General features: G+C 39.9%; 6 protein-coding genes across 10 annotated transcripts in view; 2 read left to right on the top strand and 4 right to left on the bottom strand.

Moving 5' to 3' along the window:
• Positions 1-59,707, bottom strand: part of trabd2a (TraB domain containing 2A) — a 273,095-nt gene extending 213,388 nt beyond the window's left edge. Inside the window, exons 1-3 of the mRNA XM_061876697.1 lie at positions 59,083-59,707; positions 41,447-41,486; positions 37,193-37,713 (exon numbers count right to left, since the gene is read on the bottom strand). Coding sequence (XP_061732681.1) covers positions 37,193-37,713; positions 41,447-41,486; positions 59,083-59,193 — 672 coding nt within the window. The 5' untranslated portion in view covers positions 59,194-59,707. The remainder of the gene's footprint in view (positions 1-37,192; positions 37,714-41,446; positions 41,487-59,082) is intronic.
• Positions 59,708-143,425: 83,718 nt separating this feature from the next.
• hook3 (hook microtubule-tethering protein 3) lies at positions 143,426-202,356 on the bottom strand. 4 transcript variants are annotated; one of them, XM_061876693.1, is made up of 25 exons: positions 202,189-202,356; positions 183,372-183,457; positions 180,463-180,535; positions 174,057-174,107; positions 173,836-173,968; positions 173,685-173,752; positions 173,470-173,532; positions 168,897-168,980; positions 168,387-168,449; positions 165,469-165,632; positions 165,230-165,370; positions 160,191-160,278; positions 159,966-160,079; positions 159,774-159,884; positions 159,171-159,255; positions 159,025-159,088; positions 158,514-158,654; positions 158,178-158,265; positions 155,182-155,216; positions 152,480-152,562; positions 152,315-152,415; positions 152,133-152,237; positions 151,954-152,025; positions 149,585-149,721; positions 143,426-149,453 (listed from the first exon to the last, which is right to left on the bottom strand). In XM_061876693.1, the coding sequence occupies exons 1-25, from the start codon at positions 202,243-202,245 to the stop codon at positions 149,441-149,443; spliced, it is 2,220 nt and encodes a 739-aa protein (XP_061732677.1). In that variant the 5' UTR covers positions 202,246-202,356; the 3' UTR covers positions 143,426-149,440. The 4 variants fall into 4 exon arrangements, with proteins under 4 accessions (XP_061732677.1, XP_061732676.1, XP_061732679.1 ...); XM_061876692.1 differs by having other exon boundaries at positions 143,426-145,539; XM_061876695.1 differs by lacking the exon at positions 168,387-168,449 and having other exon boundaries at positions 143,426-145,539.
• A 3,354-nt stretch (positions 202,357-205,710) lies between these two features.
• Positions 205,711-218,446, bottom strand: rnf170 (ring finger protein 170). Its single transcript, XM_061876691.1, has 7 exons — positions 218,047-218,446; positions 217,743-217,915; positions 211,391-211,466; positions 211,069-211,183; positions 210,466-210,539; positions 208,506-208,637; positions 205,711-206,853 (listed from the first exon to the last, which is right to left on the bottom strand). The coding sequence occupies exons 2-7, from the start codon at positions 217,880-217,882 to the stop codon at positions 206,584-206,586; spliced, it is 807 nt and encodes a 268-aa protein (XP_061732675.1). The 5' UTR covers positions 217,883-217,915; positions 218,047-218,446; the 3' UTR covers positions 205,711-206,583.
• Positions 218,447-220,500: 2,054 nt separating this feature from the next.
• gpn3 (GPN-loop GTPase 3) lies at positions 220,501-233,322 on the top strand. Its single transcript, XM_061876687.1, has 8 exons — positions 220,501-220,689; positions 220,806-220,914; positions 225,876-226,043; positions 227,924-228,048; positions 228,132-228,247; positions 231,275-231,371; positions 231,447-231,575; positions 231,671-233,322. The coding sequence occupies exons 1-8, from the start codon at positions 220,642-220,644 to the stop codon at positions 231,734-231,736; spliced, it is 858 nt and encodes a 285-aa protein (XP_061732671.1). The 5' UTR covers positions 220,501-220,641; the 3' UTR covers positions 231,737-233,322.
• Positions 233,323-235,236: 1,914 nt separating this feature from the next.
• Positions 235,237-245,977, top strand: arpc3 (actin related protein 2/3 complex, subunit 3). 2 transcript variants are annotated; one of them, XM_061876689.1, is made up of 7 exons: positions 235,237-235,389; positions 235,673-235,772; positions 238,611-238,687; positions 238,844-238,912; positions 242,844-242,970; positions 245,221-245,315; positions 245,700-245,977. In XM_061876689.1, the coding sequence occupies exons 1-7, from the start codon at positions 235,384-235,386 to the stop codon at positions 245,733-245,735; spliced, it is 510 nt and encodes a 169-aa protein (XP_061732673.1). In that variant the 5' UTR covers positions 235,237-235,383; the 3' UTR covers positions 245,736-245,977. The 2 variants fall into 2 exon arrangements, with proteins under 2 accessions (XP_061732673.1, XP_061732672.1); XM_061876688.1 differs by having other exon boundaries at positions 235,238-235,389; positions 245,717-245,977.
• Positions 245,978-251,345: 5,368 nt separating this feature from the next.
• On the bottom strand, positions 251,346-260,539 carry LOC133536281 (ubiquitin-conjugating enzyme E2 G1-like). The gene is made up of 6 exons (XM_061876690.1): positions 260,320-260,539; positions 258,235-258,337; positions 258,045-258,142; positions 253,644-253,822; positions 251,804-251,920; positions 251,346-251,732 (listed from the first exon to the last, which is right to left on the bottom strand). The coding sequence occupies exons 1-5, from the start codon at positions 260,360-260,362 to the stop codon at positions 251,834-251,836; spliced, it is 510 nt and encodes a 169-aa protein (XP_061732674.1). The 5' UTR covers positions 260,363-260,539; the 3' UTR covers positions 251,346-251,732; positions 251,804-251,833.
• Between the last annotated feature and the right edge of the window lie 27,819 nt (positions 260,540-288,358).

Here is a 288,358-nt window from a genome sequence, read left to right as displayed (position 1 = left end):
CCAAAACACATACTACACCAGTGTTTCTTAACCATAGGGTCACAAAGTACCAATGATTGTCACACACATACTGGATGTGGCGAAATTTTTCTCTGCATTTGACCCATCACCCTTGATCACCCCCTGGGAGGTGAGGGGAGCAGTAGGCAGCAGCGGTGCCGCGCCCGGGAATCATTTTTGGTCATTTAACCCCCAATTCTAACCCTTAATGCTGAGTGCCAAGCAGGGAGGTAACGGGTCCCATTTGTATAGTCTTTGGTATGACTCGGCCGGGGTTTGAACTCACGACCTACCGATCTCAGGGCGGACACTCTAACCACTAGGCCAGTGGTTCTCAACCTTTTTTCAGTGATGTACCCCCTGTGAACATTTTTTTAATTCAAGTACGCCCTAATCAGAGCAAAGCATTTTTGGTTGAAAAAAAGAGATAAAGAAGTAAAGTACAGCACTATGTCATCAGTTTCTGATTTATTAAATTGCATAACAGTGCAAAATATTGCTCATTTGTAGTGGTCTTTCTTGAACTATTTGGAAAAAAAGATATAAAAATAACTAAAAACTTGTTGAAAAATAAACAAGTGATTCAATTATAAATAAAGATGTCTACACATAAAAGTAATCATCAACTTAAAGTGCCCTCTTTGGGGATTGTAATAGAGATCCATCTGGATTCATGAACCTCGTTCTAAATATTTCTTCAAAACAAAATGAATCTTTAACATCAATATTTATGGAACATGTCCACAAAAAATCTAGCTGTCAACACTTAATATTGGATTGTTGTATTTTTTTCCACAGTTTATGAACGTACATTAATATTTTGTTGAAGTATTAGTCAATAAACATATTTTTAAAGGATTTTTGAATTGTTGCTATTTTTGAAATATTTTTTTGAAATCTCACGTACTCCTTGGCATACCTTCAAGTACCCCCAGGGGTATGCTTACCCCCATTTGAGAACCACTGCACTAGGCCAGGGCCTGTTGGGTCTAAAGGACCGCTGTTTCTCAGCCGTGGTCTGTACAGGCGCCAGTGGTATTTAGCTGTAATACACTTTTCCACCACTTGAGGCAGTAATGACAATATCAAACAAACAGAAGAAGTCTCAAGCTAAAGTCATAGAGAAGTTTCTTAAGTGCAAAAATTGTGTCAAAAGTGGTGAAACTGTGTTCTGATTTGCACTTACATTGTATTGACACTTTGTTTAAGAAACATATATATTATTTTTATTATTACTTATTACTAATTTAGGCATCCACCATTCAATTTACTACTGCTTGTCCCTCTCCGGGTCGTGGGAAAATGTATTTATTTTAGCAATTGGAATTGCATGTACCGTATTTTTCGGACTATAAGTCTCAGTTTTTTTCATAGTTTGGCCGGGGGTGCGACTTATACTCAGGAGCGACTTATGTGTGAAATTATTAACACATTACCGTAAAATATCAAATAATATTATTTAGCTCATGTACATAAGAGACTAGACGTTTAAGATTTCATGGGATTTATGGATTAGGAGTAACAGATTGTTTGGTAAAGGTATAGCATGTTCTGTATGTTATAGTTATTTGAATGACTCTTACCATAATATGTTAGGTTAACATAGCAGGCACCTTCTCAGTTGGTTATTTATGCCTCATATAACGTACACTTATTCAGCCTGTTGTTCACTATTCTTTATTTATTTTAAATTGCCTTTCAAATGTCTATTCTTGGTGTTGGATTTTATCAAATAAATTTCCCCCAAAAATGCGATTTATATATGTTTTTCCCTTCTTTATTATGCATTTTCGGCAGGTGCGACTTATACTCCAGAGCGACTTATACTCCGAAAAATGCGGTAAATTAATGTTCCATCTGGTTTTATGAGTCCCTTCTTTTGCAGTATATTTGGTTAGTAATAATTTTTGTAATCAGCATGATCTTACCCTTGATATTAATCTTTGTAATTCCATCCACCCATCCATTTTCTACTGCTGGTCCCTTTCAAGGTCGCAGGGAGTGCTGGGGCCTATCTCAGCTGCATGCGGGCCGAAGGCGGGGTACACCCTGGACAAGTCGCCACCTCATCACAGGGCCAACACAGATAGACAGACAACTTTCACACTCACATTCACACACTAGGGACCATTTAGCGTTGCCAATCAACCTATCCCCAGGTGCATGTCTTTGGAGGTGGGAGGAAGCCGGAGTACCCGGAGGGAACCCACACAGTCACGGGGAGAACATGCAAACTCCACACAGAAAGACCCCGAGCACGGGTTTCGAACCGGGGACCTTCGTATTGTGAGGCACATGTACTAACCCAGGAGTTGGAAACCCAAAATGTAGAAAGAGCCTTATTGGACCAAAAATTTAAAAAAATAAAAATCCGTCTGGAGCCGCAAAAAATGTAAAGTCGTATATAAGTGTTATAATAAAGGCAACACAGGATGTAAGTGTCTATATTAGCTATATTGGACTATTATCAAACTGACTATGAGTTGCTGGCTGATGCAAATCTTCGTTGACAGAAATGTTGAAATGTAGTATTTAGGGCAGGGGTCACCAACCTTTTTGAAACCAAAAGCTATTCTTGGGTACTGATTAATGCGAAGGGCTACCAGTTTGATACACACTTAAATAAACGGTATTTCTGTCTGTCATTCCGTCGTACATTTTTTTCCCTTTTACGGAAGGTTTCTTGTTGAAAACGTCGCGGAATGATGACGCGTATGATGACGCGTGCGCGTGACGTTTCGGGTTGTAGCGGACATATTAGCCCAGCACCACACACGGCTAAAAGTCGTCTCTTTTCATCGCATAATTACACAGTAATTTGGACATCTTTGTTGCTGAATCTTTTGCAATTTGTTCAATTAATAATGGAGACTATAAAGAACAATGCTGTTGGTGGAAAGCAGTGTATTGCAGCTGTCTTTAGCACCGAAACACAGCCGGTGTTTCTTTGTTGTGAAGCTTTAACACAGAGTGGTCAAGCGAACATGTTTCTCTCCGTCAACCAGCAAGTTTTTGGATGGGAAAATTGTGATATTAAGTTGGCTCTTACCGGAGACTTCAGTGGATTATGGGACCGCCTCCTGTAGTTGTCAAAAAGGCAGCTGTGATCTTGGCTACTCGGCTTCTCTCAGAGACACTGCCGTTCACCGCAGCCATCCGACTTTCAGGTATGACTTTACAATCTCACTAAAACACTATTAAAACAATAAGCAGATAGGATAAGGATCTTCCAGAATTATCCTGGTAAATGTGTCTAATTACATCTGAAACGGTCCCACTGCTGCCGCCTGGAGCTGTCGCCTTTTCTTTTTTTTATTTTATAAAAAAAAAAATGTTTGTGCTTCACTCTAACTTTCCTCATCCAGGAATCTTTCATCCTCACTCAATTTAATGGGGGAATTGTCACTTTCTCGGTCCAAATAGCTCTTGCTGCTGGAGGCTATGATTATAAACAATGTGAGGATGTGAGGAGCCCTACAACCCGTGACGTCAAGCGCACATCATCTGCAACTTCCGGTACAGGCAGGGCTTTTCTGTTAGCGACCAAAAGTTGCGAACTTTATCGTGGATGTTCTCTACTAAATCCTTTCAGCAAAAAAATGGCAATATCGCGAAATGATCAAGTATGACACATAGAATGGACCTGCTATCCCCGTTTAAATACGAAAATCTCATTACAGTAGGCCTTTAAATTGAAGGAAACGGAAACTATATATAAAATGACCATAAATATACCTCAAATACGAGGCATAATGATGCATTGTGTACATACAGCTAGCATAAATAGCATCAATTCGCTTGCAGTCATGCAGTGACCAAATATGTCTGATTAGCACTCCACGCAAGTCAATAACATCAACAAAGCTCACCTTTGTGGATAAAACTACTAAGGACAAAATGAGACAAAGAAGGAGTGGCATAAAACACGTTTTTCTGTGGCAGCATCAAGGAAAGTTGTACATGTAAACAAACTACGGTGCGTTCAAGGACTTCCGAAATTAGGACAAATGGTGCACGACAAATACTCTCATCAGTGAAGCATGTTTAATGTAAACAGTGGGATTTCTAACAATTAGGAAGGTTTGTGTCATGTGAGCCTCCTACAGAAACCATGTTATAAAAAAAAAAAATGCTTTCCTCCTCTTTTTCTATTTTCATACCTTTTATAAAAAGCTCCAGGGAGCCACCAGGGCGGCGCTAAAGAGCCGCTTATGGCTCGAAAGCCACGCGTTGCCGACCCCCGCACTAACCCCTTTTTCCCGCCGTGCTCATTTGAAAAGGTTGAAAACTGAAATGTGTAAAAAATGTTAATCAAATCCCATTAAACTGAAGAGAAAGATTATTGATTCAGTATTCATATTTGAGTGGGCCCATGGAGCCTCTGCAGTGGAAAAGTTGCGCAATGAGGTCAAAAGGGTCAAGAACCCTTGAACTATGCAATATGAAATTGCTTCCATTCTTCTATAGGTGACGTCAGTGGGCTGATATACATGTAAGCCCACTCACACTTTGGAGCTAAAAGTGGGCCTTCTAAAATGTGCTGCAACTTGTTAGAAAACAAGACAAACATCACTACTGTGTCTATTTCAGAGGAAATATTACATGTAGGCATACTTTTTAGAACCAGAACTAAGTGCCAATATTGACAGATTTAGACGGGCGCTTTAAAGGCCTACTGAAATGAGATTTTCTTACTTAAACAGGGATAGCAGGTCCATTCTATGTGTCATACTTGATCATTTCGTAATATTGCCATATTTTTGCTGAAAGGATTTAGTAGAGAACATCCACAATAAAGTTTGCAACTTTTGGTCGCTAACAGAAAAACCCTGCTTTTACTGGAAGTCGCAGACGATGACGTCACAAGTGTGATGGCTCTTCACATATTCACATTGTTTATAATGGGAGCCTCCAACAAAAAGTGCTATTCGGACCGAGAAAACGACAATTTCCCCATGAATTTGAGCGAGGATGAAAGATTCATGTTTGAGGATATTGATAGCGACAGACTAGGGAAAAAAAACGCCATTGGGACGGATTCCGATGTCTTTAGACACATATACTAGGATAATTCTGGTAAATCCCTTATCTTTCTATTGTGTTGCTAGTGTTTTAGTGAGTTAAATAGTACCTGATAGTCGGAAGGGTGTCTCCATGGGTGTCTTGACGCGCAGTGTCTCAGGGGAGTCGAGGGCAGCTATGGACGGCACAAGCTCAGCTGATCTCCGGTAAGAAGTGAAGTGAAGTGAATTATATTTATATAGCGCTTTTCTCTAGTGACTCAAAGCGCTTTACATAGTGAAACCCAATATCAAAGTTACATTTAAACCAGTGTGGGTGGCACTTGGAGCAGGTGGGTAAAGTGTCTTGCCCAAGGACACAACGGCAGTGACTAGGATGGCGGAAGCGGGAATCGAACCTGCAACCCTCAAGTTGCTGGCACGGCCACTCTACCAACCGAGCTACGCTAAGCGACTTTTTAACCACAATTTTCTCACCGAAATCTGTTGGTTGACATTCCGTCTTGATTCATGTTCGCTTGACCGCGCTCTGATCCATAGTAACGTTTCACCTCTGTGAATTTTAAACAAGGAATCACCGTGTGTTTGTGTGGCTAAAGGCTAAAGCTTTCCAACTCCGTCTTTCTACTTTGACTTCTCCAATATTAATTGAACAAATTGCAAAAGATTCAGAAACACAGATGTCCTAAATACTGTGTAATTATGCCGTTAAAGCAGACGACTTTTAGCTGTGTGTGTGTGCAGCGCTCATACTTCCTAAAAAACAGTGACGTCTTGCGTACACGTCATCATTACACAACGTTTTCAAGACGAAACTCCCGGGAAATTTAAAATTGGAATTTAGTAAACTAAAAAGGCTGCATTGGCATGTGTTGCAATGTTAATATTTCATGATTGATATATAAACTATCAGACTGCATGGTGGGTAGGAGTGGGTTTCAGTAGGCCTTTAATTAAAAAGTGGCATTGATAGTGTTTTTGGATGAAGGGTAATGTCAATGGGAAGTGTGCATTTTCCCATAACAAATAAGTCAGGAAGGTTTTTATGCAACAGAAAAAATTGCTGTGAAAAAAATGCCGCCATATACTGTGCAATAATGTCCCAATAAAAATATGTTTCCTACTCAATGTTTTTGCATCATTTGTATGAAGTCCGACAAACCCTTTTAAAAGACCCCAAACTGGTCACCACTTCCAAGGCCTTCATACAAAAAAATAAAATGTGGCTTATCAACGCCTACAACTGCCAGCACTGACAGGGGAGCCTGTGTTGATGCTAAGATAAATGTTATGTTGTGATGTTGTATTTTATTTTGTATCATATTGTGTATGTATTGTGTGCTTTTACTCTTTTTCTCTCCCTTTCTTTTCTTTTTCTTTTAAATTTTAATTTTAATGCCTTTTTTTACATCATGGCCAGGGGACTACAGATGAAAACTAGCCTTCTGGCTAATTCTGGCTTTTTTAACCATGTGTAGTCATGTGTTTTATGAAATTGCATTGTCCCCTTTGAAATAAACTAATCTAATTTTAATCTAATATTCACAGATTCTGCTTCATCACACTTATTTTTGCATTATTTGTATGAAACCAAATTCCACTGTTGTAAGGTAAGGCCGCAACACTCACACATGCTGCAAAAAGCACATACTTTACCCCTAATTTGTGGATTCTAAGTCGGCCCATTGCAAATTATTGGATAATAAGGTGAATTCTTCATGATAAACTCCTCATCATGTTGTCAATCTGGATCAAAATGATAGCTGGAATGGTTTAAAAAAAACAAAAAAACAAACTTTCCAGTGCTACACGGAACTTTAAAGTGCAACCCCTCCAAAGTGGATATGCAAGCAGGCGCCACATGTTGACCACAAGCGCTGTCGCTGGCTGCTTCTGCTTTCTTTCACGAGTTCCTGAGATTGTTGTGGAGATTGTTGATGAAAACAAAGTGGAGGAAGTGAAAGGGAGACAAAGCATTGTTCAAAACACAAACTGCACTGCTAACTTTCCTCCCCGGTGAATGAAGCCAGAAATTAATTTTCCTGAGGGAACTCTCCTCAAGGAGTCAGTAAAGTACTATCTATCCATCTGAAACAATGACAACACGTCACAGTGACAATTGAGAATATACAGCAAATGTATTTATTGAATGCATGTTGTAAGTGAAATGTGAAATTAAACTGCTCATATCTTCCAGAGAACCAGCATGCTCTATTTGTCTTTGGTCTTTTTTGTTTGTCAGACTTACCGTATTTTTCCGACTATAAGTCGCAGTATTTTTCTTAGTTTGGCCGGGGGTGTGACATATACTCCGGAGCGACTTATGTGTGAAATTATTAACACATTACCGTAAAATATCAAATAATGTTATTTATCTCATTCGCGGAAGAGACGAAAAAAATGTCAGCAATCGTCACACACACGTCAACCAATAACAATTCGGCGGGGGAGGGTCATGGCAGAAGTGCATTGTGGGTCATGGAATGCTAACTGCTATATGCTATATGCTACTGCCGCAGCTATTAAAATGGATCATTTTATCATTGGCAGTAACTTATAAAAACTGAGAAAGGCTGAACAAAAATGGCACCGAAAAGGAAATCATGTACTGCAGATTACAAGCTGGACGTAGTGAAATATGCAGCAAAAAACGACAAGAGGAAGCGGCGCATACCTTTGGAGTGGCAGAGTTGTTTAGAAGCGACATCGAGGAAGAAGATTTCATGGGATTTAGCGATTAGGAGTGACAGATTGTTTGGTAAACGTATAGCATGTTCTATATCAGGGGTAGGTAACCTATGGCTCTAGAGCCAGTTGTGGCTCTTTTGATGACTGCATCGGGCTCTCAGATAAATCTTAGCTGACACTACTTAACACGATAAGTAATGAATAATTCCGCTGGTAATCACAGTGTTAAAAATAACGTTCAAAATATAAAACATTCTCATTCATTTTAATCCATCCATCCGTTTTTTTACCGCACCTGTTCAAGAAGTTGCATTAATAGTAAGAAGTATTTTATCTATTATTGGTTAGCTTCAGAATAACGATGTTTTTAAAAATAATCAGAGACTTATTAAACTCCAAAAATGTTGGTCTTACTTAAAAATACACATTCAGATGTATTCAGTGTTAAAAAAAAATATCATATGGCTCTCAAGCAAATACATTTTAAAATATTTGTCTTTCATGGCTCTTTCAGTCAAAAAGGTTCCTGACCCCTGTTCTATATGTTATACCGTATTTTCCGCACTATAAGGCGCACCTAAAAACCTCAAATTTTCTCAAAAGCTGACAGTGCGTCTTATAATCCGGGGAGCCTTATATATGGACAAATATTGAGCCACAAAAAGGGGTAAAAATGGATGGATGGATGGATGGAGGTCTCGAAACTACGGTAAGCAGCCGCCAACTTCCTTTTCCCCCGTAGAAGAAGAAGTGCGCTTCTTCTTCTACGCTTCTTCTTCTTCTACAGCCCCCGACCTTATTTTCCCCGGTAGAAGAAGAAGCGCGCAGTGCATGCTGGGATATATGACTGCAGGAGGCGTGCAGTTTCTGTGTGTAAAGACCCCAAAAGGGCTACTACGATGCAAACTTTAAACTCAAGGCGATCAGTCACACAGTAGAAGACGGGAATAGAGCAGCAGCGAGAGAATTTAACATTAACAGCAGCGACACTGACTCGTTTAATGACGACTTCGACGAGACGAGCATTTTGGATGTCGTATTCGCCCAACTGTTTGATTCGAACACTGAAGAAGAAGAATTCGAAGGATTCGTGGATGAGGAATAACTTAATAAAGTGAGCTTTACATGTTTATTTTGTGTGTTGTGTTGTGTGACGTTATCGTTTGAGCAAAGTTGAGTTATTAATATATTATTGCTTTGCACTATTTCAAGTGTTACTACTGTATATTGTGATTGCAGTAACGTTTGATTTATCGTAACAGTATCAGACTGTTTTTTACGTGTTTATTGAAACGAAACAGCTGTTAATTCATTTTGGGAGTGAACCGAATTGTCAGAACGCTGGTTTGTAACCTATTCCGGTTCCGGGTCAACGTGAATGACTGCTCGCTGACTGCTCGCTGACTGCTTTTGTTGCAAAAAAGCTAAGTATCGTTCTATCTGTGTGCTTTTAACTGTTTTGCAGCTTTATTTACAACTTCTCGAACATATTTAATATTTAAATTTAACTTGCAAATCACCCGATCTCTGTCTCACCACTCCGCCCTCAGCTAGCTAGCTGCTAAGCTAACGAGGCTAGCGGAGAAAGGCAGCGCCGGTCTTAAGGAAGTTACACCCCCGCCACCGTGACCATCACTTGCCGAAGACAGCTGGCACTCAACCCGGCGATAGAAAGTTCTGTGAGTATGGCTTCCTGCGCTTCGTGCACTTTACTCATGGATAGGTTGGCTCTGCTAGAGAGCCGTGTTCGCCAGTTAGAGCAGTGTAATTTCATAACTTTAGATGTTGCGGACACATCTGCTAGCGTTAGCTGTAGCGAGCTAACTAGCCCAGCTTGTAGCAGCCCTAAGCGGCCTACAAGCTACGGTGTACCGGTTGAGACGCATAACAGATTTAGCCCTTTAGCTAGTCCTACATCCCAGTCTACCGGGCACCACACTTTAGTCATAGGGGACTCCATCACCCGAAACATAAAGCTTAGCAAACCAGCCACAATTAAGTGTATTCCCGGGGGCAGAGCACCTGACATTGAAGCTAATCTTAGGGAGCTAAATCGCAACAGGCCTAGTAAACACGTACGACAGACTAAGCGCACCACTAGTAATGCGAACATAGTTATACACGTTGGCTCCAATGACGTTAGGATGAGACAATCAGAGATTACAAAGAGAAACATAGCCAGGGCTTGTAATCTCGCTAGAAAGATGTCCAGGCATCGAGTAATTGTCCATGGCCCCCTGCCTGGGAGAGGCAATGATGAGCGGTATAGCAGATTAGTCTCTCTTAACAAGTGGCTAGATAGCTTCTGTAGACAACAGGGATTTACGTTTGTTGATAATTGTCCCTCTTTCTGGGGCAAACCTGGCTTGCTGAGGAGAGACGGCCTTCACCCTAACCAGGAAGGCGCTATCCTCTTGTCTCGGAACATAGACTTCGCATTGAGCCACATTTGACTAACTGCACTAGAGCAAGCCCGGTCACAGGCAATTACAGAGCCTGCTAGCCTGGGTATGGAGTCAGTTAAGTTAGAACTAGCCAGCGCCAGGCTGGATGATCTCTGTACACATAGCAATTTTCTTAGAATAATACACAACTCACATGTTTTTTCTGCTATGACTATGACTGTCAGAGTTAGACATGCGTTCTATGGAGGTGGAAAATTATGATGCGTTCAGTTTATGGCAGCAAGAAGACAAGCTGAAAATTCCCGTCATATCAATTCCTAGATATGGGCGTAATTACTTTAAGTGAACTGCGTATAATAAACGCAACATTATTAATATTGCTACTACGGATAATTCTATCAAAAACTCCTTAAAACAGCCCACTACCTATAACATGGGCTTTCTAAACATCAGATCACTGTCTCCCAAAATGTTATTAGTTAATGAGGTCATTAGAGACAACAATCTTAACGTCATCGGTCTTAGCGAAACCTGGCTTAAACCAGACGACTTTTTTGCGATAAATGAGGCATCTCCTCCTAACTATACGAATGCGCATATTGCCCGTCCCCTTAAAAGGGGTGGAGGGGTTGCACTAATATACAACGAAAACTTTAACTTCAGTCCTAACTTAAATAATGAATATAAATCGTTTGAGGTGCTTTCTATGAGGTCTGCCACACCGCTGCCTCTGTGCCTGGCCGTTATCTACCGCCCTCCAGGGCCCTATTCGGACTTTATCAGTGAATTCTCAGAGTTTGTTGCTGATCTAGTGACGCACGCCAATAATATAATTATAATGGGGGACTTTAATATCCATATGAATACCCCATCGGACCCACCGTGCATGGAGCTCCGGACTATAATTGATAGCTGTGGCCTTACACCAATAATAAATTAACAGACGCATCGCAGCAGTAATACGATAGACCTAGTGCTTGTCAGCGGTATCACCGTTTCCAAAGTTATGATACTCCCGTATACTAAAGTAATGTCCAATCATTACCTTATAAAATTCGAAGTTCAGACTCATGTTCGGCAAGCTAATAATAATAATAACTGCTATAGCAGCCGCAACATTAATGCTGCCACAAGGACGACTCTTGCTGGCCTACTGCCCTCGGTAATGGCACCATTCCCAAAGTATGTGGGTTCTATTGATAACCTCACTAACAATTTTACCGACGCCCTGCGCGAAACCATTGATAACATAGCACCACTGAAGTTAAAAAATGCTCCAAAAAGGCGTACGCCATGGTTTACAGAAGAAACTAGAGCTCAGAAATTATTATGTAGAAAGCTGGAACGCAAATGGCGCACGACTAAACTTGAGGTGCACCATCAAGCATGGAGTGACAGTTTAATAACTTATGAATGCATGCTTACCTTAGCTAAATCTAATTATTATTCAAATCTCATCCGCCTTAATAATAACGATCCAAAATTTTTGTTTAGTACAGTAGCATCGCTAACCCAACAAGGGACTCCTTCCAGTAGCTCGACCCATTCGGCAGATGACTTTATGAAGTTATTTAATAAGAAAATTGAACCTATTAGAAAGGAGATTAAAGACAATGCGTCCCAGCTACAACTGGGTTCTATTAACACAGATACGACTGTATATACAGCGGATACTGCAAATATCCAAAATAGTTTCTCTCGTTTTGATGAAATAACATTAGAAGAATTGTTACAACATGTAAATGGAATAAAAAAAACATCATGTTTACTTGACCCTCTTCCTGGGAAACTTATCAAGGAGCTCTTTGTATTATTAGGTCCATCAGTGCCAAATATTATAAACTTATCACTTTCCTCGGGCACTGTTCCCCTAACATTCAAAATGTGGTTATTCATCCTCTCCTTAAAAGACCTAACCTTGATTCTGACCTCATGGTCTCACCTTCCCTTTATTTTGAAAATCCTCGAAAAAAATGTTGCAGAGCAGCTAAATGAACACTTAGCGTCTAACAATCTATGTGAAACCTTTCAATCCGGTTTCAGGGCAAATCACTCTACTGAGACAGCCCTCGTAAAAATGACTAATGATCTATTGCTAACGATGGATTCTGATGCGTCATCTATGTTGCTGCTCCTCGATCTTAGCGCTGCTTTCGATACCGTCGATCATAATATTTTATTAGAGCGTATCAAAACACGAATTGGTATGTCAGACTTAGCCCTGTCTTGGTTTAACTCTTACCTTACTGACAGGATGAAGTGCGCCTCCCATAACAGTATGACCTACGACTATGTTAAGGTAACGTGTGGAGTTCCCCAGGGTTCGGTCCTTGGCCCTGCACTCTTCAGCATCTACATGCTGCCGCTAGGTGACATCATACGCAAATACGGTGTTAGCTTTCAATGTTATGCTGATGACACCCAACTCTACATGCCCCCAAAGCTGACCAACACGCCAGACTGTAGTCAGCTGGAGGCGGGTCTTTATGAAATTAAACAATGGATGTCCGCTAATTTTTTGCAACTTAACGCCAAAAAAACGGAAATGCTGATTATCGGTCCTGCTAGACACCGACCTCTATTTAATAATACTGTGATGACTCTTCTTCGGCATTGTAATGCCGGTGTGGTTTTCCCGTGGATGCGTCGAAGCAGAACACAGCTTAGGTAAGATAAAGGGTATTTAATAACAAAAGTCTATGAACAAAAATACTGGTGTAAAGAGAAAAAGTAAACAAACATTTAGCATGAAAGCTAGACAATAAAGTGGCTTGGCGTGAGAGCTAGCGAGAAAATACATACGAATGATGAGAGTCGTCACTGATGCGCGTGGGCAAATTAGGATCCGAGAATGAGTAAACAGAAAAGGTGAGCTTAAATAGGAGGGTGAAAATTAGTAGCAGGTGTGCGGGGCGAGACTAACAGGTGGACTGATGTGTAACCATAGTGATGGACAAAAACAGGAAATAAACGGGTCAGACAGAGAATGAAAAAAACAAACACGTGAAGATCTGAGCAGCAGATCGCAACAGTATTCCCCCCCAACAAAAGACAGATACCAGATGTCTTAAAAAACAAACAAAAACTTGAACCCCCTCCCCAAAACCAGAAAGTTCACAAACGAAGGGAGGGCGGAGGGAGGCCACGGTGGAGGGTCGCCAGATCGCATGTCCCCGAATCCACCGAGGACACATCATGTGGCGGCGGCGGGTGGAACGCTGCTGCCGAAAAAGTTTTGGCGGGCGACCTCGAAAAGGCCACATTAGTGGCCGCCTCGCAGGATGAGGTGCCCGGCGAGGCGGACGACCCGGGCACGGCCACATCCGTGGCCGACATGGAGGAGGGAGTGTCTGGCGAGGAGGATGACCTCGCAGAGGCCACGCCCGTGATCGACGTGGTGGACGACGCCTCAGCACCGAAATCCCAGCAGGCTTGGAAGCAGCAGACGAGGGTGCGGGGACTGCAGCCAAAGCAGGCCCGAGTGCAGCTGGCGAGGATGATGCGGGTGCTGCAGGAGTCGTCGGAGGCGGCCTGGGAGCCGCAGGAGTCGTCGGAGGCGGCCTGGGAGCCGCAGGAGTCGTCGGAGGCGGCCTGGGAGCCGCAGGAGTCGTCGGAGGCGGCCTGGGAGCCGCAGGAGTCGTCGGAGGCGGCCTGGGAGCCGCAGGAGTCGTCGGAGGCGGCCTGGGAGCCGCAGGAGTCGTCGGAGGCGGCCTGGGAGCCGCAGGAGTCGTCGGAGGCGGCCTGGGAGCAGCAGGAGTCGTGACTGGTGTGAGCTCCAGCCTCATCGTCGGCGCCGGTGTGGGCTCCAGCTTCTTCGTCGGCAGTGCATGGCGGCGTGGAGCTGGTACCGGCGCTTGTCGCGGAGCTGGCACTGGAGTGGGCTCCAGCCCTGTCGACACAGGTGAAGGTTCCAGCCCCGTCGTCGACGGTTTGGGCTCTAGCCCCATTGTCGACGTTGGTGCTGGAGTGGGCTCCAGCTCTGGAGCTGGTGCTGGAGTGGGCTCCAGCTCTGGAGCTGGTGCTGGAGTCGGCTCCAGCTCTGGAGCTGTTGCTGGAGTGAGATCCAGGTTAAAGTCTGTAATTGGTATGAGAACCAGTTCTGGGTCGGAGGCTGGTGTGAGAACCAGGTGGGAGTCGAATTCTGGCGTGAAAACCAGGTTAGTGTCATGTGCTGGTGTGAGAACCAGACTGGGAGCAGGTGTCGGCTTCAGCCGAGGAGCAGGTGTCGGCTTCAGCCGAGGAGCAGGTGTCGGCTTCAGCCGAGGAGCAGGTGTCGGCTTCAGCCGAGGAGCAGGTGTCGGCTTCAGCCGAGGAGCAGGTGTCGGCTTCAGCCGAGGAGCACTAGGGGACTGGCTGTGAGCAGGACTAGGACTATGATGAGTGATAAGACAAACACTAGGACTCGGGCAAGGACTTGAGAGAGGACCAGGACTTACAATCACACTAGTGCTTTGAGAAGGGCTTGGGCAACGACCAGGACTTACAGTCATACCAGGGCTTGGGCAAGAACTAGGACAAACGGTCAAACTAGGGCTTGGGCAAGGACTGGGACTAACAATCAAACTGGTGCTCGGGCAAGGACTAGGACAAAGACTAGGACTTACAGTAACACTGGGGCTCGGACAAGAACTTGGGTAAGGACTAGGGTTCGGACTAAGACCACGAGGGGAATCAGTATTAATATTACAAAGGCAAGAAACAAGACTCGGGACCGGACTCGAAACAGGACTCGGACTACGGATCAGTCTACGAGTGGAACTAGGACTACGACGACTACGAGAAAGACTAGGACTACAACTAGAATCAGAACGGAAACTCGGACCAGGACTTGGACTACGACTCAGTCTACAAGTCGGTCTACGAGTAGGACTAGAGCATGGGCTACGAAGAAGGCTGGGACTCGAACTCTGAGAGAGACTGTGACTAAAACTAGAACTAGGGCACAGACGGAACACAGGTGGAGGAGGTCTAAGAGGGCGTGACTTGACCGGGGAGAACACAGGTGGAGGAGGTCTACTAGGAGGAGCTAAGCGTTTAGCGGGCCGAAAAACAGGTAAAGGTGGCCTACATGGAGGTTTTTGTTTAGCAGTTTTAAGAACAGGTAGCGTCTGCCCTACCTCCGCAACACAGCTATAGGCCATAGCCCCCCCCTCCAGACGGGAATCCCAGACCCGTTCCCTGTGGTCAGGGACTGACCATAAGGGAGGGTGGTGGGAGGTTTGGAGGCGGGCAGACCCCTCCCCTCTATATTGTCCAGAGTGTCCCTTTGAAAAGGGAGAAAAAACCTTGGACTTGGGCAGAGAATGAGGTTTAAACGGTGGGTTAGAAGAAAAACTAGGTGACTGAGGTTGACTAGAATAATAAGAAAAAATATCCTGATACTTTTGTATATTATTATTAATGTTATTGTCATTTGAAAATGGCTGAGAAAACGAATCTTCCCCCAAAAATTCCTTGTTGATGACGTCATCATCGGAGGACGGGCTTGCGTTACCGGGGGGCGTCGACGAAATGACGTCATCTGCGCGGGACACAAGTTGGGAATTTGCCCAGTCGGTAAAACTGTTAGCAAAGTGTGTTATTGGGTCCCCAAACAATGGTGTAGGGGTCTTGTGTGCTGACTGTAGGTTGCTGTGTTCGTGAGGAGGGAGACATGGAGTGGGCAAGTCTCTGTCGCCCGACGAAGCCATACTTCGCGGCTTCCGCCTACGCGGACGAGCGCGAGCGCTGCGGGAGGGAAACTCACCGCTCCCGGAAGCATCGATCGGAACCAGTTTTCCCTCCAGGTCCCACATCATGCTTTCGTCTGGATTGCATCGGAGAGTTTCAGCCTCCATCGCTCGGAATACCCTCCATGTGCCTTCGTCGAAGGTCTCCTCGTGGTTGCCAGACGCGGAAAAACTTTTTAATGCTCGGATCCTACTGTGATGACTCTTCTTCGGCATTGTAATGCCGGTGTGGTTTTCCCGTGGATGCGTCGAAGCAGAACACAGCTTAGGTAAGATAAAGGGTATTTAATAACAAAAGTCTATGAACAAAAATACTGGTGTAAAGAGAAAAAGTAAACAAACATTTAGCATGAAAGCTAGACAATAAAGTGGCTTGGCGTGAGAGCTAGCGAGAAAATACATACGAATGATGAGAGTCGTCACTGATGCGCGTGGGCAAATTAGGATCCGAGAATGAGTAAACAGAAAAGGTGAGCTTAAATAGGAGGGTGAAAATTAGTAGCAGGTGTGCGGGGCGAGACTAACAGGTGGACTGATGTGTAACCATAGTGATGGACAAAAACAGGAAATAAACGGGTCAGACAGAGAATGAAAAAAACAAACACGTGAAGATCTGAGCAGCAGATCGCAACAAATACAACTGTAACATTTGACAACCAAATAATTAAACAAGGTGACTCGGTAAAAAATCTGGGTATTATTTTCGACCCAACTCTCTCCTTTGAGCCACACATTAAAAGCGTTACTAAAACGGACTTCTTTCATCTCCATAATAACGCTAAAATTCGCTCCATTTTGTCCTTTTTTTTTTTTCTTTGTCATGAAAAAGGGAGGTTTTCGTCATAAAATAGGGAGGTTTTTGTGGTTGGTGCACTAATTGTAAGTGTATATTGTTTTTTTATGTTGATTTAATTAAAAAAATATATATATTTTTTATATATTTATATTTTATATATATATATATATATATATATATATATATATATATATATATATATATATATATATATATATATATTATTTTTTTTTTTTTTTTTTTTTTATAAAAATGAATAAAAAATTCTTCTGCGGCCCGGTACCAATCGGGCCACGGCCCAACGTACAGTTATTCAGCCTGTTCACTATTCTTTATTTATTTTAAATTGCCTTTCAAATGTCTATTTCTGGTGTTGGGTTTTATCAAATAAATTTCCCCCAAAAAGGCGAATTATACTCCAGTACGACCGACAACCAAACAATTAAACAAGGCGACACGGTAAAGAATCTGGGTATTATCTTCGACCCAACTCTCTCCTTTGAGGCACACATTAAAAGCGTTACTAAAACGGCCTTCTTTCATCTCCGTAATATCGCTAAAATTCGCTCCATTCTGTCCACTAAAGACGCTGAGATCATTATCCATGCGTTTGTTACGTCTCGCCTCGACTACTGTAACGTATTATTTTCGGGTCTCCCCATGTCTAGCATTAAAAGATTACAGTTGGTACAAAATGCGGCTGCTAGACTTTTGACAAGAACAACAAAGTTTGATCACATTACGCCTGTACTGGCTCACCTGCACTGGCTTCCTGTGCACTTAAGATGTGACTTTAAGGTTTTACTACTTACGTATAAAATACTACACGGTCTAGCTCCATCCTATCTTGCCGATTGTATTGTACCATATGTCCCGGCAAGAAATCTGCGTTCAAAGGACTCCGGCTTGTTAGTGATTCCCAAAGCCCAAAAAAAGTCTGCGGGCTATAGAGCGTTTTCCGTTCGGGCTCCAGTACTCTGGAATGCCCTCCCGGTAACAGTTCGAGATGCCACCTCAGTAGAAGCATTTAAGTCTCACCTTAAAACTCATTTGTATACTGTAGCCTTTAAATAGACTCCCTTTTTAGACCAGCTGATCTGCTGTTTCTTTTCTTTTTCTTCTATGTCCCACTCTCCCCTGTGGAGGGGGTCCGGTCCGATCCGGTGGCCATGTACTGCTTGCCTGTGTATCGGCTGGGGACATCTCTGCGCTGCTGATCCGCCTCGACATCTCTGCGCTGCTGATCCGCCTCCGCTTGGGATGGTTTCCTGCTGGCTCCGCTGTGAACGGGACTCTCGCTGCTGAGTTGGACCCGCTTTGGACTGGACTCTCGCGACTATGTTGGATCCATTGTGGATTGAACTTTCACAGTATCATGTTAGACCCGCTCGACATCCATTGCTTTCCTCCTCTCTAAGGTTCTCATAATCATTATTGTCACAGACGTCCCACTGGATCATTATTGTCACCGATGTCCCACTGGGTGTGAGTTTTCCTTGCCCTTATGTGGGCCTACCGAGGATGTCGTGGTGGTTTGTGCAGCCCTTTGAGACACTAGTGATTTAGGGCTATATAAGTAAACATTGATTGATTGATTGATTGACGTACAGTATATATGTTTTTTTTTCTTCTTTATTATGCATTTTCGGCCGGTGCGACGTATACTCCGGAGCGACTTATAGTCCGAAAAAAAGCGTACTTATTTTAGGAAAAAAAACAAATATCTACTGCAGAGGACGCTGGTTCTCAGGAGGCTAATATAGGAAGTAGGCCTACAGTACAACAAGGCAAAAAGAGGTGAAGGAAAGGGTTTTGTCTAAATCGCTCTTGGTCTTAAGGGTCAAACCTGTCAACCATCCTGTTTTCCCCAGGAAACTACCATACTTAGCTCTTCCCATATTTACATTTTTCATCAAATATATTGTAAAAAAAATCCCGGGGCGTTATGTATTAAGCTTGCGATCGTGGCGTGAACCCCTTTTCACTGCCAAGATGAAGTGCCTCAAGCCAACTCCATGCTTCACGCACAAACATTTCTACAGGCTGTAGATATTTTGGCAATGTTCGGGCTTTGCCAACATTTGATTTCAACAATGTAAAAGATCGAGACAAGGACATAAAAACTAACCTTTTCGCCATTGCATTTTTTTCTTTATATTCATATCAATATTTGGAAGGATGTCTATTAATTTATCTAAGCGGTAGTTTTTGCCACAGATTGCTGTCACAATGTGTTCCTGTGAATAGCTTGACCAGTCAAGTGGACACTACAGGCGTTGAAGGAATGCCTCAACTTTGTGTCATAAGGCTGAAGCTCACCTGTGTTGTAATAATAAACTGAGTGATCAAAGAAGAGTCAGAGTCTTCCGTATTTTTTTTTTGTTTAAATGTAAAGGATTGCAAACTAAATATAAAAAAATTTTGACATTTATCTCTAATCTGGCTGTGAGCAGGCTACTGTATGAACGCATTTTGTTGTAAATTACACAATTTAAATAATCAGTCATCCACCTCTTCTAAAGTTTTCGATTTTATTGATATTATCGATATTAGAAAAAGGAAAATATGGGATTTAAGAGCAGAAGACTTAAAATGAAGTTTAGCACTTTTAATGATATAGACGTTAAACGTTAAGTCTGTTTGCCCGTCTGTGGCGTAATCAAAACAAAAATGCTGGATACCTATGGGGGTCGAGAAAGGTCATAACAAAAGCCGCAAGACAATATCATAAATTACAACACAAAAACTTTGAGCTGCAGCACCAGTGGCGAGCCGTGCGTTTCCCACCTAGGCCTTCAGTGATGTCTGACTTCAATGATTACCTCTCAAAATACCATCATTTATGTCACCACATGACCATTGCTGGAGAAATACCATACAGGAACACATTTACAGTATGCACTACTGAGCATTGAATCACCTCAACAGTTTACAAAACTGGTTATTTTTGGGCGCATTTAAAAATCAATAAACCCGCATCAGCAATTAAAAGATATCTTATGTGGTACTTTCAAAATTAAAATTGCAAAAAACATAATAAACGTGAAAAAATAAAGAAAAAAAATATCTGAATTCACAGTCTGTAGAAACCATTCGAGCTTCCCGGGTTGACCGACATTGTCTCATAAGATGTAGTTTCTCTTTAAATATCCTTCTTGAAAATGGCCTTGCAAATATATGTGTTGTCTTGTCTAATCATAAAAGATGCAGACGATGCGTGTTGGCTGAGTTCTTAAAGTTTACTCCACAAAAACATCAAGCTGCCGCTAAACGAGGCTACTGCGCATGCTTTTCACTACTGTGGCATGCTGGGTAATGGAGTTCCTATGTTACCTCACGCATAACATCACAATAAATCTGCCTAAGGCCATCTCGAAGGCCTTGCTGACAACAATTTGTGATCTGATTGGCTATCCTAACTGTCTATCAACCGTATGTCCTCGCTCACTTACAGTGGACGGACGCCAGCATTGTTGATTCTAAAGGCTTTGGTCAGATTTGGTACAGCATGGCAACATAAGCTAACTGAATTCTGATTGGATAAAAACTAAAACTAAAAACAACAGCACTGGAAGGAGCATAATATGACATGAAGAGAATATGAATATTTTTAGATATTTAGGCAAAATAAATAAAAAAATACTTTTGTCTTTAATTATGATGATGATTTCTGGTTATGTTAGGCCAGCAAAGAAGGCCTTGCTGGCCCTGAAGGCACACCACTGTGCAGAACGATTGCAAAAGCCACAACAAAGAGAAATGACACATGACAAAAATGTGAAGCCGCAACACTACTTGAAGCCACAAAAGACACAACCGACACAAAAGAAGTGACAACGAAGCAAATTAGGACAAAGCACCAACTACTGGAAAACAACAACAAGCAACTGGCAGCCAAGGAAAAGTCATTTCAATTAGAAACAAATGAATTCAAGAGATAAATGAAGAAGGCTATGGAAGCTGGGAAGCAGGGGTCCAACACAAGAGGAGGCAGAAATGCTTCCGCACACCTGGGACACTGTCCTTCGTTGGAGTAAATAATACAGGTATGGCCGAGTCGGGGAACTTTATTTAGCAGATAAATGTTGTATTAAAATGGTTACCGTATTTTCAGGACCATAGGGCGCACCGGATTATAAGGCGCACTCTTGATAAATGGTCTACTTTCTATAATTTTTCATATATAAGGCACATCGGATTATAGGGAGTATTACAGGAGTCATATTTTTAATTTTGTTCCTTAATGGAAAACACTTCCTTGTGGTCTACATAACATGTAATGGTGGTTCTTTGGTCAAAATGTTGCATAGATGATGTTTTACACATCATCTTCAAGCCGCTTTGTGACAGTCGCTTCAGGCTGCACCGTTTTGTGGGCGGTCTTATTTACGTGGCTTACCTTCGACAGTGTCTTCACCTTATCCTCTTTGTTGTAGCGGTGTAGCGTGCAAGGACGGGAGTGGAAGAAGTGTCAAAAGATGGAGCTAACTTTTTAATGACATTCAGACTATACTTCAATCAATAAAGAGCAGCATCTCCTAATCCATAAACAACAACAACGCTGGAAATGTGTCCTGTGACAAACCATCCAACAGGAACTCTCTAATAACTAAAGTTCCTTGGGTGTTTTATCGCTTTCATGCCGAGTTTACTGACAGATATAAGTAACAACTTTACACTACTTTATAATACAAATGGCAACAGCAGAGGATGAATGACTCATGACAAGAAGATAGAGAAAAAGAAGAAGCTTATCGACTACAACACAGACTACGCGCACAATTTTTCAGGATTTATGCAAATCCCAAATGTAGATCAGCTCGTAGCAGAAGGTAAGAAAAATTGCTTTTACATATTATTGCAAAACAAAACGCCAGATAATGTCTTACCATATTCGCACACCATAATAATACTCTTCCATTTACATCCCATCTCTCCGGATTGTAAATAACCTAATGTAAATAATCAAATGTATTTGTAATGCAAATACTTGTTCTCATGCTATCTGAACTCACTATGTTCTCTGCTGGCTGTACATATCCTACTAAGTAAGACCTACACTGTTTCAATGTCCATTTCTCTGTTGATGCAATTGTAGATGACTGAAGTACTGATATCAACCAAAGCTCCTCATCCCACCCCCGGATTGTAAATAATGTAAATAATTCAATGTATATACTATGATGATTAACTTGTGTGATGACTGTATTATGCTGATAGTATATATTTGTACCATGAATTGATTAAACAAGTTGAAAAACGTATTCAGGTGTTACCATTTAGTGGTCAATTGTATGGAATATGTTCTGTACTGTGCAATCTACTAATAAAAGTTTTAATCAATCAATCAATCAATCAATCAATCAATGTTGAAGCACAGTACAATCCATGAAGCGGTGCGGCTTCATAGCTTACCAAAGTCGTAGTAAAACATTTCGATAGATTTTTAAGCACTGTGTTTAATGGAACACAGTTCATTGGAACATATAAAATATTGGTGTTGTTTACTTGAGTCATATTGCAGTCTACACGTATCTCGTGTGCACTGGTCAGACTTATCATTACACCATGTACCAAATAAAATATATTCGAGGTCGGTAAGCAAAACCAGAATTATTCCGTACATAAGGCGCACTGTTGAGTTTTGACGAGAAAAAAAAGATTTTAGGTGTGCCTTATAGTCCGCAAAATACGTACTATACTTGTATTGAAATGTGCTTGAATATTGAAAATGTGAGCAGAAAAGTTTTCCCTTTTGCTGGTTCAAGCTAAAAATGTTGGTTCCACGTTAATCAAATAAGATGTGAATGTGTTGGCCATTAGTTGTTGTTTACTTGCTTGCTTGAATCCATACTTCAGTTATACACAATTCCCTTTCAGGAAATAACAGGATTCCAGGAAACTTCACCTGCAGTGTCCAGAATCCAGTATTTATGTTAACAGTCACACGGGTTGAATTTCGTTTGCTGAAAAGTTGCTGAATTGATTTCAACTCACTGAATCGTTTGGGATCGTATCGTTTCCAAAAAAAAAATATCGTGCCTGAATCGCATCGGCAACCACTAATTCTGAATCACATCGAACAAGTCATTACATCCCTTGTGTTTTGCATTGCAGGTATACATTTTTCCGAAATGCGCAACTGAAAAACTACCGAAAGCCTACTACAGAGGATGCTAATTCTCAGAAAAATATAATGACAAAAAATGCTACTTGAATGCTGCTATTTTGTTTTTCGGTTCTGTTTCCGTTTATTTGGAACATGCATACTGTCATGTCTTTGTGATCACGTTTTGTTTAGTTGTGTTAGATTACTTCAAGACTCCATTAGTTCCTGTTTTTTCACTCAATTGTTTTGTTTCCACGCCTACCAATCAGTTCACCTGTCCTCACGACTCACCTGATTCATTTGAACTCACACACCTGTTTTCATGCACCACAACACTATTTAAGCCTGTAGTTGCCAGGCCTGTAGTTGCCGATTCAAAACAATTCTGTATTCATTCACTACATAGGATTTCTGCAGGATCTACCTCAGTCTGCTGACATGCTAGCAGAGTAGTAGATTTAAAAAAAAAAAAAAAAGCTTTTATACTTGTAAAGGACAATGTTTTATCAACTGATTGCAATAATGTAAATTTGTTTCAACTATTAAACGAACCAAAAATATGACTTATTTTATCTTTGTGAAAATATTGGACACAGTGTGTTGTCAAGCTTATGAGATGTGATGCAAGTGTAAGCCACTGTGACACTATTGTTCTTTTTTTTATTTTTATAAATGTCTAATGATAATGTCAATGAGGGATTTTTAATCACTGCTATGCTGAAACTATAACTAATATTGATACTGTTCATTTTTGTTTCACTACTTTTGGTTAGTTCTGTGTTGTGTTTGTGTCTCCTCAATTGCTCCGTTTATTGCAGTTCTGAGTGTTGCTGGGTCAGGTTTGGTTTTGGAATTGGATTGCATTGTTATGGTATTGCTGTGTAGTGGTTAGTTGGATTGATTAAAAAAAAAAAAAAAAATTTAATTTTTAAAAATGAGAATCGAACGTATTCAACACCATATTCGAATCGATTTTTTCCCACAACCCTATTATATATAAAAATGAATTAAATGATAATGAAATAATATACTATAGTAAGTGAACAAAAATTAAATACATAAATATTTGTCTCAATAATAAAAAAAACAACTAATGCTGTTGTAACCATCAAAAATAGTGTAACATGTTTTGTTAAACATGTATTCAGTGGTTACGGCATCTCGGATGAAGAATGCAACGCTGCTGGGTGGTTTTGGGAAGAGAATTATGGTATGAGAGGGCAGCAAAGCCTGCTTTAAAATAACAACACTTAAAGCTTCTGGGTGTTAGCGTAAATGGTTGCGTATAATCCCCTTCGCTCCCAACCAGCATTAGCCAAAATTCCTCAATAATAGGCAACACGGCTCTACAGGGACTCCTGCTTTACTGAGATGTTTGCAATACTGGAAGGGTCAGCAGAGGGCACAGACAGACAGGCAGGCCGACAAGGAGGCTCAAGTGTGCCGCTGCTTTAAGAAACAAGGTGCCTCTTTTTATGCGGGGCGCAATTTCAGACCGGAGTCATTAGGATCCATTTTTCCATCATAACAAAGGACGTAGTGGAGCGGGGCCGAGTGTTTGCACAGCTGATTATTAACACCTTGCGCCACTCAACCGAGCCATGGAAGGGATCGAGACTGGCAGCTCCAGACCTGTTGGAGCTTAATCCATGTATTTGGCCTTTGTCAATTATAGTGAAAGTCTTTTGGGTGGAATCAATTTGTACAAGTGAGGCTGGAAGGCTGGAAGGCATGACGTCATGCGCAGAAATGCAACGAATCCGAGGCGGAAGAAGGGGGTCGGGGGGTTGGGACACATGTTGCATGGCAATACATCAAGTGATACCCATTACGAGGGACATGTCATTAAAACTTTCATGCATTCATGGTCATTCGGCACAAATAATACCATCATCATTGCTTCTCACGCTATGAATAATGACTAATGATATCCAGCAGGTCCACTTATTGGTCCGTTAATAATAACGCGGGCTCGTGTTTTAAAGCCTGTTAGCTTCTAAAACACAGCACAGACCTTTTCGGTTCTTTCAAATCCTGTTTCAGCCGAGCTGTACAGTTTGTATATTTTTGTCGTAGGGTTTGTGGACGGTAGCTGTTTGAATAGGATGGCATTGTAAGAAAACCAAACAAAGGTTAAAGTTAAAAGTTAATGTCCAACGATAGTCACACACACACTAGGTGAGGTGAAATTCACCTCTGCATTTGACCCATCCCTTTGTTTCACCTGCCTCTGATTAGTGTTTGGGACACTCACCTGCTCCTGGGCACTAAAAAAAAATTAAGCAAATGTGAGCAAAACCTAAAACAGTTCAACTTTTACCAAAGACAACAATCATAAACAAAGCTTTCAGCACATACACAATGTTGACATCTAAAATTTATACTTTGATAAAGACGGGGAAATACAAACAAACTCATAAACAACAACAACAACAAATATAGCAGTAGATGCGAAGTTAAATTATGAAATTTTACTTTACTCCATGTATATTTATCCAGAAGAGTCTTGATACCAAATTCCTTGAGCCAGCTGCACATAAAAAAGTTGTAGACCTCCATGCTTTTCAAAGTTTTCATCTATTTTGTTGTGTACCATGATGCCTGGAGCACCAGGTAGTTCAACATGTCTGGGAACGCAGAAGACGGATAATCCCTGAGCTCACTCAAAAAATTGTTTTTGATAACGTGTAGGGATAGTTAATTTTTTTTGTTGTATCTGCTTTAAGATCTTGGCCCCTTGCTTACTCAGATAGTCGGCTATATGTTGGTATGGTGGCGCACCACTTTGCTTACTTTCATTTAAAAGTTACGTGAGGGAATGAAAATTTCAAATCAGACAATTGAGGCATGGCGAATATATTTATTAAACAATCTTGCCTTTTTTTAAAGTTGTTCCAAACAATTTGTTTGGAATTTTAGACTTTAGTTACGTATTTTGCCTTAGTTATGTCAGCAGATACATGTATCTAGAAGTTTACCTAAAGAGCTTTTTGCGCCGGTCTGCTATTTGTATCCCGCTGTAGTTCCTTAATTTTCTTTGTTCTCTTGTTGTGGAGAAGACTGGCCCGTACATGCACATGCATGCTAAAATACTCAACTGTTGCCATTTGTAATAAAATGTAGCGTATAGTTCTAACATATTTGTCAGTCAACTCGATACGGAAGCGCTACAAAGTACAACATGGCTGAGGGGATGGGGACGCAGTCAAAAGAGGTTTAGCCTGGAGGAGGACTTCGGCACCTGAATAAGACCTACCACAAAACGGTGCATTCTGAAGAGACAAGCCAGAAAGTGGCTTAAAAATCGTTTGTAAAACATGATCTCTGCACAACTTTGACCGAAGAACCACAATTACCTCTTATGTAGCCCACAATAAAGTGTTTTAAATATAGAAAAATAATAACAATATGATCCTTTTAAAACCTTTATCATAATCGTATCATAATTGTATTTTTTTATAATTTTATTCCTGGCATCATATCACTAAAGCAAGAATTTAGATTTTTTTTTTCTTTTTTTATAGCATTTCTCGTGTTAACCATCTCCTAAATGCTCTAGCACACGTATCCCCAAACTGCTGCCCGCGCGCCAGATCCGGCCCACCAGCGTTCGAGATCTGGCCCAAGTCCCAAGTTAAAAAAAAATAATATTCTTATTTATTTTTTTTTTTTAATCTGTCCTTTCTAATCCATTTTCTACCGCGTGTTGCTTGTTACTATCAGAGTCTCCTAGTCGCTCAGGCAAATCACATTTTCCAATCGATGACATGATATCATATATATATATATATATATATATATATATATATATATATATATATATATATATATATATATATATATATATAAAAACAGCCAGGCCCCCGGCCAAATAATTTTAACCCAATGTGGCCCCCAGGTCAAAAACTTTGGGGGACCCCTGCTCTAGCACTTTGAGAATTGTCTGGAATGTAAAGTGCATTACAAATACAATTTAATATTATTACTATTAAAACAACCAAATAATTGTTTGCTATTATCATGTCCACAATATTCCATGTAAAACGTGTTCATATGTTCACCAGCAGGGTGTGCTTGTAAGTTGATGTACTTCTTTAAGGGGGAGAAGAAGTGACTTCTTTGTTATGTGGCCTTAAAGAGGAAAGTGATCAACAAGGTTCATGTTAAGAGTGCTAAAAACATTGTTTCTCATACATATCGCAATTCGTATTCATCTTATTTCTTATCTTTTTATGTTTTTTCTAAATTTAAATTCTGAATGCAGCTGAGCTAGGCTCCAGCGACCCCCCGCGACCCCAAACGGGACAAACGGTAGAAATGGATGGATGGATGGAAATTCTGAATCATATTGTCACTCGATGAATCCAAATTGAATCAAATTGTGAGTTGTTGGAAGACTCACATCCCTACAATACAATAATATACCATCCACCCATTGTCTACCGCTTGTCCCTTTCAGTATTGCGTTGTTTGCTGGGGCCTATCCCAGCTGCACTCAGGCGGTACACCCTGGACAAGTCGCCACTTCATCACAGGGCCAACACAGATGGACAGACAACATTCACACTCACATTCACACACTAGGGCCAAATTAATGTTGCCTATTAGTCTATCCCAGGAGGAAGCTGGAGTACACGGAGGGAACCCACTAGGGCTGGGCGATATATCGATATACACGACGATATCGTGGGTTTGTGTCTGTGGGATATAGAAATTGACTATGTGGTGATATTGGAGTATACATTCTCACGCAGTTGTTTTTAGCTGCAGGCATTACACTACAGGCTTTTCTCGCTCTTTCCCGTCTCTCCTTCTCACAGACAGCAAGCGCACCTTCTTACACACGTCACATACTGTCACCTCATACGTCACATACGTATACACCCTCGCCCAGCAGAGAGGTAGCATCATGGGTAACCTTAGCTGTGATGCTAGCGGAGCCGTGCAAGTGGTAATACGAGAGAAAGAAGGTGCGAATGAAGGAAGAAGTAATTCCCAAGAAAAACAGCAGGGGGACCATCGTCTGGCGGTGGTTTGGCTTCAAATGGGAATATGTCGAACAGACAACCGTAATTTGTCAAGTGTGGAGCAAAAGCGTTGCTATAAAAAGTAGCATTACTGCTAATATGTACCCTCATTTGAAAAGTCACCCGCTAGAGAAAGAAGAGTGCCTACTCAGCATTTCAACATCTCCGTTCGGTGACACACGCCCACAACATCAAAATGCCGAGGCAAACATTTCCAGATCAACACCATATGAAAAAAATAGTCAATAGCAGAATTTAAAAATGTTCGTAGTATCAATCAATCAATCAATCAATGTTTATTTATATAGCCCCAAATCACAAATGTCTCAAAGGACTGCACAAATCATTACGACTACAACATCCTCGGAAGAACCCACAAAAGGGCAAGGAAAACTCACACCCAGTGTGTAACCTACCACATAGCGAAGGACAAACACTATTTGATTTCTTATTATACAGCTAATTTTTATCTGACACTTAAAATGTCTCTGACCATCTTGCACTTTCTGTTTTGGAAATGACATGAATGTTTGTGCCACTGCTTAATAACTGTTTATTAAATACAGTTTTGGTCAATTGACTTAGTTGTGATTTCCTTCTCTGCATGAAAGTTTAAAAGTAGCATATATTAATGCAGTATGAAGAAGAATGTTTTAATGTAGACACATAGAATCATCATACTGCTGTGATTATATGCATCAAGTGTTCATTCAAGGCAAAGGCAAAATATCGAGATATATATCATGTATCGTGATATGGCCAAATAATATTGAGATATTTAAAAAAGACAATATCGCCCAGTCCTAATCTACATACCAAATAATATATTGTGATGCACATTATAATTATTTTGCGATAATGACATCATTATTGCAAGAGGCTGCGATATATATCGCAATAAAGACTTTAGGACAAATTGACCATCCCTATGGTTTCGCTGGTCGTTGATCAGGACTGTGTTTCCTTTGTGGGTTGGGAATGTTAGTAGTGGCATCATCAAGGTCAACAATGTGACCTCATTGCAGTTCTGCATACGGCACAGAGTAAACAAGCAACACAAACAGCATACATTCCTCTCTACATTGTGACACAAAAGTGACAATTCCTGGTTATACTACTTTAAGAACCAGCACCAAACTCATCTCCAAGTAGATAGCAGGGATGGAACGATATGAACATTTCATACCACGTTATTAAGACCAAAAGTATTACAGACATCATCATGATCATGGTATTATTGAATGTGCTCAACAAATACCTATCTGCACACTGAAACAATTTACCCAAGTTTTGTTTTTTAATAGATAAATAAGCAAAACACACAATATACTTTCCAGGGAAAAAGAACCATTACATACTGTTTGGACTTTGAACAGCCATGTTACTCATTGTAAAAAATTCAGTAGATCTTACATAAAAAAACTGGCAGCTCTGTCACCAGAATGTATCTGTAAAAATAACAGTTGCACCCTTTTTCAAATTACAGTCAAGCACTGTAAAACCAACCATGGATTTTAGTGGAAAAAAAACAGTAATTCAGCGTAAAAATCAGTCTAATTTTCACAGTAAAATTATTGTGACTGAGCAGACAGTTTTTTAAATACATATTTTAGTGTTATTTTAGTGTTTAAACGTGTTTATCTTCTCCAGGGTGTACCCCGCCTTCCGCCCGAATGCAGCTGAGATAGACTCCAGCACCCCTCGCAACCCCAAATGGGACAAGCGGTAGAAAATAGATGGATAGATCTTCTTCCCCGTTTTTTGTCTTAATGATGAACGCAAAATAGGTGTTGTTTGAACTAACTTGTGATTCAATGAATTTGTATTGAGGAAATACGATAATGTGGCTTGTATTCATGTCAGCGTTTAAGCCAGGGGTCTCAAACTCAATTTACCTGGGGGCCACTGGATGCAGAAACTGGGTGAGGCTGGGCCGCAAGAAAAGATTTCGTAAAAAATCTAACATGCACTTTTTAATGAATTCACCTTCTGTGAATGGCTTTCCCGCCCTAGCAACATATTTGCCAACCCTCACGATTTTTCCGGGAGACTCCTAAACTTCAGTGCACCTCTCGACAATCAACCATTTTACCGAATTTGTCCCAATTTTCACTTGGCCATTACTAAGGGCTGTTGTGACTGCACAGGGTTTCCCACACATTCATTTATTTGTGGCGGGCCGCCACGAAAAAATTACGGCCGCCAAAAAAAAACAAAAAGTTTTTTTAAATGAACCAAATTTTTTTTTTTTTTTTTTCGGCTTTTGACTCGCTCGACCGCCCATAAAAGCAATGGGACACAGGGCTTCACTGTGGCAGAGGGGTTAGTGCGTCTGCCTCACAATACGAAAGTCCTGCAGTCTTGGGTTCAATCCCAGGCTCGGGATCTTTCTGTGTGGAGTTTGCATGTTCTCCCCGTGACTGCGTGGGTTTCCTCCGGGTACTCCGGCTTCCTCCCACTTCCAAAGACATGCACCTAGGGATAGGTTGATTGGCAACACTAAATGGTCCCTAGTGTGTGAATGTGAGTGTGAATGTTGTCTGTCTATCTGTGTTGGCCCTGCGATGAGGTGGAAACTTATCCAGGGTGTACCCCGCCTTCTGCCCGATTGAGATAGGCGCCAGCGCCCCCCGCGACCCCAAAAGGGAATAAGCGGTAGAAATGGATGGATGGATGGATGGGATTTCCACACATAGAAGTAAAAATCAACTTGAAGTGCCCTCTTTGGGGATTGTAATAGAGATCCATCTGAATTCATGAACTTAATTCTAAGCATTTTTTCACAAAAAAAGAAATCTTTAACGACAATATTTATGGAACATGTCTTCAAAAAATCTAGCTGTCAACACTGAATATTGCATTGTTGAATTTCTTTCCACAGTTTATGAACTTACATTCATATTTTGTTGAAGTATTATTCAATAAATATATTTATTAGGTAATTCTGAATCGCTGCTATTTTACAGAATATTTTTAATAAATCTTATTTGTCCCTTGGCATACCTTCACGTACCCTCAGGGATTCGCGCACCCTCAATATGAGGACTACTGCTCTACAATTTGTCATCGCGCACGTTTTTACATTTCACAACCAACGTTAGCGGCTGCAAGACGTACATGGTCAACAGCCATACAGGTCACACTGAAGGTGGCCGTATAAACAACTTTAACACTGTTACAAATATGCGTCGCACTTTGAACCCACACCAAACAAGAATGACAAACACATTTTGGGAGAACATCCGCACCCTAACACAACTTAAAGGCCTACTGAAATGAGATTTTCTTATTTAAACGGGGATAGCAGGTCCATTCTATGTGTCATACTTGATCATTTTGTGATATTGCCATATTTTTGCTGAAAGGATTTAGTAGAGAACATCCACGATAAAGTTTGCAGCTTTTGGTGCTGATATAAAAGCATTTCCTTCACCGGAAGTCGCAGGCGATGACGTCACAAGGGTGAGGGCTCCTCACATCCTCACATTGTTTTTAATGGGAGCTTCCAGCAGCAAGAGCTATTCGGACCCAGAAAACAACGATTTCCCCATTAATTTGAGCGAGGATGAAAGATTTGTGGATGATGATATTGCTAGCGAAGGACTAAAAAAAAATAAACAAATAAATAAAGTTTAAAATAAAGGCGATTGCATTGGGACGGATTCAGATGTTTTTAGACACATTTACTAGGATAATTCTGGGGAATCCCTTATCTTTCTATAGTGTTGCTAGTGTTTTAATGAGACTAATTAGTACCTGATAGTCGGAGGGGTGTGTCCACGGGTGTCTTGAGGGCAGTGTCCGAGGGAAGTCACGGCAGATACAAGGACGGCGCAAACTCCACAGATCTCCGGTAAGAGGCGACTTTTTAAACACAATTTTCTCACCGAAACCTGCTAGTTGACAAGTGGTCGGGATCCATGTTCGTTTGACCGCTCTGATCCATAGTAAGGCTTCACCTCCGGGAATTTTAAACAAGGAAACACTGTGTGTTTGTGTGGCTAAAGGCTAAAGCTTCCCTACTTCATCTTTATACTTTGACTTCTCCATTATTAATTGAACATATTGCTAAAGATTCAGCAACACAGATGTCCAGAATACTGTTTAATTGCGCGATGAAAAGAGACGACTTTTATCCGCAAATAGTGCTGCGCTGATATTTACTAACAGTCCGTGACGTCACGCGCACACATCATTAATTCGCGACGTTTTCATCAATAAACTCCCGGGAAGTTTTAAATTGCAATTTAGTAAACTAAAAAGGCCGTATTGGCATGTGTTGCAATGTTAATATTTCATCATTGATATATAAACTATCAGACTGCGTGGTCGGTAGTAGTGGGTTTCAGTAGGCCTTTAAACACAAGATAACTAATACCCAGAAAACCTAGCAGCCCTAACTCTCCCGGGCTAAAATATACGCCACCTCAACCGACGCAATTAGGGAAGGTGGGAGTGTGGGGGGTTGGTGTGTATAATGTAGCCCGGCGAGTCAGCGCTGCATGGGATTCTGGGTATTTGTTCTGTTGTGTTTATGTTGTATTACGTTGCGGATGTTCTCCTGAAATGTGTTTGTCATTCTAGTTTGGTGTGGGTTCACAGTCTGGCACATATTTGTAATAGTGTTAAAGTTGTTTACACGGTCACCTTCAGTGTGACCTGTATAGATGTCTATCAAATATGTCTTGCAATGGCACACGTGCATACTGCACAGCCAGATGTAACATATAACTGGGCTTGCACGCTGTCTGTACAGGATGTAGAGGGCACTGAAGGCAGTGCCATTATGGCACCCCCTGAATAATGTTGATTGGGTAAAACTCTGCAAGAATTTTGAGAGAATGGATGCCCTGAAATCCAGGGGACTCCCGGGAAAATTGGGTACGTTGGCAAGTATGACACTGTCAAGCGCCGTTCATATTAAACTCACGGGCCGCACCAGCATTAAATTGTCATATCAAAGTGCGGGCCGCAAAATAACGTCTCGGGGGCCACAATTGGCCCGCGGGCCGCATGTTTGAGACCCCTGGTTTAAGCTATCATGTGATTAGCACACTTGTTGCTCCTCCAGGAAATTAGCGGTTCCGACGGACGCATTTCTTTTCCTCTGCGCGATTTCCATGTCATTATGGCTTCCAGTGATGGGTTCAATTGTGCATCGTATGAACCCCCACACAGTGCTATACAACACAAAACATCACAGGAGGTAAATCCGACGCACACAGCAGCCTGTAATCCCGATGTGCGAACGTCTTCGACTCCTCCAAGCCCAGTGCACTGAATGAAGAAGTCGGATTTGCTCATCTAAGGTAAGAAAGTTTGATACATTTGTGAATGCATAAGAAGACTATAAACTCTGAACATATAATATACAACACACTGTTCATATTTGGCGACACAACGCCTCACTTTGTGCCGGTTTTGCCGTTTTCTCTAACCCACTCGACCACGCTAGTTTAATGTGGATGAAAACCGCACAAAGAAAACATTCCTGGCCATGCACTAAATAATATAAAGCCCCAACATGTTATCGCTATGTTATTTTTTATTACTATGACAGAAAGTGTTCTTATCGTGGGCAAAAGGAAGACTTCCGATAAGAACACTTCTGGATGGGTTGTATTTTGAATGTACTTTAAGCTAGTTTCAAACACTTACATTTTTTATGTTAACAGGTGTACATGTTTGTAGTGGGGCACAAAGTGACATTGAGAGCGTGTATATCTGCATCAGTCTAGCCAAGTAAAATCTAAAATGACAGATGTCTTCCCAGCTGTTATTAGGTTAAAACGGAGCTAAGTAAGTGTGTAATACCGCATTTGGTGCTGTTTGTCTCTGTAGAACAGTTAGTTTGTTGCTGTTTATGTGGGACAGCATAGGCTAAGTCAGGGTCGGCAACGCAAAATGTTGAAAGAGCCATATTGGACCAAACATTTTTTTTTTTTAAATCTGTCTGTAGCCACAAAAAATGTAAGGCCTTATGTAAGTGTTATAATGAAAACAAAACATGATGTAAGTGTTTATATTAGCTATATTAGCCTACTATCAAAAGTACTATGTGTCGCTGGCTGATGCAAACCTTTGTTGATAGAAATGTTGTAATGTAATATTTATTTTACACATTTTTACAATATTGGAAAACTACTAAAAGGAGGCTTTTCAGAAGGTGTGATAACTCCTGGAAATGACTCTTGGAATGGCCAAAGGTATTGATGTGTGTGTTCAAGTTTAAAGAAACGAAAACTGCAAATAAAATGAAATATACTGACAAATGAGGCATAGTGATGCATTATGTACATACAGCTAGCATAAATAGCATGTTAGCATCGATTAGCTTGCAGTCATGCTCTGACTAAATATGTCTGATTAGCACCCCAACAAGTCAATAACATCAACAAAGCTCACCTTTGTGCATTCACGCACAGCATAAGACGTTCAATGGACAAATAGAGACAAAGAAGGAGTGGCATAAAACATGTCTTTCTGTGGCAGCATCAGGGAAAGTTGTACACGTAAACAAACTACGGTGCGTTCAAGGACTTCCGATATTAGTAGGACAAAATGGCACGTACGAAATACTCTCATCAGTGAAGCATGTTTAATGTAAACTTTTTGTGTCATGTATGTCCTCCCATAGAAACCATATTGAAACAAAATTTATATTTTTTCCTCATCTTTTTCCATTTTCATACATTTTTGAAAAAGCTCCAGGGAGCCACTAGGACGGCGCTAAAGAGCGGCGCATTGCTGGTCTTCGGGGAAGTCCCAAAGTTATTTACTGTTTTTCATCCAGCATGAAAAATCAGATGTTATCTATTAAGATTATTTATTATTATATTGATGTTATTCTTTAAGATATAAAATATTCTGTGAAATAAACAGCTTCATGTATTTAATTGAAAGTAATGCACATTAAATGTATATTCATCCTTAACCTTTAAGCTACATTAAGTATGACGGTGCAACAGGGGTTAGTGCATGTCAGTGCCCCTCCCACCTCCAAAAACACACACCTGGGGATAGGCCCCTCCCACCTCCAAAGACATGCACCTGGGGATAGGTTGATTGGCAACACTAAATGGTCCCTAGTGTGTGAATGTGAGTGTGAATGTTGTCTTGTCTATATGTGTTGGCCCTGTGATTAGGTGGTGACTTGTCCAGGGTGTACCCCGCCTTCCGCCCGAATGCAGCTTAGATAGGCTCCAGCACCCCCTGCCACCCCAAAATGGACAAGCGGTAGGAAATGGATGGATGGATACCTTAAAATGATTGTCTTACTTGATGGACTTCCTGCTCTGACATTTGGCCTTTGTGCTTTTAAAAGGTTGAGGACACCAAAGGTCAAGTGGCCTCGCCCCGAAAATGACAAAATTCCAGGCCTGGCGGTATCATAGAGTTTTTCAAAGTGTGGTAATCAATCATGGTTTTATGATAATTACAGTAGGATAAAGTACATGTTTACTGTAATACTAACTGTTCGGAATTGTAGCGTGGTTTATTATTGTAACAGTAATATTCACATCCCTAGTAGCTGTGATGTTATGAACCAGGGAATAAAAAAACTACACTACCCAGCATGCAAGACATTGCAGCTCAGGGAAAGGCTCAACATGACTCAGCTGGACCTGCGGAACTTGCTGACACGGAGCCTGACCTTGCTGACCAAGGAGTGACAGCAGTGTCCGCGTCACCTGCTGTTGAGAGACTGTCTAGACCAGGGGTGTCAAACGTACTGCCCGTGGGCCGGATCAGGGATGAGTTAGCTAAGTATACAAATTAACCTATAATTTTTGAACGAAAGAAACAGATCTACATGTGTCTACTGAATGTTGCTATAGCAATTTTTTGTATCTCTGTAGATCAGGGATCGGCAACCCGCGGCTCCGGTGCCGCATGCGGCTCTTGGATCACTCTGATGTGGCTCAGCTGCATACTTGCCGACCCCCCCATTTTTCCGGGAGGTTTTCCGGATTTCAGTGCCTCTCCCAGAAATCTCCCCAGGATAACATTCTCAGATTTTCACCCGGACAACAATGTTGAGGGCGTGCCGTGTTGGCAATGCCTTAATTGTCCTCTCGACCATGTCGTCGCATCCGCTTTAATACTATGCTATCTGAGTGCCAGCCCGCCACATCTAGTGTGCGGCTGCTGACTCAACGTGCAAGCGACTGCAAGGCATACTTGTTCAACAGCCATACAGGTTACACTGAGGGTTGTGATATAAACAACTTTAACACTCTTACTAATATGCGCCACACTGTGAACCCACACCAAACAAGAATGACAAACACATTTCGGGAGAACATCTGCACTGTAAACCAACATAAACAGAACAAAGAAAATACCCAGAATCCCATGCATCCCTAAATATTCTGTGCTACATTATACACCCCCACCAACCCCCCCGTGCGTCGGTTGAGGTGGGCGGGGTTTGGTGGTGCTATTAACCGCAACATGTAAGTGTAAAAAAACAACAACATTATGATTTGTACATTTTCAGAATGTGCTTCTTCTATTTTCAAACACAGAAAACAATCTGAAGATGTCTTTTTTTTAAAGTTATCGTGGAGGGATTTTACCAGTCCGACCACTTGGGAGTAGAGTTTTCTCCATGTGGCCCCCGATCTAAAATAAGTTTGACACCCCTGGTCAAGACCTAAGAGACATGTTCAGCCACCTAAGAAGCTAATTGAGAGTTGTTAAGAAATCTTGGTTTTTGGCGAGTTGTTTTAAAAAATAATAATAATAAATAAATACTGTTGACATAAATGTTTGTTATGATGCTTTGACATTTTTGCACTTTATTTCTTTATTGAAAGAAATGTCTATGAAGGAAAAAGTTATTTGCAAATGTGGTTACAATGCTAAAAAATGAACATTTTAAACTTGAAAAAAATAACACTTTATTGAGTTAAACATAATTTCTTTAGAGGGGGGAAGATGTGATGTTATGGTAAATGGGTTATCTTGTATAGCGCTTTTCTACCTTCAAGGTACTCAAAGCGCTTTGACACTATTTCCACATTCACCCATACACACACATTCACACACTGATGGAGGGAGCTGCCATGCAAGGCCCTAACCACGAACCATCAGGAGCAAGGGTGAAGTGTCTTGCTCAAGGACACAACAGGCGTGACGAGGTTGGTAGAAGGTGGGGATTGAACCAGGAACCCTCAGGTTGCTGGCACGGCCACTCTCCCAACCGAGCCAGGGAATAAAAGAACTACACTACCCAGCATGCAAGAGGAATGACAAGCATGCGAGGTAGCCCGGTAAAAGGGGGGTTGTATGTCGCTATGACGGCAGCTAGGATGTTGTGATATGCACACTGTAAAAGTAAACGTTAAGAACTCGTCTGCATTATTGATAATTAGACGGACAACACAGTAGCCACTTAAACAATCGTGCACTCACCTGTGAGAAATTGAGTCCATTGAGTGGATGACACTGTTCCTCCACCTTCTCCACCGCTCCCGTCCTCTTCCTCATCCTCTCCGCCTCCTGGGCCAGGTACAGGTCCAGCACCGGCACCCCCCTCGTCTTAATGTCGGCCTCGGTCAGCGAGTTCACCATCAACATGACCCAAACCGGACGCTTCCTTTCCCAGTTCCCGGCGATGGCGTTGAAGAGGTAGTCCGCATAGAGTCCCTTTCCTCTCTGATCCGGGGTCATCCACGAGGGCATCATGAGCTTCACGTACTCCAGGTGCCGCTTGAGTCTCCGATAGATGTCTCTGGGTAGAACGTCCTGCAGGTTCTCGCCCTGAGGCAGCAGCTGGCAGCTGGTCAAAGCCGAGATGGTGTAAGGATCGGTCAGGTCCAGCTCGAAGTAGACGATGTTGCTCTCCTGGAAGGCCTGCTTGGAGTTCTCGGGGATGAAGTCCCAAACGCGAGTGTAGGGAACGTGGATTGTACCATAGAAATAGGAAGGAGGGTGTTGCGATCTGCTGCTCAGATCTTCACGTGTTTGTTTTTTCATTCTCTGTCTCGCCCCGCACACCTGCTAATAATTATCACCCTCCTATTTAAGCTCACCTTTTCTGTTCACTCATTCTCGGATCCTAATTTGCCCACGCGCATCAGTGACGACTCTCATCATTCGTATGTATTTTCTCGCTAGCTCTCACGCCAAGCCACTTTATTGTCTAGCTTTCATGCTAAATGTTTTGTTTACTCTTTCTCTTTACACCAGTATTTTTGTTCATAGACTTTTGTTATTAAATAAATACCTTATATCTTACTTTTGCTGTGTTCTGCTTCGACGCATCCACGGGAAAACCACACCGGCATTGCCATGCCGAAGAAGAGTCCTCACAGTAGGATCCGAGCATTAAAGAGTTTTTCCGCGTCTGGCAACCACGAGGAGACCTTCGACGAAGGCACATGGAGGGTATTCCGAGCGATGGAGGCTGAGACTCTCCGATGCAATCCAGACGAAAGCATGATGTGGGACCTGGAAGGAAGACTGGTTCCGATCGATGCTTCCGGGAGCGGTGAGTTTCCCTCCCGCAGCGCTCGCGCTCGTCCGCGTCGGCGGAAGCCGCGAAGTATGGCTTCGTCGGGCGACAGAGCCTTTCCCACTCCATGTCTCCCTCCTCACGAACACAGCAGCCTACAGTCGGCACACAGGACCCCTACACCATTGTTTGGGGACCCAATAACACACTTTGCTAACAGTTTTACCGACTGGGCAAATTCCCAACTTGTGTCCCGCGCAGATGACGTCATTTCGTCGACGCCCCCCGGTGGCGCGGGCCCGTCCTCCGATGATGACGTCATCAACAAGGAATTTTTAGGGGAAGATTCGTTTTCTCAGCCATTTTCAAATGACAATAACATTAATAATAAGATACAAAAGTATCAGGATATTTTTTCTTATTATTCTAGTCAACCTCAGTCACCTAGTTTTTCTTCTAACCCACCGTTTAAACCTCATTCTCTGCCCAAGTCCAAAGTTTTTTCTCCCTTTTCAAAGGGACACTCTGGACAATATAGAGGGGAGGGGTCTGCCTGCCTCCAAACCTCCCACCACCCTCCCTTATGGTCAGTCCCTGACCACAGGGAACGGGTCTGGGATTCCCGTCTGGAGGGGGGGGCTACGGCCTATAGCTGTGTTGCGGAGGTAGGGCAGACGCTACCTCTTCTTAAAACTACTAAGCCTCCTAGCCCTCCACCTGTTTTTTCCCCTGGCCAAGTCTCAACGGCCTTGTAGACCTCCTCCACCTGTTTTTCCCCCGGCCAAGTCTCAACGGCCTTGTAGACCTCCTCCACCTGTTTTTTCCCCGGCCAAGTCTCAACGGCCTTGTAGACCTCCTCCACCTGTGTTCCGTCCGAACCCTAGTCCTTACCCAAGTTCTTGTCCGAGCCCCAGTGTTACTGTAAGTCCTAGTCTTTGTCCTAGTCCTTGCCCGAGCACCAGTTTGATTGTTAGTCCCAGTCCTTGCCCAAGCCCTAGTTTGACCGTTCGTCCTAGTTCTTGCCCAAGCCCTGGTATGACTGTAAGTCCTGGTCGTTGCCCAAGCCCTTCTCAAAGCACTAGTGTGATTGTAAGTCCTGGTCCTCTCTCAAGTCCTTGCCCGAGTCCTAGTGTTTGTCTTATCACTCATCATAGTCCTAGTCCTGCTCACAGCCAGTCCCCTAGTTCTCCTCGGCAGACCCCTGTGCCTGCTCCTCGGCTGAAGCCGACACCTGCTCCTCGGCTGAAGCCGACACCTGCTCCTCGGCTGAAGCCGACACCTGCTCCTCGGCTGAAGCCGACACCTGCTCCCAGTCTGGTTCTCACACCAGCACATGACACTAACCTGGTTTTCACGCCAGAATTCGACTCTCGCCTGGTTCACACACCAGCAGCTTTTTCGGGCCTGGTTCTCACACCAGTTTTGAACTCTAGTCTGGTTCTCACACCAGTTTTGAACTCTAGCCTGGTTCTCAAACCAGCACTAGACTCCCACCTGGTTCTCACACCAGCCTCCGACCCAGAACTGGTTCTCATACCAGTTACAGACTTTAGCCTGGATCTCACTCCAGCAACAGCTCCAAAGCTGGAGCCCACTCCAGTACCAGCTCCAGAGCTGGAGCCTACTCCAGCACCAGTGTCGACGACGGGGCTGGAGCCCACACCAACGTCGACAACAGGGCTGGAGCCTACAACTGTGTCGACAGGGCTGGAGCCTACTCCAGTACCAGCTCCACGCCGCCAAGCGCCGGTACCAGCTCCACGCCGCCAAGCGCCGGTACCAGCTCCACGCCGCCAAGCGCCGGTACCAGCTCCACGCCGCCAAGCGCCGGTACCAGCTCCACGCCGCCAAGCACTGCCGACGACTAATACGCCTGCCTCTACGACGTCGCCGTTTGCTTCTACGCTGATGACTCCTGCGGCTCCCAGGCCGCCTCCGACGACTCCTGCGGCTCCCAGGCCGCCTCCGACGACTCCTGCGGCTCCCAGGCCGCCTCCGACGACTCCTGCGGCTCCCAGGCCGCCTCCGACGACTCCTGCGGCTCCCAGGCCGCCTCCGACGACTCCTGCGGCTCCCAGGCCGCCTCCGACGACTCCTGCGGCTCCCAGGCCGCCTCCGACGACTCCTGCGGCTCCCAGGCCGCCTCCGACGACTCCTGCGGCTCCCAGGCCGCCTCCGACGACTCCTGCGGCTCCCAGGCCGCCTCCGACGACTCCTGCGGCTCCCAGGCCGCCTCCGACGACTCCTGCGGCTCCCAGGCCGCCTCCGACGACTCCTGCGGCTCCCAGGCCGCCTCCGACGACTCCTGCGGCTCCCAGGCCGCCTCCGACGACTCCTGCGGCTGCAGCACCCGCATCATCCTCGCCAGCTGCACTCGGGCCTGCTTTGGCTGCAGTCCCCGCACCCTCGTCTGCTGCTTCCAAGCCTGCTGGGATTTCGGTGCTGAGGCGTCGTCCACCACGTCGATCACGGGCGTGGCCTCTGCGAGGTCATCCTCCTCGCCAGACACTCCCTCCTCCATGTCGGCCACGGATGTGGCCGTGCCCGGGTCGTCCGCCTCGCCGGGCACCTCATCCTGCGATGCGGCCACTAATGTGGCCTTTTCGAGGTCGCCCGCCAAAACTTTTTCGGCAGCAGCCTTCCACCCGCCGCCGCCACATGATGTGTCCTCGGTGGATTCGGGGACATGCGATCTGGCGACCCTCCACCGTGGCCTCCCTCCGCCCTCCCTTCGTTTGTGAACTTTTCTGGTTTTGGGGAGGGGGTTCAAGTTTTTGTTTGTTTTTTAAGACATCTGGTATCTGTCTTTTGTTGGGGGGGAATACTGTTGCGATCTGCTGCTCAGATCTTCACGTGTTTGTTTTTTCATTCTCTGTCTCGCCCCGCACACCTGCTAATAATTATCACCCTCCTATTTAAGCTCACCTTTTCTGTTCACTCATTCTCGGATCCTAATTTGCCCACGCGCATCAGTGACGACTCTCATCATTCGTATGTATTTTCTCGCTAGCTCTCACGCCAAGCCACTTTATTGTCTAGCTTTCATGCTAAATGTTTTGTTTACTCTTTCTCTTTACACCAGTATTTTTGTTCATAGACTTTTGTTATTAAATAAATACCTTATATCTTACTTTTGCTGTGTTCTGCTTCGACGCATCCACGGGAAAACCACACCGGCATTGCCATGCCGAAGAAGAGTCCTCACAGAGGGTCCCGTTTGATTGTCCACAGGAAGGAGTTCAAGTCTGCTTGCTGAAGAAAGAAAACCAAGGTTATTATGAGCGGTTCATATAGCAAGTCCACATTCCCTATTGCTTTATAACTAAGATGCCTGATGGTCAACTGAAACTTTAGTCTTCTGAAAGTGGTGATATTTTGAATCTTTTTTTAACAAAAAAATGAATCAAATTGTGATTTTAGCAATTTGTTATCAATGTTTTCAGTGTCCCTTTTGTTTAAACTGAAGAAACCTTTAGGACACAGGTGTCAATCTCAAGGCCGGAGGCCTGATGTGCCACACCACTTTATTGTATGTGGCCTACAAACACCTGGAAATATAATGCGTCAATTAAGTACTGTATTTTCAAGACTATTAAGAGCACCTTTATTTAATCTGCACCAATCACATTTTAGAACACATAAATATGTTTACATGTACTAGCCCAATTGTACTATAAGAGGCAGATGTATATGTTGTAAAATGAGATATGTAAATGTTTACATATATATGGATACATATATATGTGTATATATATATATATGTATGTACATATACATATATATGTACTATATATATGTATATATATATACATATATATATATGTACTATATATATATATATGTATATATACATATATAAATACATATATACGTACTATATATATGTACATATATATATATATATATATATATACACATATATATATATATATATATATATATATATATATATATATATATATATATATATACATTAGGGGTGTGGGAAAAAATCTATTCAAATACGAAACACGATTCTCACGTTGTGCGATTCAGAATCGATTCTCATTTTTAAAAACCCAATTCGATTCAAAATTTATTTTTTTGATTCAACGCGATTATCGATTCAAAAACGATATTTTTCCGATTCAAAACAATTCTGTATTCATTCAATACATAGTATTTCAGTAGGATCTACCCCAGTCTGCTGACATGCTAGCAGAGGAGTAGATTTTTGTAAAAAGGTTTTATGATTGTAAAGGACAATGTTTTATCAAGTGATTGCAACAACTTAAATTGGTTTTAATTATTAAACGGACCAAAAATATGACTTATTTTATCTTTGTGAAAACATTGGACACAGTGTGTTGTCAAGCTTATGAGATGTGATGCAAGTGTAAGCCACTGTGACACTATTGTTCTTTTTTAATTTTTATAAATGTCTAATGATATTAGACATTAGACATCATAGCAGAGATTTTAATCACTGCTATGCTGAAATTATAACTAATATTGATACTGTTGTTGATAATATTCATTTTTGTTTCATTACTTTTGGTTTGTTCTGTGTCGTGTTTGTGTCTCCTCTCAATTGCGCTGTTTATTGCAGTTCTGAGTGTTGCTGGGTCAGATTTGGTTTTGGAATTGGATTGCATTGTTATGGTATTGCTTTGTAGTGGTTTGTTGGATTGATGAAAAAAATAAGAAATAAAAAAAAGATTTTAAAAAATGGATTTAAAAAAAAAAAGAGAATCGATTCTGAATCGCACAACGTGGGAATCGCGATTCAAATTCGAATCGATTTTTTCCCACACCCCTGATATACATATATATATATATATATATATATATATATATATATATATATATATATATATATATATATATATATATACAGTATACCATAACTATTTCCAAATGGTGCCTGTCACAAGGCAGTAAAAAGTAAAATGGTTCATCAAACAATATAGCAATTCACGGAAAACATCAACTGACCACATGTGGTCAATAGCGCACATTCTGGTGTCTTACTGTCACTTCTTCATCACTGTTGATATAAAGGTCCATTATTTGACCTGATAAAAATTGACTTTTTTATCATTTTCCAACAACGATATGTTTACCTCGACACTGTTTATGAGCTTTTAACGTTAAAAAAACAAAACAATGAACTCTCTCACTTGTTTTGACGGAAGAAGACACATAACAGGATACTTACCTCAGAGGCTCGCTAGCTAGGATTAGTCCACCCTGTTTTCACGCGTAACAACACGAAGCCGACAGCTTTGTAAAGATAAAAAAGCAGGCTTCTCTACACATTTTAAAATTAATCCTGGATCCGCAGTTAGCTACAAACGTAGGCCATCCATCCATCCATCTTCTTCCGCTTATCCAAGGTCGGGTCGCGGGGGCAGCAGCCTAAGCAGGGAAGCCCAGACTTTACTCTCCCTAGCCACTACGTCCAGCTCTTCCTGAGGGATCCCGAGGCGTTCCCAGCCCAGCCGGGAGACATGGTCTGGGTCCTACCCGGTGGACGTGACCTAAACACTTCCTTAGGGAGGCGTTCGGGTGGCATCCAAACCAGATGCCCGGACCACCTCATCTGGCTACTCTCCTTGTAGAGGAGCAGCGGCTTTACTTTGAGGTCCCCCCGGATGGCAGAGCTTCTCACCCTATCGCTAAGGAAGAGCCCCGCCACGCGGCGGAGGAAACTCATTTCGGCCACTTGTACCCATGATCTTGTAATTTCAGTCAAAACCCACAACTCATGACCATAGGTGAGGATGAGAATGTAGATCGACCGGTAAAGTGAGAGCTTTTCCTTTCGGCTCAGCTCCTTCTTCACCACAACGGATCGATACAGGGTCCGTATTACTGAAGATGCCGCACCGATCCGCCTGTCAATCTCACGATCCACTCTTCCCTCACTCGTGAACAAAACTCCTAAGTACTTGAACTCCTCCACTTGGGGCAGGGTCTCCTCCCCAACCCGATGATGGCACTCCACCCTTTTCCGGACGAGAACCATGGACTCGGACTTAGAAGTGCTGATTCTTATCCCAGTCGCTTCACACTCGGCTGCGAACCGATCCAGTAAGAGCTGAAGATCCTGGCCAGCATAACACCATCCGCACCATACACGGTGTTGATAGTGCACTTCTTCCCCTTCCTGAGGTGGCGGATGGTGGTCAAGAATCGCTTCGAAGCTGTCCGGAAGTCATTTTCCATGGCTTCCCCGAACTCCTCCCATGTCCGAGTTTTTGCCTCCGCTACCGCTGAAGCAGCACACCGCTTGGCCCGTCGGTACCTGTCTGCTGCATCCGGAGTCCCATGAGCCAAAAGAACCCGATAGGACTCCTTCTTCAGCTTGACGGCATCCCTCACCGCCACCAGCAGATTCTAGGATTACCGCCACGACAGGCACCAACCACGTTGCGGCCACAGCTCCAATCGGCCGCCTCGACAATAGAGATGCGGAACAAGGTCCACTCGGACTCAATGTCCAGCACCTCCCTCGAGACATGTTCAAAGTTTTTCCGGAGGTGGGAATAAATGTAGGCACTGTGTGTTTATTTTCATTATTTTCATTTTTTTCTTTAAGGAACAGGCTAACCTAGCATGATGCTGACGTTAAAGGCCTACTGAAATGAGATTTTCTTATTTAAACGGGGATAGCAGGTCCATTCTTTGTGTCATACTTGATCATTTCGCGATATTGCCAAATTTTTGCTGAAAGGATTTAGTAGAGAACATCGACGATAAAGTTTGCAACTTTTGGTCGCTAATAAAAAAGCCTTGCCTTTACCGGAAGTAGCAGACTATGTGCGCGTGACGTCACTGGTTTTAGAGCTCCTCACATCCTCACATTGTTTACAATCATAGCCACCAGCAGCCAGAGCTATTCGGACCGAAAAAGCCATAATTTCCCCATTAATTTGAGTGAGATTAAAGATTCATGGATGCGGATAGTGAGAGTGAAGGACTAGGGGGAAGAAAGTTGAAGACAGTGGGAGAGATTCAGATGTTATTAGACACATTTACTAGGATAATTCTGGAAAATCCCTTATCTGCTTATTGTGTTACTAGTGTTTTAGTGAGATTATATGGTACCTGAAAGTCGGAAGGGTGTGGCCACGGGTGTGGTGACTGCGGTGGGAGGAGGTAATAGTCCGCAGCTGCAGGAGGACACAAGTGCCGCTCATGTCTACGATAAGAGCCGACTTAGTACCACAATTTTCTCACCAAAACCTGCCGGTTGACATGTGGTCGGGAACCATGTTCGCTTGGCCGCTCTGATTCATAGTAAAGCTTCACCTTCGGGAATTTTAAACAAGGAAACACCGGCTGTGTTTGTGTTGCTAAAGGCCGCTGCAATACACCGCTTCCCACCTACATCTTTCTTCTTTGAGGTCTCCATTATTAATTAAACAAATTGCAGAAGATTCAGCAACACAGATGTCCAGAATACTTTGTAATTATGCGATTGAAGCAGACTACTTATTGCTTGGATCGGGCTGATAAAAAATGTCCGCTACAACCGGTGATGTCAAACGCACACGTCATCATACGCGTCATCATACCGCGACGTTTTCAACAGGACACTTTGCGGGAAATTTAAAATTGCAATTTAGTAAACTAAAAAGGCCGTATTGGCATGTGTTGCAATGTTAATATTTCATCATTGATATAAAAACTAGCAGACTGCGTGGTCGGTAGTAGTGGGTTTCAGTAGGCCTTTAAAGTGCCAGTAGTGTGGAAACAGAAGTTGATATATAGTTTATATTTTTTATTGTTTATCATTGTATCCATTAAAGCAGAAGTGCCCATTACATCGATCGCGAGCTACCAGTCGATCGTGGAGGGTGTGCCAGTCGATCACAAACCAAGCATTAAAAAAATAAACCTAAACATTTGTGATCATCAATCTTTACTACGACGTCACTTTCGTCACTTGATTGACATTCACGGCACCCGAGGATCTTCTGAGATGACGCTGGCTGCTGCGAGATCATTATTAAGAAAAGACGACCGAGAGGAGGGCGAGAAACCCTTTTAAATAACATATATATATATATATATATATATATATATATATATATATATATATATATATATATATATATATCCCTTTTCTACCGTTTGTGCCTTTCAGGGTGGCAGGGGGTGTCGCGGTATCTCAGCTGCATTTGGGTGGAAGGCGAGGTACAACCTGGACAAGTCGCCACCTCCTCACAGTAACAGCCTAAATAGACAGACAACATTCACACTCACATTCACATACCAGTGTCAATTTAGAGTTGGTAGTATGTATATATATATATATATATATATATATATATATATATATATATATATATATATATATATATATATATATATATATATATATATATATATATATATATATATATATATAAATGCATCATGTCTTAATATACTGTAACTTTACTTACGCTTCAATATACAACCCAAATAAGCATTTCAGCACCCCAGTGTTACAAAACGGGAGTTAACGATGTTATTTCATGCTTTGCACCGGCCTGTCTGACACTTACCCGACAGACCGTTTATTAGCTGTGTGCTAACAGAGTGCTAATGACTTATTAACAGGCCACTTGGGAGCAAAGTGTCAAACAAACATTACTTGTGATGTTACGTCATCAGTCTGCAGATTAGCTGCCCTAATGTTTCTGGACGGGTCTGACCTAAAATAATAATCTAAAAGGACAAAACTGATCACAGAGACTTAACGTTGTTTAATGTTTGATATAGCAAAGGATGGAGTGAATATTTTGTGGACGGCTTTCTCACAAGTAGACATGATTAACTACAGTGGGTTAGTTTACTTTGGCATTTTTTAAAACGTCTTGGACATGTTTCTGTTGTGTTACTGGAGAACAATAACTCACTTAAACATGACAACTGACGGAGCAAAGTTAGTGAATAACACAAAACGACAGGCCTCTTGCAAAACTTTTGGCCACAACTGCAGTGATTAAATGATTGAAAAGACAGTGGACCAAAACTGAATAATCGTTTCTCAACCCTTATTTTAAATAAATGTGTGTTAAAGTAAATTTTTATTTAATTTACTAGTGTTGTTGAGCTTACCTGGGCCAAAGCCCAGGGGGGCCCCACCCAACCACGGGGCCCCGATTTTGACGGCGGAATGTAAAGATTGGTGTTCATAGCTATTAATCACTGACTGCTCAGCTTCGTGTAGCAATTGTGTACTCTCTCTCTCTCTCTCTCTCTCTCTCTCTCTCTCTCTCTCTCTCTCTCTCTCTCTCTCTCTCTCTCAGCCATGTTGTTTTTTCCAACTGGTCCCCAGGTCGCCATGTGTGGGGCCAGTGTGTTTACTACTGAGCTAAAAGTACAGGCAATCTCCCAGATTTGTTTGCACTCGCACAGAGGTGCAGGCGCCCGTTTATTCATGAACACAATTATTTTCAAAATGGATGATATTTTTGCATTGTTGCTGTTCTGTTAAGTAAAATCATGATTTGTTTCTGGATTTTCGGGGTAAGGTTGGGCGGAGGGCAAAACTGCCTTAGAGGCGGGGGCCCCCCTTAGGTTAAGGGGTAACGCTGGGTACACCACAATCCTAAACTTGAAAGAGCATTTTGCATTTTTCCCATTGTGCATTGTAAAACATTTTAATGGTTATATATATTTTTTTTTTATGGTGATCGGGTGTTTTTTATAATATCCGCAAAGTTCAATGAGCAGGGTGTTGTATGTGTGACCATGTGTGTTGACTTTTTGTTTTGGCTGCATTTATTTTTTGTGCCATGACTAGGGAAGGTTGTTTTCATTGGGTTGTACAAGTAAATCATGTGTTATATTTTTTTCACAATCACAATTCATGGTCAATGACCTTATTCCCTCAAGTTGTCCACAAGATTGAAATCAGATTGTCAGGTGTTTAAAGGTAATTCAGAAACACATCGCGGGCCAGATTCCGGATTAAAGTCATGACCTCTTGCGGCCTAAACCAAAGACGCTAGCTGCATTTGGCCCTCAGGCCGTAGTTTGGACACCCCTGCTGTAAACTCTTTAAGGACATAATTTTAGGGGTACTTTAATTTGTCATTGGGGAACCGCTTTTGTAAAATAAATGCTTAAGGACTGAACCCGCGCTAAACAGTGCGTGCAAACTGTAAAATTGTGTGCACTAGTGTGCATGTTGCGTGTGATCTACTAAGACTGTGTATACAATTGATAACTGTTGCAGACTGCCTAATTTAAAATAGAGTGTTGCATGTACTACCTGCTGGTATTATGGAAACGCTTATTTACTGCACATTCATGTTATCGCCCTCCTTCCTACCTGTGGTGTTTTGCTATGTTTTAAAAACATGCAGCAGATATGCACAGCTTTTTGGGGGGCATTTCAGAAGCAGTCCTTGCAATGCCATCGACAACGGCACCCACTTTTGTAGTGTGCTCATCAAAGTTGCTGCTGGTACTAACTGCAAAAGTGTGTGCCAGAATGTTCCACATGCAAGAAAAAGGATAATGCATTAAAAACAAACACCATTTAAAAAAACTGCCAGCAGACAATAAAATAGTTAAATTGAACGTGTTTTAATTAGCCTTTTAAGTCACCCAACAGCTAAAAAACTATAGAATGATACAACTGGATAGACAACATGTCCAATATTTAATGCATATATATTGACGGTCATACGTAGGACGAAGCTGGAGCGCGATCCCTTCCTTTCTTACAACAATTTCTGCGCAATTGCCAGTTTGCATGTCCTTACGAGACGTACTAAACGGCCACCGCTGCTGCTCACTGCTCCCCTCACCTCCCAGAGGGTGATCAAGGGTGATGGATCAAATGCAGAGAGTAATTTCGCCACACCTAGTGTGTGTGTGACTATCATTGGTACTTTAACTTTAAATAAGGATGCAAGCCAGCTTCTGCAGAAAAGTTTCAGCCTTGATAAATCACACTGTGTGTGCCGAACAATATATTTGCATTTTTTTCCTCGGGATTGTGGGTGTTCTGATGATGAGTATATTTTCTGCATATTCATGAAGACAGACATGCTGAATGTTAGCTCCTTATTCTGCTCACTTTTAGTAGATGAGGGCCTTGTGGGCTAATAAATATGTTTTCTAAACGGCCGCCCTTATCTACATGAAGATCAACAGCTGTGCGTAACTTTTTTGCAATGAAAAAGTGCATGTAAAATGTAAATTAATGAATAAACATATTCCTAGCCCCTGTCTGCTTTTCCCACACATACTGTTGGTGCTGAGCTGGAAATCAGATGTACTAGGTTTGAATCCCGGCTCGAGATATCCAATTCATTGTTTGAATTATGATAAAGGAGAACTGCACTTTTTGGGGAATTTTGCCTATCGTTCACAACTATTATGAAAAACATGATGACTGGTGTACTTTTTTTAAAGGCATTTTTTAAATACCAAATAAATGTGATCTAAAGTATGCTTACAATGCAGCCAATGGTAGTCGCTCTATTCTGCCTATAAAGTTCTAAAAAAAACATCCAAACACCTCCATTAGGTTTTTTTATACATGATGTAAGTATATATGTAATGTAGTGCTGGGCACATTTATAATAACATTTACTTTTTTTATTTTGATCATTTTAGGCATTTGCGGTAAGGCTGGGCGATACATTGAATATACTTGATATATCGCAGGTTTGTCTCTCGGATACCGAAAATGACTATATCGTGATATTCGAGTATATGTTCTCACGCAGTTGCTTTTAGCTGCTGGCATTACACTACAGGCTTTTATCACTCTTTCCTGTCTCTGCTTCTCACAGAGACATAAAACAAGCACACCTTCTTACACACGTCACATAGTATCACGTCATACGTCACATATGTATACGCCCTCGCGGAGCAGAGAGGTAGCGCTATGGGTAACGTTAGCCGTGATGCTGGTGGTAATACGAAATAAATAGGTGCGAATCTGGTAACAAATGAAGGAAGAGTTAATTCCCAAGAAAAACCGCAGGGAGTCCATCGTCTGGTGTTGGTTTGGCTTCAAGAGGGAGGATGTCGAACAGATAACCGTAATTTGTCATGTGTGGGGCAAAAGCGTTGCTACAAAAAGTAACATTACTGCTAATATGTAGCATCATTTGAAAAGTCACACGCTTGAGTATGAACAGTGCTTGAAACTCCGCATGTCAACATCTCTGTTCGATGCCACACCAACAAAATGCCGAGGCAAACCTTTCCACATCAACATCGTATGGAAAAAAAGAAATCAACAACAGAAGGAGATAACGTTCGCAGGAACCTACCACATAGCGAAGGACATACACTATTTAAAGGTCTACTGAAACCCACTACTACCCACCACGCAGTCTGATAGTTTATATATCAATGATGAAATATTAACATTGCAACACATGCCAATACGGCCTTTTTACTTTACTAAATTGCAATTTTAAATTTCCCGGGACTTTTTTCTTGAAAACGTCGCGTAATGATGACGTGTACGCCTGACGTCACGAACTGTTAAGAATATGAGCGCTGCACACACACACAGCTAAAAGTCGTGTGCTTTAACAGCATAATTACACAGTATTTTGGACATCTGTGTTGCTGAATCTTTTGCAATTTGTTCAATTAATATTGGAGAAGTCAAAGTAGAAATATGGAGTTGGGAAGCTTTAGCCTTTAGCCACACAAACACACGGTGATTCCTTGTTTAAAATTCACGGACGTGAAACTTTACTATGGATCACAGCGGATATGGATCCCAACCGAATGTCAACCAGCAGGTTTTGGTGAGAAAATTGTGGTTAAAAAGTCGCCTCTTACCGGATATCAGCTGAGCTTGTGCCCTCCATACAGCTGCCGTCGACTTCCCTGAGACACCGCGCGTCAACACCCGGCCGTGGACGTACACTTCCGACTATCAGGTACTGTTAAACTCACTAAAACACTAGCAACACAATAGAAAGATAAGGGATTTCCCAGAATTATCCTAGTAAATGTCTCTAAAAACATATGAATCCGTCGCTATCAATATCCTCAAACACAAATCTTTCATCCTCGCTCAAATTAATGGGGAAATTGTCATTTTCTCGGTCTGAATAGCTGTTTTTGTTGGAGGCTTCCATTAAAAACAATGTGAATATATGAGGAGCCATCAACATGTGACGTCATCGTCTGCGACTTCTGGTAGAGGCAGGGCTTTTCTCCAGTTGGGAACTTTATCGTGGATGTTCTCTACTAAATCCTTTCAGCAAAAATATGGCAATATTGTGAAATGATCAAATATGACACATAAAATGGACCTGCTATCCCCGTTTAAATAAGAAAATCTCATTTCAGTAGGCCTTTAATTTCCTATTATGCAGTTATTTTTTATTTGAACGTTATTGAAATAAATTGTGTGACATCATAAACCAAAGTCCACTTTATTTGTTTTAAACTATTGTAGTGGCGTTCTGTACACAAAGTGCACTTTAATTTATTGTTGGTTTGATATGTCATCTTAATGACATCATGCATGAAAGTTTACTCATAGCTTGTTTTAAAATATCTCTGACAATCTAACACTTTCTGTTTTGGAAATTACATGAATTTTTGTGCCACTGCTTAATAACTGTTTAATAAATACACTTGTGGTCATTTGACCAAATTTTGGTTTCCCTCTCTTCATGAAAGTTTAAAAGTAGCATATATTAATGTAGTATGAAGAAGAATGTTTTAAAGTAGACACATAGAATCATCATACTGATGTGATTATATGCATTAAGTGTTCATTCAAGGCTAAGGCAAAATATCCAGATATATATCGTGTATGGAGATATGGCCTAAAAATATCGAGATATTAAAAAAAAGGCCATATCGCCCAGTCCTTTATTCGCGGCACATTAAGTTAACAAACGCATCACAATGTTCGCTGTTTTTTTATAGCAACACAACTGATTATTACTCACTGCAGACTTTTTGAGAGCCAACAAACATCATAACATCACTTACTCTACAAGGTCTGCTGTCATTAGAATGCCGACTGTTAGAATGTTCATATATTCCCATTTAGATGAAGAATGTCTCAAAATCCTCGCAAAGAAAGGAACGGTGGTGTCTTTTGGTTTTGCTCCCGACATGTCCGGGTCCAAATTGGCTGAGAAAGTGTTCCAACTTGTTGGAATATGTCCTCAGCCTTCTACAATCCAGGCAAACGGCATGCTTTCTGATCTAGAACAGGGGTGTCCAACTCATTTTAGATGGGGGGCCACATTGAGAAACATATACTCGCAATTGGGCCAAACTGGTAAAATCACGACACGACACGATAACTTAAAAATAAAGATAACTTCCGATTGTTTTCTTTGTGTAAAAATAGAACAAACACATTCTGAAATTATACAAAAATATAATGTTGTTGGGTATGTTTTTTTTTACAATTACCTGTTGCGATTAAAAGTATATATACTTTATTTGTCGTTATTTATATTTTCTGAATAAATTATGTGATAATGTTCATCAGTCAACTCATTGGTGGTAATTTTCAATCTATTAGGATAAAAAAAAATAATATAAAAATCATATTACAGTATGTTATTTATGTAGTTTGATCATGTTCCTTAATTGATGTCTTAACATCTTGTGGTTAATTTTGTACATAGTATGTAGCTTCATCTACAAAGATACAAAGAATTGCTATTGTGACATCCAGTGGACACATTTAGGACAGCAGTTTCTTTCATTCAAAAATTTCAGGTTAATTTTATACTCAGCAAACTCATCCCGCGGGCCGGATAAAACCTGTTGGCGGGCCTGATCCGGCCTTCGGGCCGTACGTTTGACACCCCTGATCTAGAATAAAGTTTGGCAAGCAAGGAAACGAGGAAACGGCTGATCAGTCGATCATATCATTATTGGAACGGAAGCTTGTGATCACGGCGACGCTATAAATAGGTTTGTCTGTGTTAGTGCTTATAACAGTGGTTCTTAACCTGGGTTCGATCGAACCATAGGTCGGCTTCAAGTGAGTCGGCTTCAGGGGTTCGGCGGAGGTCAAAACACACCCGACTCATCGGGTAAATAAAATCTTCTCCCTATCGGCGTATTACGGATATGGCAACAGCAGAAGTCATACTGATTTGCAGGTTTGTAATTTGTTGTGAGTTTATGCACTGTGTTGGTTTTGTTGTTTGAACAAAGTGATGTTCATGCACGGTTCATTTTGTGCACCAGTAAAAAAACATGGCAACACTTAAGTATGGGGAACATATTCACCATTAATTAGTTGCTTATTAACATGCAAATTAGTAACATATTGGCTCCTAACTAGTCATTACTAAGTACTTATTAATGCCTTATTCGGCATGGCCTTATCATAACCCTAACCCTCTAACCCTGGCCCTAACCCTAGCCCTTTTAAATTAAGTCTTTGTTATTTAAAATATGTTCCCCATACTAAAGTGTTACCAAAAACATATAACTTTGTCTTGAATTTGAAAAAAAACATTTTATTTTTCACTAAAGAAGGATTCGGTGAATGTGCATTTGAAACTGGTGGGGTTCGGTACCTCCAACAATGTTAAGAACCACTGGCTTATAATAACAATATCACTAATTCTTGGTTAATATTCAAGTCACGAAATGTAAATGGAGTATTGTTGACACTTTTTGGTTGTTTTTTTCAATTTGGTTTTATTGGTCGGAATACAGCAGGGGAGTTTCAGCCACTGTGTCGTGACACACTACTGAGTTACAGTCTGGTGTGCCATGGAAGATTATGCAGTTTCACCTATTTTGCTTAAAAATATTTTTTTGAAAACCAGTAATTATAGTCTGCAAATAATGTGTCATTGTTGAGTGTCGATAATGTCTCGAACTCGGCAGAGTAACCATGTTATACCATACCGTATCAGTAGGTGGCAGTCGGTATCTAATTGCCTTGTAGATGTCTGGAACACGTCGTGTGAGACGACAATGTTTTGCCGTGGTCACAATATGCAGACGACAGCGGGAGGCAGTGTGCAGGTAAAAAGGTGTCTAATGCTTAAACCAAAAATAAACAAAAGGTGAGTGCCCTTAAGAAAAGGCATAGAAGCTTAGGGATGGCTAAATAGAACGAAACTAAAACTGAACATGCTACAAAGTAAACTAAAACAGAATTCTGGACGACAGCAAAAACGTACAGCATGTGGGGCAGAGACGGCGTCCACAGAGTACATCCATACATGACATGACAACAATGTCCACACAAAAAAGGCAGCAACAACTTGAATATTCTTGATTGCTAAAACATAGCAGGTGCGGGGCATAGTGCTCAAAGGAAGACTTGAAACTGCAACAGGAAAAGCCACCAAAATAAAAGCGAAGACAAGAACTAAAACAGTACTCGCAGGAAAACAGCAAAAAAAGCTCCAAACAAGTCAGGGTGTGATGTGACAGGTGGTGACAGTACACCTACTTTGAGACAAGAGCTAAAGTGGTTATGCTTTAAAACAGGGGTCACCAACCTTTTTGAAACCAATAGCTACTTCTTGGGTTTTAATTGATGCGAAGGGCTGCCAGTTTGATAGACACTTAAATAAATTGCCAGAAATAGCCAAATTGCTCAATTTACCTTTAATAAATAAATCTACATATATAAAAAAAAATTTTTAAAAAAAGGGTATTTCTGTCTGCCATTCCGTCGTACATTTTTTTTCCTTTTACGGAAGGTTTTTTGTAGAGAATAAATTATAAAAAATAAAAAAAACTTAGTTGAATGGTTTAAAAGAGGAGAAAAAATTAAAAAAATAAAAATTTAATTTTGAAACATAGTTTATCTTCAATTTCGAGTCTTTAAAATTCAAAATTCAACCGAAAAAAATAAAGAGAAAAACTAGCTAATTTGAATCTTGAAAAATTTAAAAAAATAATGTATGGAACATCATTAGAAATGTTTCCTGTGAAAGATTATTTTTAGAATTTTGATGACATGTATTAAATAGGTTAAAATCCAATCTGCAATTTGTTAGAATATATAACAAATTGGACCAAGCTATATTTCTAACAAAGACAAATCATTATTTCTTCTAGATTTTCCAGAACAAAAATTTTGAAAGAAATTCAAAATACTTTGAAATAATATTTAAATTTGATTCTACAGATTTTCTAGATTTGCCATAATATTTTTTTTATTTTAATCATAATAAGTTTGAAGAAATATTTCACAAATATTCTTCGTCGAAAAAACAGAAGCTAAAATGAAGAATTAAATTAAAATGTATTTATTATTCTTTACAATAATAATAATGGTAAAAAATACTTCAACATTGATTTAAATTGTCAGCAAAGAAGAGGCAGGAATTTAAAAGGTAAAAATGTATATGTGTTTAAAAATCTTAAAATAATATTTAAGGTTGTATTTTTTCTCTAAAATTGTCTTTCTGAAAATTATAAGACTCAAGGTAGAAAAAAATAATGAATTTATTTAAACAAGTGAAGACCAAGTCTTTAAAATATTTTCTTGGATTTTCAAATTCTATTTGAGTTTTTTCTCTCTTATAATTAAAAATGTCGAGCAAAGCAAGACCAGCTTGCTAGTAAATAAATAAAATTTAAAAAGTAGAGGCAGCTCACTGGTAAGTGCTGCTATTTGAGCTATTTTTAGAACAGGCCAGCGGGCAACTCATCTGGTCCTTACGGGCTACCTGGTGCCCGCGGGCACCGCGTTGGTGACCCCTGCTTTAAAGTCATATTCAACAATTGCGACAACGACTTTTTACTGTCTACTGAGTTTAATTTGTTGATGATTTCTGCTGGTGGTGTACCTCTGCATTTTGTCAATTAAAAAAATGCGCCTTGGCTCAAAAAGGGTTGAAAAACACTGGAATCGAGAACTTCCTATTGGCTCCGCAGTAAGCAGACTTTCATTTAAGCTTATTTACCAAATAAAATGCATTAAATAAATACATCTGTCTCTATGTCTTTCATAATGATTGTGATTGATAAACAAAAAAAAAAAAAAAAAGTGCAGTTCCATTTTAACATTGATTGATTGATTGAAAATGTTATTAGTAGATTGCACAGTACAGTCCATATTCCGTACAATTGACCACTAAATGGTAACACCTGAATAAGTTTTTCAACTTAAGGTTTAAGTCGGGGTCCACGTTAATCAATTCATGGTACATAAATAACATTGTAACATTTTCTATTTTTGCACACGTTTTAGATGAAAACATGCGTCTGATTGAATTTTTTTTTTAAAAAGTACAAAGTACAAAGAAAGTTCCACATGAATAAAAAAATATATTGACATTTTGTAATATGGTGTCTCAAAATAACATTTTGTGGTAACACTTTAGTGTGGGGAACATATTCACCATTAATTAGTTGCTTATTGACATGCAAATTAGTAACATATTGGCTCTTAGAGGCCTACTGAAATGAGATTTTCTTATTTAAACGGGGATAGCAGGTCCATTCTATGTGTCATACTTGATCATTATTGCCATATTTTTGCTGAAAGGATTTAGTAGAGAACATCCACGATAAGTTGGCAACTTTTGGTCGCTAATAGAAAAGCCTTGCCTTTACGGGAAGTATGTGCACGTGACGTCACGAGTTGCAGGGCTCCACACATATTCACATTTTTAATGGGAGCCACCAGCAGTAAGAGCAATTCGGACCGAGAAAGCGACAATTTCCCCATTAATTTGAGCGAAAATGAAAGCTTCGTGAATTACGATATTGATAGTGAAGGACGAGAAAAAAAAAGCGACGGCTCCGGGCGGAGGCAGTGTGAGCATTTCAGATGTAATTAGACACATTTACTAGGATAATTCTAGAAGATCCCTTATCTGCTTATTGTTCTAATAGTGTTTTAGTGAGATTGTAAAGACATACCTCGAGGTCGGATGGCTGCGGTGAACACGCCAGTGTTTCAGACAGAAGCCGAGGAGCCAAGCTCACAGCTGCATTTTTTGACAGCTACTGCAGGAGGAAGTCCCATAATCCACTGATGTCTCCAGTAAGACTTAATATCACAATTTTCCCATCCAAAAACATGCTGGTTGACGTAGAGAAAACATGTCTGCTTGACCGGTCCGCTTCACAACAAAGAAAGAAACACCGGCTGTGTCTCGATGCTAAAGACAGCTGCAATCCACCGCTTTCCACCAACAGCATTGTTCTTTATAGTCTCTGTTATTAAATGAACAAATTGCAAAAGATTCAGCAACACAGATGTTCAGAATACTGTGTAATTACGCCATGAACAGAGACCACTTTTAGCCGTGTTTGGTGCTGCGCTAATATGTCCCCTCCATCACGTGACGTCACGCGTACGCGTCATCATTCCACGATGTTTTCAACAAGAAACTCGCGGGAAATTTAAAATTGCAATTTAGTAAACTAAAAAGGCCGTATTGACATGTGTTGCAATGTTAATATTTCATCATTGATATATAAACTATCAGACTGCGTGGTGGGTAGTAGTGGGTTTCAGTAGGCCTTTGATTAGTCATTATTAAGTGCTTATTAATGACATATTCTGCATCTTATTATACAAGCAATAAGCCATTAAATAAGAGTCTTCCCTCAATAACCTCAGAATTACTGCTTATTAGTAACCCTAACCTTTATATGTTCCCCTCGTGTCCAATTAACTCTAAATCAGGGGTCACCAACCTTTTTGAAACCAAGAGCTACTTCTTGGGTACTGATTAATGCGAAGGGCTACCAGTTTGATACACACTTAAATAAATTGCCAGAAATAGCCAATTTGCTCAATTTACCTTTAATGAATAAATCTATTTATATAAAAATGAGTATTTCTGTCTGTTATTCAGTCGTACATTTTTTTCCTTTTACGGAGGTTTTTTGTAGAGAATAAATGATGAAAAAAAACACTTAATTGAACGGTTTAAAAGAGGAGAAAACACACAAAAAAAAATTAAAATTAAATTTTGAAACATAGTTCATCTTCAATTTCGACTCTTTAAAATTCAAAATTCAACCGAAAAAAATGAATAGAAAACTAGCTAATTCCAATCTTTTTGAAAAAAATTAAAAAAAAATTTATGGAACATTTTAGTTATTTTTCCTGATTAAGATTGATTTTAGAATTTTGATGACATGTTTTAAATAGGTTAAAATCCACTTTGAAATAAGATTTAAATTTGATTCTTCAGATTTACTAGATTTGCCAGAATAATTTTTTTCTAATTTTAATCATAAGTTTGAAGAAATATTTCACAAATATTCTTTGTCGAAAAAACAGAAGCTAAAATGAATAAATACATTAAAATGTATTTGTTATTCTTTACAATTAAAAACAATTATTGAACATTGATTTAAATCGTCAGGAAATAAAAGGAAGGAATTTAAAAAGTAATAAGATATATGTTTTTAAAAATCCTAAAATCATTTTGAAGGTTGTATTTTTTCTCTAAAATTGTCTGTCTGAAAATTATAAGAAGCAAAGTAAAAAAAATTAATGAATTTATTTAAAAAAGTGAAGACCAAGTCTTCCAAAAATTTTCTTGGATTTTTCAAATTCTATTTGAGTTTTGTCTCTCTTAGAATTAAAAATGCCGAGCAAAGCGAGACCAGCTTGCTAGTAAATAAATACAATTAAAAAAATAGAGGCAGCTCACTGGTAAGTGCTGCTATTTGAGCTATTTTTAGAACAGGCCAGCGGGCGACTCATCTGGTCCTTACGGTCGACCTGGTGCCCGCGGGCACGCGTTGGTGACCCCTGCTCTAAATTAAGTCTTTTTTTACTTAGAATATGTTCTTCATACTAAAGTGTGTACCCATTTTATTTAGGGGTCCCAATTTTGCCAGGTGTGGCCCTAGAGGTGTATTGTACAGAGGACCACAATGAGTGACAAGACAGTGACAACATATCTCTACTTACTTTCTTGTTGAGCTCACAGTTGCTGGAGTCCGACCTGATCGTCCACTGCTCACTTTGAACCAAGAGAAGCAGGCAGGACAGGATCAGTGCGCCCATCAGGGTTCCGCGCATCGTGACTCTCTCTCCTCTCTCAAACTCACACACGCACCGACTTTAAAAAAATATATATATTTAAAAAAAAGTAATCCAAAACTATTTCCCCGTAGAATGCGCGGATGAGTCGATGCTCCACGCGTCCACGCAAAACAAAGCGGTCATGTTCAGACTTTGCGCGCAGGCGTCCTGGTGTTGGTGGGAGACTGTGGCGCTCATTTGCTTGGTCTTTGGCTTTCCACGGGGGTGACGAACGCCGGCTTGTCACGCAGACTTCTGCCAGCACCCGCGTCTCTACGTCCGCGCGAACACTTTGTGGGAGGTGGGCCGCAGTGGTTGCGCAAAATCCATGCGCGTCGAAGTGGACCCCAAACTTTGAATGGAAGCAACAGAGTAAAGTCCGCTCCTCACTTCTTCTACTTCTTCTTCTTCTTCTTCTTTACTATTTGCATCTCTGTGCGTCTGCTTCTCTGCTGCGTGTGTATGTGTCCCACCCCCCGTGTCGCCTGCACCCCCCTTATACACACACACACACACACACACACACACACGCACACACACACACACGCACACACACACACACACACACACACCCTCTAACCTCACTTTAACCTTCCTTTAAAAATCTCAACCCCCTTACATTTAATGATTACCGTAATGAAGACAGTGGGCGTGCAAGCAGATTTACGATGCGCCAAAAGCCCAAACTTTCTCCATCCGTCAACAAGCAATATGCAAATTAGCAGCGGTTATAAATAGCTTGCCACCCGCAACCGGCGTGGTGAAGTTGCGAGGTGCCCCCAGGCAAAGACGTGAGGTGCCAGTGGAGATGCGACAGGAAGATTACCATAATGCCCCGCAAAGTGGCGCCATTAACATCAGAAAACGCGCAATAACGAGGCGAGCTGTTTTTTTTTTTTTTTTGCTTTGCGAATTCATGAAGATGGGCAGACACTCAATTAGCCCATAGTCAGAGAATTGTTACATGCACGTCCCTGCGGTGATGTCAACAACATCAAAAGTCCAAACTATTTAGTAGGGGTGTGGGAAAAAATTGAATCGAATACGTTGTGGGATTCAGAATTGATTCTCATTTTTAAAAAATCGATTTTTTTAAAAAAAAATTTAATATATATTTTTAAATTGGCCCTAGTGTGTGAATGTGAGTGTAAATGTTGTCTGTCTATCTGTGTTGGCCCTGCGATGAGGTGGCGACTTGTCCAGGGTGTAACTCGCCTTCCGCCCGATTGTAGCTGAGATAGGCGCCAGCGCCCCCCGCGACTCCAAAAGGGAATAAGCGGTAGTAAATGGATGGATAGATTTTTTTTCATCAATCCAACAAACCACTACACAGCAAAACCATAACAATGCGATCCAATTCCAAAACCAAACCTGACCCAGCAACACTCAGAACTGCAATAAACAGAGCAGTTGAGAGGAGACACAAACACGACACAGAACAAACCAAAAGTAGTGAAACAAAAATGAATATTATCAACAACAGTATCAATATTAGTTTTAATTTCAGTTTAGCAGTGATAAAAAAAAACCCTCATTGACATTATCATTAGACATTTATACAAATAATAAAAAAGAACAATAGTGTCACAGTGGCTTACACTTGCATCGCATCTCATAAGCTTGACAACACACTGTGTCCAATGTATTCACAAAGATAAAATAAGTCATATTTTTGGTTCGTTTAATAGTAAAACAAATTTACATTATTGCAATCAGTTGATAAAACATTGTCCTTTACAATTATAAAAGTTTTTTTTTTTAAATCTACTACTCTGCTAGCATGTCAGCAGACTGGGGTAGATCCTGCTGAAATCCTATGTATTGAATGAATACAGAATCCTTTTGAATCGGAAAAATATCGTTTTTGAATCGAGAATAGAATCGAAAAAATCGATAAATTATCGAATCGTGACCCCAAGAATCGATATTGAATCGAATCATGGGACACCCAAAGATTCACAGCCTTACTATTTGGTAACAGTAGAAGGGAAAGTCAAACACAAATACAAATAAACAGAGTAGAACGTGAAAGAGTAAATGAAACCAAATATAAAGGTATAATGATGGATGAGAAACTCAACTGTAAAAAATCTTGTAAAAAAATATTTAACATAAAGTAGCAAGAAACACGTCAATAATGAATAAAGCAAAACATGTTCTAGACCGGGGGTTGGCAACCCGCGGCTTTAGATAGCGGCGGCCTAAAAAATGAGGGGGAAAAACATATTTTTCGTCTTAATATTGTTTCTGTAGGAGGACAAACATGACACAAACCTCCCTAACTGTTATAAAGCACACTGTTTGTATTAAACATGCTTCACTGATATGAGTATTTAGCGAGTTGAGTTTTGTCCTACTAATTTTGGGGCGCCCTTGAACTCACTGTAGTTTGTTTACATGTATAACTTTCTCCAACTTTGTAGGACGTGTTTTATGCCACTTCTTTTTCTGTCTCATTTTATCCACCAAACTTTTAAACGTCAACAACATCAAAAGTCAAGGCTATTTGGTAACAGTAGAAGGGAAAGTCAAACACAAATACAAATAAACGGAGTAGAAATTGAAAGAGTAAATTAAAACAAATATCTAGGTGTAATGATTGATGATAAATTAAACTGGAAATCTCATGTAAAAAATATACAACATAAAGTAGCAAGAAACACGTCAATAATGAATAAAGCAAAACATGTTCTAGGCCGGGGGTCGGCAACCCGTAACTCTAGAGCAGCCTGCGACTCTTTAGCGCCGCCCTAATGTCTCTCTGGAGCTTTTTCAAAAATGGAAAAAAATGAGGGGGAAAAAACATATTTTTTTTCTTAATATGGTTTCTGTAGGAGGACAAACATGACACAAACCTCCCTAATTGTTCTAAAGCACACTGTTTGTATTAAACATGCTTCACTGATTCGAGTATTTGGCAAGTGCCGTTTTGTCCTACTAATTGCGGCGGTCCTTGAACTCACCGTAGTTTGTTTACATGTATAACTTTCTCCGACTTTCTAGGACGTGTTTTATCCCACTTTTTTTTCCGTCTCATTTTGTCCACCAAACTTTTAACATTGTGCATGAATGCACAAAGGTGAGTTTTGTTGATGTTATTGACTTGTGTGGAGTCCTAATCAGATATATTTGGTCACTGCATGACTGCAAGCTAATCGATGCTAACATGCTATTTAGCCTACCTAAAAATGTACATATTGCATCATTATGCCTCATTTGTAGGTATATTTGAGCTCATATAGTTTCCTTTAAGTGCTCTTAATTCAATGTATATCTCATGACACACTATCTGTATGTAATATGGCTTTTAATTTTATGCAGCTCCAGACAAATTTGTTTTTGTATTTTTGGTCCAATATAGCTCTTTCAACATTTTAGGTTGCCGACCCCTGACATATACCAAACATCACTTCATATTCTATATTGCTCACTAGTATTACATATCAGAGTTTTTTTTGTAGAAATATGGGGAAATAACTACAAAAGTACACTTCATTCACTAACTATGTTACAAAAAAGATCAGTTCGAATAATACATAACGGATATAGAGAACATTCAAACCCTGAATCACAATTACTTAAATTCAACAATGTGGTGCATTTGCAAACAGCTACAATTATGTACAAAGCAAACTATAAACTGCTACCCAAAAATGTTCAACATTTTTTCTCAACAAAAGAAGAGAAATATAACCCTAGAGGAAAATCTAACTACAAAAAATGAATACCCTCTACAACACTAAAAAACTTTTAGTGTATTAGTATGTGGAATTTGTGTGAATTATATTTATATAGCGCTTTTTCTCTAGTGACTCAAAGCGCTTTACATAGTGAAACCCAATATCTAAGTTACATTGTGGGGTGGCACTGGGAGCAGGTGGGTAAAGTGTCTTACCCAAGGACACAACGGTAGTGACTAGGATGGCAGAAGCGGGAATCGAACCTGCAACCCTCAAGTTGCTGTCACGGCCACTCTACCAACCGAGCTAAACCGCCAAATTAAATTATGGAATGGATTAAGCAAAGCAGTCAAATAATGTAAAAATATGATCCACTTCAAGAAAGTCTTCACACTTTAACTGTTCACAAAGTACAAAGAAGAAGAACCCTGATAAACATTCTGAATTTATTTCATCCATCCATCCATCCATCCATGTTCTGGACAGCACGATGGAAAAGGGGTTGGTGCATGTGCCTCACAATACAAAGGTCATGAGTAGTCCTGGGTTCGATCCTGTGCTCGGGATCTTTCTGTGTGGAGTTTGCATGTTCTCCCCGTGACTGCGTGGGTTCCCTCCGGGTACTCCGGCTTCCTCCCACCTCCAAAGACATGCACCTGGGGATAGGTTGATTGGCAACACACTAAATAGTCCCTAGTGTGTGAATGTGAGTGTGAATGTTGTCTGTCTATTTGTGTTGGCCCTGCGATGAGGTTGCGACTTGTCCAGGGTGTACGCCACCTTCCGCCCGAATGCAGGTGAGATAGCCTCCAGCACCCCCCATGATCACAAAAGGGACAAACGGTAGAAAATGGATGGATGGCATTTCTTTTTTTCTAGATAATCTCACTTATTTCACCATATGAAATATAACTTATGGAATGGTTTAACCAAAGAAACGAAATAAAGCAGCAATTTGATTCAGTTTAAGAGACTGTTCAAACTACAAGTGTTCACAAAGTACACGGAACAAGAATTATTATGTACATCTTGAACCCTTTTTTTTTTATCGAGACAAACATTGTTTATGCATTTAATAATGGTTTACTTACTATGATATATAATGTATTTGTTCACTGTTCTGTTACAGAGAACAATGAAATTGGATAACATTGCTATGGTATGAAAATGGGTATGATTAAATAAGCTCTGCTTCTTCCTACTCCTTTTCGGACGAGCTGTAAGGAAACAACTGGGAATATGTGATGCATTACATTGTGTCGTATGCACGTTCCAAATAAACTGGAACTGAACTGAACTGAACTGAAGGATGGTCAGTATATACAAATAAAGTAAAAGAAAATGTATGATTTAAAAATAGTTTACTACAAATTGAATGTTTTTTTGTTTTTTTTTACACGTTACTTAGTTAAGTTGAAATGTGCCATAACAGCTGCTCAGAATGGATGGTGGGGAAATAACAAGCATGAATATAAAGATACACTGAAAGATGAATGAATGAACACAAATGTATTTACTTCAAATATACTCTTCAGGACATATGGTGATTTTAAATGAAGTTATTCAAAGAAAAAAAATCACCATATACAGTCGTGGTCAAAAGTGTACATCCACTTGTAAAGAACATAATGTCATTGCTGTCTTTAGTTTCCAATCATTTCTACAACTTTTATTTTTTTTGTGATAGAGTGATTGGAGCACATAGTTGTTTCTTACAAAAAATATTCATGAAATTTGCTTCTTTTATGAATTTGTTATGAGTCTCCTGAAAATGTGACCAAATCTGCTGGGTCAAAAGTATACGTAAAGCAATGTTAATATTTGCTTACATGTCCCTTGGCAAGTTTCACTGCAATAAGGCACTTTTGGTAGCCATCCGCACGCTTCTGGTTGAATTTTTGACTATTCGTCTTGACAAAATTGCTGCAGTTCAGCTAAATGTGTTGGTTTTCTGACATGGACTTTTTTCTTCAGCATTGTCCACACTTTAAGTCAGGACTTTGGGAAGGCCATTCTAAAACCTTAATTCTATTCTGATTTACACATTCTTTTCCCACTTTTGACATGTGTTTGGGGTCATTGTCCTGTTGGAACACCCAACTGCGCCCAAGACCCAACCCCCGGGTTGATGATTTTAGGTTGTCCTGTAGAATTTGGACGTAATCCTCCTTTTTCATTGTCCCATCTGTGAAGCACCAGGTCCATTAACAGGACCAGAGCATAATACTACCACCACCATGCTTTACATTAGGTATGGTGTTCCTGGGATTAAAGGCCTCACCTTTTCTTCTCCAAACATATTGCTGGATATTGTGGCCAAAAAGCTAAATTTTTGGTTCATCTGACCACAGAACTTTCCTCCAGGAGGTCATATCTTTGTCCATGTCCAGAAAAAAATAAGAGTTGTACAAATGATTGGAAAATCAAGACAGCCATGACATTATGTTCTTTACAATTGTATGTAAACTTTTGACCATGACTGTACATTTGTACTATTACCAAAGACTATGACTTCAAAGAGGTACACTATTCTGTTTAGGATGGATGTATAGTGATTTATAAATAAATACATACATACATTTGAATGTATGTATGTATCTTTTTATTACAACCTAGCATATACATTTTGGAAAGTATATTTTGAAATGTGTAGGGCATTTAAAAATATTTCCTATGAATTAATTGCCAAGACTGTATTTTTCTTATTTCTATGAAAACCCTTGTGGTTTACACTAAACCGGCTAATGTTATCCTTGACATCTTGTCGCGCACAGGTTTGACTCTTTATTGTTCAATAAAGCTGCATTATCGGTCGGTCGCTCTTTCAGCTCCTCCTCCGCTGCTCGCTCCGGTCTGCTTTTCAGCTGCCGTGTCGTCGTCTTTGCCTGTGCTGTTCTCTGTCACTCTGTGGCTCGCTCTCTGATCGTTCGTTGCTCGTTCTTCTGCAGTGCTGCTGACACTACACCTCTTTTCTCTCGATCTTGCCTCCTTTTCCCCTTTTATAAACTGAGATTAGATAGGCAGATTGTGAGCCGGTGTGTGAGCCACGCACCTGATTTCGATTGCTGCGGCGTCGCTCCCGGCACGCCCCGCCTCTTCGTTCCGCCGCATTCTCCGCCTCCTGGCCGCCATCTTGAGTAAGGCTATGGCTTGCCATGCCACGCCGTCGGCCTGTCGGCTCCGCCTCTCCACACCTTCTTTAACCATGAGGAAAACATCTCATTGAGATTAAGAACCTTCTTTTCAAGGGAGTCCTTGCTGAGAGGCACCAACATTACACATAAAATGACCGTATGGACATCAAGTAAAACAGTTACAGATAACTGAGGCCCCTTCAAATGTTCTCAGTTTATATTTAAAAGCATTTAAAGATGAACATTCAGTCATTTTCCAGTCTCTTTGTAGCAATATCAAAAAAGCATGAAGCAAGCACAAGGAGCTGCATAGACAAACGTTTTTTTCCCCAGCTCAGTGAGAGCAAAAGGGACAGAGAGCAACAGCTGATCGTTTACACTAAACCGGCTAATGTTATCCACAGTAAATCTCACAGTTAACTGGAATCCAGTTTTGTAATCTGAATCACACCTAAGCCATCATGAATTTATCAAATCTTTATTGGACACAAAAGTACACAACAAGACAAAGAACATTTGACAACAATCAATCTACGGACCTAGATATCTGGTCAGGACACTACCCACTCCTTTGCGTTCACCTTCATTGTCCATTCCTTTTTGGTGACTTTATATACTCTGGACCCAGACATTGAGTCTGTGACATACATGGTGGACAATAACTGATAGTCTACTTTGCCAGTCCAAAAGCATTCGTTGCTTTCCGTAGCCTTCCCTTGACGGCCAGGTAATACAAACCACATGCTACCTTTTTTATCACATCCACAGGAGCCCGTATTCTCATTGACTCTCCTTCGACATATGAGTACAAACACAGCTGACCCGGCCGGACTTTGGAAAGTTCTCTTGCTGTTTGAGAAGTGTTGTATCCCAAATAGCTGCAATCGCTTTCACTTAAGGTATTCATGTGTGATTTCCACAAGCGTCTGTACTAGAGATGCACAGATAGGCAATTATGTCATCCGCAACCGCATCACTAAATTCGTCATCCACCCACCATCCACCCAAACCAACATTTTATCAACACCACAACTACCCGCCACCCACTCGTTGTCATATATTAGGGCTCAGCAACCTTTACCACTCATAGATCTAATTTGACCCGTTTCACAAAGTATAGTAAACAATGGGAGCCACAGACATTCTCGCAAATGTTTGCTGGTGCTTATCCAGATTATGAGAATAGGGGCGAGCTATGAAGCCATTGCCTTTGACATCTTCAACAACATGTACAAACTGTTTGCCAGTCCAGCAACATGTTGTGTGAAGCTTCCGCAGAAACACGTACAAGATTGAAATCGTCCTGAATATATTTTACACCCCCGCGGCCCCAACTCCGCCCACCTTACCAACGCACGGGGGGTGGGGAGAATGGGGGGGGGGGGGGGGGGGTTGGTGCTATCGGGGTGTATAATATAGTCAGGAAGAGTCATGGATGCAAAGGACTCTGGGTATTTGTTTTGTTGTGTTTATGTTGTGTTACTGTGAGGATGTTCTCCCGAAATGTGTTTGTCAATCTTGATTGGTGTGGCTTCACAGCGTGGCGCATATTAGTAAGAGTGTTAAAATTCTTTACAGTATGTCACAACCATCAGTGTACTCTGTGTCACCCAGTATGCCTCTCAGTCGTGTACGTGTATCTGCGGAAGCCACATATAACATGTTGCTGGACTGGCATAGAGTATATACATGTTGTAGAAGGCGTCAAAGGCAATGGCTTCATAGCCTGCCCTAATTCTTGTTAACTGGGTGGTCGCCAGCAGATATTCGCGAGAATGTTTGTGGCTCCCGTTGTCTTCTTTACTTTGTGACACGGGTCAAAATGGACCTTTGAGTGTTAAAGGTTGCAGATCCCTGAACCATGTATTTCAAATATTTCCGAATGGTTCAACCGCCACCCGCCCGAATCTATTTAAAATAAACATTTTCGTCATGTAACCCACCCGACCCGCGGTTTATCCGCGGAGTCCGCGGATGAGACCGCAAACCGTGCATCTTTAGTCTGTACAGACGAAAGGAGAAACACGGACATGTCTGGATGACTTGCCTCCATGTTTCCAGTGGTTAGCTGCGAGTTACGAAACCGCTTTATTGTGAAGCTGGCTGTGGCGCCTTCTTTCTGATGTCACCTCCTGTGTGGGGCATGATCTTTCTGGCGTGACGTCCTCTCTGAACTCAGTTTGTAAACGATCAATGAGTCCATACAAAGCAAAGAGCTAGAGATTCAAGAAATAAACGGCGCACTTACCCGCATAAAAATTTGTTAGAGGAGGGGGACCTTAAACGCTTCGTTTAAGGGGTTATGCGGCTTAGTGTGGACGTAGTCTAATAGTCCGTACTTCTCTGTGAAATCAATGCACAAATATATTAGGGCAATAGTCCCAGAAGAGCCTTGTATAAGTAAAAATGTACCAGTGACACTGTCTCCTCGTACAGTGTTTTTCAACCTTTTTTGAGCCAAGGCACATTTTTTTGCGTTGGAATAACCCAGAGGCACACCATCAGCAGAAATCACTAAAAAATGAAACTCAGTTGACAGTAAAAAATCGTCGTTGCAATTGTTGGATATGACTTTAAAGCATAACCAAGCATGCATCACTATAGCTCTTGTCTCAAAGTAGGTGTACTGTCACCGTCACCACCTGTCACATCACACCCTGACTTATTTGGACTATTTTGCTATTTTCCTGTGTGTAGTGTTTGTTCTTGTCTTGCGCTCCTATTTTTTTTTTTTGGGCATTTTCCTATAGCAGCTTCATGTCTTTCTTTGAGCAATATTTCCCGCATCTACTTTGTTTTAGCAATCAAGACTTGTCCAGCGTGTACCCCGCCTTCCACCCGATTTTAGCTGAGATAGGCTCCAGCGCCCCCTGTAATCCCGGTAGAAAATGAATGCTTTATCCTTCTTTGTGGGGACAATGTTGATTGTCATGTATGGATTCACTTTGTGGACGCCGTCTTTGCTCCGCAGTAAGTCTTTGCTGTCGTCCAGCATTCTTGTTTTGTTTAATTCGTAGTTCAGTTTTAGTTTTGTTCCGCATAGCCTTCCCCAAGCTTCAATGCCCTTTCGTTTATTTTTTTGTTTAAGCATTAAATATCTTTTTACCTGCACACTGCCTCCTTCTGTTTCCAATATCTACAAAGCAATCAGCTACCGGCTGCCACCTACTGATGTGGGAGAGTATTACACGGTTATTCTAGACAACACCGACACTCAACAACAACACATAATTTGCATACTACAATAACTGGTTTGCAAAAATTATTTTTTTACCCCAAATACGTGAAATTAGATCATCTCCCACGGCACACCAGACTGTATCTCGCGGCCGCGGAACAGTGGTTGAAAACCACTGTCCTAGTGGACAGAGAAGGCCATCCCACCCCAGAGTACAAGTCACAGTGGTGTGTCATGGCTCTACAGTTCATGAGGAACCTCAAAGAAGCATGGTAAACAAGAGTCCACCATCTGACGACAGGAATGAGTAGCATTCATATTAAAAAGATCACTACAATCTAGCACAGATGAAAATGTGGCGGACAAGGCGCTTTTTAACACCAAAAGAAAAACATCTCCTACTATGGAAGAAAAAACACAATTTAAATTTTAGTTTCTTCACAAGTTGATCAATAAAAGGTTTAAAAGTGAGAGTCATCAATTAAAACCCCAAGCTATTTATATCCATGCACCACTTCTATGACATTCCCTTCAAGAGTAGACACCACCTGGGGAGTGTGAGGCACCTTTCTATGTTTGGAAAGCAGCATGCGTTTTGTCTTGTCAGCATTGAGAACCAGTTTTAAGTCAATAAGTGAATTCTGCACAGCGACAAAAGCTATTTTAGAAAAATACAGGCAGAGTTTGAATGTAGGGTGAATAGAAAATAAATGATTACCATGTATTTGTAATGTGTTCATTATTAGTACAGACAACATTTTGAGTTTGGGGTGGGTATTTTTTTTGTTTTGATTTATTTAATTGGTATTTAATAGTTTCAATTGGTGCTTATAATAAATACATTATATATTATTATATATATTCTTTATTTTCAATTTGAAATTGTATTTGGTTTGGTTTTAACACTGGAAACGGTAACAACAGAAACTTTACAACAATCTGACTGGTGTTGTCAATCTTCAATTAGAGATGTTGCATGTTTTTGAGATTAAAAAAAAGTGAATTTAAGAGTCACACTATTCAGATTTGGGGCCTGTAAGGCTGTACTTACACAAAAGTTGCATGATGGTTGGGGGTTGTTGTTTTTTCTTTCTTGGGGGGGAGTAGAAGATGTGTGCTTTGACTCTGAAACACAACTGTTTAAAGGGTGCAGAGAGCACATTCACATACATCATTGTCGTAAGTGAGTAAATACAAAGGGGGCTTTGTATTGTTGATTGCTGATCAGCAGAAAAAGCAGATGCTTCTTCATATATTGTGGACATTCATGAGATGTTCATCATTTTCAAAACATTTGCACAAACCAAGAAAAACATCTAAAACTGATAGAAAGCATCCCTGAAGACATCATAGAGAAATAATCCATGTGTAAGACCTAACTAAATCTTTCTAAAGCTCCCCCTGGTGGCCACACTTTACACCACCTACAGCTATGCTACAAGTAGACTAAGTCAATTTAGTTAAAAATACATAAATACAATATTTTTGTCTTGTCAATGGCCTCCCAAAAAAAATCCCAAATAATGTTTTGTAACCGACACCAACTTGTCTTCCCTCATTTTGCTCTCTCAAAATGAAATACCCAAAATCTCTCAAAAGTTGGAGCCTTCACATTCACATTTCAGCAGGATTTTATTTTTATCACAATGTTCTTAAGGCACAACACTATAAACTTGTATATACTTTAGAGTAGTCAGTGTAGAGCATGCAGAGCTATTTAACTAGCGGCCATTCAATCAATCAATGTTTATTTATATAGCCCTAATTCCCAAGTGTCTCAAAGGGCTGCACAAGCCACAACAACATCTGCGGTTTAGCGCCCACATAAGGGCAAGGAAAAACTCAAAACCCAGTGGGAAGACGATGAGAATGATGATGAGAAACCTTGGAGAGGACCGCAAATGTGGGTAACCCCCATTACCAGGGTAAATCCGGTAATAGCGGTAGCCTGTGCAGGAGTGTTAATAGCTTGGTGGATGTTCGGGTGCGCCCTGCGGAAAATATATTTAAAGTGACCAAATTTGATACTTGTCGAGGGCTTCGTCATTCCGACCAAAGAACAGAGATTTACGGACCCATTGCTGGGTAAAGTGAAGGGTGTTACTCCCGACAAAACATCGGCCCTGGAGAGGACGTCTCCCCTGCGCTCCTCGACCCCAGTCTGGGAGCCGACAAGCAGGACAAGTGTAAAACAGCGCTTGCAACGCAGAGCCTCCCTGTTTAAAGCGTTACCTTTATTGTTAATTTTGAAGCCCAAATACTTCCATATTGCGCTTCACGCACCCTCTTTATTGACCAGTAGAATTGTTGTTTTTGCCATTCTTCCCCATCATGATGTTATTGCTTGTATGCACTTTGTGTGTGCGTTTTGAAACTCTCAACCTCATGCGCCTCGGCTCTGTAGTCACCGCCGCACAGCAGCATTCAGTTGAAAGAATAGTACTGGTATCTTTCTAAGGTTGTATAGTACCGATTTTAATTGATTAGTACCGCGATACTGTTACGGTTGGGTCACATATTTATGCGTGGGTCGTTCTCCCAAGATGCAGACGGAACTCTGGATGCAGGGTGCAGGGGTGCAGGTAAGAAAATGATCTATTATCCATAAATCATTCGAAATACAAAAATACATTGGGCCGATAGCACTGGGAGCTAATGGAATAGCTAACAAGAAAAGAAATGGCTGAGCGTAGCTTAGGAATCCAGAAGTATCAAGGAAGCAAATAAGACAGCCAGACCGTGTGTGGCAGTAGACAGGAATATGTAACTCTCTGATTAGTGCACAGAAGCAGGTGAGCGTCCCAAAAACTAATCAGAGGCAGGTGAAACTAATCAGCACCCATGGTAACCAAAACGCAAACCCAGGCGTGCTGAAAACAAACAGAACTGAGGTAGTAAAACTCATAGAACAAAACATGATCCGGGTGACAGATCATCACAGATACCCTGTTAGTATCTAGTTTGAATTAAGGAAAATAAAACACTGTACTTTAATCAAGGGATTAATTGGCGTACCATTAGATGGAGCCCGGGTGCCACTAGTGGTACACGTACCACAGTTTGACAATCACTGGTATAGAGGAACTTGGACCACTGTAAACACATTGGCAGATTTTTGCATTGACAACACTGGGGTCCAAACTTTACATTCAAGAGTCGTTCTACAAGACACCCCTTTAAGTCTTCTTCTTTTTGGCAATTTACTATTTCGTAATGTTATTTACAGTGTGTAACTAAGGTGTTGCAGTAGCTTGTTTACTTCAGATGAAGTCAGTAGTCATTTGTTCAACTTCCTTAGTTGAACTAATGGTGTTCCCCAAAGTTCAATCTTAAGCCCCCTCCTTTTTATGGTTTGGTCTATTCAACCAAGGTTGGGTCAACATATTTGTGAGAGACTCACACTTTTGCAGCAGATTCCTGAAAACAGTAGAGTGCTGTCATAGAGAGGATCTTGGACTAGATTTTTTTTGCAAAAAGTCATTAAAAAGAGCAGAACACTCTTGTAATTCTGACAAAATAAATAGATCATTATCAAATGTCCACATGTTTACCGAATATACAAAGTAAGACTAAAAAAGAAGTGAGAAGTCACGTCCCTCGGTCCCTATGCTTTCCAGAAATATGGATGCAAAAACTATTTAATTGAATATCCCTGATGTAGATCTTGTATGACAGTACAAAAAATGCTAAACACAGTACGCCATTATTGTCCTAACAGCTATCAACACAAGGCCACAGTCCAACAAGGGGCTGCATGAGTGCTGCTGGCAGAGGGAACAAAAACAACATCTACTGCAGGCTTGGGCAATTCCTTTGACTCGGGAAGCCAATTTTAGAGCAAAAAATGTGTTTAGAAACACTAATACAAAACCTCACAATAATGTCTGATTGAATGCTCAAAAGGTTATGACAGACCGCCTTAAAAACGGAATGTTTTTTTTATTTTATTTTTTGTGAACGAGACAACCAGAATGTTCATGAAAATAAAGAATGTGGGATTTACAATATTAACTATAAACGATAAAATGCTAAATATTGAGAGCATACGAACGTCACACCCTCTCTCAATCGACGTATATTACAATCAAGCGAAATGCAACAAAAATGCAACAAACAGTGAAATATGAACACAAAAGGTAAAAAATAAACCTACCTACAATCTGATATGTGTGATATATCACTAAGCTTTAGAACTTTGTTGTAAAAATTTCCTTCCGCATCTGTCCCTGACACCCACATTTCAGGCTGGCCGCTCTGGAAACACTCTGTGGAAACGCTCTCCGCCCACACTGCTCGGTGCCTCGTCTGAGCTGCTGTGACTTAGATCAGTGGTTCTCAAATGGGGGTACGGGTAACCCTGGGGGTACTTGAAGGTTTGCCAAGGGGTACGTGAGATTTGAAAAAATATATTCTAAAAATAGCGACAATTCAAAAATCTTTTATAAATATTTTTATTGAATAATACTTCAACAAAATATGAATGTAAGTTCATAAACTGTGAAAAGAAATGCAACAATGCAATATTCAGTGTTGACAGTTAGATATTTTGTGGACATGTTCCATAAATATTGATGTTAAAGATTTTTTTTTTGTGAAGAAATGTTTAGAATTAAGTTCATGAATCCAGATGGATCTCTATTACAATCCCCAGATAGGGAACTTTAAGTTGGTGATTACTTCTATGTGTAGAAATCTTTATTTATAATTGAATCACATGTTTATTGTTCAACAAGTTTTTAGTTATTTTTATATCTTTTTTTCCAAATAGTTCAAGAAAGACCACTACAAATGAGTAATATTTTGCACACTTATACAGTTTGATAAATCAGAAACTGATGACATAGTGCTGTATTTTACTTCTTTATCTCTTTTTTTCCAACCAAAAATGCTTTGCTCTGATTAGGGGGTACTTGAATTGAAAAAATTCTCACTGAAAAAAGGTTGAGAACCACTGACTTACATAACCATAGTAAGTAGTATATCATGCAAAAGCGTAGATTCCAGAGGTGTGGACTCAAGTCACATGACTTGGACTCGAGTCAGGCTCGAGTCATGAAGTTGATGACTTTAGACTCGACTTGACAAAATGTAAAAAGACTTGCAACTCGACTTAGACTTTAACATCAATGATTTGTGACTTGACTTGAACTTGAGCCTTTTGACTTGCTACTTTCCCCAAAACCCAACGATTAAAAAGTTATTCAGGAGCGCTCCGTATCTTTCATTTTGTACGTGTGTTTGTCAACGTGTGTGCGATGACAGCCTGTGCGCTGCCTGTCAGTACAACAGCCAATCAAATTACATCTACGTTGTGTTCGTCACACAGCATTCAGCCAATCAAATTGCAGGAAAACCAACGAAAAAGAGCTTTCAAACAACAGAAGAATAAGGGAAGATAATTATGCCATAAAGTGTTTCGTTCGGGCATTAAAAGTACGACTTGGTCAACAAAACAGGAATTGCCGTAAGCAAAACATGCAGTTGGAAGATTACAGACGGAGACGCATCAATTTACAACTTCGTTCGACATTTGAAGTTGCACAAAGAAGGGTAAGTTTTGAATGTAAGCTAGCGTTTATTGGCTGACTAACATGACTTTTATTTGCTGTGTAGTTAAATGAGTGAGGCTCTAAACTCACTGCTAGCGTTATAACCACAGAAGTCTTATAAGTAGACGCAGCATCGAGCGCTATTGCCTATTGCCGCAGATGAGACGCGGGGCCGCCATCTTGGAGTGGTGATCCACTCCACTCAGTGCAATATATTTGTCAGGAGCAATGAACTGTCAGCACATTTAATTCATCTTAACTCACTGAATACCACTTATATTCACGTGCTTTTTTGTCATACGTGTAACTATGATAAAGGACACATGTCTTGGCGTGTTCATAATTTGCTTAACAGAAATAGAATATTCTTATATGCAATAAGCGACCAAACGTCTGAGATCAAAACTGGGAAAATAATCCCAGAGAAGGGGAAAAAAACAGTCAGCTATTTTGAAGTTGAAGAAACAATATGATTAGGTTATATACACATGCATATATCCTACATAAACAATGTATGAATACATTAAATATCTATATATTTTACGGACCTATAGACCAGAAGTTCTCAAATGGGGGTACTTGGAGGTATCCCAAGGGGGACATGATATATTTTTTAAATATTCTAAAAATAGCAAAAATTCAAAATTTTTTACAAATATATTTATTGAAAAATACTTCAACAAAATAAATGATAAACGATAAATGGGTTGTACGTGTATAGCGCTTTTCTACCTTCAAGGTACTCAAAGCGCTTTGACACTACTTCCACATCTACCCATTCACACACACATTCACACACTGATGGAGGGAGCTGCCATGCAAGGCGCTAACCACCACCCATCAGGAGCAAGGGTGAAGTGTCTTGCTAAGGACACAACGAACGTGACGAGGTTGGTACTAGGTGGGGATTGAACTAGCAACCCTCGGGTTGCGCACGGCAACTCTGCCACTGCGCCACGCCGTCCCATATTCAGGTGTCATATTTTTTCCACATAACTATGTATTTTTGTGTCAGCTAAGTATTCTACTTTCGGACTCCTGCACACAAAAGGGTATACATGGATCATCTAGAAAAACACCCACTGTAAATTACAGGTGTTCAGCCAAAAAAGCATTACATTTATTGCATACATTGGGTCGACTGATTTACAAATGTCTATAAAATTTAAGCAACATTGGTTAAAAAACAGGGCAAACATTTAACGAAGCTTTTTTTCGGTGGGTTGGGAGGGACAGATAGCCCACAAGACTCTGACCATTTGGTTGTACAAATTTGAAAACATCTTTATAAAAGATCTAAAAAAACAGCCATCTTACTTTGTATTATATGAATTATATATGAATTATATTATATGAATGTAAATTCATAAACTGTGAAAAGAAATGCAACAATGCAATATTCAGTGTTGACAGCTAGATTTTTTTGTGGACATGTTCCATAAATATTGATGTTAAAGATTTCTTTTTTGTGAAGAAATGTTTAGAATGAAGTTGATGAATCCAGATGGATTTCTATTACAATCCCCAAAGAGGGCACTTTAAGTTGATGATTACTTCTATGTGTAGAAATCTTTATTTATAATTGAATCACTTGTTTATTTTTCAACAAGTTTTTAATTATTTTTACATCTTTTTTTTTTTCAAATAGTTCAAGAAAGACCACTACAAATGTGCAATATTTTGCACTGTTGTACAATTTAATAAATCAGAAACTGATGACATAGTGCTGTATTTTACTTATTTATCTCTTTTTTCAACTAAAAAATTCTTAGCTCTGACTAGGGGGTACTTGAATTAAAAAAATGTTCACAGGGGGTACATTACTGAAAAAAGGTTGAGAACCACTGGTCTAGACTTTATCTCTGTTGCTGCAGCAGCAGAGAGTTTATTCTCTTTTGATACTTTGTATTGATATTTTCTATTACATTCTTCCTTTAAATGATCATGTTTACAGTGATTGTTTTATATGTATTTTTCATGTATGTTGCTTTGGATAAAAGTGTCTGCCTAATACTTAAACATATATAAACACCTGAAAGTCTTTATTTAAGCTAAAACCACTAATCTGTTTCACTGGATTCAGAATAAAACCAAATTCTGTTTTACCCAACAAAGTTAGTATTTGAATATTGTTACTTGAATACTTATCTGTGGTTACAATAAAATGAGAATGCATCATAATCAGTGGCGGCTGGTGAATTTTGTTTTAGGTGGGCCTGAAAGTTTGTAAACCAAATACCTGTAGGGAGGTCATCCTCCCCCAGAAGATTTCTTTGTGATTTTCACATACAAATATTGTAGTTCTTTGCTCCTGCTTAACTCTGTGGTAATATTCTTTTCACAAAATACAACCAATAGTACGTTAATGTAAATTCTTACTTGTAAAAAGTAATCCTCCAATTCCTATTTTCAACAGTCCGCTCAATTGAGCAGGAAAACGCTGAATACCAGCCCAGCATCTTTGTTTTCTACCTGTCAAATGTTAGTTTAGGCTGCTTGCCGGCTCCTCATCACCACTTCAAGATGGCGGCCAAATTGCTTGCGTCACAGCAGCCAATTCTGCGTCTATTTATAATATGTCTATGGTTATAACATCATTGCAAACACGGCAATCTGTTGCGTCCACTGCAGTTCGCTACCTTATTCATACTTATTGTCAAGTGATTTTTTTTACGCAGTGTTGCATGAGGTACCTACACATAACGTTACATTAATGAATGTATCACACACAGTAACATAACGTTAGACGGCGGTCAGCAGCACCGCGTATTTTAGCCACCTACAAAAAGACAAACATAGTCAAATAAAGGTCAGTTAAAATGTATACTATATTAAGAATATGTGTACATATTCCATAGAGCCCTGACATCTAACAAGTACAGCACTGTTCATTGTTATGTTCATGTATTTGTTGTTTTCCATGTGTACGCACACATAAACACATACAGTATGAGATGAGATCAATGAGATAAGGTGACAACATGACATAAACTGCTGATGAACTAGTTACAATGCAATATTCCATGGAAATACAATGTTAACACTTTTGTGCAAATAAGTACAGTTGCACTTGTTTTTTCAAATGTGTTTATACTGTAAAGGAATGAGTTAAATGTTTAGAATAACTGGTTAATAGTGCTATTATGAAGTGCAATGTCAGCACTGTTTTTTTTTTCATAATAAATACATACAGCGTTTTAAAAGCATACACAATCTGTGTACATATATTAGTCTGTGGTTAAAAAGACTTGAAATGACTCGAACCCCAAAATGCAGGATTTGGGACTTGAATTGAGACTTTCCAGTATTGACTTTAGACTTGACTCGGACTTGCCTGTCTTGACTCGGGACTTGACTCGAGACTTGAGGGCAAAGACTCGAGACTTACTTGTGACTTGCAAAACAATGACTTGGTCCCACCTCTGGTAGATTCCGACCATTGAAATACCTTGTATAGTCCAAGATTTACAGTAATTAGAAAACATCATTACACGTCATAATGGCAGCTACACTTTCCATCATAAAGATCTAAAAAATATATTTGCGAATGTCCGGCGGGCCAGATTGAAAAAGCTTAATGGCCTTAGTTTGCCCAGGTCTGATCTACTGTAACATTCTCTTGACCATCATGATAAGGAACCCAAGCACAGCTCTTAGATCACGCGTAGGGAACCTATGGCTCTAGAGACAGATGTATCTTTTTTGATGACTGCATCTGGCTCTCAGATAAATCTTAGCTGACATTGCTTAACAGCAGACCTGCGGCCCATTTTCGCTTTTCAATCAGGCCCGCCGGACATTCCCAAATATTTTTTTTAGATCTTCAAGATGGAAATTGTAACTGCCATTATGATGTGCAGTCATGTTTTCTAATTACCGTGAGTCTTGAACTGTACGAAGTATTTCAGTGGTTGAAATTTGTTCTTTTGCATGATGTACTAGTTACTATGGTAATTTAATTAGTTACTATGCTAATTTAACTAGTTACTATGGTAATATAAGTCACAACAGCTCAGACGAGGCACTGTGGGTGGGGAGCGTTTCAACAGAGTGTTTCTAGAGCGGTCAACCTGAAATGTGGGTGTCAGGGACAGACGCGGAAATACATTTTTACAACAAAGTTCTAAAGTTTAGTGATATATCAGATTGTAAGTGGGTTTTTTTTACCCTTCACTTTCATATTTTGCTGTGTTTGTTGCATTTTTGTTGCCTTTTCCTTGATTGTAAAATATGTCGATGGAGAGGGGGTGTGACGTTCATATGTTGTCAATATTCAGTGTTTTATTGTTCATAGTTAATATTGTAAATCCCACATGCTTTATTTTCATGTAAATTCTGGGTGTCTCGTTCAGTAAAAAAAATTGAAAATTTCAGTCTGTTTTTTAAGACAGTCTCCCATAACTTTTTTTTAGCATTCAATCAAACATTGTGAGTTTTTGTATTAGTGTTCCTAAAAATCAGATATACCGGCCCCCAGACACATTGTTTTTGGCCCCGAGATAAAATAATTGCCCAAGCCTGCTTAGTATGATTCGTAAGAAGTAATTCTGCTGGTAATCACAGTGTTAAAAATAACGTTAAAAATATAAAACATTCTCATGCATTTTTATTCATCCATCCGTTTTCTACCGCACCTGTTCAAGAAGTCGCATCAATGGTAAGAATTACTTTATTTATTATTGGTTAGCTTCAGAATAAAAATGTTCTAAAAAAATTAAGACTTATTATACTCTAAAAATGTTGGTCTTACTTAAAAAATGCATGCATTTAGTTGTATTCAGTGTTAAAAAATATTATATGGCTCTCACGGGAATACACTTTAAAATATTTGGCTTTTATGGCTCTCTCTGCCAAAAAGGTTCCCGAACCCTGTCTAAGATGATAATTGCCTTACTGAGACAGGTAAGGACATTCAGTTGTGTTGCCAGCTGTTTGACCACAACCTCTCTGTCTGCATTTATTTTCAGACACTTACTGCGATAGAAGCTGTGCATTGACTACTCTTAATTACAGCTAAGTTTCCTTTCTATAGTATCCATCCATCCATCCATTTTCTACCGCTTATTCCCTTTCGGGGTCGCGGGGGGCGCTGGCGCCTATCTCAGCTACAATCGTCCCTGGAAAACATGTACCTCAGTATAGTCCTGGATTCCTGGAAAACAAAAAACATGTATTTGTGGACACAAAAACATTAAAAATGTCCATGTTTGTGGAGACATGGTGTTGTAAAGCAGAATTGTATACAGTGATACTTTAGTTTTCTTACGCCCCAGTTTTTGTATAATTCGGTTCCAGACGCAAATCATCTTTGAAAAATTACCCCGTTTTTTGTATATCGTCTCAGTTATCATACAGCCTAAATAGATTAGTCCGTCTTTCCGCCTATATTTCAGCTAAATGGAGTGCCGAAACAAAGAATCCATGTGTTGGTGACTCAGTCTATGTGCTTTTTTTTGGGGCCGGTCAATGAATCAATTATTTGAATGATAAATTGATAAAAGAAAATTAACTTTTACTTTGATACACTGCCATGTCCTTGTGTGTTTGTTTTCTTCATCGCTCGCTTTAAATCAGGATACAAGATGGCTCCCACTCTGTGCATCGCACTCAGCATCTTTCTTTATTCAATAGTAGATTTAAATGAACTGAGTGAACCCGCTTGTCAGTCATCCACAATCTTTGTCTCTGAGTGTGGCGGCGGGACCGCTGGCTCACACACACATGATGCACCGACAGAATCAAACAACTGATGTCGCCTGTGAGAAGCAACGTTAGATAACAAAAGTTAGGAGGATAAAAGTTTTGTTGTGGAAATATTTATCTCCAAACTGAACAAGAAAGATGAGGTCATCAACACAAACGAACGAGCAAGTATGTAAAACCAGCGTAAAAGTGATGGCGACAAAAAAACAAACAAAAAAAAAAAAACGCCTGACGCAATTTTGCCAACAGTGAAAAAAACTGCACTTCATGATCAATATTTATTAAAGGCCTACTGAAACCCACTACTACCGACCACGCAGTCTGATAGTTTATATATCAATGATGAAATATTAACATTGCAACACATGCCAATACGGCCTTTTTAGTTTACTAAATTACAATTTTAAATTTCGCGCGGTCGCGGTATGATGACGCGTGCGCGTGACGTCACAGATTGTAGCGGACATTTTGATCCAGCACCGATCACAGCTACAAGTAGTCTGCTTTAATCGCATAATTACATAGAATTCTGAACATCTATGTTACTGAATCTTTTGCAATTTGTTCAATTAATAATGGAGACGTCAAAGAAGAAAGATGTAGCAACACAAACACAGCCGGTGTTTCCTTGTTTACATTCGGCTCTTACCGTAGACATGAGCGGAGAGTTTGCGTCGTTCCTCCTGCAGCTGTGGACTCTCTTGCCTCCTCCCACCGGCCGCCACCGACCGTCGGAGGCTTACTCCTTGGAGGGAAAAAAAATAAAAATCTCAGCCCGGCTACCTTGCCTCGTCGAGAAACGTGGCTTCCCTTGGAGACACTGGCGGTCACCACACCCGTGGCCACACCCCTCCGACTTTCAGGTTGGACTATATAGTCTCACTAAACACTAGTAACACAATAATCAGATAAGGGATTTTCCAGAATCATCCTAGTAAATGTGTCTAATAACATCTGAATCGCTCCCACTGCCCTGTCTTTTTTTTCTTTCTTCTAGTCCTTCACTCTCACTATCCTCATCCACAAATCTTTCATCCTCGCTCAAATTAATGGGGAGATCGTCGCTTTCTTTGTCCAATTGCTCTCGCTGCTGGTGGCCATGATTGTAAACAATGTTCAGATGTGAGGAGCTCCACAACCCGTGACGTCACGCGCATATCGTCTGCTACGTCTCTACAGTTAAGGCTTTTTTATTAGCGACCAAAAGTTGCGAACTTTATCGTTCTCTACTAAATCCTTTCAGCAAAAATATGGCAATATCGCGAAATGATCAAGTATGACACATAGAATGGACCTGCTATCCCCGTTTAAATAAGAAAATCTCATTTCAGTAGGCCTTTAAATTGCAACTTCTGCGAACAGAGACTGATGAACCATTTTATTTGTATTTTTTGTTTGTTTACTTCCATCCATCCATCGATGCATCCACCCATTTTATACCGCTTGTCTCTCTTATTTAGGATCATTAAAAGTTAATGACCTTCCAATTACAATGGCAAAAAAACTGAGAAATCAAAGTATATTGTACTTGAAATAAATACTTGCATTATTATTATTATTATTATTATTTTATATCATGGTTGCGTTAGTGCTTAATAAAATAATGTTGACAATAATATTGTTTATCGACAATCATTAGCGTGACAATACTTCATCCAGAAAAAAAATAATTATCAGCTAAGTTGCACAGCCTGCGATGAGGTGGCGACTTGTCCGGGGTGAAACCCGCCTTACGCTCCCTTCAGCTGAGATAGGCTCCAGCACAATCCCCCGCAACCCGGAAAGGGACAAGCGGTAGTCAATGGATGGATGGATGGATGGAAGTTGCACAGCAAAATAACTCACCACGGACCAAAGAAAGTTGAAAGTTGGAGTCCAACAGAGTGACTATGGCACATACCATATTTTCCGGAGTATAAGCCGTTCCTTTTTCCCCAAGCTTTGGGGAAAAAAGTGCGCTAATCAATAGGTTTTTCTTCGCTAACTTCTAAATTAAGGAATTAATTAGATAAAGAAATCAAACAATGTATTAAAATGATCCACTTTAAGAAGCTGTTTTAATTGGAAGTGTTAACAGAGTACAAGTGAGAAGTATCCTGATACACATCTTGAACCTTATTGAAAGGGAGAACATCTTATTCATCTCATAAGAGATGAATAAACACATGCATACAGTAACAATGTTTCTGTTTTGTTTGATCAGCCGTTTTACTGCTCTGTTACAGGCATCGTTTGGTACCAATTAAGGTATGTAAATAAATAATCTTTCGATGTAAATATCTAATTTGACTAAGTAACGGTATCTGCGGCCTATCGTCCCCAGCAGCTAATAGATGAACAAATGCTTTTTTTTTTTCAAAAATTCCGTGGGTGTGGCTTATATACTGTACGGGGTGAGGTTTATAGTCCTGAAAATACGGCGTGTACGATTGCATCTGTTTATGTCAAAAAAGTCACGTGAACATTGTTAGATGTCCATTATTAACTATTGATTGTTCATTTATTCGCGTCATTCATAGTTTTTAGGTATTTTATTGGGGTTTTTTGTATGTACATTTCTCCCTTGCTTATTGCTGTTAATTGGTTTCGAACAGGGCTTCACGGTGGCAGAAGGGTTAGTGCGTCTGCCTCACAATACGAAGGTCCTGCAGTCCTGGGTTCAAATCCAGGCTCGGAATCTTTCTGTATGGAGTTTGCATGTTCTCCCCGTGAATGCGTGGGTTCCCTCCGGGTACTCCGGCTTCCTCCCACCTCCAAAGACATGCACCTGGGGATAGGTTGATTGGCAACACTAAATTGGCCCTAGTGTGTGAATGTGAGTGTGAATGTTGTCTGTCTATCTGTGTTGGCCCTGTGATGAGGTGGCGACTTGTCCGGGGTGTACCCCGCCTTCCGCCCGATTGTAGCTGAGATAGGCGCCAGCGCCCCCCGCAACCCCGAAAGGGAATAAGCGGTAGAAAATGGATGGATGGATGGTTTCGAACATGACCGTGATAAATTAATTTCCGCAAAGTAGGAATTATTTATTATAAATCACATATTTTCATAGCTACAACAAAAAAAAAACTGTTAACAATGTTTTAAATATATTTTTTCACTTCATGAGAGCACTTCTATTAATGACATAACGCCCTTTAGTCATCTTTACACTGTTTTAATCCAATAGAGAGATTAGATTAGATAGATTAGATAGTACTTTATTTATTCTTTCAGGAGAGTTCCTTCAGGAAAATTAAAATTTTCAGCACAATCCCATTCAAGATCAGACAAACATTACAGGGAGGCAGAACAGGATCGCTGACGGGTCTACCAGCTTCCAGCGCCCCTTACAAAAAAGGTGAGATACAGGTAAACAAGGGGGGGAATAGGAGAAAAAAATAGAAAATTAAAATATAATTTAAAAAATCAGTCCAAGCCTGGGCCCTGGAGAGGAGGTCCAGACTGAGGCCAAGGGAAAAAAAAAAAACAACAGCTCATAGCCATAGTACACACTCCTCTCACATGTGTGTTAGAGGGAAACATCAAACATCAAAGAAGACAAAGGACATTAAAGACTTTAAAGCAGCGGATACAACCAGCCACTTCTACTTACAGCCATGAATAAAAAGTAAAATAAACATATACACTGTGGTGGCCTCTGCGGTGTTCCAGGCCATCGTCCGCTGGGGTGAAGGGAGCATGGCCAGAGACAGGAGCAGACCCAACAAAGCAACCAAGAGAGCCGACTCCACTCTCGGCCGCCAACCAACTCTCGTCCAGTGTCCAGTCCGCATGGATGAGCGAGGATACGTCCAAGGAGACTGAAGTGTCCGACACCTGCTCACCCAGCCAAGACACCGTCCCCAGTGCTGCTGACGCTCAGCCAATCAGTGGTCACGATACTTAACAGCGCAGTGGTTTGTCTCCTCCAGTGGCCAATACTATTGTATTATTGATTTTTGTTTATTTAACCATTGTTATGCCTGAAAATGTTTAATTTAGGACATAGACATGTGGAATATGCTTTTAAAACATTTTACAATATCAAATAGTTTCTTCAATTAGGTGAAGCCACACTACTTGATGTGCATGGCAAAGGTTGTCTGTACACTACAATTATTTTCTACAAAATATGTTTTGGGGGACTATTTATTGGTTCATTGTAGTGTTGTCCAGATACCAATAGTTTGGTACTGGTATCAGTACCACAAATATTTTGATACTTTGTGGTAGTTTTTGATACTTTTCTAAATAAAAGGGGACCACAAAAAATGCATTATTGGCTTTATTTTAACAAAAAATATTAGGGTACATTAAACATAAGTGTTTTTCTTAGCAAGTTTGTCCTTAAATAAAATAGTGAACATATGAGACAACTTGTCTTTTAGTAGTAAGCAAACAAAGGCTCCTAATTAGTCTGCTGACATATGCAGTAACATATTGTGTCATTTATACACCTATTATTTTGTCAACATTATGAAGGACAAGCGGTAGAAAATTAATTATTGGCTTTGACCTGTTTGACTTGCTGCCCTCAGGAAGGCGCTACAGGGTCATCAGGTCTGAGACAAACAGACTCAAGAACATTTTCCCTAAAGCCAAAACTACAGTGAACTCTCGTAGGCACTGATTTTATAGTTAAGCACCTCTCTGCAATTTTTACTTCCCACCCACAGTCTGAATGCTTCTGTATATATGTACATAGTATAATATTAAATATTTAAACAACACATTCAGAACATTCGTTCTCAGGACTGGACTGTGTACCTTACCTCCTTTTGCACTATTTTTATTTTCTTTCCTTCCTATGTTTTGCATATTTGTAGACTGTCACACTGATACTGGAGTTGCTTTTAATCTTATTGTACTTTTGTATAGGCATTCTATCTATTTACTGTTAACATCTGCTTACTTTCTCCTATAACATGTTCTATCTACACTTCTGTTCAAATGTAATAATCATTTATTCTTCTGTTGTTTGATACGTTACATTAGTTTTGGATGATACCACAAATTTGGGTATCAATCCGATACCAAGTAGTTACAGGATCATACATTGGTGATATCCAAAGTGCTCATGTGTCCAGGGACATTTATCCTGAGTTTATGAACATAATATAAATTAAAAACAAAAACTAAAGAAGAAAAAAAAAATCGACATAATCATAGTCGTATCGACTAGATACGTTCCTGTATTTGGTATCATTACAGTGTGACAGGCTTGGTAAAAAGGATAGGACTCAGATGCAGAGTAGGGAATTTTGACAGGCATTTATTTCGATAACTTCCTTCCACCTCCAAAGTCAAGGAATATCCATATTAATCAAACAAAACTAATCGGCAAAAAAGGTTCCAAAAAAAAGGAACAACCGAAAATCACTCTGAACGGATGAAAACACAAAAGCAAGGACGAACTACAATTGGCGCCGTATATGCTATAAAATGTATTGACAAAAAAACGCTCCAAAAGGAGGAAGAAACAACAGCTATGAAAAATTCTACACTACCGAATCCAATAAAGTTTTAACAAAAAATGTCACTCAAAAATTTGAGGAAAGAATGAAAAATAACTGATAACTTACCACTTCGGCTGAATAAACGAAATAACCAAAATCACTGCTGAGGAGGAAGAAAGGAAAACTCAAAATAGTAACAAAGGGGTTTCAGGATCAAGGAACATAAGGACGAGATGAGGCAAGGTAAAATAAGGGATGGACATGGACGCTAGAGAGCACGAATAAACGAAACAATCTGGCACAGAACAAAGGGAGGAGTGGGCTTATAAGACACATGAGGGTAATAGGGAACAGGTGGAAACAATCAGGGAACTGGGATGACGTCAGACTGATGACAAAAAAGGAAGGGTAAAAGACCGGAAATGAGAGGATAGTTACTTTTCAAACTAAAACATGCAAATCATAAGACAGAAAAAAACCAAGGCAAGACATCTCTCACCGCGGTGTGGGATGTAGATCCACCAATGGCGTTTGTAGGTGTGTTGTCAAACATGTTTAGCTATTCCTCGTCCTGCAGGGATGATACTTGTAAGAAACTTACTTTATTTGTCACCATGGAGGCGAGGATTAGTGACTTAGACTGGGGCTGGACTTTAGCCGCTAGCTGGCTAGCCATGTCTTAAATCATCTCTTCCTGAGGGTGTTTCAGTGTTATAACTTCACCTTTATCTTTTGTTTTTAAGCTAAAATGCGTCCGGTCTCCCTTTTCTGCCTACACACTGTGTCTGCTTGTAAGTACTCTGTGATTGTGCACTGCCGATCATGCTCATCTGCTCGTAAACCAGCAATGACGCGACGTGACGACGACGGTGGCACGGGCGAGTATAGTATTGAATATGATACATTAGAATCACGGTTCTATACATACAAACCTAGTTCATTGGTGTTACATTATTTCTGATAGGAATAATGGATTCGGTTTTAGTACAAATCACACTTTGTTGGACATTTTGGAACAAAATACTATCAAAAAGCAAGAAACCACTGTGCATATTCCAGTTTTGTTTCATGCAATTTTGCATCATCATTCCATCAGTTTTTTGGTAAAAGTGAGCTTGTGAGGGAACCTAGAAGTCACAGACACATTTGAGGGTGAAGAATTCAGTGAGCAGCCTATCACATGTTTCACGTCAGAACTCATGCTAGCAGTGGATGATTACAGCAGACAAAACGTCACTTCAGTTTAAAACCATATGGAACAGCTGCATGAGGGGTTATTGTAACAAAGGCGCCGCTTGTGCAAAGCGGTCCCCATGCAAAGTTGGATGATATCACCACCAAAGAACATAAAAAAAACAGCCTATGAAAATATAAACGTGTAATTTAAATCATCGTCCAAATATCTACAGTAACTCATCATCAAAAAAAAAAAATCGCTTCTTTCATGGAATAAAAGCGAGTGCGTTCAAAGGCGGTCGACACTGATGCAACGCTCCATCTGTACATTTCCACTTGAAAGTGTCTCACTTAACCAGGATCAAATAGATCTTCTGAGGGTTCCAGTGCAAACATCTCATTCTGCCTGCCTGCGTTGGACAGATCTTCAAAAGGTTCTGACAATATGGAAATAAGCACATATGTTTCATTTTATACGGGCCGGGAGGTGGATCTATTTGATTCTGTCAGGCCCAGGTGACCCATGCAGCCTTTGCTACCATGACAACACAATTACTTGATACGGAACAAGCCCGACTGGAGTCGTGAGAATGATTTCATGCTACAATAAAAACAATAGAATACAGTGGGGCAAAAAAGTATTTAGTCAGCCACCGATTGTGCAAGTTCTCCCACTTAAAATGATGACAGATGTCTGTAATTTTCATCATAGGTACACTTCAACTGTGAGAGACAGAATGTGGAAAAAAAATCCAGGAATTCACTTGCAGGAATTTTAAAGAATTTATTTTGTAAATTATGGTGGAAAATAAGTATTTGGTCAACCGTTCAAAGTTCTCACTGATGGAAGGAGGTTTTGGCTCAAAATCTCCCGATACATGGCCCCCATTCATTCTTTCCTTAACACGGATCGATCGTCTTGTCCCCTTCGCAGAAAAACAGCCCCAAAGCATGATGTTTCCACCCCCATGCTTCACAGTAGGTATGGTGTTCTTGGGATGCAACTCAGTATTCTTCTTCCTCCAAACACGACGAGTTGAGTTTATACCAAAAAGTTCTATTTTGGTTTCATCTGACCACATGACATTCTCCCAATCCTCTGCTGTATCATCCATGTATCCATTTTGGTATAAACTCAGAATGGTCAAAGGTATCGATGTGTGTGTCCAAGTTTAAGGAAACCACAGGCTGTCTTCTTCTAATGGATTTATTACAATCTTTGCAAGCTAGGTAACGTTTGCTGTGGTCTGAAACAACATGGCACACAAACAACTATCAGAAATGCAGCCGCCAATGAAGATACAGATAATGATTTTGTTGTTTATTTCAATAAATATCGTCCACTTCTTTTTCTCAGCACTGCCATGCATCCAAACATTCATCGTTCATTCATTACCACTGTAATCGGCTTAGTTTGATTTCTAACATGCTGAACAAAGTTACATTTAAGTACATCACATTTACACAATCCAACACATTCAAACTGGAGGAGGAAAAAGCAGAGATTGTGTAATCCTTGCCGCAGTCTTTTAAGTATTAGGCTAATGGCAAAATATGACATTTTGTTGCAAAACATTTTTAGCACAACATGTCCGCAAAATTTTTATCTTATATTAAATGCACAGAGTGGATGTTAAAATAAAAAAAACAACCACAAAAAAACATTACGTAATGTAGCGTCAGTTCAGTGTTAAATAAATAATTGCTCTGTCCTAACCTACACCCTTTGTGCAATGTCAAACTACCAAAGAAAATAGGGCATCTTTAACTTAACATGTCACTATGTGGTACAACCAAAACACATATGCTTTGAGGTTATCTAAAAAAGATGGGTTGATTTTAGGGTTGTGCCAATCGATCGGCCAACGATCGGCATCGGCAGATTTTTGTAAAAAAGTATGGGATCACCATTGCCAATTAATGCCTTTTCATGCCAATTAACAAACGCAAATCCCCTCTGGCTGCAACTGTATTTACTTTTAGTCCCCAGCAGCTAGCTGTGTGTCTCCATACACAGTGTGGAGCCGCTCCTCTAAGCCAGGGGTCCCCAAACTATTCTTCGCACACTAATTGACTGAGAGAGCGTGCACTTTCCGCGTGCTCGTTATCGATGGGAAAATGCATTTGTAGATAACATAATTTGCCTGAGTAGCTAGGAGACCCCGAGAGTAACAAGCGGTAGAAAATGGATTAGAAAAGACGGATTTTAAAAATAATTTCAAAAAAATTATGTTTATTTTTTTAATTTAGAACTTTGTGCGGGAGTTTGGGGACCCTTACTCTAACCTAAAAATAATTATCTCCATTATGTCATATAAACTGCTTTTCACAGTATCTTAAGTATCATTACCTGGTAGTATTATCACTGGAGGACGAGGCTGAACATGCTACACACGGAGAGCAAGCCAGGAGCAGAAAAGCTAATAGTAAAGCTAACCACTAAGGAAACAACACCAAAAAATAAGTGACCAAGTGTCTTTTCACGTCGTTCTTGCCAGCTGTCAAAGTGTACCAACTTGTTGGAATACCTTTTCCGACTTCCCCTGTCCACACGAGATGCATGATTTATGATCTACAATAAACTTCCAGGGAGCAAGGATGCGAGAAAGCAGCAGATCACTCGATGTAAACATAGGGACACGCTATAGTGATCACGGCACCGCTAGAAATAGTTTCTCTGTGTGACGGGCTTCCTGCCATCCATGTGTGGGTTGCAGTGACGATGGACACATGACACATCATAGCAGGTTTGACCCATGTTTATTATTTCAACACACATGAGGTTTTCTTGCCTGTCTGTCGCGCCAATTGCTAGCGCGCCGGCTGTTCCTGCTGGTTGCGGAGGCGCACCTTTCGGTGGCCGGTGGTTGCGTCTGTTGCAGGGACTCATCTCGCTCGGATTCTCCTTCGTCGCTCTCGTGGTCGTTCGGGTTGGATCGTTCCTCTCCTACTTCCCCTCCGATAGCTCCTCCTTCGCCCTTTTTGTGCTGCAGCAGAAGATGAAGCGATTGAGCGCAGGTGTGTGGTGTACGCACCTGACGCTGATTGCTGCAGTCTCTGGCCAGGCGCGACCCGCCTCTCCGCACGCTCCGCCCTCTCGCCGCCATCTTGGTCCGGACCATCATTTGTCCGAGCCCACTGTCGGCTCGTCGGCTCCGCCTTTTCATAGTCTGCTTTAGCGTTTATAATAACAATATCACTAATACTTGGTTAATATTTAATTGCATCCAACCATCCATCTATTTTCTATTTCTATTTTCTACTTCCGCTTGTCCCTTTTAAGTCAGGAAATGTAAATACATTAGTATTGTCGGTGGTATTTGAATGGTTATTTATTGGATGTTATGGACGATATAAAGGACCTCCCATTGCCTGTGCTGTAAGCAAACTTTTATTTATTTACAAGTTGGATTGCATAAAAAAAAAATCAATCAGTCGTCATGTCTTTCATAAAGATTGTAAACAATAGGCAAAATTCCCCCCCCAAAAGTGCTGCTGTCCTTTAAAACACGATGCACTTCCCTTTGTCGTCATCCTTGTGGGCGCAACTTAGAGTGGGCACGACTCTGCAAAAAGTGAAATCTAAGTAAGATGAAATATCTCAAATAAGGGTGATATTTGCTTATTTTCTGTCTGATAAGATAATTCTTCTCACTAAGCAGATTTTATGTCAGTGTTTTATTTCTTTTAAGGGTTTTGATCCTAAATGATCTCAGTAAGATATTACAGCTTGTTGCTGAGATTGTGATGACCAATATTGAGTAAAACATGCTTGAAACTACAATATCAACTGTTGCAAGGCTATGTCATCCACACTCACAAGTATATAACTACTTTTTTAAAGTAATTTCTTATTTCAAACATGAAAAAAACTTGATTTTGACACAATTGGGTCTCATAATTAAAACAGATGACAGCCAAATGGACTTTGCTGTTTTATTTTCAATAAAACAATAGAAAAGATGTACTCATATAGTAGTACAGTAGGCACGGTACAGTAAACTGACAGTTAATATATAAACATTTGACATTTCAAACAATTTTGAACAGAAATAGTTCTTGCACATTCTTCAAAATTACAATTAAAAAAAAATTGGCCGGGGGCCTCGCACTAATTGACTGAAAGAGCACACACTTGGCGCGATGATGTCATGTTATGGATGGGAAAATGCATTTTTAGGCAATATGATTTTCCTGAGTGGCTAGGAGACCCCGAGAGTAACAAGCGCTTGCCTTGTTGCCTTTCCATTAAGAACAATAAATTAGGTTTTGGTATAATTTTGCCGGTTTAAAGAAATGTAATGCCGAGCGCATATCATTATGTCAAGATAATGGCACTAGCATTAACTCATTTTAAGAATATTTTTCAACATATTGAGAAAAAAGGGTCTCATATTTGTTTTTTCTTCCAAGAAAAATGCACTCCGTTATTAGTGAGAATATACTTATTTTAAGGTATTTTGGGGTTCATTGAGGTTAGATAATTTTACTTGTTTTGGAAAGTCTTGACAAGCCAAATTTTCTTGTTCTATTGGCAGATTATTTTGCTTAGTTCAAGTAAAATGCCCTTCATTTTTGTGAGTTTTTTTCTTCTTATTGAACACTGACTTTTTGCAGTGTAGAGTAGTTCTGTGCCCGCTATTATACCTTCTCTACTGGCTAGCTAGTTGTGTTTTAAAGCATCGCATCATCATCATCAATGTGCGGCCGTAGCCGAGAGACTTTGCACAACGCTCCGCCAGTGGTCAGGGTCACCCATGGCAGAGCCCAGCTCTGAAACAAGGATCCCAGTGTCCCGTGCGATTACTTCTGGGTAGGTGAGGCGACACCGGGTAGATACTTTCCAAAGGAGGAGCTTTGATATCAGCTTTGTCTTGGCATGGACACAGTGACCAGCAAACTGTGCACGACGTTGGCTCAGACGGGTGCTTGCTCAAGGTAGGTTGCTGTATATTTGGTCCAAGCCTTGAACCCTTCGAAGCAGGTTAGTATAGCAACCGTCAAGGCGTTTGTGAAGGCGTGCATTGAGGGTCCAGGTCTTTGAGCCGTACATGAGGATGGGTTCGATGGTAGACTTGAATAGGTCTAGCTTAAGTGAATTGGGCAGGTATGCTGTCCATTTCATTACATGCTTTCCAGGCTTGGGCTTTCCTGGTATGGAAGTCATTACCGGAATCCATGATCCAGGAACCGAGGTACTTAAAATCGTCAAAAAGCACTGCTTGCAGAGCGGCGCTTTAGTGTTGAAGGCTCCATGACTTTATCTGTGGTTTTTAAGCCAAAGTACGTCCATACTCCAAGTCCGAGTCCATGGTTCTCGCCCGGAAAAGGGTGAAGTGCCATCTCCGGGTTGGGGAGGAGATCTTGCCCCAAGTGGAGGAGTTCAAGTATCTCAGAGTCTTGTTCACGAATGAGGGAAAAATGGATCGTGAGGTCGACAGGCGGTGCGGCGTCTTCAGTAATGCGGACGCTGTATCGATCCGTTGTGGTGAAGAAGGAGCTGAGCCACAAGGCAAAACTCTCAATTTACCGGTTGATATACGTTCCCATCCTCACCTAGGGTCATGAGCTTTAGGTTATGACAAAAGGACAAGATCACGGGTACAAGCGGCCCAAATGAGTTTCCTCCGCCGGGTGGCGGGTCTCTCCCTCAGAGATAGGGTGTGAAGCTCTGTCATTCGGGAGGAGCTCAAAGTAGAGCCGCTGCTCCTCCACATCGAGAGGAGACAGATGAGGTGGTTCGGGCATCTGGTCAGGATGCCATCCGAGCCACGGGGAAGACCCAGGACACGTTGGGAAGACTATGTCCCCCGGCTGGCCTGGGAACGCCTCGGGATATCGCGGGAGGAGCTGGACGAAGTAGCTGGGGAGAGGGAAGTCTGGGCTTCCCTGTTTAGTCTGCTGCCCCCGCGACCCGACCTCGGATAAGCGGAAGAAGATGGATGGACATCCGTAATCCCTCTTCTGTCTTGTTTTCTGCTTGCAAGTACCGTGTGTGTGCGTGTGTCACCACTGCGTCTCATGTCGATGAAAAAAAACGTATTGCTATTTTTCAACGGCGGTACCGTACCTTTTTTAATTCATTAGTACCGCAGTACTTTATCATAGCGTACCACCCTAGAAATCACAGAAAAGAGTACGACATGTGTTCTTGTCTCACATTGGGACTGTGAATAATGCCGAAAAAGTTGTTGTTTTGGAGAGAATCATTGCTGGGCTTGGCCATGAACAATGTGTTCATGTAGACTCATTATGGTGGAAAATGGTCTATTTCAAACAACACATTTCCTGCTAACCTCTCCTGAGAAAACATGGAATGAGCGCAACCATGTTTGATTCTTTCCTGCTTGACACGTCTTCAAATGTCGAGTGATGTATTCTCCCAGTAGCGACAAACCAAACGAGGGAATATGCGCTTCTGTGGGCGAGAGCTTGGATTCCTATCTCTTGATTACACTCTTGGTATGTCTGCACGCACTCCCGTTTACACATTCCTTGCCCTTTTTTTATGACCACGTTAGGACGTGACTTTAGCCGGCGAGAGGAAGCGTCTTCCAGTAACAACAGCTTTGACTTCGTATGAGTCAGTGCGTTACAGATGGTGCCTTCTATCGACTGTGGTCCGCTTCTTTCACAGCACATTAAACCTTGATTGAAAAGTTGTGGCTCCAGTGTGTGTGTGTGTGTCTGTGTGTGTGTGTGTGCGTGTGTGTGTGTGTGTGTGTGTGTGTGTGTGTGTGTGTGTGTGTGTGTGTGTGTGTGTGTGTGTGTGTGTGTGTGTGTGTGTATGGGGGGGGGGACTGATTTCCTCCGTGTGAGGCCAAGAATACTGCGGACTTGAAATCAAGCCTCCAGTTTGATGCACAGACGTATCGCATTAGTACAATTTTGGGCAAAGAAAGTGTATTACCTCAGCCAAGGTGCATACTTTAAAAAACATGAATACACACAGGACATGGAGGAATCCCAATATGTGGTGCATGTTTTACTGGACCCTGGAAATATTTACATAAAATGTCAGATATGCTATCCTAAATTATTATTGAAATTCTACGATTTGGTACATTTGCAAACAGCTAAAATGATGTACAAAGCAAACCTACTACCAAAGAATGTACAACAATTCTTCTCAACAAAAGAGGAGAAATATAACCTGAGAGGAAAATCTAATTTAAATGCTTAAAACCTTTAGCATATCTGTATGTGGAATTAAATTATGGAATGGATTCACCACAGAAATCAAACAAAGCAGCAATACGATTCAGTTTAAGAGACTGTTCAAACTACAAGTGTTCACAAAGTACACAGAACAAGAATTATGATGAAGTGAAGTGAATTATATTTATATAGCGCTTTTCTCTAGTGACTCAAAGCGCTTTACATAGTGAAAGCCAATATCTAAGTTACATTTAAACCAGTGTGGGTGGCACTGGGAGCAGGTGGGTAAAGTGTCTTGCCCAAGGACACAACGGCAGTAACTAGGATGGCGGAAGCGGGAATCGAACCTGCAACCCTCAAGTTGCTGGCACGGCCACTCTACCAACTGAGCTATACCGCATCTTTAACCCTTCTTATTTTTTATTGACATAAAGATTATTTATGAATTTAATATTTGTTTGCTTACTGTGGTATATTATTTATTTATCATTTATTTGTTCACTGTTCTGTTACAGAGAACAAGGAAATTGGATAAAATTGCTATGGTATAAAAAGGGGTAGGATTAAATAAGCTCTGCTTCTTGCTACTCCTTTTCGGATGTGCTGTAATGAAACAACTGGAATTGGGTGATGCATTACATTGTGTCGTATGCATGTTCCAAATAAACTGAAACTGAACCAAAATGAAATTAAATGTTGATACTTCCAGAGCATTTAAGTTGAGGATGGAATATATTTGACTCAAATATCTTCATAGTAAAATAACAATCAACTTATCGATGCATTGTTGTTTGCAAAGTATTATTTTGAACGATCTGGGAGAACGTGTTTTTCAGGTTCGATAAATAATGTTGTCAAGATAAATTGTGAAATACAGTAACTCAGTTACCCATCTGACGAGCAAATTAGTCATGGCTGAATCACAGTAATGGTTAATGCCCTTAATTGCACAAATCAGTCTCTTTTGAAGAACTCACACCAATTCATGTAAATTCAACCAATCCCTGCAAAATATGCCCGGCCTCACAACTTTGTCCAATGCCCGCAAGTTACCCACATATTTTGGCTAATCAGCGTTATTTTTGTCACTCGAATTGACCGGTGCTCATCCAATCAAAATTTCTGTTTGTTTCTTGTGCAGACAAATCCGTAATGCCAACGTATAACAATATATATATATATATATATATATGTATGTTTGTGGGGAGGGGGCGTGGTCCACGCGCTCTCTGCGGGCACGGTGTGTGCAGTGGCCGGCCATGATGCGGCAGACAGGTGAGTAGATACCTCAGGGGGCTGGAGAAGGAGAGTGAGACTGCCAGATGAGAGAGAGCTGAAAAGCCACAACACTTTACATGACGGGGTCATGAGCTGAAAAGCTAACAAAGACTTTGAACATTGATTGTTGAAAAACATTAAACTGATTGTAATGGCTGCGCAAGGGTGTGGTGTTTTCCCGTGACGCAAACGAGGATCAGGGCCAGAGACCTCCACAGTGGCGCCCAACAAGGTAACAAAAAAAGAACCCATAAAAAGATGTCAGCACCAACTTTCCTGGAGACACTTGGACAAGTGCTGGCCCAGGTGTCAGCGGCAAGCCAGCAACAGTCACAGCTGCTGAAGACACTGATGGACAGAGCAGAGGCAACGGGAGGGGTGTCAACCATGAAGCGCAAGGTGGAGGGGGAGGATCCCCAGACATTCCTCGACGTCTTCGAGGCGACAGCGACATCGAGCAGATGGCCGGAAGAGGAATGTGGCGCAAAACTGCTGCCGCTCCTGGTGGGGGAGGCACAGCGGGTGGTGTTGAGTCTCCCGGCAACCGCCCTCATGCAGTATGCCAACCTCCGTCACGCCATACTAGACCAGGTCGGCAGCAGCCCCGAGGACCATCGCCGGAGGTTCCGGGCGATGAAGCTGAAACCAGATGGCCGGCCCTTTGTCTTCGCGTACCAGCTGAGGGACGCAGCGACCCTGTGGCTCCAGCCCAGCGGGCAGGATCGGAAGACGCTGGAAGCCATCATCCTGGAGCAGTTCCTTGATGCCATTCCGACCAGGACCTCAGCCTGGGTATGATACCACAGCCCCCCAGACGTCAAAGCAGGAGTGAGGCTGGCAGAGGAACACTTGGCTGTCCAGCGGGAGGAAACACCAAAGACGGCCACGGGACCCACCTCAGCACCCCGCCGTCGACTCGCCCTATGATGGGGGGGTAGAAGGGACCAAGTCGCCCGATCGTAACGAACAGGTTCCCCATGCGGGCACACACACACACACACACGCATACACACACACACACACACACACACACACACACACACCACAAAGGAGGATACACGGGGATATAATCACCATGTTCCTTATATGTTGCAGGGTACCGATGCTGCGGAGAGGGGGCTTCTCAACTGCCAGGGCCGGTGTGTTGGGGGTGCGGACAGCCCGGTCACGTGCGCCGGGAGTGCTCCATGATGGAGGTGCGGCAGGTGATGCGGGTTGCCGGGCCTCCAGCACCCGCCCCCGATCTGGGGGAGACGTACTATGTCCCGGTAAGGGTACAAGGGGGTACATACCGGGCGGTGGTGGATTCAGGCTGTAAACAGTCCCTGATCCACCAAAACCTGAATCAACCCGGGGTTTTGAGGCAGGCAACACGGGGTGAAAATCAGGTGTATTCATGGGGATGTGCACGAATACCCTATTGTACCAGTGGAAATTACATAAGACATCCAAAAGCATAAGGTTAAAGTTGCCGTAAGCACACAACTCACCCACCCCGTAATTCTAGGTACGAATTGGCCGGGATTCAATCTTTTGTTGACACAATGTGTGGGAGTGCGTTCACGGACAGTAGGAGAGGAGAGTACCCGCGCCGTTCTCAGCGACGACGCGGCTTCATTTGGGAGTGCCGAGCGGGAACCGGTGGGGGCTTAGCGGGAGGCTCCCCCGGCTCCTCGGTGGCCACCTACGGAGGATTTTCCCCTCGAGCAGTCCCGTGATGAAACCTTGCGCGAGGCCTAGGACCAGGGGGATTATATTGACGGTGCGCCCGGGTAAAACATGGGTATTCCCCCATTTTTCAATTATTAGGGATAGACTATACTGAGTGGGCCGTGACATGCAAACCGGGGAGGAACACCCAGTTGTTGGTGCCAAAACGCCACCGGGAAATGGTTTTCCAGGCGGTGCATGTTAACCCAATGTCTGGACATTTAGGGTATGATAAAACAGTTAATCGGTTCATGGTCCGATTCTATTGGCCAGGCCTCTGGGCGGATGTGCGACGGTGGTGCGCTGCCTGCCAGGACTGCCAGCTTGTGAATCCAGCGGAACCCCAAGGGCGCCGTTACGCCCATTGCCGCTCATGGACGTCCCGTTCGAAAGAATTGGGATGGACCTCATCGGACAGTTTCACCCGAGCACACGGGGATACCACTATGTTATAGTCCTGGTGGATTACGCAACACAGTATCCCAAAGCAGTGTCCTTGCGCTCTATCTCTGCTAAGAGTGTTGCGCAAGCACTGTTTCAGGTCAACTCCCGAGTTAGAATCCCGAAAGAGATTCTGACTGACCAGGGCATGTCCTTTATGTCGCGCACCATTAAAGAACTGTACGGATTATTGGGAATGAAAGCGATCCGCACCAGCGTGTACCATCCACAAATGGACGGGGTGGTGGAGAGATTGAACAAAACGCTGAAAACAATGATCTGTAAGTTTATGCACGAGGACAAACAGAATTGGGATAAATGGTTTGATCCCCTAATGTTTGCGATGCGGGAGGTACCCCAGGCCTAACTTGGTTTTACAACGTTTGAGTTATTGTATGGCTGAAGGCCTCGCGGAGTGCTGGACGTCATTAAAGAAAGCTGGTAGGAGGGTCCAAGCTCCAGCAAAAATGAAATACAATACGTCATTGACATGCAAACAAAACTCCACCAGGTGGGGTACTTGTCACGTGAGAATTTGGCCCAGCGAGCGTAGGTAGCTGAGTAAAAGCGGCGCTATTCTGACGTGTTCTCATCGCGACCCGGCCGCACGAATCTCATTCCACACCATAGTGAGACTAGCCCGGGGGTTACGGTGCGGGACAAATTAAAAACCATACTTGAGATGGGGGTGATAAAAGAATCTCCCAGCGCATGGTGCAGTCCCATTGTTCTGGTGGGGAAGAAGGATGGGACCGTGCGGTTCTGTGTAGATTACCGCAGGGTGAATAAACCACATTTTGACGCATACCCAATGACCCGGGTCGACGAGCTCATGGATCGGCTGAGCACTGCTAATTTTTTCACGTTACTGGATTTACCCAAGGGCTACTGGCAGAGTCCCTTGTCATCGGAGTCCCGAGAAAAAACGGCTTTCTCCACTCCGGACGGTTTGTACCAATTTGTGACATTTCCGTTCCGCTTGTTCGGTGCGCCCGCCATGTTCCAGCAACTCATGGACCCCGTACTGCGGACCCACGCTGCATACGTGGCTGCCTACCTGGATGATGTCATCAGCCAGAGTAGCAGTTGGGAACAACACATGCGGCGGGTGGGGGCGGTGCTCGAGTCCCTGAAGCGGGCGGGGCTCGCTGCCAACCCAGCGAAGTGCGCGGTTGCCCGGAAGGAGGTACAGTATCTGGGGTACCACTTGGGAGGGGGCAGGTGCGGCCACAGGTAGACAAAATAGACGCGATCGCAGCCTGTGTAACCCCCAAGACAAAAGAAGAGGTGAGGCAGTTTTTGGGACTGGCGGGGTATTACCGCCTGTTCATTCATCGGTTCGCGGATTTGACTGGCCCATTGACTGACCTCACCCAAAAGGGTGCTCCAGAACTGGTCCGGTGGACGGAGCAGTGCCAGCGGGGATTTGAGAAGGTAAAAAAAGCACTCTGCGAGGAGCCGTTGCTGCACATGCCTAACTTTGACATCCTTTCTGTATGCAGACGGACGCGTCGGGCCGGGGACTGAGGGCGGTGCTGTCCCTGCGGGTGGAGGGCGTCAACCGCCCCGTACTATATCTCAGCCGAAAACTCTCGGACCGGGAGGGGAGGTACAGCACGGTGGAGAGGGAGTGCCTTGCCATCCGGTGGGCGGTCGGGGCCCTCCGCTATTACCTGTTGGGTCGCGCCTTCAGTCTCTACTCGGACCACAAACCGCTCTAGTGGCTCCACCGCATGAAGGACAACAACGCATGGATCACCCGGTGGTGCTTTGCACTGCAACCATACAAATGGGGTGGTCCACAGGCACAGGGGCATTTTTACCACTGGGTTACATGGCCTTTCCTTTTAACAACACTCAGTAAAAGTTTGGGAACTGAGGAGACCAATTGTTGGAGCTTTTCTGGTGGAATTATTTCCCATTCTTGCTTGATGGAGAGCTTAAGTTGTTCAACAGTCCAAGGTCTCTCTTGTGGTATTTTACAATGCAAGCGGTAGAAAATGGAAGAATGGATGAATGTGCCACACATTTTCAATACTCTTATTCTTTCAATACTCGTACTTTTTTACTACGTAGCCACGCTGTTGTAACATGTGTAAAATGTGGCAAATTGTGTCTTGCTGAAATAAGCAGGGGCATCCATGAAAAAGACATTGCTTGGATGGCAACATATTTTGCTACAAAACCTGTATGTACCTTTCAGCATTAATGGTACTTTCCCAGATGTGTAAGTTACCCATGTCCAGGGCAGTAATACACCCCCATACCATCACAGATGCTGGCTTTTGAACTTTGAGCCTGTAACAGTCCGGATGGTTCTTTTCCTCTTTGGTACAGAAGACACAATGTCCACAGTTTCCCAAAACAATTTGAAATGTGGACTCGTCAGACCACAGAACACTTTACCACTTTGCATTAGTCCATCTGCGATGAGCTCGGGCCCAGCGAAGCCGGCTGTGTTTAAATAAATAAATACATGGCTTTTGCTTTGCATCGTAAAGTTTTAACTTGCACTTACAGATGTAGCGACAAACCATAGTTACTGATAGTGGTTTTCTGAAGTGTTCCTGAGCCCATGCGGTGATATCCTTTTCACACTGATGTCGGTTTTTGATGTAGTACCACCTGACGGATCGAAAGTCACAGGCTTTCAATGTTGGTTGTCAAACTTGCCGCTTACGTGCAGTGATTTCTCCAGATTCTCTAAACCTTATGATGATATTACGAACAGTAGACGATGAAATCCTTAAATTCCTTGCAGTGACTTGTTGAGAAATATGTTCTTAAACTGTTCGACAATTTGCTCACGCATTTGTTCACAAAGCGGTGACCCTCGCCCCATCCTTGTTTGTGAATGACTGAGCATTTTATGGACGCTGCCTTCAAACCCGATCATTGCACCCAGCTTTTCCCAATTAGCCTGTTCACCTGTGGGATGTTCCAAATAAGTGTTTGATGAGCATTCCTCAACTTTCTGTGTCTTTTTTGCCACTTGTGTCAGCTTTTTTTAAACATGTTGCAGGCATTAAATTCCAAATGAGCTAATATTTGCAAAAAACAACATTTACCAGTTCAAACGTTAAGTACCTTGTTTTTGCAGTCCATTCAATTAGATATAGGTTGAAAAGGATTTGCAATTTGTTGTATTCTATTTTTATTTACGATTCACACAACGTGTCAACTTCACTGGTTTTGGGTTTTGTAAAAAAACAGGGTTGTCTCGCAGGGAAGCGCATGGATAGCTTAAGGTTATCTTAGCATAGCATAATGAGTAGCAGGAGCTAAGGATGTAGCAAACGGCTAGCATGGAAAAGTTACATTAGCATAGTGTGAAACAAACATCACAGTCACCAGCAATGTACCTTGCACACAGTAAATGGCGAGGCTGGGTGTATAAGGGGGCATGATTAGTGTAGACAGCAGGTGGGCACACTAATCAATAAACCAAGGCAGGTGCGGAGAACGCCGCTCAATAAGTGGTCATGTCACAGCAGGATGACATACATAGAAGAGATTACCAAAAAGAGGAGTGCTAGACAAGAACTAAACACTAAGATAGGGAAGAATGACAACAAAACGGGCTTCACGGTGGAAGAGGGGTTAGTGCGTCTGCCTCACAATACGAAGGTCCTGCAGTCCTGGGTTCAAATCCAGGCTCGGGATCATTCTGTGTGGAGTTTGCATGTTCTCCCCGTGAATGCGTGGGTTCCCTCCCTTCCTCCCACCTCCAAAGACATGCACCTGGGGATAGGTTGATTGGCAACACTAAATTGGCCCTAGAGTGTGAATGTGAGTGTGAATGTTGTCTGTCTATCTGTGTTGGCCCTGCGATGAGGTGGCGACTTGTCCAGGGTGTACCCCGCCTCCCGCCCGATTGTAGCTGAGATAGGTGCCAGCGCCCCCCGCGACCCCAAAAAGGGAATAAGCGGTAGAAAATGGATGGATGGATGGACAACAAAACATCATAGGACATGTTGCTATTTGTCACGACAGTTTATTTCTATAATTATTCAAAACAGTCCAGTGATTTGACAATACCTTTAAGTTTGTTTTATTACTTCCATATAGTATCTACCTTTAAGCCGGTGTCGTACGAAACAAGTAAAACTTCAATAAAGTATTTGTTTTCCAATTTTTAAAAAAATCCTGTACCTTTTTTTTAGGTATAGTTGCAAAAAACACTTAAAGGCCTACTGAAACCCACTACTACCGACCACTCAGTCTGATAGTTTATATATCAATGATGAAATATTAACATTGCAACACATGCCAATACGGCCTTTTTAGTTTACTAAATTGCAATTTTAAATTTCCCGGGAGTTTCTTCTTGAAAACGTCACGGAATGATGTGACGTGTACGCGTGACGACTGTAAGGAAATATTAGCGCTGCGCACACACACAGCTAAAAGTCGTCTGCTTTAACCGCATAATTACACACTATTTTGGACATCTGTGTTGCTGAATCTTTTGCAATATATTCACTTAATAATGGAGAAGTCAAAGTACAAAGATAGAGTTGGAAAGCTTTAGCCTTTGGCCACACAAACACATGGTGATTCCTTGTTTAAAATTCCCGGAGGTGAAGCTTTCCTATGGATCAGAGCGGTCAAGCGAACATAGATCGCAAACAAATGTCAACCAGCAGTTTTCGGTGAGAAAATTGTGGTAAAAAGTCGCCACTTACCGGAGATCAGCTGAGTTTGTGCCGTCCATACAGCTGCCGTCGACTTCCCTCAGACACTGGCCTCAAGACACCCGTGGACAAACCCTTCCGACTATCAGGTACTATTTAACTCACTAAAACACTAGCAACACAATAGAAAGATAAGGGATTTCCCAGAATTATCCTAGTAAATGTGTCTAAAAAAAGCTGAATCGGTCCCAATACAATCGCGTTTTTTTTTTTTAACTTGATTTTTATTTATCTATTTTTTTCTAGTCCGTCGCTATCAATATTCTCAAACACAAATCTTTCATCCTCGCTCAAATTAATGGGGAAATTGTCGTTTTCTCGGTCCGAATAGCTCTTTTTGTTGGAGGCTCCCATTAAAAACAATGTGAGGATGTGAGGAGGCCTCAACGGGTGACGTCATCGTCTGCGACTTCCAGTAAAGGCAAGGCTTTTCTATTAGCGACCAAAAGTTGCGAACTTTATCGTCGATGTTCTCTACTAAATCCTTTCAGCAAAAATATGGCAATATCGCGAAATGATCAAGTATGACACATAGAATGGACCTGCTATCCCTGTTTAAATAAGAAACTCTTAATTCAGTAGGCCTTTAAATCATTGATAATAAAATCATAGAATCACAAGTTGATTTCAACAAGTTGACTAACACTAAAAATCGACTTGCAGCATGTTGTCGAAACAGAACTTTGTGAACTGAGGACCTCTTGTAGTCCATTTTTGATACAGTTTATTTGTTCTTGTCTATCGTTAAAGTTGCTTCAAGAACTGAATGTGTCCTCTGTAGAATAATAAGTGTTTATTTAATTTAAAAAAAATTTAAGTGTCATATGCATGCAGTGTCTGTTTTAGTTTTGGAATACCGAAGTGACATTTGAGGTCAAAAGTGTTCGCAGTCAGCTGGGCTGGAAGTGGTTGTGTGACTGCAGCGTTTAGTCACGGCATCAAAGCAAAGATGGTGTTCATGGTTTGAAAACATTAACAGAAACCTGCGGTGTCCCAGTGGCTCTGTGGTGGGGCGAAAATGCCACGCACACGAAAATTCGAATGATTTGATCCTGGTTTATGTAGTTAATTAGTGCGCCGCCGACATTGAATGCCCTCCTAACCCTACTTCCTGTTGAGTCTGTCGGAAAACTTTTTCTTGGCTCTGCAGAAGGCCAATATCATGTTGTCTGTTTTTATCAGGGCAAATTCAGTTTGTCTTTAAATTCTGTCTGTTCTGCTCAGCTAATCAGAACCCATCCTACGCCAGTGTTCTACCAAGCAGGCTTGGTAGGAGCTGGCAATTTCAATTTAATCAATGTGAAGACCGTACAATTGAATAGATGTGACTCCACTCTAAAATATATTGAACTGGAAAGATAAGAAGTGGAATACAAAACATTGTTACTCAGAAAAGTTGCTTAAGAACAGGCCAATAGTGGAATTCTGCTCAAAAAAAGGTTTACTCCAATATACTGGAGTAGCTTACGATCCAAATATAAAAACCCTGTTTCCATATGAGTTGGGAAATTGTGTAAGATGTAAATATAAACAGAATACAATGATTTGCAAATCATTCTCAACCCATATTCAGCTGAATGTGCTACAAAGACAACATATTTGATGTTCAAACTCATAAACACTTTTTTTTTGCAAATAATCATTAACTTTAGAATTTGATGCAGCAACACGTGACAAAGAAGTTGGGAAAGGTGGCAAAAAATACTGATAAAGCTGATGAATGCTCATCAAAAACTTATTTGGAACATCCCACAGGTGTGCAGGCTAATCGGGAACAGGTGGGTGCCATGATTGGGTATAAAAACAGCTTACAGTACATAAAATGGTAAGTAATTCACAAACAAGGATGGGGCAAGGGTCACCACTTTGTAAGCAAATTGTCGAACAGTTTTAGAACAACATTTCTCAACGAGCTATTGCAAAGAATTTAGGGATTTTACCATCTACGGTCCATAAAATCATCACAAGGTTCAGAAAATCTGGAGAAATCACTGCACGTAAGCGATGATATTACCGACCTTTGATCCCTCAGGCGGTACTGCACCAAAAACTGACATTAGTGTGTAAAGGATATCACCACATGGGCTCTGGAACACTTCATAAAACCACTGTCAGTAACTCCAGTTGGTCGCTACATCTGTAAGTGCAAGTTAAAACTCTACTATGCAAAGCAAAACCCATTTATCAACAACATCCAGAAACACTGCCGGCTTCGCTGGGCCCGAGCTCATCTAAGATGGACTAATACAAAGTGGAAAAGTGCTCTGTGGTCGGAAGAGTCCACATTTCAAATTATATTTGGAAACTGTGGACGTAGTGTCTTCCGGAACAAAGAGGAAAATAACCATCCGGCTTGTTATAGGCGCAAAGTTGAAAAGCCAGCATCTGTGATGGTATGGGGGTGTATTAGTGCCCAAGGCATGTGTAACTTACACATCTGTGAAGACACCATTAATGCTGAATGGAACAACATACGTATGTTGTCACCCAAGCAACGTTATCATAGACGCCCCTGCTTATTTCAGCAAGACAATGCCAAGCCACGTGTTACAACAGCGTGGCTTTGTAGTAAAAGAGTCCGGGTACTTTCCTGGCCCGCCTGCAGTCCAGACCTGTCTCCCATCGAAAATGTGTGGCGCATTATGAAGTGAAATATGACAGCGGAGACCCCGGACTGTTGAACGGCGTGGCGCAGTGGGAGAGTGGCCGTGCGCAACCCGGGGGGCCCCGGTTCAAATCCCACCTAGTACCAACCTCGTCACGTCCGTTGTGTCTTGAGCAAGACACTTCACCCTTGCTCCTGATGGGTGTTGGTTGGCGCCTTGCATGGCAGCTCCCTCCATCAGTGTGTGAATGTGTGTGTGAATGGGTAAATGTGGAAGTAGTGTCAAAGCGCTTGAAGGTAGAAAAGCGCTATACAAGTACAACCCATTTATCATTTATCATTTGAACGACTAAAGCTCTAAATAAAACAAGAATGGTAAAGAATTCCACTTTCAAAGCTTCAAAAATTAGTTTCCTCAGTTCCCAAACGTTTATTGAGTGTTGTTAAAAGAAAAGGTGATGTAACACAGCGGTGAACATGCCCTTTCCCAACTACTTTGGCACGTGTTGCAGCCATGAAATTCTAAGTTAATTATTATTTGCAAAAAAAAATAAAGTTTATGAGTTTGAACATCAAATATGTTGTCCTTGTTGTGCATTTAATTGAATATGGGTTGAAAATGATTTGCAAATCATTGTATTCCGTTTATATTTACATCTAACACAATTTCCTAACTTATATGGAAATGGGGTTTGTATAGTATAAAGTTGAAATGTCCAGATGGAAAAAGCTATGAGCATGGAAGCTGATAATACTTTGCAGCAGCACTCTCGAAATCAGCGACAGGTACGTAGATGGCCCAACTGGACCTGGTTATCTAATCAACTGTCTCTCTTTTATAAAGCAGTAGCCGGGAGGAGAGACAAGGGGGAGTGGGAGTTGGAGCTGGAGGAGAGTTGGAGCGAGAGAGAAAAGACAATTGCTTTAAAGCACCCGACAGACTTAATTGAGAAAAAGACAATTGCTGAAAAGCACCCGAGAGTCTTGTTGAGAAAATAAAGCTTCACTGTGAATCTGAACTGGGGTCTCATGTCGATGCTTGGTGGTCTGAAGAACCCACTGGGGGGCAACCTCCACAATCTGAAATATCAGAATTTCATTATTAACACATTTTTCCCTGTGCCTGCGGGTCGGGGGATGGGCCCTGACTGTGGTTTGCACGTATGCGCCAAATGGCAATCCAGAGTACCCAACCTTCTTGGGGACCCTGGAGGTAGTACTGCAGGGCGTCCGCCGTCGTTCTACTGAGTGACTTCATTGCCCATGTTAGCAGCGACAGCGAAAACTGGAGGGGCGTGATTGGGAGGAACGACCTCCTCGATCTAAATCACAGTGGTGTTCTGTTATTGGCCACAGTTTGTCCATAACAAACACCATGTTCAAACATAACATGGCACAAGGACACACTACGTCGCATTTCGATGATCGACTTTGTAGTCGTTTCATCAGATATGCTACCGCATGTCTTGAACACTCAGGTGAAGAGAGGGGCTGAGCTGTCAACTGATCACCACCTGGTAGTGAGTTGGGTCAGTTGGCTGGGGAGGATTCTGGACAGGCCTGGCAGGCCCAAATGTTTAGTGAGGGTAAGCTGAGAACGTTTGGCAGAGGCTTCCATATTGCTAGATCTTTAACTTGCACCTCTGGCAGAACTTCAATTGCATTCCGAGGAAGGTGGGGGACATTGAGTCTGAATGGGTGGTATTTCGTACCTCCATTGCTGCTGCTGCTGAGCAGAGTGATGGACACAAGGCGGTTGGTGCCTGTCATGGCGGCAACCCCCAGACACCAGAGGTAAAGGGGGGCTGTCAAGCTGAAGAAGGGGTCCTACCGAGCATGGTTGGCTTGTGGGACTCCCGAAGCAGCTGAAAGGTACCAACAAACAAACGATCTGCGGCCTTGGCGGTGGCGCAGGTAAAAACCCGGGCATTGGAGGAGTTTGGGGAGACCATGGAGCAGGAGTTTCGGTCGGCCTCAGAGAGATTCTGTCAAACCATCCGACGCCTCAGGAGTGTGAAGCAGTGCCCTGTCCACACTGTGTATAGTGGGGGTGGAAACCTGCTGACCACTACTGGGGTTATAGTTTGGCGATGGAAGGAATACTTTGAGGATCTCCTTAATCCTACATACACACCCTGTGTAGAGGAGGCAGAGTCTGGAACACAAGCGCAGACATGTTCATCACTGGAGCCGACGATGCAGAGGTAATCAAAACACTGCCCAGTGGCAAGGCCACACAAGAGGACGAGATTTTCCCCAAATACCTCAAGGCTCTGGATGTTGTGGGACTGTTGTGGCTGACACATCTCTTCAATATAGCATGGAAGTCTGGGGCGGTACCTTTGGATTGGCCGAGCTGGTTGGTGGTACACCTTTTCAAGAAGGGGAACCGGATGGTGTGTTACAATTATAGAGGGATTAAACTTCTCACCCTCCCTGGGAAAGTCTATTCCAGGGTGCTGGAGAGTATAATCCGGCCGTTAGTCGAGTCTCGGATTGAGGAGGAAGACTGCGGTTTTCGTCCCGGTCGCGGAACATGGGACCAGATTTATACCCTCATTAGGGTACTACAGTGGGCCTGGGAGTTTGTTCAACCAGCCCACGTGTGTTTTGTGGATTTGGAAAAGGAATTTGATCGTGTCCCTTGCGGTGTCCTGTGGGAGGGTGCTCTTGGATTATGGGGTCCAGGGTCCATTGCTATGGGCCATTTGGTCCCTAAACAAACAGCAGGAATTTGGTTCGCAATGCCGCTAGTAAGTCAGACATGTTCCCAGTGGATGCTGGACTCCGCCAGGGCTGCCCATTGTCACCAGTCCTGTTCATTATCTTTACGGACATCATTTCTAGGCATAGTTTGGTGGCCAAAGGATCACATCACTGCTCTTTGCAGATGATCTGGTCATGTTGACTTCATTGGGCTGGGACATCAAGTGTTCACTGGGGCGGTTTACACCCGAGTGTGAAGCTGCCAGGATAAGTAGTAGCACCTCAAAATCTGAGGCCATGGTTCTCACTGAAAAACGGTGGACTGCATCCCTTGGGTCAGGTACCAGGTTTTGCCTCAAGTTGAGTACTTCAAGTATCTCGGGGTCTGGTTAACTAGTGAGGGAAGCATGGAACGTGAGATTGACAGACGTATTAGTGCAGCGTCAGCAGGGATGATGCAGTTACTGCCCCAGTCTGTTGTGGTGAAAAAGGAGCTAGGCCAAAGGGCGAAGCTCTCGATTTACCAATCAGTCCACATTCCTACCCTCACCTATGGTCACTAGCTTTGGGTAATGACCAAAAGGCCAAGGTTGTGAATACAAGCGGCAGAAATTAGTTTCCTTCATATGAAGTTTGAGATCACTATCAGGAATTAGGTGAGGAACTCGGTCATCTGGGAGGTATTCAGAGTAGAGGCACTGCTTCTTTATGTCGAGAAGAGCCAGCTGAGATGGCTCCAGCATCAACTACGGATGCCTCTAGACGCGCCTCCCTGGTGAGGTGTTTCGGGCATGTCCAGCCGAGAGGAGGCCTCGGGGCAGACCTAGGACATGTTAGAGAGACTATGTCTCACAGCTGGCCTGGGAACGCATTGCCTTGCCCCCGTGTAGAACTACAGGAAGTGTCCAGGGACAGGGAAGTCTAGGCATCTCTGCATAGACTCCTGCTCCCGCGACCCGGACTCGGATAAGTGGCGTACAATGAATGGTTGGATGGAATAATCAAAATTTAAACTTTTTTCCATAGATTCATGAATCACCCACTTTCTAATTGTGATGCAATGAATAATTCATCATTTTCACCACCTCTACTAATTAGACAAGGGAATACACTTGAAGCACACAATAGCCATGTATACAAGGGCAAAATGTACTTAATGACTTGTCCATGATGTACCCCGCCTTCCCCCCGAATGTAGCTCGGATAGGCTCCAGCACCCCGGCGACCCCAAGATGGATTAGCGGTAGAAAATGGATTTGGGGAGGGAGGCGTGGTCTGCGGCGGAACGAGGTGTGCCAGGATCGGCCTCGAAGTCAGCGACAAATGCATACATGGCCCAGGTGGGCCTTCTTCTTTTTTTTTTTTTTGTCCTGTCCAGCTTCTCAGGCAAATCATATAGTTGATGTAAATGCCCATATCGGCTGTTCAGATTTACTTTACAAAAGAGAAGTGTAAGATACTTCTCTTGTTGTCTTATTTAAATGTGACTTTATTAAATGTATTTATATTATCATTTGGTGCAGCCGGGCCGGAGCAGGAGGGGATAGAAAGAGAAAAAAAGGAAGACAGAGGGGGAAATTGTGGGGATAAGAGGGGGATTAGACGGAGAGACAAAAACAACAACAGCAAATGCAACAATAACAACAACAACAATAGAACAACACCAGCACATACATAATATGTACAAATATGATCGTAAAAGTGATAGCAAATAAGCAGTTAGTGAAATAAATAATATAGTGATGACAATGAGCATTTTTACACTAAAACTGGAGCAATACAAATACCAATAGAAAAAGCACTATTGATCATGAACAAAACCAATAGATTGCCTCTATTATCAACAATAAAGTTGTTCAAATGCAACGATACGTATACATAATGATAGCTAGAAAGATAATTTAAAAAAATAAAATAAAAAAAATAAAAAAATAAAAATAAATAAATAAAATAAAAATAAATAAAATTAAAAAAAAAGAAGAAGGAATACCGAAAGATGAAAGGGAAGAGAGAGAAGCAACCTACATTAATCTTGTAGATTGTTATAGTAACAATGGTTTAAGCTCTGTCAATATGCCTTGTGTTACCCAGTTTACCCTAGGGCAACAGCATTGATATATGTTTGATGAAACATGATTATGTGCATGAGTGTATGTATGTATATGTACTTGTATATGAAGAGAATGTGTATATGAATGTTTGTACAGTAAATGTATATGTACAGTATATGTATGTTTGTTTGTACAGTGAATGTATATGTACAGTATATGTATGTTTGTTTGTACAGTGAATGTATATGTACAGTATATGTATGTTCGTACCGTGAATGTGCGCGTGGATGGACGGACTTGGAGTATGTAGATATGTAATGTATTTGTGTATGTATGTGGGAGCGTAGGTACCAATGTATGGACGTTTGTATGTATGAGTAACGGTGTGTGTTGTGTTAGTATATGTGTGTTTGTATGTACAATATATTTGACCCCTAATGTGCGTGGGAGCCAGAGTGCGGACCCAGCCGCCCAGAGAGCCCAACCCAAACAGCAGGTGTGGCGCCCAGGGAACCAGGGACCACCCGCCCCATACAGCCAGGCCGGCCGGCGGCGAGAACCCCAGAGCCTGGCCCACCGCGCCGCCCGGAAGAGCCGGCAGGAGGCCGCAAACAGACACGCCCGGCAGAGGACAGGGCAGACCCCAAGCCAGCGAGAGAGAACCCCCCACACGGGCAGAAAGACGGGACGCCCCGCCCGGGGGAGCCCAGAGACTCCCCGCAGCCGGACGGGAAAACCGCCCCCGCCCCACCAGCACCCGGGCCCCCCCGACCCCACCCCCACCCCCGGAGAGCACGGCGCGGCCCACACCAGGCCACCCCACCCGAGCCGGCCGTCACAGGACCACCCAGCGCAGGGCCGCGGGGACCACCCACCCCACCCGCAGAGACCCTAACGATGGAGATGGAACAACCAGCAACCGCCCTGTCGAAATCCCCCCCCCTGAGGGAGGGGAGAAAAGGAAAAAAAAACAAATTAAAAAAACAAAACAAAACAAAACAAAACAAATAAATACATTGAATTATATATATTTATATATATATATATATATATATACATACATATATATATATATATATATATATATATATATATATATATATATATATATATATATATATATATGTAGGTGTGGGAAAAAATCACAAGACTACTTCATCTCTACAGATCTGTTTCATGAGGGGTTCCCTCAATCATCTCCCACACCTACATATTGCGCTCTACCACGGTATCGAGCACTATTCTCTGGATGATCCAATCAAGACATATATATATATATATATATATATATATATATATATATATATATATATATATATATATACACATACACACATATATACATACATATACATACACATATATATACATATATATATATATATATATATACATGCATATACACATACATACACATACACGTACACATACATATATATACACATACATACATACACCTCCATACACATATACACACATAAATACACACACATACACACATACATACATATACGTATATATACACATACATACACACATACACATACATACACACAAACACATACATACACATACATACACACACATACATATATACATACACATATACACATATATATACATACATGCACACATACACATATATACATACACATACATACATATATATATATACCCACATATACACACATATATATATATATATACATACATGCACACATACACATATATACATACATATACACACATACCTCCGCATACATATATACACACAAAAAATAATAATAAATAAATAAATAAATAAGCTCACAGACAGGCTGACACACAACCTCACTACCCCAGCAGCTGGCCGACTCGCAGCAATTCGGAATACCCTGCAGCACCAAGCTACCACAATGGATGAGGGGACTAGACCCAGCCGGCCCCAACCAAGAAGGACACCTGGAAGGGATGGACGGCGGGACCCAGGGGCCCCAGACAGCCCGGATGTAGTAGCCTGAGGCGCCGACCCCGATTGACCAGCATGCCCAGAGCGTATCCCCAGAAATATACATACACATATATACATTTATATACATACACACATACATACACAACTATATACATCTGCATATATACATACACACACGCGTGTGTATGTATATATTCATACATACACATACCGGCATACATATTACATAGCCATATATATATATATACATATATATACAGTATATACATATACACATACATATATACACATATATATACATACACATACATATACACATGCATACACACATACACATATATACATATATACACATACACACATACATACATACATACATATATATACATATATACACACATACACTTACACATACATACATACATACATACATACACACATATACATACACCTATATATGCACAAACATACACACATACATACACGTGTATACATCCATAAAAACATAAATATTAACATACATAAATATATACATACATATACACGCATACACATACATACATATGTATACATACCCACACATGCACATACATATACACATCTATGAACACACATACTTGTAACCATACATGCACACCAATATACGTACATACACACATTTGCATCCATCCATACACACATACACACGCACAAATATCTTTACGACAACAATCCATACACATGTCGGAGGGACAGCAATGAAGTCCAGGCATCCACTGTCCACTGAGAACTAGCCTAACCCCCAAGCCCCACAGGTCCGGCCGCGTACCCACGCCACCCAGGGACAACCCCCCAGAAGCCCGGCCCAGACAACGGTGTGAAACCGGGCGTGCAAGGGCGGCGCAGCAGGGCGAGAGGGCACCCCAGGCCCACACCCGACAATCCAATCAACACGACAATAAACAAGTATTAATCCAGCTGGTCAGTCAGCCCCGACAACCACCACGAGTGCCCGCTACCACCAGTCACAACATCAGCCACCCCCTGCACCGGACCCAGCAGCCTCAGGCGCCCACACCACAAACAAACGGCATAAGAAACAGCAGCTGCAATATCCCCAGACAGCCAGCACCACCCCATCAAATCAAAGTGATCAGGGGAAAAAAAAAAAATAAAAAATTAAATAAATAAATAAACTGCGACCGGCAACCACACGCCAACAGGATCATGGAGACCAGCCCGCGCCAGCCCGCCAGTCAGCCCAAACGCCAACACGCAAACAAGAGACATCAACAACCCCCCACCCCCCCCACCCCCACCCCCTGAGATAGGCTCCAGCGACCCCAAACGGGACAAGCGGTAGAAAATGGATGGATGGAATATTATAAGTGAAGTGAAGTGAAATTAATTCATATAGCGCTTTTCTCTAAAAACTACTCAAAGCCCTTAACATAGTGAAACCCATTAGCTCATATTTAAGCAGGCACTGGGATCAGGTGGGTGAAGTGTCTTGCCCAAGGACACAACGGCAGTGACAAGGATGGCGGAAGCAGGGATTGAACCTGAAACCCTGAAGTTGCTGGCACGGCCACTCTACCAACCGAGAACAATGTTATGTGAAGAAACTATGTGTAATTGTCTATTTTAATGGGCCCAGAAAAATGTTTTTCTAGAGCTGTCTCCAACTGAGGTCAAAAGTTGATTAGGAGTACTCCATCATGCACATCTAGTGTTGGCTTAAAGAAAAATAATAATTATCTTTCCTATGATTATCATTCCAACTCCAACCCGACATAAAGCAACGATGCTCGCTTTCTCACTCCAATCCCTAAATTGATGTTTCAGTTGAATGTTGCCGCCCGGAGATGTCAAACCCGTGATTTTTTTTAGCATGCAAGTAAGGATGAACTGAGTCACCCTCTTTGATTTATGGGCGACGCGAAACCGTTATGCAGTACAATAGATGTAAGGAAAGCGCAAACAAGCCCCAAACCACCAGGAATGTACCAGTTATGGCAAGGGTCACCAACGCGGTGCCCGCGGGCACCAGGTAACCCGTAAGGACCAGATGAGTCGCCCGCTGGCCTGTTCTAAAAATAGCTCAAATAGCAGCACTTACCAATGAGCTGCCTCTATTTTTTAAATTTTATTTATTTACTAGCAAGCTGGTCTCGCTTTGCTCGACATTTTTAATTCTAAGAGGGACAAAACTCAAATAGAATTTGAAAATCAAGAAAACATTTCAAGGACTTCGTCTTCACTTGTTTAAATATTTTTTTTTTACTTTGCTTTTTATAACTTTCAGAAAGACAATTTTAGAGAAAAAAAATACAACCTTAAAAATGATTTCAGGATTTTTAAACACATATACCTTTTTATCTTTTAAATTCCTTCCTCTTCATTCCTGACGATTGAAATCAAGGTTCAAGTATTTTTTTTATTTTTTTATTATTATTGTAAAGAATAATAAATACATTTTAATTTAATTCTTAATTTTAGCTTCTGTTTTTTGACGAAGAATATTTGTGAAATATTTCTTCAAACTTATTATGATTAAAATAAAATAAAAATCATTCTGGCAAATCCACAAAATCTGTAGAATCAAATTTAAATCTTATTTCAAAGTCTTTTGAATTTCTTTTAAAATTTTTGTTCTGGAAAATCTGGAAGAAATAATGATTTGTCTTTGTTAGAAATATAGCTTGGTCCAATTTGTTACAAATTATACCAAAGTGCAGATTGGATTTTAACCTATTTAAAACATATCATCAGTATTCTAGAATTAATCTTAATCAGGAAAAATTACTAATGATGTTCCATAAGTTCTTTTTTTATTTTTTCTAAAAGATTCGAGTTAGCTAGTTTTTCTCTTCATTTTTGTCGGTTGAATTTTGAATTTTAAAGTGTCGAAATTGAAGATAAATTATTTTTCAAAATTTAATTTTCATTTTTTTCGTGTTTTCTCCTCTTTTAAACCATTCAATTAAGTGTTTTTTTCATCCTTAATTATCTACAAAAAACCTTCCGTAAAAGGAAAAAAAATGTATGACGGAATGACAGACAGAAATACTCATTTTTATATATATATATACAGTATATATATATATATATATATAGATTTATTTATTGAAGGTAAATTGAGCAAATTGGCTATTTCTGGCAATTTATTTAAGTGTGTATAAAACTGGTAGCCCTTTGCATTATTCAGTACCCGAGAAGTAGCTCTTGGTTTCAAAAAGGTTGGTGACCCCTCAGTTATAGCCTCTAGTCAATGAAGGGGGATTTCCTGTAATTGCCAGGTGTGTTGTATAAAAGCAAATAACCACCAGGGTCCATAATTACCCATTAACAGCTGTGGCTGTAGGCAACCTTCTAATGTGGATTGTGCAACTCAGCTGTAAGTCGGAAAGTCAACACACGTGTCCCACTTGCTGTACTATTGTTTAAACTGAATGCATCAGTGATAATAACGCTGGCTAAGCAGTTTGATCTACTGCTGTCATAACATTGGTTCTGCTGCTGCTGTGTCGTAGAATATGCTTGTTAAACTGACTTGCTGTTCAAAAAAAGCTATTTTTACTTTGTACTTTCTCAAATCAAAAAAACAAGTTGTTAGTTTAATGACTTCAAAATATATACATTTTTTGTTTAGTCTTTATTTGAAGGGACAATGCACAGAAACATTAAGCTCAAAGACAGATATGTTCTGCACCAGATTTTAGCTCAATAGCTCATTTCCTTCTGCAGTCCCTGGCTACCTGAATTAAAGAGATATAAAAAACATGCATTAAAATTATAACAATAAAATTATACTATAGCATGTAATCAAATTAGGAAATGTCACGGCCTTCTTTCATCTCCGTAATATCACTAACATTTGTTCCGTTTTGTCCTCTGGCGATGCTGAGATCATAAATCATGCGTTCGTTACGTCTCGTCTCGATTACTGTAACGTATTATTTTCGGGTCTCCCCATGTCTAGCATTAAAAGATTACAGTTGGTACAAAATGCGGCTGCTAGACTTTTGACAAGAACAAGAATGTTTGATCATATTACGCCTGTACTGACTCACCTGCACTGGCTTCCTGTGCACTTAAGATGTGACTTTAAGGTTTTACTACTTACGTATAAAATACTACACGGTCTAGCTCCATCCTATCTTGCCGATTGTATTGTACCATATGTTCCGGCAAGAAATCTGCGTTCAAAGACCTCTGGCTTATTAGTTATTCCCAGAGCCCAAAAATAGTCTGCGGGAGTGTTTTCTATTGTGTCTCCAGTATTCTGGAATGCCCTCCCGGCAGGGGCGTCGCTAAACATATTTCACTGGGGCACGTGCCCCACTGTTGATCTGCAGTGCCCCAGTAAAAATTTCACCAATAAAAAAAAACGCTTCAGAGTTTTAAGTCTACATAACATAGACAACAGCGCACATACTACTTAGTATGGTAATTGATTGCTACTGTATTCACTCCACGAAACAGTGAACACATGGCTACTTAATATGGTAATTTATTCACGTGTGGATCGAGACTTCGGTTGAGAGAGAGAGAGAGAGAGAGAGAGAGAAAGAAAGAGAGAGAGAGGGGATTCGAATCACTGCGTGAGGTAGGTGACGTTAGCCAACAACAATTTGTTAATTACTATATTTTGATTTCACCCACATCTGCGGTCCTCTCCAAGGTTTCTCATTGTCATCCCACTGGGTTAAGTTTTCCCTTGCCCTAATGTGGGATCTGAACTGATGATGTCATTGTGGCTTGTGCCGCCCTTTGAGACACCTGCGATTTAGGGCTATATAAATAAACATTGATTGATTGATTGATAAAATGCCCTTTCATTGACACGTACTTATTATACAATACAACCACACCACATTTACATCATCACACAAAGACAACACATGCTCTTTTTCACGTCTGTCATCATTTGTGAAAACAACCATGATGGTAACACACACACCTCACAGCTGACAACAAAATGCTCTCATGCATGAATATAATACACATTAGGGGTGACATGTCGAATGTGATGCCCACCTTAGTGACAGTGTGAGCAGCTTTGATTGCTCCAAAGCCACTTTTTAACTTCAATTGTAAATGAAGAGTCATTTGTTAGACTTTTCAAGTTGTTGTAAGGTTGTTCCATTCTTTTATTGCTTTATGGAAAGGCTGATGGTGCAAAAGAGGTTTTACATCTGGGTGGGCTACACTGCCCCCTGGTGGAGGCTCGCGTGTTTTTAGTTGTCACAGCAGATGTAAACTGGACAAAGTGCTTAAGTGGTGTAGTGTTATTTAGGATTCGATTGGCCACTCTTATTGATGCTAATTATTGAATGTTTGAACAATTTAACAATCTATAATTTTGGAGAAGTAAACAGAGATGGTGGTGTCAATTTAGTTTTGCATGTCTCATGACACATATCTGTATGTAACATCGGCTGCATTTCTCATAGATGTTAGTGTGCCATGTTGTTCCAGACCATAGCAAACAAATAAAGTTAAAGTTAAAGTACCAATGATTGTCACACACACACTTGGTGTGGTGAAATGTGTCCTCTGCATTTGACCCATCCCCTTGTTCACCCTTTGAGAGGTGAGGGGAGCAGTGAGCAGCAGCAGTGCCGCGTCCGGGAATCATTTTTGGTGATTCAACCCCCAATTCCAACCCTTGATGCTGAGTGCCTAGCAGGGAGATAATGGGTTCCATTTTTATAGTCTTTGGTATGACTTGGCCGGGGTTTGAACTCACAACCTACTGATCTCAGGGCGGACACTCTAACCACTAGGCCACTGAGTAAGGCCTATTCTACCCAGTTTGCAGAGATTGTAGTAATTCCATTAGAAGAATGCAGCCTTCTGTTTCATTTAACTTGGACACACACATCTATACCTTTGGCCATTCTAAGCCACTCATTTCCAGGAGTTATCTCACCCTCTGAGAAGTTTTCCTAATGGTTTCTAATGTTGTAAAAATGTGTAGAATAAATATTACATTTCAGCATTTCTGTCAAGAAAGATTTGCTTCAGCCTGCGACACATAGTCATTTTAATAGTAGGCTAATATAGCTAATTAGCCACTTACATCATGTGTTGCCATCATTATAACAGTCTTTTAATTTTTTGCGGCTCCGAACGGATTACTTTTTTGTATTTGTGGTCCAATATGAATCTTTCAACCTTTTGGGTTGCCGACCCCTGTTTTTATTTGATGGGTATGGTTTATTTAATTTATATTTTAGAGTGAAAACAACAAGTTCAACAGTTAATACTTAATGCTAAGATTTTTTTAAATTAAATTGTTTTTTTCGCAGAGCATTATAAACCAGATGTTCTATTTTAGAAAATAAAACACTGCATCTGTTCAAGTATATTATACAAGGAAAAAAGGCAATACGAGCCACATTGTTTGGTTATATCATTTGATTTGCAACAATATTGTAATTAATTTAAAGGAAAATACCTCAAGTTGAGGGCGTTTATCATCATTTAACCTCTCCATGGACTCTCTCTTTTAAAACTCTTGATTTTTTTTTTTTTTTTTTGTACCTGTGTTGTTATTGTTTATCTACTGCAGGGGTCGGGAACCTCTTTGGCTGAGAGAGCCATGAAAGCCAAATATTCTAAAATGTATTTCCGTGAGAGCCATATAATATTTTTAACACTGAATACAACTGTCAGGTTCAAACACTGATGACATGTATCAAACAGACAAGAAGCAAGGAAAAAAACAGAGACAGGATTCAATTTAGCTCAATGAAGAGAAACCCGTAGACCTGTACCCTTGTACAGTGTCGTCCCACGCTCTTATAAGAGAATTCTACGCCTCCTCTTTTATTTGGACTTTCCTGATTGCAACTAAATGCGTGCATTTTTAAGTACCACCAGCATTTTTAGAGTATAATAAGTCTTTTTTTTTAAATAACTTTGTTATTACAAACCTAACCAATATTAAATAAAATACTTTTGACCATTAATGGGCATTCTTTAACAGGTGCGTGATAAAACGGATGGATGGATTAAAATGCATGAGAATGTTTTATATTTTTAATGTTGTTTTTAACACTGTGATTACCAGGGGAATTATTATTTAGTTATCGTGTCAAGCAACGTCAGCTAAGATTTATCTGAGAGCCAGATGCAGTCATCAAAAGAGCCGCATCTGGCTCTAGAGCCATAGGTTCCCTACCCCTGATCTACTGTGTCCATAGTGTCTATGTGTGTAACTGTGTGTTGGTGTTTTTGCAGCCTGCCTTAGGACAATGGATGCAATTTAGCTTTTGTGCCAATTCCAGCATATTTAGGTTGAGGCTGTTTTTGCTGACACAATGATTAGTATGTACTCTCCTAACTCACATTAAAGGCCTACTGAAATTAGATTTTCTTATTCAAACGGGGATAGCAGGTCCATTCTATGTGTCATACTTGATCATTTCGCGATATTGCCATATTTTTGCTGAAAGGATTTAGTAGAGAACATCCACGATAAAGTTTGCAACTTTTGGTCGCTAATAGAAAAGCCCTGCCTTTACCGGAAGTTGCAGACGATGACGTCACATGTTGAGGGCTCCTCACATCCTCACATCGTTTTTAATGGGAGCCTCCAAAAAAAAGTGCTATTCGGACCGAGAAAACGACAATTTCCCCATTAATTTGAGCAAGGATGAAAGATTCGTGGCTGAGGATATTGATAGCGATGAGCTACAAAAAAAAAAAAAAAAAAATCAATAAAAAAAAAAAGGCGATTGCATTGGGACGGATTCAGATGTTTTTAGACACATTTACTAGGATAATTCTGGGAAATCCCTTATATTTCTATTGTGTTGCTAGTGTTTTAGTGAGTTTAATATTACCTGATAGTCGGAGGGGCGTGTCCACGGGTAGTGTCTTAGGGAAGTCGACGGCAGCTGTATGGACGGCACAAGCTCAGCTGATCTCCGGTAAGTGGTGACTTTTGACTTTTGACCGCTCTGATCCATAGGAAAGCTTCACCTCCGGGAATTTTAAACAAGGAATCACCATGTGTTTGTGTGGCTAAAGGCTAAAGCTTCCCAGCTCCATCTTTCTACTTTGACTTCTCCATTATTAATTGAACAACTTGCAAAATATTCAGCAACACAGATGTCCAGAATACTGTTTAATTGCGCAATGAAAAGAGACGACTTTTAGCCACAAATGGTGCTGCGCTAATATGTCCCCTGCAACCCGGGACGTCACGCGCATGCGTCATCATTCCGCGGCGTTTTCAACAAGAAACTCCGCGGGAATTGAAAAATTGTAATTTAGTAAACTAAAAAGGCCGTATTGGCATGTGTTGCAATGTTAATATTTCATCATTGATAAATAAACTATCAGACTGCGTGGTGGGTAGTAGTGGGTTTCAGTAGGCCTTTAATAAATACATAAAAAAATAATTAAAACATTTTGTATGCGTGATTAGTTGGATTAATTAATTACAAATCAGAATTTATTAATCACAATTTATTTTTAGTTGCAGAAATAATAATAAAAAAATAGTATGTAACAACAGCTTATGTCCATTCTGACATAAAAAAAAAGTCATGCTTGGATTCACCCAACAATATAAGATGATTTTAGCTCAAATGTCTCAGCAAAACTTTGACAATTGCCTAGGGGTTTAGGAAGTGTTCCGTTCTGGTCTTCTAGAGTTTTCCTAGTGCAAGTGTCCAACTGAAGTGTTCTTAGCGGTAGAACATCTGCAATAAAAATACCACAAAATGGGCTCATGTGTAATTATCAGTCAACTCATCCCTGTTTAAAAGCTTTACAGTAGTTGATGACTTCATATTTCAGGGTTTTAATATCAAAAGGCACATTTTGGATGCCCTGTCCATGCCAGGTAACGGTAGGAAGTGCTTTAGATGTCAAAAAAAAGTTCCCTTCTGAGGCTTTAATTTAGGCACAGAGAATGATTTTAGTCTTTAAAAGGATTTTTTAAATCTGCTGACGGATCAGACATTTGTTATTAATCATCCTGTCATCCCAGGCACACACAGATTTACTACAGTGGAGCAAAAAAGTATTTAGTCAGCCACCGATTGTGCAAGTTCTCCCACTTAAAATGATGACAGAGGTCTGTAATTTTCATCATAGGTACACTTCAACTGTGAGAGACAGTATGTGAAAAAAAAAATCCAGGAATTCACATTGAAGGAATTTTAAAGAATATAGTTGTAAATGATGGTGGAAAATAAGTATTTGGTCAACCATTCAAAGCTCTCACTGATGGAAGGAGGTTTTGGCTCAAAATCTCACGATACATGGCCCCATTCATTCTTTCCTTAACACGGATCAATCGTCCTGTCCCCTTAGCAGAAAAACAGCCCCAAAGCATGATGTTTCCACCCCCATGCTTCACAGTAGGTTTGGTGTTCTTAGGATGCAACTCAGTATTCTTCTTCCACCAAACACGACGAGTTGATGGATGGAGTGCACCACAGACAAATGCAAATTAGGACTGTTCAGCTGGTTGTTGCTGTTTTGTCTTGAATATAACTTTGATCCATCCCCCTTGTGATGTGTACAGTACTGTATACAGTAGCTTTATTCCGTGTTCAAAGATCAAACTTTTCCTAAACAATTTGACTGTTGCCGAGACAGGACCCTACTATTTAAATTTGCATTGTTTCTTTTGGAGACATTTGAGTTGAGTTGAGTTGAGTTGAGTTGAGTTGAGTTGCGTTTGAGTTTGAGTTTATTTGTAACATGCAAGCATACAACATGATACATCACAATGTCCAGTTTCTTTATTCAAAATGTTCGAAAAGGAGTAGGAAGAAGCTGATCTTATTTAATCCTACCCCTTTTCTTTTACACAACAGTTTCTTAAACTTTTGTTCACTTCCTGTTCTCAATTTATTCACAATATACTCCATCAATAATCACAATAAAAATACATTGAAAAAAAATAATTGGTGAAGTACCGTATTTTTCGGATTATAAATCACAGTTTTTTTCATATACTTCGGAGCGACTTATGTGTGAAATTATTAACACATTACTGTAAAATATCAAATAATATTATTTATCTCATTCAAGGAAGAGACAAAGAAAATGTTAGCAATCGTCACACACACGTCAACCAATAAGAATTCAGCGGGGGAGGGTCATGGCAGAACTGGATTGTGGGTCATGCAATGCTAACTGCTATATGCTATATGCTACGACAGTAGCTATTAAAATGGATCATTTCAACGTTGGCGGTAACTTATAAAAACTTAGACGGGCTGAACAAAAATGGCACCGTAAAGGAAATCATGTACTGCAGATTACAAGCTGGATGTAGTGAAATATGCAGCAGAAAACGACAAGAGGAATCGGCGCATACCTTTGGAGTTGGCAGACTTGTTTAGAAGCGACATCGAGAAAGAAGATTTCATGGGATTTATGGATTAGGAGTGACAGATTGTTGAGTAAACGTATAGCATGTTCTATATGTTATAGTTATTTCAAAGACTCTTACCATAATATGTTAGGTTAACATACCAGGCACCTTCTCAGTTGGTTATTTATGCGTCATATAACGTACACTTATTCAGCCTGTTGTTCACTATTCTTTATTTATTTTAAATTGCCTTTCAAATGTCTATTCTTGGTGTTGGATTTTATCAAATAAATTTCCCCCCAAATGCGAACTATACTCCAGTGTGACGTATATATGTTTTTTTCCTTCTTTATTATGCTTTTTCTCCCGGTGCGACATATACTCCGGAGCGACCTATAATCCGAAAAATATGGTAAGTCATATTTCATATGATGAGATGAGTAAGATTGTTTTGAGGAAGAAAGAATGGATGGATGAAATAAATTTAGAATGTTTATCATGGTTCTTCTTCTTTGTACTGTTTTTTTTTACTATTTGCTCCAATATACAATTTTTTCTTATTACAAAGCCTGTCCAAGAACCAATTTAGTCGGTAAATTGAGGTTCCACTGTATTTACACAAAAGCAGTCTCAGGTCCGTCGATCCATCCATTTTATACCGCTTATTCCCTTTGGGGTCGCGGGGGCGCTGGTGCCTATCTCAGCTACAATCGGGCTGAAGGCGGGGTACAACCCTGGACAAGTCACCACCTCATCACAGGGCCAACACAGATAGACATACAACATTCACACTCACATTCACACACTAGGGACATTTAGTGTTGCCAATCAACCTATCCCCAGGTGCATGTCTTTGGAGGTGGGAGGAAGCCAGAGTACCCGGAGGGAACCCACGCATTCACGGGATGGACATGCAAACCCCACACAGAAAGATCCCGAGCCTGGGATTGAACCCAGGACTACTCAGGACCTTTGTATTGTGAGGCAGACGCACTAATCCCTCTGCCACCGTGAAGTAGTCTTAGGTGAACTTCAAAACTAATTTGGTAAATTTCCAGACTACAATTCAAGAGACAGTTCCCTCTTGTGGCCAGATATGAGTGTTACAACCGACCTTGTTCTTCCCGACTGTAATTCCTGTGCGTGCTAACACCTTAGTCCATGCATATTTAATTTGGTTAAAATACAAGTTCTAGGTACAGTAGACTTACAGTAATTGTGTTTCTGCCTCAAACAAAACGGGGACTGTAGGTCTGGTGCAGAGTTTGATTGAACGTGACACAAAACACACTTAACCGTGACCCCAATATGTGCTGAAAGCTTGTATGAATGATTAATGTTATCTCTGTTTTTGCTTCTTGCCCTGTTGGCGTTAACGCTGAACTTATCAGCGTACCAGAGGGACGTAGCCTTGGAAAAATCCTATCTCTCTTCTTAGCCAGCCCATCGTAAGCTCTCAACACCTCCGCTGGATGTGTTTTAACAGCAGGAGGGTTTAGCCGAGAGTTGAAAAAAATGAAAGAGATTTTTGTCTAAAGAAGAACATCCTCATCCAAAAGCGTAAGTCGTCGTCAACGGCGTCTGTCAGTCACATCTTCGAGCTTAGCCTCTGCTCTCAAAGGTCAAAAATATCTAAAGAGGCACTCTTGTCTCTGGTTTGACTCTTGGACTGTGTCAACAGGCCCGGCGTGAGGGTCAAGTTTCCCTGGCCTTTTGACTCTGAAGTCAGGCCAAAAAATTATCACGAGCGAAGTTTGGGTTGGCCGGAGAGGACAAGAGGACTTGGCGTCTTATACTGGACTCAAAGTGCTGAGATAGCATTTTCTGGAAGTGTCTAATTGTGTGTGTGTGTGTGTGTGTGTGTGTGTGTGTGTGTGCGTGTGTGTGTGTGTGTGTGTGTGTGTGTGTGTGTGTCAATGAAAGCCTTGTGTTATCATGAGGGCCAACGTTGTGTCGAAATCACAGCAAACTCTCGTTTTCTGTGATTTTTCTGTAATTACCTGAATATTTAGAAAGAGGAGTGTAAGAAAACATGAACATTTGGCAGCTAAGGTAACTTTTTTTTGAAATAGCAAACCCAGGATAGCACAAAGTATTAGTTATGTTCAAATTGTGCAAGAATATCATAAATATGTTCTGTTAAGACTGAAATATGTAAAAAAAAAAAAGTGATATGTTTGTTCAGTTAATTATGTTCTTTGTGTTCATGTCGCCACCAAATAGGAAAGATATTGCGAAAGATATTGCGATTTAGAAAAGTAAATTTTGAACAAAATGTTATTGACAGGCATATAAAATGTCGCGGAAATGTGCGTTTGTTGTCCCGGTACCGATATTTTGGTACCGGTTCAAAATTATTTCGGTACTTTTCGACACTTTTCTAAATAAAGGGGATCAAAAAAATTGCATAATTGGCTTTATTTTAACAAAAAATCTTAGGGTACATAAAACATATGTTTAGTATTGCAGTTAAGTCCTTAAATAAAATAGTGAACATAATAAACAACTGGTCTTTTAGTAGTAAGTAAACAAACAAAGGCTGCTAATTTAGTCTGCTGACATATGCAGTAACATATTGTGTCATTTATCTACCTATTATTTTGTCAACATTATTAAGGACAAGTGGTAGAAAAATAATAATAAATCTACTTGTTCATTTATTGTTAATATCTGCTTACTTTCTCTTTTAACATATTTTATCTACACTTCTGTTAAAATGTAATAATCACTCATCCTTCTGTTGTTTGATACTTTACATTAGTTTTGGATGATATCACAAATTTGGGTATCAATCCGATACCAAGTAGTTACAGATCATACATTGGTCATATTCAAAGTCCTCTTGTGTCCAGGGACATATTTCCTGAGTTTATAAACACAATATACATAAAAAAAACCGAAAGAAGATGCGTTGCCAAAAAAAATCGACGTAAGCATAGTAGTATGGACTAGATATGCTCCTGTACTTGGTATCATCACAGCGGATGTCAGGTGTAGATCCACCCATGGCATTTGTTTACATTTTGATGCCGGTGAGCTAGAGTGTGTAGTGCAGCAGGTTAAGCTATTCTTGTCCTGCAGGGATGATACTTGTAAGAAACTTACTTTATTTGTCGCCATGGAGACTAGGATTAGTGATTTAGAAGTCATCAAAACACTGCCGATGGCAAATGGACGTTAGCCGCTAGCGAGCTAGCCATATCTCACAGCACCTCTTCCTGAGGGCCTTTCAGTGTTATAACTTCACCTTTAACGTAAGTTTTCGAGCCAAAATGCATCCATTCTCCCTTTTCTGTCTACACACTGTGTCTGCTTGTACAAACCCCGTTTCCATATGAGTTGGGAAATTCTGTTAGATGTAAATATAAACGGAATAGAATGATTTGCAAATAATTTTCAACCCATTGTGACGTTTGCTGGGCATAGTGGTGCAGGTCGTTCTGTCAATGATGCAGTTCAGGCTTGGACACAGCGTAAAGGTAAGAAATAATGATTTAATTAAACTAAAGAACAGACTATAAACAGAAACCTTGCACTAGGCACAAAAGGCAAAACAAAGCGCTAGCATGGGAGCTAGAAAACACAAAAGCATAGCGCGGAAGGTAGCAAGTACAAAGCAGGTTTACCAGAATCGGGAATCCGCGTCGTCAATGGTTGCGTGCAACAAAAACTAGGAAGCGAGGACGAGTCAACGGAAAAGGCAGGCTTAAATAAGGACAGTAATTACAAACAGGTGTGCGTCCGGAAACAAGAAGCAGGTGAAACAAATAAGAAACTATGGTAACAGAACAAACCAGGAACTAAGGCGAACATTAGCATAATATAATACAAAAACAAACAACACCAGAATATGATATGATCAAGGCAGCGGATCATAACATAATCCCCCCCCACCCCCCACAATAAGAAAGTTCGAGAGTGACGGGAGGGCGGAGGGAAGACATGGTGTAGGGTCGCTGTTGTAATGCAGTAGTTTTTCCAATAGATGGCACTGTTGTACTGTTTATATCTTTTCATTCCACTTTGTATGTGCACTTGCTGCTCTGCTGTTAGTTAATAAAAAAACTCTGCCAAAGAACAGGTTATGCGCCCAGATCGTCGCTAAAAAGCTGTTGTGCACGGACTTTGTGGGAAGATAAACGGTATTGTGGAAACTCACAATGGAGGATAAGATGTTTATTGACAGACTGAGCGGACCAAAGAACTGGGCAACATGGAAGTTTCAGATGGAACACTTGCTAAAGGCTAAAGGACTATGGGGCATGCTAATGGAGACGGAGACGCTAGCCGCAGATGCTAACGCAGCAGCACAGGTGGAATTCACAAGACGGAGAGAGAAAGCGTTCTCTATGTTAGTGCTAAATGTAAGTACACCCCAGTTGTACCTGATAACAAACTGTCAAACTCCCAAAGAGGTGTGGACCACGCTGAAAGCCCATTTTGAGAGGGATACTTTGGCTAATAAACTGTTCCTGAAGAAAAGATATTTCAGATGTGAAATAAAGGAAGGAGAGGTTTTAACTGAGCATTTAAAACAAATGAAGGAGCTAACTGATCAGCTATCAGCAATTGGATCTGTAATTGAAGAGGAAGACCAAATTGTAACACTGCTGGGTAGCTTGCCACCAAGTTATGCTACAATTGTCACTGCACTAGAAACAAAGATTGACAACCTGACACTGAAGTTTGTTCAGCAAGCATTAATAAATGAAGAGCAAAAGCAAGTAAATGCTAATGATTCCAGTGGTGTTACCTCAGGTGGTGCATCCGCCATGTCGATAAATTTCCGGGAAATGTGCAGAATAGCTCCAAGACAGTGGGAGCAGCAGACAAAAGTACGTGGAGATGTTAGAAATTTGGTAGAGAAGGCCATATCAAGCGCGAATGTCCAACCTTGAAAAATAAACCACGAAAGAAAATCCACAAGGCTAAGCACATGATGTGTGAGGATGAAGAAGATTCCTCTGAAAGTGCCTTTGTGATCAGGGATGCAAACAGTGACGGACCACAACAGTCTGAGTGGTTAATTGATTCTGGAGCATAAAAACACATGACGTGGGATAAAGACATTATTCAAGACTACAAGCAGTTCACAAAATCACAGTCTGTGAAACTGGGTGACGGCAGGGTAGTTGACGCCCTAGGAATTGGAAATGTCAACCTGAAAATGACTTTCAAATTAAGTGATGTAAAAAATGTCACAATGTATGATGTGTTGTATGTTCCAAAGCTGTCTGAGAATTTATTCTCAGTAGGAGCTGCTACCAAGAAAGGGAATACAGTGAAGTTCAGAAAGTCTCGTTGCTACATATGTGGAAAAAGTGGAACACTTCAAGGAATGGGAACACAAAGAGCTGATGGACTATATCAGCTTGATATTGAAGGAAGTGAAACTGTATGTCACAGTGCTTCTGTAGCGGCCAGCCTGTGGCACCAGCGCCTTGGTCACACTACCAAGCTTAAAGAACTCAAAGATCTGGTAAACGGAGTGAACTTTTCTGCAGAAAAAGATATTCACTTCTGTGAAGGATGTGTGGAAGGCAAGTTGGCTAAGAAGCCATTCAAGTCGATTGGAGGAATCCGTTCCAAACGCAAGATGCAGCTGATTCACAGTGATGTCTGTGGTCCCATGCAGACTGAATCTATAGGTGGAGCAAAATATTTTGTGACTTTTATTGATGATTACACAAGATGCTGTAAGGTATACTTCTTGAAACAGAAAAATGAGGTGCTAAGCAAATTCAAGGAATTTGAGAGAACATTCTCAAATGAGTCTGGTCTAAGCATCACCAGGCTGAGGACAGATAATGGTGGTGAGAACACATCAAAAGAGTTTCAAGAATATTTGAAGTCTCAAGGCATCCACCATGAAATGACTGTACCTCACTCACCACAGCAAAATGGTGTTGCAGAAAGAAAAAACAGGACATTAGTTGAAGCAGCTAGAAGCATGCTGTCACAAGCAAAGTTGTCAAAAATGTTCTGGGCAGAGGCTGTAGTCACTGCAGCTTACATACAGAACAGGCTGCCCACAGCTGTTCTGAAGGAAGAGACACCCCATGAGAAATGGTGTGGAAAGAAACCTGACATGAGTCACATGAAGGTGTTTGGCTGTATTGCTTATGCACATATCCCAGATGAAGAAAGAAGGAAACTGGACAAAAAGGCTGTGAAGCTTCGTTTTGTGGGATATGCAAACATGCCAAGGGATACCGCCTGTATGATGAAGAGAAGAGGAGGATTCTAATCCGCCGTGATGTCATCTTCGATGAATCAAACTTCAGGTGGAAGCAGGAAATGAAAGTACCCTGTTCGGAGAATGAGATAACCATACAAACAGATGAGAATGAAACACAACATGATGAAGAGACGGTTGACAGCACTGTCAGAACAAGTGGCAGAATCAGAAAGGCTCCAAAGAGATTTGGATATGATGAGTTTGTCGATATAGTGACTGTTGATCATCATGCCAATATGTGTCGTGTGACAGAGCCAATCACACTGAAAGAAGCATTGGTGAGTCCTAATGCAAAAGAATGGCATGAGGCGGCTGACTTGGAATATGAGTCACTGCTGGAAAATGACACGTGGGACTTGGTGAACTTACCAAGAGAAAGAAAGGCAGTAGGATCAAGATGGGTGTTTAGAGTCAAGCATCATAGTGATGGAAGAGTGGAGGGATACAAGTGCAGGCTTGTTGCCAAGGCCTACTCACAGTTGTATGGTGCTGACTATGATGAAACATTTTCACCTGTGGTACGTTTTAGCTCTATTCGTACATTATTGTCCTTTGCCATTCAAAACAATTTACATGCACACCAGATGGATGTTGTAACTGCATTCCTTAATGGACACCTGGAAGAAGAAATCTACATGGAGCAGCCAGAGGGCTACATCAAACCAGGACAGGAACATCTGGTATGCAAACTAAAAAAATCAATCTATGGACTGAAGCAGTCTCCTCACTGCTGGAGCAAAGCTTTCACAGAGTTCATGATGGAAATCGGATTCAAGCAGAGCACATCAGATCCCTGTGTGTTTGTGAGATCAAGAAAAGAGCTTGAGATACTCGCAGTTTACGTCGATGATTTGATTCTCATAACAGAGTCAACTGAGAGCATGAACAAGCTCAAAGTGGCTCTAAAGGAGCGCTACAAGATGAAAGACATGGGAGAGCTGTCTTACATCCTGGGCATCTCTGTGATCCAAGATAAAGAGAATAAACGTGTAATTCTTCATCAGAAGCATTACATTGAAGCCATACTTCAGAAATATGGAATGGATAATGCAAATCCTGTGGCAACTCCTGCTGATGCCAATGTCAAATTGAGAAAGAGCGATGGTGTCAGTAAGCAAGTGGACCAGAATACCTATTAATCAATGGTAGGAAGTCTACTGTATGCTGCAATGGCTACACGACCAGACATAGCTCAAGCGGTGAGTGCTGTGTCAAAGTTCAACGCAAATCCAGATGCCGCACATCTGACCCCTGTGAAGAGGATACTTCGATACTTGAAAGGGACAGTGAACCTTGCTCTCAAGTATGAGCAATCAGACTCTGGAGCTTTGATTGGATTCTCAGATGCTGACTGGGCTGGAGATCAGGATGACCGACGCTCAACAACAGGCAACGTTTTTCTACTGAGTGGAGGAGCAGTGAGCTGGCTCAGCAAGAAACAAGCAACAGTTGCACTTTCAACAGCAGGAGCTGAGTACATCACACTCAGTCAAGCCGCTCAAGAAGGAATCTGGCTGAAAAGATTACTGAGTGATCTCGGAGTGAAAACTGTGTCCACGGTGATCCTGGAAGACAACCAAGGAGCCATCGCAATCGCGAAGAATCCTGTGAACCACTCCAGGACCAAACACATAGACATTCGCTATCACTACATCCATGAATGTGTGCACAATGGACAAATACAACAGCAATATTGTCCAACAAATGACATGAAAGCGGATATCTTTACCAAACCACTGCCTAGACAGAAGTTTGAATATCTCAGGGGTGAGATTGGACTTTTCCCCCTTTAGATAAAGTGGTTAGTTGTGCTTGACAGGTGTACGCCGAACGCTGCCTGATCAAAGCAGGTTAAAAAGTGTGTGAAATGTGAAAAAGAGTTCCTGTGAAAACAATGTAAAAAAAATAAAAAAATATTTTGTTGTTGTTTGACATATTATTGTGAAGGAGAGCACGGCTCTGTAATATTATTTAAAGGGACCTTATGTTATTGAAAAACTAAGTGGGAGTGTTGTAATGCAGTAGTTTTTCCAATAGATGGCCCTGTTGTACTGTTTATATTTTTTCATTCCACTTGGTATGGGCACTTGCTGCTCTGCTGTTAGTTAATAAAAAACTCTGCCAAAGAACAGTCGCCAGGCCGTGTGTCCCCGAATCCACAGGGAACAAGTCAGGTGGCGGAGGCGAATGGAACGCCGCTGCCGCAAATGTCTAGGTAGGCTACCTCAAAAAGGCCACATCCGTGGTCGACGGGGGATGTGGATGCGCTTGGCGAGGAGGACGACCAGGACACGGCAACATCCGTGGCCGACGTGGAAGTGGGCGCGTCGGCGCCATCTTCGTGGCGGGCTTGGAAGCAGCGGACGAGTCAGGCGCGGGTCCTGCAGGCGAAGCAGACTCGGGTGCAGCAGACGAAGCCGGCGCTGGTGCAGCAGACGAAGCAGGCTCGGGTGCCGCAGACGAAGCAGGCGGCGTCGTCGTCGTGGAAACAGGCGGAGTTGTCCTCGTTGTGGAATCAGGTGCTGGAGTGTGATCCAGCCTTGGATCAGGTGCTGGAGTGTGATCCAGCCTTGGATCAGGTGCTGGAGTGTGATCCAGCCTTGGATCAGGTGCTGGAGTGTAATCCAGCCTTGGGTCAGGTGCAAGAGAGTGATCCAACCTTGGGTCAGGTGCTGGAGTGGGATCCAGCCTAGAGTCAGGTGCTGGAGTGGGATCCAGCCTAGGGTCAGGTGCTGGAGTGTGTTCCAGCCTAGGGTCAGGTGCTGGAGTGGGATCCAGCCTACAGTCAGGTGCTGGGGTGGGATCCAGCCTAGGGTCAGGTGCTGGAGTGGGATCTAGCCTAGAGTCAGGTGCTGGAGTGGGATCCAGCCTAGGGTCAGGTCCTGGAGTGGGATCCAGCTTAGGGTCAGGTGCTGGAGTGGGAGCCAGCCTAAGGACAGGAAAATGTGGCTGCGCAGGAGGTTGCGGCTTGGCGGGTCGAAAGACCGGTGGAGGTGGCCTAGCTGGAGGTTGCGGCTTGGCTGGGCGCAGCTGTGCTACCTCCGCAGCACAGCTCCCAGCACTAGCCACCCCCCCAAGAAGCGGATCCCAGACGCGCTCCCTGTTGTCTAGGACTGTCCCTAAGGGTGGGCGGAGGGAGGTCAGGAGGGGGGTAGACTCCTCGCCTCTCGATTCTCCAAAAAGTCCTCTCCCAATCCTTCCCTGAGGTTTATTGGGAGGGAGGGAGGGAAAGGTCACTGACGTGGGTGGGGCTTGAGTTCTTAGGGGCGGGGTCAAAAATGCAGGGAACCGGGATTGACTAGACCTGCAATTAATAAAATTGTCCTGGTAGAGTTTAATCCTAGCTTACAAGTCTTTTGTGGATGAGTGAGGGAACGAATTTTTTAAAAATTCCTCGTCACTACTGTCATCAAAAGGGGGCGCGGAAACGCAATCGGGGGGCTTCAACGGAGTGACGTAATAGCTGCTGTCTGTGTGATTGACAGGCCAGCCGGAGAAGTCTTTGGAAGAAAAAAATAAGGATTTACCAGACACGTGAGGGGAATCCTGGACGAATTGTTGCTGGCTGTGTACCGGAGGGGAGGTTAGCGGGTTTGGAACGTCTCTGTCGCGAGGCGAAGCCTTCTTCTGCGACTTCCGCCTTCGCTGACGAGTGCGAGCGGGTTGAGAGTGGAGTACCCCGGGACAGGTGGAGTCGAGTGGGACCAGGAACCCACTAGGTCCAGACATCATGTCCTCACCTGGCACGCAGCGGAGCGTCTCAGCCTCCATCGCTCGGAGCACAGCCCACGTTCCTTCGTCGTCAACCTCCATGAAGCCCACCGCTAGAGAACCTTGTTCTGCTCGCTTCCTAACGTGACGTTTGCTGGACATAGTGGTGCGGGTCGTTCTCTCAATGATGCAGTTTGGGCTTGGACACAACGTAAAGGTAAGAAATAATGATTTATTCAAACTAAAGAACAGATTATAAACAGAAAACTTGCACTAGTTTTCTGTAGACTGTTCTATGGTCATTTCAATAATAACAGTTTGTTAAAAATGACTATATGTTGATTTCCCCACACACACACACACACTTTAAACAAGTCAATCTTTTAAAACTACAGCACCCGGAAATATACATATCAAATATGAAATCTTGTGGTATTCCCAGTCGGAGTGAGAAGAAAAATGAGAGGCTGTTAAGGAAACGTGGCAGCGGTTGTCTTCACTGTATTTATATTTGTCCCCGTCTGCCTGTGGTGTCTTCATGCTCTCAATAACTGTCTGTCACTGTCTTTTTTTGCCGTCTGATGAATGTGATGATCCTCTGTGGCTGACACACATTTTGGAATTGACACAAACTGTAAAAAAACGTTGGGAGGTTTGTATACCGCGGCTTGGAACGTTTCATGTTTTTTTGTTTTTTTTTATGAAGCGGCAGTCTTGATTTGGGAGCAACTGAAGCAACGATGCAACTGAATTACCAATTGACCCGAATGTAAGATGACTCTGATTCTGTAGGGAAAAAGTTTGAAAAATGCATATTCAGTGTTTCCGCGGGTCATTAAAAAATATTAAGTCAATGAATGGATTTTCCAAAAATTAAGATATTAAATGGCATTTAAAAGGATTAATAAGTACAAGGGTTGTACAGTATACTGGTATTTGTATAGAACCGTGATACTAATGAATCATTTTCGGTACTATACCGCCTCTGAAAAGTACCAGGCTGCAGAAAGTAAGCAGATATTAACAGTAAATGAACAAGTAGATTAATAATTAATTTTCTACCACTTGTCCTTAATAATTTAGACAAAATAATAGGTGTATAAATATCACAATATGTTACTGCATATGTCAGCAGACTAATTAGGAACCTTTGTTTGTTTACCATCCATCCATCCGTTTTCTACCGCTTATTCCCTTTCAGGGTTGCGGGGGGCGCTGGCGCCTATCTCAGCTACAATCGGGCGGAAGGCAGGGTACACCCTGGACAAGTCGCCAGTAAACAAACAAGGGCTTCGCGGTGGCAGAGGGGTTAGTGCGTCTGCCTCACAATACGAAGGTCCTGCAGTCCTGGGTTCAAATCCAGGCTCTGGATCTTTCTGTGTGGAGTTTGCATGTTCTCCCCGTGAATGCGTGGGTTCCCTCCGGGTACTCCGGCTTCCTCCCACTTCCAAAGACATGCACCTGGGGATAGGCCCCTCCCACCTCCAAAGACATGCACCTGGGGATAGGTAGATTGGCAACACTAAATGGTCCCTAGTGTGTGAATGTGAGTGTGAATGTTGTCTGTCTATCTGTGTTGGCCCTGCGATGAGGTGGCGACTTGTCCAGGGTGTACCCTTACTACTAAAAGACAAGTTGTTCACTATTTTATTTAAGGATTTAACTGCAATGAGAAACATATGTTTAATGTACCCTAAGATTTTTTTTGTTAAAATAAAGCCAATAATGCAATTTTGTATGGTCCCCTTTATTTAGAAAAGTACCGGTACCAAAACATTGGTATCGGGAAAACACTATAAAGTACGATGTCCAGGGGCGTGAAACATGATTCATACAACTGCTATTGGCAACAAAAAGTCAACAAAACAAACAGTTTTTCCAATTGTGGGTAAAAAAAAAAAACACACACACTTCAAGATGATGAATATTTTTTGAAGCACAATTTTAAAAACAAATATCAACAGTCCTTTTTATTTTGATTTTTTTTTACCTATTCTGGATATTGAGCGGTAAGTTATACACTAGGGGTCTCCAAACTATGGCTCGGCCCACGGGCAGCGTCCAAAACCCAGCTCGTGGGAAGTCTGAAGGTTTTTTTCTTTTAATTTGTCCTTTCTAATCTATTTTCTACCGCTTGTTACTCTCAGGGTCACCTAGCCGCTAAGGAAAAAAAATTCAAAAAATGCATTTTCCCATGGATAAAATGACTGTGACAGTTTTCCAGCCGTCATCATGTGGTTTGCAGTGACGATCAATGCAAGACGCATTATAGCAGGCTTGACTCTGGTTTATGTTTCAATAAACATGTCTTTTGCCAGTCGGTCGCGCCAATTTCTAGCGTGCCGGCTCTTCCTGCTTGTCGCGGCGCGCCTTTCAGTGGCCGGTAGCTGCGTCTTCCGCTATGGCTCATCTCACTCTGGGTCGCTCTCGTCGTGTTCGTGATCTTCGTTGTCTGATGTTTCCTCGCCTACTTTTGCTGTGATTGTTCCTCCTTCTCCCCTTTTATACTGCAGCAGAAGATGCAGATATTGAGAGCAGGTGTGTCGTTTACGCCAGTGATTCTCAACCTTTTTTCAGTGATGTACCCCTTGTGAACATTTATATAATTCAAGTACCCCCTAATCAGAGCAACGCATATTTGGTTGAAAAAAGAGATAAAGAAGTAAAATACAGCACTATGTCATCAGTTTCTGATTTATTCAATTGTATAACAGTGCAAAATACTGCTCATTTGTAGTGGTCTTTCTTGAACTATTTGGAAAAAAAGATTTAAAAAATAACTAAAAACTAGTGATTCAATTATAAATAAAGATTTCTACACATAGAAGTAATCATCAACTTAAAGTGCCCTCTTTGGGGATTGAAATACAGATCTATCTGGATTCATGAACTTCATTCTTAACATTTCACAAAAAAAGAAAATCTTTAACATCAGTATTTATGGAACATGTCCACAAAAAAATCTAACTGTCAACACTGAATATTGCATTGTTGCATTTCTTTTCACAGTTTATGAACTTACATTGATATTTTATTGAAGTATTATTCAATAATTATATTAATATTGGAATTTTGAATTGTTGCTATTTTTAGAATAGTTTAAAAAAAATCTCACGTACCCCTTGGCATACCTTCAAGTACCCCCAGGAGTACGCGTACCCCCATTTGAGAACCACTGGTTTACGCACCTGGCTTGGCTTGCTGCAGCGTCGCTCCGAGTGCGCCCCGCCTCTCCTCTCCGCCGCATGCTCAGCCTCCTGGCCGCCATCTCGGGTAGGACCGATGTTTGTCCTATCCCGCTTTTGGCTCCGTCTCTTCAAAATGACATCATCGTGCTCGCACCACAGTGTCGGGTGAGCGTGCGGCAAGTGTGCACTCTTTTAGTCAGTTAGTGCGTGACAGATTGACAGATAGATAGATAGATGGATAGATAGATGGATAGATGGATGGATGGATGGATGGATGGATGGATAGATAGATAGATAGATAGATAGATAGATAGATAGATAGATAGATAGATAGATAGATAGATAGATAGATAGATAGATAGATAGATAGATAGAACACTGTAAAAAAAAATGTTGTTTTTACAGGAAAACGCTGGCAGCTGGGGTTACCAGAGAATTCCTGTACAAATTACAGCAGCACAGTAGATAACTTTACGGTCAAAATATGTAAATTGATTTACAGTGAATTAAATTACGTTTGAATCACATTAAAAAAACGGTTAAGTATACAAAAAAATACGTGTTCATTTTGCATAACGGTGTTGTATATAAACAGACCAATTCCTGTATTTTTACATGTAATAGTTGCTTATTGTGCATCAATAAATGATAAAATTAACAGGGAAATATCAAACAAAAAAGTAATTTAAACTGGTAAAACAACAGTAAAACTTTGCATTTTAAATGGAGCTGTTCTGTATATTATACATAAAATCTATTCATAATATGCTGTATTTTTATGTTTTAATAATCCAGTCATTATGTAAAATGTCACATATAAACCTGCAAAATTATTTCTGCTACATGTACACCAAAACAAAAATACATCTTGAGAAAAGACGAGAGGAAAATATCACTTTTGGAACATTTATTTAACAACCATCATTAATAGTTCAAAACAGTTGGATTTTTTTTTCCTCTTCTTTTTTTAATACAACATGCAAAGAAGGAACATGTAATGGATCTTTTGACTGAATACAGGTTGAAATACTCCAGAACAGGGGTCACCAACGTGGTGCCCGCGGGCACCAGGTAGCCCGTAAGGACCAGATGAGTCGCCTGCTGGCCTGTTCTAAAAATAGCTCAAATAGCAGCACTTACCAGTGAGCTGCCTCTATTTTTTGAATTGTATTTATTTACCAGCAGGCTGGTCTCGTTTTGCTCGACATTTTTAATTCTAAGAGAGACAAAAGTCAAATAGAATTTGAAAATCCAAGAAAAATATTTTAAAGACTTGGTCTTTACTTGTTTAAATACATTGATTTATTTTTTTTTAACTTTGCTTCTTATAACTTTCAGAAAGACAATTTTAGTGAAAACATACAACCTTAAAAATGATTTTAGGATTTTTAAGCACATATCTTTTTAACTTTTAAATTCCTTCCTCTTCTTTCATGACAATTTAAATCAATGTTCAAGTATTTTTTTTTATTTTTAATTGTAAAGAATAATAAATACATTTTAATGTAATTCTTCATTTTAGCTTCTGTTTTTTCGACAAAGAATATGTGTGAAATATTTATTTAAACTTATTATGATTAAAATAAATAAATAAATATTCTGGCAAATCTAGAAAATCTGTAGAAACAAATTTGAATCTTGTTTCAAAGTCTTTTGAATTTCTTTAAAAAATTTTGGTTCTGGAAAATCTAGAAGAAATAATGATTTGTCTTTGTTAGAAATATAGCTTGGTCCAAGTTGTTATATATTCTAACAAAGTGCAGATTGAATTTTAACCTATTTAAAACATGTCATCAAAATTCTAAAATTAATCTTAATCAAGAAAAATTACTAATGATGTTCCATAAATTCTTTTTAAAATGTTTTCAAAAAGATTCGAATTAACTGTTTTTTCTCTTTTTTTCGGTCGAAATTGAAGAGAAACTGCTTCAAAATGTAATTTTCCATTTTGTTCGTGTTTTCTCCTCATTTAAACCGTTCAATTAAGTGTTTTTTTCATCATTTATTCTCTACAAAAAACCTTCCGCAGAAGGAAAAAAAATGTACGACGGAATGACAGACAGAAATACCCATTTTTTTTTAAATATTTATTTGTTTCTCTATATATTTATTGTGAGAAATCATTAAGATGATCAGTGTTTCCACAAAGATAGATATCATTATTTATTAATAATAACAGAGTTAAAGGTACATTGAGCAAATTGGCTATTTATGGAAATTTATTTAAGTGTGTATCAAACTGGTAGCCCTTCGCATTAATCAGTACCCAAGAAGTAGCTCTTGGTTTCAAAAAGGTTGGTGACCTCTGCTCCAGAAGATTAGCCTCTTTAAATATGGACATTTGTTTAAGTGCAAGGTGCCCAACAACAAACTGTCTGGAATGTTCAACAGTATATGGCAGGGGTGTCAAACTCAAATACAAAGTGGGTCAAAATTTTAAACGGAACAAAGCCGCGGGCCAAGGTTGAACAAATTAACCTTTTAACAGGGACCCAAACAAGTTTTGCATTAAATATTGAACAAGCAAGGCTTATATAACTTTAGTGACATGCAAAATCCAGTTCCAAATAATAACAATAATAATTAAAAGAATATCAATGGCATATCAAATAAAATCTAAATACAAATGTTATGTCTTTTTTTCTATTTGCAATCTCCCGAGGTAAATATCAAATTTTTTCCATAGGCTAATAATAAATTTGAAAATAAAATAACAATAATGAATGAACCAAACATTCAAGCCTTGAAGTAGCAAGAGAAAATGCATGAATAAAATGTTAATTATTGGTCAGTTTGCTGGAAGTTTCCCGGAAGAGTTAATGCTGCAAGGGATTCTGGGTATTTGTTCTGTTGTGTTACGGTGCGGATTTTCACCTGAAATGTGTTTGTCATTCTTATTTGGTGTGGGTTCACAGGGTGGCGCATATTTGTAACAGTGCTAAAGTTGTTTATACGGCCACCTTCAGTGTGACCTGTATGGCTGTTGACCAAGTATGCCTTGCATTCACTTCTGCGTGTGTGTGTGTGTGTGTGTGTGTGTGTGTGTGTGTGTGTGTGTGTGTGTGTGTGTGTGTGTGTGTGTGTGTGTGTGTGTGTGTGTGTAAAAGCCACAAATATTATGTGACACGCTGTTAGTATGGAGGAAAAGCGGACGTGACGACAGGTTAAATGCACGCCCCCAATATAGTTGTCCAGGTGGAAATCGGTAGAAATTCGGGAGAATGGTTGCCCCGGGAGATTTTCGGGAGGGGCACTGAACTTCGGGAGTCTATTGGGAAAATTAGGAGGGTTGGCAAGTATGAGTATTAGCGGTGAATGCTGTATAACACCGGCGGGCCAGCTCTAATGCTAAATTGATATTGCCTCAAGGGCCAAATTAAATTACACGGCGGGCCAGATTTGGCCCGCGGGCCAGAGTTTGACACCCATGGTACATGGCATAAAATGATTGGGAGCATTTTTACCTCCAGAAGATTAGGCTCTTAAAATCTGGACATTTTCGTCTCAAACAGGCCAAGTTACAGCGCTGGCTCGCTCGTTAGTGACGTCAGCTGCAGCTTCTCCAGCTCCTTCGCCTTCACGTCACTATCCAATCCGAGAGGAGCTTCAGTTGCGCACTTTTCGAGAGCACTTTTTTAAATTAAAAATTAGGCGGACTGTGAAATGAGAAAGAAGTAGCCTACAACTACAAGTCTGCGGTTAGAGGAGGTTGTTTAGCCTGTGGTAATAACACAATGCCTCAATTATTAATATTATTTTATCAATCATATTTACCAATAGCTTTAAGGTGAGGAGGGAAACAAAAAATCTTCCAAACAAATTATCATAATTGTAGCCTATATTTTTGTTTATGAATAGGCCTATAGGGAGCCTCTCATGTTCACAATTGATTTTTTTTTTTGGTGTGAAAACATTTTTACTACCTCAATTTGCATTGTTTCATCAATCATGTTAAAAGTACAGCATACACTTGTAAAGTGACTTACACATTTTTGGGTGAGGGGATTTTTCAAAACAAACTGACTAAAACTAAAGTTTTTACAATATTTTCATGTCAAATTAACAAAATTGTTTTGTTATGAGTATTACAATATTTCTCAGTTTTTGTTACCAATATTTGTAGTTTTCACAACTAAATTTGATTCTAATCACATGTTGTTGTTGCAAATATAACAAAAACATTCTGTTTAACAGTTTATAAAAGTTCACTGTAATTTAAACAAAAAATATATATTTTTGCAGTTACAATACTTGATTTTACAAAGTTTTTATGTAAATTTCACAGTCATTCCTTACAGTGTGGCTAGCGGCTTCACGTTGGAAGAGGGGTTAGTGCGTCTGCCTCACAATACGAAGGTTCTGCAGTCCTGGGTTCAATCCCGGGCTAGGGATCTTTCTGTGTGGAGTTTGCATGTTCTCCCCCTGACTGCGTGGGTTCCCTCCGGGTACTCCGGCTTCCTCCCACCTCCAAAGACATGCACCTGGGGATAGGTTGATTGGCAACACTAAATGGTCCCTAGTGTGTGAATGTGAGTGTGAATGTTGTCTGTCTATCTGTGTTGGCCCTGTGATGAGGTGGCGACTTGTCCAGGGTGTACACCGCCTTCCGCCCGATTGTAGCTGTGATAGGCACCAGCGCCCCCCCGCGACCCTAAAGGGAATAAGCGGTAGGAAATGGATGGATGGATATGGCTGGCAACATTTTTTCAACCCAATGCGGCCCCCGAGTCAAAAAGACTGGCGACCCCTGTTATACACCTCCCAATTACAATGGTATAAAATACTACATTAATAAAGAATACTTTTATTGTGTTTGAAAGGGTTACTTGTATTGTTATTACTATATATTATGATTACATTAGTGCATAATTCTGCCACGGTTAATGTTAACTTTGAAACATTACCACTGTCAAATGCTTACAATTTTATCCAGACAATGTTATGCTTTTTGACAACATAAAATAAACATCTGCAGTAGGAGATTGGCATTGAAATCCTTCATAAGTGGACCAAAACTGTGATTGGCTAACTACAGGTCCCATCCAGGGATGGGAATCGTTTACGTTTTATCCAATATTAGATTGGTACTTCAAAGACGGTGCAAAACACTACCCAAAGTAGTACTTAAAAATACAAATGCTAAGTAATTCACAAACAAGGATGGGGCGAGGGGCACCAATTTGGAAGCAAATTGTCGAACAGTTTTAGAACAACATTTCTCAACAAGCTATTGCAAGGAATTTAGGGATTTTACCATCTACGGTCCGTAAAATCATCAAAAATTTCCGAGAATCTGGAGAAATCACTGCACATAAGCGATGATATTACGGACCTTTGGTCCCTCAGGTGGTACTACATCAAAAACCAACATCAGTGTGTAAAACCACTGTCAGTAACTAGAGTTGGTCGCTACATCTGTAAGTGCAAGTTAAAACTCTACTATGCAAAGCGAAAGCCATTTATCAACATCACCAAGGAACGCCGCCGTCTTGGCTGGGCCCGAGCTCATCTAAGATGGACTGATGAAAAGGGGAAAGGTGTTCTGTGGTCTGACGAGTCAACATTTCAAATTATATTTAGAAACTGTGGACGTGGTGTCCTCCAGAACCAGGAGGAAAATAACCATCCGGCTTGTTATAGGCGCAAAGTCCAAAAGCCAGCATCTGTGATGGTATGGGGGTGTATTAGTGCCCAAGGCATGGGTAACTTACACATCTGTGAAGGCACCATTAATGCTGAATGGTCCATACAGGTTTTGGAGCAACATATGTTGTCATCCAAGCAACGTTATCACGGACGCTCCTGCTTATTTCAGCAAAACAATGCCAAGCCACATGTTACAACAGCGTGGCTTCATAGTAAAAGAGTGCGGGTACTTTCCTAGCCCGCCTGCAGTCCAGACCTGTCTCCCATCAAAAATGTGTGGCGCATTATGAAGCGTAAAATACGACAACTAATTGTTGAAAAATTTAAGCTGTACATCAAGCAAGAATGGTAAAGAATTCCCCTTTCAAAGCTTCAACAATTAGTTTTGTCAGTTCCCAAACATTTATTGAGTGTTGTTAAAGGAAAAAGTGATGTAATACAGTGGTGAACATGCCCTTTCCCAAATATTTAGGCATATGTTGCAGCCATGAAATTCTAAGTTGATTATTATTATTAGCAAAAAAAAAAAAAAGTTTATGAGTTTAAACATCAAATATCTTGTCTCTGTAGTGCATTCAACTGAATATGGGTTGAAAAGGATTTGCAAATCATTGTATTCCGTTTATATTTACATCTAACACAATTTCCCAACTCATATGGAAATGGGGTTTGTAGACCACAAAGAAGTGTTTTGTAGAGAAAAAAAACTACCTATTTTATAATCTAACACAGTAATTCTCAAACTGTGGTACGTGTGCCACCAATGATAGGCCAAATAATCACTTTTTTAAGTGCAGTGTTTTATTATCTTTATTTAAACACAGTGTGACTGTTCAATATGTGTGTAATGTCACAGTGACCAAAAGTATCATTAAATACAACCTTTGCCTTGTTTTTCATGAATATTTAGGCCTACTACGGTACTGCAATACAATATTGCTCATTATGGTGGAACATGGAGAGCCATGTGTTTTTTGAGGTGGGATTTGGTAGAACAAATCAATTGAAAACCATTAATTTAACATTACAGAGTGAAATTAATGCAAAAAATCTACACAAACATGTTTTTACTCACACAAACGATTCACAAGTAAAAAAGCAATACTCTGCAAGTAAAAAAAAACACTTTGGAAGAAAAAAAACCCTAATTGCTTGAATTAAAAAGATGATTCTTGATTATAAAAACAATTTTCTTCAAATACAAAACGATTTGCATGGATAAAAAATGGATTCAATTAAAAATATTATTAAAACACCTTTCTTAAATAACAAAAAAACGATTTGTAAATACAAAAACAAGTTTCTTTAGTTAAGAACTACCCCCCTCGGGGATTAATAAAGTATTTCTGATTCTGATTCTGACATGATTTGCAAGTATAAAACAATTTGCTTAAATTAAAAAAACAATTTTCAAATACAAAAATATTTTTATACAATTAAAAAAAAACAATTCACAAGTATAACAACTATTTTCTTCAAGTTAAAACTTTTGGCATCATTTGTTATTCACTCGGGTGATCTGGGTGGACTATAGGACGGTTGCATATCACGTCATACTCATATTTTTTTCTTTGCGACTTGATTCACATGATGGTCAAGCAGCTTGAGTGAAGCATTAAAACAAGTGAAAGTGAGTGTAGAGTTTGAGCAGAAAATGCTGTATTGTTGTTCAGTTCCTGGGTGTTCCAATCATTCAAATAGACAGATAGGAAAGAGCTTTCATAAAGTCTCGAAATAAGTTGTTCATAAAGGTAATTATGCCAGGTAAAAAAGAAAAGTGTGTTGAAGGAAATGGCTCTTAAAAATATCACTTTCATCATCATCCTGTGGAATAAAATCTGACCATGCTTGTGTCTGCAGCGATCACTTTGTAAAATGTTTGTTTGAACATTTAATTTGTTTGAGAAACTTTCTGTGATGCAATCAAGTTTATTCTCTTTTATAATAGTATTATTTGAGAGAAGAACTAAACATAAAGAAAGGACAAGAGATCACATTAGTTTGTGATCTTTTGTGGCTGCTATGCCTAAATATAATTACGAACACCTGCTTGTGCAAATAAACTAATGTCATGTTAAGTCCTAGTAATAAATATTGGGATTGTTGGTATTCGTTGTCAATTTTCATAACAGAAATTAAAATCTTTATTGTTGTGCGGTAAAGCTAAGTGCTTTATTCGACACAGATGACCACATTGTAGCGTCTTTAGTGATATTTGTTAGCATCAAGAAAACATTCTTAACAGTATTAATAAAGAATACATCTCTCATAGTTTCAACAGTGTTATACCAATCAAATACGTGACTTACCGATGCACGAATGAGTCCAACTTTGGCTTTTACGGATTTATGTTTAATCTAACACAGTAATTCTCAAACTGTGGTACGTGTGCCACTAGTGGTAGGCCAAATAATCACCTTTTAAAGTGCAGTGTTTAATTATCCCATCATTCACACAATAATATTACTTGCACAATATAGCTGAGTCGGCATTCATTTACCACCGAAATGAAGCACATTTGGCATCTTTTTTTCGTCCTGGTTACTATCGTTAGTATGATTTGGTGGGTTCGAGCCCCAGCGTGTGCAGGGAGGACCACTGCTAGATTATTAGCACACTGACAAAAATCTTCAATGAATTATAAATGTATAAATAATAACCACACACACAGGGTTTTTCTTATACAAGCTTTATTTACAATGTCATATCCAAGTGTTTACAGTGTCGGAAGCACATTTTTTTAAACGGACAAACACTTTTCAGATAGATGCTATCCATCCAAACTATTTTCACTTCCTTTTCCTCAAAGTGGTGAAGGCCTCCTTTATGCTGTGAACACTACAGTATGTACATTGTGTGTTTGTATACAAGCGGTAGAAAACTTGGCAAACAGGAGGTTAGTTCCAACGTCATTGTCCAAATGAGTAGAAAAACACGGAGCGACACACACAAACACACACGCCATGCCTTGTTAATGCAGTGTTGTGTTTCTTTGTACAGTTAAGTAGTTCAGTAACACTATCAGGGACTTATATATTTTCTGACGATATTTGCCTAATCAAACACCAATGTGTCTCCCTTGTGTGACTCTGAGACAACACAAGGTGCTTAATTTGCGACGCAAAATTTACACTGACCCCCATGGGTGTGCCCAATTATCAGTCATGAATAATAGACTCATTTTAATACAGTGGAACCTCCAAAGTTGTCTTTCAGTCCTAATCGATGTCAGCAAATCCAGTAAGTGTCTAAACACCAGTGATGATAACCATAGAACCAGAAGAGGCTGCTCGGTGCAAAATGAGCAATACAATTAATGATGTAAGTTACACACAAATTCATGTTACACTTCTTAAATCAAGTATCAGGCATGTTCAAAGTCTGATTATAGCTTTAAATTTAGGTTCAACCCTAGAACAGAAAAATGTCAGTTTTGGAGATTCCACTGAATGAATGTATCCCCCTCAATATTGACTGCAAAGTAATTGTTTAATACACGAGTTACTTTAATTTCATTCCTAAGGGACAAAACATTAAATTCAATAAAACAATTTAATGGTAAAAATGTGCTTTTCCCGTTAAGATTCAACAATAAACGGCCCTTTTAAAGACTTATATCATGTTTTCCTGTAGAAAAAAAAAAGAGTAACCGTTCCACTTTGTGCCGTTCCACTGTTGCATAAGACGATAATTCAACAGTATTAAAAGTGGTGATAAAATGCTAACACTGCCGCACAAAAGAATAAATAATAAAATATGCACTGCATGAAATAATACACAGTATAAGAATGATGAGTAAAAGAAGTAAAAGCAACTCAATTTTCCTTCTCAGCTTGCATCGCCTTAACCCTCTCTGCAAAGGCACTAAAACCGGAGGACTCAACCGCATCACATCAACCAAAAATATTTGCATGTCACCACTTCTTCTTTTAAATGTCAAAAGCCCCACAAATAAAAGCATAAATATGCATTGACAAAGCTACACAAAATGTACAATGCTGCTGCATGATAAAGGTGACCTGTGATCAATTCATTTTAGGATTATTTTCATAAATTGGGTTTTTCAACATCTTATCATAATCATTAACCTACATGAGCTAATGCAGTTTTTTAAGTTCTTTCCACTCTCTCTGTAGCTTACTTTTTAGTTTCTTGGACATAAAAACAAGCGAGAGTTGGTGTCCAAGTCATTTGTTTGCAGAATACAAACTTAAATAAAAATAATTGTATCCTGTGTGAAAATGTTCCGATCCTATGTCTATAAAAATCCAACCTTTTAAGGTGAGGTTAAAGCTTTCTTGTTACATTGTTAACATAACCACGAGCACTAGAGGGGTACTTAAATACTTGAAGGTGTACGACTGCAGTTCTCCTTTTGCAATACTGACATCGATTCACAACTGAGCATGTGGAAAAAAACTGTTATTTGAGGTATTCTGTCACTGTGCTGGCCTTTGTAATAGAAAGGTTGTAACAGACCTGATGCAGGTTGGAAGCACAGAAAGTGAGTCCATGAGGGGGCACGGATGGAGTTAGGATAAGGATAAAACAAACATGGACAACATGAGAGTTTGCTTTTCCAACGTCGCTCTCTGCTGGCACGTATTGGGATTGCAAAGCAGTGGAAGGTTGTTAGTGCTGACTGTGCTGGTGCTGGGGTTACTTGCAGTCAACGCAAAGATATGCAAGCCGGGGTAATTCATGCATCGCGCGCCTCGAGTTGGCCCTGGTTGATGCCAGCACGGGCCACAGACCCGGCCTGGTGTGCCAGTCATGCTGGGATATTGCTGTCAGTGGGGAGTTGAGAACAGGAGATCACGGTCAGAAAGCAGAGAACGTTAGCAGCAACTTGTGGCAAAGCGGATGTCAAATTAAGAGGGTTAATAAGAAAGAAGAGGTAAAGAGCCACAAACTTTGGGATGACAACGGAGATGATATTCAAATAGTCTCAAGACGTATTCCAATATCTTGTACAATTTCATTCCAGAAAATTGCAATTTGAAAGGGGATTAATCAACTCTATATATCCTTCAGTTTGCATGTTCTATTTAACATGTTGGCACCAATATGAGAATCTACAGTACGGGTACACTAAAATACCAACCGGACAATTATGACACCTGATGATGTCACATATTGCATCCGGATTACAGTGGAACCTCTAAAGTCACACAAGTGGCACAGTTTTTGGCAAAAAAAGAAAAAACTCTCAATTGTCAGAGTCAGACAATCACTTAAGTGTCTGTTGGCATTTTTCGATGTCATCATAGAAAGTTGTACAGCAAGGCTATCCAAAGTATTTTGCATTCCGCATATAGATTCTGTGGTCATAATTAAATCGAACAAAAAAAAAACCAATTGTAAAAATGCAAGACAAAAGAGCAGTAATAAGTGATAATGGCCAATACCAAAAAGCTTGTGCAATGCAGGCATGTGAAATATCTGCAAAAAATGTGGAAATTCATGTTTTTAAAGGGCAACATTATCACAATTTCAGAAGGGTTAAAACCAATAAATATCAGTTTCCAGTGGCTTATTTTATTTTTCGAAGTTTTTTTCAAAATTTTACCCATCATGGATTATCCCAAAAAAGACCTTTAAAGTGCCTGATTTTCACTATCTTTAAATCCATCGTCCATTTTCCTGTGACGTCATTTAGTGATGCCAAAATGGCAGACAGCACAGCAAGATATAGCGACATTAGCTCAGATTCAGACTCGGATTTCAGCGGTTTAAGCGATTCAACAGATTACGCATTTATTGAAACGGATGGTTGGAGTGTGGAGGCAGATAGCGAAAACAAAATTGAAGAAGAAACTGAAGCTATTGAGCGAATAGCTATTGACGCTATTCGGCGATTGTCTTCCTCAGCATCGCCGGTAAACTGTGCAGACCAAACGATCGGGACTTTCACACCTTGTGACACTGGAGCAACTGAAATCTGTCGATTGGTAAGTGTTTGTTTGGCATTAAATGTGGGTGGCGAGAAAGGCTGGATGCAAATATAGCTACAAATGTACATACAGCTAGCCTAAATAGCATGTTAGCATCGATTAGCTGGCAGTCATGCCGTGACCAAATATGTCTGATTAGCACATAAGTCAATAACATCAACAAAACTCACCTTTGTGATTTCGTTGACTTTAACGTTGGAAATGCATCTGCAAGATATCCATACATCTCTGTGGCATGTCTGCCTTAACATTGCTGGTAAAATGTGCAGACCAAACGATCGGGACTTTCACATCTTGTGACACTGGAGCAATTTAAATCTGTCGATTGGTAAGTGTTTGTTTGGCATTAAACGTGGGTGGAGAGAAAGGCTGGATGTAAATATAGCTACAAATGTACATACAGCTAGCCTAAATAGCATGTTAGCATCAATTAGCATGCCGTGCTAATCGATGCACACTCCACGTAAGTCAACTTGAATCCGTCCCTGATCGTGTTGTTACACCCTCCGACAACACACCGACGAGGTTTGATGTCTCCAAGGTACGGAAAAAAGTCGAAAAAACGGAAAAAAACAGAGCTGATTAGACTCGATGTTTGTAATGTGTTTGAGAAAATGGCGGATTGACTACCTAGGTGACGTCACAATGTGACGTCATCGCTCTGAGAGCGAATAATAGAAAGGCGTTTAATTCACCAAAATTCACCCATTTAGAGTTCAGAAATCGGTTAAAAAAATATATGGTCTTTTTTCTGCAACATCAAGGTATATATTGACGTTTACATAGGTGTGGTGATAATGTTCTCCTTTAAACATTTTCACGTTAAAATATCACTTCCACGTTTTTTTTAATGAAATATTAAAACAAAACTTTCATGGGTGAATTATGTAAACCTGCTACGATATTTAGAGAATGGGATCTTTAAAAACTATGTTGAACACTTGCCTCAGCCGCAAGTACTCGCTGTTCCTCTTGTCTAAACGCCGCACTGCATGCAGGACAGGGCGCCCAAAAAAGCTCGCAAGTTGGCATAGTTAGCATCATCGAGCTAGCTCACTTGTTGTCGCCTGCGTTTTTTCCGAGCCACAACGTTGACGGCTGTCTACTTTGCTGCTAATCATTTTTGGATGATTACAATCTGAACACTATTATTTCCAAACCAGTTGTGGTTCCAGAGCATTTATTAGTAGCCAGTGAGAAAGTATGTTTTTGACGTGACGGATGTAAACAGAGGTCATAACACCGGAAGTATATTACCCGAGGGGGTGTGGCTTTAGGATGAAGTTGCCAAATGGGAAACGTTTTCTGAATTTTTTGCATGCATGTTATTTAATTTACATTACGTTTAAAATGATAATCCATCCATCCATTTTTCTGCCGCTTATTCCCTTTGGGGTCGCGGGATTTACAATGATAATGAAGTAGAAAAACACTAAATATGGTACATGTAAGTGTTAAAAAGACAGGTAGATGGTAGATGAGAATAAATCCAAAGGTAAAATATAGTTTAGAAATGCACCGAATTGCAGTAAATGTAGTCTTGATTTTTAATATTTTTTCGTGGGGATTGAGTGGCAATACTTTGTGTTGAAATTTTCGTATTTTTTATTGTCAGTTTTCCTCTTTTTTTCGGTCAATGTGTGCTTACATGCCCAATTGAACAAAAGTGGGGCAACTCGCGGCTTTCGAGCCACAAGCGGTTGTTTAGTGCCGCCCTAGTGGCTCCCTGGAGCGTTATAAAAATATGTATGAAAATGGAAAAAGATGGGGGAAAAGAATAATTTTTGTTTTAATGTGGTTTCTGTTAGAGGACAAACATAATACAAATCATCCTAATTTTTAGAAATCCCACAGTTGACATTAAACATGCATTACTGATAAGAGTATTTGGCGCACTAATTTCGGAAGTCCTTGAACGCACCGTAGTTTGTTTGCATGAACAACTTTCCTTGATGCTGCCACAGAGAGACGTGTTTTATGCCACTCCTTCTTTGTCTGTATTTGTCCAACAAACGTCTTATGCTGTGAGTGAATCCACAAAGGTGAGCTTTGTTGATGTTATTGACTTGTTGGAGTGCTAATGAGACATATTTGGTCACTGTGTGACTGCAACCTATTTGATGCTCGCGGGGCTTGAGTGGCAACACTTTGTGTCGAAATGTTCGTCTTTTTAGTCAGTTTGCCTCTTTTTGTTCTTAAAGGATGCTCACATGCCTGATAATGTTTATTATTATCATACTCATTCCCCACGCATGCCTCAACTGTTCAGTATGCAGCTTTTAGTGCAATTAGTTTGGACACCCTTAATGTGCAGTGAATTGGAAAAAATAAATTGTACTTATAAACATAGAACAAGACATGTACAATATGAACAATACAATTAACTACATATCTATTAAGACGCACATTTGTTTTAGCAAACAGATGCTATATTGAGCAATCAATTGTTGAAAATCATGCAGTTAACCCATTTACCCACTTGTATGACTTGGGAGATTGTGCTGTATACGACAAAGTAAATTAAGACGTTAACATAATACTGGTACAATATATTTATGCATGAAAAAAGTAAATCAGGGAATTGATTCATCACCCAGAAAGGTCAGAAGTTGAGTGTTTGAGGCTATTATTAGTAAGACCGTTAAACTACAAGAAGTGGTCTGCCATCATGATTGAGTCAGGTTAAAAAATGTTTGAGTGGAAATAAAAGTGGTGCAAGTCTTGTCTGGCATCTCTACCTTGCAGATCTGACCAAGAAGAAGGGTGGAAAGAAAGAAAATCAATAGAAGTTCAAATCAATGGGATTCAAGGTACTGCATTGGAGGAAAAGAAAGATTTGAAAGGTCATTTTGCTGTTGCATGTTTTCTGCCTCTCTACCTTGCGGTAGCTGGCTGCACATGGCCTGGGTAGGTGCGACGTGAACTGGTGGCTTGTCTCTGCCGGGCCAGGAAGGACTGACTGGAATTTGTTTTGGCAAGTCGGTCCTCAGCCGCTTTCTTCTGGATCATCAATTCCTGGGAAAACAATAAGGAAGATGAGCGCTCAACCCAATCAATAGAAGCCAATTTATTGTTTTCGTATACCACAGCGTATTCTCACAATTCGTTATTGCCAGCCCAATAATGCTAATGTAGCTAGCGATCTGTTACAGTGGGGAAGTGGGCACTGTATTAGGGCTGGAACGGTTTGGGTGAATCTTATTAGGGTTTTGTGACATGGTTTTCGGTTTTCATCAAAGCAACTTCTAATAACCATCTGGAAGTCAGCCCTCTATTTTATGGCTGATTAAAGAAACTTATGTTTTTGTGTAACCCAACCCTTCAACTCCTGAACTGCTGCACACAAAATGGTCAAAATTCAAAAATATTAGTTTTGTAAAAAAAAAACTGTATTAATAAAGCCCTTTAAAACAACCACAACATCACAACTCCATACAATCCACAGAATACACGCAATTTAGTCAAATCAGCACTTGTTTAGGGGACTGACAAGCGCACATCCGTTCAATAAGACCCTGTCCTTCTCAAATGGTAAGGCCCATGTGATCCGCATAATGTGCACTACTATTGTAGCCATTAATCCTGACTTCCTCATTTTAAATTACAAAAAAATCAGCAAATTGTTTTATTAATTTTGGTTTTGTAGGTTAAGGTGTTCTGTATATTGTGCTCCAAGTAAATGTTATTCTTTGTTGTAAGTTGATCTATATTTCTTTTTCTGTTTTCTTTAATGTTAATAAGGGTACAATGTTATGCAGACGTGTACTTAGAACAATTTTTAGACGGATGTTTAGGATGATCAAAAGGTCACGGTACAATTTTATTTGATATTATTGTGGCGTATGTCAAAAAGAAAAGACCTCAAAAGGATAGTGTGTAAAATGAAGTGGCTTGAATGTTTAGGATAAAAACACCCACTGTAATTGAACACAAACATAATGTTTGAATGTTCCAATCATATTTATAAGACAAGTATTTTAAAGTGCAAAGAATAGTGCAGAAACATCCAGCATTGCAAGCAAATACAAACTATTTTTGAGTGTCTTTAAGTGCCAATGTAAACATCCAGTGTAACAAGTGTAAGTAAAACAATAGTTTAGTGTCTTTCAACCTTTACTTTCTGAGAAACAGTGTCCTCTGCAGTGGACATTTTACATATCAGTTTGGAAAATGGAGTTTCTCAGAAAAGTTAACTCGAAATTAAATTTTTATTAATTAAAATACCTCACAAATTGATATTTAGCCTCGCTTTTTTTAGATATAATTTCCCTTGGGCAAGTCTGTTTTGGCTTTGAACGCTTGAGATGAACGTGGCTCCGCCAGAGAGGTTATGTTTTCGGCACAGTTGGTTTGTCTGTTAAGAGTTACAGTCCTTGTGTCATGGTCTAGTCTGAAAGGGACGCGTAACAAAAAAAAAAAGACGGACGCTTGTTGAATAGTTCATTTAAAAAAGGCATGTTGGTACAAATTATAGTGTCGCTAATACAGTGAGTCACATTTAGCTGGGCTACCAATAAAAGAAAGAATTGGAGATGTATAAAAATTTCAGAACAACCAATGCAAAAGCGCCAGAAAAAAACTACACTCACAAAGTTTTTGTTTGATACCGTCACACATCACGACATTATTGGGAAGATTTTGAAACAGCAATATAGCAGTATCTACAACATCTATACATCCCTACAAATGATACTATTTACATTCGCTGTGAAGAGTGGGGGAGGGGCACAATATGTTTTCTTCTTCCTATGGGGGCGTAACAGAAAATATTTGAGAAGCACTGAATTACACAACGATAGGTATACCTTAAATTATTTTTATATGTATTATTGAGAAGTTTAATTATTGTTTACTTATGTATTTAATAATTACTTACTTACTCATTGTATAATAATTTAGTCATTTATTTTTTCCAAACAAATGGGTTAAAACTGCTGTGATACAAAAAATGGTAGGATTAAATAGGCTCAACTTTTTCCTACTCCTTTCCATACATGCTGTAATGAAATAACTGGAAATATGTGATGTATTATTATATTGTAATTATACGCATGTTCAAAAGAAACTGACACCAACCAACCAAGATTGGTTGAAAAACATGGCTGCAATCAAGCACAACATCTTCAAGGATGTAGCAGCTAAATCATTGTGTCGCAGGATTATACTTTTTTACATACAGGTTGCAAAGCATTTTGAGCCCAACACGTAATGGGTGTTACAAATACATTCATGTAAAAAACATCTTACCATATTGTACCAAGCTGATACAATTAGTTTCTCCTCATTGTCCCTCTGGCCTTTTGTCTTGTCCATCTCTTTCTGTTGGGAAGAAAACCACAACCGTTGACAAAAAATAAACTAATCTGTAGTACAGGTATTTTAAAAACAGTTTAATATGTGAGTCCAGTCTTTTCTTTTTGAATGACCTCCAAGGAATGTAACATCCGCTCTTTCTCCTGCAGTTGGTTCTTCAAGACCTGAACTTCTGGACCAGATCCCTGGTTCTGCTTAGGATCCAAGGTGCGAATCACCTGAGGAGCAAATGAAGTCCTGAGTCACACATGCTTCCTGGTATCTGCTCATAGCCAACATGTAAAAATACTCCTACACTCTTGGCTTTCTCCAAGTATTTTTTATATCTCTCCTCCATCTGTTTCATCTCGTCATCTTTCTTTTTCAAGGCGTCTTCCAGCTCATCCACTCGTTGAGCTACCAGAGCAGGACAAATATTTAACATTTGAGTAATATTCATAAACATCCACTTCAAACTCACAGCTTGCAGTGTATTTGGGTTCCATCTCATCGATATAGGTGTTCTTCTTCAGTAACTCATTGTTCAACTGCCGTACTTTCTCCCTGGAAAGGAAAGCACACATCTTCTACTATCAACAAGTAAGATAGGTTAGTTTTAAATAAATTCACAAATAAGAATATAAATAACACAATTTGTAAAGCTTCACATCTTTATGTGGCTTAATTATTTGCATATGAGCAAAGTACAGTACGAAGTATGAGACTACGTACAAATACAATCATAGAAATGATTAATTAGATAAAATATTTTCTTTAAAAAAGGAAATGAAATAAATTTACACATGTAAACTTATGATGTGAATGACTCACATAAGTGCTTCACACTTATATTGCAAATTATATTTTGTATAACCCAAAGTATTTTACACAGCAGCAAGCTCGTTGCTCTGTGGAGTTTGATACGGTTTGCTGATATGATATCAGCAGGAAAAAAAATATGGTAAAATGGGTTATACTTGTATAGCGCTTTTCTACCTTCAAGGTACGCTTTGACAATATTTCCACATTCACCCATTCACACACACATTCACACACTGATGGCGGGAGCTGCCCTAACCACCACCCATCAGGAGCAAGGGTGAAGTGTCTCGCTCAAGGACACAACGGATGTGACGAGGTTGGTAGAAGGTGGGGCTTAAACCAGGAACCCTCAGGTTGCTGGCACGGCCACTCTCCCAACTACGCCACGCCATCCCCAGGAAAAAACAAAACCGATATGATCCAATATAAAAAATTTTGGCCAATATCCGTCGATCAATATTATCGGACATCCTTATTTTTGTGATGAACTAAGATTGATATGGTGATCTTGTCCAACTGCTTTGTCTAAATACAAAATTTTCTATAATGTACAAACCTCGTTTCCATATGAATTGGGAAATTGTGTTGAATGTAAATATAAACGGAATACAATGATTTGCAAATCCTTTTAAAACCCATATTCAGTTGAATATGCTACAAAGACAAGATATTTGATGTTCAAACTCATAAACTTTATTTTTTTTTGCAAATAATAATTAACTTAGAATTTCATGGCTGCAACATGTGTCAAAGTAGTTAGGAAAGGGCATGTTTACTTACTCATTGTATAATAATTTACTCATTTATTTTTTCCAAACAAATGGGTTAAAACTGCTGTGATACAAAAAATAGTAGGATTAAATAGGCTCAACTTTTTCCTACTCCTTTCCATACATGCTGTAATGAAATAACTGGAAATATGTGATGTATTATTATATTGTAATTATACGCATGTTCAAAAGAACATCGCCTTTTCTTTTAAAAACACTCAAACGTTTGGGAACTGAGGAAACTAATTGTTGAAGCTTTGAAAGTGGAATTTTTTTCCCATTCTTGTTTCATGTAGAGCTTCAGTCGTTCAACAGTCCGGGGTCTCCGCTGTCGTATTTTACGCTTCACAATGCGCCACACATTTTTGATGGGAGACAGGTCTGGACTGCAGGCGGGCCAGGAAAGTACCCGCACTTTTTTTTTATGAAGCCGCGCTGTTGTAACATGTGCTGAATGTGGCTTGGCATTGTCTTGGTTAAATAAGCAGGGGCGTCCATTAAAAAGACGGCGCTTAGATGGCAGCATACATTGTTCCAAAACCTGTATGTACCTTTCAGCATTAATGGTGTCTTCACAGATGTGTAAGTTACCAATGCCTTGGGCACAAATGCACCCCCATACCATTACAGATGCTGGCTTTTGAACTTTGCGTCGATAACAGTCTGGATGGTTCACTTCTCCTTTGGTCCGGATGACACCATGTCTAATATTTCCAAAAACAATTTGAAATGTGGACTCGTCAGACCACAGAACACTTTTCCACTTTACATCAGTCCATCTTAGATGATCTCGGGCCCAAAGAAGCCGGCGGCGTTTCTGGATGTTGTTGATAAATGGCTTTAGCTTTGCATAGTAGAGCTTTAACTTGCACTTACAGATGTAGCGATCAACTGTATTTAGTGACAGTGGTTTTCTGAAGTGTTCCTGAGCCCATGTGGTGATATCCTTTAGAGATTGATGTCGGTTTTGGATACAGTGCCGTCTGAGGGATCAAAGGTCATGGTCATTCAATGTTGGTTTCCGGCCAGGCCGCTTACGTGAAGGGATTTCTCCAGATTTTCTGAACCTTTTGATGATATTTTGGACTGTAGATGTTGAAATCCCTACATTTCTTGCAATTGCACTTTGAGAAACGTTGTTCTTAAACTGTTTGATTATTTGCTCACGCAGTTGTGGACAAAGGGGTGTACCTCGCCCCACCCTTTCTTGTGAAAGACTGAGCATTTTTTGGGAAGCTGTTTTTATACCCAATCATGGCACCCACCTGTTCCCAATTAGCCTGCACACTTGTGGGATGTTCCAAATAAGGGTTTGATGAGCATTCCTCAACTTTACCAGTATTTATTGCCACCTTTCCCAACTTATTTGTCATGTGTTGCTGGCATCAAATTCTAAAGTTAATGATTATTTGCAAAAAAAAAAAATGTTAATCAGTTTGAACATCAAATATGTTGTCTTTGTAGCATATTCAACTAAATATAGGTTGAAAATGATTTGCAAATCTTTGTATTCCGTTTATATTTACATCTAACACAATTTCCCAACTCATATGGAAACGGGGTTTGTATATCTACAGGTCTGATTACTTACATGTGCTCCTCGTACTTCTTCTTCAAACTGGAGGACTGAAACATAAAAGAGAAATCTTTCTATGACTGTTGTCATTCATCCTGGTAATTGTAATTTCAGGACATTCAATCGATCGCAGCTGGACTCTTTGGTTTGTCTTAGATAACGTTTCGCCTCTCATCCGAGTAGGCTTCATAGACTTATATTGTTTTTTTTTTTTTTAAACTGTTTGTGTGTGATTTTCCACTTCGGCTGATACGGAAAAGTTGTTTTAATTTTGTGTTGGTAAAGTAACGGGGCAATATTGAAGAAAGGATAAGCAAAGTGGAATCGTATGTTTTAAAATAGATAGTAGTCAGGTAGTGGTGAGGCCTGCCATTATGCAGAACAGCAGTACACAAGAACACAGCCTTTAGGTTACAAAGGTCTGGTAAAAGGATAATAGTTGAGTGAGACAAAGCACAAAAATTTGAAACTGCAAAACTAATATATTTTATATTATATATTATTTTATAGAATATTTGCTATCCTCAAGAGAATGTCCTTGTTAGGGATGGGTACCTTTCACATTTGAATTGATACGGTACAAATTCTTGGTACCTGGGAATCTATTAATAGCATAACAACATCATACCAATTTTTGGTACGTCCGTGTGTTTTAATGTGTTATGAATGTTTTGTTTTTTATTGAAACAGAAATGTATGCGCTAAAGAAATGTGTCCAATGATCAAAATTCGGTAAAAATTGAACATATTATATAATTATGAACGGGTCTGTTACCATACATGCATACACACATACATATATATATATATATATATATATATATATATATATATATACACATACATACATAAATATATATATACACACATATATATATATACACATACATATATATATATATATATATATACATATATATACATACATACATACGTATATACATATACATATTTATACATATACTGTGTACACGCACACATGCATGTATATATACATACATATATACATACAAATATATACATAAATATTTATACATATACATATTTACGTATATATACATACACGTGACATATATACAGTATATTCATATACATACAAATATACAGATATATATGTATACATATATATATACACACATACATATATATGCATAAATGTACATATATATATATAAATACATACATATATACATTAATATATGTGTACATATATATCTACACAGGCTTCACGGTGGCAGAGGGGTTAGTGCGTCTGCCTCACAATACGAAGTTCCTGCAGTCCTGGGTTCAAATCCAGGCTCGGGATCTTTCTGTGTGGAGTTTGCATGTTCTCCCCGTGAATGCGTGGGTTCCCTCCGGGTACTCCGGCTTCCTCCCACTTCCAAAGACATGCACCTGGGGATAGGTTGATTGGCAACACTAAATTGACCCTAGTGTGTGAATGTGAGTGTGAATGTTGTCTGTCTATCTGTGTTGGCCCTGCGATGAGGTGGCGACTTGTCCAGGGTGTACCCCGCCTCCCGCCCGATTGTAGCTGAGATAGGCGCCAGCGCCCCCCGCGACCCCAAAAGGGAATAAGCGGTAGAAAATGGATGGATGGATATATCTACACATATATATACATACATACATACATACATATATACATTAATATATGTGTACACATATATCTACACATACATATATACATATACACATACATATATACATAGACACAAAAATATATATATATATATATTTATTATTTATACATATATATACATATATATATATATATATATATATATATATATATATATATATATATATATATATATATATATATATATATATATATCCATCCATCCATTTTCGACCGCTTGTTCCCTTTTGGGGTCGCGGGAGGCACTGGCGCCTATCTCAGCTACAATCGGGCGGAAGGCGGGGTACACCCTGGACAAGTCGCCACCTCATCGCAGGGCCAACACAATATATATATATATATATATATATATATACACACACACACATACACATATATACAGTATATTCATATACATATATACATATTTATACACATATATATGTATACAAATCCCGTTTCCATTTGAGTTGGGAAATTGTGTTAGATGTAAATATAAACGGAATACGATGATTTGCAAATCCTTTTCAACTCATACTCAAATCAATGCACTACAAAGATAAAATATTTGATGTTCAAACTCATAAACTTAGTTGTTTTGTTTGCAAATAACAATTAACTTAGAATTTCATGGCTGCAATACGTGCCAAAGTAGTTGGGAAAGGGCATGTTCACTACTGTGTTACATCATCTTTTCTTTTAACAACACTCATTAAACGTTTGGGAACTGAGGAAACTAATTGTTGAAGCTTTGAAAGTGAAATTATTTCCCATTCTTGTTTCATGTAGCATATTCAACTGAATATGGGTTGGAAATGATTTGCAAATCATTGTATTCCGTTTATATTTACCCCTAACACAATTTCCCAACTCATATGGAAACGGGGTTTATATATATATATATATATATATATATATATAAACATACATATACTCGCAGTGTGTATATAAACGTTGATGGAGGGTTTTGAAGTAACTATAGAGGGCTTTGAATGCTACAACGGTGACTCGCAATAGCTGCATCTTAAAAATGTTTTTTTATCATATTTAAAATCTTTATTAATAATTTTGCAATCAAACTCCAGATATGACTGGCAGAAATGTGTACAGTTATAAAATATTCATCCATCCATCTGTCCATGTTCCACCGCTGGTCCCTCTCGGGGTCGCAAGCCTGATCCAGCTGCACTCGAGCGGAAGGCAGGCTACACCCTGGACAAGTCACCGATAGAAGGGCAGCCATACACACCCACATTCACACTCTAAGGCCAATTTAGTGTTGCCAATCAGCCGAATAACCAAGTGCATGTCTTTGGAGGTGGGAAGAAGCCAGAGTCCCCGTAGAGAACCCACACAGTTACGGGGAGAACATGCAAAAATTATTACGTACATCATCTGCTTTAGAGCCTTGTTCTTGAAGCGTCTTCTGTAGTTCCTCTATTTGGCTCTGCTCCTCCATCAAGCGCTGATTGGTTAACCTACAAAGCCACATTGGACAACATAGTTGTAACACGGCAGAGAGCTAACAGCCTGACAGTGTCAAATAAAAGGCTAAAACATTACTAATTTAAACTAATAGTGAAAGTATTGCTGGAGAAGGAAACATTTATTCCCAATATTGGCAAAAGGGACAAACAGTCAAAAATGGAAGGCTTGAATTTAAATAAAACTACTGAGAAAAATTTAATGCATAGATCCGTGACATGTTTTTAAGCCCTTTGCTGACCTGTTTTCTGTCTCCAGTTCACTTTTCCTTCGATTGGCATCCTCCAACAGACTCTGCAGCAATGCAATCTTTTCGTTATCCGATCCTTCCTGGGCCAGTTTTAGCATTTTGTTCTCGTGCTGAAGACGAATTAAATGCTCCCTGTGTAAATAGGCATCAGAGACGTAATTACACAAAGAACTAGGCTCTTTTTACCTGGCAGCTGTAAGCCCTTCTTTTTTACCACTTCATTTTCTGCCATAATAACTGCCAATATGTTTGATGGGATTAAAAGTGAAAGAAACAATTGTTACCACTTTTGTGGGGGAAATCAAGCAACACATTTTAGGGTATGGAATGCTTCCAGCACCAAAAAACAGCCCCTTTGGAAAGCAACGCACGGGCTGGTGTAACTCACATGTTGCGATTACATAAATCAGTTAAGAAGCAGATATTTTTAGGCCCGACCTATAAATCCTAAACGGCAAAATGAACATAAACCAGCAGATGGCACTAGAAAATCTCAACTGACCTTATCTCAGGCGTTGTTATCTCAGCTGCCAGCGAATCAGTGCTGCTTAGTGCAGGGAGCAGACCTTGGCACATTGAAAAAGAATTGTCATGTACAATTATCCACCTCTAGCTCATGTATTGGCTGTTTGTTTTTAAATACTGTACCTGATGTAAGCTGTCCCGCCTGAGCTTGGACACAATGCAGCTCCTCGATGGTCTCCTTCAAAGAGTCTCTCTCCGTTCGCATTCGCTACACAGATTCACATGAACATTGTCATCACCGGTTAACATTACATACTGGAAAAACTCACAATTTCACCAAGTATATAATTCAAATTTTTTGTCAAAATATCTAAATCAATTTAATCCAATTCATAATCATTCTAAAATATTTTTTCAGCAAGACAAAATAACTTGTTTTCAGGCAATAGATCTTCTGAGGGAAAAAAAACTAATTTTGAGCATTAAAAGTTTGTTATAAGACATACAACTTGACAATACTAGTGAGTATAGCTTAACATTGCTAATTTCTACATCACTTCAGTTTTTAAAGCCTAAATATAAAGTCGTATTTCAAGAAATCTTACCAAGACAATTTTGAATTGTATCTTTAATATATGTTTTTGCTCATCACAAGCAAAAACAACATGTATAAATAGTTTTCTTTTACTGTTTTCAAGAGGGGCATTTTTTTCCCCAGGGTATTTTTCCGAACTCGATGGCAAATGCAGAATTTTAAGTATTTTTAATCACTGCAGCTGTACATACATCTTTTTCTTTTTGTAGAGCCTCTACTTTCTCTTTGACTCGTTTGTACTCAAACTCGTTCTTATCTGCCTTTTTCGATTCTTCGGAAAGTCTGTTCTGAAGTTCAACCACCTGCACACAGTGTGAAGAAAGATGGTTTATAATATTCATGTACATAGCGTGTAACACATGTAAGAGGCAACATTAGTCGACCTGTCTCTTATAGGTCTCCAGCTGTCCCTTAGTAGCATTAGCTTTTCTTATCTCTTCTTCCAAACTAATGTTGGTCTCCATTAATACTGTGTTTTTCTCCTCCAAGAGCTTAGTCTGGAAACAAATGGACACAAAATGTTATTGTCACGCACAAGATAATTGATGTTGTCCAAGAACAACACAAATAAATGTTTGGGTGGATCAGCATTTTTTTTAAGCATGTACCTGTCTTCTGAGAAGTCCCATGTCCTCCAATTTCTTCTTGTAGTGATCTACTGTGCCCTCAAGCTTTGACACTTTGTCGGATGAATGCCTGGTTAAATAAAATAATAACAATAATTTAGTATAAATTGGGTGTTTACTACAAGACAGAGATTTTTAGCTCATATTTCTGGTATATATTAAATGCAATTTTAAATGCAATTAACCTCAAACACACACATACTAAAATTGTGATTTTCCACCAATATAATTATACTTCAGTGACAATCCAGTGGAAAATGATGTTCCATGTCCAAGTCCTTAATCCACTTTTTGTTTTCATTATATGAAATAATAGAAAATATACCCAAAAATGACATAAGGCATCATTGGATGATATTCTCACTAACAATAAATATTTACCCAGCGTCTCGCCCGAATCTAGTGGGATAGGCTTCAGCTTACCTGTGACCCTAAAAACAACAATCATGGATTCTATTTATATGGCGCTTTTCTAGACACTCAAAGCGCTTTACAGCTTGTAATGAAGACATAAAAAAATGAATTTGTATTTGACTCAATCATATTTCTCTTGCCAGTATCTTCATAAAAAAATATACAGTTTTATATGTGGGTCAATACTGTCCAGCTGGTCCTCTTTTTTATGATACTTTGTTATTTTTAACATACAGCAAAACATTTTGTTTTGATCCATAAACATGACTCTCTGGCGAACTAGCAAAAATGCAAAGCTAAAAGATTGTTTGAAAGCCTCAAAAGCAAATTACAGTGCATTCAAAAAGTATTCACAACGCTTCACTTTTTATGAATTTTATTATGTTACAGACTTATTCCCTCTTCTCTGAACTGCGACCTTATTGTGGTAGAGGAGTTTGAGTACCCAATGATCCTACGAACTATATTGTCTGGGGGCATCCCTGCACTTTTGTAGTCTCTCCCAAGACAAAGAGGTCCTAAGTGAGGGACCAGACTAACATTTAATCGGCAGGCCAAAGTGGCCGAAATCAGATTTTTTTTTAGATCTGATTTTTTCCAGGTGACTATTTACTTTTATCAGACTCAAGTGAAAACACGCACAGGCCCCAATGTGGCCTCAACGTCACTTGCATACGCACTTTAAAGTGAAAATAAAGTAAGTTGACCGTGAGTAAGTCGTGACTACTACAAAATAAAATAAAAGTCGCAAAGCCTTAAAAATAAGTGCTTTTTTACGTGAAAGTAATACAATGCATGAATGGATGTTTATAATGTAATATATATTGGAGGGGTGTCATCAACACACACACCAGCATGGATCCACGGGAGCTTTTTTTTTCCAACTCACATGTAAGCAAATTCCGGTCTTTCAAAAATCGCTTTTTTCTTCGGTCTAAAATATATATTCATATATTACACAGAGCCTTTTATTTGTGCACTATTGACAAGTGATGTACCGAAAATTGGGTCGCCTTAAATAGAAACCGAAAACGGGTGTTGCGATGAAATATCCTTTTCCACTGGCGTCTGCGTATTTCCGCCGCACACAAGTGACATAGCTCGCCCAAAGCTGACACCAAAAAAAAAAAAAAATCACAATTATGTCACATACAGGTCGCATTGCGTTTAGACTGAAGTTACATTTGAAAAGATCAGATTCCAATAGGATTCAAGACTAACTATTGATGGGGGCTGAATCTGATGTGAAAAGATCAGATGTGAAGCACTTTGGAGCCTTTAGACTGGTGAAAAAAAAAAGATATCTGTCACTTGAGGGCAAAAAAAAAATCAGATTTGGTGTGCAGTGTAAACAAGGCCTATGACAAAAAACAAAAAAGGAATCCAGCTTTCTCTCGCCCGGACACGGGTCAAAGGGCACCCCCCTTTGGAGAGCAGTAAGGGCTCTGGAACCAGTCTTCTCGAGACGGGCTGGATTCTCTTCCACACTGGCATTGCAAGCAGTCAGAGGCAATGGGCGTGGGTGGCAGTACTTGTTGCCTTACAGCTCAGAGCCTGTACGGCGCAGTTCAACCCAGGAGACGAGAAGGTAGCTTCCCTCTGCTTCTGGGTGAGGGAACAGGTTCTGAGTACCTGCCCTTTTTGGATTCACTAGAGCAAGTACTGGAAAGTGCTCCCCCAGGTGACTCCCTTGTTCTGGCGGGAGCCTTTAACGATTACATTGGCAATGACAGTGAAACCTGGAAAGACGTGATAAGGAGAAACGACTGCCCGGATCTAAACCCGAGTGGTGTTTTGTTATTGTACTAATGTGTTTATCACACTTTATCCATAACGATCTATATGTGAAGTGAATTATATTTATATTAAATATTTACAAATACAAATATTAAATAAATTAAAATATTTTTTAAAACAGACAAGTGAGGAAAGAAAACATATTTGAAAATATAATTTCCATCATTGGCTGACATCTGTCGACTGGTTGTATGTGTATGAAAAGAAAGATATTGATCTTGACACTTCATTAACTATGTGATGTTCTCTCAACAGAGGAGACATTACCTTCTTCAAAGACTTTTAGATAAAATTCAATTGGCATTTTCCACAACTACACTAAATTTGGACTTTTTAGAATTTGTTTGTCAACCGGAGCATTATCATCTTAATACATATTGACGATGACCCGCACTGCTATACTTCTGATTGGCCCTGAGCTTTTTTCGCCTGACCAATCAGAAAGGAGGGGCCGTCCAAGCATACCCGCCCCCAAAGTGCCAAAACGAAGACGGCGCGTGCGCACATAGGCACCGCGCACACGCAAAAAGGCGCCACACGAGCACAAAGGTGCCACAAGCGCGCAAAAGGGGGTGGCGCGCTCGCACGAAGTGGAGAATCAGCGCGCGATAACAGTTTTTATGCCCTTGGATTTTTGGCACTAATGTGACGCCATAGATAAGGTTTGGTGGCTGCAGGATTAAGTCTCTGGTTTTTGCTGACGTTGTCCTGCTGGCTTGATCTGGCAAATTATTATTAACTTATAATTTTTCTCTGGTACGGTTCCCCTAGCATTCAAAAACCTAACCTAACATCGATCCTGACCTCATGGTGAACTACCAGCCGGTATCCCACCTTTCCTTTATCTCCAAAATCCTCTAAAAAATTAGTACACAGCAGCTAAATGAACACTTAGCGTCCAACAATCTCTGTAAACCCTTCTCTGTAAACCCTTCCAGTTCGGTTTCAGGGCAAATAACTCTACTGAGACAGCCCTCACAAAAATGACTAATTATCTCTTGCTAAATATGGATACTGATCGTCATCCATGTTGCAGCTACTTGATCTTAGCACTGTTTTCGATATCGTCGAGCATAACATTCTATTAGAACGTATCAAAACACCTATTGGTATAATAGACTTTGCCTTTTCTTGGTTTAACTCCTATCTTACTCAAACGATGTAGTGCGTCTCCCAAAATAATGTGAAACTCGGAGTATGTTAAGGTAAGGTGTGGAGTTCCCCATGGTTCAGTTCTTGCCCCTGCACTCTGCAGCATCTACATGCTGCCACTAGGTGACATCATATGCAAATACGGTGTTAGCTTTCACTGTTATGCTGATGACACCCAACTCTACATGCCCCTAAAGTTGACCAACACGCCAGATTGTAGTCACCTGGAGGCGTGTCTAAATGAAATCAAACAATAGATGTCAAGCAACTTTTTGCATCTTAACGCAAAAAAAATGGATATGCTGATTATCGGCCCTGTTAGACACCGGTACTTATTTATTAATACCACCTTAACATTTGGCAAAAAAAGAATTACACAAAGCCACTCAGTAAAGAAGCTCGGTATTATCTTCGACACAACTCTCTCATTTGAATCACACATTAAAAGTGTTACTAAAACAGCCTTCATTCATCACCGTAATATCGCAAAAATGTGTCCTATTTTGTCCACCACCAACGTTGAGATCATTATTCATGCGTTCGTTACATCTCGTCTCGATTACTGTAATGTATTATCTTTGGGTCTCCATTTAAAGATTACAGTTGGTACAAAATGCAGCTGCTAGACTTCCGACAATAACAAGAAGGTTTGATTATATTACGCCTGTACTGCAATTCCTGCAGCTGAAAACCATCCCCACTGCATGATGATGCCACCATGTTTCACTGTAAGGATGGTACTGGCTTGGTGATTTTTTGAAGAAATGGTTTCCATCTTGCCACTTTACCATACAGGCCTGATAGGTTGATTGCTGCAGAGAGTTTGTAATCCTGAAAAATTCTCGTCTCTCCACAGAGGAATGCTGTAGCTCTGACAGATTGACTATCGGGTATTTGGTCATCATCCTGACTAAAGCCCTTCTCCCCTGATCGCTTAGTTTAAACAGCCGACCAGCTCTAGAAAGAGTCCTGATGGTTCAAACGTCTCCCATTTACGGATGATTGGAGGCCACTGTGATCATTGGGACCTACAAGACAGCAAATATTTTTCTGTACCCATTCCCAGATTTGTGCCTCGAGACAATCATGTCTCGGAAGTCTACAGACAATTCCTTTGACTTCATTATTAGTTTGTGCTCTGCCATGCACTGTTAAGTGTGGGACATGTATAGAGACGTGTGAGTCTTTCCAAATCATGTCAGATCAACTGAATTTACTACAAGTGGACTCAAATTAATTTGTAGGAACATCTCAAGTATGAGCAGTTGAAACAGGATGTACCTGAGCTCACATTTTTGGGATGCACTGTACTTTTTTAATGAATTTTTGTATCTAATGATTTTACTCCAGTATTTTCTATGTACTTTGTGTCCAGTGTGAGTGACACGTGATAATTTAGATATAAATTCGACCGACAGAACGCTGTAGTAACGGAACTAATTTAGTATTTCTCATAACGTACTGAGCTTGAACTTGTCGTCACACTTTCTCTGCACATACTTGAGTTAATAAACTCATTGAGCATGAAGGTGGTTTGAAAGATTTGAGGCAAATTACAATAAATTAAAATTATAAGACTTGTGTGGGTCTTAAGCTTTGAACATTTCACTGCAGTTAGAATCAGGAGCTTTACGGACTCTATTTGAAGTGTCATTTACCTGAGGACATCAATTTCATCCTTTAGAGACTGGGCTTCATCCGCCAAAGATGTGAGCTCCTCAATTTGTGACTTGACATCCAACAGTTCTTTTTCGAGCTCCTCGCAACGTATTCGGTAGTCGTCTTTTGCAGCTTCCAACCTAGAAAGAAGTCATCATAATGATAACTTTGCAAATCGGCACATCGGCTCACAATGACAACATAAGAACCACAGTCATTCTTTGTAGAAATTCCACACCTGAAGCTTTCTTCTTGTAGCTGCTCCAGTTGTGTCTGCAGCTGGAGGTGTCTGCGGCCAGCCGGGCTATTTATGTCCTCGATGGAGTCTGACTGGTTGAGTCTCTCCATCAAAACCTGGTTTTCAGCTAGCAAACTGCTTTTCTCCTCTTGCAGGGCTGCAACCTGTGGTTCAGTGGTAATATGACAATGAAATAGCTTTAGATAATTAAAATTGTGACAACACAGCATTCAGTCCATTTTGTCATCAGCAATCAGTGCAATTTAACTTCTAAGATTAAGGAAAAAACACTGCAAATCGTCAACAGGGCAAACCAACAGAGGGCTACAAACTTTATGGGCTTATGTCTTCTGTGTGACAGGCAGGGTATCAAACTCAACACCAAACAAAGCAAAAGCTGCATCCTGGTTTTAGTTCTTTACGAATTGTGCACCAGATTACTAAATACAGATTGTGTTTTATTTAAGGCTATATCCACACAAACACAGGTATCTGTGAGTCAATAATGGAGTTCAAAGTGCTGTTTTCTATTTAAAGTGCTGCAAGCATTATATCACAACTTCCTGCACTGACGATGTAAGCTATGTCCCATATAATACACACAAGCGCGTGAAAAGGGTAACATTACATTACCAAAGCCATTGTTTGAAAAAGTGTAGGATTTTACCCACCAGTACAACAGCAATACAGTGTGCCTTTCACCACTTTGCGTGTCACTCAAAACTGTAAATAGGTATTTTTTTTAATATATAAAAGTGTTAGAACATATAGTAGATATAACCAGCAGTATACCGCATGATGCAATGAAGCCTTTACCGCGGCACACTATAGTGGACCAATTACAGAACACTGTGTCCTCTGTCTTGGCAGCTGATTGGTTCTTCTTTGCTTAAGCTCCATGTCCCACAGATCTGTTATGCTGTGTTTTGTGCGCTGTTCGTTTTCTGCTAATGCTGGAATTATTTAAAGCTTTATGATGTCACTCAAACGTTTTGGTTCCTATAAGGCGTTTGGCACTGGACCTAAGCCCAAGAGGAAGCTGCTTACCATCAGAGAAAAGGTGAAGAATTTGCTGTAAAAAAGGGGTAAGATTAAAGAAGTTCAGCTTCTTCCTCCTTTCTTTCAGACATGTTTTAATAACAAACAGGAAATATGAGATGTACCATATTGTAAATGTATAAATTTTTTAAATAAATTAAAACCATAACCTCCTCATTGCTCTGCCAATATTTGGTAGCCTGGCTACTCGCTGTTATATAAGATCAATGAATATTTGGTTCCTACATAAAGAAGGAGGAAAATAATAAGGAAGATGAAAACAGTGTCTATTAAAAAGACAGTACCAATACCTTGAGAATTTAACTCTTGCGATAATCATGGGGATCATTGTATAGCAACCATAGCATTCATTTTAAAATGGAGTGACAGCCATGAACGGCAGTCACCTTTCTATTCAGTTTCATTTGTAATTGTTAAAAATTCATATTAGGGATGTCCAGATTCTACTTTTTCACTTCCGATACGATACATATATTGGAAATTAAGTGCTGGGTGATACTGATATTAATCCAATATAAAAAGGAATTATCGCACATGCTTAAATTATTTTCAAGTGTGGAATATTAGAAAATGTTTAATTTAGTGAAACTGGCCAAACAGAGAAGAATTGCAGGTACGAAAAACACTCACCTGAAGGCATACAATTACATAGCTTACCTATTTTGTAGCATGGAAAATGATTGATCAAGTAAAATTACTTAAGAGAACAATTGACAGATTCATGCGTTTGAAGTGGAATAATAATTTGTTTTTGGGCGACAACTAGTGGTCACAAAAATCTACTAATTTAAGGGTATGACAAAGTTAAATCACAAGGACATATTTGTTACTGGGTATTTTATAATACAGTCCTATATGTAAATGTTATGTAAATAAATGTATTTCATACTTGTTTATATTGACAACTGTGGCGTTTTAGACATTGTTCAAGTAATAACACTTATTACGGCTGTTTAGCATGTGTGCTACTCTGTGCTTAGCTGTTGTGTAGCTGCTAGTTCCGAGTAGCCTGTAGCCAATCATGTTTACCTTTTTTAAATGAATTCACTAAAGTGCAAGAAAAGACCAAGCTTGTGTGCTTTTTGGAGGACATTTAGATGTTAAATAAGCGGTAGAAAATGGATGGATGGATGGCTGACCTGTTAAATGGCTGACCTGCTTGGCACACGTAAACGCGCTTCCATCAAAGCTTATACTGGAGATTTCAAATGCAAGCCAATATCAATAGAATACTCTTTTTTTGCCACAATTGGTCCAATGCTAATTCATATTTTAAATCAGTTACCATTGGTTTTTTTATGTTTAACATTTTTTTGATCCTTTGAGAACTTCAAAAAAACTACCCTCACTGGCTACTGATCAATTTAAACTATTAGACCTTTAACCCATAACATTAACAATTTACACATTTAGTCAACTGCATGAGAAGCAGTGGCAAACAAAATTTTGCAAGCAAAATTCATAAATTTTACAAAAACAAAAAATACCTGTGTTCATGTGGAAATGCATGTACCCATTCATGGTTCAAATTTTAAACATATTCCTGGTTCCAAATACCAGGTTCTCTGCATATTATTTATGTAGGACTGCGTGACACATACTAAGGGAAAAAACAGGAGATTAGTCGTAGTGGGGGGGCTGACATCTGACACAAACCAATTGTGTCCAATGTACCCCAAGCTCACTAAGAGTAGACTTGTGCATACACGTGTACACATACATGTACAGTACATGTATAAAAGACGAGAGGAGTCATAAAATGCAAGCAAACTGAGAAAAAAAAATAAACTCCAAGACTTTTTTAGACACACCACACAGAATGGATGAAAGAAAAAGGCAGAAAGAAAGTTTAAATTTACCCTCTCTTCTAGCTCATTAAACTCTAACCTCAGTCTATCACGCTCCTCTTGGACATGGATAGCCTTTAAAGCAAGGCACAAAGTATTGAAATAGTCAGGAAATTAAAGGAAACAACAGGAGATGAAATCATCTTTTCAGCCAATTTGTGGAGCTGGTGGAAAAAGCATGCACGTAAGTCAATTTTGATCATCTGGAGTGATGACACACACTGAACACATATTAGCATTTTTAGAAGAGGCTCCAGCACCCCCCACAACCCCGAAAGGGACAAGCAGTAGATAATGGATGGATGGATGGAAAAGATAAATTATTTACCATCAACTTTGTAATGCAAGTGTATCTATAATACAATTATAAAGAGTGGAGTTGGTATTAGAGCAAATAGTGCCATAAAACAAGAGTGAATAACAACTTTTAATGAAGAGTGGGTCTGGAAATGCAAACTTCTAACCTAACTAAACTGGAAAACAGCGTTTAATAAGGCAAGAATAAATTTACTCGAAACTGACCTGCATGTCAAGCTCACGACACCTTTGGGCGATCTCCTCCTTTGTGGCCAAAGCTTCGTTTAGCTCTTCAGCAGTCTTCTTCAGCTGAGATTAAAAAAAATAATAATTAAATTCCCCTTATTGCATACATACATATGTACACACACAAAAAAAATAATAATAAATAAAATTAATAATAAATATATATATATATATATATATATATATATATATATATATATATATATATATATATATATATATATATATATATATATATCATTAAGGGTGTGGGAAAAAAATCAATTCGAATACGTTGTGCGATTCAGAATCGATTCTCATTTTTTTTAAAAATCGATTTTTTTTTTTTAATAAATCCAACAAACCACTACACAGCAATTCCATAAAAATGCAATCCAATTCCATAACAAAACCTGACCCAGCAACACTCAGAACTGCAATAAACAGAGCAATTGAGAGGAGACACAAACACGACACAGAACAAACCAAAAGTAGTGAAACAAAAATGAATATTATCAACAACAGTATCAATATTAGTTTTAATTTCAGCATAGCAGTGATTAAAAATCCCTCATTGACATTATCATTAGACATTTATAAAAATAATAAAAAAGGAACAATAGCATCACAGTGGCTTACACTTGCATTGCATCTCAAAAGCTTGACAACACACCATGTCCAATATTTTCACAAAGATAAAATAAGTCATATTTTTGGTTCGTTTAATAGTAAAACAAATTTACATTATTCCAATCAGTTGATAAAACATTGTCCTTTACAATTATAAAAGTTTTTTTTTTTTTAAATCTACTACTCTGCTTGCATATCAGCAGACTGGGGTAGATCCTGCTGAAATCCAATGTATTGAATGAATACAGAACCGTTTTGAATCGGAAAAATATCGTTTTTGAATCAAGAATCGAATCGAATCGAAAAAAATCAATGCATTATCGAATCGTGACCCCAAGAATAGATATTGAATCGAATCGTGAGACACTAAAAGATTTGCAGCCCTAATATATATATATATATATATATATATATATATATACATATATATATATTTATATAATATATATATATACATAAATATATGTACATACACAATAACAAGCATGCATAAAATGTTCATAAACTCAACATTTTTGGTAAGAATAATAATTTTACATCCGTGCATGTTTTTATGTCATTTTCTCCCAGATATCTGTTGAAAAACAAACTATAATAATTCTAAATTTCAATTACCCATGGGTACTCCTGAGTTAAGATTAGGGCGGGACAATTAATTAAATTTTGGTTAACGATGAAAGGCCCCCGCGCAACATGCATGCAAATTCCTGAGTTTATGACGGTGAAACAGATTAGTAAATGAGTGAAAAAAAGAGTAGGTCTACAAGAAATTTGGGACCTCACCATGGATGCTATTTTTTTTTGCTAGTATGCCTAATCAATAATCACTAAACTCAACAAAAAAGTAAAGTCAATTGATTTCCGCTTTAATGTAACTGCGGACAGAGTCACATAATTGGCCAATAGAATGGAACCTTCTGTTAAACGCAGAATATTACAAAAATCGACATAAATGTAACAGATATGTTGTCATTGCGAGAAAGAAAAATTTTGGGGGGGGGGGAAATGTGTCCGGTAGCGCTTATTCATCCAAGACACACTCAGTCCCTGCCCTAAATTAAACAATGTTGGGACTGTCACTTGAAACATCGACTAAACTACGGAGCTAAAGCTAATAAGAACAATCCATACACCCACAACTAGGGATGTCACGGTATGACCAAATGGTTAATGTGACCAAATTTATCACAGTTATCATCACGGAATTTTTTAAATGTGCTCAACATTTTCAAAAAGTACTTCTACTGAAATCTTTTCACCAAGTTTTATTGAAATAAAACACAATCAACAAATTCAAAATGATTTCCTTTGAAGAAGTAACATCATTGTAGATAAGAACCCTGTACTTGTACCACAAGTAAAAATTAAAAGTGCACATGAAAACAACGCCAATATTATAAACAAAGTAATATGGCAGAAAAAAAAAATAACATAATTAAGTAAATGTGGAAATTGTACAAGATAGCGCCTTATGGACATACGAGATAAACAAATTAAAAACAAATGGAATTTGCAAGAATTTTGCAAGATGGCACCTGATGGCCATAGGACATACTGCACTTTTTGTTCATATAAATGAAAATAGTGTGTTCATATACAGTATGAGATGCAGTCTTACACTTAGGCTGCACGATAATGGCCAAATGAATAACTACCATAATTTTTTATCAATCTTGAAATCACAATTATTAATCAGGATTATTCATTATGTTTGGTAAAACAATGTTAGGTTGGGGTGTGAACTTAACGTCTAATAGGGCTATAAACATTATCCATATATTTAAAGGCAAATATTTGTCTTTATGTTTATCAATAGTATCAACATATCACTCTTTTCACATTAAATGATGCCTTTATCTCTATGTTTATATTTTAATAGAGAGAAGTATTTTTTTAAGGTATGCGCATGTACATGCTGTATTGGGACGGACCAATTAAGAGTTTGAGCATAAATATGTTGTATAGGAATTCACTATACACAATAAAACATTAACATAGTGATATGTCACATGAATGTTTTTTTTAAGTAACTTTGTGAAATGAACAAATCCACAACATGTAAAAACATGGTGTATAGTTTTTGATAGCAATATAAAACTCAAAACCAGTTTGGGTAATGAAGATTAAGTCTAATAAACAAGCTTCTTTCTTCTCCAACTGTGTGTTTCAGTGCAACAGTTTAGCCAAAAGAAATAAACATGAGTGATACTTTTCACATCGAATACCAAATCTTCACAGCCTGCGTTCAGTTCGATGAGATGACCATCCCAGTAAACAAAGGGGAAGACTTCATAAACAAGTTGTGGTAACATTCCCTACAAATTAGGGCTGGGCGATATGGCCTTTGTTTTAATATCTCGATATTTTTAGGCCATATCGCGATACACGATATATATCTCGGTATTTTGCCTTAGCCTTGAATTAACACTTGATACATTTAATCACAGCAGTATGATGATTCTATGTGTCTACATTAAAACAAATGGACGGATGGATGTTCATACTGCATTAATACATGCTCATTTTAAACTTTCATGCAGAGAAGGAAATCACAACTAAATCAATTGACCAAAACTGTCTTTAATAAAGTTATTAGCAGGTGGTTTTTCAAATGATGCTACATATTAGCAGTAATGCTACTTTTGTGTAGCAATGCTTGTGCCCCACACTTGACAGATTACGGTTGTCTATTCGACATCTTCCCGCTTGAAGCCGAACCACCGCCATCCGATGGACCCCCTGCTGTTTTTCTTAATAATTAATTCTTCCTTCCTTTGTCACCAGTTCCGCACCTTCTTTCTCCCGTATTACCACTCGCATGGCTTCGCTAGCATCACAGCTAACGTTACCCCGTCTGCTACCTCTATGCTCCGCGAGGGCGTACACGTATGTGACGTATGACGTGACAGTATGTGACGTGTGTAAGTTTGTGCGCTTGCTGTCTGTGAGAAGGAGACAGAAGAAGGAGTGGGAAGAGCCTGTAGTGTAATGCCCGCAGCTAAAAGCAACTGTGTGAGAACGTATACTCGAATATAACGATATAGTCATTTTCTATATCGCACAGAGACAAACCCGCGATATATCGCGTATATCGATATATCGCCCGACCCTACTAGAAATCATCGCCTGCTGCATGTTTCCTTACGTCATTAACTCTGTCACAGCAGGACGCTGTGTTGAGAAAATGAAACCAACCTCTCCTCCACGGTATACTTTTAAGCGTGGGACAAATACGTCCGTTTCCAATACTGTCCACTACTGTCGTCATCTAATAGCAGCAGTGCGCTCTTGAACGCACGCCGAGACACCACAGTAATGAAGTGAATGCAATCTGACCAGCACGCAGACATGACATCACACATGTTGTAGTGTTTACGCAAGTCCAATTCTAGTAGGTCTCAGTACCGGTGCAATTGTGTCAATTTTAAGGATTTTGTGCAATCCGTCATTTTCTGAACAGAAATATTGGTGCTTATAAAGGGAAAGTACTATGAGTCTCGCAGTTTGCGGGACATTTGTTACAATATCTGCTTCAAAGAGCTTGCGGACGAGAGCTGGTGGAACATTGACGTTAGTTCCTAAAATATATTATTTCCGCCTGTTTTTTTGCTCATTTGTCAACTATTTATTTTGCAAATGTCTATTTTGGCTAATAATTATGATTCTTAATTGCTTTTGATGACATTCTGGTCAGATGAATGCAACCGAGCATTCACACTGCAATCACATCACTTACATATCTGATGTATATCCACATACGAAAGAGGCCTGGGTCAGATTTAAAAAATTTGAACTGCATTGTTCACATTCAAATTTAAAAAATCGATACAGGTCACAAATGGGCAAAAAAAATCACAATTGATCTGCAGTGTGAACAAAGCCTGATAAAACAAAGTGCAGCTATATGAACACCGTCCTGGAGGTCTAACAAAAGTGTCAATACCTGTCTGTCCAGATCCACATAGGAGTCATTACCTCCAATCACTGGTGTTTCTTTACTCATCAGCTGTTGGGGGGGAAAAAGTGTAATTGTTTGACAAAACAGTATGATAACATAGAATAACATGATTCAGAAATTGGATACACATTTCACCCATATATACATTCAGATATTTCATATTTAAGTCTAAAGAATTATTATCAGGCTTGACAATGTACCTCCTGAATGGCTGTCATGACGACATGCTGGACTGACTCCTCCATCATCATGATGGTTTGGATGTATTCTACATGAATAAATAAACACTTGATCACGAGAGGATATATATTTCGTATTACATTATGTTTAGCATACAAATCTAATGTGCACCTTGTTTCTGTTCACAGTTGACCGCACAGCCCAGAATGAGCTGCAGCATCCTCCCAAGTTCTGCTGCATCTGAATGTTCCCCAATAAGGTTGATATCAGGAAGTGTGAAGTCATTTATGTGTTGGCCAAGAATCTTGTGGGACAGGGAATACACAGAAAAAACATACTATAACATCTAGGGCCATTGTGTTAAAGAAAAATAAAGGAACAAATTGTCTTACCTCCTGATTATAGTCTAGGATGCCTTTGAGGATCTTTTTTAGATTGCTGACCTATAACATATTTAAATAAATATAGATAGCTGCCTCATATATACAATACATACATGAAACAAAGTAGTGAAGTGAATCAAATTAATCCTTCACATAATTTCAATTATGAGCAAATATTTTTATTTCTGACTCTACTGGCTGTGTTTGCACTTGTCACGTTGGGTTTGGTGGGCTTCACGGTGGCAGAGGGGTTAGTGCGTCTGCCTCACAATACGAAGTTCCTGCAGTCCCGGGTTCAAATCCAGGCTCGGGATCTTTCTGTGTGGAGTTTGCATGTTCTCCCCGTGAATGCGTGGGTTCCCTCCGGGTATTCCGGCTTCCTCCCACTTCCAAAGACATGCACCTGGGGATAGGTTGATTGGCAACACTAAATTGGCCCTAGTGTGTGAATGTGAGTGTAAATGTTGTCTGTCTATCTGTGTTGGCCCTGCGATGAGGTGGCGACTTGTCCAGGGTGTACCCTGCCTTCCGCCCGATTGTAGCTGAGATAGGCGCCAGCGCCCCCCGCGACCCCGAAAGGCAATAAGCGGTAGAAAATGGATGGATGGATGGAAATACAGTTTGATCCAGTGTGGATTGTCTCATCCAAAGTAGGATTGCGGGATATAGACCATATATGATATTATACAAATTTGGCTGATGATAGAGCTTTTAATACTATTGTCATATTGTAATAATGCATGTTGATGACACATTCGAGCTGTGTCTAGCAAAATTGACAGCAGCATTCGAATGAAGGCATCCTAAAATGCAATGTAACATCCTTGCTGTGAGCTAGCTGCTAATACACCTCCTTCTAATCTGTTCACTAAGGTTTCCCTCCATGGTGGCAGATTTTTTTTTCCTTAAAAGCATTGTTATAACTGGAGAACAAGGAACAGCTAAACAAACATTCTACACTAAACATTTAAGGAGGATACAAAATAGCATAGCTAACTGCCAGGCTAGAGCTCTTAAATGTAAACAGACACAAATATCGACAGCAACAATACCAAGTGTAGTATCAGTTTATAGCCAATTCTACAGTGATTAGATTGATATGTACTATTAAAACAAAATATTTTTTGGTCATTTTTGTCATTTACACACTCAGGTATAAGAGCCAATAGTCGTTTCTCACTACTGACTTTGGTCTAAATTTTGTATGTAATAAAAAGGAATAAGGAAACATTCTGATGAATCACAATATTGTGTCATCGGATTTGCCGCCTGATGTTTTGGACAATCGGGTGAAGAGAGGGACGGAGCTTTCTACCGATCACCACCGGGTGGTGAGTTGGCTGCGATGGTGGGGGAGGATGCCGGACAGACCTGGCAGACCCAAACACATTGTGAGGGTCTGCTGGGAACGTCTGGCAGAGTCTCCTGTCAGAGAAACTTTAAATTCCCACCTCCGGAAGAACTTTGAACATGTCGCGAGGGAGGTGCTGGACATTGAGTCCGAGTGGACCATGTTCCGCACCTCTATTGTCGAGGCGGCTGATCGGAGCTGTGGCCGCAAGGTAGTTGGTGCCTGTCGGGGCGGCAATCCTAAAACCCCTTGGTGGACACCAGCGGTGAGGGATGCCGTCAAGCTGAAGGAGTCCTATCGGGTCCTTTTGGCTCATAGGACTCCGGAGGCAGTGGACAGGTACCGACAGGCCAAGCGGTGTGCAGCTTCAGCGGTCGCGGAGGCAAAAACTCGGACATGAGAAGAGTTCGGGGAAGCCATGGAAAACGACTTCCGGACGGCTTCGAAGCGATTCTGGACCACCGTCCGCCGCCTCAGGAAGGGGAAGCAGTGCACTATCAACACCGTGTATGGTGCGGATGGTGTTCTGCTGACCTCAACTGCGGATGTAGTAGATAGGTGGAAAGAATACTTCGAAGACCTCCTCAATCCCACCAACACGTCTTCCTATGAGGAAGTAGTGCCTGGGGAATCTGTGGTGGACTCTCCTATTTCTGGGGTTGAGGTTGCTGAGGTAGTTAAAAAGCTCCTCGGTGGCAAGGCCCCGGGGGTGGATGAGATCCGCCCGTAGTTCCTTAAGGCTCTGGATGCTGTGGGGCTGTCTTGGTTGACAAGACTCTGCAGCATCGCGTGGACATCAGGGGCGGTACCTCTGGATTGGCAGACCGGGGTGGTGGATCCTCTCTTTAAGAAGGGGGACCGGAGGGTGTGTTCCAACTATCGTGGGATCACACTCCTCAGTCTTCCCGGTAAGGTTTATTCAGGTGTACTGGAGAGGAGAGTACGCCGTATAGTCGAACCTCGGATTCAGGAGGAACAGTGTGGTTTTCGTCCTGGTCGTGGAACTGTGGACCAGCTCTATACTCTCGGCAGGGTTCTTGAGGGTGCATGGGAGTTTGCCCAACCAGTCTACATGTGCTTTGTCCCTCGGAAATCCTGTGGGGAGTGCTCAGAGAGTATGGGGTTTTGGAATGTCATATTGTGGCGGTCCGCTCCCTGTACGATCAGTGATAGAGCTTGGTCCGCATTGCCGGCAGTAAGTCGAACACATTTCCAGTGAGGGTTGGACTCCGCCAAGGCTGTCCTTTGTCACCGATTCTGTTCATAACTTTTATGGACAGAATTTCTAGGCGCAGTCAGGGCGTTGAGGGGTTCCGGTTTGGTGACCGCAGAATTAGGTCTCTGCTTTTTGCAGATGATGTGGTCCTGATGGCTTCATCTGACCGGGATCTTCAGCTCTCACTGGATCGGTTCGCAGCCGAGTGTGAAGCGACCGGAAGGAAAATCAGCACCTCCAAGTCCGAGTCTATGGTTCTCGCCCGGAAAAGGGTGGAATGCCATCTCCGGGTTGGGGAGGAGACCCTGCCCCAAGTGGAGGAGTTCAAGTACCTAGGAGTCTTGTTCACGAGTGAGGGAAGAGTGGATCGTGAGATCGACAGGCGGATCGGTGCGGCGTCTTCAGTAATGCGGACGTTGTACCGATCTGTTGTGGTGAAGAAGGAGCTGAGTCGGAAGGCAAAGCTCTCAATTTACCGGTCGATCTACGTTCCCATCCTCACCTATGGTAATGAGCTTTGGGTCATGACCGAAAGGATAAGATCACGGGTACAAGCGGCCGAAATGAGTTTCCTCCGCCGTGTGGCGGGGCTCTCCCTTAGAGATAGGGTGAGAAGCTCTTCCATCAGGGAGGAACTCAAAGTAAAGCCGCTGGTCCTTCACATCGAGAGGAGCCAGATGAGGTGGTTCGGGCATGTGGTCAGGATGCCACCCGAAGGCCTCCCTAGGGAGGTGTTTAGGGCACGTCCAACCGATAGGAGGCCACGGGGAAGACCCAGGACACCTTGGGAAGACTATGTCTCCCGGCTGGCCTAGGAACGCCTCGGGATCCCCCGGGAAGAGGTAGACGAAGTGGCTGGGGAGAGGGAAGTCTGGGTTTCCCTGCTTAGGCTGTTGCCCCCGAGACCCGACCTCGGATAAGCGGAAGAAGATGGATGGATGGATGTGATGAATCATTCAGTGATTGTGAAAATTCTACATTGGTATGACCAATTCTGCCCTGGCTGTAACTACTTGCTATTGGATAGACACCCACATTTGAATAGTGTCCAAAACTAAAGTATCGAAACAACAGAATAATAAGTGCTTTTTAAATTCCAACAGAAATGTAGATGGATCCGCATAATAGCAGAAACCAGATATAAACAGTAAATACATTAACAAGTAGATCAGGGGTGCCCAAACCTTTTCCACTAAGGTCCAGAGACTGACAAATCTAAAAATGCGGGAGCCATTGTGGTAGTTTTCACCTTGAAAACCAGCAAAATATATCGATTTGTTTCAAAGAAAATACAATTTTCCAAGAGATTTTGTGTGAATGCTGAAGAGCCAAAGACGAACTTAAATGCTAACAGTTAGCACGCTGACCAGATAGCATCAAGTAACAATTTAAAAAAAATATATATATATAGATAGATATATATATATATATATATACACACACAAACACACACACACAAACAGTACAGGCCGAAGGTTTGAGCACACCTTCTCATTTCAATGCGTTTCCTTTATTTTTATGACTATTTACATTGTAAATGGTCACTGAAGGCATCAAAACAATGACACCTGTGAAGTGAAAACCCTTTCAAGTGAGTGACTACCTCTTGAAGCTCATCGAGAGAATGCCAAGAGTGTGTAAAAAAGTAATCAGAGCTAAGGGGTTTGCTATTTTGAAGAAACTAGAATATAAAACACGTGTTCACTTATTTTACCTTTTTTTGTTAAGTACATAACACCAAATGTGTTCATTCATAGTTTTGATGCCTTCAGTGGTCTAAAATGTGAATAGTCCTGAAAATAAAGAAAATGCATTAACGAGAAGGTGCGTCCAAACTTTTGGCCTGTACTGTACATATATATATATATATATATATATATAGATATATATATATATATATAGATATATATATAAACACACGTGTATATGCACAAACCCCGTTTCCATATGAGTTGGGAAATTGTGTTCGATGTAAATATAAACGGAATACAATGATTAGCAAATCATTTTAAACCCATATTCAAATGAATGCACTACAAAGACAAGATATTTGATGTTCAAAGTCATAAACTTTTTTTTTTTTGCAAATAATAATTAACTTTGAATTTCATGGCTGCAACTTGTGCCAAAGTTGTTGGGAAAGGGCATGTTTGAGGAAACTAATTGTTGAAGCTTTGAAAGTGGAATTCTTTCCCATTCTTGTTTTATGTAGAGTTTCAGTCGTTCAACAGTCCGGGGTCTCCGCTGTCGTATTTTACGCTTCATAATGAGCCACATATTTTCGATGGGAGACAGGTCTGGACTGCAGGCAGGCCAGGAACGTACCCGCACTATTTCTTTATAAAGCCACGCTGTTGTAACACGTGTTGAATGTGGCTTGGCATTGTCTTGCTGAAACAAGCAGGGGCGCCCATGAATAAGACGGCGCTTAGATAGCAGCATATGTTGTTCCAAAACCTGTATTTACCTTTCAGCATTAATGGTGCCTCCACAGATGTGTAAGTTACCCATGCCTTGGGCACTAATGCGCCCCCATACCATCACGGATGCTGGCTTTTGAACTTTGCGTTAATAACAGTCTGGATGGTTCGCTTCCCCTTTGGTCCGGGTGACACGATGTCGAATATTTCCCCCAAAAATTTGAAATGTGGACTCGTCAGACCACAGAACACTTTTCCACTTTGCATCAGTCCCTCTTAGATGATCTCGGGCCCAGAGATGCGGCGGCGTTTCTGGATGTTGTTGATAAATGGCTTTCGCTTTGCATAGTAGAGCTTTAACTTGCCCCTACAGATGTAGCAAATAACTGTATTTAGTGACAGTGGTTTTCTCTAGTGTTCCTGAGCCCATGTGGTGACATCCTTCAGAGATTGATGTCGGTTTTTGATACGGTGCTGTCTGAGGGATCAAAGGTCACGGTTATTCAATGTTGGTTTCCAGCCATGCTGCTTACGTGGAGTGATTTCTCCAGATTCTCTGAAACTTTTGATATTATGGACCGTAGATGTTGAAATCCCTAAATTTCCTGCAATTGCACTTTGAGAAACGTTGTTCTTATACTGTTTAACTATTTGCTAACGCAGTTGTGGACAAAGGGGTGTACCTCGCCCCATCCTTTCTTGTGACAGACTGAGCATTTTTTGGGAAGCTGTTTTTATACCCAATCCTGGCACCCAACTGTTGCCAATTAGCCTGCACATCTGTGGAATGTTCCAAATAAGTGTTTGATGAGCATTCCTCAACTTTATCAGTATTTATTGCCACCTTTCCCATCTTCTTTGTCACATGTTGCTGGCATCAAATTCTAAAGTTAATGATTATTTGCAAAAAAAAAAAAATGTTTATCAGTTTGAACATCAAATATGTTGTCTTTGTAGCATATTCAACTGAATATGGGCTGAAAATGATTTGCAAATCATTGTATTTCGTTTATATTTACGTCAAACACAATTTTCCAACTCATATGGAAACGGGGTTTGTATCATGTGTATCGTTATCGCAAGAGGCTGCAAATATATGGCAAAATATATTTTAGGCCTTACTGCCTATCCCTAAATCAAACCTTAGTGGACCGAGATGGGTTGAAAAGGTGGTCTTGGACTTCTTCCAAGTGAACTATAGTGTGGTTAAGGTTCGTTTCGCATGATGTGGCAACGCAATTTAAAAGTGAAAAAAATAAAAATCTGAGATATTAGGTGTAAAAATAGCACTGTATGTGAATGTAACTCATCAGACAGCTAGCCCAAGCCCCAAATTGACAAGTGCAAACACAGCTTTACTTTTAGTTTATTATGACATTATGTGACCCCCATATGCACAATAATTAAAACAAAAAAACTAATTCTTACCTTCAACCTCCAATTGTCCCCCACCTCTGGCTTGATTCTACTAATCCATGCATCACTGAAATACACTAAATCTCTGGAAAGATAATGAAAGGGCAGAACATTTGGCATGAAAACAAGCAATTGTACAACTACATTAATTTCATACATATCTCATTTTCCTTCACAAATACTGTATTGATCATAATAAATATTGGTTGCATAAAAGTTAACCCCTCTTTTTTAGAAGTGTTTTTGGAAAAACTTTCAAGATAAAATCTTAATCTTTGTTTTGAAAATCCTGTTATTAAAGGGGAACTTCACGTTTTTTGGAATGTTGCCTTTCATTCACAAGCTTTATGTAAGACAAGAACACATATTTTTTTTTTTTTTTTATGCATTCTAAATCGTACATAAATGCGATCAATAGTCCGCTTACAATGGAGCCTATGGAAGTCGCTCTAGTCTGCCAATAAAATCCCTTAAAAACATCCAAATACATACATTTAGGTTTTATGGACATGCACTAAGTCAGTGGTTCTTAACCTTGTTGGAGGTACCGAACCCCACCCGTTTAATATGCGCCTTCACCGAACCCTTCTATAGTGAAAAATGAAACCTTTTTAAAAAAAAAAAAAAATCAAGACAGTCATGTTTTTTTTACTGGTGCACAAAATGAACATCACCTCATTCAAAGAACAACACAAACAGTGCATGAACTCACAACAAATTACACACCTGAAAATCTGATGGAAAATTAAAGGGGAAAATTGTTTGGGGGTATCCATAATACGCCGATAGGGAGAAGTTTTTATTTACACGATGAGTTGGGTGTGTCTTGACCTCAGCGGCGGAGGCTCCACCGAACCCCTGAGGGCGACTCACCGAACCCCTAGGGTTCGATCGAATCCAGGTTAAGAACCACTGCACATAGTATATATATGTCGTCGGCATCCTTCCGTCTTGGTAGAAGATGGGGTAAATCCAAAAAGGGGAGCGGGGGTTGTCCCAATGGCAAGTGAGGCTGGAGTGACCTCTACAGTGGACCTACATGGCCTTGGCATGGAACCATGGAGGGCAAGCTGTTGTTCAGGCAGCAAGCCCCCCCTCTACACGTGGCTGGTGGATCCAAGGGAGCAACGAGTGTCGATACAGCTTGGCACCAGCGATGTTGCAGGAGTTGCCGGAATGACGCTACAACGTCAAACCACCTTCGGGACTCCGGCTCCTGATTATCTGTCGGGGTTTACTCCCCTAGCCTTACTCCTTTACACTGCAGGGGAGCGGGGGTTTTGAGATTGGAGATTTTCTTCTCCTAGATGGGCTGCCTTACCAGGTTTATTAGCCCCATCTGCACGAATGCTGCAGGTAGCATGGGGGTACATCTTACCCGTGGTGGTAAAAGCCCGACCTGATCAGGAATATATATGTAAAGTAGTAACATATACATTTATAATAACATTTAATATTTATTTCATCATAAGAATACGGGACGCATTAATTTAAAAAACGCTTCACAAATTTCACTTTTTTTCCAACAACTGAGTGTAAATGTTGTCTATCTGTGTTGGCCCTGTGATGAGGTGGCGACTTGTCCGAGGTGTACGCCGCCTTCCGCCTGAGTGCAGCTGGGATAGGCTCCGGCACCCCCGCGACCCAAAGAGAGACAAGCGTTAGAAAACGGATGAATGGATTGATTATTACACTGATTAATTATTACTCACTGCAGACTTCATGAGAGCCAACAAACATGATAAATCATCACTTACTCTGCAATATCCGCGGTCATTTGGATGCCGACTGATAGAATCTTTTAATTTTCGTTTTAAATGGAGAATGACTCATAATCCTCCCTGAGAACATACATGGGTGTGGAACAAAGCGCCTTTTCGTGTCGTTCTTGCCATTTACGGGTCTTAATTAGCTGTTAAAGTGATCCAACATGCGGATTATATCCCCGTCCTTCTACTTACTATCAAGTTGAGAGGCAATATTATGATGTACAATAAACTTTCGCGAGCAAAGGAAGCAAGAGAAACAGATTACCACTTCATGATCTAAACATAGGCACACACGTTAGTGATCACGGCGCCGCTATAAATAGTTTGTCTGCGTTAGCGCTTATCCATTAATCAATCATCAATCAAAGTTTACTTGTATAGCCCTTAATACAAATGTCTCAAAGGGCTGCACAAGCCACAACAACATCCTCGGCTCAGATCCCACACCTCCCACTTATAAGAACAATATCAATCATACTTGGTTAATATTCAAGTAACGAAATGTAAATGAAGTATTTGTGGCGCTTTTTGAATGTTTTTTTTATTGGATTTTATGGTAAGAATATAGGACCTACCATTGGCTTTGCTGTAAACTGACTCTTATTTATTTACGAGTTAGATTGCATCAAAATAAAAATACATCCGCTGTGATGGTTTTCATATTGATTGTAAACAATAGGCAAAATTCACCCCTAAAAAGTGCTTTTCCCCACTAAGAAATATCACCAAAGAAAAAGCATAGTATTTCTTTGCACCTTCGACAGCGGTTTGATGACTCTGCTTCATTGACCTCCATTATCTTTAAGTCAGCAGCCGTTGTTTTATTTCTAAATTTGCCTCAACTTTAAGCAGGTCTCCATGTCATTGACGGATCTCTTATGGTGCTCACAAATAGATTCAAAAAGTGTTCTTACTGTTTTTTATGTGTAACAGCACTTTATATAGATCTGTTTTTTTAAATGTTTGTAAATAAAACAGACTGCATCTGTTCATGTCTGTTAAAAAAAATTAGTAACTTAATAAAGCTACTTTGTTTGTCTTGTAAAAATGTTTTAGTTAACATGAAATAAATTACGTCGTTGATTCATTAATAATGAATAGTAAAAAAAAAAATGTAATCGCTTGACAGCACTGTAAATAATCACAACTTACATTTTCTGTAGGGCTTGAGCCATGACGATACCACTCGTCAAGTCATCCACCGTCTTGCATGGAGCCTCCACACCAAATGTTTGAACCTGGAACAATAAAACTATTGTGAAAAGCTTGTAAAAAGACAAAGATAAAAGCTAACAGAGGGCAAAAAGCAATTATAATAAATACGAGGGACTTTATTACTGGCCATTATAGAGGTGGAGAAAATAATCGTTGTTTAGAATAATCGCAATTCGGACATGGACGATTATTAAATCGATTAGTAAACGTCAATAATCGATGATGGATTTATTTCTTGTAATTTAAAGTAATGCAGACCGTTTCTAAAATTTCTCCGACTGCAGCAAGCCACCTGAACGAGAGATCTGATTAGCTCCTATAGTTTAGGGCACTTAAGTTCCAATTTTGCACACATTTCCATTAATTTATTAAATGTAAAAGGAATTAATTTAACTGTTTCTTATTACAAATGCGCTGTTTTAAAGTTGCTTATTTAGTCAAACGAAAGAGAAAATAAATGTAAGACTGCATTAATAATAATTGATTTTCAATTGAATCATAACTCCTGAATCATAATCGAATCGCGAGGTGCCCAAAGAGTCCCGTAACATTTATGTACTCTAATTATATATTTTTTTTAGCAATTGTTGCATGTCTTGTAATGCCAGTATTAGAGATGTAATAATTACAGGTATAAACAGCAATAAAATTCCAGACGGTTAGGTTAGTATTACCGTTTGAAATTCAAATGATTGGAAAACTTTGTGACAGTAGCACCACACATTGAAAAACTCACAGTGAGACTGCTCGTTTTCTAAAGCGCGCTATTTGCTAGCTCGCTTAAATGCTAACATGAATACAAGAAACAAACATTTTAAACATAAAACTTGGTTAAAAGACTAGTGTGTTTTTAAGCCTATTTTAAACACATTCAACAAAACGTGATAATTATAACTAGGATTACACAATATAGACGACATAGATTATATGAATTTGGCCCACAATGTTTTTTAATATTATCACTATAGAATTATAATTCATTTTGATGACACATTCTAGCTGTGTTAGCAAATTTGATGGCGACAAGCAAAGGGACGCAATGTAAACGTAAACAAAGGTGGACGGATCGATACTAATATCGATAGTTACGATACCAAGTACAATATCACTATTTGGTCAATACTACAGTGGCTACATCGACATTTTTATTATAAACAAATATTTTGTCGTTTGGTTCCAAAATGTACAAATTATTTAAATCAGAGCTAACAGTAGGAAATAATTTAAATATTGAATTGATATCATTGCACAGCCATCCTGTGTTTTTGTCTGATTGAAACTGTAATAAAAATGCAATCATTCATCCATCCATTTTCTACCGCTTGTCCCTTTTGGGATCGCGGGGGGTGCTGGAGCCTATCTCAGCTGCATTCGGGCGGAGTACACCCTGGACAAGTCGCCAACTCATCACAGGGCCAACACAGATAGACAGACAACATTCACACTCACATTCACACACTAGGGACCATTTAGTGTTGCCAATCAACCTATCCCCAGGTGCATGTCTTTGGAGGTGGGAGGAAGCCGGAGTACCCGGAGGGAACCCACGCAGTCACGGGGAGAACATGCAAACTCCAGACAGAAAGATCCCGAGCCCAAGATTGAACTAAGAACTACTCAGGACCTTCACTAATCCCTGTGCCACTGTGCTGCCCTGCAATCATTCAATGAGCCGTATTGATACCTAAAATTTTTTTGCAATCCTTCAATGATCTTAAAAATTTTAAGTATCAATACGGCTCCTATAACTATTTGGTATTGAATCGATGCCCACATTTTTAGTCTCGTCTAAAACTAATGATAAGTATCTAAACAACAGAAGAATAAGTGTTTACTACATTTTAACTGAAGTGTAGATATAACCATGTTTGTAAAAGCAGAAAATAACCAAATATTAACAGTAAATTAGCAAGTAGAATAATAATAGTTTTGACAAAATAATACAACTGGAATTTTTAAGGTTACCGCTCGGGATGTCACGGTATGAACATTTCTTATCATGGTTATTATGACCAAAATATCATGGTTATCATTATTACCCTGGTATTTTTAAAATGTGGTCAACATTTTCAAAAAGTATTTATACTGGAATCTTTTAACCAGCTTTTGTTTAAAAAACACAACACATTCAAAACAATTTTCTTTTTAGACGAAACATTATTGTGGATGAAAACACTGTTTCATGGACCTCAAGAAGAAATTATAAGTGCATATGAAAGCAACAAAAGCATTATAAACAAAGTACTATGGCATAAAACAATTATTACATAAATAACTAACATAAATGGGAACATTGTGCAAGACAGGACTTTATGTACATAAGAGGTTCAAAAATAAACAATGTAAGAATTTTTAAAGATGGCACGTCTAAGGTGCAAAAATAAAAAATAATGTAAGAATTTTGAAAGATGGCACCTGTTAGCCATAAGACATAACTGCACGTTTTGTCCATATAAATATAGTGTTTATTTATTAGATGTATAAACCCTGTTTCCATATGAGTTGGGAAATTGTGTTAGATGTAAATATAAACGGAATACAATGATTTGCAAATCCTTTTCAACCCATATTCAATTGAATGCACTACAAAGACAAGATATTTGATGTTCAAACTCATAAACTTTATTTTTTTTTGCAAATAATAATTAACTTAGAATTTCATGGCTGCAACACGTGCCAAAGTAGTTGGGAAAAGACATGTTCACCACTGTGTTACATCACCTTTTCTTTTAACAACACTCAATAAACGTTTGGGAACTGAGGAGACTAATTGTTGAAGCTTTGAAAGTGGAATTCTTTCCCATTCTTGTTTTATGTAGCGCTTCAGTCGTTCAACAGTCCGGGGTCTCTACTGTCGTATTTTACGTTTCATAATGTCCCACATATTTTCGATGGCCGACAAGTCTGGACTGCAGGCGGGCCAGGAAAGTACCCGCACTCTTTTTTTACGAAGCCACGCTGTTGTAACACTTGTCTTGCTGAAATAAGCAGGGGAGTCCGTGATAACGTTGCTTGGATGACAACATATGTTGTTCCAAAACCTGTATGGACCGTTCAGCATTAATGTTGCCTTCACATATGTGTAAATTACCCATGCCTTGGGCACTAATACACCCCCATACCATCACAGAGGCTGGCTTTTGAACTTTGCGCCTATAATAATCTGAATGGATATTTTCCTCTTTGTTCTGGAGGACACCACATCCTCTGTTTCCAAATATAATTTGAAATGTCGACTTGTCAGACCACAGAACACCTTTCCACTTTGCATCAGTCCATCTTAGGTGAGCTAGGGCCCAGCCAGGCCGGCGGCGTATCAGAATATTGTTGATAAATGGATTTGGCTTTGCATAGTAGTTTTAACTTGCACTTACAGATGTAGCAACCCACTGTAGTTACTGACAGTGGTTTTATGAAGTGTTCCAGAGCCCATGTGGTGATATCCTTTACACACTGATGTCTGTTTTTAATGCAGTACCGCCTGAGGGATCAAAAGTCCGTAATATCATCGTTTACGTGCAGTGATTTCTCCAGATTCTCTGAACTTTTTGATTATTTTACGGACCGTAGATGGTAAAATCTCTAAATTCCTTGCAATAACTCGTTGAGAAATGTTGTTCTAAAACTGTTCGACAATTTGCTTACAAAGTGGTGACCCTCACCCCATCCTTGTCTGTGAATTACTTAGCATTTTATGGAAGCTGCTTTTATACCCAATCATGGCACTCAACTGTTCCCAATTAGCCTGCACACCTGTGGGATGTTCCATATAAGTGTTTGATGAGCATTCCTCAACCTTATCAGTATTTATTGCCACCTTTCCCAACTTCTTTGTCACGTGTTGCTGACATCAAATTCTAAATTTGATGATTATTTGCAAAAAAAATGTTTATCAGTTTGAACATCAAATATGTTGTCTTTGTAGCATATTCAACTGAATATGGGTTGAAAATGATTTGCAAATCATTGTATTCCGTTAATATTTACATCTAACACAATTTCCCAACTCATATGGAAACGGGGGTTTGTAGTCTGACACATAGGGCTGCACGGTTATGGCCAATATAATAATTTGGATTATTTCTATTAATATTGAAATCATAATTACTGATTGTTCGGTAAAGCAGTGTTAGGGTGAGGTTAGAACGCAATACCATCATGTAATTTGATAAACTTTATCCGTTTATCTAAAGACAAGTATTTGGTTTTTTTTGTTCATTAATAATATCAACGTGTCAGCTTTTTCCTCATTACATGATGCCTTTATCTCCATATTTACATTTTGATAGAGGGAGGTATTTTTTTAAGTTATGTACATTTATATGTACATGAACATGCTGTACCCTGACAGATCCATTAAGCGTATAAGCAGAAATATGTCATATAGGAAATAATTATACATCAAAAAACATTAACAAAATACTATGTCACATTAATTTTATTAAAAGTAATACCCTTGTGACATGAAAAAAACAATGTAAAAAAAATTTTTACTTTCTGATATCAATATAAAACTCAAAGCAGTTTGGCTAATTAAGATAAAGTCTAATAAATAAGTTTTGTTCTTCTCGATCAATGCCTCCTTGAGGTTTAGTGCAACAGTTTGGCCAGTAAAAATAAACAGGAGTGATACATCTCACTTTGAATACACAATTTTCACAGCCTATGTTCAATTTCTCAGTTACAATCGGACGGAAGATGGAGTACACCCTGGACAATATAGGCGCCAGCGTCCTCCGCGACCCCAAAAGGGAATAAGCAGTAGGAAATGGATGAATGGATGTTCAATTTGATGACATGAAAAAACATTACACCTTGTATTTATGTTATTTGAACACTGATACAGTTTGCAGTTAAATAAAGAATGAGTCAGCATCCCAGTCAACAAACTAAATACTTTTTTAACAAGTTGTGGCAGTGTTACCGACACACCGACTGCTGCATGTTTTTCACGTCATTATTTCTCAGTCACAGCTAATGGACGCTGTATTGAGAAAACAAAATCAAAATCAAATACTTTTCTCCTTCGCTGTATACTTTTAGTGTGGTACAGATGTCTCCGTCTCCAATATTTTCCACATCTGTCGCCATCTTTAAACTGCACTGCGTTCTTAAACGCACGCCGTGACTCCATGGGAATGAAGCAAGGGAAAATTAACTTACACCAAGCGCTTAGCTGCGTTTACACCAAGGGGAAATCTCCACAGCAAAGTCTGTGTTGTTTGTTCCGCCATGATTTTCAAGCGAAACGATGGAAGAGCGCATGCGCCAGTGCTGCTGTGACTTTGTTTCCAGGTAATATAGTTTTGTCTAAAATGTATTAATAAATTACAGTTTTTTTGGTCATTAAAAATTTTAACGGTATTATTAACTGTTGGGAATTTTACCGCAGTTTATCATTTTACCTTTTACCATTACAGCCCAAGTTACTGCATACCTAGCATCCAAATTAGGAGTCTGTGCAACCCGTTTTGAAATGATTCTATTATTACTTACATACTTGTTAATATATCGCTGATATATTGTTAGCGCGGCAGCCTGCATTATGCATCACAATTTCAGGCCATATCGCAAATCTATCGCTAATTATAACCTTGAAAATTTTGGTCACAATAACCGTAATATGCTATTTGTATATCGTAAGGCTTGTATTAGATTATATGTATTAAAATTATTTAAATAAATTATTTTGGGAAAAATAAGTTTGAAATGTAAAATTGACACTGTTTTAGCTGTAGCTTCTAAGGTGCAGCAGTAAACTTAGTTCCTACAAACTGCTGCCTTGCACACTTCTGTCAACATTTCTATTGCTTAAGGCTGACATAAATCTGCCAAGACTGGCAAGTCCACATGCCAACAGGCCATGTGGCAAAGGAGGTGAAATTGAGAGCAGGAATGTTGAAAATGTGACAGGAAGGAAATGACAAGATTGAACACTGGCCCACGTAATGCTTTGCCTCATTTTTAATAACACAATGAAAATGTCTTTCAGTTCTAGAGTCCTTTGTTACAAGATGGTATTGATGGCGGTGTTCAATTCCTTCAAATAAACAGTAGAGGATGTACACCAGCATGTGTGACTGTCCTGCACTGATTGCAAGGATTTCGACAAGTCTAAAAAAGGACAGCAATAACTGTTTGATAGCTGACTGCTAATTGGCCCACATTCAACACATGACCGAACTGAAACAAAACCGCTTTGATTACGTAACACCATGTAGAGCAGGGGCAGGCTGCATTGGGCATTAATAACACAGGACCGGTTACTTTTGAGGAGGCACGATGAGGACGTGGCCTTTTTACTTGTATATGAATCCACTTTACTCAAGTTACTTGTGGAGCAGTCCAGGATTTGTTTGATGCGACTATTTCCGTTGCCAGATGTGGTTTACACCCCTTCCCTTCCCAGTGGAGAGGTGAAAGGAAAGAAAACATAAAACCAACACATCCAAAACACAATGATGAAGTAACAAGCACTACCTAGCTGTTTTAAATATAGTGTTAAGCAGTATTTATAACAGACAGCCTTTGACATGTAATATGCTGGGTGCATGACATCAAGGCTTATTTTTTGAATGGCGTTCATGTATCAAATCACCTCCTAATCCCTGGCAGCAATTAATACACAAGGCCACATGAGTTGTGTATATGCTAAGAACTAACTAGCTTGCTTAATTATTTAAAACAAGGACAGGGTTAGGAGTTATCACCAGTGGCAAAACATGGGTTGAGGAAAAGTCTGAAGTCATACTCACATTAGGCCAATCGTTCCATGCCTGAGCCTACTTAACACCTAAAGCACGGACTGTAAGCACGCTCAATCGCACTTAGGCATGGCACAGGAAACTTGAACATGTCCAGCACAGCTAAAATGGCCTTGTGTGACTAAGTTAAAACAACTATGGTAAAATAATATGGTATCAGATACAACATGTCTAGCACTACGCGATAGGTATACTGTACTGCTATTAGTACCACAACACAAGGGCACCACAAAGTGCAATATACCATAACAAAGCATAGAACTCAAGACCATTTAACAATACTATTAGCTTCTAATAACCTTACAAAAGGTGAGTCAAGTCTACAGTCTTTTGAAAAAGGCTGCAGCTAAGGAGTATTTTCGTAATTGAGTAATCTATCGATTAGGTTGTTTAATAAATCGAGCAATCGGTTAAAACACTATAACTGCAAAGTATATTTTAGTAAAAATAGTGAAATATATATATACATATATATATATATATATATATATATATATATATATATATATATATATATATATATATATATATATATATATATATATATATATATATATATGTATATATTAAAGCTGGGCGATATATCGAATATACTTGATATATCGTGGGTTTGTTTCTGCGATGTAGAAAATTACTATTTCGTGAGTATTCGAGTATATGTTCTCAAACAGTTGCTTTTAGCTACAGGCTTTTCTCACTCTTTCTTGTCTGTCCTCCTCACAGAGAGATAAAACAAGCGCACCTTGTTACATACGCCACATACTGCCACGCGTGCAACGTCATACGCCCTTGCGGAGCAGAGAGGTAGTGGCATGGGTAAGGTTAGCTGTGGCAGGTGGTGCAAGCTGAGCAGTGTGAGTGGTAATACGAGAGAGAGAAGGTGCCAATCAGGTAACCAATGGAAGAAGAAGAATTAACTACTAAGAAAAACAGCACAAGGTCCATCGTCTGGCAGTGGTTTGGCTTCAAGCGGAAAGATGTTGAACAGACAACCATAATATGTAAAGTATGCGGTAAAAGCGTTGCTACAAAAAGTAGCAGCACTACTAATTTGTGCCATCATTTGAAAAGTCACCCGTTACAGAATGAAGAGTGCTTGAAACTCTGCATGTCAACATCTCATGCCGGTGCCACACCAACAAAATGCCGAAGCAACCAGCACTGACCCAATTGAGCCTGGCGTCATCAATTTCCAGATGAACACCGTATGAAAAAAATAGTCTACAACAGAAGGAGACAACTTTTGCAGCAACCGACCACATAGCAAATCACATACACTATTTGATTTCCTATTATGTAGCTCATTTTTATTCTACGGTTTTTGAAATATCTTATGTGACATCATGCACATCAAAAGTGCACTCATAGCTTGTTTTAAAATGTCTCTGACAATCTTGCACTTTCTGTTTGGAAATGACATAAATGTTTGTGCCACTGCTTAATAACTGTTTAAATAATACACTTTTGGTCAATTGACTTAGTTGTGATTTCCTTCTCTGCATGAAAGTTAATTAATGTTAACTTCATACTACATATTAATGTAGTATGAAGACAAATGTTTTAATGTAGACACATAGAATCATCATACTGCTGTGATTATATGTATCATATATGTGTTCATTCAAGGCTAAGGCAAAATATCGAGATATTAATAAAAGGCCATATCGCCACACACACACAATTGTAATGTTGCTTTGGCCAACATGAAGAACCATAGTGAATCTAAAAGCAGCAGTCGATTTTCAAAAGCAGAGGTAAGCAATCTCTGTCATTCCAGTTGCAGTTAAACTCACAGGTATGTGAGGAATGTTTGCCCAAGACTAAAATGAAAAGAGGCTATATTCAGTTTTATTGTGACGTAGATTTGCAGGGTTAGTGCATGTTACTGTTATATGGTACAAAGGGGTACATGGCAATGACATAACAGCTGTAAAGAGCCTACATATTACATAATGCTAAGTTTGACAAATCAGTTTTATTAGACCTTTTGGCTGCGACTTGTTTGGTCAAGTGTAAACTCTAGCAGGGCCAAAAAAAATTGATCCATAACAGAATCGCAATTTTAAGACCCTTAAAGGCCATCATCTATGTGCTTTTTCACTACGTGCATAAGTCATGCATCAGCAGCGAAGCGGTGGTTTAGGAACCAGAAGCTTGTTTTGAAAATATTTCACTATAATTTACATAACAACATTTGTTTGAATCGAGAATCAAGAAATCTATTCTGAATCAAAATATCACCGCAAGAATCACAATTGAATCGTGAGTTGTTGTAATGGTCACATTAAATGTTCCCTTCAAGGTGCAAATATTTGGAGCACATAATATAAAATGCATCCTGTACAAAATAAACCCATAACAATTTATTCTTTACAATTTTGCAACACAACTTTGTGAGTGACAGGTGACAACAAGCGGTAACAACAGATAAAACAATGATGAAAACTTTTTTTTAAATTTTACTAAAACAGTTTTAAGGAAAGAAAGAAAGAGATGATCTATGAAAAATAATTTTATTGAGCAAAACTGATTGTCAGCTCAGGCTGGGCGATATATCGATATACGCGATATAGAAAATGACTATATCGTAATATTCGAGTATATATTCTCACGCAGTTGCTTGTAGCTGCGGGCAAATGTCATACGTCACATACGTATACGCCCTCGTGGAGCAGAGAGGTAGCAGCCTTGGTAACGTTAGCTGTGATGCTAACGGAGCCGTGCGAGTGGTAATACGAGAGAAAGAAGGTGCGAATGAAGGAAAAATGAATTCCCAAGAAAAACAGCAGGGGGTCCATCGTCTGGCTGTGGTTTGGCTTCAAGTGGGAATATGTCGAACAGACAACCGTAATTTGTCAAGTGTTTGCCAAAAGAGTTGCTATAAAAAGTAGCATTATTGCAAATATGTAGCATCATTTGAAAAGTCACTTGCTAGAGAATGAAGATAATTTAATAACATCCGTAGTAACCTACCACATAGGGAAGGACGAATACTATTTGATTTCCTATTATGCAACACATTTTCATTTGACACTTAAAATGTTTCTGACAATCTTGCACTTTCTGTTTTGGAAATTACATGAATGTTTGTGCCACTGCTAAATAACTGTTTATTAAATACACTTTTGGTCAATTGACTTAGTTTTGATTTCCCTCTCTGCATGAAAGTTTAAAAGTAGCATATATTAATGCAGTATGAAGAAGAAAGTTTTAATGTAGACACATGGAACCATCATACTGCTGTGATTACATGCATCAAGTGTTCATTCAAGACAAAGGCAAAATATCGAGATATATATCGTGTATCACGATATTGCCTAAAAATATCAAGTTATTTAGAAAAGGCCATATCGCCCAGCCCTACTGTCAACTGTAATCAATCTATCAGGCGCAAAGATTATTCTTCTTTGTACTTTTTAAACACTGACTTCGAACAGTTTCCTAAACTGGCTCATATTAGTACATTGTTGGTATTCTTTACTTAATCCAATCCATAATTTGATTACACATACTACTATACTCAAGGTTTTAAGTGTTATACGTGCATACAAAAACTTTTCAGTTACATTTTTCAATGAGGTTGTAATTCTCCTCTTTAAGAAAATATGCTGCACGTTCTTGGGTAGCAGGTTATAGTTTTCTTTATGCATAATTTTAGCAGTTTGCAAATTCAATATATCATTCAATTTCAATAATTTTGATTTATTGAATAAAAGGGTTTGAATAGTTAATGTTGTGTATTATTCTAATTGATCTTTTTTGTAACACAATTAGTGACTGATGCATACTTTTGTAGTTATTTCCCCATATTTCTGCCTAATAACTCAGATATGGTAACACTAGCTTGCAGTAGAGATGTCAATTTGGTACCAGTACCAAATTATTAATGTGTGCGTCTACGTATCTACATGTTATTTATCTGCATGTGTACAACAGAGGAGCTGGTTAACTTATTAGAGTAGCGTATGTGTGTTTGTGAAAATGGCAACATGTTTTCTGAGTGATGTCATTGAGTGAGTGGGCAAGTATAGAGAGAGAGAGGAAGAGCACGCACTCTGCAGTAGAAGGATAAACGGGTCCGGTTGTGTCCTGCAAAACTAATAATAAAGCAACCAGAATGTCACAAATTGGCGGCCTCAAATTCTGACTGGAAAGCGGAGCTTAGCAAACCCATCGAAAAGTAAAGGGTGTTTATCCCCGACGAAAACATCAACCCCGAAGGGAACGTCTGCCCTGTGCTCTTTGACGATGGTCTGCACCGGAGCAGAACAACAGGACAGGTGTAACAACTACATTATTACCCGTCACTCTTTATAACTCCTTATGCCGTTCTGTAAGTTCATTGTCTAAATGTTTACCTAAGTTTGAAGCAAAGATGGTAATACTAATTGCTACGTTTGGCGAGGGATGTTTTAAACACCTGAAGCATGGCGCTTTCTTGTTTAAAGCGTCACCTTTACCGTTAGTTTTGAAGCCCAATTATCTCCATATTGCACTTCATGCACCCTTTTTATTAACCAGTAGAATTGTCATTTTTTGCCATTTTCCTCTCCAAGATGTTAATGCTTGTATGCACTTTGTGTGTGCTTTTTGACACACGCCTCGGCACTGTAGTCAACGCCACACAGCGGCATTCGGATGAAAGAAGGGTACTCGTAGTTTTCAAAGATGGTATAGTATCGCGGTACTTTATGAGTACCGGTATACCGTACAACCCTACTAGAGAATATGAATATATATGTCCAATAAATATTTTGTTTTACTTATTATCGATGCGTTTTTTGACACCTTATGGTGTTAACTTTTTGTATGAGATTTCCTGTTCTTTTCATTATCAACTATTACACCAAAAATTGGATTAAATTTTCCCCTTTCAATGTCTACTCCATTATTTGTATTTTGGTTATGACAATCTACCAAATGCCATTATTCTAGTTTTTCTGAGATTTAAAGATAGTCTGTTTTTTACAAATTTAACAGGAGAATCAACTAAATGCAGGTAGCCCTCTTTTCAGTTATTTACAATATTTTTTTCTGTGAGAGGAGAGCCTGGTGCCATCTTAACACATGTGAACCACAGACAGCCTCAATACTCGCGACTCACCAGTAGGAAGCGCCGCGAAGTAAAAAAAAAAAAAAAATTAGGAGGGAAAAAAAATATCATTACAAAGCCAAATGTCAGATTTTTCTTCACTGATGGCCTTAATGCAAATAATCAAAAAAAAAAACAAGCAAAGACATTGAATATGGGTGTTATCATTTGTGCTATGGTGCTATCTTTTGGATGAGTTTGCAAACTGCAGGGGCTGCAGTGCCCTTCTGTTTAGACTGAGCTTTCAACCTCGTTCCTACTCATATGGATTCTACATTCACCACTCCAAGCAACGTTTGTAAATTTTACAGAATGACAAACTATTTTTACTTAGTAAACCGTCCCATGTGAGATGTCTGCAGGCGTGTTTTCATGCATATGGGTGTTATCATTTTAGTGGGTTTATTACATGTACTGTCGTAATGTAATAAAGCTAGATTCGTTAGTATTAGCTAATATGCAGACAAGTTTATGAGTGTCTGTTAGTATTATCAACCTACAATGACATGCTTTTTGTATTGTTTCAGTTTTGTAATTTCACCAAAACTTCACCATGGAGTTATTCAGTCTGTTTAGCTGATTGGAGAGTCAGCTTCCGCAGCTAGTGGGTCTATGACGATGACTTCTGTTTTGTTTCATTAGCCGTTTTACTGCGGTGTTAAGACATAGTTTGGAAACAATTAAGATTTGTATGTAAACATCTACAACATTTTTCTGGGTAAATAACTAATTTCACAACCATATATCTGGGACTTCTAGTCCGGTGCGGCAAATATATGGAAACATGTTTTTTTCTTCTAAAATTCAATGGTTGAGGTTTATCTTCCGGTGCGCTTCATAGTCCGGGAAAAAAAAGTAATTTCACTTTTTTTCTCAAAATTCTACAGACAATACCCTATGATGACAATGTGAAAAGTTATTTTTGTATTATTTTTTAATTTAACTAAATTATCTAAAAAAATAAATAAAATAAAATCACGTGTACTCAAAGCCTTTGCTTAATACTTTCAAAGACTCAAGTCACTTGAATACTATGCCACAATCTTGGCACACCCATCTTTGGAAAGTTATCGACCATTCCTCTTTGCAGCACATATACATTTTGGAATAAGGCTGTAACACAGCAAATTGTGTAAAAAGTGAAGCACTTTGAAGACTTTCTGGATGCACAATATAAAAATCACAAACAAAATTGCAAAATAAATTTTGGAGAGAAAAATCGCAATTGTTTTTTTTCTCAAAACCGTGCAGTCCTATCCCACACCACACATAAACTGTACCTGCCAGCTCATTACACTATGATGCAGTTCACCACAGCCAGTCAATGACATTAACAGTGTGTTATTCTTGTTGCTGTTTTTCAGATTAGCTTGTAGCTAACAATGCAACAGTTGATGCTGATAACTTGCATTATGGTGAAACAAACAGGCACTTTAAATCACCACTCTCCAATCAAATTTGTGCTTATTCTAAATATATTGTTTATGTTAATTAATGGAAATCAATTATTAAATGATGTTATTGGATTACGGAAATGCAAATAAAAAATGTCGAATGATACATTTTACAGACAGTGACAGGAATGTACACTGTATCACATGTTTGTGCTATTCATTGTGCAAAACGTTTTAAATTTAACTAAATTTGATCCCTAAAATGTGTATGTGGCTGAATTTCTTCCAAAGCAGGACCCTAACATACAACTCAAGAAAAACAAGATGTTTTGTTATTTTCATTGCAAATGGGCCAAATCACTTATATTACAAAAATAATCTAATGGAAATGACTGTTGTAATTTGACTATTAAGATGAGCAATTTGTCTCAATCCGACCTCAATCCAAACCAACTATAAAATGTGTTACTTTTCCATTAAGCGTCTTAAACCAAAATGTTGTAATTTGTTAATGTCTGGTAACCGAGTATAAATTAATTAAAAGGTTATTAGCAAATCCCAATGCTACTATTGCTAAACGTGGTGTCACTATATTAAAATGAGTTGTGCATACACCAAATAAGCACAGAAATAGCATGAAGACGACGGCTGCACTGTTTGAATGGAGATCTGCCAAGTAAACAAAGTACAATTTAAATGCTGCCAGTCATATAAATACAACACAAACAGCTCCCCTTTTCCTTTTGTCATAGTAGCTGTAATTGTGAGGAAAGTTGAGAACCTCTGGTCAATATGAATGAAGTATTAATAAAACAATTTACCACTGAAAGGGAAGAACATCCGTACAAAAACATTTTGACTTTGTTAAACCACTCAAATATTGAAGAAATCTATTCAAACATGATCACGAGGCAGATTATTTTATTTGATAGGTGACTTGTGCAATAAACGGGAGGTTTTTATCAGGCATTATACAGACAAATAAACAAAATAATTTTAACAGAAGTTATTCTTGTTGAACCCGTATAAGATCAATGCAATGCATATTTTCACTTCAAGCAACCAGTGTTGTATAGAAACAAGAGTTTCCTCAACTTGCCATTTCAGTTGTGTGTTTACACATCCTAGCAATGTTATAGGTGTGCAGTGGCATCCCCTATACCAGTGATTCTTAAACTGTCATCTAGTGGTACGCAACAGAATTACTTAATTTGATATTGTAATTGCAAAGGTCTATAAGCCTTCAAAGGAAGTTGTTACAATCCGACTAGTGTAGACCGTAGTCGACTCAAAAATTAACAATTTTGAATTGTCTTACTCTGTCATCTCTATCACACAACACGCGTGGGAACCAAATGTTCCTCACATTCTCTGCTTACGTCCACCTTTTGCCAGCTTCCTAGCCAATCAACACGCAGAACAAAGACGAACATTGGCACAGAAAACTGCAAGTAACAATAAAACAATTACAGAAAAACTGTTTTGAGATTTATTTTAGTACAATGTTCAGGTAACTTTTATGTGCAATTAATTTCATTTGATTATTTAAGTATGGTGTTTTAAGTTCCTATATTCAAGCACCGTGTTACACTTTAAACTGTGTTATGTTGCAGTGGCCAAACTTATTAATTATATTTGTTAAAAAAAAAACTCTGCCTTGTTTTAATGAATAAACCAACTACACTATTGTATTTTAATGTATTCATTACAGCGGCACACAGTCAAGTGTTTTGTGGGGTGGTACTTAGTGAAAAAAGTTTTAGAAACACTGATCTATACCCTAGTAGAGGGTAGTCAGAAAATGAGACAAAATGACTTTAGTATAGTATTTAGGGTTTCCCGCACATTCATTTATTTGCGGCGGCCCGCCACGAAAGAATTACGGCCGCCACAAAAAATAAATAAATAAATAAAATAATAGATTTTTTTTTTTTTCGGCTTTTGACTCGCTCGACCGCTCATGAAAGCAATGGGACTCTGTCTGTGAATGGAGCTTGTAGTTATATATTATATAAATATGTAAATATTATATAAATATGTATATAGATATGTACATAAAGTGTTGTAATTATATTCCGACTCCGCTTTCTTCTTGGTCATCGCTGCCGCCGCTGCCACCCCCCATCAATAACCCCACGGTTATTGATGGGGGGTGGCAGGGCTGGAAGATATGGCCTTTTTTTTTTTTTTTTTATCTTGACATTTTTAGGCCATATCGCGATACACAATATATATCTCGATATTTTGCCTTAGCCTTGAATGAACACTTGATGCATATAATCACAGCAGTATGATGATTCTATGTGCCTACATTAAAAGATTCTTCTTCATACTGCATTAATATATACTACTTTTAAACGTTCATGCAGAGAAGGAAATCAAAAGTAAGTCAATTGACCAAAACTGTATTTATTAAAGTTATTAGCAGGTGATTTTTCAAATGATGCTACATACTAGCAGTAATGCTACTTTTGGTAGCAACGCTTGTGCCCCACACTTGACAAATTAAAATTGTCTATTCGACATCTTCCCGCTTGATGCCGAACCACCGCCAGACGATAGACCCTCTGCTGTCTCTCTTGGGGATTTATGTTTTCTTCATTCGCACCTTCTTTCTCTCCTATTACCACTCGCAGGGCTGCACTAGAATCACAGCTAACGTTACCCAGTCTGCTACCTCTCTGCTCCGCGAGGGCATATACGTATGTGATGTATGGCGTGACAGTATGTGACGTATGTAAGAAGGTGCGCTTGCTGTCTGTGAGAAGGAGACACAAGGAGTGGGAAGAGCCTGTAGTGTAATGCCCACAGCTAAAAGCAACTGCGTGAGAATGTATACTCCAATATCACGATATAGTCATTTTCTATATCGCACAGAGACAAACCTGCGATATATCTCGTATATTGATATATTGCACAACCCTATTACCAAACGTGTTAAATAAAACCTCTTGCTTTTTTTTTTTTTATGGATACTTAGGCCTAGTAAACTACTGTAATTTAATGTTGTCAAGTGTTTTGTGGGATGGCACTTCGTGAAATAAGTTTTAGAAACACTGATCCAAACACTAGTATCGCGTAGTTAGAATGCATATCACAACTAAATGACTTTGGTATATTATAGTATGATATATTACTATTCAGTGACGGAAACATAATCCAAAAAGTAGCACCCGATGCATTAGGAATGTTTTTTGCCGCTTTGTTTACACATTTATAAGCAAAAGAGTAAATCTGACTGACTACTATTTCCGGAGGGAGTAAAATAGGTCAACTTAAGACACAAAGAGGGAAAAAGCACCCGTTAATGCTCAAATCAAACCCTATTTATAAAATTATACTTTTCCCATATGATATATGAAACTCATGAACCAAAACTAGAAGAAATCCACTAGGAATTCCTATCTTGTCAAATATGCAGAAGCGCAACACGCAGAACATATGTAAACAAAGACTAACATTGGCAGAAAAAACTGCAAGTATTTTTAGTTTAATTTATACCTTTTGTTTTTGCCATCTTTGTGTTCCCTTGTGTACATTATCCTTTCCATCCTTTGTAACTGACCTACTGTGTGGAACAATCGCCCTTATGGATCAATAAAGTTTGTCTTAGTCCAACAATAAAAACATTTAAAAAAATGTGTTTTGATTGTAGTACAATGTTCATTTAATTTTTGTGCAATTAATTTGATTCCTTATTTAAGTATAGTGTTTTATGTTCCTATATTCAAACACAGTGTTACTGTTTAAGCTGTGTAATGTAACAGTGGTAAAAATGATTACCAAACGTGTTAGAAGGAGATTTTCTTATTTAAACGGGAATAGCAGGTCCATTCTATGTGTCATACTTGATCATTTTGCGATATCTCCATATTTTTGCTGAAATTATTTAGTAGAGAAGATCCACGATAAAGTTTGCAACTTTTGGTGCTGATAAAAAAGCCTTGTCTTTACCGGAAGACACAGACGATGACGTCACAAGGGTGAGGGCTCCTCTCGTCGTCACATTGTTTTTAATGGGAGCCTCCAGCAGCAAGAGCTATTTGGACCGAGAAAACGACAATTTCCCCATTACTTTGAGCGAGGATGAAAGATTTGTGGATGATGATATTGATAGCGAAGGACTAGAAAAAAAATAAATAATAAAAAAATAAAAAAAGGCGATTGCATTGGAACGGATTCAGATGTTTTTAGACACATTTACTAGGATAATTCTGGGAAATCCCTTATCTTTCTATTGTGTTGCTAGTGTTTTAGGGAGATTAATTAGTACCTGATAGTCGGAAGGGGTGTGTCCACGGGTGTCTTGAGGCCAGTGTCTGAGGGAAGTCGACGGCAGATACAAGGACAGCGCAAACTTCACAAATCTCCGGTAAGATGCGACTTTTTAACACAATTTTCTCACCAAACCTGCCGGTTGACAAGTGGTTGGGAACCATGTTCGCTTGACCGCTCTGATCCATAGTAAAGCTTCACCTCCAGGAATTTTAAACAAGAAATCACCGTGTGTTTGTGTGGCTAAAGGCTAAAACTTCCGTACTCCATCTTTCTACTTTGACTTCTCCATTATTAATTGAACAATTTGCAAAAGATTCAGCAACACAGATGTCCAAAATACTGTGTAATTATGCGGTTAAAGCAGACGACTTTTACCTGTGTGTGTGTGCAGCGCTCATATTTCCTAAAAACCCTTGACGTCTTGCGTACACGTCATTGACGTTTTCAAGACGAGACTCCCGGGAAATTTTAAATTGCAATTTAGTAAACTAAAAAGGCCGTATTGGCATGTGTTGCAATGTTAATATTTCATCATTGATATATAAACTATCAGACTGCGTGATGGGTAGTAGTGGGTTTCAGTAGGCCTTTAATGTTGTCAAGGGGTTTGTGGGATGGCACTTGGTGAAAAAAGTTTTAGAAACACTGATCTATACACTAGTATAAGGTAGTTAGAATGCATATCACAACAGAATTATTTTGGTATATTATAGTTTTATATATGACTATTCCGTGACGTAAACATAATCCGAAAAGTAGCACACGATGCTTTAGGAATGTTTTTCGCCGCTTTGTTTACACATTTATAAGTAAAAGAGTACATTTGACCGACTACTAAATCAGGAGGGAGTAAAATAAGTCAACTTGAGACACAAATAGGGCAAAAGCACCCGTCAATGCTAAAATCAAACCTTATTTATAAAATTATACTCTTCCCATATATGAAACTCTTGAACCAGAACTAGAGAAAATCTATTAGGAATGTCGATCTTGTCAAATATGCAGAAGCGCAAATGTAAAGTCTTGCTAGATGAGACGGCGAGCACACAACACATCAGCAGCTGGCCCGCATACGTCAGCGTCGTGAGCTCATGTCATGTTTCTGCAGGTTAGCATCAGCAGCCTGTTAGCCTGTTAGCACGCCGAGCTAACGCTAGCATTGGCTGCTAGCTCGCTCGCTAAGCTAGAAGAAAAACAACACCCGCGCGCTGTCTTCAATGACCTACCCATGTCAGAAGGCTGTCACAGAGTTCAATCCGATCCAGCGACCCCGACGTAGTCATTGTTACCCAAAGTCGTTGTGGAATTTAGGAGACAAATAGCGCCCAACCCCAGACGCACCCGAGAGCTGTCGCTGGCTGCTGGGTGTCTCGCAATCCTACACCGGCGTCTGCCAGAGGCTGGGTGGGTGGGCGGAGTCATCATCTGGACTGTTAAAGTTCCACACAAAATAATAGGCAAATAGGTCTGTAACACTGTAAACATTGTTTATTAGTCGGTCATTTCAAATCATTCCATCCATCTTCCTCTGCTTATCCGAGGTCGGGTCGCGGGGGCAGCAGCCTAAGCAGGGAAGCCCAGACTTCCCTTTCCCCAGCCACTTTGTCTAGCTCCTCCCGGGGGATCCCAAGGCGTTCCCAGGCCAGCCGGGAGACATAGTCTTCCCAATGTGTCCTGGGTCTTGGCCGTGGCCTCCTACCGGTTGGACATGCCGTAAACACCTCCCTCGGGAGGCGTTCGGGTGGCATCCTGACCAGATGCCTGAACCACCTCATCTAGCTCCTCTCCATGTGGAGGAGCAGCGGCTTTACTTTGAGTTCCTCCCGGATGACAGAGCTTCTCACCCTATCTCTAAGGGAGAGCCCCGCCACCTGGCGGAGGAAACTCATTTCGGCCGCTTGTACCCGTGATCTTATCCTTTTGGTCATGACCCAAAGCTCATGACCATAGGTGAGGATGGGAACGTAGATCGACCGGTAAATTGAGAGCTTTGCCTTCCGGCTCAGCTCCTTCTTCACCACAACGAATCGGTATAACGTCCGCATTACTGAAGACGCCGCACCGATCCACCTGTCGATCTCACGATCCACTCTTCCCTCACTCGTGAACAAGACTAATAAGTAATAGAACTCATCCACTTGGGGCAGGGTCTCCTCCCCAACCCGGAGATGGCACTCCACCCTTTTCCGTGAGAGAACCATGGACTCGGACTTGGATGTGCTGATTCCCATCCTGGTCGCTTCACACTCGGCTGCGAACCGATCCAGTGAGAGCTGAAGATCCTGCCCAGATGAAGCCATCAGGACCAGATCATCTGCAAAAAGCAGAGACCTAATCCCAAGGCCACCAAACCGGAACCCCTCAACCCCTTGACTGCGCCTAGAAATTCTGTTCATAAAAGTTATGAACAGAATCGGTGACAAAGGGCAGTATTGGCAGAGTCCAACCCTCACTGGAAACGTGTCCGACTTACTGCCGGCAATGCGGACCAAGCTCTGACACTGATCATACAGGGAAAGGACCGCCACAATAAGACAGTCCGATACCCCATACTCTATGAGCACTTCCCACAGGACTTCTCGAGGGACACAGTCGAATGCCTTCTCCAAGTCAAATCATTCCAAATAAGTAAATCACTGTTAGGCAACAGACCACACTATTAAAGTTAAAGTACCACTGATAGTCGCACACACTAGGTGTGACGAAATTAACCTCTGCATTCCACACCCTGGGAGATGAGGGAAGAATTGAGCAGCAGTGGTGGCCGCGCTCAGGTATATTTTTTGGTGATTTAACCCCCAATTCCAACCCTTGATGCTAAGTTAATAGGTCCCATTTTTATAGTCTTTCGTATGACTCGGCCTGGGGATTGAACTCACGACCTACCAATCCCAGGGCAGACACTCTAACCACAAGGCCACTGAGCAGGTATTGTAGCAAGTAAAGATCCATCCATTTTCTACCGCTTGTCCCTATCGGAGTCGCGTGGGGTGCTATCTCAGCTGCATTCGGGCGGAAGGCGGAGCACACCCTGGACAAGTCGCCACCTCATCGCAGGGCCAACACAGATAGACAACAGTCACACTCATAAGATACCCAAAAGAATGGTGTTACTATACTAATTAGGGCTGCAAATCTTTGGGTGTCCCACGATTCGATTCAATATCGATTCTTGGGGTCGCGATTCGATAATATATTGATTATTTGGATTCAACGCAATTCCCGATTCAAAAACGATATTTTTCCGATTCAAAAACGATATTTTTCCGATTCAAAACGATTCTGTATTCATTCACTACATAGGATTTCAGCAGGATCTACCCCAGTCTGCTGACATGCTAGCAGAGTAGTAGATTTAAAAAAAAAAAGCTTTTATAATTGTAAAGGACAATGTTTAATCAACTGATTGCAATAATGTAAATTTGTTTTAACTATTAAACGAACCAAAAATATGACTTATTTTATCTTTGTGAAAATATTGGACACAGTGTGTTGTCAAGCTTATGAGATGCGATGCAAGTGTAAGCCACTGTGACACTATTGTTCTTTTTTTTTATTTTTATAAATGTCTAATGATAATGTTAATGAGGGATTTTTAATCACTGCTATGCTGAAATTATGACTAATATTGATACTGTTGTTGGTAATATTCATTTTTGTTTCGCTACTTTTGGTTTGTTCTGTGTCGTGTTTGTGTCTCCTCTCAATTGCTCTGTTTATTGCAGTTCTAAGTGTTGCTGGGTCAGGTTTGGTTTTGGAATTGGATTGCATTGTTATGGAATTGCTGTGTATGGTTTGTTGGATTGATTGAAAAATGAAAATAAAAACAATCGATTTAAAAAAAATGAGAATCGATTCTGAATCGCACAATGTATCCGAATTGATTTTTTCCCACACCCCTAATACTAATGCTATTAATTGTCTTAATTAAATACTTGACTCGTTTGCACTGATTGACACACCGCTAATTCATCATTAGAGGCGAGTGTAATCATACTAAAGTGGTATACTATTTCAATAGCATGAGCAAGTGTCTTCAAACGTTTGACATCTCCCGTTAATCAGGTATATATGGGTAAACTTAGACTTAGACAAAATGTATTGATACCCAAGGGAAATAGTTCCACACAGTAGCTCAGTTACAAAGGATGGAAAGGATAATGCACACGACCGCACAAAAACAGGGTGAAAACAAAAGGTATAAAGTAGACAAAAAAATACCATGGTAGCAATATAACATATAACATATGTAATATATATATATATAAATCCCCCCCCCCAGACAGTTTTTCATGCTTTAGTGATCAAGTGGTTAAAAAAAAGGCAACAGAGTTGTTCAGTTTCCCAGCTGTGGTGTATGCATGTATGTCACGACTGATTACCAAATGATGTGTTCCATCATTAGTCACTGCTAGCACAGAGTGGTTGTACTTGTACTTGTGCAACCACATTACAATCATAGAATTGGCAGACTCAAGTCCAACTAGTTTACAGATGTCGATGAACTTTTTTTGCTTTTGTTAGAAACAGAGAGTGACACTAACTTCAAAAAGGCAGAATTTTACTGTAACTTCCACCCTCGTGCTATTTCAAGAATACAAATGTCATGGATGAAGTTTCAACATTCATATCCCGGGGTTATGACCCCTCATGGGTTCCCATTCCTTTAAGGGTCCAAGAAAGGATGCCTAATCTTAATGGTTGCCTCAATTAAGACCTATTTAACTGTAATAAAAGAAAGACAATCATTGTTATTTGCGCATTGCTGAAGTGCCATTTATTTTTCAAGCCCAGTTATCAAAATTGACTAATTGTCTTGCATTATGATATAGATTACAGGCACACACACAAGCAGGTTGTAAGAGTCACATGATGGTGTCTTAAATATACTCATATAATTTAACATTAAAGAGCATCGATAAAAAGGTCCCATCAAATAACAGTACCACCTTTCTACCAATATTGATTGGCCTCTACTCCAAAAAGTGCCTTATTTTGACGAATTATCACCTCATCTTTAATAAACGCCTCTTTGTTGCTCCTTTATAATGTTAAACAGTTTAGCTTTACTCTGTCATCCAATAGCCACTGTAGACCAAACTAAAACAGTGGTAGTCTCGAGTCATTCATTTTGACCCATTTGTACAAATACAACTGAATTTAGGACAATGCTAAATCATCACAATATGCTAGTATAATGATATAGCAATATATATATACAGTGGCAGCCAAAATAGTGTTGCACTTTCTCCTCTTATCGTAATGACTGACACCATACATCATTTAACTAAGATATAATTAAAGTTGGGGGAAAGCGAACACAAATATGCAGACGCTATTTGTACAAATAAAGACCTTCCACCTATAATACACACCTGGCAATCTCTGAAGTTGGGTAAGTTAACAACCTTGGACACAGAGGAAATATGATCACTAAGCAATGGTATCCCCTCCATGTATTGGTTGAATTGCTTTGTATGAGCCTATCAAGTATTCTTGCTGCCAACTTTCTCTAAGCCCTTCGAGCAGACCAAAAGTATTGATCAAGTTCGGTAATTTATATACACCTTCTTAAACGATCTCGGAGCGTGAAGAAAGCAGGCTTTGTGTGTCTCATTGACCTAGCCGTTCAGTCTCTGCGTCACCACCTCGCGGTACATGATTGAGATGTAAATAAAGAAGAGTAGGATGACAAAGAAGTCGTCCATGAATCCCAGCAGGCCGAAAAGCGCCTCGGGGAGGATGTCTAGGGGCGAGGCCAGGTAGGTGAGGGCGCCAACCAGGCAGAGGATAATTCGAATGCGGAACATCCAGAAGAGGCCGCCCATGGAAAACATCTCCCTGAAGGCATGGCGGAGGAGGGTTGGCACGTCTCGCAGGCGGTCCATTAGCTGGGAAAAATAAACAATGCATCGTAAATACACTACACGTTCTTTTCTCTTGGAAAAAAAATATGTAATAATTTAAGGATATTTCAGTCTTTTAAACACAACTGAACTTCTAAGATTGAATACAACTGTTATGGAACACAGGTCGATGTTTACTATGTTCCTATTTGTATAAAACATTGAAGCTCAAAGTAATCTATTACATGGTTAAACTGTAGCTATCGTGGAAGCATTTCAAGTAACATTTTACCGTAACCATAATAAACAGTGTTTTTCATACAATCATTATTTGTTAGCTGGGAATACAGGCAGACTACCTGTGCGCCCATAAACACATTATAATGGGACTGTCCGTGTACATAGTACACTATGGCAGCAAACATAAAAAAGTAAATAACTTGCACAAACGGGATGCAGATACAGCGGCACCTGCATTTACGAGCACATTGCGTCCCACGACCGAGCTTGTCACTCAAATCACTCGTATCTCGAAGCAGCTCCGAACATTGAAATCAAATGAAATTATTTTAATCGGTGCTTGGCCCTCCCAAAATATGACACTTTTAAAATATAAAATGCCTTTACAAAAATGACATTTTAAACAAAAAACCTTAGACATATTGTTTGAAAAGCATTACAATAGTATGTACTACAAACAACTACAGTAATCTTAATAAATGTGATATTATTTACTTTTGTATGTGTCTCCTACGCTATAAGCTGTTTCTCCATCATGTAACAATAGGAACATGAAAATTGTTTTTCTGTTGCACACGGACATTTTTGAGTGATGGATCGGAAAGGTCAGAGTTGATATGTATGTCTGTGTACCAAAAGTAATGCTCGGCCATCCAGTTTGTTAAGTAAGGACTCGACAGAACAAATTGTAATGTATCAAACCCGGCATCTGCAGCTTCTCAATATTTTCATGGATAAATGTATGTCCTTTAGATGTTTGTGGTTAAATGATGCAGACATTTTCTCAGTTCCGGTGGTTGGAGGGCAGTAGTGTGTCCGTCACTGAGCAGCGCTCAAACATTTGTTTCTTTTGTAGAAAAAGCGGAAACAGCAGTGGGTAACAATAATTCAACTTTTTATGGTTCAAACGTCACAACCCTGTGACAAATTATTACTTTAACTGGTATGCTCCTCTAAACTTAAATTATGCTGGAAAATCAAGGCAAAACAAAAATGGTACTGTATTTCAAATTACTCGTGAGTTAAAGTACTCATAAGTTTAATTACCCCTGTAGTTCATGATCGGTTAAAAAAATGTGGGTGGCTTGTGAAATCGGGACATGGGGATTTCTTACGAATTGCGATCATTCAAAATATTTAAAAATTGCATTTAGAAATAGTGTTGCATGTTGTGTCCTACCTTGTAAGAAATCAATCAGGGGACTGTCAGCACATTGACGATCATTAATAATAAATATTGTGATCTGATTTTTAAAGTAAACTGAGAAAATGTGTTATTTCAGAATCAAACTGGTAGCGCTTGGTATTACTTGGTACCTCGGAAGTATCCCTCGATTTATAAAAGTTGGGTGACCCCTGCTTAACTTGCTTATTTTTACTCAAAGTTTTCATTCGGCTTTGGAGATTCCACTGTATATGAAGCACTTGTGTATTCTGCTCCAAGACTCGATACTCACAGATCTCGGCTGATCTGAGAAGCGTCGGTTATAATCGTTGATGTCTCTTAAGATCAGCTGAGGTACCGCTGTGCCATCCTGGACTCTCTGAGGCGTGGTGTGCTGATGAAAAAGCGGGAAGAGCAGCGTTACCTGGAAAAACAAAGAAAATAACATATGTATATACAGGTGCTGGTCATATTATTAGTATATCATGAAAAAGTTGATTTATTTCATTAATTCCATTTAGAAAGTCAAACTTGCAGAATGTATACATTCATTCCAAACAGACTGATACATTTCAAGTGTTTTTTGCCATAAAGGAGATGATTATAGCTGACCACCAATGAAAACCCTAAATTCAACATCTCAGAAAATTAGAATATGGTGAAAAGGTCAGATATTTAAGACACTTGGTGCCACACTCTAATTAGCTAACTAACTCAAAACACCTGGAAAAGCCTTTAAATGGTCTCTTGTTTTGATTCTCTATGACACACAATCATGGGGAAGACTGCTGACTTGACAAATGTCCAAAAGATGACCATTGATACTTTAAAGAAGTAGGGCAAGACACAAAAGGTCATTGCCAAAGAGGTTGGATGTTCCCAGAGCTCTGTGCCCAAGCACAGTAATAGAGAGGTGAAGGGAAGATAAAAATGTGGTAGAAAAAAGTGTACAAGCAAGAGGGATAACCGCGCCCTGGAGAGGATTGTCAAACAAAACGGATTCAAAAATGTGGGGTATATTCACAAAGAGTGGACTGCAGCTGGAGTCAGTGCTTCAAGAACCACCACGCACCGACGTATGCAAGATATGGGCTTCAGCTGTCGCATTCCTTGTGTAAAGCCACTCTTGAATAAGAGACAACGTCAAAAGCGTCTCGCCTGGGCTCAAGACAAAAAGGACTGGACTGCTGCTGAGTGGTCCAAAGTTATGTTTTCAGATTAATGTAAATTTTGTATCTCCTTTGGAAATCAAGGTCCCAGAATCTGGAGGAAGACAGGAGAGGCACAGAATCCACGTTGCCTGAAGTCCAGTGTCAAATTTCCACAATCGGTAATGGTCTGGGGTACCATGTCATCTGCTGGTGTTGGTCCACTGTTTCCTGAGGTCTAGGGTCAATGCAGCAGTCTACCAGGAAGTTTTAGAACACTTTATGCTGCCTGCCGCGGACCAATTTTATGGAGGTGAAGATTTCATTTTCCAACATGACTTGGCACCTGCACACAGTGCCAAATCTACCAGTACTTGGTTTAAGGACCATGGTATCCCTGTTCTTGATTGGCCTGCAAACTCACCTGACCTTAACCCCATAGAAAACCTACAGGGTATTGTGAAGCGGATGATGCGAGATGCCAGACCCAACAATGCTGAAGAGCTGAAGGCCACTATTAAAGCAACCTGGGCTCTCATAACACCTGAGGAGTGCAACAGACTGGTCGACTCCATGCAACGCCGTGTTGCTGCAGAAATTCAGGCAAAAGGAGCTGCAACTAAGTATTGATTGCCGTACATGCTGAAACTTTCCATGTTCATACTTTTCAGTTGGCCCGTATTTCTGTAAAATATTTTTTGGTACTAGTCGTAACTAATATTCTAATTTTCTGAGATACTGAATTTGGGATTTTCAGTAATTGTCAGTACTAATCATTAAAATTTAAAGAAATAAATATTTCAAATATATCACTGTGTGTGTAATGAATTGATATAATATGTAAGTTTCACATTCTGAAAATAATTACTGAAATAAATCAACTTTTTCATGATATTCTAATAATATGAACAGCACCTGTAGCTGCATCGAAGAAAATCAAGATATATTTAAAACCAAAAAAAAGCCTTCTGACGCAGAAACTGATGTTATGTTCGCTAAAACTGTAAATTTTGGTTTTTAAAACTAGCAGCCAGAGAACTAAAAAATCCAAACTACTGTATGTGCGTTTTCACAGTTAAGGCAACAATATGAGTCAACTCTTACCATTTGTCTGCATATGGGACACTTAATGGCACCCAACCAGGTGCCATACCTCCAGTAGGCTATAATACATGATCCTATGTTGGGGGGAGAAAAAGAATAGACTTGTATTAAATAACATAAAAGCAAAGGCTAAGTGATCATTCAAAAAAAAACTAACGCAGTGGTTCTACAACTTTTTTCACAAAATACCAACTCAGATTAAATTTGTCTCTCCAGGTACCACCATATTGACCAAGATTAAAATACAGTAGCGTAGTGAGCCAACATATTCATTAAAAACAAAGCAGAGGTATTATTTAACAAGTATACTGTATTTAATATTTTACTAATCTACACACAATTTTGAACAGTAACACAGTGTTAGAATATAGGAAAATAATACACTATACTTTAATCAAGTGATTATTTTGTGGACCATGAAATGGAGCCCGCGTTTACCACAGTTCCAGAATCACTGCTCTAACCGATACCGACAAAATCCAACCTGATATAATTACGTAGTTATTGTTCAAATCCTATTTTGATCACAAGACGTACTTTGTTGGAAATGGTAACTAAGTCTCAGACCAAAACAAGTGTGCGTGAGGAATACTATATTCTTACCACAGAATAGATGACCACAATTGGTTTCGACAGGCAGGACAGCCTGTTGTAAACACACAGGGCAAGACATGTCCGTGTAATACTGCTGCCTTGTTTCCGGCTGAGGATTTTCCTCCTGTAACACATTAATAAAATGACACATATGAACGTAACTAATCAACACTACCATACAGTAGTTCAATATACCTGGAAGGAGATATTACGTCACAAGTATGCATGACACATTCAACCAATCAAATATGTGCAGCTAAAATCTTAAAAATGTTGCGTTGCATGTATGGTTTCCTTCTCATGTGTTCGATTTGGCTTTTTGCCACCTTACCTGTTCCGTTTGCAGCTGCTGTCGAACAGCTCGAACATGCTCCTGATTCTCTGGATGAATATTCTGATGGTCTTCCCTGCAAGATCAATGTGCAAAAATCAACATTTTGATTTCAGCTAATGCAATTGAGCGTTTTCACTGACGTCACGACTCCATCTTTGAGGTATACACACTTGTAAACATTGAGTCAGTCACCAATGGAGCCATGAGGTGAAATTTTATGCCAAGTCCATATTAAATGATGCCAAAACTTTTCAAACATTCGTAAAGGGATTGACGTGATTCCAAAAAGAAAGAATGTTCTATTAGCAAAGTGACACAACTAGGAGGAGATCTGCAAGCGATGCAATTAACTTTTTCTAATAGCCACATTGCAGAAATGTCCATCCATCCATCCATTTTCTACCGCTTATTCCCTTTCGGGGTTCCGGGGGGCGCTGACGCCTATTGTGTAATGACAAATACTTCACTGGGAGCAGCTCTACATGACTGAGTATGGTTTATTTATTTCAGACATGCTAGAAATTACATTTGGGAACAAAACTTTATAAATTTCACTTTTTCCTGCTCTTTTCTACATATGAAAACCCTAATCATTATGTATTGTTTTTGTTGAGAAATATATTTTTTGATGTGTACTTCACTGTGTTTTGCTTTTGTTTTAAACATGTCAGAAATAATAAACTACTAATTCCATTGCTACCAGTATTACGGAAATCCTGGGGTTAGTTTTAAACAAATCAACAAGTCCAAAAAGAAGTAGAAAAGGCAGAGCTTATTAATCCCATGTCTATTACTGACAGTTCATCCATTTTGTTCACTTACAGTTTGCCTTCTCAATTTAAGCTTGGTCCACTTCCTGTGTGAAAAGAAGGTGTTGTTTTTTTGTTTGTTTTCATCAAACAACAAACAGGAGCCTAAAACGTGACACTATTTTGCTAGTGCAGTGTTAAGGAAAGTATGAAAAAAAATATAATAGTATAAACAAACTTTTAAAAAGGTGATAAATTGTTAATATAAATAGAAAAAAAGTAGATTTGAGAAAGTGGGGTCATAAAATAAAAGCATGTAAAAGTAATGAAAATGACAACACGACTGAATTTGACACAATATCATGATTTATTAATGAATAAAAAATAAATCATGAAAATCTGTAAATAAGGTGTGATATTAACATTCGAATAGCGTAATGTGTTGTTGTATGCTTAAAAAGATTAAAATACGTAAATATTACATGTCATTATGAATATGCCTGTTACTACATTAAATGATAAATGGGTTGTACTTGTACAGCGCTTTTCTACCTTCAAGGTACTCAAAGCGCTTTGACACTACTTCCACATTCACCCATTCACACACACATTCACACACTGATGGAGGGAGCTGCCATGCAAGGCGCCAACCAGCACCCACCAGGAGCAAGGGTGAAGTGTCTTGCTCAGGACACAACGGACATGACGAGGTTGGTACTAGGTGGGATTTGAACCAGGGCCCCCCGGGTTGCGCACGGCCACTCTTCCACTGCGCTACGCCGTCCCTATACATTATGTATATATCTATATCTATATCTATAGATATAGATACACACACACACACACACTTAGAGTAGAGTGGCATGCCCCTGGGGGGCACGGTGCGATGCCAGAGGGGTCGCGTGTGACCTCAAGGAACATGCTTTTTTTGGCTGTACAAGACTATGATGCAGTACTAGGGATGTCCCGATCCAGGTTTTTTCACTTCCGATCAGATACTGGCCTATCCGAGCATGTATTAAAGTTTAAAGTTATTTAGCCTACTTAGTTGTCAGATTCATGTTGAAAAGGGTTTTAGTACTCTTGATCACAGCTAGCCAGCTGAATAAGGTGAGTTTGAATAATACACAAAGGTTGGTATTCAAGGATAAACACAAAATAGAAAAAAAATTATACATGAAAAACAGAAATGGCATCATTAAACAGTAAAAAAGTGAACAGTATAAAGTGCCAATAATGCTGTAAACATTATTTTAAAAAAAGCAAAACGCACAAACAACCTGAGTGGGATAAAATGTCTATAACTCAGCATCAATATTTGCTCTTGAACAAGTGTAAACTTCCATCCATCCATTTTCTACCGCTTATTCCCTTTTGGTGTTGCGGGGGGCGCTGGCGCCTATCTCAGCTACAATCGGGCGGAAGGCGGGGTACACCCTGGACAAGTCGCCACCTCATCGCAGGGCCAACACAGAAACTTAAAATATAAAAATAAAAACTATCTACACACTCCTTTCAATTGTTTGCCCCAGTCAGGGGGGGGCAAACAATTGAAGTCCAAGTATAATGGGGAGATTCTTTCTAACAAAAACGAGCACTTCAAGATGCTCAGGTGTCAGCCTGCTCCTGTGTTCATCTATGAGTGCTAAAAAGCCTCTCACTCTGAAGAGTCATTAAAATGTCCTACAACTTTACCACCACGCTTGACTTTATTGCTGCATGTTTTGCACTCCACTTCTTCATCTTTTTTGTTTTGTAGGGTAAAATGTAGGTGTGTAACGGTACACAAAAGTTTCAGTTAGGTACGTACCTTGGTTTAGAGGTCACGGTTCGGTTCATTTTCGGTACAGTTAGAAAACAACAAAATATAAATTTTTTGGTTATTTATTTACCAAATTTGTAAACAATGGCTTTATCCTTTTAACATTGGGAACACTATAATAATTCTACCCACATTAATCCAGATTAAACTGCCTCAAGTTGTTGCTTTGATTAAATAAAATGACAAAACCTTTGTTCTACATATAAAAAGTGCAACATTAAACATTTTCAAGTCAACTCATCATGCTTAATTTATTACAGTATTTGGGAAGCCTGTAGTTGACTTTTATTATACAGACGTACACACACACACACACACACACGCAAGCACAAACACACAGCAAAATGAGCTAACGTAACGCTAAAAGCTAATTAGCCTTCACCTCAACCCAGAACTATGAGAGAGCTGAGCTGCAGTTTAAGTTTCTAGAATGTCAACGGGCTCATAGTGATGTTTGTAATAGTTGTGACTGGGAAGTGTTTTTTATAATTTGGGGAGTGTACGATGTCAGCTGCTCACCTGCCAAACACATATCTGCTCATCTCGACGCAAGCACTGACTCCATGCGCTCTGAATACGCACTGCTGATTGGCTGTTACATTGCTCTGAATACGCACTGCTGATTGGCTTTGTATGTAACCAATCAGATGGTTGTGTGGGCGGGACAATGCTGGGTGCTCACTGCTCAGACAGAGGCAGCTGCAGAGCAGCTTGTTAAGACTTTAATTTACAAACTCGTTTGATACACCCTCGTACCGAACCGAAACCCCCGTACCAAAACGGTTCAATACAAATACGCGTACCGCTACACCCCTAGTAAAATAATCCCACACAGCTGACATTTTTACCGTAACTTTTAATTCACATGGCCGTCTTAACGGTTAGAACAAAGACATGTGCATGTGTTGAAGGTGTGCTGGAAAATGCGGAACGGAGCGTAGGAAGCAGCAGAAGAGTGGAATGTATTATTTCAGCATGTTGGAAAACACGGACCAGATTTAAAAAAAAAAATAATGAATCTGGATCGGCATTTTCCCATGTCTTGCCGATACGCATTTTTTGGCAAATATCGGCGGCCGATTCGATCCAAATATCGGATCGGGACAACCCTATCAAAGACTATAAAAATGGGACCCATTGCCTCCCTGCTTGGCACTCATCATCAAGGGTTGGAATTGGGGGTTGAATAACCATAAATGATTCCCAGGCGTGGCATCGCTGCTGCCCACTGCTCCCCTCACTTCCCAGGGGGTGATCAAGGGGATGGCTCAAATGCAGAGGACAAATTTCACCACACCTGGTGTGGGTGATGACAATCGTTGGTACTTTAACTTTAACTTAACTTTTTAACTTACTCTCTACCTATGACTATATTTAATACTAAATACTGGTATCATTTGTGTATTTATTGTATCTGCTGATATATTTCTATAGTAGTTGTAAATAAATAAAAAAATACCAGCTGATACCAATAAAAGGCCGAAATCGGTATACATAAAAATGCCAAATATTGGTGCTGATAATATTAATCAGTCAATCCCTGACTTGTAGTGTTGTAGTGGGGATAAACGCGACCTGAGTGTTTGGACTGCAGTTGAAAACAATCTAAAATTATTAAAGTTAAAGTACCAATGATTGTCACACACTTTGTGTGGTGAAATTATCCTCTGCATTTGACCCATCACCCTCACCCACTGGCCACGACTGGGAATCATTTTTGTTGGTGCTTTAACCCCGAATTTCAAACCTTGATGCTAAATGCCAAGCAAGGAGGTAATGGCTCCCATTTTCATATTCTAGGATATTTTAATGATCAGATACAGGTCACATAAGGCAAAAAAACAGAATTGGCCTGCACATCCCTGCTTAGCACTCAGCATCTAGGGTTGGAATTGTGGGTTGAATCACCAAAATGATTCACAAGCGCAGCCCCTCCTGCTGCTCACTGCTCCCCTCACCTCCCAGAAGGTGAAACAAGGGGATGGGTAAAGTGCAAAGTGAATTTTTTAACACTAAACACTGGTATCATATATGTATTTATTGTATCTGCTGACATATTTCTATTGTAGTTGTATTTTTTTTATTTTTTTTAACACCAGCTGAAACCAATAAAAGGGCAATATCGGTATACATAAAAACGCCAAATATCAGCGTTGATAATAATAATCGGTCAATCCCTGACTTGCAGTGTTGTAGTGGGGATAAATGCGACCTGAGTGCACAGACTGCAGGTGAAAAAAATCTAAAGTTATTCACACTAACACAAAAAAAATATCAGATACAGGTCACATAAGGCAAAAAAAAAACCAGAATTGATCTGCACCTCCCTGTTTATTACTCAGCATCAAGGGTTGGAATTGGGGGTTAAATCATCAAAATGATTGCATATCGGCGCTGATAATAATAATTGGTCAATCCCTGGCTTGAAGTGTTTTCTTTTGCGCCATTTCATTTCGCGCCTGTTAATTTGGAGACGAATTGTGACGTCACAATTTTGATGATGTGTAAGTGGGTGATAAACGCAACCTCAGTGTTTAGACTGAAGTGCAAAAAAATCTAAAGTTTTTCACACCACCTTGAAAAAATATCAGATATAGGTCACATAAGGCAAAAAAGCAAAAAACAAACAAACAAAATTGACCTGCACTGAAAACGTAGCCAAAGTCTCTTGTCAGTTGGGTCTTTCATTTCCCTACAGTCCAGATGATGTCATCATCAGTATTTGACGGGTTCATGGATGTCTTTGACAACGAGTACTTGCTTTGGTCCTCCATTTAACTGGATATTAATTTTGCAGTTGAATTTGAATGTTAAACATGTTAACATTATCCACCAAGTGTATGTGCTCGCAAACACCTCATTCTGTTTTTAATTGGTTGTAGTCTTTTTACGTGTTTTAGGAAATTTTTGTACGTGTTTTAGGAGTCTTTATGTGTTTTAGGAGTCTTGTTATGTGTTTTAGGAGTCTTGTTACATGTTTTAGGAGTAATTTACGTTTTAGATGTCACTGTGCATCTATTCTGAGTCATTTTATGTGTTTTAGAGTCATGTTTAATGTTTTAGAAGTTGGTTGTTGTGTTTTTAAATGTTTTACTAGTCATTTTAATGTGTTAAGTCATTTATGCATTTGTGGTTCGCACAAGAGGTAGAACATCTCACTCTGTGTTTTCTGGAATATGAAAATCGCACCTGGGGATAGGTTGATTGGCAACACTAAATTGGCCCTAGTGTGTGAATGTGAGTATGAATGTTGTCTGTCTATCTGTGTTGGCCCCACGATGAGGTGGTGACTTGTCCAGGGTGTACCCCGCCTTCCGCCCGATTGTAGCTGAGATAGGCGCCAGCGCCCCCCCGACCCCAAAAGGGAATAAGCGGTAGAAAATGGATGGATGGATGGATGAAAATCAAATTGACTAAAGATTCGATTCATTAGCTCCTCCTTCCTTTTTAAAACTGCTCTCCAATAAGACTTGTATCATACCTCATGCTATACTGTTTTGCCCGGCGAGTACCTCCAACTTCGAGTGACAAACACTTTAGAGGGGCGGGTAAACGGCCGTGCCAGCAACTTTAGGGTTCCAGGTTCGATCCCCGCTTCTGCCATCTGAGTCGCTGCCGTTGTGTCCTTGGGCAAGACACTTTACTCACCTGCTCCCAGTACCACCCACGCTGGTTTAAACATGTCACTTACATAAAAGCGCTTTGAGTCACTAGAGATAAGCGCTATATAAATACAATTCACTTCAGACGTCTTCTATTATTTCCTTTGCGTGCTTACCTGCAGAGCAGCGCGAGGATCCCTGCCAGGAAGGTGATAGTGAGCACCACCACAAACACAACTTGGTTGCTGACACCTTCTATGAAAGAATCTTCATCTTGGATGAGGTAGTCCAGGTCCCCACATTGATTGTCCTCCATCGCTCATAACCAACACATCACCCCCAATGCTGACTGCAAGGATTGCATACACATACATGTAAACATGCACCTAGAACATTTTCATTTATGAATGATTACACTCAAGCTATTTGTGGCTGAAACTTATCGAATACACCTTCGATGTAATTATAGTAACGACTCACCTTTTAGCTCCACTGTTACAAACTAGGCCCTGCGATGAGATAGCGACTTGTCCAGGTCGTACCTCGCCTTCCGCCCGATTGTAGCTGAGATAGGCGCCAGCGCCCCCTGCGACCCCAAAAAGGGAATAAGCGGTAGGAAATGGATGGATGTTACAAACTATCTCAGGAGTAGGCTTATAATAACGTCACTTTCTAGGATTGTTAGGTATTACAAGCTGGTATATTCGGCCTGTCGTGGTGTTAAGGTACGCTTAGCCTACTGTTCTAGTAGCTAAACTTGGCAAAAAGTCACCGTAGTCTGCATAGAAATGTATTTTTGTTTCAGGAAGACATGACTTGCTAGCTCGCTATCGTCTTGTTGTCAAGCGCATATGTTCAAGCTACCAAAGATCTTCATCAAGGAGAGATGCTGACGGCTAATAGGCCAATCGGAGAATATGCGGTAATGTTACTGCAATCATACAATATAACACCAAATACGAAACAATACAAATTATTATGTCATCGTTATTTTATTTAGCTATTTTTATATGATGTAATATTTAAAACTATTGGAGTGTGTGTGTTTTTTATTGCTAAAGTTGATCTCCGAAGTCTTGCGTTATGCTGTTACGCATTTGTCCACAAGTATACACTCTTAAGCTGATAATGTTTCTGACAGTAAACTGAAGGCTAATACGCCAATAGGAAATATGCGGTAATGTTACTGCAATCATACAATATAACACGAAACACAAAATATAAATAAATATGTCATCATTATTTTTTTAGCTATTTTATATCATTTAAAAATTAAAACTCCTGTAGTGTGTTTGTTTTATTGCTATAGTGGATCGCGGAAGTCTTGCGTTATTGCTGTTACACATTTGTCCACAAGTATACACTCTTAGGCTGATAACGTTTCTGATAGTAAATGCGAGAGCCATCCATCCAGCCCTGCGATGAGATAGCGACTTGTCCAGGGTGTACCTGCCTTCCGCCCGATTGTAGCTGGGATAGGCACCAGCGCCTCCCGCGACCCCAAAGGGAATAAGCGGTAGAATATGGATGGATGGAGCCATGCTGTTGTAACACGTGGCTTGGCATTGTCTTGCTGAAATAAGCAGGGACGTCCATGATAACGTTGCTTGGATGACAACATATGGTACTCCAAAACCTGCATGGACCATTCAGCATTAATTGTGCCTTCACAGATGTGTAAGTTACCCATGCTTTGGGCACTAATACACCCCCATACCATCACAGATGCTGGCTTTTGAACATTGCGCCGATAACAATCCAAAGGTTATTTTTCTCTTTGTTCTGGAGGACACTACATCCTCTGTTTCCAAATATGATTTGAAATGTGGACTCGTCAGACCACAGAACACCTTTCCCCTTTGCATCAGTCCATTTTAGGTGAGCTCGGGTCCAGCCAAGCCGGCGACGTTCCTTTGTGTTGTTGATAAATGGGTTTTGCTTTGCATAGCAGAGTTTTAACTTGCACTTACAGATGTAGCAACCAGTTACTGACAGTGGTTTTATGAAGTGTCCCTGAGCCCATGTGGTGATATCCTTTACACACCGATGTCTGTTTTTGATGCAGTACCGCCTGAGATCAACGGTCCGTAATATCATCGCTTACGTGCGGTGGTTCTCCAGATTCTCTGAACCTTTTGATGATTTTACGGACCGTAGATGGTAAAATCTCTAAATTCCTTGCAATAGCTCGTTGAGAAATGTTGTTCTAAAACTGTTCGACAATTTGCTTACAAATTAATGACCCTCACCCCATCCTTGTTTGTGAATTACTTAGCATTTCATGTAAACTGCTTTTATACCCAATCATGGCACCCACCTGTTCCCAATTAGCCTGAACACCTGTGGGATGTTCCTTGTTTGTGAATTACTTAGCATTTCATGTAAACTGCTTTTATACCCAATTATGGCACCCACCTGTTCCCAATTAGCCTGAACACCTGTGGGATGTTCCAAATAAGTATTTGAACAGAATTTCTCAACTTTATCAGTATTTATTGCCACCTTTCCCAACTTCTTTGTTACGTGTTGCTGGCATCAAATTCTAAAGTTAATGATTATTTGCAAAAAAAAAAAGGTTTTAACAGTTTGTACATCAAACATGTTGTCTTTGTAGCATATTCAATTGAATATGGGTTGAAAATTATTTGCAAATCATTGTATTCCGTTTATATTTACATCTAACACAATTTCCCAACTCATATGGAAACTGGGTTTGTACAAAACAATAAAAATCAATACGTCAACGTTAATTTATTTATCTATTTTATATGATATAAAAATGAAAACACCTGCAGAGTGTGTGTTTTTTTTAATTGCTAAAGTGGATCACCGAAGCCTTGCGTTATTGCTGTTACAAATGTGTCCACAAGTATACACTCTTAAGCTGATAATGTTTCTGACAGTAGCTGCTGCACGATGACGTAGTTCACGCCGTGTTCGCTAGGTGTCAGTAAACGAAGTGACAGAGGTCAACAACGTCGCGAAGAAGAAAACGGCCTCGTTCTAGAAACATGCCGAGATATCTAACATAGATAGTTTTTTACCAAAAAACATAAATCTTGCTTCGTGGCAAAAATGCCTCGCTATGCGCAGATTGTTATGGGCCCCGCTGGTAGCGGAAAGGTGAGTTATGAGACACTGCTGGCAAACGCTCGCACACAGCATCCTAACGTTAGTTTGGTAGCTAAGGTAGCTAACTTCAAAGCTGACATTTGCTGTGTTTTGTTTTCCCGCCATAGAGCACCTACTGCGCCACAATGATCGAGCATTTCCAGTCTTTGAACCGCTCGGTTCAAGTGGTCAATCTGGACCCTGCAGCTGAGCATTTTGAGTACCCTGTTATGGCAGGTGAGTAGAGAGTGGCGATCGTGTTAATGGCCTACTGAAATGAGATGTTCTTCTTTAAACGGGGATAGCAGGTCCATTCTATGTGTCATACTTGATCATTTCGCGATATTGCCATATTTTTGCTGAAAGGATTTAGTAGAGAACATCGACGATAAAGTTCGCAACGTTTGGTGCTGATAAAAAAGCCTTGCCTGTACCGGAAATTGCAGACGATGACGTCACACGGGTGAGGGCTCCTCACGTCCTCACATTGTTTTTAATGGGAGCCTCCAGCAGCAAGAGCTATTCGGCGAGAAAACGACAATTTCCCCATTAATTTGAGCTGGGATGAAAGATTCTTGGATGATGATATTGATAGCGAAGGAGTAGAACATTTTTTTTTTTTTTTAATTAAAAAAATTAAAGGCGATTGCATTCGGACGGATTCAGATGTTTTTAGACACATTTACTAGGATCATTCTGGGAAATCCCTTATCTTTCTATTGTGTTGCTAGTGTCTTAGTGAGATTAAATAGTACCTGATAGTCGGAGGGGTGTGTCCACGGGTGTCTTGACGCCAGTCTCTGAGGGAAGTCGACGGCAGCTGCATGGTTGGCGCAAGCTCAGCTGATCTCCGGTAAGATGCGATTTTTTACCACAATTTTCTCACCGAAACCTGCCGGTTGACAAGTGGTCGGGATCCATGTTCGCTTGACCGCTCTGATCCATAGTAACGCTTCACCTCCAGGAATTTTATACAAGGACTCACTGTGTGTTTGTGTGGCCAAAGGCTAAAGCTTCCCAACTCCATCTTTCTACTTTGACTTCTCCATTATTAATTGAACAAATTGCAAAAGATTCAGCAACACAGATGTCCAGAATACTGTTTAAATTCTCTATAGGGACGGCGTGGCGCAGTGGGAGAGTGGCCGTGCGCAACCCGGGGGTCACTGGTTCAAATCCCACCTAGAACCAACCTCGTTACGTCCGTTGTGTCCTGAGCAAGACACTTCACCCTTGCTCCTGATGGGTGCTGGTTGGCGCCTTGCATGGCAGCTCCCTCCATCAGTGTGTGAATGTGTGTGTGAATGGGTAAATGTGGAAGTAGTGTCAAAGCGCTTTGAGTACCTTGAAGGTAGAAAAGCGCTATACAAGTACAACCCATTTATAAAAAGAGACGACTTTTAGCCGCAAATAGTGCTGCGCTAATATTTCCTGACAGTCCGTGACGTCACGCGCACTCGTCATCATTCCGCGACATTTTCAACATGAAACTCCGCGGGAAATTTAAAATTGCAATTTAGTCAACTAAAAAGGCCGTATTGGCATGTGTTGCAATGTTAATATTTCATCATTGATATATAAACTATCAAGACTATGTGGTCGGTAGTAGTGGGTTTCAGTAGGCCTTTAAGTCCTAGTGACATGGTTACTTTTGTCCTGTTCTGGGTGTGAACTGATGTATGTATATATCAGTCAGAAGCGGTCTGAATCCCTTATTTAAGTCACTGTTTTCATAACACGCGCAAATTTTGTCTTATTAATAACGTAGGGGCAAAACAGAGGTTAGTGCGCGTGTCTCACAATACGAAGGTCCTGGATTTGATTTTGGATCTTTTTGTGTGTAGTTTGCAGGTAGTTTCCCCGTGACTGTGTGGGTTCCCTCCGGGTACTCCGGCTTCCTCCAAAGACATGCACCTGGAGATAGGTTGATTTGCAACAGTAAATGGTCCCTAGTGTGTGAATGTGAGTGTGAATGTTGTCTGTCTATCTGTGTTGGCCCTGCGATGAGTGGTGACTTGTCCAGGGTGTACCCCTTCCGCCCGAATGCAGCTGAAATGGGTTCCAACACCCCCCACGATCCCCAGAGGGACATCCATCAATCCATCCATCTGTCTACCACTTGTTCTCCCCTTTGGGGTGGCGGGGGGTGCTGGAGCCTATCTCAACTGCATTCGGGAGGAATACACCCTGGACAAGTCGCCACCTCATCACAGGGCCAACACAGATATACAAGACAACATTCACACTCAAATTCACACACTAGGGCCCATTCAGTGTTGCCAATCAACTTTTCCCCAGGTGCATGTCTTTGGAGGTGGGTGGAAGCCGGAGTACCCGTAGGGAACCCACGCAGTGACGGGGAGAACATGCAAACTCCACACAGAAAGATCCCGTGCCTGGGATTGAACTCAGGACCTTCATATTGTGAGGCACATGCACTAACCCCTGTTTCACCGTGCTTCCCCTTTCAAGAAGGACAAGCGGTAGAAAATGGATGGGATGAAAAATGCAGGAACCAAATATCAGCAGACAAGTATCGGATGATATCGTCTTGCAAGTAAAATGTCCCATATAAGGTTTCTGATACAAGCTGTTTTGCATCGTATTTACTCGTGTTAACATTTGAATGATATCCAATAAGCACAGAAGCTTGGTCTTTTCTTGTCACTTAGTGAAGTCATTTACAACAGGTAAGCAGTGGAAGGAGATGCATTTCCCACCTAGGCCTTCAGTGATGTCCGACTGAGAACTCTTAAAACACCATCATTTATGTCACCACATGACCATTGCTTGAGAAATACTATACAGGAACACATGTACGACCTACTGGGCACAAAACGGGTTATTTTCTGGCGCGTTTGAAAATCAACAGTCATCCTTCTGTCGGCATGTCTACATTCAACAACCTAAATGTGGCTACTGCGCATGCTCTACACTATTGTGGCATGCTGGGTAATGGTTTTTATGTTACCTGGCTCATAACATCACTATATATATCTGCCTCAGGCCATCTAGAAGGCTTTACTGACAACAACTCGTGATCTGATTGGCTATCTCAACTGTATGTCAACTGTATGTCCCCATTCACTTCAGTGCACGTACGCCCCTTATTGCTGATTATAAAGGCCTGGTGCAGATTTGGTACAACATGGCAACATAAGCTAGCTGAATTCTAATTGGATAAAAACTCTATAAACTAAAAACAAAAGCACTGGAAGGAGCATAATATGAGACAAAAATAATATGAATTTAGATATTTAGGGAAAGTTAATTGAAAATTACTTTTATCTTCTGGTTATGTTTGGACAGCAAAAAAGGGCTTGCTGGCTCTGATGTCAAACCACTGATGGTAAGCTATAAACTAATATGAGCTAGCAGCTACACAGCAGCTAAGCACAAATTAGCACATAAAGCTTGACAATCTCATTAAGTTTCCTTAAAGGGTCCCAATTATGCAAAACCCACTGTTCTTACCTATTTGGTATCTGCTGTTGTGTGTTTGGATTCTGCAAGAGTGAATCCGTAGCGGCATTGCAGAGATATTTATATTGCAGTGGGAGAGTGGTCGTGCGCAACCCGAGGGTCTCTGGTTCAATCCTTACCTAGTACCAATTTCATCACGTCCGTTGTGTCCTGAGCAAGACACTTCACCCTTGCTCCCGATGGGTGCTGGTTAGCGCCTTGCATGGCAGCTCCTTCCATCAGTGTGTGAATGGGTAAATGTGGAAGTAGTGTCAAAGCGCTTTGAGTACCTAAAAGGTAGAAAAGCGCTATACAAGTACAACCCATTTATCATTTATTTATTTATTTATATTTACAAAACAATCCTTTTTTCATTTTCTGCTAAACAATTTGTAATTTACCCCATCAGTGACGTTTTTCTCATTGGTGACATCAAATCAAATCAACTTGATTTATAAAGCACATTTAAAATTTACCACAGGGGTAGCCAAAGTGCTGTACAATGGGCAGGTTAAAAGATAATACGAGAACCGAGCAAACAACACAACACAAACAGAACATGATAAAAAAATAAAACATAAAAACAGGTTCACAGCAGGTGTATAATGGGGCGCCATTGCAGGACGGATATCACTCAGTGTTAAAAGCCAAGGAATAAAAGTATGTTTTTAAGAGAGATTTAAAAACAGGAAGAGAGGGGGCTTGTCTAACACTCCGAGGTAGGTCGTTCCAGAGCTTGGAAGCAGCAGCGGCGAAAGCTCATCAGCGGATTAAACATATTACCCATGGAGTTTTGCGCTTGTTCGCCTTTGGAGCTCAACATTTTAGTCAATGAGTTTCTTCTTTTTCGCTATCCTGTTGTTGTGGGGCAGACCAGCTCGTGTATGCACATGCATCCTCCGCTGTTGCCATTTCTAATCTAAATTAGCATGTAGTTCTAATTTATATCTTTCATTTGACTCGCTCTGGAGGCACTAAAACAACAACATAGCTGACGGGGAGAAAACCCATTCGAAATTGAGGCACTTAAATGAGACTAGCCACAAAACGGCACATTCTGAAGACACGGTCAGAAAGCACCTTGAAATCTGTAAAACAATCTTTGTAAAATTTCTGACCAAAGAGCTGTCATTACATGTTATGCAGACCACAGGGAAGTGGTATAAATGTAGAAAATAATCATAATATTAATTAATTGAACTTAATCAAAACATGTGTCAATACAAATGAGTATCACTTAATCAAAAAAATTGTCAATACAAACGAGTACCAAATACTGTAATTATAGTTGCATATTACTTCCAGATGCAAAGTCTCCAAGGCATAATAGAAAGCATCCCGTAAAAAACAGGTCCGCATCATGAGTTCAACCTAATTATTGTCACCACGAGGTCTCGCAAACAAATTAAGTCCATTCCGGACAGTTAATAAATAGGTTAGACTTAGACAAACATTATTGATCCACAGGAGTGTTTTTTATACCTACCATTATCTGATTGAGCAATGTCATTTGATCAAACTTTTTCTAGCATTCCACACAGAGCTTATGTAGGATTCCTGCTGAAATTGTATTGGGTAATATCGGTATCGGCGAATACTTAGGCTCCAATATCGTGTCGTATTGGAAGTTAAATATTGTATAAGGATACCCCTAATAATAATAACAATATGCAAATATTTTTTTAACTTATTAATTATTCACAAGTTAAACAACATCCTTGTACCTGTGTTGTCAGACATCCGGGAACTCATCCAGGTGGACGACGTGATGGAGGATGACTCTCTCCGGTTTGGCCCCAATGGTGGCCTAGTCTTCTGCATGGAATACTTTGCCAACAACTTTGACTGGCTAGGAGAAAGCTTGGGTCACGTAGAGGACGACTACATCCTGTTTGACTGTCCAGGTGAATGTTTATAGGTGATGGAGCCTGCATTAACAGAAGTTATTGTCTCACTGGGGTTGTCATGATACTAGAATTTCAGTTGGCGATAACCTTTGCAATTCCACAATTCTCGATACCTATTCGATGCCACAATAATAAAAAAAATGAACCCATGTACTTTTACATTCAACACAATAATGAAAAATGTTTCAAAATGTCAAGTGTTAAAGATCGCTGTTTAAAAAAAGAATAATTTGCAAAGTATTCAAATTGCAGTACCGGCTGTTAATAGGTCACAATAACATACATTTAAAATAATATTGTGTTCTATATCCTCCCAGTATATCAAAACAAACAATAGTGTGCTCATGAATACGCTCATAATAGTATATTATAATAGTCAACTATATTACAGTTAAGATGAACAGCAGTGGTTTTGAGTTTTCAAGTATATAGAACAAAAACTATTGTTAATATTTTTTTAGATATGGTGGTAGTGTGATGTCATCATGTAATTTGTAATGTAATAAGCTAATTTAAAGGCTAGAACAGTGGTGTCATGGTCAAGGCCCGCGGGCCGGATTGAATGAATTATCCATAGCCCCCGGGATGATATTTGATTAGTATTAGAACCGGCCCGCAGGCCACAGCCGCCTGCTGCTGTTTTGCATGCACGAATACTCCATCAGTGTTTGCGCTAAGAATTTTCAAAATGGGGTCCCAGGGTCCCCATCAAGTCATAAAAATGGGGTCCCACAGTACATTTTTGGGGTTCCAATCTTTTGTAACCATTTTAAAAACAAAAGATACATGTATGCATTATCTTGGTATATCTCACATTCTATATTGTTTTGGAAAAAGGTTGACTAAACGTTACTTAATTCTTAAAAAAGAATAATACAAAAGAAAACAACATTTTATGCATATGTAAATTTATTCAGTTATAAAATATTTATTCACTTTTTTCTTTCCTTCATGCTTTACTTATGTTTTAGTTTTACTGCCACGATTTTAATAGACACACCTGCGTGTGCACAGATTTTCTTACATGCAGCCCCTGAGCTAAAATGAGTTTGAAACCCCTGTCCTAAAACATATATTTAAAAACTAATATTTTAGTTTTTAATTAAAATGTAATTACTATCCACATTACAGTTTTTTCCCATTAAATTAAGGTGTTGCCAAACAACAGAAGGGTATGTTTAGCCTTTGTTTTATTTGCACTTGTAGCAGTTATGAAGGTTAGGTTGGATGCTTCTGGAGGTTTTCTGCACGTTGTGGTAATGCTCACTCCCTGGGCCTGGCGGATCTCCATTCCCACCCGTGCAGCGAATACTTTCATGGACGCTCATATTTAATTACCGAATAAATGCACAACCCAAGATCCCCCTCTCTTTCACTTTTAATGTGCATTTCTACTCGCTACAAGTGCATCGCAGATAATTTCTGCTACATCTTATTGTCTGGAAAACCAGCGGAGTTACGCCACACCTACAGTTATGCTTCCACTCTGTCGTTATCATTAGTTTATGAGCAAGTGCAAACCGGAAACGCCATTTCTGAATTTGTGACAGGCATCAGTAAATATATAGGAAACACTGGCTTTTTTTTTTAAAACAGACAATCTTCTTTGGCACTGACGATACTGAAAAATTGTAGGTATCTATTTCTTTTTTTGTGTGTTGGAATCAAAGCATCGATACATTTGAATTGCCAACCCTATTAATTTTGGTCTGGTTAAAACCGATTAAAACTTTTTTTCACCGCTAGTTTTGTTTGTTTGGTCAAATGGGATGTCCAACCACGCCTAAAAAAAGTCACCATCAAGAATCTTTAAAAAAAAAATGTTTTAGTCCCGAACCCAGGTATCAGACTTCAAGTGTGATGCTTTTGTTTTGCAGGTCAGATTGAACTGTATACTCACCTTCCTGTCATGAGGCAGCTGGTTGATCAGCTCCAGCAGTGGGAGTTTCGGGTGTGCGGTGTCTTCCTGGTTGACTCCCAGTTCATGGTGGAGTCTTTTAAGGTTAAATATGAAATAAGCTTTATTTTTTAAATGCTCTTAGGTATAGCAATGAGGTCTAAAACATTTCCCTTTTCTGACTGCAGTTTGTTTCAGGAATCATGGCCGCGCTTAGTGCCATGGTGTCGTTGGAGATCCCCCAAATAAACATCATGACAAAAATGGACCTGCTCAGCGCCAAAGCTAAGAAAGAAATTGAAAAGTAAGATTTATTTTTTTTGCAGGTTTTTCATTTGCATTTAACTGTATTTCCCCATTTAGAAGTCAGGGGATGTTTATTGGTTTTAATTGTCTTCAACGCCAAACAAGACATAAGTCTTAAGTTTTTGTAGGGTGTAAAAACATTTTGAATTATTATTTTTTCTTCTTTTTTTGCTCAAATTTCTCAAACACTTCACTCCTAAACAAAAATATCAGCGGTAATGTTTTTTTTATAATGTTTACTTATTTGAAGGCATTTGATCACATAATGTACAGGATTAAATTAGGAATGTTATGCAAATTAATACTAATTGACTACAACATCCAATGACCAATATGCCTCTAACGGGTTAGAGTAAAATAAAAATATTACATGTTTGGTATTTGTATTTATAGCTGTAGTTGAGAGATTTCAGCAAAGAAAGTATAAATATTTTCCATTTCCATTTTTGTTTTTATTTTATTTATTAAATGTGAAACAGAAAAAACAATCAACACTGTATTTAAATATGTCATGAATGAAATAGGTACGGGTATCTAAAATGTTTGATGCTTTTTTTTTTTAAACGAAGAATTTATAATTCCTTTAGGGCAGGGCTATTCAACTACATAATAAAGAGGGCTGCGGTTTCAAGAGCCAAAGGTCTCAAGGGCCGGACATCGAAATTTGGATGTTTTGTCAGAAAGTGCCTCTATATGGTTATATTTTTTTGAGAGCGCGTTTACCTAATTACAAAGTAAACACATCAGCTTTCACACTGCACCGTCAATAAATTCATTATTCTGTCCTTGATACTCACATTAGCATGTGCAGCCAGACAGATAGTTAAAAGCATTAAAAAAGAGAAGCTCGAGAATAAGGCTGGGCGATATGGCCTTTTTTTAATATCTCAATATTTTTAGGCCATATCCCGATACACGATATATATCTCCATATTTTGCCTTGGCCTTGAATGAACACTGGATGCATATAATCACAGCAATATGATGATTCTATGTGTCTACATTTAAACATTCTTGTTCATACTGCAATAATATATGCTACTTTTAAATTTTCATGCAGAGTGGGCAATCACAACTATGTCAATTTGCCAAAAGTGTATTTATTGAACAGTTATTAAGCAGTGGCACAAATGTTCATGTAATTTCCAAAACAGAGAGTGCAGGATTGTCAGAGACATTTTAAGTGTTAAATAAAAATGAGCTGCATAATAGAAAATCAAATAGTGTTCCTCCTTCGCTATCTGGTAGGTTACTAATGACGTCATTAAATTCTGTTGTTGACTATTTTTTTCATACGGTGTTGATGTGGAAATGTTCGCCTCGGCATTTTGATGGTGTGGGCGTGTGTCACCGAACGGAGATGTTGACATGCGGAGTAAGCACTCTTCATTCTCTAGTAGGTGACTTTTCAAAATATGCTACATATTGGCAGTAATGCTACTTTTTATAGCAACGCTTCTGGCCCACACTTGAAAAATTACGGTTGTCTGTTCGACATATTCCCACTTGAAGCCAGACAATGGGCCCTCTGCTGTTTTTTGGGGGAATTAATTCTTCCTTCATTCGCACCTTCTTTCTCTCTGCTGACATCACAGCTAACGTTAGCCATGCTGCTACCTCTCTGCTCTGCGAGGGCGTATACGTATGCGACGTATGACGTGACAGTATGTGACGTGTGTAAGAATGTGCGCTTGTCTGTGAGAAGGAGAGACAGGAAAGAGCGAGAAGAGCCTGTAGTGTAATGCCAGCAGCTAAAAGCAACTGCGTGAGAACGTATACTCCAATATCACGATATAGTCATTACCTATATCGCACAGAGACAAACGCCCGGTCCTATTTGAGAAGTTTTGTTGAGAATTTATGTTCCTGGAGCCTATTTCAGCTGCATTCGGGCGGAAGGTAGCTTACACTCTGGACAAGTCGCTAACTCATTGTTGGGCCAACACAAATCATCATCAGAATCAGTAATAGACAGTACAGAATATCATAATTTTTAATTTTATCTTACGTATGTTTTAAGATCTGTGTTTGCAATAACGGTGTTACTAACCCTGTTACTTCTACCAGTAACGATTAATTACTTTTAAGTCAGTTACAACGTAAACACTCTGAAACAACTGTTAGCAATAGCTTGATGTATCAATCAATCAATCAATGTTTATTTGTATAGCCCTAAATCACAAATGTCTCAAAGGACTGTACAAACCATTACGACTACGACATCCTCGGAAGAACCCACAAAAGGGCAAGGAAAACTCACACCCAGTGGGCAGGGAGAATTCACATCCAGTGGGACGCCAGTGACAATGCTGACTATGAGAAACCTTGGAGAGGACCTCAGAAGTGCCCCTCCCCCACCCCCCTATGTAATGTAGAAAAGATTTGTTTGATGTGGTTTTATGTCAACAGCATCATAAGTGTAGCAAGTTCAATGCAGGAAATATATCTTTACTTGTGAAAGCAACAAGTAGCACTGCATTAAAATTAACTAGATAGCAAATAGGAAGAGGCAACATCACACATTGTGACACAGCAGACAACAACATAACACAGCTCCGTTGAAACCTTCTGACGTCACACATCACTAGTCAGCAGCCCTCGCCTTTTAAAAAAGCACACTAAACGCACACTGTCCTCATATATGAAACGTTTCCCAACATATATTCAAGTTTTTTTAATTTTTTTAAGTAACGTAATAATTAATTTCCGTAGTAGTTAATCACCTTTATAATAGACTAATTCTGTTAGTAGTTGAATTACATTTTTGGTAACGTAATGAGTAACTATGATTACTTTTTAAAATTAATTTTCTAAACACTGCTGGTGATATCAGGTGGTATCAGTCTGAGTAAAGACAATTACATTCACCAACGGGTGTTTTTTTTTTGCCTCCTAAGCAGAGAAGAGGCATCTAATTAAGGAGATGCACTTTTATTTGGGGAAAGGCATCTAAAAGTAGAAATGTAGTGTTTGTATCTGTGTTATTTGATTCAGTCCCCCAAATATTACTTTTCTGTTTGCTTAGGTACCTTGATCCAGATATGTACTCCATGATGGGAGACAACTCTGATACCCTGAGAAGCAAAAAGTTCAAGAAGCTGACCAAAGCTATCTGTGAACTGGTATGAGGAGTTTATCTGACACTTTTGTTTTTGTAATATTTAGTTTTTTGACACAGGTTTTCTCTGTGTCTCCAGATTGATGACTACAGTATGGTAAGATTTCTGCCTTTTGACCGCACTGATGAGGAAGGTATGAGCATTGTTCAGCAGAACATTGACTTCTCCATACAGTACGGTGAGGACCTGGAGGTCAAGGAGCCAAAGGTATGAAGCCAAAGAGAGAAAAAAAACATCACTCTTGTGTTGAGTAAATATAACCATAGAAATATTGACGTTGCACTTTCTTCCCTCTTTTACAGGAAGTTGATGAAGAGGCAGATAACACCAATTATGATGAGTTTTTTCAAAGCAAAGTGGACAACTAAGAAATGTCATTTTAAAGACATTGGATGTACAGATGTAAATACAGAAGAACCAGGAAGTGACAAAGTCACGCTTTTCTCATAATTGTTTGTTGTTATGATAAATCAGTCCCTTCAGGATTTCGCAATATAGGCCAATTCATTGAAATTATGCACGTCGACACAACCTTCTTCCGCACTTGCCCCATAAATTGTTGCCAATTTGTCTCTGAGTGGCGCTGAAAGATGCAAGACAATTTTAAATTTAAAACTTCTGTCAGTTTTTTGGGTAGACAAAGCGGGAATATTAACATATAACAATATATCAACTATTTATTGCTCAAATAATTGTCGTCCTCCCGCCTCTGCCAGACCCTCCTCTGGTCTCTGTCAACAAGAGACCGGAGGCCTTTTGGGTAATGTAGTATACACACATTTACTTAAACGTATTTATATAGTCATTTTAAGTTTTATTTACCCAAGGTAAGACAATTAAGAACATATTTTCATTTGCAATGCTGACCTACCAAAGAGGCAGCAATTGCATGTAAGAGTGTGAAGTATGATGATAATTTAGCATCATCTCTCATTTACCAACAAAAATGACCACTATAGATGCCCTCAACAGTTCACAAATGCTCTTTAGGTGTTGGGGTTAATGTGTTGGAACATAAAAAATGTTGAAAATGGACAAACCCTTTTCAAATGTAAAATACACACGGAGAATGTCAGCGACTTGTGGACGACGAAGTAGACAGCAGTGTTTCTTTCTGTAACTATAATCATTATTAGTTCTAAACAACTTAAACAATACAGTCATTTGATAATGGGCTCTAGAAGTATGTACTTTTACTGACGTCTACTGTCTACTTTTACTCGTAGAACAACACATTTTTTGTTGAACTCCTGTGTCTCTTCAGATTCAAGTTTTAAGGAACACTTAAAACATTGATAACAAATTTTTTAAATCACGGGTTGAATCAATTTTGGTGTTAAAAATAAACCTTAAAGCAGTGGTTCTTAACCTGGGTTCGGTGAGTCGGCCTCAGGGGTTTCGGGGGAGCCTCCTCTGCGGAGGCCAAGACACATCTTACTCATCGTGTAAATAAAAAATTCTCCCAATCAGCGTATTACGGATACCCCCAAACAATGTTCCCTCTAATTTTTCATCCGATTTGCAGGTGTTTAATTTCTTGTGGTTCATGCACAGTTCATTTTGTGCAACATTGTCTTGAATTTGAAAAGAATAATGGTCATTTTTTTTTACTAAAGAAGGGTTCAGTGAATGCGCATATAAAACCTGGCGGGGTTCCGTACCTCCAACAAGGTTAAGAACCACTGCCTTAAAGTATTGCAACCTTTGCCTCCAATTCCTGGAAAATCTGTCACGGATTCATAATCTTTAGGCCGCCACAATCACAAAAAAGCCTGCAAACTCCTGGAGGGACTGACCTATGTGAAGTGACAGTCCTTTGGACCTACATGTACATCTAATGTATCACTATAATGATAACCAGAGGCATAGTAACATTTTTCAAGTGGACGGATGTTTTGTTAGGAAATACCTTGTAAATGCTTTATTTTGATAATAAATCACTAGTTAAAATGCACGTGTGTAATAAGAAATACCTTGTAAATTCTTTATTTTGATAGTAAATCACTAGTTGTACCCCGCCTTCCGCCCTAAAGCAGCTCTCCCGTCCAAAGGCAAAACCTAGTAACTCACTTCTAGCTGATTTTGAGAAAACAGGAAAACCAATCTATCTTGATGCTGTCTTACAAAGATCTACAAAGTCATCAAACGTATAGATGTTTTCTTGAGCTTTCATTTTCTTGCCGATTGAGTCATGGATTGAATCTGCTCTCATGAACGTGTGGTGTGCCCTTTCTCCTGATATTTTATCACAATCTCGGGTGGGCCCCATTCTGCGTTTGCACATTGGGCGAGAGCCGTGTACAGCGTCCAGTTTTTTTTTACCTCCACAGTTATCTGCCCAAAAGAGTATGCAAGGGGAAGAATCTAGAACAATACATTTAATGAAAGTGCTTGCAACGTCCTGGACCAATCTTCCAAATATCCCCTCGTGCCATAATATCACATAATCAGGTTGACCGTCTGCCCCCATTCGTGCAAATGTCTCATTAAAGACAATAAGGTGACTGACAAAGAAGCTCCGATTGGTCCCTTGAGATACTAGGTTTTTCTGTTGTATCTACGCGGTTATGTGGTAGTTGCTAGGTCCTGCCATGCGCATAACAGCTTACTTACGGAACAAATTACAATATCGCATACACTAATGTAAAGCATATCACCTAGGAACTCCAAAATTATTATCAGCTCCGTTTTGACCAAAATTGAGTTACCGGGTTTTGCCTTTGGTCTGGAGAGCTGAGATAGGCTCCAGCGACCCATGAAGGGACAAGCGGTAAAAAATGGATGGCTGGGGGCATACTCTGGCTCCCGCGCACACTGGGAGTCAAATATATTGTACATACAAACACACATATACTCACACACACACACCGTTATTCATACATACAGACGTACATACAGAGGTACCTACGCTCCCACATACATACACAAATACATTAGATACCTACATACTCCAAGTTCATCCATCTACACGCACATTCACGGTACAAACATACACATACTGTACATATACATTCACTGTCAAACAAACATACATACACTGTATATATACATTTACTGTACAAACATTCATATACACATTCTGTTTATATACAAGTACATAAACTCATGCACATAATCACGGTTCATCAAACATATATCAACGTTGTTGCCCTAGGGCATACTGACAAAGCTTAACCCATTGTTACTATAACAATCTACAAGATTTATATAGGTTGCCTCTCTCTTCCCCTCCATCCTTCGGTATTCCTTTTTTTATTTATCTGTCTAGCTATCATTATATATACGTATTGTTGCATTTGAACAACTGTATTGTTGATAATAGAGGTAAACTATTGGTATTGATCATGATCAATAGCACTTTTTCTATTGGTATTTGTATTGCTCCAGTTGTAGTGTAAAAATGTTTGTCATTTCTATATTAATTATTTTTTTCACTAACTGCTTCTTTGCAATCACTTTTACGATCATGTTTGTACATATCGTATGTGCTGGTGTTGTTCTATTGTTGTGTTTGCTGTTGTTATCTCTGTCTAATCCCCCTCTTGTCCCCACAATTTCCCCCTCTGTCTTCCTTTTTTTCTCTTTCTATCCCCTCCTGCTCCGGCCCGGCTGCACCAAATGATAATATAAATACATTTAATGAAGTCAAATTCAAATAAGGCAACAAGAGAAGGATCCTACGCTTCTCTTTTATAAAGTAATTCTGAACAGCTGGTATGGGATTCTACATCAACTATATGATTTGCCTGAGAAGCTGGACAGGACAAAAAATGAAAAATAAAAAAAATGGATGGATGGCGCCCCCGCCACCCCAAAAGGGAATAAACGGTAGAAAATGGATGGATGGATAGTTGAAATGCTCGCGTGTAAAGAATGTATTGGCGCCCTCTTGCGGTTATTTTCCATAGTGCGCGTGGCCTCTTCCTGTTCTAACAGCAGGGTGGGACACGGAAGCAGCATATTTCGCTGCTGGCAATTCTTACTGACTGCTTGAGCTGATCAATCACAACCAAACATGCCGGTAAGTTTCTTTTTTTTCCTCTTCAGTCCAAGTGGTCATAGTGCATTTCTATTAATGAGAATGTTGTGGAAATGTTCAACGAACGCCGAGTGGTAGCTTTGATGTAATTAGCATCATAAGCTAGCAGGGTTAGCATCGCTAATGGAACGTCGTGTCACTGCTTAACTTAAAGCTCTTTCTATGATTATTCCTGTTTAGTTTACTTGGAAAACATGTGACTTGTCGATAAGATGCCGCATTTTTATTGTGAGTTGCGTTATTCTTCCAAACCTTTTGTCGCCAGGCGTACCACTCAACCATGCTGGAGGGGAACACCAGAACTGTTGCCAACATGGCTTTGCTGCCCCTTAAAACTCAGTTTAAGGGACCGGCAAGAGGAGACGGTGAGTGACATCTTAAATCTCCTTACATGCTGTCTGTTGCACTGTTCCTTTGATGACACTTTACTGCATGCTGCTCGTTTCCTGTTTCTGGAATTAGCCCACAAGTTCTAAGAGAAGATGAGTTCACTGTTGGTTTGTTGGTGTGCAACTTCCGCTCTACATTTTAAGACATACAGAATAAAAGTGTCATCCTGACATGATAGGGCAGGGGTCGGCAACCTTTACCACTCAAAGAGCCATTTTGACCTGTTTCGCAAAGTAAAGAAAACAATGGGAGCCATATAACTGTTTTGAAATTTATAATGAAATAATACTGAATACAGAGTTTTTTTTTTTGCTTAGTGCTATGTATAAACCAGGGGTCTCAAACACGCGGCCCGCACCTTAAAGGCCTACTGAAACCCATTACTACCCACCACGCAGTCTGATAGTTTATATATCAATGATGAAATATTAACATTGCAACACATGCCAATACGGCCTTTTTAGTTTACTAAATTGCAATTTTAAATTTCCCGGGAGTTTCTTCTAACAAACGTCGCGAAATGATGACGTGTACGCGTGACGTCACGGGCTGTTAGGAAATATGAGCGCTGCACACACAAAGCTAAAAGTCGTCTGCTTTAACGGCATAATTACACAGCATTTTGGAGATCTGTGTTGCTGAATCTTTTGCTATTTGTTCAATTAATAATGGAAAAGTCAAAGTAGAAAGATGGAGTTGGGAAGCTTTAGCCTTTAGCCACACAAACAGACTGTGATTCCTTTACTATGGATCACAACGAACATGGATCCCGACCACTTGTCAACCAGCAGGTTTCGGTGAGAAAATTGTGGTAAAAAGTCGCTTCTTACCGGAGATCAGCTGAGCTTGTCCTGTCCATAAAGCTGCCGTCGACTTCCCTGAGACACTGGTGTCAACGCACCCGTGGACACACACCTCCGACTATCAGGTATTCATACATTTTTGGCAGCCTGTTGTAATGCAAAGTGGACCGCCACAAATACATTTAACCCCCACTTCTAAACACATTATAATGGGACTGGCTGCGAATAGAGCTTGTTTTTCCAACTCCATACAGTAGATGGCATTGTAACTCTGCAACACCCGATATGCCAGAGAACACGACTTAGCAGTGTTGTCTGCCAATACCTGGTTCCGAAAGACCCCATCGGTCCACACATGCGCGAAGACTACTTGTCACTTCCTTACTATAAATGTTTAAGACGGGGTGTTTGTGATATAACATGCTGTGATATTTGAATGTTTTATCAGTGGTTTATTTGTATTTTTATAAATTATTCAATAAAAATAATAGATTATATAGTAGTAAAAGAGAATAATAAAATAAAAATGAACATTATAATTACAAATGTTTTAAGTCGGGGTGTTCGCGATATCACACGCTGTGATATTTGAATGTTTTATCAGTGGTTAATTTGTGTCATAAATTATTCAGTAAAAATAATAGATTACATAGTCGTAAAATAGAATAAGAATATAAAAATTAGCATAGTTATTGCTATGAATAATAAATGAGGGTGTCGCTGACTCCCATCGCACAAGTTCTTTTTTTTTTTTTAAACAAGACACTTAACCAACATTTTTATCTGCAGCCCAGCAAAAAGTCAACTTTTTTAATGGTCAGTATTGTGAAGTAATGTATTTCATGTGAAAGTGTGAAAAAAAAAAAAAAAGATGGATTTTTTTTTTTTTTTGCCATTTAAGGCTTCTAAAAACATTGGTCAGGTTTCTGTAAGGTCTTAAAATAAATATGTATTCCTAAATAAGTATATTTGTCATGTATGTAAAAAAAAATTTGACCGTGTTATTGAAATAAGGATTAAAATAAAGAAAACCCGATAATAGTGAACTAACATAATTGCTATAAACCAAGCTGTCAGCATGCGTGGACCGATAGGGTCTTCCGCTACCGGTAGGGTAGTGGCACTGCAACTTAATTATTTTTAGCGAGCCTGTAGATTTAGTTTTCTTCTAAAAAAACATTTAGTAAATACTGTAGTGACTTTCTGTAGTCTTCTTGAACACTGTTGGTGACTAACATAAATGCATGCATCAGTCTTACCAACAAACGGCTAATCTGATCCTCTCCTTCATCTAAAAATAACACACAAAAAGGAGCGACACAATAAAGCAAATTTATTTTCCAAACTTATATGTTGTCCATCTCATGTTTCCTGCTTACTTTCTCTTCATAAATAATTACATGCACATGTATTATGGCCGTCAATGCGAATTACACAACACTCGACCACAGATTGCGATACACTTTAAGTACCCGTAGAGTGGAAAAACAAGTTGCCTCTATATTGAAGCTATTATCATATGTATGTATGTACTTTAAACCCACACTTTTATGCATCCTTTCAAGTTGCACTTAAAAGTGATTTAAATTATTAAAACATAAAATGTATTTTTTTCTCAATACTTTTTTTTTTTTTGAAAAAAATAAATAAGAGTTTTTTTTCCAGAAAAGGTTTTCTGGTCATTTTTTTTTTTTTTGTAAGTTTATAATTGAACATCTGCCGAGCATCTAACTGTGTGTAAGATCAGGATGCAGTTTATTGTACTTGCACAAGATATTATATTTTGTTTCCTTGGATCTCAATGAAACTTTAAAATGTAGCTCTTGAGATCCCAGTTTACACTTTAGAAGGCCAATGTTTACCCCTTGGTGAGGTCTGCAACCTTTGTATTGTCTTCAAAAGGTGCCAACTATTACTACAATACGTGTGCTCTAATCATGTTCCTTATAAATTAGCTTGTTTTGCTAAAGTGTCAGATGAGTTGTAGAAAAATGTTTTTGTCTGTTGCAGGCATCGACACGGACATAATTGACGAAGCCATCTATTACTTCAAGGCCAATGTTTTCTTTAAGAACTATGAGATCAAGGTAAGACGTTGCACTAGTAGTGTGTAGATTTGTGTGGTAAACTTCATTTCTTTACAAGTCCTTGCTTGATAGCCTGTGGCAGTACAGAAACATCTGGCGCTGCACTATGCATGGTAAAATGATATGTTTTTAACGTGTGTGTTACGCGTCTTTCAGAATGAAGCAGACAGGACACTGATCTATATCACGCTCTACATTTCAGAGTGTTTAAAGAAACTGCAAAAGGTAAACAAAGTCATTATAAAATGTTATGAGGTTCGATTTACAGGATGAAGATGTCTGTGAAGGCAACTTATTAGTAAGCAACAAATGTTCCATTTTGGAAATAATGCAACTTGAACCAGTCTGCTTTAAGGTGCAATCAACTGTAATGTGATTATTTTTATAAAGTGACATTTTAACATTCTTAACTGCAGAATCAAACTGTAAAAAAAGGAAGTGTGCACTTTATAAGAGACAAGATGGCGCCAGCATGTTTCGGCTGCACTGTTCTGCTCATATTAATGCTAATTATAATTTTAATTGGTGCGTTATGCCAAAATATCTCTGGTCTTATTGTATATGATTGTCAGGCACAGACAGCTGTGTTTTTTAAATATCAATGTTGGGGACCAAATGTCCAAACCCCCATCACACATTGCGCTTTCCTGCTGTTATACAAAGAAAGCGACCTAAGAAGCGAGGTAAACGTGGAGGATTTTTTGTGAAAGTCAAGAGTTACCGTAGCTCGAAATCTGGAGTTGGATTAAGGTAGATTCAGTCCGTTGTGCCAGTGCAACTCTACTCCCATGGGTCACTCGCCGCTGGAAACGCCACTCCGAAGACGTCAGAGCAGACTGATCGGTTTGGATTTTGGATGCTTGCGGACTCTGCGCCGCAGCTCCCCGCGGGGTGAAGAGGATCTGAGGCTCTGTCCCGCCTTACTGAATGCTAGATCACTAGTGAACAAGACATTTCTCCTGAATGACTTTTTACCACATGTAACTGTGTTATATGTTGCTCACAGAGGCGTGGCTCTGAGCCGGTGGTTTACCTGCCTTTTCAGAACTTTTTCCTTCTGAGTGCAGGCCACGTACCACTGGTCGAGGTGGAGGGCTAGCAATAGTCCAGAAATGCGGCTTCATCTGCCGGCAGGTGCCGACAGATTCTTTTTCCAGTTTCAAGCTTCTGACATTAATTATAAAACTTGATAATCTGATTTTGTGTGCAGTGGTGTACCGCCCACCAAAATATGATAAAGACTTCACAGACTTCATAACCGGTTGAGCTTTAAGCTACGATCGATTTTTATTAGCTGAGGATTCTAATATCCATGTTTGCAGTGAATCGCGACCCTTGGCCAAATACTTTTTAAGCCTAATAGATTTTTTTAATTTGACTGTGTTGGGCTCGACACATGAAAAAGGACACACACTGGAGCTTGTGTTATCTTTTGGCTACAATGTGTCTGAAGTTGAAACTGTTGAAACACATTTCTCGGATCATTTTGCTATTTTATTTTCTGTAAAGTGCTTCTTAGAAGGCCAGGTTTCTCCGTGCATCATCGTTTTCCGAATCCGTCATCTGAGATCCTTTCTCATTGTGATTTGCTTAACTCCACCCTAAATAAACTGCTCTTTTATTTTAATAACGCCAGCATGGCGGTCGTGGACACAGTGGCCCCATTCAAACAGTCACACACCACACCAATGACGCAGCCGTGGCTGAACGGCACCACCCGCGAGCTCAGACATGCGTGTCAAGGCGCTGAGCGCAAGTGGGAAAAAGACAACTTTTGCGTCTCTTTACAAATATTAAGAAAGAGTCTAGTAACATATCAAAGTAGCAAAAAGCACCTATTTTTCTAATCTTGTGTCTAACAATAGCCACAAACCACAGGTGCTTTTTAACACTTTGAACGTGCTTATTAATCCAGTGAACTCCAAAAGTGTGGTGCCTTCTTCTACTCTGTGAACAATTTTTGACATTTTTCAGAGACAATATCAATGATTAGAGCAGGGGTCACCAACCTTTTTGAAACCAAGAGCTACTTCTTGGGTACTGATTAATACGAAGGGCTACCAGTTTGATACACACTTAAATAAATTGCCAGAAATAGCCAATTTGCTCAATTAACCTTTAATAAATAAATCTATATATATAAAAAAGGGTATTTCTGTCTGTCATTCCGTTGTACATTTTTTTCCATTTACGGAAGTTTTTTTGAAGAAAATAAATCATGAAAAAAAACACTTAATTGCACGGTTTAAAAGAGGAGAAAACAAGAAAAACATTTAAATAAAATCTTGAAACATAGTTTATCTTCAATTTGGACTCTTTAAAAATCTAAATTCAACCGAAAAAAATAAGTAGAAAAACTAGCTAATTTGAATCTTTTTGAAAATTATAAAAAAAGAATTTATGGAACATCATTAGTAATTTTTCCTGATTAAGATTAATTTTAGAATTTTGATGACATGTTTTAAATAGGTTAAAATCCAATCTGCACTTTGTTGGAATATATAACAAATTGGACCAAGCTATATTTTAAAAAAAGACAAATCATGTTTTCTTCTAGATTTTCCAGAACAAAACTTTCTAATGAAATTCAAAATACTTTGAAATAAGATTTAAATTTGATTCTACAGATTTTCTAGATTTGCCAAAATAATTTTTTTTAAATTTTAATCATAAATTTGAAGAAATATTTAACAAATATTCTTCGTCGAAAAAACAGAAGCTAAAATGAAGAATTAAATTAAATGTATTTATTATTCATCCATCCATCCATTTTCTACCGCTTATTCCCTTTTGGGGTCACGGGGGCGCTGGCGCCTATCTCAGCTACAATGGGGCGGAAGGCGGTGTACACCCTGGACAAGTCGCCACCTCATCGCAGGGCCAACACAGATAGACAGACAACATTCACACCCACATTCACACACTAGGGACCATTTAGTGTTCTTTACAATAAAAAAATAATACTTGAACATTGATTTAAATTGTCAGGAAAGAAGAGGAAGGAATTTAAAAGGAAAAAAGGTATATGTGTTTAAAAATCCTAAAATAATTTTTAAGGTTGTATTTTTTCTCTAAAATTGTCTTTCTGAAAGTTATAAGAAGCAAAGTAAAAAAATAAATTAATTTATTTAAACAAGTGAAGACCAAGTCTTTAAAATATTTTTTGGGATTTTCAAATTATATTTGAGTTTTGTCTCTCTTATAAATAAAAATGTCGAGCAAAGCGAGACCAGCTTGCTAGTAAAAAAATAAAATTTAAAAAATAGAGGCAGCTCACTGGTAAGTGCTGCTATTTTTAGAACAGGCCAGCAGGCGACTCATCTGGTCCTTACAGGCTACCTGGTGCCCGTGGGCACCGCGTTGGTGACCCCTGGATTAGACTGTCTCTTCCTGCTGCTGTAGTCTCAGTGGAAACAAGTCTTACTGCCTTTGAGTGTTTTGAGCCAGTGTTCCTCCCTTAATATATTTATGTTTTTAAATAATAAACTAATTTCATGTAAAAATATATAGATTTTTTTTTTTCTGTTTTCAGTTTTCCAGAATTTTAGCCAGTAACTTTGTATCCCCAGGATAAGAACACATTATTTGAATAACATGTAACATTATCTCAAAAGTTAATTACTGTACTAATATTGTTGACACAGTTCCACAGCTTTACTCCCTGTGTAATTATGCAACATTAATAGACTTCATTTTTCTAACTTGGCCAGTTTGCATGACAGCCACATTATAAGACACCTGGTCTGCCAGAGAATTAGATTGCCCTCTCAATATTCTTTCAAAAAAGCAACAAATCTTTTGGGGAATCTGAAATAACAGCCAATACTGCTCCCCCAACGAGCAGCGGGTGCTGCTTTGGGGCCCTCCATCTAAAACCACTTGCAGGCAACTCCACCTTGTGACATTAAAAACAAAAAAAGAAAGTTTTTATTTTATTTTTAATTTATTAACTCTTTTTTTTAAACGTGTCGTGGCCAGTTATGCTGTGTAACCTTACATTGCTATAAATAAATTGATTAGTATTGTGGGAAACTAATTTTTGATGGAATAAATGTATTCCAAGTTGAAGTGATATGATGACAATATGCAGTACATGATAATATCAGTGAACTTCACTCGGCGTGTTTGCGTCACGGTTTCTTGTGTGTGTTTGCAGTGCAGCTCCAGGGGTCAAGGGGAGAAGGAGATGTACACGCTGGGCATTACAAACTTTCCCATTCCAGGAGAACCCGGCTTCCCGCTCAACGCCATGTACGCCAAGCCTGCTAACAAGCAGGAGGAAGGTGGGTGGTGTCATTTAAAGTTTTCCAAAAAGTTGGTTCTACAATTAAGTGTTTTTATTTCTGCTCACTAAAAATGCATAGCAAACATTTGCTTGGGTTATTACTAGGGTTGTCCCGATTCGATACTTGGATCGGATCGGCCGCCGATATTTGCCAAAAAATGCGTATAGGCATTGCCGATCCAGATCCAGTTTTTAAAAAGAATCCGGTCCGTGTTTTCCAACGAACCATTCTAAATAATACGCACCACTCTTCTGGTGCTCCCTACGCTCCGTTCCGCATTTTCCAGCACACTTTCAACACATCCACAAGTCTGCGTTCTAACCGTTAAGACGGCCGTGTGAATTAAAAGTTACGGCAAAAATGTCGGCTGTGTGGGATTATTTTACCCTACAAAACAAAAAAGATGAAGAGGTGGAGTGCAAAACATGCCACAATTAAGTCAAGCGTGGTGGTAAAGTTGTAAGACATCTTAATGACTATTGAGAGTGAGAGGCTTTTTAGCACTCATAGATGAAGACAGGAGCAGGCTGACACCCGAGCATCTTGAAGTGCTTGTCTTTGTTAGAAAGAATATCCCCATTGTACTTGGACTTTAATTTTTTGCCCCCCCCTGACTGGGGCAAACAATTGAAAGGAGTGTGTAGAGAGTTTTTATTTTTTAAAGTTTATACTTGTTCAAGAGCAAGTATTGAAGCTGAGTTATAGACATTTCATCCCACTAAGGTTGTTTGTGTTTTGCTTTTTTAAATAATGTTTACAGCAATTTTTGCACTTTATACTGTTCACTTTTTACTGTTTAATGATGCCGTTTCTGTTTGTCATGTATAATTTTTTCTAGTTTGTGTTTATCCTTGAATACCAACCATTGTGTATTATTCAAACTCACCTAATTCAGCTGGCTAGTTGTTATCAAGAGTACTAAGACCCTTTTCAACATGAATCTGACAAGTAAGTAGGCTAAATAACTTTTAACTTTAATACATGCTCGGATAAGCCAGTATCAGCCAGTATCTGAATTGGATCGGAAGTGCAAAAACAATATCGGTATCGGATCGGAAGTGCAAAAACCTGGATCGGGACATCCCTAGTTATTACTGTATTTTTCAGACTGTAAGGCGCTCTTAAAATGCTTTAATTTTCTCAAAAATCGACAGTGTTCTTTTTAAAATGGTGCTCGTAAATGTACGTATTAATTCTGGTTGTGCTTACTGACCTCAAAGCAATTCAATTTGTGACATGGTGTAATAACTGTGACCAGTAGTCACAAAGTCTGCGGTTTGACGTCTGTTCAATAAATGATGCTACCAAAACATTGTTTGATTGAGAATGTACATTACACACTGCACTCAGAAAAACTACAAATGTTCTAATAGGACTTTGGTAAGCTACGAAGCTGCACCGCTTGCTGGAACGCAGAACATTACGGCTCCCATAGGCTTTATAGCTTACCAATGCTGTACTAAAACATTTTGATAGATTTTTGAGCGCTGTGTGTAATGTTCTATATTTTCAAAGGAACATATAAATTGTTGGTGTTGTTTACTTGAGTCATATTGCCCTCATAGTGCAGTCTACACATATTTTTTGTTTGACTGTCATCTACTGGTCACACTTATCATTACACCATGTACCAAATAAAATTGCTTTGAGGTCCAATAGGCGCACCGGGTTATAAGGCGCACTTGTTGAGTTTTGAGGGAAAAAATATATTTTAAATGTGCCTTATAGTCTGGAAAATACTGTAGTTAATAGGAAATCACACACAAAAGTACTGTATTTCCTTGAATTGCCGCCAGGGCACTAATTAATTTAAAACCTCTCCTCACTCCTGCACTTACCAAAAGCATGCGGTAAAAGTAAGCATGGGCTAATTATTGTAAAACCTCTTCTCACTCCGGCACTTACCAAAGGTATGCAGTAAAAATTTGAGTGTGATGTAAGCTTGGACCTTAAATCCTACTGAATAGCTCTTAATCTTCTTCCCTTTTATGCGATTTCAAATTGCCGGTTTTGAAATCAGCCTCCTCCATTTTGAAAATTATGACAGGGGAAGTGTCACTCGTGACGTCACGAGTTTGACCAGGCGGTAATACTAAGCATGCGCTAATTATTTTGGGAAGCGAGTTTGACCTGGCAGTAATTCAAGGCAGGCGCATACTATATGCCCTGCGGCAATTCAAGGAAATACGGTATATTGTGAAAGCCAACAATAAAACAATAGTATTGATGTCGTGCTACTTTGTCCAGATACGATGAGGTTGTACCTGCAGCAGATCAGACAGGAGACCGGCTTGAGACTTTGTGACCGGGTGTTCGACTCCCAGACAGACAAACCCAGCAAGGTTAGTCCGCTTTGCTCTCAGACATTTGAAATGTATGACAAGTCTGGTATGTTACGGTCTATCCCTAAACTTCATGTTTTTACTGTGGAAAATAATATTGCATTCCACGATGTAACACAGGTTTTAATTGCTTCAAGAATGTTTTTTTGAACGTACACATTTTGGGAAAGCAATTACTTAAATAGAATGTGTGTTCATGCACTTAAGTTATTTTTTTATTTATAAATGCAATCGTTGTAATGGGAATGTATTTACATAACTCCTATTACATGAGCCATTAAATGTCAAGTCAAGACATGTGTGTATATATAGTTAATTTTATCAGGGTGCAACTTCATAAAGTTTTCTTACTGTTAACATTGCAGACACGCATTTTTTTACCAGGTGTTTGCTTTTTGCAGTGGTGGATGTGTTTTGTGAAGAAGCAGTTCATGAACAAGAGTCTGTCTGCTCCAGGACAGTAAATAAGCAGCAAGCAGGGTTTCATCTGCGTCTGCAAGATGGATGCTTATTACTTAAAGACGGGTGGTTGGAAATTTTTGTTCTTTTGTGGTGCAATTTTATACTCTTAAGTTCTCAAGGATGTCTCCTTGCTTCAATGTGCACGTTACTCAAATTAAGCTGGTGCTTAATTCAATAAAGCAATTATGGATCTGGGACAATCTTGTGGTCGTGTGTTGTGTACTGTGCATTTTATACAAACTCACATGTGCTATTTCTAAATGTCTGATAGTCAGCCCCTGCAGGAAAGTTCTGGACTTTTGTGTGTGTGATTAAAGTCATTGGGGAAAAAAAAAAGTTACAACTGTTTTTTGTTTTTTTGTACATTGATACCAAATTCATAAAATCCCTAGCTGATGCAGTGTTGAGGGTTCTTTGTCATTTCAAACGGCAATGCGACATTCACGTCATTTTTGTGTGTGCACCATCACTTTGCTTTTTTACAATTCTTTTCTTTCTCCTTCAGTTGATTTTCATCATCCGACTACTTTCCCTACACACGCAGCCACGTCACTAACACACTGATCTGAGGCGTCCTTGCTCATTTAAAGAACGCAGTCAACTTCCTTTATTTTCACTTTATTGAACTTTTGGGCCTGTGCAGATAAAGATCACGTTATTTAAAACAGTCAGTCGGCTGTAAAAAAACAGATCTAAAAAAGTCTTGATTAGGTCATCTTTGGCCTCCAGTGAAAACATAGTCTTTGACCTCCAGGTCTCGGGTTAGCCTTCCTTTGCACCCTGCCTGATAAATTGTTGATTTTAAACATTCCTTCTCCCTTAATTTTTTTCTTTTTCTTTTCATTCTTAACATATTATTGGTATTAACTGAGTCAGCCTTCATTCTTTCTTAGTATTCTCTCAACCTTTTTCCACTTTTTATTTATTACAATTATTTCAAAATAGTAGGATAAAACTAATTTCCATTTCATTTTGACTACCTAAATCATTGACTACCTAAATGATGTCACCACCTAAACATGATGTAGGTGTGAGTTTTGGGTGTGACAATGTCAGCTAATTTTGGCCAGAACTAAATAACGCAAAGAAGCATGTGGCTAGCAAACATATATTGGAAGTTGTACACTCTTAAAAACATTTTGCATAAAAGCTGAAAAAGTTTACATAACTGAAGGGAGTATCTATTCAGTAGTGACAGTTTTTAAAGATACACACTGATTTTCAGACTTTGGAAAGCATTTATTTAAAAATATATGATTAAGTTACTTACAGTTGTGATCAAAATTATTCAACCCCCACACAATTTTGGTGTTTTAGCAAGTTGGACATTTGTGCCGTATTTTGTTTAAAGTCATATCAAATAAAGATGCATTAAATAGACGAATGCAACTTGAATTACATTATATTTTGTAACATACCAAACAGTGTAATTTCTCTTAATATCTCATTGACAAAATTATTCAACCCCTTGAAGATCATAACTCTTAAGAACAGAATTTGAATAAGGTCTTTTCAATCAGGTGTTGAAAACACCTGTAGATGTGATTAGAACCATAACGAGCAACAATTAAACTGATTGAAAAAGACTGACGCTCAGCTTCTTGTAGATGGTCAATGGTGTATTTGCAACATGGTGAAGTCCAGGGAGTGGTCAAAGAAGTCAAGAGAGGAAGTAATTTCTCTTCATAAGAAAGGATATGGATATAAGAAAATAGCAAAGACATTACACATTCCAAGAGACACAGTTGGGAGCATAATTCGCAAGTTTAAAGCTAAAGGCACAGTGGAAACACTACCTAGGTGTGGTAGAAAGAGGATGCTGTGTGCAACTGCTGTCCGGTATTTGAAGCGTGCAGTGGTGAAAAACTCCCGGGTAACAGCTGAGAAACTACAACAGGACATTGCAGAGGGGGGAACGGAGGCTTCGTCCCAGACAATAAGGCGCGCACTACGAGATGAAGGCCTCCATGCCAGAACTCCCAGGCACAAGAAAATAGACTCCGGTATGCCAAAAATCATCTAGACAAACCCCAAAGGTTTTGGGAAACTGTTCTATGGAGTGATGAGACAAAAGTGGAACTCTTTGGGCCTATGAATCAACGTTATGTCTGGAGGAGAAAAAATGAAGCTTACAAAGAGAAGAACACCTTGCCTACTGTTAAGCATGGTGGGGGGTCAATCATGCTCTGGGGTTGTTTCTCTGCCTCAGGTACCGGGAATCTCCAGCGCATTCAAGGCATTATGAATTCTATTTCCTACCAGGATATATTAGCTGCCAATGTCATGAAGTCAGTGACGAAGCTGAGGCTTGGGAGAGGTTGGACCTTCCAACAGGACAACGATCCCAAGCATACCTCCAAATCAACACCAGAGTGGTTGCAGAAGAAGGGCTGGAAGACTCTGGAGTGGCCTTCACAGTCGCCAGACCTAAATCCTATAGAAAACCTGTGGTGGGACTTGAAGAAGGCAGTTGCAGCACGCAAGACCAAGAATATGAATGAACTGGAGGCCTTTGTCCAAGAGGAATGGGCTAAAATACCTGTAGATGGTTGCAAGAAGCTTGTGTCCGGTTATGTATCACGTTTGAAGGATGTAATTACTGCCAAAGGGTGTTCTACTAAGTACTAAAGATGCATGTAACTAGGGGGTTGAATCATTTTGTCAATGAGATATTAAGAAAAATGTCCTTTTCTGGTATTTTGTAAAATAAAGTGTTACAATTTAAGTTGCATTTGTCTATTTGACACATCTTTATTTGATAGATTAGATTAGATAGTACTTTATTTATTCCGTCAGGAGAGTTCCTTCAGGAAAATTAAAATTTTCAGCACAATCCCATTCAAGATCAAACATTACAGGGAGACAAAACAGGATCGCTGACGAGTCTGCCGGCTTCCAGCGCCTTAACAAAAAAGATGAGATACAGGCAAACAAGGGGGGGGGGAGATTAAATTAAAATAAAATAAAAAAATCAGTTTTAGCCTGGGCCCTGGAGAGGGGGTGCAGACTGAGGCCAAGGGAAAAAAACAACTCACAGCCATAGTACACATCCCTCTTACATGTGTGTAAGAGGAAAACATCAAAGAACACAGAGGACATTAAAGCAGCAGATAAAACCAGACACTTCTACGTACAGCTATGAATAAAAAGTAAAATAAACATATCCACTGTGGTGGCCTCTGCGGTGTTCCACTCCATCGTCCGCAGGGGTGGAGGGAGCATGGCCAGAGACAGGAGCAGACCCAACAAAGCAACCAAGACAGCCGACTCCACTCTTGGCCAGTGTCCAGTCCGCATGGATGAGTGAAGATACGACCAAGGTGACTGAGGTGTCCGACACCTGCTCACCCAGCCAAGACACCACGAAGCCTCTCCGTTCCAGCGCTCAGTGCCAGCTCCGCAGCCCTGTCCCCTCCTCCGCATCTCCTCCAGTCCCTCCAAACCGACTCCGGTGTAGCAGACACCCAGCAGCTGGTCTCCATGGCCAAAAGGCTCCCGGGAGGCAGATCCAGAAGTCCACAAAAAGCACAGCAGAGTTCACGAAAGTGCCACCCCTTTTCACACAGTCCCAAAGGGTCCCGGACCAAAAGACAAAAAAATATAACACATGAAAACAAGAGGGAAACACAAAAGGATGACACAAGAGCACAGAGCTCCTGCCTACAGCAGCCACTACAGCAGCGCCATCTTGGAAAAAAATAAAAATAATAATAATTATAATAAATAAATAAAAATATGACTATATTGCTAATAATATGACTATAAACAAAATACGGAATAAATGTCCAACTTGCTAAAACACCAAAATTGTGTGGGGGTTGAATAATTTTGATCACAACTGTACAAGACATATATTTATGTAGTTAATCAATATTATTAAGGATTTTTTCTTGATGCTCACAAATAGCACCAAAAATGTGGTCATCTGTGTCAAATAAGCACTTGTCTTTCCTGCACAACGACTAATTTTAGTTTCTGTCATGAAAATTGACAATGAAAATACGGTGGATTGGACCAACAATCACAATATTTATCAAGTACTTAACACGATGTTAGTTTATTTGCACAGCTAGGTTAGGTATAGCAACCACAGAAGAACACAAACTAATGCGATTTCTTGTCCTTCCTTTGTGTTTAGTTTTGCTCTCAAACACTACTAATATAGTAGAGAATAAACTCGATTGTATCACAAAAAGTTTCTAAAATAAAATGTTGAAACAAGAGAGGGTTCCAATCTTTTAATGACTGTTAAGTAGAGGAGACACGGGCATCAGCTTTATTTTTCAACTCAAATGTAAGCCAATGCGCTTGATCATCAATTAAGGTCCTTCGACAACCGCTATTTCTTCAAAATCTAAATATATGATTAAATAGACATTGCTCACCAAAACTGGATGTTGTGAAGAAATAGCCTGCCTAAAGCTGACGAAAAAGTCAAATTTGGGTTGCATTGAGGTCGCATTGCATTTAGACTGAAGTCACATTTAAAAGGAGAAATTCCAATTGGACTCAGGACTACCTCCTGATGTTGCCTAGATCTGATGCCAAAAGATCAATTTTGAAGCACTTCAGAGCGTTTAGACTGGCAAAAAAAATAAAAAATCAGATTTGTGTCACTAATTGGCGACAAAAATCAGATTTGGTGTGCAGTGTAAACGGAGCCGATGAAGGACCTTTCCTCTCTCTATTTGAACAACTGGATCAGCCAAGAACAAAACAGCAATACGGCATTTTTGGCTCAAACATTACACTCACGTTTACTTGTTTTAATGCTACGCTCAAACTGGATGACCATCATGCTAATTAAGCCGCCAAGAAGAATAATGGGTGTGACGTCATATGCAACCCAGCAATTACACCATTGACAAGTGGAAGTAGATGGATGGATGCAGTTGATGCACATGTTTGAGCGCCACTTGGGGATTGACTAAGACATGGACACACGACTCCATCTCTAGGGTCTACATATAGATTAACCCTTGGGGAACAAATAACTTACTAATAGTATTTTCAGTAAATATTTGCTGTATTTGTGACCATGTTTTGTTGTGTTAACATATTTCAGATTAATTCTCTTAAGGTTTTTTCACATTACATTTTAAAGTGTAGTTTTATTGTACAATTATTTCACAGGTGTACAAAACACTGGCAGTTACTTGACAATACCCCGAAACCAAACAGTAAATAAGTACCTTATTTTTCAAAAAGCATACATTTCCCCCCCCCAAATCAAACCCTAAACAAAAATACCAAACTTTTTTTATTTTTTTTATTTTAACCATTCGTATACCTACTGATCAAATGCTGTCACGTAATTTTATAAATTAGCAAAACATGCTCTCTTACTAATTTAAACCTGTAAAATTATCTGATCAAATGTTCTTCAAAAGGGTAAAAAAATACACGTTTGATATTTTTGTTTAACACTGAAGTTTGAGATATTTCAGCATAAAAAGTAAATAAAAATAATCAAATGTTGTTACGCCATTCAAAAACGTTGTTTGACTGTGAAGATAATCCCCAGAGTGTTAATAGAGCTGACGCAATAAAAACAAGTTAAAGGCAAAATATTGAGCCATCATGTGTTTTATTCTTCATTTTAACAATTGCCTTGTAAATGCATCTTCCTCGCATGAATGTTTGCATTTAGTTTATTCTGGTACACCCTATTGTCATACCATCCCCAAAACAAGTTATGTTAATTGTTTGTGTTTATTGAGGCACTGCAGGCTGTATGGCTCAGTGTGGCAGAATTAAAACCTAAAAAAAACAAAAAACATCTTAACTGGTTCTCGTTTCAAAAATAAATAGGTTTATATAAAGAAAACAAAAGGCTAGAAAAAGGAGAGGGATGATATACTTAAGAATGTACTGTACAGAAAATTATGAAATCTGGAAACATGTCTTAGTGGACTGTTCTACCTTAATGGCTAAGCTTGTTGTTCAATCCCCGAGCTGAAAAAGAGAAATGTCATGAAACAACAATTTAAAGTACACAAGTAATGGCGTGTACTTGTGTCACTCACATTGCTGGTGGCTTGGATGAAACAAATAAATCAGTCGAAAGCCATCTCTTGACTTTTACGCACACAACGTGCAACCTTTTTCTTAAAAACGCCCTTAGGATCGTCACGCCATTCTTTCTGCAATGTAAAACAGTTAGTACCCTTGTTATTTCATTTGAGGGGGTAAAAACAAATATATTTTTCGGACTATAAGCCGCTACTTTTTCCAACGCTTTGAATAGTGCAGCTTATAAAACGGTGCGGCTAATTTATGCATTTTCCTTCACCAATGATCATAATGTTTTGTATTCAACAAAAAATTTCCATCTAACACAGACAGAGAACCTGAAAAGGTGTTATTGTTTATGCTACGGTGCCATCTTTTAGACGAGTTTGCTCACTGTAGGTGCTGCGGCTTGAAAATGTGCTTCCTGTTTCGTGTCTTGAACCAAAACTACAATGCTGTAGAGTGCAAACAATTTCCTCATATTTGAGACTAAAAAAATTGTGCGACTAGAAAATATAAAACAGCAGCATTCCTGCAAATGTGGACTTCAACCCTTTCATTCTCATTTTGCTCTTAAAATAAATTCATAGGAAGTGGACCAAGTGATGTGATGTCAGTTATGTTACTTCACTGATTAGTACACGGCACGACCTGGTATGACTTGACTATAAAAAGCAGTGGGACAGAGCTGTTTGAAGTTTGCATTAGGTGTGTTACTGTTTTTTTTGGGGGAATTATTGTATTTTGTATTATTTGTGCACGCACACACGCACACAGAGACAGAGAGAGAACAATCTATACTGTAAAACAAAAATAAATGTGGGACAGGTTGAAAAGACCTTTCCCCCAAAACATCATAATTTACACACCAGCAAAAAAAATTCAATGGACTAGTCACATACAATACATACTACATACAGTAAGCATCCTTATCATAATTCACTTCAGACCAACCTAGTCTTCAATTGTTTTTTAAAAAAACAAAATGTAGTTCTATTTTGAATAGCGGGTGGCAGTGTATTCCAAAGAGAGTTTTATTTTAGTGAATATTACTTAGTTGAAGTTCTACATAAAATGGTAGGTAAAAGTCCTGACAGTGTTTTGTTAAGTATGTATATCATAAAAATAGACATACTTGTACATAAAATGCATATACAATGTTTACATTAAATATTGTCAAAATACTCTCTTTAAAAAAAGAGAAGATGAAGACAGTCATTCTTCTAAAAAAATTCTAAATGACCGTATTTTTCGGACTATAAATCGCAGTTTTTTGCATAGTTTGGCCGGGGCTACGACATATTCTCAGGAGCGACTTATGTGTGAAATTATTAACACATTACCGTAAAATATCAAATAATATTATTTATCTCATTCATATAAGAGACTAAACGTATAAGATTTCATGGGATTTATGGATTAGGAGTGACAGATTGTTTGGTAAAGGTATAGCATGTTCTATATGTTATAGTTATTTGAATGACTCTTACCTAGGTTAACATAACAGGCACCTTCTCAGTTGGTTATTTATGCCTCATATAACGTACACTTATTCAGCCTGTTGTTCACTATTCTTTATTTATTTTAAATTGCCTTTAAAATGTCTATTATTGGTGTTGGGTTTTATCAAATAAATTTCCCCAAAAAATGCGACTTATACTCCAGTGCGACTTATATATGTTTTTTTCCTTCTTTATTATGCATTTTCGTCAGGTGTGACTTATACTCCGAAAAATAAGGTAATACAATTTTATAAAAGGTATGAAAGACAAATTACACCCCAAATACTATTTGGTCAGTGCGGCTTGAATACCAGTTCGCTCTATAGCCCAGGAAAAAAAAACACAAACTCACCGCTGCGTCAACGTTGGCTGGGGAGTCCCCGTTAGGATCCGCCAACATGGAGATTACGCTGATCATTATAGTCTCCACAGTATGGATTGGCAGCCAGCGCTCCTCTGGCTTCTCATAGCCGTACTTGTCCTCTCCGGGTTCATGCAGTATGGATATGCATACATCACCGTTCTTCGCAACTAGCCCAAAAAAAACAACAGACAAAATATTACTGGCATGCATCCATAATCTAAAGTTAAAGTACCAATGATTGTCACACACATACTAGATGTGGCGAAATTATTTCCTGCATTTGACCCATCACCCTTTATCACCCCCAGGGAGGTGAGGGGAGCAGTGGGCAGCAGCGGTGCCGTGCCCGGGAATCATTTTTGGTGATTTAACCGCCAATTCCAACCCTTAATGCTGAGTGCCAAGCAGGGAGGTAACGGGTCCCATTTGTATAGTCTTTGGTATGACTCGGCCGGGGTTTGAACTCACGACCTACCGATCTCAGGGCGGACACTCTAACCACTAGGCCACTGAGTAAGCACAACATGCAAGTAAAGGCCATTGTATTGTGTGTTTTTTTGTGACAGCACTTTAGGGTAAATGTAATGGAAAATAAGTAAAGTGTGGTGAGAACCAGAGAACCAAAAATTTAACTTACGGACACATCTCTGTGCAACATGGCTGCAATAAGACTACTGTAGTGGTTTGGGCTGCTGTGTAGTTACCAAACCGTCGAGGCCACCATTGATCTTTGTATAGCTCTTTAGGTTGAGCACGTGACGTGCATTTCTTTGCCAAAACATACTCTGTAAGCACCCACTGCACATTTGACTATGTCTAGATGTATTAAAAACTTGTTAGCTTACCTTCGTCGTGAGCGAACAACAGCAATGAAAGAGCAACAGAGTGTTATTGGAACAGGAAATAAATCACTGTGTTCTAGTGATGTCAAAAGTATTGATACTTTGATACCAACACACAAAAAGTACCATCTTTGTTTATTTCAGTTTTGTTCGTAGCAAAGACTGTAGAACACATCAATTCTTGGCATGTGAGCACTGAGTCTGCGCTAAAAAAAGAACGCTTCCATAAGTGTTAAGAAGACAGCATAGAGACGAGACACTCTTCTGTCCTTTGGCAACACTTTGTCTTCCTGGTTAAACATGTAAACCAGCAATGTTCAAAATGTGGCCTGATGGCCATTTGTCAAACACAGCTCTTTTATGGACCTGTGGTACGTTGTAGAAATACTATCAACCAAAAAAACACACAGGTAAAATAAAGAAAAAAAGGCATAACATAATTTTAAAAAACTAAAGTGCTGATACTCATAAGAAATCAAAACACGAGTTGTTTTAAATATATTTGTTAGCCTATTTCATTACAAATAACATGACAATATCACAATACCACCACATTAAGAACAATATGTTTTGTACTTAAATATTTAAGGCTCCACGCAACTGAGGTCTGTTAAGCATGTAAGATAGTTGAATATTGTTATTTATGAGCAAATTTATATGCACACTATTCTATTTATATACCGGGAAGCTTTAGACAATTTCTCAGCGTCTCTGTTGGTTTCAACAAGTCAAATTTAAGACTTTTTTAAGACCATACTAATACAATTTAAAACCCATTTCACATCGATACTGGCAAAAAAGTACAAAAGACATGAAGGAAAATCGGAGGCTCGGAATTACTTGCCAAGTATATGGCTTTCTTCAAAGCTCTTTCACATTGCAACTGGAGTTACAGCAGACTGGGTCATGCTGGACCTCGGTGCTCCAGATCTTGATTTGAAACAATACTGGCTGATTGAAAGCCTTTGCTGCAGGCATTTTATGACTGCTTCATGTTTTTATGTTTTGCAATGGGATTTCAATGCCTTGATGCCCAATATTCCAAGTTTTTAAGTTTTCTTGCAGAAAGTGCAGTGTGCTTTATACATGTTTCTGGCTCGTTACACTTACCCATCATCTTATGCAAGTCATTTGGCTTTGCTGTGTGGGCTCTCAATAAGTTTTCTCCGCTGCTATGCTAAGCTGTAATAACACACTGCTGCGCGCGCATAGCAAACTAGCAGGTGGTGCTCGATAAACTCTGACAGCAGGCCAAATAGCCTACTTTAGTTCAGTTTTGTAGTTACGGTATAGCGTACTCAAAAATCGAAACACTTAATAGCAAGACTGAAGTTAATGCATGTTTTAAATAAAATAAATATATACATATTAAATATATTTTTAAGAAAAATATATGTAATATATATTTAAAATATATATTTATTTAAAACCTTTTATGAGATTTTAGGAAAATTTAATCATTCAAATTGTTGGATTTAAGACTTTATAAAATCCCGTGGATAACCTGGTTGGTGTTTTATTTTTTAATGTATTGTTGGGTTGTATATGACGCCACGTCCATTTTTCTTCTTTGTAGCTTAATTCACATGATGGTTAAGCCGCTTAAACATAGCATTAAAACAAGTGAAAGTGAGTGTAGAGTTTGAGCTGAAAATGCCTTATTGCTGTTCTGTTCTTGGGTGTTCCAGTTGTTCAAATAGAGAGATAGGAAAGAACTTTCATAGAGTCCCGAAAGAAGTGGTTCATAAAGGCAATAAAGTCAGGGGAAACACAAAATTGCATTGAAAGAAATAGCACAAAAATATTACTTTCATCATCTTGTGGAATACAATCGGAACACTTGTGTCTGCAGCAATCACTTTGTAAAATGTTTGTTTGAGAAACTTTCTGTGATGCAATCGAGTTTATTCTCTACTCTATTAGTAGTTTTTTGGAGCAGAACTAAACGTAAAAAAAGGACAAGAGATCGCATTAGTCAGTGTTATTTTGTGGTTGCTTTGCCTAAATATAACTACAAAGACCTGGTTGTGCAAATGAACAAACATCAAGTTAAGTCCTAGTGATAAATATTGTGATTGTCGGTCTAATGCATCATATATTTTGGTCGATTTTCATAACAGAAACTAAAAGCAATTAGTTGTTGTGCAGGAAAGACAAGTGTTTATTTGACACAAATAGAGTTAGACTAACTTTAATGATCCACAAGAGCAACATTATTGGTGCTATTTGTTAGCATCAAGAAATTATCCTTAAAAATATTGATAACCTAGATAAATAAATATCTGGTAGGCTCAACAACATACACTGAATCTTAATATCGCAAGCAAACATTGCTGAACAACAGATACATTTACAGTTAAATGAGACCAAATATCAACTTCACACCATAAAAACAACTGCAGACACGAATTGTATATGACCTGCTTCAATATTTGTAGCAGGACAGCTACTGCAAACAAACTAATCGCTTTTCACATTAACGTCACGTCCACAGCAACACAGCACTCGTTAATTAGTAACATTATCTTTCGCGGATTATTTTATAATTTGTGGACCCCTCCAGAATTATATAAATGATGTGCTTCCAATCTTGTTTTTTCTAAATTCGCCTAAATGTCAAATGAAGTGAGGACGTAGCGAGCAGTACCTTTCAAAAATTACTTTTCTTAAAAGTGCATAAATCCACTCCATCCCATTTTAAATATTTTTTTCTTTATCGCTTATAAATTTACCTCTAAACCTTGAAAAATACACCCAAATCTGCACTGATGCAGGTAAATAAACAGTAGCCAAATGGGACTGTAAACCATCTCCTAAAATCCAAAAATGCATCAAGGTCACCTGATTGCAACCCTGAAATAGTTAGCTCTTGGCAGTTGCTACTAAAATGTTAATTCTGTGCGAAAACAAATTTAAGCAGTGATCTATCTTAAATACTTGAAACATTGAAAGGGTTTTCAGTAAAGTAGTATTTTTTTTCAATATTTGTATTTTCTCAAAATTATGTTTTTGTTAGTATTTACAAACTCAGGGAATAATTCTAGTGACACACAAGGACTTTAGGGTAAAAACAATAGGATTTCAATAAATAGTAGATGGCTGGTTTTGCTTCTGTTTGTTCTGTTTGCGCAAACAATTATATGTAATAAAAGAGAATAAAGAATTAGTATTAAACATTGTGTTGATATTGTTAAACTGTCAATTGCACTCACCATGAATAAATTGAACATTTTACAGATAATACATGTGATCGGAAACGGCGACATAAAATCCTGATCGGAACATCCTTAGTTAAAATAATAAAAGACACAATTCCTCCTTTTCCACTTCCTCAAATATCTGGCGTCAAACAAGAGTGCGTAGTTTCAGACAGTTGCATTGTACAGAGTTTACTAATTTTTAATCTTTTATGGCAGTTCATAATGTTACCGTTACTCTGAAAAATAACCTGTATGGAGCTTTATGATGCAACATCAACCGTAGGTTCTACTGGAGTTGGTACACAGCTAACAAATGTGGACAAAAAACATCCTTCACAAATACAAACCATTTGGATGCCAGATTTCCGTGATGAACTTCATTTTTGGAGGCCTTAAAGGATAATCCCGGGGAAAGGCTAAAGTGGCTTTGAAGAACCCTCCTTCACTACAAAGAGCAAATATATGAGAAGTTATCAAATGAGTAAATCTAACTTTTTTTCCACTGTGACTGACAATGGCTGAGCATAGTTCACTTACAACAGTGTGTCTTGGGGTCCAATGACGACCACTTCCCACTGAAAGATGTCATTATCATCCACAAGGCCTGCAGAGAAGCCTTCCACTGGGTTCTTGTTCAACTCTGAAATGTAACATTTATATTGTTTAGAAAGTACACATCCATACAAGTAAATTAAGTGGAGCACACAGTAATTTAAATACCTATTTATATGACGTGAATAATTGGTATTCATTTATTGCTGTTTTGTTAAAGATTGAAAAAAGGAAGTGAACAACTGTGTTAGAATTTTTTCTAGACAGAAAAAGGGAGAAGGATTAAATAAGATCTGCTTCTTCCTACTTTTTTTCAGACATGTTGGGGTGAGATATATTCTTGTTCAACTCTGAAATGTAACAATTATGTGGTTTAGAAAATACACATGTATCACATATTCAGTAAATTATGTGGGTTTCCACACGAATGCAGCTGAGATAGGCTCCAGCGACCCCGCAACTCTGAAAGGGACAAGCGGTAGAAATATGGATGGATGGACACAGTAATTCAAATACCTAATTATATGAAGTGAATTGATAATCGTTTATTGCCGTTTTGTTAAAGATTGAAAAAAGGAAGTGAACAACTGTATTAAAAATATTTTCCAGGCAGAAGAGGGAGTGGGATTAAATAAGATCTGCTTTTTCATACTTATTTTCAGACATATTGAGGTGTGATCAATTCTTGCTCAACTCTGAAACGTAACAATTATATTGTTTAGAAAATACACATATATCACATTCAGTAAATTATGTGGACTTTTGCTTGAATGCAGCTGAGATAGGCTCCAGCACCCCCCACGAGTCCTAAAGGGACAAGTGGTAGAAAATTGATGGATAGACACAGTCATTTAAATACCTAACTATATGAAGTGAATTGATATTAATTTATTGCTGTTTTGTTAAAGATTAAAAAAGGAAGTGTGTTAGAATTTTTTCTAGACAGAATAGGGAGTAGGATTAAATTAGATCTGTTTCTTCCTACTCCCTTTCGGACATGTTGGGTTGAGATAAATTCTTGTTGAACTCTGAAACATAACAATTATATTGTTTGGAAAATACACATATATCACATATTCAGTAAATTACGTGGATTTCAACCCGAATGCAGCTGAGGAGCCCGAAATGGACAAGCGGTAGAAACTGGATGTATGGACACAGTAATTTAAATACCTAATTTTATGAAGTGAATTGATATTCATTTATTGCTGTTTTGTTAAAGATTAAAAAAGGAAGTATGTTAGACATTTTTCTAGACAGAAAAGTATTAAATAGGATCTGTTTCTTCCCACTCCTTTTCGGACATGTTGAGTTGAGATAAATTCTTGTTCAACTCTGAAACGTAACAATTATATTGTTTAGAAAGTACACATATATCACATATTCAGTAAACTCTGAAACATAACAATTATATTGTTTGGAAAATACACATATATCACATATTCAGTAAATTACGTGGATTTCCACCCGAATGCAGCTGACATAGGTTCCAGCACCCCCCGCGACCCCAAAGGGACAAGCAGTAGGAAATGGATAGATGGACACGGTAATTTACATACTTAATTATATGAAGTTAATCGATATTCATTTATTACTGTTTTGTTGAAACTTAAAATAGGAAGTGTGTTAGATTTTTTTCAAGACAGCAAAGGGAGTAGGATTAAATAAGACCGGCTTTTCCCTACTCCTTTTCGGACATGTTGGGGTGTGGAATTGTAAACATGTGATGTAAACATTGTTACAGTATAAATTCTAGATAAAACATCACAATATTATTTTATTATCATTACTAGTTTGTTGTTTTCTTTTATTTCCTGACAATGTCCGAAATAAACACAACACAAAAAAATGGCTTCAGAAGGCATTGCTTAAATTCCTGCCATGAACACAACACTGCTAACTAAATACATGCGACGACAGCAGTAAGTAACCACTTTGACTGACTACTGTACTTTGTCATTCTTATTTGTTTACCACTATTAATAAATATTGTATTTCATCTATTTCGACATAAAAGTGTCCTGGCTAAATGGGTCACTCTTGTTGTAGTAGCACACTTAGCTTACTTACCTGCTAATTGTTTACGTAGCAGCAAGGCGGACTGTTCCGTCATTTTCGTTTAAAAAAATACCACCTTTCCAACCCTACTAATTCAACTAAATATATCTTAATCACTGTCAGACCTCAGAGCCTGATAAATAAAACATTTGTCAACAAAAGCAGGAACAACGTCCACGTTTGTCCGTTCTCTTATGACGCCGACGACACGAGTTTAAAAAAACTCACAGGAAGCCAATGGCTTGGGAAATGGCCCTCATTTTAATCTTGCAGGCAAAATGTGACGCCTGTTTCTTGTCCAAATAAAATAACAAAAACACCAGGCTGATAGATATGTTATATAATTGTTATTATGAAGTATTGCTATGGTTTGAAAAGCCTACAATCTACGACAATGAATACATTCAACCTCCTGTAAGACAAAATGCGGGTCATAATAAAAACACGCTTACTATCTGGTTACACTTGCCTTGTATGGCAAAAGTGAGTCAAAAGCATAATTGAGTAAGTTACATGTACATGGTGTAATGCAGGGGTCTCAAACACAAGGCCCGCGGGCCATTTGCGGCCCGCAAGACGTTATTTTGCGGACCGCACCTCGATGAAAACATTTTATGTGAGTGCGGCCCGCAAGTTTTATATGAATGGCGCTTTACAGAGTCATACTTGTATATCCTTGATTTTTCGGGGAGACTCCCAATTTTCAGTGCCCCTCCAGGGGTAATCATCCTCCCAAATTTCCCCCTAACAGCAATATTAAGGGGGCGTCCTCTTAAAGCAGTACACACAGCGTGCCAGCCCAGCCACATGTTGTATTTGGCTTCTGTAGACGCAGTAAGGGACTGCAAGGCATACTTGATCAACAGCCATACAGGTCACACTGAGGGTGGCCGTATAAACAACTTTTACACTGTTACAAATATGCGCCACACTGTGAAGCCACACCAAACAAGAATGACAAACACATTTTGGGAGAACATCCGCACCGTAACACAACATAAACAGAACAAATACCCACAATCCCATGCAGCCCTAACTCTTACGGGCTACAATATACACCCCCACGTCCCCCAACCCCGCCCTCTATTTTAGCCAGGAAGATTCTGGGTATTTGTTATGTTGTGTTTATGTTGTGTTACGGTGCGGATGTTCTCCCAAAATGTGTTTGTCAATCTTGTTCAGTGTGGGTTCACAGTGTGGCGCATATTTGTAACAGTGATAAAGTTGTTTATACAGCCACCGTCATTGTGACCTGTTTGGCTGTTGATCAAGTATGTCTTGCAGTCACTTTCGTGGGTCTGCAGAAGCCTAATACAATATGTGACAGGGCCGGCACACTGTTTGTATGGTGGAAAAGCGGACGAGACGGCAAGTTGTAGAAAACGCTAAAGGCAATGCCGTCACGGCACGTCCCTACTATTGTTGCCCGGGTGAAAACCGGGAGAATAATCGCCCCGGGAGATTGTCGGGAGGGGCACTGATATTCGGGTGTTTCCCGGAAAGATCGCGAGAGTTGGCAAGTATGTTGCTAGAGGGGGACAGCCATTCAAATAAGGTGAATTCATTAAAAAGTGCATGTTAGATTTTTTTAAGAAAACTTTTCTTGCGGCCCAGCCTCACCCAGTTTCTGCATCCAGTGGCCCCCAGGTAAATTGGGTTTGAGACCCCTGGTGTAATGCAATAAATTCATTTTTGAAGTAATTGTTTTACATATAAGCTGTGCCATTACTCAGCAAATCCATTCTATTAAACACAATTAATAATTATGACGAGACATTTAAATTTTGTTTAATATGTAAGTACGGTAGATTTATATCTGGCCCCGATCTAATGTGGTCTACAGGGTGAAAATGTAACCTTATTGCATGTTTACAAAAAGTTTTCAGAAATTACAAACTGTATTTTTATGAATATTCAAGTTTATGTGTTATAATCAATTCTGTAGGTGAACATCTGTGTTGTTTGTTTTGAATCTGGACCTGAACTGATTGGGTATGCACGTAAAAATGGGTTGAATGTGAATGTATTGCATTTTAATGAAGAGAATAAAGGTTTCACAAATCACAAATTGTGTTTTTCTGAATCTTCCTGGTTTGGGGGATAATCTAATGCACATTTGAGAACTTTTAGTACAGTTGTTTTTCACTTGGACCTGAGCAATGTGGTATGCATCAGTGTTTATTAACCATAGTGAGCGTCCCCTAGAGGGCTGACAAAAACTGTTTGTTTCTCAGGAAGCGGTATTTAGCTGTAATACACTTTTCCACCACTTGTGGCCGTAGTGGTCATCTCTAAAAGAAGAAGTCTGGAGCTTAAGTCAGAGAAGTTTCTTGACTTCAGTGATTAAGCCGTAATTGTATTTCCACTTTAATTTTATTGCCAAATTAGTTAAGATTTTAACCATTGGAATCATACCTCAGCCTTCCCGGTAAGGTTTATTCAGGTGTACTGGAGAGGAGGCTACGCCGGATAGTCGAACGTCGGATTCAGGAGGAACAGTGTGGTTTTCGTCCTGGTCGTGGAACTGTGGACGGGCTCTATACTCTCAGCAGGGTTCTCGAGGGTGCATGGGAGTTTGCCACACTAGTCTACATGTGTTTTGTGGACCTGGATAAAGCATTCGACCGTGTCCCTCGGGAAGTCCTCTGGGGAGTGCTCAGAGTGCTCCCTGTATGATCAGTGTCAGAGCTTGGTCCGCATTGCTGGCAGTAAGTCGGACATGTTTCCAGTGAGTGTTGGACTCCGCCAAGGCTGTCCTTTGTCACAGATTTTGTTCATAACTTTTATGGACAGAATTTCTAGGAGCAGTCAAGGCGTTGAGGGGTTCCGGTTTGGTGGCCGCGGGATTAGGTCTCTGCTTTTTGCAGATGATGTGGTCCCAAAGCTTCATCTGGCCGGGATCTTCAGCTCTCACTGGATCGGTTCGCAGCCGAGTGTGAAGCGACCGGAACGAGAATCAGCACCTCCAAGTCCGAGTCCATGGTTCTCTCCCGGAAAAGGATGGAGTTCCATCTCCGGGTTGGGGAGGAGACCCTGCTCCAAGTGGAGGAATTCAAGTACCTAGGAGTCTTGTTCACGAGTGGGGGAAGAGTGGATCGTGAGATCGACAGGCAGATCGGTGCGGACCCATGTCTTCAGTAATGCGAACGTTGTATCGATCCGTTGAAGTGAAGAAGGAGATGAGCCGGAAGGCAAAGCTCTCAATTTACCGGTCGATCTACGTTCCCATCCTCACCTATCGTCATGAGCTTTGGGTCATGACCGAAAGGATAAGATCACGGGTACAAGCGGCCGAAATGAGTTTCGTCCGCCGGGTGGCGGGGCTCTCCCTTAGAGATAGGGTGAGAAGCTCTGCCATCCGGGAAGAACTCAAAGTAAAGCCGCTGCTCCTCCACATCGAGAGGAGCCACATGAGGTGGCTCGGGCATCTGGTCAGGATGCCACCCGAACGCTTCCCTAGGGAGGTGTTTAGGGCACGTCCAACCGGTAGGAGGCCACGGGGAAGACCCAGGACACGTTGGGAAGACTATGTCTCCCGGCTGGCCTGGGAACACCTCAGGATCCCCCGGGAAGAGCTAGACGAAGTGGCTGGGGAGAGGGAAGTCTGGGCTTCCCTGCTTAGGCTGCTGCCCTCGCGACCCGACCTCGGATAAGCGGAAGATGATGGATGGATGGATGGATGGAATCATGTCTATTGTTTAAAAATATCCAGGAGACTGCATTGAAATGGTAATGATGTTGTATTATGCCAAAGTAGCCTAGTTATCTGCTTTTTTATGCTGTTTTTTAAGACCCGTGTCACGTGAATTCAAACTTGACACCTTATTGGCTGGTTCTGAGACAGGATCGATAGCTTCAGTCTTAATTTACCAGAAATGAGTTTTGCTTTTTGAAACAGCAAATTTTTCGACATTGAATTTATTTTGGCACCTATTTAATCTTTTTTTACACAACACTTTTAAACACTGACATTTTTTCCACTGAATTTTAAAATATTGATTTTTTTAATGAAATTGTCAGCATAATTTGATTTAAAAAAAATTGTGTTCAAAAATTGAAACGTAAAAAATTCAGTTACATAAGAAATTCAGTATTAATAAGTTACAAATCGACCTTCATAGCCATCCATGGTGTTTCTACTCGTATAGATTCTTCATTCATCGCTCCAAGCAACGTTTGTATGTTTTACAATATAACTAATACTATTCATATTTACTAAACCCTCCCATGTGCAATGTCTGTCACAGTGTTTTCATGCATAATTGTACGCGCTACCGTAATGTAATGAATCAGTGTCGTTAGCATTATGTAATATGTTATCACGCAGTGAAGGGCAAGCTACTTGAAAAATGTAGAAAGCTAAGCTACAAGTTAATCTCGATCAAAATGTAGCTATGCTATAAGGGAAGATATCCCCAGAGAATCGTAGCAAGCTGCACGGAAAAAGTAGCTTGCTACATCAAAGTTACATTAATGCATTTATATATATAGGCCCACATGTATAATATCAGTGTTAATGTAACCAAAAGTGTACAAATAGACCCAACAAAGATCCATTACTATTAACTATATGTCATTTAGCTGGGGTCACCCTACAACTACCTCCAAGGGTTCTCACACCCCACTGTATGCACTTATTTAGTTTGCCTTTTCTTTGGCCCACCCCTATAATGTTATTCATTTTCTCATCTTACGGTAAAAAACAGCATCGATCTATATCTTGACAAAAAACGATGACTTGTGTGTTATTTGGGAACAATGGTCATGTGTAGAGATGTCCGATAATGGCTTTTTTGCTGATATCCGATATTCCGATATTGTCCAACTCTTAATTACCGATTCCGATATCAACTGATACGGATACATACAGTCGTGGAATTAACACATTATTATGCCTAATTTTGTTGTGATGCCCCGCTGGATGCATTAAACAAAATAAATCAACTCAAGTTATGGAAAAAAATGCCCACATGGCACTGCCATATTTATTATTGAAATCACAAAGTGCATATATTTTTTAACATGCCTCAAAACGGCAGCTTGGAATTTGGGACATGCTCTCCCTTAGAGAGCATGAGGAGATTGAGGTGGGTGGGGGGTGGGGGGGGGAGGGGCAGAGTTGAGGTGGGGTGACAAAAATAGTATAATTGTGTGAATTCACACAAAGCATTTTCGTTCTTCTTCTTCTCCTCCAGATTTTGGCGTGCTCTACCTTCCACATATTTCATTCGTTTTAAACCGTTCCAACTTCAAACTGTTCAGCCTATTCGGGAACGGCGGTCTGGTAGAAAATGGATGGATGCATTAAGTTGAGTTCAAAGTTGTACTGCAAATCATAACTATTATCAACTGTTCCCAAACAACACACATGTCATTGCTTTTATATCAAGATCTAGATAGATGATGTTTTTATTTACTGTAGGCAGATTCAACGAATAATATTATAGGGGTGGTCCAAAGAAAAGACAAAATCTGCTAAATGACAGTTAGTTAATATCATTGGACACTTATTGGGTCCTTTAAGTTCCATATGTACACTTTCAGTTACATTAATATGAATACCTCTATGAGAACTTAAAATGTAGGCTTTGGGGAGGAATTTCATTTTGTTTGACTCTGTTGGGAATATTGTTGTGACACTTGTGATTAAGGGCTGTATAATAATCTTTGATTGATTGATTGACTAGACCAGAGGTCCCCAAACTACGGCCCGCGGGCCAGATACGGCCCGCCAGCGTCCAAAATCCGGCCCGCGGGTAGTACCAAGTTAAAAAAAATAAATTAATGTTTATTTATTTATTTTTTAATTATTGTTTTTTTAATCTGTTCTTGTTCACCCATCCATGATTCAATTTTCTACCGCTTGTTACTGAGTCTCCTAGGCAGATACGGCATGCCAGCATCCAAAATGCAGAGAATAATTTCACCACACCTCTTGTGTGTGACAGTCATTGGTACTTTAACTTTAACTTTTAGAATCCGGCCCATGGAGTGTCCCGACTAAAAAAAAAAAAAAGATGTTCTTGATTTTTTAAATTATATATTTTTTTAATCAGTTCCTTTTCGCCCACTCATGAATTCATTTTCTACCGCTTGTTACTACCGCCAATACAGTGACTCAAAGAGGAACGATCCGTTAGGTTCACCAGGATACGTACCTCCTCCCCCACCTCCAACCACGCAGTTTGACAGCTGCCCTCCTCGACTGAGCGAGGTAAGAGCAGTGGTCAAGAATGCGAGGTCAGCATCAGCTCCTGGGCCTAACGGAATCCCCTACAAGCTATACAAGAACTACCCCCAAGTGCTGAAATGCTTGTGGAAGCTAATGAGCACAGCATGGAAGAAACTACTCATTCCGTCGGAGTGGCAGAGAGCTGTGGCGGTGTTTATTCCGAAGGAACAGGATTCCCATAACATCAACCAATTCAGGAGTATTGCTCTTTTGCATGTCGAGGGAAAGATCTTCTTTGCAGTCATGGCCAAGAGACTAACATCTTATCTCACAGCAAATGGCTATATTGACACCAGCTGCCAGAAAGCAGGACTACCAGGTTTTCCAGGATGCGTGGAGCATTCTTCTATGATTTGGGCACAGATCCAGAGGGCCAAGCAGGAGAAGAACGACCTCCATGTGGTGTGGCTTGACCTTGCCTACGCTTATGGTTCTGTCCCTCACAAACTCATCCAGTTTGCATTGGAATTCTTCCACGTCCCTGTTTCCATCATCAACCTGGTAACCAGCTACTTCAGGGACTTTCAGATGTGTTTTAGCCTCCAAGATTTTACAACAGGATGGCAGCGTCTGGAAGTAGGCATAGCCATGGGGTGTTCCATCTCCCCAGTCCTCTTTGTCGCAGCTTTCGAAATCATCCTCCGTGGAGCCCGTCAGACTGTAGGTGGGATGAGGCTGCAGACAGGGCAGAGGCTTCCACCACTCCGAAGCTACATGGATGATGTCACTGTGGTGCTGCAAACAGCCCCATGCATGAGAAGGTGTCTGAAGAGGCTGGATGAGCTAGTGACATGGGCACGGATGAAGATAAAACCCTCCAAGTCACGAAGCCTCTCATTGCGCAAAGGCACCAGGAACGACAAAACCATCTTTGTTGCAGGAGGTGAGCAAATCCCTCTACTGGTCAACCACTCCATCCAAAGCCTGGGGAGGCAGTACAATGCGGACCTGTCGGACAAGCACGCAGGCAAGGCAGCACGGAAACAACTCTCAGAAGGCCTAGCGAGCATCAACAAGAGCCAGCTCCCCGGAAAGTACAAGTTGTGGTGCTACAAATTCACACTGTATTAAAGGGTTATGTGGCCACTGAAGATGTGTGAGATTCCATCCTCAACAGCCAACGGGTTGGACAGAGTAGCAAACTCCTACATCCGAAAGTGGCTGGGCCTACCGCGTTGCTTCTCCGACACTGGCTTGTTTGGGGCAACTTTACTGCATCTTCCGATTCAGTCCATCGCCCTGGGCTACAAGCAGGAGAAGGCCAGATTGGTTCTCGAGCTGGAAGAATCCTCAGATCCTACAGTGAGGAATGAACAGGTACCAATCCGAACAGGCCGGAAGTGACAAGCAGGGCCAGAGGTTGCCAAAGCCATTGGCAGGCTCCAACACCAGGAGATAGTTGGCAGGGTGAAAGTAGGAAGAGCGGGGCTTGGCTGGGGAGATTCTCCACGCCTTTGGTCCAAGGCCACAAAGAGGGAACGCAGAGCCATGGTTGTGGAGGAGGTCTCAAGGGCAAACTAGGAGCAATATACCATCAAGGCCGTGTCTCAAGGTCGCCAAGGAAGATGGACCACTTGGGAAGGTACCCTCAGCAGACCCATCAGCTGGGCCGACCTATGGAAGATGCCCCAAGCCAGACTCAGCTTCCTACTCAGGGCAACTTATGACACCTTGCCATGCCCCAGAAACCTCCACCAGTGGTACGGCCAGGAGGAGAGCTGTCCCCTGTGTGGTGCTCCCAACGCCAGCCTGCAGCACTTGCTATCAGGCTGCAAGATCGGGCTGACACAGGGTCGCTTCGGATGGCGGCATGATCAAGTCCTGAAGAAACTGGCAGAAATCCTGAAGAGCAGTAGACGAGAGGCCAACAGCCAACCTATAGCCAAGCAACGTTCTGTCATGTTTGTGAGGCCAGGGGAAGGCAAAGGAGACACCAGCCGAAGAGGCCCCCGCAGTGTCCTCTCTCTGGCAAGGGACTGGAGTATGAGGGGCTGACATTGGCAAACAGCTCCAAATCCCCCCGTGAGATCACCACCACTTCACTCCGCCCAGACATTGTGCTGTGGTCTGCTGTTACCAAGTCTGCCATGCTGGTCGAGCTTACCATCCCCTCGAAGGAGGGAATCCAGGCAGCATACGAGCGCAAAGCAGCCAAGTATGCAGATCTGGCTGCTGAGTGCAGAGAGGCAGGCTGGTCCACTACCATCTACCCTGTGGAAGTAGGCTGTCGAGGCTTCGTCGGTACATCAACCATAAGGCTGCTCCGAGATGTGGGATTGACTGTGGCTAAGCTCCAAAGGGAAACAAAGGCCCTTGCTGAGGAAGCAGAAAAGGGAAGTTTCTGGTTGTGGCTGAGGAGGAGAGATAAGTACTGGGGGTCGAGGCAATAAGATGGGTCAACTGCAGGGGGTGGCAGGGAGATGTCCCTGCCAACGTTCCGCCACCAGGAGGCGTTCCGGGGTTAAAGAGAGCGAAACTCCAACTAGCGGTGGTCCCCGGCTGATGACCCTGCAGCTGACCCAAGGCGCTGTAGGAGGCGCGTCAGGCATACTTGCCCAGCAGAAACAACACCATATCTGTACAATCAATCTGGGTTTCCTAAGAAGATACGGCACCCCAGCGTCCAAAATCCGGCCTGCGGGTAGTCCCGACTAAAAAAAAAAAACAACGTATATTTTTAATTTTTATTATTATTATTATTATTTGTTTTAATCTGTCCCTTTTCGCCCATTCATAAATTCATTTTCTACCGCTTGTTACTGGGTCTCCTAAGAAGATACGGCACCCCAGCATCCAAAATCCGGCCCGCTGGTAATCCCGACAAAAAAAAAAAAAAAAAAGATAAAAAAATAAATAAATATTATTATTATTTGTTTTAATCTGTCCGTTTACGCCCATTCATCAATCCATTTTCTACCGATTGTCACTGGGTCTCCTAGGGAGATACGACACGCAATCCGGCCTGCGGGTAGTCCCGACTAAAAAAAAAAAAAAGTTTATTTTTAATTTGTATTATTATGATATGTTTTAATCTGTCCTTTTCCACCCGTTCATCAATCAATTTTATACCGCTTGTTACTGGGTCTCCTTGGCAGATACAGCACGCCAGCGTCTAAAATCCGGGCCGCGGGTAGTCCTGACTCAAAAAAAAAAAAGTTATTTATAAATTTTTTCTGTCCTTTTTAGCCCAATCCATCAATCCATTTTCTACCGCTTGTTATTGGGTCTCCTAGCCACTCAAGCAAATCATATTGTCTAAAAATGTATATTCCCAGCGGTAACAGGACGTCATCACGTTTGCGCCACAAAGCCGGCAAGTGCGCGATTTTTCAGTCAATTAGTGCACGAGGGGGAAAAAGGGCGAAATTGTTGGGGAAACATAAATTAGACCCAGAGTGTAGAGTTTTTAAACATCAGTGGACATATAACTTTTGTTCAGTTTAAGGAAAAGACAGTTTAGATATATATATATATGTATATATATATATACAGCGGCCCCTTGTCAAATTTTTTTAACCCAATACGGCCCCCGGGTCAAAAAGTTTGGGGACCCCTGGACTAAATTTTCTTTTTATTGTCATTCAAATTTGAACATTACAGTACAGATAAGAACAACATTTCGTTGCATTCGCTCGTTGTAGTGCAGGATAAAAGAGCAATAAGGTGCACATATGTATAAACACATAGATTACAGTACAGATAGATAGATTGCATTTTTGCAAATGCATCCAGGTTTATGGATGTATGTTGTATTGTCTTTGTATTCCAGCAAGTTAATCTGTTTTTGAGGGGGGAATTGAGGGGGTTATGTTCATGCGCTAAAGAGTCTTATGGCCTGAGGGAAAAGCTGTTACAGAACCTGGAGGTTCTGCTACAGAGGCTGCGGAACCTCTTTCTAGAGTCCAGCAGTGAAAACAGTCCTTGGTGGGGGTGGGAGGAGTCTCTACAGATTTTCTGAGCCCTGGTCAGGCAACGGCTTTTTGCGATTTCCTGGATAGGAGGAAGAGGACTCCTGATGATCTTTTTCGCCTTCCTCACCACTCTCTGCAGAGACTTCCAGTCTGAGGCACTGCAGGCTCCAGTCCAGACAGAGATGCAGTTGGTCAGTAGGCTCTCTATAGTGCCTCTGTAGAAGGTAGTGAGAAAGGGGGGGGTGCTGTGCTCTTTTCATCCAACGCAAAAAGTGCATGCGCTACTGAGCTCTTTTGAAAAGAGCTCTGGTGTGTAGGGAATAGGTCATATAGTCAGTTATCTGCACCCCCAGGAACTTGGTGCTGCTTACAATATCCTCTGCTGTGCTGTTGACGAAGAGTAGAGTTTGGCTAGACTAGTGCCTCCTGAAGTCGACGATGATCTCCTTGGTCTTGTCGACGTTCAGGACCAGGTTGTTGGTTCTGCACCAGTCAACCAGATGTTTCACCTCCTCCCTGTAGTCCATGTCGTTGATGTCACGGAAGAGGGTCATTATTGTTGTGTCGTCTGCATACCTCACATTGTGGTTAGTAGTGAACCTGGCCCAGCAGTCATGGGTCATTAACGTGAGTACGGTGGGGCGGTACTCAGTGAGATTGATATTCCATGAGATACATGTTCAGTCATGTTTAAACATGTTCGGTTTTATTGATTTCCGTTCATGTAAAGATGGAGTTTGTTAAAGTCTCTTTTTATGAGCCAAATGTTTCTTACTTTTACTTTGGCCAGGTTACAGTCATTTTGGTACCCAGGTTTCTGTTAAAGGGGAACATTATCACCAGACCTATGTAAGCGTCAATATATACCTTGATGTTGCAGAAAAAAGACCATATATTTTTTTAACCGATTTCTGAACTCTAAATGGGTGAATTTTGGCGAATTAAACGCCTTTCTATTATTTGCTCTCGGAGCGATGACGTCAAAACGTGACGTGACCTAGGTAGTCAACGCCATTTTCTCAAACACATTACACGCAGGAAGTCAAATCAGCTCTGTTATTTTCCGTTTTTTCGACTGTTTTCCGGTACCTTTGAGACATCATGCCTCGTCGGTGTGTTGTTGGAGGGTGTAACAACACGATCAAGGACGGATTCAAGTGGATTTACGTAGAATGTGCATCGATGCTATTTAGGCTAGCTGTATGTACATATTGCAACATTATGCCTTATTTGTAGCTATATTTGCATCAAGCCTTTCCCTCCATCCTCATTTAATGCCAAACAAACACTAACCAATCGACGGATTTAAGTTGCTCCAGTGTCAAGAGATGCGAAAGTCCCTCGTTTGGTCCGCACATTTTACCGGCGATGCTACGACAGACATGGCACAGAGATGAATGGATACCCTGCGACACTCAAAGCAGGTGCATTTCCAACGATAAAGTCAACGAAATCACACAGGTGAGTTTTTTTGATGTTATTGACTTATGTGCTAATCAGACAAATTTGGTCGCGGCATGACTGCCAGCTAATCGATGCTAACATGCTATTTAGGCTAGCTGTATGTACATTTGTAGCTGTATTTACATCCAGGGTTTCCCTCCACCCACATTTAATGCCAAACAAACACTTACCAATTGATGGATTTAAGTTGCTCCGGTGTCAATGCAAAAGTCCCGATCGTTTGGTCTGCACATTTTACCGGTGATGCTAAGGCAGACATGGCCGAATAGCGTCAATAGCTATTTGCTCAATAGCTTCAGTTCCTTCTTCAATTTCGTTTTCGCTATCTGCCTCCATACTCCAACCATTCGTTTCCATACATGCGTAATCTGTTGAATCGCTTAAGCCGCTGAAATCCGAGTCTGAATCCGAGCTAATGTCGCTATATCTTCCTGTGGTATCCACCATGTTGTTTGTTTTGGCATCACTGGATGACGTCACAGGAAAATGGACGGTGGCTTCGCAGATAGCGAAAATCAGGCACTTTAAAGCCTTTTTTCGAAATATTCCCGGACAGCTAAAATTTTGAAAAAAACTTAGAAAAATAAAATAAGCCACTGGGAACTGATTTTTATTGGTATTAACCAGGGGTGTGGACTCGAGTCACATGACTTGGACTCGAGTCAGACTCGAGTCATGAATTTGATGACTTTAGACTCGACTTGACAAAATGTAAAAAGACTTGCAACTTGACTTAGACTTTAACATCAATGACTTGTGACTTGACTTGGACTTGAGCCTTTTGACTTGACATGACTTGCTACTTTCCCCAAAACCCAACGATAAAAAGATATTCAGGAGCGCTCCGTATCTTCCCTTGTATACGCGTGTCTGTCAGCGTATGTGCACTACCTGTCAGTACAACAGCCAATCAAATTACATCCACGTTATTTTCGTCACACAGCATTCAGCCAATCAAATTGCAGGAAAACCAACGAAGAAGAGCTCTCAAACATCCCGCCAGTGAGGAAAAATTATGCCAAAAATATTTTCGTTCGGGGATTAAAACTACGAGTTGGTCAACAAAAAACGAATTCCAGTATGCAAAGCATGCGGTTCGAAGATTACAGACGGAGACGCAACAACTTCCTACTTCGTTTGACATTTCAAGATGCACAATGAAGGGTAAATTTTGAAGTTCCGAGTAACGCAACTTTTATTTGTTGTGTAGTTAAATCAGTGAGGCTGTGAACTCACAGCTAACCTTAGAACCGTAGACATCTTATAAGTGTAGCAACATGGAGCGCTACTGCCTACTCGCGCAGACGAGACGCGGAGCCGCCATCTTGGAGTGGTGATCCACTCCACTCAGTGCAATTCATTTGGCAGGAGCAATGAACTGTCAGCACATTTAATTCATATTACCTCACTGAATACCACTCATTTTCACCCGCTTTTTTGTCATACGTGTAGCTATGATAAAGGACACATGTTTTGGCGTGTTCCTAGTTTACTTAACAGTAATATAATATTCTTATATACTATAAGTGACCAGACGTCCGAGATCAAAACTGGGAATAATAATCCCAGAGAAGGGGAAAAAAAACGGTCAGCTATTTTTAAATTGAAGAAACAATATGATTAGGTTATATATACATGTGTATATCCTACATAAACAATGTATGAATACATTAGATATCTATATATTTTAGGGACCAATAGACTGTATCTCCGTTTTTGCAGCAACAGAGAGTTTATTCTGTCTTGACACTTTGTATTGATATTTTCTATTACATTCTTCCCTTAAATAATAATGTTTACAGTGATTGTTTTATATGTATTTTTTATGTGTGTTGCTTTGGACAAATGTGTCTGCCAAATACTTAAACATATATAAACACCTGAATGTCTTTATATGAACTAAAACCACCAATCTGTTTCACTGGATTCAGAATAAAACCAAAGTCTGTCTTACCCAACAAAGTTAGTATTTGAATATTGTTACTTGAAGACTTATTCCTGGTTACAATTAGACTGTTAAGAGAGTATTGTCTTATATTTTGCCTAAAATGAGAATGCATCATAATCAGTGGCGGCTGGTGAATTTTGTTTTAGGTGGGGCTGAAAGTTTGTTAACCAAATACCTGTAGGGGCGAGGTCTCCCCCAGAAGATTTCTTTGTGATTTTCACATACAAATATCGAAGATCTTTGCTCCTTCTCAACTCTGTGGTGATAGTATTTTCACAAAATACAACCAATAGTACGTTAATGTTAAATCTTACTTATGAAAAGTAATCCCCCGATTCCTATTTTCAATTGAGCAGGAAAACGCTGAACACTAGCCCGACATCTTTGTTTTCTACCTGTCAGTTTAGGCTGCTCGCCGGCACCTTGTCACCTCTTCAAGATGGCGGCCAAAGTGCTAGTGTAATAGCAGCCAATGATGTGTCTACTTATAAGATGTCTATGGTTATAACGTCATTGCAAACACGACAATCTGTTGCGTCCACTGCAGTTCACTACTTTATTCATACTTTTTGTCAGGTGATTTTTTTTTTTTAAGCAGGGTTGCATGAGGTACCTACACATAACGTTACGTTGGTGAATGCATCACACACAGTAACGCAACGATAGACGGCGGTCAGCAGCACCGCGTATTTTAGCCACCTACAAAAAGACAGACATAGTCAAATGAAGGTTGGTTAAAATGTATACCATATTAAGAATATGTGTACATATTGCATAGGGCCCTGACATCTAAAAAGTACGACTCTGTTCATTGTTATGTTCATGTATGTGTTATAATGGGTTGTACTTGTATAGCGCTTTTCTACCTTCAAGGTACTCAAAGCGCTTTGACACTACTTCCACATTCACACATTCACACACTGATAGAGCTGTTTTGTTGTTTTTTTTGTCTAGAACTTGTCCGTGTCATACTTGGCAGTTGATTTTTTGGATCCATTTTGATCGACAGTTCATCGCTACATCTGTAAGTGCAAGTTAAAGCTCTACCATGCAAAGCAAAAGCCATTTATCAACAACATCCAGAAACAACGCTGGCTTCTCTGGGCCCGAGATCAACTAAGATGTTTTTCATGTGTACGCACACATAAACAGACAGAGAATATGAGATGGGATCAATGAGATAAGGTAAGAACAGGATAGAAACTGCTGTGGAACTAGTTACAATGCAAAATGCCATGGAAATACAATGTTAACACGTTTGTGCAAATAAGTACCGTTGTACTTGTTTTTATAAAATGTGTTTATTCTGTAAAGGAATGAGTTAAATGTTTAAAATGACGGGTTAATAGTGCTATTATGAAGTGCAATGTCAGCACTATTTTTTTCCTGCAGTTTCAAATGCACTTGTTTTAATAAATGCATACAGCGTTTTAAAAGCATACACAATCTGTGTAAATATATTAGTCCGGGGTTAAAAGGACTTGAAATGACTCGAAACTCAAAATGCAGGACTTGGGACTTGACTTGAGACTTGCCTGTCTTGACTCGAGACTTGACTCGGGACTTGCCTGTCTTGACTCGAGACTTGACTCGAGACTTGAGGGCAAAGACTTGAGACTTACTTGTGACTTGCTAAACATTGACTTGGTCCCACCTCTGGTATTAACCCTTCTGAAATTGTGATAATGTTCCCCTTTAAAACAGTATTTTTTCCTGTGCTGAAAAGTCTCCATTGGAGTAGTGTTCATTTATCATAAATATGCCCGATTGTAGCTGAAATAGGCACCAGCGCCCCCCGCGACCCCAAAAGTTAACAAGTGGTAGAAAATGGATGAATGGATGGATTGTTTCACTTCCTATTATTTCATGTGTCCCGTGTTTTTTTCCCCCTCATTTTGTACATGGTACGTAATTTAAAAGAAATTTAAAAAAGCCAGACAGAGGGCATGTTTCAAGTTTGTGTTTATTATACTTAACATTCAAACTGAGCATTTGTTCTCCAGTTTGGTGGAAAGTTGTACATCAAGTTATATATTTATTTAATGTAGCAAACTACTTTTGCCATGTAGCTTGTAGTGTAGCTTGCTACAGTTTTCTGGGGATAGCTTCCCCTGTGGTTTGGCTACTGTGGAAAGGTGGAGCCGACGGGCCGACGGCGGGGCAGGGCATGCTGGAGCCCTGCCCAAAATGGCGGCGAGGAGGCGGAGAATGCGACTGAGCGCAGAGGCGGGGCGTGCCGGGAGTAACGCTGCCGCAATCTAATTCAGTTGCGTGGCTCACACACCGGGAAACGATTAAAATTTCTCCTTATGCTGTATAAAAGGGGAGAAGGAGGAGCGATCGGTGCAGAAGTATTGGAGAATCTGAGTAGCAAGAGCGACAGAGAGCAAGCCGAAGACAGCGACGACGTGCCCGGCTGAAAGAGAGCGAGGAGTGAGCAGGAGAGAGGAAGCTGAAAAGCGACCCGACCGCAGACAAGTTTGTGTTATTGAAAGAATAAACAAGAGTCAAACCTGCTAAGCAATGTCCTTCCTGGGTAGTCAGTGGAACCCGCAAGACGACGACAAGAGTCTGTCACAGCTTCATTTAATCAAGAGTAATTTGTACCTTATCTTACAACATTTTCCAAGTAGCTCGCACATCACTGTTTATCTCTTTCTTGAACATGTTGGTATTATACTACTGTAAGACACTACAACACTACAGACGCCCTTTCAATAGAACTCTCTCTCTTTTTTTTTTTTTTTTTTTTTTTAGACATCATTGCGTTATTTAGCACCACTTTGTCCCTGCTACAGCAATTCCTTGCGTGACCGATTCCCCCTCAGTTTTGTATTGATCCATGCAACTAAAGGCCGTCTTTTGTAATTCATCACATATCGAATCCTCTTAAAAAATAGTTTTTTCTGTACCATTGGATGTTTACCCACTGCATTCATTTATTTGACGTACGGCTTTTTATTTTTTCAATCTTTTTTTTTATTTTTTATAGCTATTACAACTTGCCAAAGGCCAAACAGATACACACTCTAAATAAATATATGTAATATTCCTTTAGGCCTCTGTTCTCATTCTCAGCTATCATAAGCCATCATACTACAAAGCCTTTAACATAACTATAGATATTCTCTGTAAAACCATATTTGCATCCTAATAAACAAGCAACCTCTGACTCAACAGAGAACTTCTCGGCTTCTTCATCTAACGCGCCGCTCATATTCCTGCACTTGCATGTTTGTTTGTTTTCCCCCTGCAGGCATTCATGAACAAGGCAGACATTCTAAATAATATACAGTATATGGTAAAACGCTTTACTTGCTCCTTAGGGATGCTCTCTTGCCGTCAGCTGCGCTTTAATCTCCTGCGAATACTCCTTTTGTAACTCTCGAGACCAGTGTTTTTCAACCACATGTGCCGCGGCACACTGGTGTGCCGTGAGATACAGTCTGGTGGGCCATGGGAGATTATGTAATTTCACCTAATTGGGTTAAATTATTTTTGCAAACCAGTAATTATAATCCTTAAATGTGCCATTGTTGAGTGTCTGTGCTGTCTAGAGCTCGGCAGAGTAACCTTGTGTGGAGAGGCGGAGCCGGCGAACGAGCAGCGGGGCGGGCACGCTGGCGCCCGGCCCAAGATGGCGGCGAGGAGGCGGGGACGGCGACCGAACGGAGAGGCGGGGCGTGCCGGGAGCGACGCCGCAATCGAGTTCAGGTGCGTGGATCGCACACCGGTAGAAAATTAACGTATCTCCTCTCAGTGTATAAAAGGGGAGAAGGAGGAGAGAACGAGGAGCAAAGAGTTGGAGAACTCGCAGCACCTGCAGCGCACGAGCGACAGAGAGCAAGACGGCGACGAAGACGCGGCCGACTGAAGAGCGACACGAAGGAGTGAGCAGTGGGAGCGACGACTGTGCAACATACTTTCTTTATTTGAAAAAAACAAACAAGAATCAAACCTGAAGAAGCATGTCCCTCCTTGGTGGTCCATGGAACCCGCACGACGACAGCGTGAGACGTTCACATTTGGCGCCCAACCGGGGTGGACCACCGGAGGCGGGGGAGGACGATCCCCTTTGGGCTCTCGTCGGCGCGCTGGCCGGCCTCGCAACAAGCAGACGAAAGCAATGCCGGCTCCTACAGGCATTGGCGGACCAGACGGGGTTTGCGGGGGGTCAGCGGCGAATGGCCCCCCGAAAAAGAGATGATGAGAAAACAAGAAGAAGAAGAGCGGGAAAGACTAGCAGAGGAAAAGAGGAGAAAAGAAGAAGAGATGAGAAGAAATGAAGAAAACTTAAAAAATGAGGAAGAGGAGATGAGGAGAAAACAAGAAGAAGAAGAAGAGCGGGAAAGACTAGCAGCGGAAACGAGGAGAAAGGAAGAAGAAGAAGAGAGGAGAAGAAATGAAGAAAGAGTGATGGAGGAGGAGCAAGAGAGGATTAGAAGACAAGAAAAAGAAGGGCTGCTAAGAGCTGAGGAGAGAAGAGCCGCGGAAGAAGAAGAAGAAGAGAGGAAAATGACTGAAGAAAAGGCCAAGAAGGAAGAAGAGAGGATAAGACGAGAAAAAGAAGAACACAAAGACACAGAAAAAGAAGAATACAAAGAAGACAAAGACAAAGAAAATGATGAAGAAAAGTATGAAGAAAAAGGACAAAGAAGGAAAAGACAAGGAAGAAGACAAAGACGAAATGGAAGAAGAAAATGAAGAGAAGACAGGTGGCTGTGGCAGTCTTTATTTTCCGCCCCTTCAAAAAAGGGACGGGGGATTTGGTTTAGCCGGTTGGAGTTCCGGCTTGCGTCTGGCGATGGAGGTATGTGGAGAGGCGGAGCCGGCGAATGAGCAGCGGGGCAGGGCACGTCGGAGCCCGGCCCAAGATGGCGGCGAGGAGGCGGGGACGGCGACTAAACGGAGAGGTGGGGCGTGCTGGGAGCGACGCGGCAATCAAGTTCAGGTGCATGGATCGCGCACCGTTAGACATGTAACGTATCTCCTCTCAGTGTATAAAAGGGGAGAAGGAGGACAGAACGAGGAGGAAGGAGTTAGTGAACCTGCAGCACCTGCAGCGCACGAGCGACAGACAGCAAGACGGCGACGAAGACGCGGCCAACTGAAGAGCGACACGGAAGAGCGAGCAGTGCGAGCGACGACGGTGCAAAATACTTTCTTTATTTGAAAAAAATAAACAAGTGTTAAACCAGAACAAGCATGTCCTTCCTTGGTGGTCCATGGAACCCGGACGACGACAGCGTGAGACGTTCACACCGTGTGATACTCTCCCATATCAGTATGTAGCTAATTGCTTTGTAGATGTGGGGAAAATGGTTTGTCGTGATCACAATATGCAGGAGACAGCGTTGAGGTAAAAGGTATCTAACACTTAAACCAAAAATAAACAAAAGGCGAGTGCCACTAAGTGCCGCCAAAAAAAAGTCATAGAAGCTTTGGGATGGCTATGCAAAACAAAACTAAAACGGAACTGGCTGCAAAAGTAAAAAAAAAAAAAGCGGAATGCTGGACGATAGCAAAGACTTACAGTGTGTGGAGCAGAGACGGCGTCCACAAAATACATCCGTACATGACATGACAATCAACAATGCCCCCACAAAAAAGGATAGCGTCCGCACAACTTAAATGTTCTCAATTGCGAAAACAAAGCAGGTGCGGGGAATACCATTCAAGGAAGACATGAAACTGCTACAGGAAAATACCAACAAAAGAGGAAAAGCCACCAAAATAGGAGCGCGACACCTTGACTAAAACATTATACACACGAAAACACCAAAAAACTCAAAATAAGTCAGGGTGTGATGTGACAGGTGGTGACAGTACACCTACTTTGTAGTGATGCATGCTTGGTTATGCTTTAAAGTCACATCCAACAATTGCGACAACAACTTTTTATTGTCAATATCGGCTACTGAGTTTCATTTTTTTTGTTTTCTGCTGGTGAAGTGCCTCGGAATTTTTTCAATTAAAAAAATGTGCCTTGGCTCAGAAAACACTGCTGTCGACGACCACAACTTAAATGGTTTAGCATGGGAAGAAATGCATCTATTTATGAATGCAGGAACTAACCGGAACATTGCTGTTTTCTCATCATGGCTCGGTCATGTAGAAAAGGCAAGGAGAGTTGGCAGGAACACAGTAATTATTAACGCAGCACTCACTGTAAGGATAGATACAGTACCTGAATTATACATAATTTATACATTAATACATTGTGACTTTTGAAACTGAATTATTTTTGTGCAGGCACATCAACATATTAACAATACAGCCATATCAATATTTTTATATTATTATATTGTTGTGTAAAAGGTAGTCCGAATTGTAATATTAAAACAATAAAAAAACAAATTAGGATCATCCCAAAATAGAACCATTTGTTCTTGTTTCTCATATTTTCCGAAAGTTTCGGGAAAACGTGCCCATAGCCTTTTGAGTTATCGATAGCAGAATTAAATAAATGCATTGAATACTCTTTGTTATGATCCGCCGCCCGGATCATATTATGTTTTGGTTTTGAGTCTTTTTGTAGTTTGTTCTGCTAATGTTTGCCTTAGTTCCTGGTTGCACTTCCTTGTTTATCTTGCCTCCATGGTTACTTATTAGTTTCACCTGCCACTTGTTTCTTGTCGCGCACCTGCCTTGTGATTACGTCTTTATTTAAGCCTGCCTGTTCTGTTCATTCAATCTTGCCTCCTAGTTTGTGTTACACGCAACAGTGACGACCTTGATTCCCGATTCTGGTAACCAGTTTAGTACTTGCTAGCTTCCGAACTATGCCTTTGGTTTTTTCTAGCTCCCATGCTAGTTCTGTTTGTTTTGCCTTTTTTGCATTGTGCAAGTTTTCTGTTTCATAGTCTGATTTAATTTTAAATAAATCATCATTTCTTACCTTCACGCTGTGTCCGAGCCCGACTGCATCAAGAAAGAACGACCCGCATCACCACGATGCCCCACACTCGTCACACTCTTGTCCGTCATCCACTATCTTTTTCTCTGTGGGTGGAGGTGGAGACGCTCGAATACACACAAAGGTGAACTTTGCAAAGAAACGAAAGTTAACATCGTAGAAATTATCCAGATCAGTCCCAAAATGTAATAATTTGTTCCTTATCCAATTTCGGACATTTCCTGAAAGTTAAATGAAAACCCATACATAAATATTTGAACTAACTAACTAACTGACAAATCCTCACTTAAGGAGGTAATAAAACCATACAACACCTCCTACATGTATTTTTGATTGTATTTTTTTTAAATACACGAATGGCTCTTCTTATGATTTTATTTCATTATTATGTTTTTATTTTATGATCTCTGATCTTTGCATGGTCAATGTGTGCTTGTATGCATGTGATGTATGAATGGAGTATATTTATTTTCTTAGTCTTTATTGATTTTATACACCTCATATACTTTTATGTACAAAACCCAAAACCATTGAAGTTGGCACGTTGTTTAATTCATAAATAAATAAAAACAGAATAGAATGATTTGCAAATAATTTTCAACCTATATTAAATTGAATAGATACTTAATATTGGAACTGGAAAACTTGATGAATTGGATGCCTTCAACATGTTTGAAAAAAAGCTGTCCCGAAAGGGATAAGCGGTAGGAAATGGATGGATGGATGGCACAAATGGCAAAAAAGACTGAGAAAGTTGATGAATGCTCATCAAACACTTGTTTGGAACATCCCAGAGGTGAACAGGCTTATTGGGAACAGATGGGTGCCATGATTGGGTATAAAAGCAGCTTCCATAAAATGTTCAGTCATTCTCAAACAAGGATGATTCTTTGGGAAGAATTGTCGAACCGTTTAAGAACAACATTTCTCAACGAGCTATTGCAGGGAATTTAGGGATTTCATCATCTACGGTCCATAATATCATCAAAAGGTTCAGAGAATCTGGAGAAATCATTGCACGTTTTAAGTTATGATATTACGGAATTCCGATCCCTCAGGCGGTACTGCATCAAAAAGTGACATCAGTGTGTAAAGGATATCACCACATGGACTGTGGAATTATGCGATGAAAAGAGGCGACTTATAGCTGTGAACGGTGCTGGACCAAAATGTCCTCTACAATGCGTGACGTCACGCGCACGCGTCATCATACCGCAACGTTTTAGCATGATACTTCCGCGCAAAATTTAAAATTCCAATTTAGTAAACTAAATCGACCGTAGTGGCATGTGTTGCAATGTTAATATTTCATCATTGATATATAAACTATCAGACTGCGTGGTCGGTAGTAGTGGGTTTCAGTAGGCCTTTAATGATTATTTGCAAAAAAAAATAAGTTTCTCAATTTGAATATTAAATATCTTGTCTTTGAAGTCTACTCAATTGAATATAAGTTGAAAATGATTTGCAAATCATTGCATTTAGTTTTTACATCCGAATTACACAACGGGCCAACTTCACTGGTTTTGGGTTTTGTAGAATTAAAAGAAGTGGAATGTAATCCAATGCAATTCAGAGAAATTTGTTATTAAGTGACAAAAAACATTTTTGACATATAACAAGGGTTTTTGGCTAAAATACTAAAGACTTTACACACAATGAAATTAAACACAAACTCCCTCCGTTTCGAATAATTTCTAATTTCATTTTATTTCAAAATGAACAAAAAATTGTGGTACGTTCAAAGATAATTTATTGCTGTTTTTAGTTAAGTACCCAAGTGAAGTCAGGCTTTATTTATACAACACATTGAAACAACTTACGTTGACTAAAGTCCTGCACGGGGTACATAACACAATACAAGTAATAAAAGCAATACGCCAGTGACTAATTGAATAAACTGTAACAAAATAACAGCAAAAACAAAACCGTTGAGATAAAACAATAAAAAACCCAAGGTGTAATTGGCGAAATGCTTGAGAAAATAAATATGATTTTTAGCAGGGTTTTAGAATATGTTTCTACCCTAATGTGTAGATTGTTGCATTAATTTAGGGGCATCTCCAGCAAAGGCTCTGTCCCCCTACTGCTGCGTGTGTAGCGTGGGACAGTACCAAATATTCTGGGAAATTAAGTATTTTTTCCCACCATTTTAGATCCAATTCAAATTGGAGTTGCACTTTGAGTTCCTGTTTGCATTCTCAAGTTATATTATGTATAGAATTGAATTGGAATTTCGCGGAAATTCTCAATTCATTTGGCAATTTTGTTCAAATCTGTGATTTACCACGGGCAAATTGCCTTGAAGAAAACGGAATGCCACAAACTGTCCTTGTGATCTCGCAAGAGTTTTTTAAAGGGAATTTAATTTTTGGGGGGGATTTTTGTCCATCGTTCACAATCATTATGAGAGACATGACGATGGATGTTTTTTTTTTTTGCATTCTGAATATTTAATCAATGCGATCAAACATTTGCTTACAATGGAGCCGCTCTATTCAGCCTATAAATCCCTTAAGAAACATCCAAACACCTCCATCCATCCATCCATTTTCTACCGCTTATTCCCTTTTGGGGTCGCGGGGGGCGCTGGCGCCTATCTCAGCTACAATCGGGCGTAAGGCGGGGTACACCCTGGACAAGTCGCCACCTCATCGCAGTCTAAACACCTCCATTAGGGTTTTATATACATGATGTAAGTATACATGTAATGTAGTAACAAGCACATTGGGGGGCGTGGTCTGCGGGCCTGCAGCGAAACGGGGTGTGCCAGGACCAGCTTCGAGATTAGCGACAGGTGTGTAGATGGCCCACCTGGGCCTGATTATCTAATTACCTGTCGCTCTGTTAAAAGGCAGCAGCTGGGGAGGAGAGGAGAGTTGGAGTTTGAGCACAAAAGAGAGCGAGAGTGAGATTGACAGACGCTAAAGACTCTTGCTTCCGGGTTCTTCGGACAGGCTCTTCCAGGTTCACTACAATGTTTATTTTTCAATAAATCGTCTTTGTTGTGCTTTTCAGCAATTGTCTTTAGTGTCTGTCAATCTCGCTCTCGCTCTCTCTCACGCTCCAAGACCAACTCTCTTCTCCTCCCCGGCTGCTGCCTTTTAACAGAGAGACAGGTGATTAGATAATCAGGCCTAGGTGGGCCATTGATTGATTGATTGAAACTTTTATTAGTAGATTGCACAGTACAGTACATATTCCGTACAATTGACCACTAAATGGTAACACCCGAATAAGTTTTTCAACTTGTTTAAGTCGGGGTCCACGTTAATCAATTCATGTCTACCTGTCGCTGATCTCGAAGCCGGTCCTGGCACACCCTGTTTTTCTGCAGGTCCGCAGGCCACGCCCCCTCCACACACATTTATAATAACATTTAATGTTGATCATTTTAAAAAACGCATCACTTTTGCTTTTGTTCTTTTCATCACCGATTATTTACTCACTGCAGACTTTATGAACGCCAACAGATGTAATAAAACATTAGTCACTGTGCAACGTTTGTTGTTAGTAGGATGCCCTCTGCCAGGATGTTCATATATTCCCGTTTAGATGAAGAATGACCATAATCCTCTTAATAATAATAATGATGATAATAATAATACTAACAATAATAATCCTCAGAGTTCTTCAGTCCAGTTGAGATGCACGATTTATGATCTATAACAAACTTACAGGGAGCAAGGAGGAGATAAAGCAGTAGGCCACTCGATGATGTAGACATAGAAACACGTGTTAGTGATCACATTGGCGATATAACTAGTTTGTCTCCGTTAGCGCTTATGATAAGAATATCACTAATACTTGGTTAATATTTTTGTTACGATACGTAAATAGAGTATTGTTGGCACTTTTTGAATGGTTATTTTTTGGACTCGATGGGCAAAGTAGAGGACATCCCATTGGCTCTGTTGTAAGAGGACTTTTATTTACGTTTATTTACAAGTTCAAATGCATTAAAAAAAAAATCCAAGCGTCATGTCTTTCATAATGATTGTGAACAATAGCCAAAATTCCCCAAAAATTTCTAAATTTTTAAAATGAGCAGCATTTAATACATAAGTAAAAAGAACAAAACCCAACTTTCAGAATACTTTATGGTTACTGAACTGAGCTCTTGATAGGTACATGCTGAGGTATAGTGAGGTTTTTTGAAGTCATGCAACTTTTATGCCATATTTTTCCAGATATTTAGGGTAAAAGTCCACAATTTGCAACCTGTATGGCAGGAGAGTCAAACTTGTTTTTATTAAGGGCCACATTGCAATTATGGCTGCCCTCAGGGGGCAACATTATGTGGCAAACTACATTAAACGATGTGGCGGACCACAGTAAATGATGTGGCGGACCACAGTGAATTACGTGACGGTCCGCATTAAATGACGTGGTGGTCCACATCAAATGACTTGACGGGCCACTTTAAAGGCCTACTGAAATGAGATTTTCTTATTTGAACGAGGATAGTAGTTCCATTCTATGTGTCATACTTGATCATTTCGAGATATTGACATATTTTTGCTGAAAGGATTTAGTAGAAAACATCGACGATAAAGTTCACAACTTTTGGTCGCTAATAAAAAAGCCTTGCCTGTACCGGAAGTCGCAGACGATGACGTCACCCATGTGAGGGCTCCTCACATCCTCACATTGTTTATAATGGGAGCCTCCAACAAAAAGAGCTATTCGTACCGAGAAAACGACAGTTTCCTCATTAATTTGAGCGAGGATGAAAGATTTGTGGCTGAGGATATTGATAGCAAAGGAATAGGAAAAAAATAAATAAATAAAGTGAGCGATTCAGATGTTTTTAGACACATTTACTAGGATAATTCTAGAACATCCCTTATCTGCTTATTGTTTTAATAGTGTTTTAGTGAGATTATAAAGATTGTAAAGACATACCTCGAGGTCGGATGGCTGCGGTGAACACGCAGTGTCTCAGAGAGAAGCCGAGGAGCCAAGCTCACAGCTGCCTTTTTTGACATGACAGCTGCTGCAGGACGACGAATAATCCATTGATGTCTCCGGTAAGATATATATCACAATTTCCCCATCCAAAAACATGCTGGTTGACGTAGAGAAAACATGTTCGCTTGACCGTTCCGCTTCACAACAAACAAAGAAACACCGGCTGTGTCTCGGTGCTAAAGACAGCTACAATCCACCGCTTTCCACCAACAGCATTGTTCTTTATAGTCTCTGTTATTAAATGAACACATTTCAAAAGATTCAGCTACACAGATATCCAAATTACTGTGTAATTACCCCATGAACAGAGACGACTTTTAGCCGTGTTTGGTGCAGCGCTAATATTTCCTTACCGTCCGTGACGTCACGCGTACGCGTCATGATTCCGCGACGTTTTCAACAAGAAACTTGCGGGAAATTTTAAATTGCAATTTAGTAAACTAAAAAGGCCGTATTGGCATGTGTTGCAATGTTAATATTTCATCATTGATGTATAAACTATCAGACTGCGTGGTCGGTAGTAGTGGGTTTCAGTAGGCCTTTAAATGAGGTGGCAGACCACATTAAATGACGTGACAGAACATTTTAAAAGACATTGCAGAACATTTTAAATTAAGTGGCGGGCCTTGCGTTGGACACGTGCTTTAGGGTTTGCACAGTTTGAATTGTCACTATAAACTGATATCTTCAAATACAATTTTTTTGTGTGAATGTTATCAAAGAACTTACTTGAGATATCAGCATCTTCATCTGTGTGTCGATACCCAAACTTTGTTGGACTTACACTATTATTATTCCTTAGACAGAAAACAGGGAATGAAAATGTTCCATGAAAGAAAAGGCTAGAGCTCTTTAAAGGTTGCATCAAAGGTCACTGACTGTTGTTCATTTGTACCTCCACCATTAATCATCATTGCTCCCATGTATAACAATGCGGGAGTTAAAATTTCTTATACTTTCTATTGGAAGTATGTGGGTGGCATGAAATTAAATATTGGTGTCTGATTCTTTTGCATGTTAACATTTATCGTCAGGTAAAGTGATATTCGCTATGTTTATATTTCTTGAACACCTGAAATAACTCAGTCCATGCAATGCTCTTTTAGTCCTCTGCATTTTAGATAGCTTTTGTAGTAATCAGAGATTGATCCTCCATAACGTGTCACACAAACAACTTCAATCGATCAATCACATTTGTATCTGACACCATTATGTAGTGATGCATCCAAGAACTAATAAGAGTTAGATCTTTCCGACTAATAAACTTGGTCTGTTACAAGATTTGTTTTTTGTCAACAGAACAATAGCACCCACAATATATAAATTGAAAAATGTACAGTTAATACAGGTTATTAGTATTGGTATCGGTTTTACTCAAAATTGACAGCATAGAAATGGTCTATTCAACTACATAATGAAGAGGGCCACCGTTTCAACAGCGCAAGGGCTCAGGGGCCGGACATCAAAATTTGGATGTTTCGTAAAAAAAAAAAAACCCTCTATAGCAGGGGTCACCAACGTGGTGCCCGCGGGCACCAGGTAGCACGTAAGGACCAGATGAGTAGCCCGCTGGCCTGTTCTAAAAATAGCTCAAATAGCACCACTTACCAGTGAGCTGCCTCTATTTTTTAAATTGTATTTATTTACAAGCAAGCTCTGCTCGACATTTTTAATTCTAAGAGAGACAAAACTCAAATAGAATTTGAAAATCCAAGAAAATATTTTAAAGACTTTGTCTTCACTTGTTTGAATGAATTCCTTTTTTTAATTTTTTTTTACTTTGCTTCTTTTAACTTTCAGAAAGACAATTTTAGAGAAAAAAACAACCTTAAAGATGATTTTAGGATTTTTAAACACATATACCTTTTTAACTTTTAAATTCCTTCCTCTTCTTTCCTAACAATTCAAATCAATGTTCAAGTATTTTTTACAATTTTTTATTGTAAAGAATAATAAATACATTTTAATTTAATTCTTCATTTTAGCTACTCTTTTTTCGACGAAGAATATTTGTGAAACATTTCTTCAAACTTATTATGATTAAAATAAAAATAAAAATATTCTGGCATATCTAGAAAATCTGTAGATCAAATTTCAAAGTCTTTTGAATTTCTTTTAAAATTTTTGTTCTGGAAAATCTAGAAGAAAGAATGATTTGTCTTTGTTAGAAATATAGCGTGGTCCAATTTGTTATATACAAAGTGCAGATTGGATTTTAACCTATTCAAAACATGTCATCAAAATTCTAATATTAATCTTAATCAGGAAAAATTACTACTGATGTTCCATAAATCATTTTTTAAATTTTTTCCAAAAGATTCCAATTAGTTATTTTTTCTCTTAATTTTTTTCAGTTGAATTTTGAATTTTAAAGAGTCGAAATTGAAGATAAACTATGTTCCAAAATTTAATTTTCTTTTTTTTTCGTGTTTTCTCCTCTTTTAAACCGTTCAATTAAGTGTTTTTTCAACATTTATTCTCTGCAAAAAACCTTCCGTAAAAGGGAAAAAAATGTACGACGGAATAGCAGACCGAAATACCCTTTTTTTTAATATATATATAGATTTATTTACTAAAGGTAAATTGAGCAAATTGGCTATTTCTGGCAA

This window comes from Nerophis ophidion, linkage group LG17 (assembly GCF_033978795.1).
Source record: "Nerophis ophidion isolate RoL-2023_Sa linkage group LG17, RoL_Noph_v1.0, whole genome shotgun sequence".
Taxonomy (NCBI): domain Eukaryota; kingdom Metazoa; phylum Chordata; class Actinopteri; order Syngnathiformes; family Syngnathidae; genus Nerophis; species Nerophis ophidion.
This window is presented reverse-complemented; position numbering and strand designations above follow the sequence as displayed.

Bases quoted from the DNA above. Each gene is read 5' to 3' on its own strand.
- hook3 (XM_061876692.1), bottom strand. From the start codon at position 202,245: ATGACTACGTCGGGGTCGCTGGATCGGATTGAACTCTGTGACAGCCTT. The intron at 152,563-155,181 runs GTAAGTAATCAG...TTTCCTTTCCAG, and splicing joins AAGAAGTACGAGGAGCACAT to GGAGAAAGTACGGCAGTTGA. The intron at 152,026-152,132 runs GTCATTCAAAAA...TCTTCCCAACAG, and splicing joins GGATGTTACATTCCTTGGAG to AAAGAGATGGACAAGACAAA.
- rnf170 (XM_061876691.1), bottom strand. From the start codon at position 217,882: ATGGAGGACAATCAATGTGGGGACCTGGACTACCTCATCCAAGATGAA. The intron at 211,184-211,390 runs GTAAGGTGGCAA...AATGTGTTACAG, and splicing joins AGCAGCTGCAAACGGAACAG to GAGGAAAATCCTCAGCCGGA. The intron at 210,540-211,068 runs GTAAGAATATAG...CCCCCAACATAG, and splicing joins TTGTGGTCATCTATTCTGTG to GATCATGTATTATAGCCTAC.
- gpn3 (XM_061876687.1), top strand. From the start codon at position 220,642: ATGCCTCGCTATGCGCAGATTGTTATGGGCCCCGCTGGTAGCGGAAAG. The intron at 231,372-231,446 runs GTATGAGGAGTT...CTGTGTCTCCAG, and splicing joins CCAAAGCTATCTGTGAACTG to ATTGATGACTACAGTATGGT. The intron at 231,576-231,670 runs GTATGAAGCCAA...CCTCTTTTACAG, and splicing joins TGGAGGTCAAGGAGCCAAAG to GAAGTTGATGAAGAGGCAGA.
- arpc3 (XM_061876688.1), top strand. The intron at 235,773-238,610 runs GTGAGTGACATC...TGTCTGTTGCAG, and splicing joins GGGACCGGCAAGAGGAGACG to GCATCGACACGGACATAATT. The intron at 238,688-238,843 runs GTAAGACGTTGC...CGCGTCTTTCAG, and splicing joins TTAAGAACTATGAGATCAAG to AATGAAGCAGACAGGACACT.
- LOC133536281 (XM_061876690.1), bottom strand. From the start codon at position 260,362: ATGACGGAACAGTCCGCCTTGCTGCTACGTAAACAATTAGCAG. The intron at 258,143-258,234 runs GTAAGTGAACTA...TGCTCTTTGTAG, and splicing joins GGACCCCAAGACACACTGTT to TGAAGGAGGGTTCTTCAAAG. The intron at 253,823-258,044 runs GTTTGTATTTGT...TTTTTGGGCTAG, and splicing joins GGAAATCTGGCATCCAAATG to TTGCGAAGAACGGTGATGTA.